This window comes from Bombina bombina, chromosome 4 (assembly GCF_027579735.1).
Source record: "Bombina bombina isolate aBomBom1 chromosome 4, aBomBom1.pri, whole genome shotgun sequence".
NCBI classification, from domain to species: Eukaryota; Metazoa; Chordata; class Amphibia; order Anura; family Bombinatoridae; genus Bombina; species Bombina bombina.
In genome coordinates, this window is record NC_069502.1 from 295,801,807 (window position 1) to 296,090,164 (window position 288,358).

The 288,358-nt window shown below is 36.7% G+C and overlaps 1 protein-coding gene across 2 annotated transcripts; it reads left to right on the forward strand.

The window, feature by feature from the left end:
• Positions 1–81,112: 81,112 nt before the first annotated feature.
• On the forward strand, positions 81,113–242,543 carry PLOD2 (procollagen-lysine,2-oxoglutarate 5-dioxygenase 2). Of its 2 annotated transcripts, XM_053710008.1 has the most exons (20): positions 81,113–81,288; positions 134,704–134,795; positions 136,129–136,265; positions 159,330–159,493; positions 162,268–162,380; positions 169,698–169,761; positions 170,603–170,700; positions 203,810–203,911; positions 219,274–219,399; positions 220,297–220,418; positions 222,688–222,792; positions 223,971–224,096; positions 226,312–226,453; positions 228,184–228,246; positions 232,114–232,227; positions 234,130–234,195; positions 239,801–239,905; positions 240,810–240,956; positions 241,034–241,159; positions 242,003–242,543. In XM_053710008.1, the coding sequence occupies exons 1-20, from the start codon at positions 81,171–81,173 to the stop codon at positions 242,156–242,158; spliced, it is 2,286 nt and encodes a 761-aa protein (XP_053565983.1). In that variant the 5' UTR covers positions 81,113–81,170; the 3' UTR covers positions 242,159–242,543. The 2 variants fall into 2 exon arrangements, with proteins under 2 accessions (XP_053565983.1, XP_053565984.1); XM_053710009.1 differs by lacking the exon at positions 228,184–228,246 and having other exon boundaries at positions 81,114–81,288.
• Positions 242,544–288,358: the final 45,815 nt, after the last annotated feature.

Sequence of the window (288,358 nt, forward strand, 5' to 3'; positions counted from 1 at the left end):
AGGATTTCCAGGAGGGGGAAGCTGCTCTGGCTGTGAAAAAAACAAAGGTAAGTTTTTAATCAAAACGGCTGATTTGTAAACTGTGATGAATGAAAGTGCCCCTGTTTTTAATAATATTTTTAAAAAACGGGCTTTCATTCACCAAAGTTTCCCTTCACTTTAAGGGCTCCATTTATCAAGCTGAGGATGCAGCTTTGTTTTGCATGAGCGAGCCTGCAGCCGAGGGATAAAGGGATATGAAACCCAATTTTTTTCTTTCATAATTCCCATAGAGCATACATTATTAACTAACTTTCTAATTTACTTCTATTATAAATTTTGTCACTAATCAGCAGCAGGCTCCCACCTCTTAAGCCAACCTAGGTATGCTTTTAAACAAAGGGCACAAAGATAACTAAGCAAAATGGAAAATAGAAGTAAATTGGAAAATTGTTAAAATTGTATGCTGTATCTGAATCATGAAGGAACATTTTTGGCTTTCATGTACTGTACTGTAAAATTGTTTTTCCATTAATGTATTTTTAATTACTTGTTATACCAGCTTCAGAGTATAAAATATATAAGAAAATGCATTTTCAGGTTTATTTGTATACATGAAGTAGCTGGTTTTGTGCTTTTAAAACACAGCCTATTACAATAGGTTGAGCTTGAGGGTAATATCATATCCCATATTATCACTTTGTGTACACACACTTGCTTCCTTATCTAATATTTGTCTGGAAAACCAAAGCTCAATACTTAGAGAGAACAATGGAAAATTATACTTTCTTTCATGTAATTAGCAAGAGTCCATGAGCTAGTGACGTATGGGATATACATTCCTACCAGGAGGGGCAAAGTTTCCCAAACCTCAAAATGCCTATAAATACACCCCTCACCACACCCACAATTCAGTTTTACAAACTTTGCCTCCGATGGAGGTGGTGAAGTAAGTTTGTGCTAGATTCTACGTTGATATGCGCTCCGCAGCAAGTTGGAGCCCGGTTTTCCTCTCAGCGTGCAGTGAATGTCAGAGGGATGTGAGGAGAGTATTGCCTATTTGAATGCAGTGATCTCCTTCTATGGGGTCTATTTCATAGGTTCTCTGTTATCGGTCGTAGAGATTCATCTCTTACCTCCCTTTTCAGATCGACGATATACTCTTATATATACCATTACCTCTGCTGATTCTCGTTTCAGTACTGGTTTGGCTTTCTACAAACATGTAGATGAGTGTCCTGGGGTAAGTAAATCTTATTTTCTGTGACACTCTAAGCTATGGTTGGGCACTTTGTTTATAAAGTTCTAAATATATGTTTTCAAACATTTATTTGCCTTGACTCAGAATGTTCAACTTTCCTTATTTTTCAGACATTCAGTTTCATATTTGGGATAATGCATTTGATTTAATCATTTTTTTCTTACCTTCAAAAATTTGACTCTTTTTCCCTGTGGGCTGTTAGGCTCGCGGGGGCTGAAAATGCTTCATTTTATTGCGTCATTCTTGGCGCGGACTTTTTTGGCGCAAAAATTCTTTTCCGTTTCTGGCGTCATACGTGTCGCCGGAAGTTGCGTCATTTTTTGACGTTATTTTGCGCCAAAAATGTCGGCGTTCCGGATGTGGCGTCATTTTTGGCGCCAAAAGCATTTAGGCGCCAAATAATGTGGGCGTCTTATTTGGCGCTAAAAAATATGGGCGTCGCTTTTGTCTCCACATTATTTAAGTCTCATTTTTCATTGCTTCTGGTTGCTAGAAGCTTGTTCTTTGGCATTTTTTCCCATTCCTGAAACTGTCATTTAAGGAATTTGATCAATTTTGCTTTATATGTTGTTTTTTCTCTTACATATTGCAAGATGTCTCACGTTGCATCTGAGTCAGAAGATACTACAGGAAAATCGCTGTCTAGTGCTAGATCTACCAAAGCTAAGTGTATCTGCTGTAAACTTTTGGTAGCTATTCCTCCAGCTGTTGTTTGTATTGATTGTCATGACAAACTTGTTAATGCAGATAATTTTTCCTTTAGTAAAGTACCATTGCCTGTTGCAGTTCCTTCAACATCTAAGGTGCAGAATGTTCCTGATAACATAAGAGATTTTGTTTCTGAATCCATAAAGAAGGCTATGTCTGTTATTTCTCCTTCTAGTAAACGTAAAAATTTTTTTAAAACTTCTCTCCCTACAGATGAATTTTTAAATGAACATCATCATTCTGATGACTCTTCTGGTTCAGAGGATTCTGTCTCAGAGGTTGATGCTGATAAATCTTCATATTTATTTAAAGTGGAATTTATTCGTTCTTTACTTAAAGAAGTTCTAATTGCTTTAGAAATAGAGGATTCTGGTCCTCTTGATACTAATTCTAAACGTTTGGATAAGGTATTTAAATCTCCTGTGGTTATTCCAGAAGTTTTTCCTGTTCCTAATGCTATTTCTGCAGTAATTTCCAAAGAATGGGATAAATTGGGTAATTCATTTACTCCTTCTAAACGTTTTAAGCAATTATATCCTGTGCCGTCTGACAGATTAGAATTTTGGGACAAAATCCCTAAAGTTGATGGGGCTATTTCTACCCTTGCTAAACGTACTACTATTCCTACGTCAGATGGTACTTCGTTTAAGGATCCTTTAGATAGGAAAATTGAATCCTTTCTAAGAAAAGCTTATCTGTGTTCAGGTAATCTTCTTAGACCTGCTATATCTTTGGCTGATGTTGCTGCAGCTTCAACTTTTTGGTTGGAAACTTTAGCGCAACAAGTAACACATCATGATTCTCATGATATTATTATTCTTCTTCAGCATGCTAATAATTTTATCTGTGATGCTATCTTTGATATTATCAGAGTTGATGTCAGGTTTATGTCTCTAGCTATTTTAGCTAGAAGAGCTTTATGGCTTAAGACTTGGAATGCTGATATGGCTTCTAAATCAACTCTACTTTCCATTTCTTTCCAGGGTAACAAATTATTTGGTTCTCAGTTGGATTCTATTATTTCAACTGTTACTGGTGGGAAAGGAACTTTTTTACCACAGGATAAAAAATCTAAAGGTAAAAACAGGGCTAATAATCGTTTTCGTTTCAACAAAGAACAAAAGTCTGATCCTTCATCCTCAGGAGCAGTATCAGTTTGGAAACCATCTCCAATCTGGAATAAATCCAAGCCAGCCAGAAAGGCAAAGCCTGCTTCTAAGTCCACATGAAGGTGCGGCCCTCATTCCAGCTCAGCTGGTAGGGGGCAGGTTACGTTTTTTCAAAGAAATTTGGATCAATTCTGTTCACAATCTTTGGATTCAGAACATTGTTTCAGAAGGGTACAGAATTGGTTTCAAGATGAGACCTCCTGCAAAGAGATTTTTTCTTTCCCGTGTCCCAGTAAATCCAGTAAAAGCTCAAGCATTTCTGAATTGTGTTTCAGATCTAGAGTTGACTGGAGTAATTATGCCAGTTCCAGTTCAGGAACAGGGGATGGGGTTTTATTCAAATCTCTTCATTGTACCAAAGAAGGAGAATTCCTTCAGACCAGTTCTGGATCTAAAAATATTGAATCGTTATGTAAGGATACCAACGTTCAAGATGGTAACTGTAAGGACTATCTTGCCTTTTGTTCAGCAAGGGAATTATATGTCCACAATAGATTTACAGGATGCATATCTGCATATTCCGATTCATCCAGATCATTATCAGTTCCTGAGATTCTCTTTTCTGGACAAGCATTACCAGTTTGTGGCTCTGCCGTTTGGCCTAGCTACAGCTCCAAGAATTTTTACAAAGGTTCTCGGTGCCCTTCTATCTGTAATCAGAGAACAGGGTATTGTGGTATTTCCTTATTTGGACGATATCTTGGTACTTGCTCAGTCTTTACAATTAGCAGAATTTCATACGAATCGACTTGTGTTGTTTCTTCAAGATCATGGTTGGAGGATCAATTTACCAAAAAGTTCATTGATTCCTCAGACAAGGGTAACCTTTCTGGGTTTCCAGATAGATTCAGTGTCCATGACTCTGTCTTTAACAGACAAGAGACGTCTAAAACTGATTGCAGCTTGTCGAAACCTTCAGTCACAATCATTCCCTTCGGTAGCCTTATGCATGGAAATTCTAGGTCTTATGACTGCTGCATCGGACGCGATCCCCTTTGCTCGTTTTCACATGCGACCTCTTCAGCTTTGTATGCTGAATGAATGGTGCAAGGATTACACAAAGATATCTCAATTAATATCTTTAAAACCGATTGTTCGACACTCTCTAACGTGGTGGACAGATCACCATCGTTTAATTCAGGGGGCTTCTTTTGTGCTTCCGACCTGGACTGTAATTTCAACAGATGCAAGTCTCACAGGTTGGGGAGCTGTGTGGGGATCTCTGACGGCACAAGGAGTTTGGGAATCTCAGGAGGTGAGATTACCGATCAATATTTTGGAACTCCGTGCAATTTTCAGAGCTCTTCAGTTTTGGCCTCTTCTGAAGAGAGAATCGTTCATTTTTTTCAGACAGACAATGTCACAACTGTGGCATACATCAATCATCAAGGAGGAACTCACAGTCCTCTGGCTATGAAAGAAGTATCTCGAATTTTGGTTTGGGCGGAATCCAGCTCCTGTCTAATCTCTGCGGTTCATATCCCAGGTGTAGACAATTGGGAAGCGGATTATCTCAGTCGCCAAACGTTGCATCCGGGCGAATGGTCTCTTCACCCAGAGGTATTTCTTCAGATTGTTCAAATGTGGGAACTTCCAGAAATAGATTTGATGGCGTCCCATCTAAACAAGAAACTTCCCAGGTATCTGTCCAGATCCCGGGATCCTCAGGCGGAAGCAGTGGATGCATTATCACTTCCTTGGAAGTATCATCCTGCCTATATCTTTCCGCCTCTAGTTCTTCTTCCAAGAGTAATCTCCAAGATTCTGAAGGAATGCTCGTTTGTTCTGCTGGTAGCTCCGGCATGGCCTCACAGGTTTTGGTATGCGGATCTTGTCCGGATGGCCTCTTGCCAACCGTGGACTCTTCCGTTAAAACCAGACCTTCTGTCACAAGGTCCTTTTTTCCATCAGGATCTGAAATCCTTAAATTTAAAGGTATGGAGATTGAACGCTTGATTCTTCGTCAAAGAGGTTTCTCTGACTCTGTGATTAATACTATGTTACAGGCTCGTAAATCTGTATCTAGAGAGATATATTATAGAGTATGGAAGACTTATATTTCTTGGTGTATTTCTCATCATTTTTCTTGGCATTCTTTTAGATTACCGAGAATTTTACAGTTTCTTCAGGATGGTTTAGATAAAGGTTTGTCCGCAAGTTCCTTGAAAGGACAAATCTCTGCTCTTTCTGTTCTTTTTCACAGAAAGATTGCTATTCTTCCTGATATTCATTGTTTTGTACAAGCTTTGGTTCGTATAAAACCTGTCATTAAGTCAATTTCTCCTCCTTGGAGTTTGAATTTGGTTCTGGGGGCTCTTCAAGCTCCTCCGTTTGAACCTATGCATTCATTGGACATTAAATTACTTTCTTGGAAAGTTTTGTTCCTTTTGGCCATCTCTTCTGCCAGAAGAGTTTCTGAATTATCTGCTCTTTCTTGTGAGTCTCCTTTTCTGATTTTTCATCAGGATAAGGCGGTGTTGCGAACTTCTTTTGAATTTTTACCTAAAGTTGTGAATTCCAACAACATTAGTAGAGAAATTGTGGTTCCTTCATTATGTCCTAATCCTAAGAATTCTAAGGAGAAATCGTTGCATTCTTTGGATGTTGTTAGAGCTTTGAAATATTATGTTGAAGCTACTAAATCTTTCCGAAAGACTTCTAGTCTATTTGTTATCTTTTCCGGTTCTAGAAAAGGCCAGAAAGCTTCTGCCATTTCTTTGGCATCTTGGTTGAAATCTTTAATTCATCTTGCCTATGTTGAGTCGGGTAAAACTCCGCCTCAGAGAATTACAGCTCATTCTACTAGGTCAGTTTCTACTTCCTGGGCGTTTAGGAATGAAGCTTCGGTTGATCAGATTTGCAAAGCAGCAACTTGGTCCTCTTTGCATACCTTTACTAAATTCTACCATTTTTATGTATTTTCTTCTTCTGAAGCAGTTTTTGGTAGAAAAGTACTTCAGGCAGCGGTTTCAGTTTGAATCTTCTGCTTATGTTTTTCGTTAAACTTTATTTTGGGTGTGGATTATTTTCAGCAGGAATTGGCTGTCTTTATTTTATCCCTCCCTCTCTAGTGACTCTTGTGTGGAAAGATCCACATCTTGGGTAATCATTATCCCATACGTCACTAGCTCATGGACTCTTGCTAATTACATGAAAGAAAACATAATTTATGTAAGAACTTACCTGATAAATTCATTTCTTTCATATTAGCAAGAGTCCATGAGGCCCGCCCTTTTTTTGTGGTGGTTATGATTTTGTATAAAGCACAATTATTCCAATTCCTTATTTTATATGCTTTCGCACTTTTTTATCACCCCACTTCTTGGCTATTCGTTAAACTGAATTGTGGGTGTGGTGAGGGGTGTATTTATAGGCATTTTGAGGTTTGGGAAACTTTGCCCCTCCTGGTAGGAATGTATATCCCATACGTCACTAGCTCATGGACTCTTGCTAATATGAAAGAAATGAATTTATCAGGTAAGTTCTTACATAAATTATGTTTTTATTACTTAACTATCCTGCACCCCACTGGGAGTGTAATTTATTCTGCTAGCTTTACTTAGGCTTATCAATAGCCTTGAGTCAAGTATTGAAACTTTCAGTATAGGTGGGGATGCCACAGGCTAAATCAGCTATTTCAAATGCCAAAATAAGGGTTAAGCAGCTACTTGAAAACAATTTAATACACTTTAGCAGGTAAAATGGATCATTGGGAACAATTTAAAGGGGAGAAAAGTTTTGGGTGAACTGTCCCTTTAAGAAGCAGCAGTCGTAAGACTGCTGTTTCCTAACCTATCCGCCAGCTCTGATAAATGAGGTCCTATAAGTTATAAATTCAGTGATGTGTGTTGTCTATGATGTTGTGAGCAAAGCCTATATGGGCACAGTGTTCAAGTTCTGGATTTTCTGTCTGTTTTTCTTATTTTTTTCTTTAAACAACAGTTTAAAAATTGGCTTTAGATGAAGTTTTTTCATACTGAGATTTTCTACTTACTCATAGGTAAAAGGAATAAAAGCTCTGCTTTATGTAAAATTGTGCTATTTTAATACCAGTGATGACAAAACATATTTAAGTTAGAATCCACAGTTTACAGAAGGAATTTAGTTACAGATCATAATGTGGTAAACTATGATATTTAAAAAAAAAAATAAAATAATTTCCTTTAATGAACACATGTGAAAATAGACCGTATAACACATGCAACGTTTGAGTTCAACAGACTGAGCTCTTGGCTAGGGCATATTGCAGACTGTATAATTAAACTCAGACAATAACCAAGAGATGCTTATTAACTTACAAAATGTCATGGATTCAGGTGAGCATTATATTATAAAAGCTGAGTGGGAAATGTATTGTTACCCATCATTTTTTTAAACCAGGTGGCATCATACAATGGTATAATTAACCTCCATTAACCAATCAATTTACTAAGAAAACAAAATTGTTTGACATACACCTCTGGGATTCAACCCTACATATATACACACACACAAATAATTGCTAGAATAACACTCAGCAGTACTTAAATAAGTTGGGTGCCAGTAACACATATGCAGTAGTTTTTAATTATTTGCTGGTAACACCGTGGCATCCTCTTTGATTGACTTAACACATAAACCAATTATTTAAAAAGCATATGAAACCCAAATTTGTTCTCTCATGATTCAGATAGAGCATGCAATTTTTAGCAGCTTTATAATTTACTCCAATTATCAATTTTTCTTTATTTTCTTGGTATCTTTATTTGAAAATGTTGGAATGTAAGTTTAGGAGCTGGCCCATTTTTGGTTTAGCTTCCTGGGTAGCGCTTGCTGATTGGTGTCTACATTTAGCCACCAATCAGCAAGTGCTACCCAGGTGCTGAACCAAAAGTGGGCTGGTTACTAAGCTTACATTCCTGCCTTTTCAAATAAAGATACCAAGAGAATGAAGAAAAATTGATAATAGGAGTAAATTAGAAAGCTGCTTATAATTGCATGCTCTATCTGAATGTGGGTTTTATATCCCTTTAACATGTTATTCCATATAGCACATACACATCTTGATTTTTTCTTTATTGTCTTAGCATACAGGAAGCTTTGCTCCCATTTTGCCTGTCCGCCAGGCACATGATTATTCGGCCCCTTTGTATACATTTGTAAGGCAACCAGGTAAATATGACAAACATCTGGGTTGATCCTCTCCAGAAAGGGAAATTAGATTAGAGACTTTGTTTTTTCCGTAGAAACTGAGAGATCGTATAGGCAATTTACTGGGTACCAATTATATCCTTCTAATTTACATGACCTTCATTTCAGTGTAGAAATAACCAAACTGAGTATAATTATGCAAGGTTTTTTTTCTTCAACTAAGATGTCTCCATCTATGCTTCTATAATTAGTATCCCAGAGCCGGACAAAAATAGAAGGAAAGTGCTGATTAAGCACACAGCAACTTAAGGGTTAACTTTTGACTTAGTTGCTACGTGCATTAATTCATGTGTGTGCTGCTGGACTGACAGCTAGAGGGAGATGTTGCAGAACCTATATTAAGGGCTGTAGGCAGGAAGTAGGGTCACTAACCTGTTTTCTGTCTTCCCTCCCTTCCCTCCCAAGCTACAGATGCTCTGTTCCAGTTATGGCGGGTGTGTTCCAGTTGATAGCGAGCAGGCGATGCTGGCAATAGTAACACTTTGGCTGGGGGCTGAATAGTCACTCGGACCTTAGTAAGTCCAAAGTGCTTTAATTTTTTGTTCTAGGGACCCCCCTTCGGAACTAACAGTCTTTTGGCTGAGGAACCGTTGTCTGCATAGTTCGGGGGTCTTTCAACTCTAGTTGGTTAGGAACATGGCGTCATGTTCCTGTTGCGGCGGCAGAAGGGGTGCGACAAACATCCATTAGGGACAGCCTGGGGGGTAATAAGAGGAGGGGGACAGGCGAGCACATGCAACGACAGCCGCAAGGGCCGACGCTCGGTGGCTCCCTGCACGATCCCTCCTAAAAAATCCCCTAGGCCGTCGGGTTTGGGGGGCGTCCCCCATTCCCTTAGGGCGGTCGCACCCCTTGCTTTGGAGTTGTAGGACAGGGGTGCCTTTTTCTTGCCGGCCAACGTTATTTGTTTATTAGGTTATTTAATTAAGTTATTTGTTCAATAAATGCAACCCCTCTCACCGGACGGGGGAAGGTTTTTTTTCTTCCATAACTGGTGTCCGTGTCTTTATTGGGTTATTGGGGTTAGTGTGTTTTTCCACGTAGCAGGTAAGAGCTAGAAAGTTTTACCGTTAAGGTTATTTTCCTTGGGGTACATCCTTTAAATAACCCTTTGTTAAAAAGGTATCATAAAAAGTGTTAAAAAATCTAATTACAAAACACCAATAACTAAACACTTTTAATGAGTTCATATTTCAGTTTTATTTTATTTTTTATTTTCTACATAGTTGCAGAGAAAGCATTTTAGCTCTAGTTTTTAGGTAAAATTGGGAATGGGATGTTAAGTTACTCATTGAAAGTTCTTTAATGTAAAATGTATTATTTTTTTGCTTTAAAACCTAAGGGCCAGATTACAAGCGGAGCGATAAATATCACTTTCATGAATTCGAACGCGACCTTGCATCAGAACTTTAGCGCAGCGAAGGGGGTAAGTAGCACAGCGATGGCAGCAATTTTAAATATATATGCATATGATTATATACATATATATTTATGTTTTAATATGTGTATATACAGTACATGTTTATCAGCGTATACATATTTACAGGGAACACACAGTTCCCATAGACCACAATGTAAAGGCACTTTTCAGTAGCGTTTTTTTTTTTTAACAAAAAATAAATAAATATGTTACTATTTTTTTTTTGCTAGATTGTATTTTATGGCCATTTGTCGCACATTAATAAAAATGAACCAGAGAGCTCACGGTAGCAATAACCAGCCACTTGTAATGGCTAATTAATTATCATGCACCTACAAACGGGTGAATTTACCCATTTGTGGGCATGCGATAATTTATCGCTCCTCTTGTAATCTGGCCCTAAGTCTTTATTAGATCTTTTTTTGTTTGTTTGTTGTGTAGAATAAGTTATATAGAGACAATTTGATATTACATGGTAAATCAGATTTACCAGAGAAGGTTTAGTGCAACCATCAGTCTAGTACACTGCTTACTTTCAATAGCTATTGTGACCGCACTAAATAGCACTGATGTGATGAGATATATATATATATATATATATATATATATATATATATATATATATAACTTTGGAATATATAATATATTTATATATCTATATCTAGCACAGTGTAGGGTTAGCATGTGAGTGATAAAAAGAAAAGGCTTTCTTTAGTGTGCATCATAAAAGTCTATGGGGAGAGGGAGTTAGCCTGCCTAAATCTTTCACTTGCTTGGTAACTTTTTACTTTCAACTTGTAACACCAGTGCTAACCCGACAAAGCTAAATTTATTACCTTGAGCACAGTTAGCACTCATGACCGGAAAAAAAAAACTAGCATGCCACTCGTATTCTGATCTGGCCCAATATATCCCACTGTTCCTTGGCCTGTAATGTTACTGGTGCTGTGTATAGTTGCTGTTGGTGTATAGTCTCTGCTGTGTGTAATCAGGGAAGAGCTTTTGCTGCTGATATAAGTGTATATGTGAGGGGTTACTGTTGTCTGATGATCGCTAAAGGGACATTGTACACTGAATCTTTCTTTGCATAAATGTTTTGTAGATGATCCATTTATATAGCCGATCTGGTAGTTTATTTGTAAAGATGTATAGTACATTGTGCTGATTTTCAGACTCCTAACCAAGCCCCACAGTATCAGATGTATACTTGCGTTCACAGACTCATGATGACTCCTGTTTATGTTATCTTCCTTTTCATATGCAGGAATTGGGGGAGGGTCTGCTCTTCTTGTTTTCCGAGCCCCTTTCAGTGGGTATCCCAGACTAACCTCATCAACGCTAAACTGGGAGCTTCTAAGTAAGTTTTAAACAATATTTATACAGGAATTTTATATCAGTATCTGTATCTGTGCAAAATTCTTCTTAGTGTCATTTTACATGTAGTTATATGAAAATTGATGTATACTGTCCCTTTAAGAAGGTAACTGCAGGTCCAGTAGTATGTTTGTAACTTTAGATCTGTGTTCAGAGGTTGAAGTATGGTGTTAAGTATATGTGAGGAAGTTCAGTTAAAGTATGAGTGAGAATTTTATTATTATTATTCTTTATTTATAAAGCGCCGACAGGTTCCGCAGCGCTGTCCATAGGTACAAAAAAGTACAACGGTGAAACAATACAAAAAAAGACAACATTTTACAGACAAATGCAAGGGGAATTGAAGGCCCTGTTTCTGTGGGAACTTACAATCTAAATGGGTAGGAGGATGGGAAATGGGAGGTGAGGACTGCAGAGGTGAGAATGATGTTAGTGAGGCGTTAGATGAGGACAACTGTTAGGTAAGTGAAGTTAATTTGTTACTGAGTCGGGTGATAAGCTTCCCTGAACAAAAAGGTCTTTAGGCAACGTTTATAGGAGGAGAGGTTAGGGGAAAGTCTGACAGCTTGAGGAAGTGCATTCCAGAGGGTTGGTGCCGCACAAGAGAAGTCCTGTAGACTAGCATGAGAGGAGGTGATGGTAGAGGATGCAAGGAGCAAGTCATTGTTGGATCTTAGGTGGCGGCTGGATTATATTTTACGAGGTGTATATTGTCTTTCTTGAAGCTTATATTAGCATACTAACGGAATAAATAGCAACACTGCATGATATTCATGGTCTTCTAAAGAAAATGGTTATTATATAGCAGGCTGTACATTGGACTGGTAATTAAGATATAGCTAGTGCAGAGGAGGATTTCAGGGAGGTAGCTTGGTCAAACTTGCAAGATTTAGTAAAGATGTTGGGGGAGTCCACTCTTGTAAGGCAAGGTCAGAAAGGGCTACTCTAATATTCTTGTGTCATTCAGTCATTGAAGGGGGCATACCAGACAAGGCCCAATGACCTTTAAGAATATGTTAATACATTGTTTTATGCAAATTTTTTTTCAATGGCCAGACTCTACCCAAGACTTGCTTTAATCGAAAGAACCAATCTGGGCTTGTTACTGGAATAACAATGGTTGTCCATGTACACCAACTTTAGCGGCATGGAAGAAACCAGAATTATATTATAAATAGAGAATGCTACAAATAATGCATGAGTATAAAAAAACAAAAACATTTAAATCATTGTTAAACAAATACACAATTTGTCACGCACCATGTGAAGATAAAAGAAAAAACAATATAGCATAATAAATATTTTTTTGAAGAAATATAGGAATAAGTGCATTTCAGCTATTCACGGAGAGTGGTACTGATTCATCCTTCCAGGTATACAAAGCATGCTAAGGGGCAATTGGATCAGCTAAAATAGAAAGTGAAACATAAATCACAAAGAATTGCAAGAAAAATACCAAGAGGTTTTTTACGTATATACTGTAATTGACAAAAAAAAAAAAGAGAGAAAATTGGTAGCACAAAAAAATGAAAAGGATCAATAGAGATGAAGAGAAGGTGTTAAATAAATTATTTTTGACGCACAAGAAATGAACCAGTGAGAGAAAAATTGTAGCAAAGCAAGCACTTAAAGGGACAGTCAACTTGATTTTTTTTTAGTTTTTTTAAAAGATTGATAAAGCCTATTCAGATTAACAACAAAAGAATTGTCTCATAAAATATGTGGACCTCCCAGCATCAACTCAAAAGAACAAACTATTCAATTATAATTATAAAGAGTAAATATCCCTTTTATTAATAAGTGCCGAGTTCAGCAAATTTCAGGCAACAAGGTATTTCTTCTGTAGGAGTGACAATCTGGGTATAGAAGGTTCAGTGTGTAAACAACACCTTAAAACCTAAAGCAGAGCTGCCATGGAAATTTTGTAGGATGCAGTGCAGTTGTCCACCCATTTTCCTGTTCTCATGCCACTTCAAGACAATATTCACATTGTAAATGCTCTGTTGTTCTTTGCATCATGCAGTGCTGTGGGACATAATTACCTCAGGAGCAGTAAAGCTTGACATCAGTGCTGCCAATCAGGGGCATAACTACAGGGGTCTCAGAGGTCTCTAATAAGACTGAGCCCATACATCTAGAGGGCCCTTCTGGCCCTTCAATCAGTTCTTACAGTGGTAGGGTTGCCAATATTCCTCTTTAAAAGAGGACCCTTATGAAAAATACATATGTCAGTAGCCCCTAACATACGTATTTTTTATAAAGATCTTCCTTTTCAACAGCAATATGGCAGTCGAATATGAAGAAGGGGGGGGGCAGTGGTGCCTGGGCTCCACCTACATCATTTCTTGTCCCATCCCCATAAAAAAACAGTTCTCACAGTGTAAGTAAAGTGTATGATTTTGTATGATTTTGACTTTACAAGTATGTTGGCAGGGCAATACAGAAAATGTACAGGGATGCATGCAAGTGCATATTCTCTCAATGTCACTGAGAAGCAGCTCCCCTTGCTACAGCCAGAAAATGTGCTATTAAAATGGGGGACCAAGCCACAGCCTTGCCTGAGGCCTAGTGAGGTCTAGATACGCCCCTGCTGCCAATCCAGAAGTCTGCTTGCCAGAAATTTCACCAATAATTTATTTAAACAGCACAGCACTAAAAAAAAGTGAAATAAGTTCAAAGAGACACTGAACCCAAATTTTTTCTTTCGTTATTCAGATAGAGCATGCAATTTTAAGCAACTTTCTAATTTACTCCTATTATCAAATTTCCTTCATTCTCTTGGTATCTTTATTTGAAAAGTAAGAATGTAAGTTTAGATGCCGGCCTATTTTTGGTGAACAACCTGGGTTGTACTTGCTGATTGGTGGATAAATTCACCCACCAATAAACAACTGCTGTCCATGGTACTGGACCAAAAAATAGCTTAGATGCTTTCTTTTTCAAATAAAGATAGCACGAGAACGAAGAAAAATTGATACTAGGAGTAAATTAGAAAGTTGCTTAAAATTGCATGCTCTATCTGAATCAGGAAATAAAAAAATTGGGTTCAGTGTCCCTTTAATGAAAATCCCTTCTGAAATACAAAATGTAAATACCATCTTAAACACAACAATAGGAGGAAAGATATAGATAAATAATTCAGGATTATTTATGATGTCATCTTTCAGAAAAGACACCACTAATGATTAGATGTCTCTCTGTAGATTTTTATGAATGTTATCTGATTTATGAGCTAGTACAAATTCTGTACCACTAAAATAAGCATGTTTCATTTGTGATTAATTTTTATGTATTGACTACATATCATGTTAAATATAAACTGTTTATATTATAGGTTATATGTAAAATATTTTTTGCAATTTATGTAGCAATCTATTTTATTTTGATGATCTTTATATTCATTGAACTTTATTAGATTTGTAGATGTATTCAGGACAATATAAGGATATACGTTTAGTTAGTAATAACAACTAATAATATCTATTTGCAGCAAATGCTAAGCAATAGCTCTTATGATAACTCAACCTATTTTTTTTTTAAATTGGCCCCGTCAGGAATAAAAGCTGTAACTCTGAGGGCTTAACATTGTTTCAAAGACATCATATTAAAAGTATAAAATATTGTTTAGATTTCTGATGCTCAGTTAAATGTTGCTGCTGTATTAAATGAATAAAGGTTAATAAAAGGTTAAATAATAATATTATTAATAATAATAATAAATATATTTTAGTTATACAATAGTAAAATTACAAGCAATATAATTGTAATAACTGACTATAAAAATGTAGCATAAAAAGACCAAAATAACTTTGTATAGAACTCTGATCTAGTTGACTTGCATTTTCCACCATTAAAATGTAACTGGATTACACACTTGGCAACAACTATATTATAGATGCATAGTTTACTGTGAACTACTGTAAATCAAGTCCACATTGCACAAAAAGGCAAGAACCCCCCCCCCCCCCCCCCGCCCCCTCCATGTGTTAACTCTCTTTTGCTAACTCTCTTGTAAGAAGGGACATCTGCCAGTTTTAGGTGTACAGCTGTTTAAACATAACAGAGTGACGTAGACACTAAATAATTTGTTTGACAATCAAACCTAGATTTATTTTTGCCTAAGATATGCAGAGGAACCCAGCAGAGCTTTAGGGGAAAATGGACATCAGTCAAAAGATAAAATTATATAAGATATACCTTGGTGTCTATCCTAAGACCCCTATATCTTGTTGCTATGATTTATTTTTTCTACTCGTTACCTCATGTATCTCTGTGTTTGTTACATGATAATAAAATTAATACAAATAATACAAATAATTAAAAAATTATATATAAAAATAGGCCCTGTGTTTTCACCATCATCTCAAAATTTCTTAAAATTAAAATTAATTTGGCTTTAAACACAGCAAATCACAAAGACAAAAGGTAATTTACAAGTGGTCAGCTAATGATAGCGCAGGATGTGATAAGCAGTATCACTGCACCATGCTAACATTAGTGCACAACTTGATATTACATATGGGTAGCACTCGAGTGAAAGACCAAATAGTGCTAGAAGAATTAGCGGAACTTGAAACCTGAGGTAAAGCGAAAGGATTAAAAAAAACAACATATTAAAATAATGTATTACACTTATATGTATACTTTTGTATATATATTGATATAAGGTTTAAAAAGGGTTAGACAGGGATATGGTATATGGCAAGTTATTTGATTAGGAAGGGCTCATATATATATATATATAACACATGTGTATATATGTGTATACATGTATTAATATGTTTATATATGTAAATATGTATACTCACACATACAAGTACTATCTTGAAATTTACAGTTGTAGTGACATATCTATAATTTTTTGGGATGTTACTTTCTTTGGTAATCCAGATAGATCAGTAATGTCTGATGTGTATAGAAAACCAATTTCAGGGAATACCCTGTTGCATGCGAGGAGTTGGCACCCTAGACATGTTCCCTTTGCAATTGCAAAGGGACAATTTACCCGCATGAAAAAAAAAATTGTGAATTGAACTATAAGAATAAAATCGTAACTATTAAGGAAGAGGTTAAAAGAACAAAGTTTCTCTGAATTTGTCATTTCTAGAGCAAAAAGGAAGTGGATAGAATAACAGATTGGATCTTTTGGAGGATAAGAGTGCTCCCACAAACATACAATCTCATAAGGGAGGGACTTTTAGTGATCATTACTACAACATTTGCAAAATAATACGGAAACATTTTACTATTTTTGCAGCTGATGACAGGCTTGTTAATTTGATACAGGATGGAATAAGATGTTTCTATAGACAAAATAAAAGTCTTAGTAACATTTTATCACCCTCCCAGCTGGGTGATTGTAGGGAAGATAAAAGTTCTTGGTTACGTTGCAAGGGAATGTTTTGTTGTGGGAGCCCTCGTTGTAAAGCTTGTGAGAGTGTTACTGTAGGTAATAGCTGCACATCAGTGGCAACAGGAGAGAGATTTTTCTAATTAAAGATTGATTATATTGTGATTCTACCTTTGTTATATATGTTGTCAGTTGCAAACAATGTAATCTTCAATGTTGCCCCCTGCTCACTGGTGGGCAATCGTCCACTAGCAGGGGCCATCAATCATCCCAATCGTATTGGATCGGGTTGATTTCAGTCTAAAGTTAAGGAGCAGTGGTCTTACGACTGTTATATCGAATCATGTCCGCTCGACCTCGCTAAATACCGACAGCATACGCTGTCAGCATTTAACATTGCACAGGCATTTCTGGGGAAATGCTTGAGCAATGCCGCCCCCTGCTCACTGGCGGGCAATCATCCGCTAGCAGGGGCCATCAATCATCCCAATCGTATCAGATCGGGATGATTTCAGTCTAAAGTTTAGGAGCAGCGGACTTACGACTGCTATAGCGAATCATGTCCGCTCAACCTCGCTAAATGCAGACAGCATACGCCTGTCAGCACTTAACATTGTACAGGCATTATTGGGAAAATGCTTGTGCAATGCGCCCCTGCTCACTGGCTGGCACTCATCCGCTAGCAGGTGCCATCAATCTTCCCAATCGTATCGGGATGATTTCAGTCCGAAGTTAAGGAGCAGCGGTCTTACGATCGCTGCTACTTAAGTTCCGATTCAGGCAGACCTGAAATGATGGGACTCCAAGAAGCATCCGCTGCTTAATAAATGGAGCCCTATATATGTATTTAAAACAACAAATATTACCTTTCTGATTACAGTACTGTACTATCTTTCTGCAGGTATTATGTATTTAAAAGTATCACAAATGATATAACACTACCTTTAGGTTACATGTATAAGCAGTAATATGACATGTAAATATTGCTGATACTGTTGTTTACACTTGATTCCATCCCCTCTCTAAACTGTCCCATTTTACAGATGCCAATATTCCAAAATCCAAACCTTTTCTGAGCACAATAAAGCTTTTACTACCTGTACTGATATTCAACATCATCAACACAGTTTTCTACAAAAGCCAACAATCTGAACAGGTGTAAGGTATGCACAAGCAAGAAATATAGTTCACACGCGATTTGCTCCAGTTATAAAAGATCATAGTTTATTAATAGGTTAAGCTGATAGTAAATAAAGTTTAAATTCTACTATTAAGAGGTGTTTTTGTTACTTTTTAAATCTATATGGAGCTATTTTCATTTTAAGAACATTTTTAAACTATTACTGCTCTCCCTACTTCAAAACATTTTGCTGAGGTTTCAGTGGCTGCAGCCAATGTAAAGCCATACCGCGCAGCTCATTAGGGGTAATCAAGGTGCGCTTTCAATTGCATTCCAAGCCGGGGGACCTTACCGTACCTTGTGAGTTAGGGGAGTTGTAATTGGAGGCTGCAGATGAACTGAGCATATGCATGTCATCTTCTTCTTTGTCAGGGCATGCATTGTATGCAAGGTATAGAGCAGGTAGGTTCGCTACTAATACTAGAAGCATTAAACAAGGAGAGAAAAGGAAAATCTAAAATAATAATATATTGAGCTTTTTTAAAGAAGAAATTATAGTTTTTTCAACCCCATTATCATATAGATTGTATAGCAATGCTTCAAAAATATTTTCTTTACCACCACTTTGTTATTCTCGTAACAATTTCTAAATATAATTTAAAAAGTATATATGGTCTGTTATATCATCGCACGTGACTGTCATTGTTTAAGTGTATTTGCATCATAGTATTATACTCCTTTCTTTCTTTCTTTCTTTGGAAGTAGTTTAGAGAATTATTTATCGTTTGTTTGTTATAAACATTATGTGTTTCTGCATTTGTGTAGAAATCATATTGTGTGGCTGGGATCAGTTTTGCCTCCTGTGTGATGATTAACCTTTATAATTATAGAGGACTGACATCTTACTGAACAAGTGGTATGAGAGCTTTGATTTGAATCCTTGTCATATAGGTGTGATTTCTCCATTACACTGTTTGCTCAGCTGTTTGTATGAAAGCAAATCACCACAAAGGTTTGATTAACTCACGGCTTGCTAACATTTCTCTGCTCTGTTGTTTAGACAGCCTTGAAAGCTCTCATTTACATGTAAAACAGACATTTGTTTTCATTAGAATTTGACCCTGCTTTAGCATTTGGTAATTTTGAATGAAATGCATCATACCTTTTTGGTCAAACTACGGCCTAGAACCTATATAATCCACTTTTGATTGTGGATTGTGGGAAAACCACAGCAAAATGATAGACCATAGCTATGAATATACCATTGGGTCACTTGTTCAGCTAAATAGTTGAGCTGCTCAAACACCTTAATGTGGTACTTTAATTAATCATGTTATTAAATACAACACAGGATGTTTATTAAACTGCAAGTCAGGGTAATAGGCCTAATCAATATTAGACATGTCTGTTGGATTGAGTGGTTGAAAATGAGTCTTACTCATATAAAGAACAATTAAACAAAAGCTGGACATTCTGAGTTTGGTCTGTCTTAGGTAAACAATTCATGCTTACACATGTCCGCATAAAGTATAAAACGAGAAATTCCAAATCCTATATAATGAACAATATAATGTATATGAAAGACCAGCTGTTAAACATTTTAATACAAAACTATGTAAAATATTTACTTTTAAGGAAGTCCTTAGACTCTTCTGTTTACTATTTGACAGGGACAACTCCCTCAGGAAAGAAAAGGTTGTTTATTCAGCACAGGAGCGTCAATTAAAAAAAGACATTTTTGGAGTATTATGTCTTTTATTTTTAGTTAATGGAAGTAAATGGGAAAGTTGTTTAAAATGGCATGCCCTATCTGAATAATGAAAGTTTAATTTTGATTGAGTGTCCCTTTAAGTAAATACCTATTTGATTATAACTAGTGTGGCCTTAAAATGGCATAACAATTAAAAATGTAATGCATATAAATGCATTTAATTTTAAAAATAAACATTTTTGTACTATACTTGTATTAGAAAAATAGCAAAATCCTATCATTGTTATAGGGGCATATGCACATATGCTGTGTGCCCAGTGCATCCATTTTCAAACACGACACCTGCTTAGATTACCAGTGGTGTTATGAATTGTGACATACAAAGCACCATTAGCTTTCTGACTGTATTTTGAGTATTCTGCCTCTTTACCTAAATCATTCTAAGGGGTAGATTTATTAACTGTCGGGCGGTAGCAGTAGTAGATCATGTTCGCCCGACATCGCTAAATGCCGACAGCATACGGTAACAGCATTTAACATTGCACAAGCATTTCTGGTGAAATGCTTGTACAATGTCGCCCCCTGCACATTTGTGGCCAATCGGCGGCTAGCAGGGGGTGTAAATCATCCTGATCGTATCTGATCGGGATGATTGCAGTCCCCCACCTCAGAGGTGGCAGATGAGTTAAGAAGCAACAGTCTTATGACCGCTGCTTCTTAAGTTTCCGGCGAGCCTGAAGGCTTGCGCGGGAAACAGCTGCATTCGGAGCATGATAAATCGGCCCGTATGACTGATCTATATATAAATGGCCAGAACATACAACCTCACTAACAAACTAAATAACCAAATAATTTGTATCATATGGAAATGTTTTTGTTCATTGATTCCTGTGTTGTCTTTTGGTAGACACATAATACTAGACTGTATGTCAACAAATACACTAAGGGAAATAGCTTTCAGGTACTGACATTACATAAAAAGGACATGAAACCCACAATTTGTCTTTAATCATTCAGATAGGACATTCCCTTTTACACAACTTTCAAATGTACTTCTATTGTCTTCTGCTATTATATTACAGGGAGCCAGCAGACACATCAGATGAGCCAATGATAAGAGGCATATAAGTATAGCCCCCAATCAGCAGCTGGATCCCAGTAGTACATTGCTGCTCCTGAGGCCACCTTGGTATGCTTTTCAACAAAGGATACCAAGAGAATGAATCAAATTTAATAATAGAAGTCAATTGGAAAGTTGTTTATGATTTGCATTCTCCATTTGAAAACTTTAACTTTGAATTCACTAATCCGTATTTCATACCAGGGGTTCAATTAATATATCTGAGAGTATCATTTTATAATTAAAGGGTCATTGTAATAAAAAAACACATGCTTTAATCCATTAGAACATGTAATTTTAAGACTATCGACCCTGCAGAACTGTGTGTTTAACCTCTGCAATGGGGTTAAACACACAGTAGAAATTCCGCTCTGGACTCGCAGTGTACTGCTGTTCTGAATTCGGGAAATTTCTTTTTTTGAATATTTGTTGTCTGTACTATTCGATATTCATTTTAAGCCAAACGAATACTGAATATTTGTGGAACATTTTCATCCGTTTCCTTAAATAAATGTAAATGTTTCAAAGCTACGGGTGAAAAGGTTCATCTGTAGCTTTATACTTACCTTTAACGCACTGAAGAGACGTGCCATGTGCTATCCCGCTCCTCTTCTTTACAGAGCCCCGGCTGTGCTAATAGGAAGTAAGCGCTGAAGCTCCCAGGGCCTGCACTAAATTACATTCTCTAAGCCTTCTATTAGCGCGGCATAGGCTTTGTGAAGAAGAGGAGTGGGTTAGCGCGGCTCTCCAGTGCACTAGAGGTAAAAATGTAACCCCTTCAAGGTAATTTAAAGAAAATTAATGGATACTGACAATTTTTTTTTTCATTTTCTTTAAATTTTGTTGGTGCATTTATTCAGATATTGGTTTTGTTATAACGAATGTGCATCTCTAAAATATATATACAGTCATAGCCAAAATTTTGGCACCCCTACATTTCTGTCAGATAATGCACCACTTTGCACAAAATTTTTTTGCAATTACAAATGTTTAGTTATTCTCATGTTTATTTCTGTTGCTTGTATTGGTATGACACAAAAAAGTGGAGAAAAAAAAGCCAAATTTGAAACATTCCCCGCAAAAATCCAAAAATGGACTGGATAAAATTATTGGCACCTTCTCATTTTTGTAAGAAATAATTGCATTCCAAGTTTGTGATGCTCCTGTAATTTGTAATTAAACTCACCTGTATCAATTAACAGGTACTGACAATATAGAAATCACAACGGCAACCAATTAAAATGGTGAAAAATTGACTCAACCTTTCTGTCGTGTGTCTCTGTGTGCCACACTGAGCATGGGGAAGAGAAAGAGCAGCAAAGAATTGTCTGAGGATTTAAGAACAAAAATTGTGGAAAAGCATGGACAATATCAAGGTTACAAGTCCATCTCCAGAGAACTTAATGTTCCTGTGTCCACTGTGCACAACCTTGTCAAGAAGTTTACAGCCCATGGCGCTGTAGCTAATCTTCCTGGACGTGGACGAAAGAGAAAAATTGATCAAAGATTGCAACGAAGGATTGTTCTAATGGTGGATAAAGAACCTTGATCAACTTCCAGACAAATTCAAGATGACCTTCAGGCACAGGGTAAAAATGTGTCAGCTTGCACGATACGCCACCATCTGAATGAAAAGGGACGCTATGGTAGGAGACCAAGGAGGATCCCACTGCTGACACAGAAACATAAAAAAGCCAGATTGGAGTTTGCCAAAATTTACCTGAGGAAGCCAAAATCCTTTTGGCAAAAGCCCATCATTCTACTGTTTTCAGAAAAAATAAATGAGGCTTTTAAAGAAAAGAATACAGTCCCTACAGTCAAACATGGTGGAAGTTCACTGATGTTTTGGGGTGCTTCAGGCACTGGATGCCTTGACTGTATGCATGGCATTGTGAAATCTGAAGACTACCAAAGAATTCTGTGGTGCAGTGTAGGGTCCAGTGTCAGAAAGTTGGGTCTCCATCAGAGGTCATGGGCCTTACAGCAGGACAATGACCCAAAGCACACATCAAAAAGCACCCAGAAATGGTTTAAGACAAAGCGCTGGAGAGTACTGAACTGGCCAGCAATGATTCCAGATCTCAACCCCATAGAACACCTGTGGCGAGATCTCAAAACAACAGTTGGGAAAAGGAACCCTTCCAATCTGAGAGACCTGGAGCCGTTGGCGAATGAAAATTGGTCCAAAATTCCAGAAGAGAGGTGTAAGAAACGCATTGATGGTTACAGGAAGCGATTTATTTCGGTTATTTTTTCCAAGGGGTGTGGTACCAAATATTAAATTGAGGTTGCCAATAATTTTGTTCAGTCCATTTTTTGAGGTTTTTTTTCTCCACTTTTTTGTGTCATACCAATACAAACAAAAAAAAATTAACATAAGAATGTCTAAACATTTGTAATTGCAACAATTTTCTGGGCAAAGTGGTGCAAAACAACAGTTGGGAAAAGGAACCCTTCCAATCTGGAGCCGTTTTTATGATTGTGCGAGCAGACATGATCCAATATAGTGGATCGTGTCTGCTGAACATTGATAAATGCTGACAGCATACGCTCTCTGCATTTATCATTGCACCAGCAGTTCTTGTGAACTGCTGGTGCAATGCCACCGCTTGCAGATTCGGGTGTCAATCAACCCGATCGCATTCGATTGGGTTGATTTCTGTCCGCGGCCTCAGAGCAGGCGGACAGGTTATGGAGCAGCGGTCTTTAGACCGCTGCTTCATAACTTCTGTTTCCGGCTAGCCTGAAGGCTCGCCAGAAACACAGGGCATCAAGCTCCATACGGAGCTTGGTAAATATGTCCCTTAGTCTGGATTTCAAATGAGTAGTTACTTTTTTTCTCACAAATTTCAGTTAGTTCTATTTTCTTTCCCCACTGCATAAGGTGACAGACATCAGCCAATCACAAAATGCATTTGCGTATATACTATGAAATCTTGCTCTTCATGCTCAGTAGCAGCTGGTACCTCGGAAAGTGTTCCTATAAAAAGGCATGTGCTCATTAGGATAATGGAAGGAAATTGGAAAGTTGTTTAAAATGATGTACTCATCATGAAAATTTTATTTTGACTTTAATGTTCCTTTAAGAAACAAAGGAGGAACTATAGTAAGCTGTAAGGAACAGTATAACTCCGTGAGGACCTTTTCAAAATCAAAGAAATATATATAGGTCACATCAAGGAGCAGTGCTTAAGCATATATACTAAATTGCAAAGATGAGGACATAGCCACCAAAAGGTGGAGACGTCCAAAAAAAAGTATTCTTTTTTGCACTGATAAATTTGAAAGTCTAATAGTGTGAGTAAAAAGTATATTAAAAAGTAACTTTTATTAGGGAATAATAAAAAGACAGCAGGTATTGATAAATATCTCGCTGCCCAATCGCAATAGTTAAAAACACTTCTCCTGTGTTAAAAAATAACTATGTACGGTATATCTTATAATAACTCTGAAAGGATATTGGTATCAGTAATTACTGTATAGGCTTGTGTAAGTGGATTATAAATGTACAAGAGTCTAGGATAACTGATGCCACATGAGTTACCTTACAAAGGGCTAAATATTACAGTGGACCTAGATCTTCTTCTTGACATATATATAAAATCCCTATTCCTAGCCTGTTATTCTAATACTGAAGCCTAATCCCTGGTTATAAGAAGTACCATTACAAATCAAGAGATTCCTCAGATTTGTTTCTATATAATAAAGGTGAGAATACCAAAGAACGAAAATGAGAGTATATCTCTGAGTGTAAAAGTAATATTATACATAATGGGGAAATGACAGCAGTGCTTGATGACAACAGAGGAAGTAATATTATCTCAGAAAACAAACCATTGAATGTTTAATACTTAGACAAATATAGGTGTTACACAACCAAGAGGATCTATAAACGTATTATAAAAGGGTTAAGTGAGTAGACATACGGCACAAAGTTCGCATAGTAGAATTGACTGGTATTTCTGAAAACTTTATTAGGATTATATCTCAAACGTTGTTGCGTCACAATTTATATTAAGGTAGTAAATGAAATTGCTACAAATATTCTGATTGTATCAGAAAATATTTTGTGGACTATGTTAAGTGTTGATAACACTGCATGTGCATAAGAGAAATATGATACCAAATAATAGTATCTAGTAATAGTTAAAATACTATGTGCCAGTGTCTACCAAACATATTTTTATTGATATAAATCTATTATATATCCACTTCCTATTAAATGTACAAAAATGACAAGTTTAAAGCAAAACTTACTTTATGAAAGTCACAAGATATTTTGCAATGGGTTTTTAAAACATTCACAGTGTTTCACACAGTATTTCAGTTTGTAGATATCCATTACTGCTATTGTCGCATCCAATAAGTAACAGCATAAATTTGTCGGGACAGAAATTTAAAAGACTGCATTCTATAAAACAACAATGTGCCGATAAAACCATCAGAACAGTGGGCTGCATATTTAATTTCTATAAAGGTAGTAGTAATAAAAGCTGTGCATATTAGCATTTATGTTCACATAGTAATGCTGTAATTATGTGTTTCCTTCTCGGTATGAAAGTGTAAACAAATAAGTTAATACATTTTTAAAAGCTCCAGTGCAATAATTACCTTTTGAAAACATCTGCCTTCCTCAATGGTTACATCTCTATTGCCTGTTGTGTTTTCCGCTGCCCTCATCAAGAATCACAGTTACATTGTCATTCCCAGTCTGGATCATTCAGGACTATGTGCCAAACATAATTGTCCTTCTTTATTTGGATTTTTTAACTGTTGTATTTTGTTTCTGCTTTTGATTTACAACTTGTAGTTATAATTGATTTGCATGTTGCCTGTAGGATTTCCCTGTTTCTTCTTCTATACTATACATTATCGTACCTTCTACCTTTATAATCTCTCCAGATGCCCTATTTCTCTCTTTCTTGTATATCCTCAACCAAAAAGGGTGCCTTGCTGTATAATGTTTGTATTCATTACATTGATAAATATTTGCCAAAACCACACATTTGCTATTTATTTATTTTTTAAACCATGACATACCAGCCACTGTTTTATGCATTTCTGTTCCCTGTAAATGTGATATTTGTATGTAATTTGCAATGTGCAAGGTTGAAAATCATCTGAGAATATTCTAGAGAGATCTGTAACTGATTTTTTTTTCTGGCTGTATTACATGTTTTAAAGTATAAAATGTTGCTTCAACTGCTGTTAATAATATAGACACAAACTTGGTGCTGGAAATATCATTGGCTGTTATATATTGATGACATCTCTCAGCCCATGATGACCAGTTTTCAATATAAGACTCATATTCTTCCAAGTGTTTACTGACATAGGGCTCCATTACTATCTAGTGGCGATTTGCTCCCGAAATAGATTTATGCATTTCATACCAAATTGGTCATCGAGTTTCTTGAGTGATAACAAAGCAAAATAGATTTATTTGGATTTTTTTGTAAAGTTAGCAGCTGTGAATTCCTTTTTAACAGTAAACCTTCTGTCAATGCCCTTTTGAATGTTAAATAAGTACCTGTTTTCAAAATAGAAACTGGGAAAGTCACCAAAAACTGACATAAGCAATAGCCCTTTTACCTCTCATGAGGTTACAGTAAAAGTTTTCCGTGTCACCCCTTTGTTCACTGTGGAAGGGAAATATTCATTTACACATGTGACATTACCGTATTGCAACCCGAACCCATCACTGATTAACCATCTGAATTCCATTTATATCACACTTGCACTGTTGTGTTTATTACTAACACTACTTCATAGCCAGGCTTTCAAGTAGGATTGTGCAATCATGAGTTTCAAAAGGAATCTATTGCAATCCGTTTCTACACCATCTGAATGCCAATTGAAAGTTGGCATGATGGACATACTGGGCTCAATTACTCAATTGCTATAGTCAGTTTTAATCTGTGACAAGTATTGTTTTTACAATATTTATATTTATTGTTTGTTAAAGCACTGTTTCTTATTTAGCAAGATCTGAAAACAAGATAGAGACTACAGGTTTTTATTGAAGGGACTTGAAAGGACAACATTGTACCTGCAAAGAAGATGTTGAAACAAGATTACCTTGGTGCTTTTATAGGGGACATGCCTTCATGCACTCAAATAGGATTATGACAGTGCATTACAAAGTGCTTGTGCCTACATTATTGAACTTCTAAATGGGAACGCGCCATTTTGAAAGTGAGTTCAATAATGTAGGTGCAAGCACTTTGAAATGCATGTTTGTTTGGGGCGATTGACAGTCATGCAAGAGCAAGGGTTGGAGTTGCAAAAGCAAGTGTGTGTGTCATGAATCATTTAGACAGTGGACGTACATTGTCCTTTGCCCATTCATCATGAAGACAGGCGGACAGGTTCCCAAGTCAGTAATTGTCTGCAATTTAGTGCATTTAGTGTATTGCTGCTCCATTGTAAAGGAGCAGCAATACACTACTGGGAGCTAGCTGAACACATAGGATGAATGAATGACAAGAAGTATATTAATACAACCCTCAATCAGCAGCTAGCTCCCAGTGGTGCATTGCTGATTATGGGCCTGATTATGAGTGGCGCGCTAACAATTACGTGCAAGCGATATCAGGTTTATCGCGGATGTTTGTGCCCATCAGATGTAGTGCTCATGTTACAAGTTGAAAGGAAATGCAATCACTTGAACACAATTGAATTTAACGTGCATTGGGATAGCGCGACCTCAGAGCTCTGGTTAACTGTTACTCTCGAATAAAAAGTGTTACGAAATTCATCAAAAACACATTTAAAAGTACAGTTACACTCATAATAACACTATCTAATCAAAATTAATTTAAAAAATATTGCACAAAAAAGGTATAAGGCCTCAAACATATGAGGTCTCAGGTGTTAGAAAAAAAGGGAGGCAAAGAGCTTAATCATAGAGATACATACATATACATGTCTAAATATACGTGTGTGTGTGTATATATATATATATATATATATATATATATATGTGTGTCTGTGTTTGTATAATGTATTTATGTATTTATATGTGTATATATGTATTTACAGACATATAAAGACATATAAACACATAAATATATAAAGTATGTATACATATATAGACATATATATAAGTGCATTAAACTCCTTTGCAGTCAAGTAGAAGAAAACATGTAAAATCATATTTATGCAATATAACTTTTTAATAAAGTGTTATACTGAGTTTTTATTGTACATATTTTACATTCCAGTGTTCTGCACATAGCAGAATATGTTCAAAGTATATCTATACCTATATATACAGTATAATCGTCTGTATATAGGCATAGCTATATATTGTACCAAAATACCATCAGATATATGAAGAAATATGCATTTATGAATAAATAGAATATATTCTGCTACGTGAAGAACATTGTAATGTGAAATATTAATATTTCATGTCAGGTTAGCACACTTGAAAATATTCAATCAGGTTTATGCGTAAGTAGGGTGTTTTCCACTTTTTGTGCTTCATTGACCTCTTTGAGGGGAATACGTTAAAAGGACACTGAACCCAAATGTTTTCTTTCATGATTCAGATAGAGCATGCAATTTTTTTTTTTTTATTATTTATTTAGTTTGTTTCCAACAAAGGTGTCTCAAGGTAAATTTACATAGTACAGATTTATGTAAATAAAATGAAAACAATATTCAAGAGTAACCAACAACACATAATATTCTAATATACCAGTCTTTGATATACCTTCATGATTTGAACAAGAAAAAAAAAAAAAAAGAAAAGTAAAAGTAAATGAATTACCAAATTGCGTATGCACCTATTGTTGGAATTTTCTTTTATTTTCCCCTCTCTCCCCCCCCCCCTCCCCACGAAGAGAAAAAAAATAAAAAAATTTTTTTTCCAGATATCTACAATAGGCTAGTGCCAAAGTCCAAGTAATACCAGTTCTGTATTTCTAAATGGGTAGATTATATATTCAATTTCAGATAGTGATAGATTTTGGATAAAGATTGACCATTTTTTTTAAAATTTGATAACATCATTTTCATCGTTAAGATTAGTGTCAATCTGTTCCAGAATACATTGTTTCTTGAGACAATTTTTTACCTCCTGGATACTGGGGGTTGCCCTACATTTCCACTTTTTTAAAATCAAATATCGCACAGCCAAGATAACTAGGTTGATAATTTTAATATTTGCCGATTGGCCATCTGCATACTTTTGGAGAAATACAATATCTAATGGTAGTAGAGTTGGTGGGGAAATCCCCATTGTGCCAAGCCAAAATTGTATTTTCATCCAAAACTGTTGGATAATTGGACAATCCCAGAACATATGCATGAGATTAGCCGCAGGGAGCGAACATCTGGGACAGCATTTGAAATCTAGGCTTCTGCATCTGAAACCTTTCTCAGGAGTAAAAAAGGTCATGCGTAAAAGTTTTAAATGAGATTCTCTCCAGGAGGATGAGAGAGTAATTCGTGAAACCTCAGTGATTGAGAGTTCAACTATATTACTTTCTTCCAAATTTTGTTGCAAGATTGCCCCCCATTTGGTAGTGATGTTTTCCATGTCGGGAACACGTTTTAAGGAACTTAAAACAGAATAAATAGGGGAAATTGCCGTAAGACTGTTTTTAGCTAATGTTAACCATTTCTCCATGGGTCCCATTGTCCAGTTCCAGCCGAATTCGTCGACAAGACTCATAGCATAATGTCTTGCTTGTAGGTATGCAAAGAATTCTTTATGGGAGAGACTAAATTCCTCTCTCAAAGAGCCAAAAGACTTTATACATTTTCTGTCTAGGTCTAGTAGTTGAGAAACTTTATTTAGACCCGAAGCTTTCCACTTCTGAAATTGAGATGACTGAATTCCTGCTTGAAAAAAGGGATTACCAGTTAGAGGGATACATTTGGATACTTTATGCTTTATTTTGAGGAGTTTACAGACTTTCCACCAAGCCTGTAATGGAGTAAATATGGTTTTCAGGTTTTTAAGTTCTCTGGGGAGAGAAGAAGCAGTGCAATGGATGATTGCAGAGGGATCAAAAGGGTTTGTTATATTTTTCTCAAGTTCATTGTTGGTAACATAATCCTTCTCAAATATCCAGTCCATAATTAGGCGAGCCAAAAAAGCGTAATTGTATATTTTAATGTCTGGCAAAGCCAGTCCTGCATATTTTCTGGGGAGAGAAAGTTTAGGTAAGGAAATTCTAGGTTTCTTGTTTTGCCAAATAAATTTCCTCAACACCATATTATGAAGGAGAATATCTTTTCCCTTGAGAATCACAGGGATATTTTGTAGGACATATAATAGTTTCGGGAGGCAGATCATTTTATAAAGAGCAATTCGACCCGAAAGAGAAAGGGGAACACCTTGCCATTTTTTTAAGTCCTCCTTAATTTTCTTCAGTACTGGGAGAATGTTAAGATTATACCATTCGTCTGGATTGGAGGATACTGTGATGCCTAGATAAGTAAAGGAATCATCCACAATCTTAAATGGCATATCCAGGGGGGGATCCTTGGGTTGTTTAATCCATATGAGTTCAGATTTTGTAGTATTTACTTTATAACCTGAAAAGGAACCACATTTTTTAATAAGTGAAATTAATTTTGGGATATTGTTACGGGTGTAAGAGATATAAATTAAGATATCATCCGCATATAGTGCAATTTTCATCTCTTTCTTACCGATCTTAATACCATTAAGGTGTTGTCTAACATATATGGCCAGCGGTTCGATGGAAATGTCGAAGAGAAGAGGAGAAAGGGGACACCCCTGACGCGTTCCTCTTTGAAGAAAAATGTTAGGAGAGAGTTTGCCATTAACTATCATCCTAGTGGAGGCAGATTTGTGGAGGTTGTTAACAAAGCTAAGAAAATTACCAATAAAGCCGAATTGCTGGAGAGAATGAGTGAGATGATCAAAATGAACTGAGTCGAATGCTTTTTCAGCATCGATTGAAATAATTGCAGCATCTAAAGTGTCCCCCTTTCCCTCCTCTCCTCCCCCTCCTCTAGAAAAATGGTCTATAGTTAAGAAGAGTTCCCTAATCTTTGCTGAAGAATTACGATTACGTAAAAAGCCTGCTTGATCAGGATGAATAATCTTAGGAAGAAGCAACTGAAGCCTTGAAGCTAAGATTGAGGCCATTATTTTATAATCAACGTTGAGCAGTGCTATGGGCCTATAAGATTCTTTTTTGTCCGGCTCTTTTCTTGGTTTAAGAATTAAGGTGGTATATGAGGCTGCAAAGCTAAGTGGCGGAGTAATACCCTTTATATATATGTCATTATAGACCGAAGCAAGGTAAGGTGAGATCTCTATTGATAATATCTTATAGAATTCGTTAGGAAGGCCATCCGGGCCTGAGGCTTTGTTTGAGGCAAGGTCTTGAATTGCTCTATTAATCTCTATTTCAGATATGGGATTATTGAGAAATTCAATTAGATCAGGAGTTAATGTACGAACAACAATATTTTGCCAGAATGATTCTTGCTCAGAAAGATTTGATTGTTTTAAAGAATATAGGTCCTGATAATAGTTTGTAAAAACCTGGATGATTTCTTCTGAGGATGATACATTTTTCTCTTCTAACTTTAAAGACTCTATTAATGAAGAAGTTTTACTAGTTTTTACTAATCTAGCCAGGATTTTTCCGGTTTTACTTCCATACCTGTAAAGTTTTGCTTGAAGTTTCAAGTCCTTCTGAGTAGTTTTATAAAGTAAAAAAGCATCCCTCTCTTTTAATGCTTGGGTATATCTTAACCAGTTTCTTGCAGTTTTATTTAACAGATACGAGTTGTATGAATTAGAAATAGATTTTATAATTTCTTTTTCCCTGTGTTTTGATTTCTTTGTCCTATTAATAGTGTAAGCTAGGATCTCCCCTCTCAGTACCGCTTTGGCTGTTTCCCATAGGATGATCGGACGATTTACGTATTCCTGATTAAAAGAGATAAATTCTTGAAATTTAGAACTGAGCCAGTTTTTAAATTTAAGGTCAGAAGCTAAATATGTTGGGAAAAAGAACTTAGAATATCTTGGAGTAAGGTTATTGGGGTAAAGCTCTAGGAAAATCGGGGCATGGTCTGAGATGCAAATAGGGAGAATTCCGGTAAGCACTCTTGACGTGCAGAGTCTTTCATCTAAGAGAATTACATCGATTCTTGATAAGGATTTATGTGCCTTAGAAATGCAAGAGAATTCCCTGGAGTCCGGATTTTGGATTCTCCATATGTCTCTAACTCCAAGAGTCTGATAAAGTTTTAAATACATTTTTGTTTCTAGTTTATCTCTTTTAGTTCTAGAAAGAGCATTCTCATGCCTTAATCTATCTAGGGGATGTTGGGGCGCCATATTTAGGTCCCCTCCGAGGATTAGGTAACCTTCTCTATATGTAATTAATTTAGCATAAAGGGTATCCCAGAAAGAAGAGCTAAAAATATTGGGAGCATAGATATTGCAAAATGTATAAATTATGTTAGCTATTTTGACTTTTGCAAATAGGAATCTCCCCTCTGAGTCAGCAAGGGTATTAAGAACTTGGTATTTTAGCCTTTTCCCCAATAATATTGCTACCCCTCCTTTCCTTTGAACACTCGGGGAGGCTAACACCTCATTAACCCAGGAGGTTTTGAGTTTGAGAACTTCTTCCATCTTTAAGTGTGTCTCCTGCAGGAAGGCAATGTCGGAATTTATTTTTCTTAGCTGTGAGACAATTGACTTACGTTTAATAGGAGATGTGATACCTCCTATATATTCCAAGAGGTGACTTTAAAAGAAGCTGGCATTTTTAATTAAAGAAAAGGGAACAAAAGAAAAAAAGAGAAAAAAAAAAAAAAAAAGGGGGGAGAGAGAAGGGGGAGAGTTCACCAATCTATAACCCAATTTTGTTCCTAACCCAAAAAGAGAAAAGAAAAAAAAAAAGTATCACAACATTTGTTAAATCCATAGTTATACATTTTAAATTATAGTTATGGTTATTCAAAGCATCTTAATACGTGCAATTTCAAGACAGTGTGACATTGGACCCTGCTCCTAAATTTTCTGCTGGGAAGGTCTCAGTGCAGAATTTCTCAGCCTGTTTGGCTGAGTCAAAAAAGTGTGTTTGGTCATTAATGGAAATTTTGAGTCTAGCTGGATAGGTTATTGTGGCCTTGATGTTATGCTTTATTAGTTTTGTGCAAATTGGAGCTAGTTCTCTTCTTTTAGCAGCTGTTTCTGCAGAAAAGTCTTGAAAGATCATGATTTTTGCCTCTCCTAAGTATATAGGCTGATGTTTGCGGTAATAATGTAAAAGTGTAATTTTGTCCTGAAAGTTTAAGACTTTCGCGATAATGGGCCTAGGTTTGGTCCTGGTACTTTCTATATCAGTGATATTTGGGCCTATCCGATGTACTCTCTCTAGTGTAAATTGTGATTGAGATTGTGGAATTTTTAGCAATTGAGGAATGGTGACAGTTAGTAATTTGTGCAAATCATCATATTGTTTGTCTTCCGGGACTCCAACTACTCTAAAGTTGTTTCTCCTAGTGCGGTTTTCAAGATCCTCTAGTTTACTCTGTGCTTTTAACAGGGATAAATTTAGCATTTCCAACTTAGAGTTCTGAGTTAGTGTCAGATCCTCCAAATCCGAGGTTCTCTGTTCTACCTCAGAGAGCCTAGCAGAGAACTGTTTAAATTCATTTGATAGGGATATAATATCCTGTTTAATTTCTGATTTGAGAGAATCGAATTTTGGAGTCAGTGCATCAGAAATGTTAGCTACTAAAGCTTGAATGTCTAGCATGTCACCCGACTGTAGAGGATTAACAGTGGGGATATGTATATCTGCTGTGATTTCAGTAGTATTTTTGTTTCTCTTTTCCCTTTGACGGGCTGCCATAGCTGTAGGTGAAGATTTTGCTTGTGCAGAGACAAATTTGTCCATGTGCAAAAAGTGAAAAAAGAGAAAAAGAAAAATGAGAAGTGATCAGTGTTTTTTTTTTTTTTTAGTAGTGATTGGGAAAATGTGAAATAGGGTTAGGTTGCTGTGAGATAAAAAAGAAAAAAAAGGGATGTGTTTTGTGTATGTGAGGGATTTAGGGCAGCTGTGATAGTCAGCTAGGGAAGTTTGTACTATTTCAGCAGAAAAGCCTATTCAGTGTGTTAAGATTATGCTTTGGTGAGGTTTATAAAGTCAGTAGAGTTTAAAGGAGGAGAGAACAACAAGTACAATTGGATTATGAGTTTGTAGTTCAAACGAGTTTTTAGGAGAGGGGGTTTTAAACAATGTAACCTATCAGTCAAGGGTTTTCAGATTATATTAAATGTAATCTAAGGCATACAAGTATGAACCAGAAATTAATTTATCTAAATTTTTAAATCTTAGTACTTTAGGTGTATCAAGATCAGCCAATAGCATAAGTAACCAAGATACAATGTTAAACTTTAGTTTTGTTGTTAAACAGAAAAATAGATCAGAACATAGATTTAGTTATCAATATATGTGGCTGATCAATGTTAGGATTCAAATTTAGAATAAGCAATTGGATTAATCTAATATCAATGATTTTCCACTTTTCACTCTTATGCAGTCAGGGGAAAACCAAACAATATGTCCTGTTAATTCATAGAAAAAAGCATATTAAAAATATATAATCTGTAACACTTCAACATCAGAATGTTACTATTTCCTAAAAAAGAAACAACCAAAATCAAAGATACAATAGTATCTATAGTGCCAGAGAGTCAAAATTGTTGCAAATGTTAGCGTATGTTGGAGAGTCTTTGCAATCAGATATTAAACTTTTATGCTTCAGTCCACTTCTAGCGAGAGGTGAGCTGTGTAGCGAACACTTTTCTTTTCAGATATCAGGGCTAATGGTGCAATTATTTACAAGATTTTTCCCGTGGAGAGTAGGATAATGTCGGTTCCCACGCCTTCGTGGGGGTACAACTGAGCTTACCTTTGAAACTGCTATCAGGAGCCAGGAGCCTTCCTCTCGCAACATCGGTGGGAGGGTAAGTACAGGAGTGAAGTTTTTAGATCCTTGGATGAATACTTTCAGGCTGATGAGGCCAAGTCAGCCTGCATTTGAGGCTCTGGAAGGAGCGGAGTATAGCAAACGAGCCAGGCGTGCGGCGTGTTTAGGCAGCAGCGTGTGAGCAGTATTCCCCACACCTCCCCCTCTCGCAGCATCGGTGGGGGGGGGGAGGAGCACCGCCCGGCTCGAGAGGTGTACAGAAGAGAGTCTGCCTCAGAAGCAATCCCGGGGTATCAGATGAAACTTCCAAATAGGTATCGTCTAACCAGGTAAGAACTGATACCAGGAATGTCCGCTCGCTTTGTGATTTTGTCGGTATCTCTGTGTCCCTAAAACGTAACTAATGCAAGTCGAGATTTCTTTTGCCCCAAAGATGTAGCAGAGTATTTCAATACTTCAGTAGTACCTAGGGTAAGCTCAGATTGAAAAGAAGATATTATGAAAAGTCGTTTGTACCCCCTCTCAAGGCTTCCGTGGGAAAAGGGAAAGAAAAAAGGGATGAAAGCCAGCAGACTATTTTATCCCGTCCTGATATAGCGTCTAGTCAGGGAAATAGTGTTCACAACTTCAGGTAATTCAGAACCAGGAACAGGATATGTCTGTTGAAAATGTGTGATATATCTCAAAAGTGCGGTGGTGATGCACTTGATGGAGCTCCGGTAGCGTTTGTAAGCAAGCTAAACAGGCCGCCCAAGGACTAGAGCTTTCGGCGCGGATAAGTGCCGCCAACGGCTTGAAGGGGTGTATGGAGCAGGTGCTCACCTGGCCTTGCACACAAGCTCCTCCCCCGGAACTCCCCCACGACTCTGAGCAGCAGAGCATGCAATTTTAAGCAACTTTCTATTTTACTCCTATTATCAAATTTTCTTCGTTCTCTTGCTATCTTTATTTGAAAAGCTAGAATGTAAGTTTAGAAGCCGGCCCATTTTTGGTTCACAACCTGGGTTGTCCTTGCTGATTGGACAGCACCAATAAACAACTGTCCAGGGTCCTGAACCAAAAATTGGCTTGCTCCTTAGCTTAGATGCCTTCTTTTTCAAATAAAGATAAAATAATAATAGGAGTAAATTATAAAGTTGCTTAAAATTGCATGCTCTATCTGAATCATGAAAGAATTTTTTTTTAAATTTGTTAATCTAAGTTCGTCTTTTTGTGCGCATCGGGTTAGCGAGCAAATGAAAATGTTTTACTTTCACCTTACAATACAAGTGCTTAACGATGTATGCTAAAAGCTTACTTCTAGCGGACTTAGTGCATGAGCGTGAGCAATAAATACTGCTCCACTTGTAATCTGGCCCTATGTGTCTACCCAGGTATGCTTTTCAACAATCGATAAAAAGGAACAAAGCAAATTAGATAATAGAAGTCAATTGGAAGGTTATTTAAAATTGCATGCTTTAACTCAATCATGAAAGAAAAAATTGGGTTTCATGTCCCTTTAAAGGGACATTGTACTTGAATAGTGACATGCTCTAAATTTATTGAAGCATGTAATTTTTTCACTTCTTTTATGTGTTTAACCCTCAGCAAGTCCCACTTTCCAAGCAGGAAATGGCAGGTGGACCAATCACCAGCAGCATTTGCACAACCCTGTGGCTTCAGTTAAACACACTGGGCCAGATTATGAGTGGAGTGCAAAATTGCAAATGTGCGCTACTATTTGAAGTTGAGCACAATGTGAACGCAACCTCTCATTCGCATTGCATGGAAACTTTGCGCTCACAAGAGTGCGCTTCCATAGGCTCCAATGGGAGCCTCGTTCTGATGCCTAAAGACACGGCACAGAACCTAGCTCAGCAAAGGGGGTAAGTTGCACAGCTCTGGGCAGCAAAGTTTAAATATATAAATACATATATACGTTTAAATATATAAATACATATATAAGTTTAAATATATAAATACATATATAAGTTTAAATATATAAATACATATATAAGTTTAAATATATAAATACATATATAAGTTTAAATATTTATGTCTTTATATGTATATATACACATATTAACACAAAATATATTTGTATATAAGCATATACATATATTAAAAGTTTAAAACACAGTCCCCATAGACCGCAATGTAAAAGCACTTTTCGGTGCCGTTTTTTTTTCTAACACCCCACGTCCCCTCCCTTTAACCCCTTAAAACTGCTTTATGTAGTTATTATTTAATACAATAAAAAGCTCATATATTTTATTTATATAAGGGCACTATACATTTTATTTTGGGGGCAACTGGGGGCCAGTGGTCTGACCTCTGGTTAATTTTCCTAGCACAAAGTGTTACCGCGAGTTCACGGTAGCATTAACCAGCCACTTGTAATGGCTGGTTATTTAATGTGCGCCCGTTTACGGACACACATTAGATTAGCACTCCATTTGTATTATAGCCCACTGAGATTGAGGGTAGGTAGTGAAAAATATACATGCTCTAATTAATTAGCGCATATCATTCTTCCAGTACAATATCCCTTTTAGGATGTCAAATTTAGGGCTAGATTTATTAAGCCCTTATGGCAGCAAGTTCTCACAAGAACTTGCTCACCGCAAATTTAACAAGCAGCGGTCACCAGACCGCTGCTTCCCTAAACTCTTCGCCACCTCTGAACTGGCGAAATTCAATCTCCTCGGTTGAGTCCGACCGAGGAGATTGACAGTTCCTGCCCGCGTGTGATTGGTTGTGCGCGGGCAGGGGGCGGGATTGCACGCGAGCGCAAAATTGCGCTCGTGTGCAATGTTAATTACCTACGGGTAATTTCGCCCCGCCACAGGCGAGCTGAGGCGTACAGGGGCGCGCATACGTGCCCCTGTACGCCTCAGATATGATAAATCTAGCCCTTAGTATAAATACTCCAAATGTAAAACCGTGACGCTCTTCACATATTTTTTTATTTCATACGTCATACCTAAAATTATTTATTCATTTCCTCTTTATTTATGATGCTTAATTGAGGTTATTGTTTTCCCTTTTCACATTATTTATAAGAAATATGTCATTATGTATTTATTAATTATTGCTTCAACATTAAATATCATTTTTAAATAGTGTGCCTTAAAAATGCATTACAGTTTACCTCAATAAGGCAAGGATTGTTCCCTTAGCTGATGGTAAATACAAAAACAAGCAATGAGAGATTGTGAAAAAATTAAAATAGGTCAGTTGCATTTTTTGTATTCTTTAGACTTAAAGTGATGGTAAAGTCATCTGTTGTGCAATACATAATCCTTTTTCTTTTACCATAACTAGCACATCGATGTGCTTATATAAATAAAAAACCATTTATTCACGCTGTAAGGCCGATTTTATTTCCCTCTCCGTACAGTGTTTCAAACAGCCTCTCTATATTTTTTCACCAGTGCAGCTTTGATTGACAACGCTTTTAGCCAATCATCAGCTCACCATATGCCCTATGTGAAATATGTACCGCACGCTCCCGACATCTACACTGTCTTTGCTACTTACTGCGCATGCGCACTTCTTACGCTAACTGCGCATTGCTATATGACACTACGCACGATCGGCTAAAACCAGGAGCTGAGTATTCTCATATAGCAATGCGCAGTTAGCGTAAGCGGTGCGCAAGCGCAGTAAGTAGCAAAGACTTAGTGTAAATGTCGGGAGCGTGCGGTACATATTTCACATAGGGCGCATGGTGAGCTGATGATTGGCTAAAAGCGTTGTCAATCAAAGCTGCACTGGTGAAAAAATATAGAGAGGCTGTTTGAAACACTGTACGGAGAGGGAAATAAAATCGGCCTTACAGCGTGAATAAATGGTTTTTTATTTATATAAGCACATCGATGTGCTAGTTATGGTAAAAGAAAAAGGATTATGTATTGCACAACAGATGACTTTACCATCACTTTAATGCAAAACTTCATATACAATTGATATTTTAGAATTGTAATAATGAGTTTGAACGAAATAATAAAGATTTTTATGTGATGGTGAGGAAAGGAAAGCTGCCGCCTGACGTCACTTCGCCAGTCGAATCACTACCAGTGAGTGTGGTTGCAAAAGCATTGCATAATATTCTTCCCATCATTTACTTTTCTAATCTTGGCAAGCTTTGTTCAGTTGCTAATAGGAATTCATATTATTTTGCTTTATTATGAGTGTGTCCCAGACCACTATGAAATTAGTCCCAGAATGTGGGATAGGCAAATGTTGCAATTTTTATATCTGGTTAGTAGAAAAAAATATCCCATTCACATGATTCTATGGAATAAAATGTTAAATAAACACAAAATTGTATCACTTTGAGCTTGGGTAGATTAACAATATAGTACTAAAGACACAGCCAACCTTGATAAACCTGTTTGAAGCAATTAAGGGCTAGATTACAAGTTGAGCGTTAAATTTCACATACGCTAAAGCAATATTTGCGCTCAACTGAGTAACACCAAAGCACACTAATGTGCGCTGGTATTAGAAGTGAGGTGCAATGCGACTGCGACCTTGCATTCACATTGCACGGAAGCATTGCGCTCACAAGAGCGTGCTTTCATAGGCTCCAATGAGAGCCTTGTTCTCGTGCTGTGCAACACGGCATGAGAACTAGTGCAGTGAAGGGGGTAAGTCGCACAGCAATAGGCAGCAAATTTAAATATATATGTATATGAATATATATACAAATATATTTATGTGTTTATATGTGTATATAAACATACTAACAAATAAATATATATGTATATAAGCATATAAATATATACAGGGAGCACACAGTTCCCATAGACCGCAATTTTAAGGCACTTTTCAGTGTCGTTTTTTTTTATAACCCCCCACAGCTCTAAATTAGCCCTCCACTTATAATCTAGCCCTAAATGTACAGTATATGTTTCCTTCAGTGGCAATGTATAAAGCAGTGACTGTGAATTGTTCATTCCATCAACTTCATTCTTGGTATGTCTGGGGTCTAAATGGAGTTATTCATTATTCTTCACATACTGCAACAATTCTAGTTTCACCTGGTTATGTATACATCCATCATGCTCAGCTGACATTAGCAAAGTGAAGTTTGCCAAACCCACAGAGTAGGTATAATGTAAATGATCCCTTTAGACAGTAATAAATGACAATACAATTTATATGTGTGAACCAAAACGGAAACTTTTTTGTTAAAATACAATAGTAAAATTAGTACAAGAATAAAACACTTATTTGAGCTTGGGAATTGTGGGCATATTATACTCGTGTATATACTGTGTTGTATGTATGTACTATAATGTAAAATTCTATATTATTATCTTGTAGAAGACAGAAGCAGCGGCTTTTTTATTTTATAATAGAGTGTTTTTTAATGCAAAATGTGTTTTTAAACAAACTTTGTATAACTTTGTATAGCAACTATAAGTTCATACTGTACATAACATGTTTAGTTCTAATATCCTGATGGCACGGCACCAAACGTTTAATTCCACAGCAACAGTAAAAGTAAACCCGTTCAGTACAGTGTGAACGTTTTTTTGTTTAACTTCAAATATTGCTATTGCACTATTCCAGATGTGTTCTAATTTAATAGAAGTTAACCAAAGTAGGTTCACATTATACTAAATGAGTTTATTGCTTATACTGCAGTCGCAATGCATCAAATGTCTTATTAAAATAGAAGGTTTGGTGCAGTGTGCTCATGATAATAGAACTAAACACATTCAGTAAAATGGGAATTTCTAGCTCCATTGCGCCTTACCTAGAGTTTCAGACCATTCGGCCTCACTAACAATTTACTAAAAATAAGCATTACAATGAGAACATAAAAAACTTACATATTAAGGGGCGGAGCTGGCAGGGGCTAAGATGGCCGTGTAACTCCAGTACTCTGTGCAAGTGGCAATAATTTAAAAAAAAAAAAAATCTGCCATCACTAAAAATTGTAATTACTGGACACCAATGCGCTGGTTATCGTACCAGCATTCAGGGACACCCTTACGAAGATCGGTCGACATTAACCACCTGAACCGCCAGAATATGTAATCCAAGTACGGAACAACTGTGGGGTTTACAGAATGGTGAGAAGCACAGATGCTACAAGGTAAAAGGGCAGCCTTAGAAAATCGCTTACTAGCGATCACCAGAATGGATCAGCAGGGAGCTTTGACGGAGATGGGAAAAATCAGTATCCAGACCCCGGCGCCATTACTATAAGGCAAAGATTGTGACGCACCTTCATTAAGTCGGCCACAGCAGCCAGTCGGGAAATCAGTGATATCAACATCACGCTGGTTAGAGCCCTCTCCACCTCGTAGATACCGACTGAAAAGTGTGTACTGGCAGCAACCAGTGACTCCACCATTCAAAAAAAGCCCAGAATCCAGTCACACAAGACTAATAATATGAGGCTTAAACACCTTTAATATACACAAGCTAGGCCTCATATATGTCCAATGCCTTTAAAATGATAACTCACATTGGTACCTGATTAACCCTATATTCCTGACAAGCAAGTACGAGACTATATAAAGGAAGGCCCCTACGTGGCTTACTCAATAAGGTTAATACCTAACACTTATGTACTCTACTCTGTTTGTGTTTAGATCCCTAAAAAGATGGACTAAAGGCAAAACTTCACTGAAATAAATTAGGTGTAAATATATGAGCAAATATACCCTCAGCTTCAGTATCACTCATAAAACAGATACTAGCAAAAAAGGTAATGCTTTATAAGAGCTGCATATACTGTAATCCTTCACAGGAACAAATTCTATTTTAAAGTACAGTAGATCACGCACCAGATTCATTATGATAATCAACTATTGGATCAAAGTTGGATAGAAGTGCAGCAGGTTTTTCAAATATACAAGCAAGCAACACATATAATCCTACTCAGAGCATATATCTTAGTTTAATATGGCCTCCAAAAGACCACATAAATCAGATAAGAACAAAAAGATTCAGACTAATAAGGGCCATAGGGTGACCTCCTATTTCATAGTGACTAATCAGTCTGATTCGCCAACCAGCAGCCCAGGAGCTGTTAAATTTCTTGACCAACACCCAAGATCATTCTCAAGAAACAATACAAGTGCCTGCAAATATTCTGGCATCCCTTCCTTCAAAAGAAGATATAGCAAATATTGTAAGAACATGTGTTAGAGAAGAACTGGCAGATTTGAGGCAAGATGTGCACGCACTAGGTTTCAGAGTAGAGGCATTGGAAGATGGTGTAGACTCCATGAAAGAAGAATTCACTGAGCAGCAACAACAATTAGACTTCTATAAAAGCTCCTTAGATTTGCTTGCTGATAAGATCAAGGACCTTGAAAATAGGAGTCGAAGAAAAAATATACGCATCAGAGGTGTGCCGGAATCTATTCTACCCAAGGAACTACCAACGTATCTGCCAGCATTATTCTCACATTTAAAAGGGACATCTACAGACACAGGTATACTATGGGACAGGGCACACAGATCCTTATGTCCTAAACCAGGAGATTCAGCGCCCCCACAAGATATAATCATCAAATTTAAGAACTTTAGATAAAAAGAAGAACTTATGGACCTGTCAAGGAAGAATCAGCCCATCTGTTTTAGGGGCAATATCCTACAATTTTATGCGGACCTATCTCCTAGAACTCTTCAGAAGAGAAGAGAATTTGCCCCACTCACTCAACTTCTCAGGAATAAACAAATCCCTTATTGTTGGGGCTTTCCCACACAAATTATGGTGATACATAAAGATAAAAGACTCTTTTGCCGTGACTTCTCTGAAGTGTCATTTGTGCAAAACCCTAAATCTAGAAATTCCTGACATGCCAGCACTCTCATCATCCCATGATACAGAGGAACCTGATCACTTATAAAGGAAACAATCAGAAAATTGGAAAAAGGTCCCTACAACACAAAAATCAAAACAACCCTTAGGACACAGCCTTGACCCAACAACTCCAAGAACAACATCTCCGCGTTCACAGAGGGAATAACTTCGTACTTGGACAGCTAAAGCTTTCAAGGATGCAGTCAAATACTATGCATCAAAAGACTAAACACTTAAAAACTTTTTTACAGTCCTGTTTCAGGTTTATAAGGATGCTGATACAGAAATTACCAACATCACTGACCAGGGATTCATAAGTTATTAGGTTTTAAGGTTCTAGTTAAGACATGAATAATAGTTTTATTATCTCTTGTTTATTATATGGTATGTTTATGATGGCCCAATCTTTCTATCCCATAACTGCATAGCATTAAAAAAGTAAATACAGGTGCAGTACTCTTACTATTGGACCAAATAATTAGCAGTGGAAGACAGTGTACTTTAACAAACTGTTTGGCAGTCCTGGCTCTATATCGTGAGGACAAAATATGGAACTATACAATGCTGCCGATTACGGTTTACTGGACTGATATGTTTCAATGCTAGACTTACAATATATGATACATATATAGGGGTCCATTTATTAATGTGCGGCTGGACATGATCCGATATAGCGGATCATATCTGCGGCACATAGATAAATGCCGACAGCATATGCTGTCAGCATTTATCATTGCACCAGCAGTACTTGTGAACTGCTGTGCAATACCACCCCCTGCAGATTTGCGGCCAATGGGCCACTAGCAGGGGATGTCAATCAACCTGATCATATTCGATTGAGCTGATTGCTGTCTGCCACCTTAGAGGTAGCAGACGAGTTAAGGAGCAGCGGTCTTAGGACCGCTGCTTCTTAACTTCCGCTTCAGCCGGAACTGAAGCGGAGTGGGTCAGCATCCGTTGCTTCATAAATAGAGCCCATAGTCTATTGTTACATGTTTCTCTGCAGAATGTTAAAATAGTCTAATTTACTATTCAATGCTAGAATAGAATCTTGAAAGTCCATTCAACTGAACCTGAAATGCTGATATACTATAACATGATGTGCACACCACCTGTACATGAATCGATAGATAGGTCTATATACTTCCATACACACAGTATGGTCCATTCAATCAAATACATCAACTCTAATAGTAATTATGTACAGGAGGTCTAAATTTTTTCTTTATATAGCCCACTTGATATACCCCAATATTTTTCTCAGTATAGGCAATGCAGTGTGCAGCCAAACACCCAGTTGGTGGTGAATGTACATTGTATAACTTTTTTGGTTCTGTTTTTGTTTATCTTACTTATATTTATCTTTGTTACATTATCATTTATCTTTGCAGTGAATGTTATATTTGGTTATGAGAAACAGATCCATTATTAAAAGGTGTTATGCGGATTAGTATTAGATAAACACAAAGAGCAAACAAAAAACTCTATTCCCCCCTTTTTCCCCCTTTTTTCTTAAAATGTAATGGAGACTCAAAACTCTATAAAATCTTTGTATAATCACCCAATTGGTGAAAGGATTTAATTCCCAAGGTAAAAGCGCTAAAGCTTTATCAGATCTAAATAAAAAAGAGGAGCAGATGTTCTCTTTTTACAAGAAAAGCACTTCAAACACCTCAGAGAACCAAAATACCTAGTTACCCATTTCATCAAACACTTTCACAGCTCAGCTGAGGTTAAAAAATGTGGTGTCAGCATGCTTATTAAAAAATCCATACCTTTTTATTACTAAACAGACAATGAGAGACAGGAGGGTAGATTTTTGGGTGTGACGGGCTTAATGTTTGGGAGACCAGTGACATTTATAAATATATACGCCCCAAACACTAAACATATACCATTTCTTAAAAGAATGTTCCAAAAATTATTAGATATCTCTATTGCAGTGGTGTATTTGGGAGGTGATTTAAATATCCCATTTCAACACTCACTTGACACGACTAATCCAACCCCCATAACATAAATAAAATGATCTGTTACTTATGGAAAGCTCTCAGAGATCACAATCTCTATGATGTCTGGAGGATTTTACCCCCTGATGACTAAAGATTATTCATTCTACTCACACGCTTCGTCCACCTATAGTAGAATTGACTTTTTACTTACAAACCAAAGAGGTCTTACAACTATTACTAAATCCTCCATAACACCTACCTCCTGGTCTGATCATGCTGCAGTCTGCACCTGGACAAAATGGTCTAATACTCACTTCAGTCCATATAACTGAAGACTCCATGATACTCTCCTGAGTAACCCCTCCCATCTAGAAAAATTAGACACTGCTATACATAAATATTTTCAATTAAATATAAATACTGTATCAGATCCATTTATATAGTGGGAGGCACACAAATGTACAATTCGAGGTGAGCTATTAAAACTAAAAGTTCAAAGTCAAAAATTATTACGACAAACTTATAAAGACTTAACTACTAAATTAACCCAATTAGAATAACAACATAAACTTAACCCATCAAATAATACAATTTACGAAGAATTACTACAAGTTCGAAACCAACTTAACGACTATTTATCCATAGAATATCAAAAAACTTCACTTAGGACCCAACAAAAATTTCACTTTGAAGGAAATAAAACAGGAAAATTATTAGCTAGAGCCCTCAAACGCAAGCATCTGAAATCCTTTGTACATTAACTTAAATCCACTGACGATAAACCAATAAAAACAACACCAGAAATCCTAAAACAATTTAATGAATATTATTCGAACTTATATAAAATCCCCAGTCCAGAAAACATAGACGGTTATCATACTTCCCTAGTCTCTTACCTTGATGACTGTAAATTACCCCAATTGACAACTGAACAATCCAAAATACTTGATCAACCCATCACTACTGCAGAAATAAAAAATGCCATCAAGGATCTTAATACGGGAAAAAGCCCAGGACCTGATGGCTTTACAGTCAGATATTATCAAACATACGCTGCAATTCTAATCCCGCATTTACAGGCCATATTTAACTCTGAATCCCATGATAACCCCTTTCCCTCTACTATGCTAAGGGCACATGTGACAGTACTGCCAGATACCCCATCCCACTTCTGACCAATATCACTGTTAAACGTGGATATAAAGATAAATGCCAAAATCCTTGCATTTAGAATTAATAAAATACTCCAACTCATTCATACAAACCAAGCAGGATTCAAACCTCACAGAGAAACTAGGGACAATACTATAAAAATAATAGATCTAATGGAATATTCAGTAAGGCTCAATCTCCCTTCCATATTTGTGTCCATGGATGCAGAGAAAGCCTTCAATAGGCTCAATTGGAGGTTTTTACATAAAACGCTAAAAAAATTTTGGATTTGGTGATGTATTTATACATAAAATATTTACTCCATATAAAGACCCAGGAGCAAAAGTCAAACTAAATGACTTATTTTCCCTTCCATTTATGATACAGAACGGTACATGGCAGGGGTGTCTGTTATCTCCCTGCTTTTTGTGTTAGCAATGGAGATTCTAGCAAAATACTCACATACATAGAATCCTTATAGGACAGATAGAATATAAAACTGCATTATATACAGACTATGGGGGGTAGTTATCAAGCCGTCAACCTCAAATACGCTGGAATTCCGCAGCGTATTTGTGGCGAGGCTGATTCGCCTTAGTTATCAAAGGCTCGAGACCGGCAAAAGTAGAATTTTGTGACGTAAACTTCGATCCGCCGGACTCAGTCCGACACAGATCGATGCTTACGTCACTCCAGATGTTCCGCACACAAGTGTGGCACAATCTCACTACTTTTACTAGTTATCAAATGACTAGCAGGTACGCTCGGCACTTTTACGGCCCAGCGTACCTGGTTTTCAAACCGCCACCCCTGGAGGCGGCGGATCCCATAGGAATCAATGGGAGTCTGACCATAGCGAAAGTACAAGTTCGCTGCTGACAGACACCCCATTGATTTCTATGGGAGCTGTCTGCACCTAACACCCTAACATGCACCCCGAGTCTAAACAATAGATAAATAGAATAATAGAAGTAAATTTGGAAAGTTGTCTGAATCATGAACATTTAATATTGACTTTATAAAACCTTTATTCAGTGGCAGTCTGTGTCTGGAGTCATCTATTATATAGTATAAGTAAGTAGGTTATTTTTATTATAGTTTGATGGATGTTCCAGTACAAAAATCTGGGGAGGTGATCTAGTGCAATAGCAATATTTAGTAGTCTGGTATAAAACTGTTTTGGTGCACTTTTAGTACTTGTGATAATACAAAATGTCAGTATGATCCTTCTTGGCTTGACTTTGTAGTTTGATATGATATGCAGGTTTATCGGTGATGTCATGTGCTTGATATTGTTTATGTTATCAACCTAAGAGTGTACAGGGTGCAAAGTAACATATTTCCTGATATTTGCACACATTTGAATGTACAAATGAATTCACATTTATTGGAGAAATTGTGTGATGCGTAACATAACTTACCTAAAATTACTCAATAACCACATGCCATTATAGAGGGCCCTTATTCATCCTATTCAGATGCTTGTTCAGAACTTGTTAGAGGGTGTACATATGGCATGTGAAGACAGCCAATTTCTTTTCTACGGAGCCCAACTGGTGTCAGGATGAAAAATAAAAAGGAAAATCTTTACCAAGCTTTCATACATTTTGCGTTTGACATATTATTAAGCGTGTACACTAATTATCTATTTTGTGTGTACGTGACTAATAGTAAGGCATGTGCACTAAACAAGTGTGCAAAAACAATGCAGTTACATCAGGAGCACAATTAACTACTTTGTGCGCACAATGTAACTGTATAATGAGGGTCCCGGTAACCTCCTCCCTTAGGCATCCATGGCGGTGAGTGCCAAGAGAGTGAGAAGTGTCATGTGACTCGCCCTCTCGCCTTCTCTGGCACATATGCAGCCACTGCCTGCTTCTGCACTTTGTGGACTGGTAAATTGCCATAGAACAGGCTAACAATGTTATTAAAGGGCCATAATACCCAAATGTTTAAACACTTTAAATTTCTGCAGCATAGCTGTAAAAAGCTGACTAGAAAATATCACCTGAACATCTCTATGTAAAAAAGAAAGATATTTTACCTCAAAAGTTCCTCAGTAGCCACCTCCCATTGTAAAGGCTTTCTAAGCAGCATTTTAGTGTGTCTGTCCTGGGACAGCTGAAAGGATGAGCATCGTGAACTCTCATATTATTTCACCAATCAGGTAAAGGAAGCTTACTATGAAATCTCATGAGAGTTAAGTCAAATCTCATGAGATCACAGTAAGAGTTCAGGACCTCAGCACTGCTGATGCTGATTGGCTGCTGTTCATTTCTTCATTTTTTTTTTATTTTTACCTGCAGCTGGGAGCAGGTGAAGTATAACTTTTTACACAGAACTTACTCTACTGAGCTGAGGAAGTTGTGAGGTAAAATATCTTCCTTTTTTACATAGAGATGCTCAGGTGATATTTTCCTGTCAGCTTTTTATAGTTATACTGCATCAGTTTCAAGTGATTTAGCATGAGTATTATGTCCCTTTAAGCTGGTTGTTCGTTCCTGTCAGTGTGCTTCTCTCTCTCTGTATATATATATATATATATATATATATATATATATATATATATATATATATGTGTGTGTGTATATGTGTGTACATATGTATTTATGTATTTATATTTCTATATATGTATTTACATATTTACAGACATATATATAAACTCATAAATGCATATGTATGTATATATTAAAATAAGAAACAAGTAGAATTCCCAGACAAGCTGGAAAAGCCCAAGGTCTGAAAGCGCTCCTAATATGGTACAATATAATACCAGAGTGTTTTTGTCTGTACCATCCAAATGTTGTATTTAACAATAATGGACACTTCTGTATTTAAAATCAATGATTCACAGTCAAGAATACTTATATACAGAAATTTTCACTATACATATAAATGTAACCTGCAGCTCTTCTAAGGCAAAGAGATAGTCCTCATATATCTCCTTTTTGGACACCCAAAAGGGGGATATTGAAGAGGACACAAAGATATAACCTACATATGCATGCATACATACAGTATATCTATGAATTCCATATGATGCTATTCTGAAAAGACTGTATAATCAGTGTGGGATCTTGCTTATCTCTATGAACTGTTCTGTTATACTTCCATGTCCTTTTTTATCTATGACTGTTAAAGGAGATATATGAGGAGTATCTATATGCCTTTAGAAGAGCTGCAGGTTACATTTATATGTATAGTGAGAGAATAATAAAAAGAGAAAGTTAATGAGGGATTATAATGAAAAGTATAATTCTAGTGAGGAAAGTAAAGAAAATAAAAACAAAGATGAGGAAAACACAGAAGTCTTCCTCCCGGAAGAGGGAGGAATTGCACCACTTTCACCAGACAGGAGGTCAAGCATGGAATGGTTAGATATATACTCACCAAATTACAATAGTGATGGTAAAACAAGGAAAACTAGCGAAAATACCCCCTATAACCATTTGAGAAGGAGGAAAAATTCCAATTATCAAAAAAATATGCAGCCAAAAATAATTAGATAATATGCATAAAATAATGGAGATTTCAGTTATAATGGCAAAACAAAAAATACCAAACTAGGACATAACATCATAGAGATACACATGGATATTACCACAATGACTATTACCAAAAAGAAAGAACCAATGGGAACAGAGGTAGTAGTAATTATGACAATAAGCCAGCTTTTTTAGGAAGGAAGACAAAAAGAAACATACCAGACATACGTAAGAGCAAGGGAACAGACTATAAACCAAACACCACAATGGAGAAAACAGAACAACAAAAGGAGAATAGAAAGAAGAACAGAGGGTGTAGAGCAGGGAGAAGAATTAATGACAGTAAAAAAGATAAGGACAAACATGAATTGGCCTTAAGGGAAAGGGTAAAAATATTTAATCTGTCAGACAAAACTTTCAATGAGAATGCTCTAAACATTTTGAGGAAAGGATTATCGTTTGCACCCACAAAGGGCCCTAATCCCTTCACACTTTTTATTGACTTGCATAAATTCATAAGCAAACTGACCCTGAATAGGCATTTTGAAAAGAACAAGAAAGGAAATCTTGGGGAAAATGGAGAAATAGATATATATATGCTCAATGATAACGACCTTGAAACCCTAATAATATTGGAGGAATTAGAGGATCAGTCAAACGAAGCCTTAGGAGAGTCTGAAAACCACCAAATTATCAAATATAGGGTTAACACAGACTTTAGGCCCACTTTTTACCCCATACATTCTAAGGGCAACTTTATCCCTGTTTTTGAGGACCTTGTATCAGAGGATCTACATGAGTACTATAGAAATTATAAAATTAAGAAAGATAACACTACAAAAAAGAAAAAGATTGAAATAGAAAAAAGTATATGGATCTTTTAGACACCGCTAAAATTTAGCAAGGTATTAAGTTTGAAGGAATTTTAATTCTTACAAAATAGTGATTCAAAGGTAGCAATATTCTATCACCTCCCCAAGATACACAAGAATGAAGTAAAGGCCTATAGTCTCAGGGATAGATTTATTAACCTCATGTCTGTCTGAATATGTGGACCATTTCCTTCAACCCTTGGTACCACTAATAAAATCATATAGAAAAGACACCCCAGATACGATAAAGAAACTAACAGCTCTATAATGGTCAGAGAACTACATATGGGTAACAGTGGATGTTCCAGCTTTGTATACCAATATCCCGCACAGCCTGGGTATAAAGGCTGTCGAATATTGGTTGCAAAAACACACTGCCCTCACAGATATGAAACAAAAGTTTATTTTGGAATCCATAAAATTTATCTTGGAACAAAACTACTTTCTTTTTGAGGAGGAATATTATTTACAGGTTAGCGAGACAGCTATGGGGACAAAATTTGCCCCCAGCTACGCTAACCTGTATAGGGGTCTATGTGAAGAAAATTGTATATGGAACAATAATCTGTTCTATGATAATATAGTCACATGGGCCAGCTTTATAGATGACATTATATTCATTTGGAAAGGTGGCGAGGACACCCTCAAAGAATTTTTGAGATTTATGAAACAGAATGATGGAAATTTGCAATTCACTGAAAAATATAGCGAATTTGAAATAGAGTTCTTGGACTTAGTATTATTTCAAGAAAAAGGTGAGATTAAGACCAAACTGTACAAAAAAGAGACAGATAGCAACGGATTCATCCATGCTACTAGTAACCACCATCGCAGTTGGATACAAAATATCCCAGCAAATAAAACGGAATTGGACAAAGGTGGAGGATTTTGAAAAGGAGTCTATCTGTCTAAGGAATAAGTTTATACAGAAAGACTATAATAAGAAAAATATAAACACAGGCTATGAATGGACAAGAGATAACAATAAAGAAACAATAGCCCCCGCTCAAGAGGAAGCGACACAAAAGAGTAAAGGGAAAGGGAAAAGAAGCATGAACTTCATTTCAACCTATAATGAGGGATCAATAGGTATAAAACACATGATCCAGAGACACTGGCACATTTTGAAAAAGGACAAAATTCTAAATTGTATAGTAGGGCAAAAACCAGGGTTTTTCTTTAAGAAAAATATGAACCTCAAAAATATCTTATCCCCTAGTAAACTGAGAAAAGGACCCCGCAAGAAAACTTGGCTAGGAGAAAGAGGAGGCTTTTACAAGTGCAACAGGTTAAATTGTGTAGTATGTGAACACATGTACAATGGGGCAAAACCAGTTAGAGTAATTTCCTCTACAACTAACGAAAGAACATGCAAACTACAAACTCTGTGCAATTGTAAAACAGAACATGTGGTCTACTTACTTCAGTGTAGTTGAGACCTTGAGTATATAGGCCGCACGACAAGGCCATATAAGAAGAGATTACACAAGCATATCACAAACATCAAATCAGGTCTCAAATTTCATAATCTATCTGAGCACTACAGAATCCAACACAATCAAGACCCAAAATGTCTGAGAGGTTCCCTATTGGAACATGTACATTTAGGAGACAGAGGGAGTGATAGAGAAAAATTATTCAGACAAAGAGAGACCTACTGGATTCATTCCTTAAATAGTCTGAGTCCATGGGGTCTGAATAAGGATATTGATATTGCAGCTTTTCTCTAGTCTTTTTTAAAGTTTGTTGTCAGCGAAGGGAGATCAAAATGATAATTGAAGGATCCTCAATATAAGCTATGATTACCCTCCAGATACCATATATATGGGGGCATATGTACATGCATGTGTGTGCATATATCTATATATGGGCATGTTGGTATACGTGTATGCCTGTATGATTATACACAGGGGATCTAAATATCAGATCACACATTTAGATCAATATACTATGGGTTTTGACCAAAGTCGAAATATTGGTAATACTGTACGTGCATACAATATTAAGAAATTGCCCTTTTAAAAAAACATATTACTGACATTTTTAGCCTTTGATCTTGTTTCGCTTATGTTAGGGTTGCAAAAAGCCCGTTTTTACTCTAGGTATATAACGAATTCACATCTAATATTGAATGCAGCGGTTGTTGAAATAATAATGCAACAGGTTTTTTTATATAAAAAAGGCTCAATATTTCGATAATTATATCTGCCATACATTTACATAGTGTATATAACAACATATATAAAACACTTTGTAGCAAAATATCTATAGACAGAGTATTCAGCAGTCTGACGTGTTCTAGTCTTCTAACACGTGACTGCTTTACCAACCAATGAGAGGAGGTCCGCCCCCTGTTACGTATCGACAACATGGCTTTTAAAAGACCTCTGATGAAGAAGATGCTCTGGAACCATAACGAACCTTCGAAACGAGTAAGGCAGAATGGACTGTGATCTACTTGTACAGATTGCTTGTTTTTAGACTGTTTCAAGTATAATATATTTAATTGGCGAACGGAATCGCTAGCACCAGAGAGAACTGCTAAACCTTGGGTATTCTCAGGATAGCCACAATTGGCACCTACGTTTGTAACTCCTATTTGGAAGTGATTTTAATGTGCAATATATATACCTCATGTTGTGAGGTTTTTAAATGTGAGTGTGATAAGAGAAGTGTTTATTGGAATTTATTTTACCTTAAACAATATTATAATATCAGCTGTTTTCTTTCATCCCTTTCATGAGCACGGTGGAGATCACATTTAATCCCTGAGATTAAAAGTTTCTACGGCTGAGACTCCAGGAGACAGGAACTACCTAACACAAATGAGGCTCTGATACAAGCCATAACAAGGAGGATTCTTTGATACGATATACTTACCTCATATTGATTGAGGTAAAATAAAGTAAGTGGACACCCAAAAGGGGGATATTGAAGAGGACACAAAGATATAACTTACATATGCATACATATATCTATGAATTCCATATGATGCTATTCTGAAAAGACAGTATAATCAGTGTCGGATCTTGCTTTTTTATGAACTGTTCTGTTATACCTATGCATGTTTAAGTGACTAGCGCTTTCCATGTCCTTTTTTTAATATAAATATATATGTACAGTATATATATATATATATATATATATATATATATATATATTATCTATCTATCTATATATATATATATATATATATATATATATATATATATATCAAATAGGTGACAAAGCACTCTTGGTAACCTGTTGTGAGTTAAACAGTAAACTTGCTGCTCGGGGTGCACTTCAGTAAGTCAATACAATCATCCAGATAAGAAGGCACTCACCGGGTCTTGAAAACATATTTGTTATTCTTTAGTGACGTTTCGGGGTTTCCCCCGTCCTCAGACAAACTTTACACATACATAGGTGCACTTACCATATTTAAAGAATCCCAGCTCCCAACCGTGACATCGCCAGCGGCTTTCCGGAAGTCCCCCGCCACCACATGATTTAATGCCACGTCATTAGTTGCTATAGGCAACTGGACGTGCTTAAATGAAAAATAAAAACATTGAGATCAATATTAGCAACTTGCAGCATTAAGATTTCAAATAACTACATTTATTATTATTATTATTATTATGGATATCAGGTATTTGTAGAACGCCAACAGATTCCACAGTGCTAATTTATACATACTGCTTATAGTGTGTGTTAAACTGGATCTCTGAAGATTAGATTCTAATGCACAAATATGTGATTTATGCCTTCCTCATGCTTTTTTTAAAGCTACAGATTCACTTATCCTCCCCTAGATCAGCGTTGTACTCCATATACCCTCTTGTTAACTGTTTACTACTTGGACAACACTATAGTCCTCTATAAACCTATCGTTAGTTTTACTGTATAGATAAGAGAGGGACACTGAACCCAATTTTTTTCTTTTGTCATTCAGGTAGAGCATGCAATTTTAAGCAACTTTCTCATTTACTCCTATTTTAAAATGTTCTTCATTCTCTTGGTATCTTTATCTGAAAAGCAAGAATGTAAGTTTAGATGCCGGCCCATTTTTGGTGAACAACCTGGGTTGTTCTTGCTGATTGGTGAATAAATTCATCCACCAATAAACAAGTGCTGTCCAGAGTCCTAAACCAAAAAATATCTGGCTCCTTAGCTTAGATGCCTTCTTTTTCAAACAAAGATAGCAAGAGAACAAATAAAAATTGATAATAGGTTTAAATTAGAAAGTTGCTTAAAATTGCATGCTCTATCTGAATCACGAAAGAAAAAAATTAAGTTTAGTGTCCCTTTAACTAGAACCTATACTTATACTTGTACCGGATACTAACCCCTATGGTAGATTGTAAATCTCCAACTAAGGAAAATTATTCAATAATATGAATTATAGCAAAATTTGTCTATTAGCCTTAACAAGTAATCATTAAGATCATAAATAACAGTGCCAGTTGAGATGATGAGAGCATGGCTATTATTAGGAAATGTAGTAGTCCTAAGGTTAAAAAAATTGTATGATATTCATATATATCTTTAAAGATTATGACTGACTAATTGACAATGAGGAGAGTAGAGATTTGGGGCAAAATCTAGTACTAGCTATAATTGGCACTAATGTATTTAGAAGCTCATTCTGTAAGAAACATAGATATAACGGCATAAGAGTAATAGCAGATATCTAATACTGATCTCGAATATTCGGTTAATCAAATAAGTGAATAAAATAAGTTAATCTGTAGCTTTAAAATAAGCATGAGGAAGGCATAAATCACATGTTAGTGTATAAAAATCTAGTCTTTAGAGATCCAGTTTAACACACACTATAAGCAGTATATATAAATTTAGTTATTTGAAATCTTAATGCTGCAAGTAATAATTAGTAAAGTCTGATCTATTCTGTATAATTTACAAATAAAACCGCAATGTCGCTAATATTGATTGCAATGTTTTTATTTTTTCATTTAAGCACGGCCAATCGGCGTCTGGTTGCCTATAGCAACCAATGACATGGCATTGAATCACGTGGTTAAAGGGGATTTCTGGAACGCCGCAGGCTTTGTCACGGGAGGGGGGAGATGGAATTGTTTAAATATGGTAAGTGTACCTATGTGAGTGTAAAGTTTGTCTGAGAACGGAGGTAACCCTGAAATGTCACTAAAGAATAACAAATACGTTTTCAAGACCCGGTGAGTGCCTTCTTATCTGGATGATATACATATATATAGACATATAGGGGCCGATTTATCATGGCCAGAATGGGGCAAAATACCCCTGTTTTCAATCAAGCCTTGAGGCTCTCTGTAAACAGGAGTTAAGAAGCAGCGGTCTTAAGACCGCTGCTCCTTAACTCGTCCGTTGCCTCTGAGGCTGCGGACATCAATCCGCCCGATCGAATATGATCCGGTTGATTGACACCCCCTGTTAGCAGCCGATTGGCCACGAATTTGCAGGGGGCGGCATTGCACAAGCAGTACACCAGAACTGCTTGTGCAATGTTAAATGCAGACAGCGTATCATGTCCACCAGACATTGATAAATTGGCCCTGTATAGTCAAGTAGCTGAAAACATTTAACATATTCATATTTAATAAAGTATTTTACTGTGTATATAGAAATATGAATTTAATAATAAACAGAACATATTCTGCTATGTGAAGAACATTAGAATGGGAAGTATTCATATTTCATGTTGGGTTAGCACACTTTAGTAAACGCGATTGGGTTTGCATGCAAGTAAGGGTGCACTCCATTGAAGTCTATGGGGAAAAATACTAATGTGTTTGCGATATTCAAAGTTCGATTTTTGCGCATGTCGGGTTACCGTTCATTTGCAAACTTTTTACTTTCAACTTGCAATACGAGTGCGCAAAAGCCTTTGTCTAGAGAATTTAACATGCTAGCGGGATCACTAATTTGCTCTCCACTATCCCATAGCGGGATAGTCAACATAAAAATAAATACACTGTGTTAAAAAAAACAGCAAACAACTTTTTTTATTGCTAAATGAGAAATTCTCAGTGTAGCCACTGCCTACAGCTAGATTATAGAAGTTATTTTCTTTAGTCACATGTTTTTGCTGCAAAAGTCCTCTATTGAGCATTGGCAATAAACTAACTGCAGATATTATAGGTGTCTCCTAGCAACACTTAAAAGGAAAAGCTGCGGGGGGCGGAGCTAACCGCCAAGCTAACAAGACGTGCCACTAAAGAGCTCCTGAAAGCAGAGTGCTAAAACTAACTTTTATGGCATTCTAAATACCTAAATAGCCTATACTCTGATTCTAGCATAACTCTAGGGCATGGACTTCAAGTCTGGACTCAAGATATCCCAGCTAATATAGAAAGCTACTTGTCAGCTACACCCGCACAGGGGTGCTCACTATCAGGACTGTCAGATACCCGTTGGTCGGATTAGTCTAACGCCTGGTCCCTCATCTAGCTGACTATTCATCCTATTACCCTATTCTCAAAATGGAGGAGATCTCAGCTAGCCTTATAACTTTACTGGATGACATGTGCAGCAAAGCCGATAGGAACTTCCTCGGCTTAAAGGCTACCCTTATTGAAATGCGCAACAAAGATGGCGCTGATCCCTTGACTGCCTATGACACCCCTGGGGAACATCAGATGGAAGGCTCGTTGCCTGCTAGGCAACTACATCAACACACTCAGGAGGAACTACCTGCTCGTGTCTTAACTGGCACGCTCCGGGAGACAGCAAGTGAAGACCCGTTACCCCTGCATCCTGAGGTGCCATTCTGCGTTACGGCTGCAATCGCAGATACTACAGGGTCCATCTGGATTGATACCGGGCGAAACCTTCAGCTCTCCTCCCCTCACTACCTAAACTCCCGAGCAGGTTTGCCACTAGACTTGATCAAAATTCTGGGAGGTGCGGACGATTGCTGCGGGAGCTCACCGGCGACTACCCGCATCCTAAATAGGATACACAGTTTGACAGCGACGGCACATAACCGCCTTGAAACTGGGAAGACTGACTCTCTTAGAGGCCCTCCTGTAACTGTTGAATACCCAGGAAATGCTTCCACACTATCGGCAGTGATGGGCAAACTTTTCAGAGAAGGAACTGCAGCGCATATGTGGGACCCTGGAGGCTGCCACTTTACTATTTTAAGGGCTCAGATAGAGGGTCGTTGGACATCTAGAGACGCTGAAAAGTCTCCATCTAACTTTCCGCAGTCAGACATCTCATCTACAAATGCAAGCCTTAGTGTCTTACCCGGCAGTGTTGAGCCGATACCGGACCCCCTGGAGCTGCGGCCTGTAGAGAAGAGGTTCCGGTTAGGCTTCCTCTCGATCCATCCGGACATCTTTCTGCCAAGTACAGCTGAGAGCTGGTCCATGAGTGAGCCGCCGGTATCCTTAAGTATTTTGCCACCAACTGCAGGACATTGCCTAGGGAATAGTCAGCATTCTAGAGGTGAATCCATGCTAACAAGCACTTGCAGCTTATTTACTGTATGTGGCATAGGTTAATGTGGGGACACCACGCATCTTCTGTTCACTCTCCCTAAGGCAGATGAAAGCGATATACATGCCGTTTGTAGAGTTTTTTAGTTATTTACTAGCCCCACTGACCACCGTTAATGAAGACATAATTAAGCTGTCTGATGTGGTGTTTTTTTATTTTTTTATTTAGTGATCCTGGGGACAGCTTTCCTTTTCCATTTAGATCTGAACTTGTTTGGACCATGGAACTGTTTATTTTACCACAGTTTTCATAGCATTTTTTAATTATGCTGATTGGTGTATTAGTGTGTCTTATATTTATTATGTTCATACATTGCTGTACAAGGTCAGTACTTCATTTCCTATATGTTATGGCTAGGGGTCTGGCTTATCACTATGTTCTCACAGTTCTGTATGAATGAGCGCTGTGGTCCAGTTATCTGATATATTTAGCACCACATGCTTCTTTCCTTTGGCAAGATAGCCTTTATAGTTAACTTATCTAGGTTCTAGTAAAATTTTTCCACACAAGATTTTATTATATGCTCACAATTAAAGGAACTTATCCTTTTTTTTTTTCGTAGGAGGTCACACGAGTACACTCATAGCTAGCTAGGATTAACTACTTCTCATACCACTTGTCTTTGAGACCTTCTTCCGTATCCTTTTATATATACTCTCTACACTAGCTAGCATAAGCCTTTAGTGTCCCACAGTTAATTTCTTTGTAAATTATACTGGTTCTGAATTGCTGTTTCAGTTATTAAATATACTACATAAAGGGGTTAGACGATTTACCACATCTACAGGGTACTAATATTGCCAAAAAGATAGTGTCTGTTAGTATTTTCATTTATGATATCTGCATCTTAAAGGAGAATTAAATAGGCCTTTAAAGTATTGGTTCCCTTTATCTTTATGTATATATTTCCAATATGTAGTAAGTTCCCTTGTTTTATTGCAATGCCAGATGTTGCTCCAATTCATAGAAAATTTACTTTTGCATAGTGTTGTCTTGCTGTAAAATGGGTGATAACTCCTACTTTATTTCATAACCAAACTTATTTAAAAATATAATAATTGCACTCTCCAGTACTCTTTGCTCTTCTAATTGTTTATGGAATTACGCTATACCTCTGCTTTATTATATTTATGTTCCTAGGATATGACATTGCTTATGTTGAATTTAATATTAATACAAAATTTTCGGCTCTGGTGGGCTCCTCCCCTCCCTTTCCCGCCGGTACTGGTTACCTGCGGGTCATACCCCTATTCCTTCTCCCACATCGCCTATAGCTGGTAACTCCCTAGGGGAGGGGCCCACCTGGAAATCTCCCATGTACCATACATACTAATGTCCCTCTCCCCGCTTAATGGTGCTGGGAGTTACCTCTATACATTTTATAGAAAGTCAATTCCTAATGTTGGTCATGATACCGTTGTGTTTTGTCTTTAATTCTACTCTAGTCCTCATATCCCTTGTCCCAAAATTCATTCTGGTATTTAAAGCACCGTCTTTAGGTCATAATGAGACTGATGAGGGCTCACCACTATATCCCTTTAATTATCTACTCCAATTTATACCCTATCTAGATATTCTTAAGAGTTTACTTAGCAATTAAAACTAATGCTCATTTAGGGCCCTGATAATAATTAATATAAGATTTATATCCCGGCTGGCTCCGCCCTCCATCCCCCCCCTCCCCCTATTATATTTCGAGCGGCTCTTGCCCGCTGCATCCCTCCCCTTCCCTTTTAAACTATAAAGCTAATCCCCCCTGACCCTAATTGTATCTGAGTAGATATTCCAATTCGCCTGCTATATGGTCCAGGGAGGACAATTTCTGTTTCATTGTAATTTCCTTTATTATAAAACTGAAGTCTTATTGTAAACTGCCCAAATTTTATAACATTCCTTGTGCTGTATGGATACATTATACCCTTACTGTAGGGTTCTGATTGTAACATTTATCTAACAATATTGTATATGCACTCTTCTGTAAATGTTTTGGGGCATAATTTTTGGTTGTATCTGTTTATGACTTCAATAAAAAATATATTTAAAAAAAAAAAAAATAAGGAAAAGCTGCTCCTTTGCTTTCCTGTAGACACACAGCCCCCTTGTGGGACAGTGACAGGAAGTAATGGAACCTTCACAAAAAAATAAAATGTAAAATCTTTTTTTAAATAATGAATAAATAATAAATATTGCAATGATTTCTATTAAGGGACACTCAAGTCAAAATAAACTTTTATGATTCAGATAGAGCATGCAGTTTTAAGACACTTTCCAATTTACTTCCATTATCAAATTTTTGTATTCACACTTTTTGGGGAACAAGATCCTACTGAGCATGTGCACAAGCTCACATGGTATAACATATACTAGTCTGTGCTTGGCTGATGTCTAACACACAGTATAGAAGTTAGGGAGCGCTAGTGAGAAGTTAGGGAGCGCTAGTAGCTCAAGGATTCAGGAAGATGATTATATACATTTTATTAAGATTAAAAATATATTAATTTATTAATGTTATTGCAATAAAATACATATATAATTTCATAAACTTTTAAAAACTTTTATAAAATACAGGGGACGTCTCCCAAAAATGTATCTCTTAAAATTCATTCAATATTAGCGTGATACAAAATATAAAAACATTAGGATATTGCGAACCAGTTTTTAATATGTATTGGATTCCACCTTAACAATAGTAATGGCTGTGACACACTGCAAGCGGAGCGCTGCGCAGCATGTAGCTGCAGCTGTGTGCGCTCAGTGTGTCCTGCCTTTTCATCTCTGAGCACTCTGCTGCATCAGGTCGCGTAGCTGAGCGCTCAGAGATGAAATATTTGATCTTCAGAAGCCATGCGACGCGGAGCGAAGCAGCTGCTTCGCCTCGCGTCGCTCCGCTTGCAGTGTGTCACAGCCTTTACTCTTGCAAAGCGGATCGATAATCAACTTGATGACTATAAATTAATTTATTAAATAGAGGTTTGGAAAGTTCAAATATCAGAAAATGTTCAATCTTGTTTATAAAGGATTGAATTAACCCGTATCTGTTAGTGACAGTATCTCCAGTTTCTGTTTGGAAGTCAATCGATAATTCTGACCAATAGGTTTATACAAAGTCTCGTGTCTTAATGATGTAAAAAGAAAGCGCAGACTTACTGTGAATATCCTCCGGTACTATGTTCCGTTCGTATGCTGCACGTCACAGCGATGCTAGTACCTTGTGTTTCACTGCAGGCTGACTCCAAATCAGCTGTGCTGACGTACGCTCCTGCGTGATGAAAGCGGGATGGTTTCCAACAAACGGCCGTTTGTGCTCCCTGTGTCTTGCAGATTACAGGATCTTTACAGGGAGAGACGAATTTCCTTGAAGTTCTTTCTGCGACGCTGTAGCTAGACTCCTGGTGGTCTCTGCTTGTTACGCCAACGTGTTTCGCCCTTGTGTGGGCTTTGGATTGGATTGACTTCCAAACAGGAACTGGAGATACTGTCACTAACAGATACGGGTTAATTCAATCCTTTATAAACAAGATTGAACATTTTCTGATATTTGAACTTTCCAAACCGCTATTTAATAAATGAATTTATAGTCATCAAGTTGATTATTGATCCGCTTTGCAAGAGTTACTATTGTTAAAGGGACACTGAACCCATATTTTTTCTTTCATGATTCAGATAGAGCATGCAATTTTAAGCCACTTTCTAATTTATTCCTATTATCAATTTTTCTTCGTTCTCTTGCTATCTTTATTTTAAAAAGAAGACATCTAAGCTTTTTTTTTTATTCAGAACTCTGGACAGCACTTTTTTATTGGAGGATGAGTTTATCCACCAATCAGCAAGAACAACCCAGGTTGATCACCAAAAATGGGCCGGCATCTAAACTTACTTTCTTGCATTTCAAATAAAGATACCAAGAGAATGAAGAAAATTTGATAATAGGAGTAAATTAGAAAGTTGCTTAAAATGTCATGCTCTATCTGAATCACGAAAGAAAAAATTTGGGTACAATGTCCCTTTAAGGTTCCTATGTTTGGTTAATATGTATCATGGTTTTAAACAATATATTATTTTTATAATTATGAATTTTCAATTAACTTATTATGGACCAGATTACGAGTGGCACGCTAACAAATGTGCACGAGCAATATCTGGTGTATTGCGACTGTTTGCACGTATCAGATGTAGCGCACCTATAACAAGTTGAAAGTAAACATGAATGCTTGAGCGCAATTGAATTTAACATGTGTCATAAAACATATCAAAATATATTCAAAAGTACAGTTACACTCATAACACTATCCAATAAAAATGACTACAAATAAATATTGCACAAAAAAGTTATAAGGGCTCCAAGATATGAGGCCTCAGGTGTTAGAAAAAAAAAAGGCAGGAAAAGGGCTTTAACATAGAGATACATACATATACATGTCTAAATATATATATGTATGTATCTATATATGTTTATATGTGTGTACATATATAGACATATATATATAAGTGCATTGGAGCTCTTTGCAGTCAAGTAGATGAAAACGTGTTAAAGCCTATTTATGCAATGTTTATTTTTAATAAAGTGTTATAGTGTGTATTTACAGTAATTATTTCACATTCCAATGTTCTGCACATAGAAAATGTTCTAAGCATTTATAAATAGATATTCCTATATACTGTAGATCTGTATATATCTATACCTATATATAAACTGTAACGGTACCAACCGGATACCAAGGGTTAACACCAGGGAACAATGTCCTGCATAGGGAATCAGCAATTCACAACCCAGCCAGTTTTCAGGTTTTAAACAGAATAACACTTTATTTGAAGGCAGCATACAGATTTATACAGGTTTTTGACCCCCCCCCCCCCCAGATGGGGGTTGAAAGAATGTTGTACATTAGATAAAAGGGAGAAGCGCCCTTGACATGATACAATAGGATTATATTACTTAAACACTTCAACCACAGGACACTCTTGACTCTCCTTATCACTTAGGCGTTTCTCTCTGGGGGTGATCAAACAATAGAATGCTAAGCATTAATTAGATTGTAGCTGGAGCCAGCCACTTGTGGTTAGAAAATAAAGTTAACACTTTCAGTCCTGACCGAAGGGTCTGTCACAGACAACCTTTCTTACGTTATAGTCCAGAAGTGGCTAGGTTTGCCACAATGCTCCCCCAGAACCAAGCCGGCATACACAGTCTGATCCCAACGGATCGGCTTGGGGATGTCCGGGGCAACAACTTTCGGCTCAAGTAAGCTACGGGGTGTTCTCCGCCATCTGCTCCAACTTGGCTCAGTACTGCCCCCACCCCAAACATGGAAGCGTCTCTTCCCGGAGGGACTGGGCTTGGGTAGTCACAGGGTTAACATTAGCGGGATCCATGGGAGCATAGGCAGAAACAAGGGGGGCCAAGTCATTTCCAAGGAGAACATCAGCAGGTAAGTCCTTCTTGACCCCCACATTCACAAGTCTAGCGCCCACTCCCCAATCCAAATGTACCCTGGCAACAGGTAGGCGGAACACAGTGCCCCCTGCTACCCTCACAGCCACAGTGTCTCCAGTGTGCTGTTTCTCAGGCACCAAGTTCTCTTGAAGCAAGGTCATGGTAGCACCAGTATCCCGTAGACAACTGACCTCCTTCCCATTCACTTTAACCCGTTGCCGGTTATTCCGGTGGGCAGCTTGCACGGGGTCTGCTTCATGTAGGCTGCCCCAGCATTCTGGCGCCTCTACGTAGCGGGCCACAGGCTGAGGATTATGTGGGATTCCGCCAGCGGGTCTTCTCCAGGACTGTGCTTGATTCGCTGCATTTAGGGGACACTCTGGTCTTTTGTGCCCTAGTTGCTTACATCCAAAGCACCGAATAGGTTGTGAGTAGCCCCGCGAATTGAACCGGGCTCTCTGAGGGTAGTTCGTGGCCGGAGGCCGTGTGGTATAGCGGTGCGCTGGGGGTTGGTAACTGGCAGCTGCTGGGGTGACTGGGGGTCTGTACTCCACTCTAGCAGTGGGCAATCGGTATACTGCTCCCCCTGCCCCTCGTACTGCCACGGATCCGCCAGTGGGTGCTGTATCCGGCACCAAATGGGGAGCTATCAGGGTTAAAGTAGCTCCCGAATCCCGAAGTCCCTGGACCGACATCACCTCATGCAGAATTCCCAGGGGTTCCTCGGCTTGGGTGCTCAACACCTCATGAGCGGCTGGCTCCGTTTGGTAATGGTGAGCAGCCGCCCTTGGGGCCAGGTACTGTCTGACCTGGTTCCAAGCTTGTCTGCTCCGATTTTGGGTGCACTCACGTGCCATATGTCCCCACTGCTTGCAGGTGTGGCATTGTATATTAGCCCGTCCGTTGTTAGGCTGTAGTCCATGGTGCCTCCTGGCATCAAAATGCTGGTCTGCTAATCTGGCTGCTTCGGTTAAGGTGAGGGGTTTTCGATCTCTCACCCATTCTTGGGCTTCTGGGGACAAGCCGTTAAAGAATTGCTCCAACAGCATCAGTTGTCGCAATTCTTCCATGGTGGTAGCTTGGCTGGCCTGTATCCACCCCTGAGATGCTTGATCCAGCTTGTGGGCCCACTCTGCATGTGAATCTCTTTCTGGCTTGCGCAGGCCTCTAAACTTGCGCCGGTATGCCTCTGAGGTAATGGCATATCTTTCCAAGATCGCTCTCTTCACTTTAGCGTAATCCTTGCTGTCCTCCCTGGGTACAGCGCGATACGCTTCCGCTGCCCTACCGGCTAGCTTGCCTGCTAGCACCGGCACCCATACGGACTGCTCCAAATCATGTAACTCGCACAGTCTCTCAAAATCCTGTAAATACCCATCAATCTCATCCTTCTCCTCACAAAACATTTTAAATGCATGGTATGGGATTTTGGGTCTTACTGGGTTGCTGAGTGCGTCCAAAATGGATTCTGCTCGGGAGGATGCATTCCGCGGACTGTGTGCCATCACGTACTCCTGCACATCTGCCATTACCACGGATAGCATATCCCGTGGTACAGGTTGGGGTAAAAATTCCAGCCTGGTCCTCATTTCCCTCTGGTATAGGGTCTCCTCCATGGCTGCTGGAGGCGTAGCGCTGCGAGCTCTGTCTCCCTCCATCAGCTCAGCAATTAATATAGCCTTGGGTTTGCTGCTGCCTATCTTTCCCCTGGCTTCTAGCAGTTCCTTTTACGTTTGTCTCTTTAGCTTAGAATAATCCATCTCCATTCACTTCGGTCCCTGGTACTCCTTCCATCTTAGTCAGTATTGTAGTAATCCCCCTCTTCCTGAGGTTACTGGCTTGTGTAGTTGCTCTTCTGGGCGATAAGGTTCATTCCGTCGCTTGCCACCAATTGTAACGGTACCAACCGGATACCAAGGGTTAACACCAGGGAACAATGTCCTGCATAGGGAATCAGCAATTCACAACCCAGCCAGTTTTCAGGTTTTAAACAGAATAACACTTTATTTGAAGGCAGCATACAGATTTATACAGGTTTTTGACCCCCCCCCCCCCCCAGATGGGGGTTGAAAGAATGTTGTACATTAGATAAAAGGGAGAAGCGCCCTTGACATGATACAATAGGATTATATTACTTAAACACTTCAACCACAGGACACTCTTGACTCTCCTTATCACTTAGGCGTTTCTCTCTGGGGGTGATCAAACAATAGAATGCTAAGCATTAATTAGATTGTAGCTGGAGCCAGCCACTTGTGGTTAGAAAATAAAGTTAACACTTTCAGTCCTGACCGAAGGGTCTGTCACAGACAACCTTTCTTACGTTATAGTCCAGAAGTGGCTAGGTTTGCCACATAAACATATATATATATATATATATATATATATATATATATATATATATATATAGGTATAAATATATATTGTACCAAAATACCATCAGATATATGTAGAAATAGTATTTATGAAAAAATAGAACATATTCTGCTATGTCAAGAACATTCGAATGTGAAATATTAATATTTTCATGTCAGGTTAGCGCATGTGAGAATATACGATTGGGTTTGCGTGCGAGTAGGATGTTTTTTCCCCCACTTTTCTTGCTCTATTGACTTCTATGGGGAAAGTAAGTTAAACCCTTTTTACTTTCAGCTTGTAATACGAAAGCTACACTGGCACAATATAATTTTATGGATTTTATATATTGTGGTGCCTTTTATATTTAAAATATTAACGTCATTTTTCACATTTGGTAATACTAGTTATAAAGTGGAATAATGGGTCCATTAATGAGAGCATACAACAAGCTGAAGTCGTTAATGTGCTCAGTATATTCTGAGCACAATTTATCATAATTTGGACAAAATGAAAACCAGACAGCTTTGTAAACTGTCAAAAAAAAATTAACAGCTATTAACCGCCATAAAATTAACACCAACAATTGAAACTTGGCCTAAAATGGCAGCCTTGGCACAACATACAGCTTTAGTGATATACATATTTAGTGCTCAGTATTCTATGAACCTAGGTGCTGTAGAACAAACCACACCTGATGGCTGTCACTCTAGAAGACAAAAACTTAACAGGTTTCCAACACTGTTCAATTCAACTATATTCCTTCATGTTCTTACCTCCATTTTTCTCAATATTTTAATAGAATTTCACAAGAAGCTTAAATATGTTTTTGTAGGAAAGACAGCACTTTTAGTAATTTTATTGTCTCATTTTATGAAATTGTGTATAGGGTTTGCCTCATACATAGTCATGTTTAGAATGTTTGAATGAAATAGTTCTATGGAAAGTATTACTCTTTGCAAATCTTTTTCTGATTAGAACAAAATATAAAGTGATTACTATCCCATCTGCATGTTTAATCCCCTTTATGCTTGTAGAGGCAATTTCAGCAATGATGCCACAATGCAACGGCACAGAGCACCATAAAAGGAAAGCTGATGCTCCTATATCTGATTATGTGTTAGGTAAAAGGGGAAGTGAATGGAGGGTGTACTGTTTCAGCTATATTATACTCAGTACTATGCATCATAACTGTTAGTTATGTCCATATTTGCTAAACATGTTTTAAAATGAAAAAATGGGAGAAAATCAATTTAAAGTGACAGTGTGCACCATTTTTCTTATAACTGCATATATAATACTTTTATAAATTTTATATATATATATATATATATATATATATATATATATATATATATATATATATATATATATATATATATATAAAAAACACTTTTATAAAGAAGAATATGCACAGATACTGACATAAAAATCCAGTTTAAAGCCTTTTAAAAACTTACTTAGAAGTTCCCAGTTTAGCACTGTTGATGAGGCTAGGCTGAAAAACACCCAATGAAAGGGGTTGGGAAAGCAAGGACAGGCAGACCCCCCCCCCCACCCCTTCTCCTGTATATTAAAAGACCCATTACACAACCAGGAGTCTGTAGACATCAGTATACATCTAAAACTTTGGTGTTTGGTTAGGAGTCTAAAAACCAGCACAATGTTATTTAAAAATAAGCAAAACTATTCATTTTTACAAAAACACTCCCAGATTGGCTATATAAATGGAACATCTACAAAACATTTATTCAAAGAAACATTCGGCTAGATTACGAGTCTTGCGTTAGGGTTAAAAAGCAGCATTGAGAGGTCCCAACGCTGCTTTTTAACACCCGCTGGTATTACGAGTCTTGAAGGTACAGGTCTATCGCTCACTTTTTTGGCCAGACTCGGAAATACCGCAAATCCACTTACTTCAATTGCGTATCCTATATTTTCAATGGAACTTGCATAGCGCCGGTATTACGAGTCTTCCAAAAAGTGAGCGGTACAGCCTCTCCTGTCAAGACTGATACCGCATTTTAAAGTCAGTAGTTAAGAGTTTTACACTACAACGCCGTAGCATAAAACTCTTAACTAAAGTGTTAAAAAGTACACTAACACCGATAAACTACCTATTAACCCCTAAACCGAGGCCCCCCCACATCGCAAACAATAAAATAAATATTTTAACCCCTAATCTGCCAAACCGGACATCACCGCCACTATAATTAATATATTAGCACCTAAACCGCCGCACTCCCGCATCGCAAACACTAGTTAAATATTATTAACCCCTAATCTGCCGGCCCTAACATCGCCGACACCTACCTACATTTATTAACCCCTAATCTTCCGCCCCCAACGTCGCTGCCACTATAATAAAGTTATTAACCCCTAAACCTAAGTCTAACCCTAACCCTAACACCCCATAACTTAAATATAATTTAAATAAATCTAAATAAAATTTCTACAATTCACTAAATAATTCCTATTTAAAACTAAATATTTACCGATCAAATAAACCCTAAGCTAGCTACAATGTAACTATTAGTTATATTGTAGCTAGCTTAGGGTTTATTTTATAGGTAAGTATTTAGTTTTAAATAGGAATTATTTAGTTAATTGTAGTAATTTTATTTAGATTTATTTAAATTATATTTAAGTTAGGGGGGTGTTAGGGTTAGGGTTAGACTTAGATTTAGGGGTTAATAACTTTGTTATAGTAGCGGCTGCTTTGGGGGCGGCAGATTAGGGGTTAATAAATGTAGGTAAGTTGCGGCGACATAGGGGGCGGCAGATTAGGGGTTAATAAATAAAATGTAGGTGTCGGCGATGTTGGGAGCAGCAGATTAGGGGTTCATAAGTATAATGTAGGTGGCGGCGGTGTCCGGAGCGGCAGATTAGGGGTTAATAATATAATGCAGGTGTCGGCAATGTCGGGGGCGGCAGATTAGGGGTTAATAAGTGTACGATTAGGAGTGTTTAGACTCAGGGTTCTTGTTAGGGTGTTAGGTGTAGACATAAAATGTGTTTCCCCATTGGAATCAATGGGGCTGCGTTAGGAGCTTTACGCTGCTTTTTTGCAAGTGTTAGTTTTTTTTCAGCCGGCTCTCCCCCATTGATTCCTATGGGGAAATCGTGCACAAGGCCGTTTTACCTGCTTACCGCTAACGTAAGCAGCGCTGGTATTGAGGTGAGATGTGGAGCAAAATTTTGCTCTTCGCTCACTTTTTTGCGGCTAACGCCGGGTTTGTGAAAACCTGTATTACCAGCGTTGTCTGCAAGTGAGTGGTGAGCATAAACTGCTCATTAGCACCGCACCCCTGTTAACGCAAAACTCGTTATCTAGGTGATTGTGTGTACAATGTACCTTTAAGGTAATGCACAACATTTTATTTGAAAAAAATACAAATCCACAAATGTGGAGCACTAGAACATTGTATATATTGCAATATACCGTTTGTGCCATTGGAACAGTAATATTTCTGTATATAATGAAGAATCATGCTGACAATTAGGGACAGTTGAGTGGAACTGGGCCTTATATTTATGTGTTTTTTTATGATGATAACAAGGACATTACAGTGACGCAAACCTCAAGTTGCAACCCAAATAGACAGTCAAACATACTATGTTAGAGAGGCCATGATGATTCTTTTATCAAAAAGATGTAAAGATACAAATAAAGCTTATACAATTACAAGCATATTAAATACACTTCTAAGCATTTTAATACTTAGGTAACATGACAAAATTCAGTTTGAAATTACGTTTTAATTAGCACAAAGGACTACTCTTGGACAATAAAATAGATAGATAAAGATAATGGTTTGAAGACAACCTGACAGTTAAAATGTAGGATCAGGATGCCATGAATCTAGGAGCCAGGTATTTTTGGCCAATTTTAAAGTTGTATTATATATTAGAAACCAAAATGCATTATCAATACAGGAACAAGACATTGGGACAAACAACTATAAGTACTGGACTAATTAATTTGAGTGTTCCTGCTGATATGCAATTGTTTAAGCTATAGATAGAGGAAAAAGTAAAATTACCTCAAATTATGCACCATCTTTATGAAGCATCATACTTTTTGCAAGCAAACTGTGTAAAATAGTTTTTTTTTTTTTAATTCCTTTTTTTTATTCACAGCTTGATTAAAAAAATTGCGCAATATGTCAAGAATTGTGTTCTTAGGTCACTCTGCATAATGCAAGAATTTATAATAAATTAGAATTGATCTATTTAGCACTACTATCTAGGTAACACAAAGCCCACTGCTTACCCTCTCAGCTTCCTCTTACTCACAAAGCCTGCTTTTAACCTTCTGAACCCCCCTCACAACCAGGCAGCTCCTGTTAGCTACCTTCCACAATCCAAATCTCACCCTTACAGCGCACCCCTTCCTCACACACAGCCCCCTCCTCACCCTCTCAGCCCCCCTCTTCCTCACACACAGCCACCTCCTCACCTTCTCAGCCCCACTCTTCCTCACACATAGCCCCCTTCTCACTCTCAGCCCCCCTTTTGTTACACACAGCCCCTCCTCACTCTCCCTCTCCTTCACACACAGCCCCCTCCTGACCCTCCCAGCCCCCTCTTCCTCACACACAGCCCCCTCCTCACTCACAGCCCCCCTTTTCCTCACACACAGCCCCTACATTCTCTCACTCTCCCTCACACACAGCTCCCTCCTCACTCTCAGCCCCCCTCTCTCACACACAGCCCCTCACACACAGTCCCCTCCTCACCCTCTCAGCCCCCCTCTTCCTCACACACAGCCCCCTCTTCACTCTCACCCCCCTTTTCCTCTCACACAGCCCCTCCTCACTCTCCCTCACACACAGCCCCCTCCTCATCCTCCCAGCCCCCTCTACCTCACACACAGCTCCTTCCTCACTCTCAGTCCCCCTCCCTTACACACAGCCCCCTCCTCATCCTCCCAGCCCCCCTCTTCCTCACACACAGCTCCCCTCTCTCACACACAGCCCCTCTTCACTCTCCCTCACACACAGTCCCCTCCTCACCCTCTCAGCCCCCCTCTTCCTCACACACAGCCCCCTCTTCACTCTCACCCCCCTTTTCTTCACACACAGCCCCTCCTCACTCTCCCTCACACACAGCCCCCTCCTCATCCTCCCAGGCCCCTCTACCTCACACACAGCTCCTTCCTCACTCTGTCCCCCTCCCTTACACACAGCCCCCTCCTGACTCTTTCAGACATCCGCTCCCTCACACACAGCTCCATCATCACTCTCTCAGACCCCCTCTCATTCACACACAGCCCCTTCCTTAATCTCTCAGCCCCCCTCTACCTAACACACAGACCCCTCCTCACCTTAAGCGCCCCCTCTCCCTCAGTGTAAGACAAACCCAGAGCTAAGCTTTATATTATTAAGCAAATATTTAAACACAATTCCCCAGAAATGAAAAAAATAGCTGCAATTACATAGTTATCTCAGAGACCTGCATCTTTGCAGTATAATCTGTCAGAAGTGCACAAGACAGTTACTCAGTAGCTATTGGGGAGGGGGTAACAGATGGGTTATGTAGTCCCCTCTCCCTCACAGACCTCCAAGGGTGAGCACAGGCCAGATACAGTAGGGGGATATGACAAAAACAGTGCACGACTATTATTGTTTGGTTATTATAGGACATCCATTTTGCATATATTAATCTAATTATGTTAGTTAATTGCTAAAATGTGATGTATGCACAAAGGCTGGGCACAATATAACTGCACATTCATCACCTGGGCACATGCATTTGGCCAGGCGCATGTGCACCAAGTGTGCATCTAAGATCAAGTGCAAGCTAAGGAAATGGAATATAATAAAAGTGAAACATTTCCTAAATATATGGTCATATATGAAATAGGAAGATATTTTTCCAAGCAACTAAGTACTATAAAGGCCATTGAATTAGCAAGCTAAATGCTTGGTTTGCTGGCAAAGCCAACACAGCCTAACAACAATAAGCTGATGATTTTTGTTTAAAACCCAGGCCTGCTTTACACTAAACACCCTCAATCCCCTCAAGAATATTACTATACATCTTGGCACAAGGTCACTGTGCATACATCATCTGGGTACACTGTCACTGTATTTACATATCATTATACTAATCAAGGCAAAGTTACTAGTCCATTTCAAATAGGAAAAAAAAATGATTTCTTATTTGCTGCAGTTTCTTACATGTCCAGATCTAGTGGACATTTCCAGTCCTTTTATACTAGAGTACAGTCACAGCATCATGCATATATACACCCTATTTGGGTTATCATGTATATATACATACACCCTATTTGGGCTATTATATATATATATATATATATATATATATATATATATATATATATATATATATATATATATATATATATACACACAGGGAGTGCAGAATTATTAGGCAAATGAGTATTTTGACCACATCATCCTCTTTATGCATGTTGTCTTACTCCAAACTGTATAGGCTTGAATGCCTACTACCAATTAAGCATATTAGGTGATGTGCATCTCTGTAATGAGAAGGGGTGTGGTCTAATGACATCAACACCCTATATCAGGTGTGCATAATTATTAGGCAACTTCCTTTCCTTTGGCAAAATGGGTCAAAAGAAGGACTTGACAGGCTCAGAAAAGTCAAAAATAGTGAGATATCTTGCAGAGGGATGCAGCACTCTTAAATTGCAAAGCTTCTGAAGCGTGATCATCGAACAATCAAGCGTTTCATTCAAAATAGTCAACAGGGTCGCAAGAAGCGTGTGGAAAAACCAAGGCGCAAAATAACTGCCCATGAACTGAGAAAAGTCAAGCGTGCAGCTGCCAAGATGCCACTTGCCACCAGTTTGGCCATATTTCAGAGCTGCAACATCACTGGAGTGCCCAAAAGCACAAGGTGTGCAATACTCAGAGACATGGCCAAGGTAAGAAAGGCTGAAAGACGACCACCACTGAACAAGACACACAAGCTGAAACATCAAGACTGGGCCAAGAAATATCTCAAGACTGATTTTTCTAAGGTTTTATGGACTGATGAAATGAGAGTGAGTCTTGATGGGCCAGATAGATGGGCCCGTGGCTGGATTGGTAAAGGGCAGAGAGCTCCAGTCCGACTCAGACGCCAGCAAGGTGGAGGTGGAGTACTGGTTTGGGCTGGTATCATCAAAGATGAGCTTGTGAGGCCTTTTCGGGTTGAGGATGGAGTCAAGCTCAACTCCCAGTCCTACTGCCAGTTTCTGGAAGATACCTTCTTCAAGCAGTGGTACAGGAAGAAGTCTACATCCTTCAAGAAAAACATGATTTTCATGCAGGACAATGCTCCATCACACGCGTCCAAGTACTCCACAGCGTGGCTGGCAAGAAAGGGTATAAAAGAAGAAAATCTAATGACATGGCCTCCTTGTTCACCTGATCTGAACCCCATTGAGAACCTGTGGTCCATCATCAAATGTGAGATTTACAAGGAGGGAAAACAGTACACCTCTCTGAACAGTGTCTGGGAGGCTGTGGTTGCTGCTGCACGCAATGTTGATGGTGAACAGATCAAAACACTGACAGAATCCATGGATGGCAGGCTTTTGAGTGTCCTTGCAAAGAAAGGTGGCTATATTGGTCACTGATTTGTTTTTGTTTTGTTTTTGAATGTCAGAAATGTATATTTGTGAATGTTGAGATGTTATATTGGTTTCACTGGTAAAAATAAATAATTGAAATGGGTATATATTTGTTTTTTGTTAAGTTGCCTAATAATTATGCACAGTAATAGTCACCTGCACACACAGATATCCCCCTAAAATAGCTATAACAAAAAACAAACTAAAAACTACTTCCAAAACTATTCAGCTTTGATATTAATGAGTTTTTTGGGTTCATTGAGAACATGGTTGTTGTTCAATAATAAAATTAATCCTCAAAAATACAACTTGCCTAATAATTCTGCACTCCCTGTATATATATATATATATATATATATATATATATATATATATATATATATATATATACACTGTATGTTTATGTATATAATCAATGCACTTTTGTTAATGAAAGCAAATTAAATCTAATGAAGGGTTAAATGGTTGCCCACCCACTTCAGGTGCAATAGTCCTATTTCTGCTGAGGGGAGCTAAATAACCCCAGAGCAAGCCACACAGAAATGTAAGCACCATGTGTTAAACACATTGAGGGGTGATCACACAGCAGGACCGCTGACAGTCTTACATTTAGTGTATTGTAGGAAGTGTTACTGCCCATTACTAGAGGATCTCACTATCCCCCAAACCAGACTGTGCTCCAGCTCCTCCCACCAGCTGCAGCAGTGTTTACCGAAGTGCTTCTGTTCTCTGTCTCGAGGGAACTTAGTTCCACTTGTAAAAATAGTGTAGGAACTCCGTTCCCATGCGTTCCCGCCTGACTTGACCCCTGTATATATATATATATATATATATATATATATATATATATATATATATATATATATATATATATGTGCTCATCCAGGGAATGAGTATAAGTATAATCACTTGTTCTATAGGTAAACATATATATATATAAATGTATATGCACCCTATTTGGGGTATCATGTATAAATACAACCTATTTTGTATCTACTGTACACCTTATTTGGGTACATTGTCCTCCAGAGTAAAACAAAACGTTTGCAAAAGCAATGTCAAATTAACCCTTATCTGACCTCTGAAAGTGAGATAAGCTCCAGAAAACAATTTGGCACTGAAAGTAGAAAAAAGCATCTAATGAAGAAAAAAAAAACAGTGGTTAAATGGCCAGGACTTTGGACAAATGTATATAACTAGTCAGGCTGAGGGAAAATACACAGAACTGCTCATCACAGTAGAAGTTGCCACCCACGGGATAAAATGCAGATCATTTGCTAAACCCAGGATCAGGGATCTAGAATGACCCACATAAGACATCCAAACAAGATGATATTTGAGAAAGACTGTTTGTGACTCGAGTTGGAAAGGAAGAAGTAAGGTCTGGTGAAGAAAGGTAGATTTGGGTATCAGCAGCATACAAATGATTTTGAATCCCGTGGGACTTTATTAAGGAACCTAATGATGACATATAGATTGAGAAGAGAAGGGGACCAAGGAACAAAGTTGGCTGATATAAACTATCCAAATCTCTTTTTTATGTATGCATTGTAAGGTACCGCAGTGAGGTACACCCTCTGCTAGTCGCATCAGTTGGAGGGTTTCCAAACGTTGATATAGTTTGTAGTGGATAAGTGGCTGAGGGCTAAGCAAACACATAGTAGAACAGACAAGGTTGACAAAAGGCAGGAAATGAGGCACAACAAGGTAATCCAAGAGTGTAGCCAAGATAGGCAGGAAGTCGATACACAGACTGGCAGCAAAGTACAGAATCAGCAGGCAAAAAAGTAGTCAGGTTTAGAAATGGTCAGAGAAAGAAAATCAGCAATACCAAGCAACACACAACATAGGAGCAAGTCCAACAAATAGGCATAAAGTACAGGAAGTAGTTGATTGTAAATCTATCACAGCTGGCAGACAGGTGGAGCCAAATGGGTAGATTAAACAAGGAGCAAATGCTGCTATATACCCCCTGTAGTTTTTCCGGCTTGCCGGAAACAGAAATTAAAAAGCAGCGGTCGTAAGAGCACTTCTCCTTAACTTCTCTGCCAGCTTTTAGGTGGCAGACTGCAATCATCCCGATCAGATATGATTGGGATGATTGACACCCCCTGTGTAGAGGGCAGCATTGCAGAAGCATTTCAATTTTAACATTGTGCAATGTTAAATGCCGACAGCGAATCATGTCCACCCGGCATATGATAAATTGGCCCCAAAGAGTTTTTTAAAAAAGACAAGAGAACAGGTTAGAAACAAAAGCTAAAACTTAGGCTAACCTGTGGCTCAGCAGTAAGAGACTACAATGCAAGCCAGCAGTGCTTGGTTTACTACCCACATAGGCTGTGACATGCATATTATGACCCAGCAGTGGACCTACTCAACAGAGGGCCCTGGTGCAAAAATGTTTGGAACCCCCAAAGGTAACTCAGTAGTAAGCAATTTTGAGGATAGATAGACAGACAGACAGATAGATAAATACATAAATAAATGGATAGATAGATGAATAGATGAACCTGCACTAATAAAAGGCTCCCTGCATTATGTATAGACTGGCTGCAATGGGCCCCTGGTGCCACTGCACCTGCTGCACCAATGGTTGTTTCGCCCCTCTTATGACCATTGGGGATTAGTCTTCCTAGAGGTGATGGCAGGAAACCTAAAATTGATTCATAGCCCATTGTATTTACACATTTGTTCTTAACACATTTTTTATTGTTGTATCTATTGCCCAATATGCCTAGATATGGGCTGACTTACTACAATTTTCACAGTAAAAAAGGCACATTCTGAACAAATTAAAGTGATGGTAAACTCTCCCCTTTATAAAAACAGATCCAAAATGTTAGTGATGTTTTAGATGAAGTTTAATTCATCAGTTGTGTTGAAGATGAACTTTAACTTACTTTTTAATATAGATATTAAATTCAAATACCCCACTTCAAAGGTCAATTTTTCTGTCAGCTTATGGTTTTTATTGTACATCTCTCTTGCTACAACAAAAGTACCTTAAAGTGAATGTCAATTTTGATGAATTAAAGTGCCCGGTTTTTAATCGAATTTTAAAAAAACGTGCACTTTAGCATCAAAATTAACATTCACTTTAAGACGAGAGCGCTAATTGGAGAACAGTTCAAACTGTTAGCTCACTGAAAAATTGACTTTTGAAGTGGGCGGCCGGAGCGTGGTGTATTTGAATTTCATATTAAAAAGTAAGTTATAGCACGTCTTTATTACAACTGATGAATTAAACTCCATCTAAAATATTACTAACATTCCAGATCTGTTTTTATAAAGGAGATGGTGGTCCTGGAGTGGTGTTTACCTATAGAACAAGTGATTATACTCATTCCTGGATGAGCACATATATATATATTTTAAATATGGCTTGATAAAATGCCATAGAGCATTCTGGCCCCTTGGGGCTAAAGGTTGGACAGCCCTAGTCCACAGTATGCTCCTACTATATAAATTCTGCTATACAAGATATTGCTATAATTACACACATTCAGTGTTCTGATCATGTGTTTCTGTTCGTAATCTCCTGAGATCCGGATGTGCTAATAGAACATCAGTTTTAATAAATCACAGCTTATGGGGAACTAGTTAAAATATTCATATTGCAGATTCTTTATTTCTTCAAGAATGAAATCCCCAGTTCAAAAATTTAGTAGAAAATAATTAAAAGCTACAAAAACAGACAATTGAGCATTGTGCTCTGAAGAAATCCTTTAAAAAAAGAAAAAAGTAATAATTCCAAGGAGCTATTTCTTTAAAGACAAGAAATGTACAGCAGAGTGCTTGAAGCAGTACTACGGAGGCCCCATTTCCCCTTATTTCTATGAGTTGCCTCATTTGAACCCAGGGCGAGAGCTGTTTGCTGGGAAAAAGGAATTTCAACGATTTGTATACATATATTAAGTGTAAGAAAATTCTGTTAATATTAGTGATCCATTTTTAATGTGTTAAATCACTCTAACTAAAAAATCTTCTTTGCTTAATAAATGAATGGCCTGTGTTTTATTTAAAGGGATATTTTAATGCAAAAGTCAGGAACAAGTTCTAATGCAAGTTGTATTATTTTTTGCTCGTCTTGTGCTTACAATGGGCCAGATTACAAGTGGCGCACTAGCTTGCTCGCATATTGCAAGTTGAAATTTAACGTGTTTGCTTAAGCGCAAACAAATTTAATACGCGTTGGGAGACCTAGCGTAAAGAGTAACAGTTAAAAAAAATGTGCACCAAGGAATTTGAATAATTATGTCTATAATGGATATAGTGTATATATTTCTAAATATGTGTATGTGAGCATATATATGTGCATATATATGTATATATATGTACTGTATATTTATGTATTTATATATTTATATTACATACATATATACACATATAAATACACACACACACACACACATATATATATATATATATATATATATATATATATATATATATATATATATATATATATATACACACACACACACACTTTGGAGCCCTTTCTACTCAAATACCTTAAAACATGAAAAATCTTTTTTTGTTCAATTTTAATCCTATATAATAATAAGCCAGGTATGTTTGTCCGAAGCTGTCATGCTCAGTAGAGACTGCGCAAGGACAAACATAACTGGCCGTTGACACCGTGGATCAGAAAGCAGAGAGGGTGGGCAGGAGCGGGTGTGGCGTGGCCGGACAGGAGCGGCTATGGCTGGGTTGTGACCGGGCGGGAGTGGTCATGGCGGGTGTGTGGCCAGGCGGGAGTGGGCATGGCTGGGCGTGACCAGTCAGGAGCACGGGTGGGTGGGACCGCTGCACTGCAGAAAATGGCCATGTACACAGGCTTTAGGACTAGTATTTTGTAATGTTTTACACATAGTATAAATCTTTTTTTTTTTTTTTTTTTTTAGAGCTTGCTTCATTAAAGTCTACAGTCACGATATCTGAAATTTTACTTCCAGTGGTGTTTGCACATTAGCAAAAGCGCTAAATAGGGCACCATTTGTAATCTGGTCCAATAATGGGTATAAAGGTCATTGATTAAAATACATTATAACCAAAGTAAAAAGTTTACCAAAGTATTTTTTGTAACACACCCAATACGTAAATATTGCTCCCTATACTTCCAATTATTTGTGCCCTATACTTTTAATAGGAAGTGGTAGCAGTGAGAGACAAAATAGACATACAAATAGTTTTCATGCACATTAATTTACCGTTTCAGTCGTTTTTCTGAAGTTGCTGTGGTTCTAACTGTTTTAGCTTCTTAGGAATAAGTTCTTGTTTCATCAAATTTTATATATTGGGTAAATAACACAACTATAGACATTAATGGCAGGAACACCCACTAATGATACAAGCGAGATTCAGTGGATTTCAGATATAATTACAGCAAGGTTCATCTACAAACTTACAAGTGTCTATGAATATTTGGTTGTAATTCTCACTCTGCTTATACAGTTCTTTTTTACAAATAGACTAGTTTTACCCAACGAAACCACTACTTAAAACTCAAATATTGATTTTACTTACATTTCAGTAAAGTAGGTGGCAAACAATATTGTTTGAGCTGATCATTTCTAATCTTCATGCTAACACTTTTTGGTTTACAAAATTCATTAGCTCACCTTTCTGATATACATATTTTGCTACAGAAAGCAGCAGATGAAAATGTACAAGTTTCTGTTAACTGTTTCTGCCATGAAAGAATTTTAGTACATATGATACCTTCTATTTGTGAACAAAACCATTTTGAAAGGCATTGTGATTTTAGAACAAAGGTATGTGTAACTATTTATTTTTATTTTTAAATCTAAAATGTAGTTTTAACATTGCACTATACATCATAAATATATAAATACAAGTAAACAATTTATAAAAGGAATATGATGTTTGATTAACCACCTGAACTACCACCTGTGATATAAAGCTTAATTTTCTTTACAGAGTCTACAGGTGTTACAGCCAATCATTGGGCTTCTTTTCTATACCCATCTTTCTATTGAATGACTGGTTCTTACAGAAGGTAAGTAGAAGCACAGCTGTCAGGTGGTAAGCATTCAGATTGGCTGTACTAACCACAGACACTGTAGAGAAAACAAGAGACTCATACTGTGGGGTGGCAGGTCAGGTATATAATCACACACTTACACGAGTACTAAAAACAACCGACTTTCAAAGGTCTTAACACCCCTGAAGTTTTCGGATAAACCATTTATTAAAGGAATATTCAAGTAATTTAATATTTAAGCATATAATGCTTACGTAGCATTAAGTATGCAGTGTATTTCAAATTACTTGCATACAAAATAAATGTTTTAAAACTATTCAAAACTCTGATTTTGTTAGCAAAACAAGATTTGTTTTGGAATCCTTGGACATAACCTTTGAAAAGTCCCTTAAGTCTGTATTTTTTCCATTCTTGTAATTTAACATTTTGGGCCAGATTACAAGTGGAGCACTAAATATCGCTTTCTTGAAATATTGCTTGCGTTGCATTGCTGGGAAGCATCAAGCTCATGAGAGTGCACCTCCATAGGCTCCAATGGGAGCCTCATTCTGATGCCATCATACAAGTGCAGCGAAGGGGTTAAGTTGTGTAGCGAAGGCAGCAAATTGTTAATATATATGTATATGCTTATGTATGTGTTACTATGTGTATATACACATACCACATAAATAAATATGTAAATAAGCATATACATATATATTTACTGGGAACACACAGTTCCCATAGACTGCTATGTAAAGGCTCTTTTCAGTGCCATTTTTTTTCTAACACCCCACTCCTGCCAACTTTACCCCCAAAATACTGCCTAGTGTAGTTATTTTATTAAAAAATAAAAAAAAATTCTACATTATTATTTTTTTTTATAAAATATACTACACTGTAATTTGGGGGCATTTGGTGAACATTTATAAAATTAACCAGAGATCTGATCTCTGGCACGCAATAAATTAGCGCTCCACTTGTAATCTAGCCCTTTATGTGGAATTACATTTTAGTCAATGTCCCTTTAACTATATAGTTATGCAGCTTTCTGTGGGACTTCTTCTGTGCTATAAGGACTCCCTCTTAGACCAAGTGACCAGAAATAGCAGACATTTCAGAACTTCTGTGGGATAATTAAACAGGTGCTAATAGGAAGTGGAAGGTACGAGGTAGTTGATCCTGTTTCACTATAGTGTGGAGGGTGATACATTGTCAGCTACCACACTAAGTAGATCCTCCTAGGGGGTCATTATTTTAGATTCAAATCTAAGTGACCTCTGCACTACAACCGAGAAAGTAGACTGTAAAAACCTTCTCAATTGCTGGCTGAGAGTGAAACTCACCATGATGTCATCACATGTCTCTTTAAACGACTGGATGTCTCTTTAAACCACTAGTTTATATGTAAAAAATAGTACTAACCAATGTGTTCCTCCTGTTTCATATCAAAGATGGAAACTCTCTTCATACAATACAGCAACTCTAATTTGTGCTACTGCTGTCCTAACCTCAGAATTTTCTAATTTTTTACAATTAAAACTTTTATCTGTTATGATCAATCATGATAATAACATAGCAGTGACCTAAGTTCCAGTGCTGCTATCTATATCATCTATCTATCTATCTATCTATCTATCTATCTATCTATCTATCTATCTATCTATCATCTATCTATCTATCCATCTCTATCATCTATCTATCTATCTATCCATCTATATAATCTATCATCTATCTATCTATCTATCTATCTATCTACTATCTATCATCTATCTATCTATCTATCTATCTATCCATCTCTATCATCTATCAATCTATCTATCTATCCATCTCTATGATCTATCTATCATCTATCTATCTATCTATCTATCATCTATCTATATATCATCTATCTATATTTCTATCATCTATCTATCTATCTATCTATCTATCTATCTATCATCTATCTATCTATCTATCTATCTATCTATCTAATCTATCCATCTATCTATCTATATATATGTCTATTCATCTATCTATCTATCATCTATCTATCTATCTATCTATATCTATCTATCATCTATCTTCTATCTATCTTTCCATCCATCTCTATCATCTATCATGTATCTATCAATCTAGCTATCTATATCTATCTATCATCTATCTATCTATCTATCTATCTATCTATCATCTATCTAATCTATCTATTTATATATATATAATCAAATTAAATCACGATCACTGGTGCTAGTATCTAAATAAATGCGAACATATATTATTCTTATGTGTAAAATTACACAATTACAATAATTTGCAACATTATTACTTAAAATAAAAAAAATGATATTGACATTAGAATATATTGTGTGTAGTGTGTATTTTTAATTGAAGGGGTTTATAGGTGATCATTTAACTGCAAGGAAAAGTAGAGACTTTATAAAATCTTTTGTATCCTAAAACAGATATCTCATTTGTAATAAGTATTTTGTACGTGCAAAAGACCCCGTAGTTGCTAGTCTATGCCTGTGAATGGGTTAACTTCTGCAATTAGCACCCACTCTCTCCCTGATTACACTGCTGGCTGATAGACTGGGAGGGTGGAGCCTGTTCTATGCTGTCTGTGCTGCTGCTTATTTTGCTCACCAGTGAACACTGTCCAGTTCTTCTCTTACAGTTGCTGCTGCTACTCCATAGCAAGGGTGAAAATGCCTTGGGGCTATTTTGGTTCACATCTCTTATTTCTGTTATCTTTCAGTCCCCTCCTGTTCTTTGACTATACTATAGCTACGGAGACTGAAACAGATCTACCATTGATTCCCACAGGTAAGGAAATTGCCAATATGAAGCTGAAATTGCTGTAATAGTTTTTTTTCCTGTCCTTTTTTATGCACCAGCTTTCATGTTCGTGCAGATGAATAGTGTCAGATGGCAGTTAATATTCAGCTCTCTGCATGAAACGTTTCGTGCAGTGTATACTACAGTATGTGAAAGAACATAAATGTACTTTATGGATTTGGTGTCTGTCTGATCAGCTGAAACAGAATAACTAAATGGTGACTGCTGCGTATCTTTGTCCATTTTAGGAAATCTATTAGTGCCAAAGCTCTCATTTTCAGCATGTTGCTAGTATTACTACTTATTTTAAACACCTGCATTTTGTATAATGTAAGAATCATTGTTATATAAACTAGTCTGACCACACACCATCTTTATCCAAAACTCAATGTTTGGACTCTAATAATGCTGTGTACTTCATTGGCTGCAACATCTGTGCTAAACTTGAGAGTGGCAAATTAAAATAACAGTGAGTTTCTAACTAGATTGGCTATTGCATTTCTCACAAGGTCATTGTATATGCTTAGACTGTGGTTCTTATGTGTGTAATGTAGATATTGGTCAGGTTATGTAGTGGAAGATTTAAATGCTGGCAAATAGAGTGCTGAAGGATAATGCCAGACTTGTGCTTGCTTCTTTGTGAGGTGTTCAGACAGTGATTCATTGAGAATCCACCCCTGATGACTGTGTAATGGCCTCAGACACCAGACTCGCTCTGTTTGTTTTACACATTCCCTTGCACATACTAGGATTTAGTTTGACCTAGACTTCTATGATAAAACTTACTTTCAATGTTTTGTAATTCTGAAGATCCTTTGCAAAATCTTGTTTACTGCAGTTAATGTAAATCAGTACTTTGCATTCATACAAACTCTTTCCAGTTGATATGATTTGTATATTCTAATTGCTTACTTAGCAACAGAATAAATGGTAAAGATGCATTTCACAGTAGTACTTTGCAAATTGGGAAGTGCATGTAGTTCCAGAGTTTTTTGGTTGTGCTGTAAGATCTTGTTACTTCAAAGCTGTTATTTCCATTGGGTCATTTTGCTTCTGAGATTTTCCTATGTTATACCGCATCCTATTTGGTAGGGAGATGGTAAACTCTTCTTTTTTGGCACAATGTTGTGGAAATAATGCAGATGTTAGTCTTGCTGCATGACTAGGTCAGTGTATCGTTAAAATGGGTTAAAAAGTTTATTTTGTGTCAGTTACAAAAAAACAGTTTATAGGAAATACACTTTTGGCAGCCATGGGCAAGTTTCGCTGCCGCTCTTACAGTATTAGCTTTGTTAGTTATTTAAAGTGTCTACAGTAGGTTTATAGAATTAACCTGTATAGACTATATATATATATATATATATATATATATATATACACACACACACACGCACATTAATGTAACTACTAATCTGTAACACATTGAACACATTTGTTGAAATATTCTTAAAAGGGATAGAAAGGTAAAAAATTAAATGCGCATGGGTACATTTCAGTCGGAAAAATAAACATTTTTGCACTATACTTCAATTAGCAAAGATGCTTCTAGTAAAAGTTATTACTGTTTTTCAGTGGCATATGCACATATCCTGCGAGGGCTCGTGCACCAGCATTCAAACACCACACCTTCTCAGCGAGCTGACTGTGAATTGTTTTTGAAGACGTAATTTTGTGTCATACAAACAATGCTGCCCTTCTGAGAAGATGTGGTGTTTAAATACTGGTGCACGGCACTCACAGGATATGTGCATATGCCGTAGAAAATCGGTAATAACTTTTTATTAGAAGAATTTTTACTTATGGAAATATATTGCAAAAATGCTTCTATTTCAAATTGAAATGCACTCATGCACATTTTGTTTTTGAGTTTTCTATCCCTTTAACTATGAAATGTCTGCCATGCAAGCCAAGCAACTTATTTTACAACTAATTAAAATGGGGCATAGTAGTATTATTATTTGCTGTTTTAGTATGGGGGTGGGGGGTGAGTAGTGAACATTTTTTTTTTTTCACCAACAGTTAACACCCCCCAAAAATATGAATTGTCATCTACATAAAAATACTGAGTAATATAGAGCTTGACAAATCTCAGCCATCAATGAGCCTTGGCTCCTAAAATATTACTTTTGGCTCTTTAGAATGTATTTATCTATAAACAAAATCTCATCTGGTTGCTAAAAACTGATTTATTTATTTTTTGCTGGCTTTTAAATATGAAATAAATTTGTTGACCCTGGTGTAAATGTTTGCTTGTCTTCTACAATAGAATAAGGCTTAGCTTTACAAATAATAACTGTCTGTTCTTACAGATTACGATTAACGAGTTTACTAGCACTGTACCTGATTCATTATTTCTTATTTACACCAAGAAACACTACTGTAATACTATTTTTTTGGTATAAGAAAGTTTGGCAGTTTGGCATTTAAAGCATTAGTTAATTTTATTCTAAAAAAGAATTGTTTCTCTTTGCCCCAATTCCTTATTTCCTTCTCATTTGAGTGTGTGTGTGTGTTTCAAGTAAGTTCTACTTGTTCAATATAACAGTGAGACCCCTGCTTTTATGAATTTCCACCAGGTATAGTGGAGATTAAAGGGATACTAAACCCATGTTTTTTTTCTATTATTATTCAGATAGAACAGGCAATTTTAAGCAACTTTATAATGTACTCCAATTAGCATTTTTTTCATTCTCTCGCTATCTTTATTTGAAAAGCAGGAATCTAAGTTTAGGAGTCAGCCTGTTTTTGGTGTAGAACCTGGGTAGCACTTTATGATTGGTGTCTAAATGTATCCACTAATCAGCAAGCAGTACCCAAGGTGCTAAACCAAAAATGGGCAGGCTCCTATGCATACATTCCTTCTTTTTAAAATAAATATATTAAGAGAATGAAGAAAATGTGATAATAGGAGTAAATTAGAAAGTTGCTTAAAATTGCATGCTCTATCTGAATCATGAAAGAAAAACAATTGGGTTTAGTATCCATTTAAAGCACCAAATTATGGAATATTGTCTGTCTCACAGTTACAGGTAATTCTCTTTTTTAATTCTTTGCAAATATTTACTTTTCAAGTTATTATTTTTTTATTGAAAGAGGCCTTTATAGTTCCTAACTGCTCATATTATGAACAAAGAGTTTACACATTCAAAAACATCAAATGTTGAACAAAATACATTTAAGTCTTTGATACATGTGACTGACTCGTTTTGTTTCAGGAATTATGTAAATAAACCAAACTATTCAATAAAGTTCTTGGCAAACTAGTGAATATACTTGGGGCAAAAGGGTTAAAGCTTCTTTCTTTCCTTTTACTGGAATACGTGTCTGGTTTGTTATTTTATTCTGTGAAGGAAGTTTACTGTAGCCAATTTTCTCCCTTAAATTATAGTTAATTAAATGCACAATAATGAAGCAATGCTTCTGTAGTAAAATAAGAAATAGGTACTCATTTATGCAATAATGTATCTAATACTACAATGTTGGTCTATTTTTCTTTTTCCTAAATACTTTTGTTAAATATTAACTTTATGGAATACTCATAAGTAATGAATTAAGCAAAAGTACAATATTTCCAGCAATTTGCTGTTTTCATTTTTTTTTGTTTATTTAATTGTTTTGTAGTTTATATCTAGTTCTGTAAGCGCATCATTTGGTGCATTTGCATACAGTAACAATATTTATATCAAGCACTGTTGTAGAAGGAACAAGAATAACAATTAGAATAAATATTTACGTGAGCCTGTCTCTGCTTACCCTTGTAATATATATCTTTAAAATCCTCTTAGTAGCTGTACTTTGACGGCTGTTAGGAGCTCAAACTGTTCCAAACATACAAGTTCCAGATGCTTTACAAGTGCTAAATGGAACTTGTATGGACAAACCACTGATAGAAAAAAAAACTGATAGCCTAAAAATGTCCATTCAAATACTTTGTGCAGTTAGTTTTTTTGTTAAATTTTTTGAGGACTTGTCTCCAAAAATCTTTAATGTTCCACTTAAATGTTTTTAATTATTATTTATTATTATTATTATTATCGGTTATTTGTAGAGCACCAACAGATTCTGCAGCGCTATAAACAAAGGCAGAGTACAACAAAACAATTATAGGGATCAAATGGGTAGAGGGCCCTGCCAAGAGTCGCACTGTTGTAGTCAGCTCTTAAGAAGGTTATCTACAAACAGCTGGACTCTTAGGCTTACATGCTAAGGGGGTTCAGGGGATAGCAATGGAGGAGAGGAACTGGTAAAAAAAGAAAGGTTAGTGTAGGTTGTATGCATCCCTGAACAGTAGAGTCTTTAGGGAGCGCTTGAAGCTTTCAAAACCAGGGGAGAGTCTTGTGGAGTGAGGCAGAGAGTTCCACAAGATGGGAGCCAGTCTGGAGAAGTCCTGTAAACGGGAGGGCGATGAGGTATCAAGAGAGGAGGAGAGTAGGAGGTCATGAGCAGTGCGAAGGGGATGGGAGGGAGAGTATCTGGAGACAGTGGCCTGTAGTTATCAAGCTCCGTAAGGAGCTTGATGGCCTCTGTTTCTGGCGAGTCTTCAGAATCGCCAGAAACAGCAGTTATGAAGCAGCGGTCACAAAGACCGCTGCTCCATAACCTGTCCGCCTGCTCTGAGAAAATGTGAGGGAAGAGATGGGTTGTATTTGTTGAAAGGTGCAACAAGTGGAAAGTAAAATACCTACACCACCTCCTTGTTTATTACCAGACCTAGGTGTGTGGCTGAAGTGGAGACCCTTATGTGACAGAGCAGCAGTGGATGCTGTGTCTAGGGGAGAGAGCTAGGTTTCTGTTAGGGCCAGAAGGTTAAGGGAGCGGGAGATAAAGAGGTCATGTATAGAAGTGAGCTTGTTGCAGACAGAGCGAAAGTTCCAGAGTGCACAAGTGAAAGGGGTAGTGGCTATAGATGCAAGAGGAATGTGAAAAAGGTTGGCAGAGTTTTGTTTTCTGAGTCTATGGGACGGTACACATGGATGTGCACGGCTAGGCAGTTGTTGGGGACCAGGATTAGGGGAGATGTCACCAGCAGTTAGTAAAAGCAAGAGGGAGAGTGACATGAGATGAGATACAGATTTGCAGTAATGAGACTGTTTTTAAGACGAGGTGCAGGGGGGAGAGAGAGTGTTTAGGAATAGGTAAAGTTCATGAGTACAAAAGTAAGGTGAGTTTAAGAGAGATGGGCTAATGAACAGTGCAGGTGGAGAGGGAAAAGGAGTAATTAAATAATGTAGTTTGTTATAAAGACAGGAGGTAACAAAAATGGATATTAATATATTTATAATTTTTACAAAAGTGGGAACCAATTAAACACAAAAGACACAGTATTACAGCATCAATTACATAAGGAAACAATGAGATACATAGAACATAATATTACAAAAGTATTTGCCTTGTTGTGTCTTGCCCCTTGCTCAATCCTTGTCCAATCCTTGTCCAATCCTTGTATAATTCTTTCTTAATAGCTCACTTATAAAATGTTCACTTTAGAAATGTGAACATATGTTGTTGTAGCAATGCACTCTGCCCCATGCAATGCACAGCCCAAGCTAATGTTAAATATATAGGCAGTGAAGTCAGCTGTGTCCACTAAATTACTTGATTGATAAATCAAATACAAATGAAGGGAAATTTGAAAGTAAGATTCTGGTCTGGTCATAGTGAGAAAAGTTAAGTAAACGGACAGTAAAATTTGGATGTTGAAACTATGGCATAAGACAGCTATATATTTAAGAAAAATAGCAAGTATTGATTAGGATTGAACATCACATGGCAATTAACAAAACATTAGAAGTAAGACATTGGATAAGAGTACAACAAATGCAGGACTTAATTAACAACCTACAATCATTTGCTTAATATACATATACACATGTTAAAAGAGAGTTACAGGAAAGGAAAAACACCAGAGTGCAGTGAATAGTTTGCAGATTGACAGGAACTCTATTCACGTACCAAAAGAAAGTTACAGGAGAGGAAAAACACCAGAGTGCAGTGAATAGCTTGCAGATTGACAGGGACTCTATTCACATACCTGAAAGCAGAAGAGAGAGAATAGGTTTAGCTTGCTGTAGTGTGCATTTCTTCAGCAGATGACAATATGCAGCATGTTGTCTTAATTAGCAGCACTGTGGTGAGCGCTGAGTACAATTCTTGTATAATTCTTTCTTAATGCCTCACTTATAAAATGTTCACTTCAAAAATGTGAACATATGTTGTAGCAATGCACACTGCCTAGTGCAATGCACAGCCCAAGTTAATGTTAAATAATGTTTTTAATACATGGTTGTTTCTTTTACTTTTTTATTACTGTTTATTGCGCTGTTAAGTACTCAATTAAACAATGAAATATGTCAGTACACCTATTTGTATTAGATTTATTACACATAAAATGTGTTAGTATGATTGGCAGTGCTAACAGACACAAACCAATAAAAGAGAGTAAACTGTGTGTTGACAGTCCTGTTCCAATTTAAAAATACATTAAACTTATATATGAAAGGGCACTAACCATTTTTTCATGCAAGATAAATTGCAAGTGACAACACTAAATGATATATTGAAGATGAGGAATTATTTCACCTCTCTAGCCCCCCCAGCTCTGCTTCTTCCTATGTGTGGCCGTTTGAACAGCTGTCTTCAGTAAATGAAAACAAAACCTGTTATTTATTGACTCTGTAAACATACATAAATTCTGGAAACCTTTTTTCACATTTACATCTGAGGTGAAAAGTACAGCGGATGGTTAGAATTGTGTGTATGTTGCTACCATATAGACAGGAAAGACCTCCAATTCTTTACTTGTAATTTCATAAGGCTGCTTGTTTGAGACCAGAAATTGAAATTAAAGATTGCTGAAAATTATAGTACAAATTTGTTTAAAACTAAATAGATACATACGATTTAAAGGGACATTGTAGTGCAAAATGTACACGCTCTAATTAGTTAGTGCATACCATTTTTAGTACTCATCATGGAACTCTGTGTGCAAAGAGGTTAAACACAAAGATAAAAAGTCCCACCCATGAGCCACTGAGAACTGCTTTTCCCATGCTTTGTTAAACACATAGCATTCCACCCAGTTACTTACTCAAGACATTGTGCTGACTTGGTACAAGAATAAAATTGCTCCTCAACTCTCTGCTCACCACAGTCTAGAACCTACCAGAGTCAGTTGTACCAGAGGTTAGTAGGTTCAAAAATTCATATGAGAACATACATATGGGCATCATATAAGGAATATATTTTTCTCTATCATCTAGAATATGCTTTCCCTATGTGTTGCCCCTGTGCTGCCTGGGTCCTGTGATTCCACCTGGTCCAATTATAGAGCTAGCCCTGGTTCTGCAGTGAGTAGTGCAACAATAATATGCTATAACGAATTTAAGCATGTCATTTTTGCACGACATTGTCCCTTTAAAGGGACAGTCTACTTGATTTTTTTTTTATTGTTTAAAAAGGTATATAACGCCTTTATTACCCACTTACCAGCTTTACACAACCAGCATTGTTATATTGATATACTTTATAACATCTAAAACTCTAAATCTCTGTCTGTTTCTAAGTTCCTGCAGGCCGCCTTTATCACAGTGCATTTTGTTAGGGTTTCACAGCAAGATTGTGCTATTTAATGTGTGCCATACTGTTAACATTGTGCTCAATCCTGTGGAGTTGCGAATGTGCCTGCACTGACTGGCTAAAATGCAATTTTGTAAATAGCAATGATATAAAGGGGCAGTCTGCAGAGGCTTGGATACAAGGTAATTGCAGAGGTAAAATGTGTATAACAGTGTTGGATATACAAAACTTGGGAATGGGTAATAAAGGGATTTTCTATCTTTTTAAACAATAAAAATGTTGAAGTAGATTGTCCCTATAAGACTGGTATGGCTGAGCACTATGACATTATATTTAAGCATTCAAAACATACATTTTTGTTATATTTTTTAATAATTAATCTGCTCCGGTAATTATGAAAATATGAACCATAGTATTCTGAATGTGTATAGTATTTCCATGTAGAGTGGGAAAAGAAACTGTTATCAACCATAGGTGTGAGTTTTCAATCATGCAGTTTTATAAATTATATATAACATGTTTTAAATGGATGACATAATCTTTTTCCAATTTAGAATGACACTATAAGCAACACTATTATTAACAGGAATTAAAATTGTCCTCATTTTTGTTATAATAAAAACCTTCAATGTATCATTTCTGAAGTCTTTGTGGATAAAAGATACAATTTTTGATTAGAGAGCCGTTTCATTCCTGAGATTATCACAAGCTTTATCTATTAAAATGCTTCAATGGAAATGTTTGTAAAAAATATATTATTTTCAAATAGAATCTAATCTAGTGTGTTAAATGTCTCTACCAATATAAATTATACGTATTTGTAAATACTGTACACAGGAATGTATACAATACTTTATTTCTTGGGTCTTCATACTTAAAATATTCAAAATGCAGGGCTTTGGGAAGATTAATGTATATCTACATATTCTAATTCTGACTGGTTCACCATTAATTGATGCATATTTACATATCCTACCCCTGATTGACTCACCAGCCATATCCTTATCTGGAACAGAAATGTTCTGCACCCAGGTGCATGCTGTTGATTATGTGTTTAACCCCTTAACAGAGACTGAACACATACTGGTAAAAAAAAAGAAAAGAAAAAAAAAAGTGTTTTTTTTTTTTTTTGTTTTTTTTAAATATATAGCACTTTCAAAATAGAGCATTTTATATTTACACTAAAATTTCCAATTTTTCCTGGTAGATTGAAATATTTTAATGTGCTTAATACCCTTTCCAGTATGGTGGTAAGCCAAATGCATATTGCCCTCCTGTGCATGCTTTGTATGCTGACAGTGACCTAGTTTCCATTAATGTGGTAAAGATTGGAAACTGGTGGTAACATAAAAAATTTCCATAGACTTTAAACGGAGATAAATGTTTTTTATCACCCGTTTCTAAAATATACCACATCAATGGAAACAAGGCCAGTGATGGGCATTGTGATTTCACAGGTGAGCATACGTAGGCTGTATCATTAGCGGGTTCCATGCACATTTTTATACTAAATGTAATCTTCTGCTTAGCACGTCAAGAATGCTTTACAATGCTGGTGGGAATTGCAATGAATTGTAACTAATATAGCACTGTTTTAGATTGTTTAAATGTTTATCAATTAATTCAATTTTATTATACTACTCAGATGTCATGTCTTGGAAGGTAGAGTTTATTATTTTTACAGACCTGCATTAGAAATGCTGGTGCCAGCTGTTCTTTCCTTTAATAAGCTGCATTCTACAAAATCATTGGCACATATATGATAGAACCTACATTAGAATCTAATTTTCCTTAAAGCAAACCCAAAAATATTTTTTTTTATTGAAGGGATTTTTTATTTTTTATGATTTCATTCTTGCTCAGCCAAAGGGAATTCTTGCTGGAAGACTTTTGCTCCAATTCTCTGCACTAACTACAAAACCTGTCTTTTAACTACCTCTTTGAACATACCACTAATAAAAGTAATATTTATCAAAAAGCTCTTCACTGTAATGTATTTATTGAAACCCCATACCTTTGTTTCTTTGTTATCTTTTAGAAAAACCGACTAATATGAATTAAAAAAAACAAACAATTTTTTTATTTGTTTATTAATGTTAAAAAAACAAGTGTTAAATTTTTTCAGCACTTTTATACAGGGATTAACAAATCTCCCTAGTCATTGATCTATATTTACTAGACTACTCTGACTCTTATTATTTGTTTATTTATTTTAGATTATTCTACATGTATTTATTTAAAATGACCGTTTTCCTGCTGCTAAAACAAAAAAGTATGTGAATGACCGACCTACATTTGTAGCAAATATGTCAACCCTTGCTTTAAAGAACATGGAAATTAAATCAAAACTTTATAGATTCATATGGAGTGTACAAATCTACTTATGTTCGCAATTTACCGTTTTCTCTTGGTATTCATTTTTGAAAATTAGTTTGGATTCAAAACCCTTATCCATCTACCTGCTTCATAGTTATTGCTTAATCAGTGTAGTACACATTTATATACATACTGATCAGGATTTTCAAGGGTTGAGTATCAGATCTACAAAAAAAAAAAATGTTTATGTACTATTTTTGTAAAAACGTACTATTTTTGTAAAAAAAGTCTTTCAAAAAATCCTATTTCCTTGTTTCTTTAAAAAAACAACATAATGTCTCAGTACTCGTGTAAAGTCTACTTTAACTAGATAAAAGTTTTAACTATTCTCAATGAATCATTATCAGCAACATATTTTGACTTTATGCTAAACATTAACATTACGATGGTAGGGATTTTAATTACTACATTTTTCTGTTTATAAAATACATAAAAAACAAGCTAAACTAAAACATCAATAGGAGGAGATAGATGAAGGAGCATTATCAGATACACTATGGCCCCGATTCTAAAAAATTAGCCGGTCAAGATGTGATTTTCCACATTAACACTCATGAGGGGCAGCCTCGTGGAGTTCTATAGCAAAAGGGACTGTCCCTGCGAGTGTCACAATATCTCTTATACAAATAATGAGAGCTCTCTGTTCGGTAAAAGTTTGTAATGGAGGGCAAAGTATAGAGGGGGAAACCTGCGTGTTTTAAAGCATGCATATTACTCTTAATACAAAGGAAAATGATGCTGTTTTCAATTATTTTCATATGTATAGGTTTTCCTTTCAGAATAATTAGTGTTTTGAGTATTTTGGTGAAAACTCGCCACTTTTTAACGAGAAAAAATAGTGAGAACTGTAGTGTGAAAATGTTTATAGAATTTTACTGGGATTTGAGAGAACATTTCATATACACCCTTTGAACACCATATTCAGCCCATTTTACGACCCCCCCCCAAAAAAAATTATGCTTTTAACAAATTTCTTGCTTTTTCTGCACATTCAGTGTACTTAAATTAAGATTTTTGCTTTTTTGCTGTGCATAGTTAATACCATTTTTTCCTGTGTAAATTACCTACAATTTTTTTTTTTTTTAAATATGATTTTTGGTGAACAATTTTATGAATTTTGATGCACCTTTAGAAGTTGTAAGATGTTAAATAGCAAATTTTATTGTGCACATTTGTAATGTCTGCATCTCCTTCCCATACGAAAATGCAGTATATGCCCCTTAGCAAGACATCCTGTTTTCGGGGTAAAAGTGGCTTTATATAATTCCACCAGGAAAGTAGAACTGGCGAGCATTCTTATAGAATCTTTTTCTAGAATTGGGGCCTGTGTATTGACTCTGCTGTGTAATTACCTGATTAACCTTTGTGGAGCTCTAACATGGTAATAGGATGCTACTATTTGTTATGTAAAGTTGAGAGGGTGTCTGTTAAGGAATATATTAAGTGCTTTTGTCACGTAAAGTGCTGTACCTAATCACATGTGGTAAAGCTACTTCCTATTTTAAAAGAACATGTGTTTTGTATAAATCCTGTCTATTTCCCACCGCTCTTTTTTTCCCAAAAGCTTGCTGCACATCAATAAAGTGGCAGCTGAAGTCCCTTACATAGATATCTACAGTTTACAATTTTATCAAGCTGCAGGCAGACAAGTGCTCAAGCAGCAAAACTGTCCGCATGCAATCGTAAGCTGCAATGCAGCATCATTTGGCAACATTTAAAATTGTTTTGAAATTCGGGAATATATTTTTTTAAGAGTTTATTAAGCGTATTTATGTCATCTTATTTGATGTGGACAATTAGGGACTGATATTAATGAATTTTATATATATATGTATTTCAACATTTTATGTGGATTAAAATTACAATTTTGTATTTCATACCCTTTGTGCACGGTTGTTAGTTGAGTGCAGGGTCGCCACTAGATATTTTAGGGCCTTACTTAAACATTGATCAGTTTCCACTTTGAAATGTGCAATTTTTGACCAAGTGACTAACGTATATGCACTTTATTCTTAAGTGTAGTCAAACTTGCAAATGTTGTAAAGGTAGTAACACAGAAACACACAGACACACACTCACACATAAAGATTCACATATAGACACTCTAGCAGACACGGAAAGAAACAGACACCCAGACAGACACTCAGCACTTGTTTACATTGATCTGACAAGTAATGAGATAGACTACAGTTTGTCAAAAAAGAAGATTTACAAGACAAAATATGGAGTTCTGATGATCTTTTTGTCAAGAAAGATGCCAACTATATGATGACAACAGCATGCAGTGGCTGAAAGAAAGGGCCCTGAACTGCCTCAGCAATAATTTAAAGGTTAAAGGGACAGTCTACAATAGAATTGTTATTGTTTTAAAAGACAGATAATCCCTTTATTACCCATCCACCAGTTTTGCATAACCAACACTGTTATATTAATACTCTTTTTACCTCTGTGATTACCTTGTATCTAAGAACCTTCTAACAGACCCCTGATCACATGACTGTGACTATATAAAATCTATTGAGTTGCATTTAGCATTGTGTTGTGCAAACTCTTAAATAACTCCATGTGCCTGAACACAGTGTTATCTATATGGCCCACAGTCTCTTGTTGTTAAAAGCAATTTAAAAAACATGTGATAAGAGGCAGCCCCCAAGGGCTTAGAAATTAGCATATGAGCCTACCTAGGTTTAGTTTCAACTAAGAATAACAAGAAAACAAATCAAATTTCATAATAGAACTAAATTGGAAAGTTGCTTAAAATTACATCTCCTATATGTATAATGAGAGTTTAATTTTGACTAGACTGTCCCTTTAAGTGGTGGATTGGTGATTTCCGGAAAGGTCTCATTAGTCTCAAAGTCTGTAGAAAGATGTGAATAATCAGTAGTAAGGTCAAAATGTCCTAACAAGGAACAGACAATGGACACACACACACACAAACATGCACATACAGTGCTGCAGAATCTGTTGGCGCTCTACAAATACCTGATAATAATAATAATAATAATAATAATAATAAAGGAAACACACACAGAGGCAACCTAGGAAAACACACAAAGACATACACACTCACAGACACCCACAGAAAACTCAGTCATACACACACAAACACAGAGACACCCACAGAAAACACAAATACATACACACACAGAGAGACACACACAGAAAACACACAAAGACATACATACACTTACTGAGACATCCACAGAAAACACAAAAAGACATACACACACACACCCTCACATAAACATCCACAGAAAACACACAAAGAAATACACACACACCTTCACAGAGACACCCACAGAAAATGCACAAAGACATGCACACACACCCTCACAGAGACATCCACAGAAAACACACAAAGACATACACACACCCTCACAGAGACCCTCACAGAAAATACACAGACATACACACACACCCTCACAGAGACATCCACAGAAAATACATACACCCCCCACATAGACATCCACAGAAAACACACAGACATACACACACACACCCTCACAGAGGCATCCACAGAAAATACACAGGCATACATACACACCCTCACAGAGACATCCACAGAAAAGCACAAAGACACAAACACACCCTCACAGAGACAGCCTTAGAAAATGCACAAAGACAGACACACACACCCTCACAGAGAGACCTACAGAAAAAAAGACATGCTCACTCATAGAGACACCAACAAAAGTACAAAGACATATACACAGGCACCCACAGAAACACTCACAGGAGGTAATATTTCTGCACATTGCCATCCCCTAAATCAACATGTGTGACCTGCATGATAAAAAAAATAGCAGAAATTAAGAGATGTGCAAACAAAATTTATTCTGTGAATTTAATATTGTACATTAATGATCTGTCAGAATGGCTCCACCATACAACTACCACACTGAAGTTACAATCCGAAATTGCACAAAGAAATAAAAAAATGTACCAAGTAAGTTCTACCCCTTCTGCAAATGAAAGTGATCTGCTGTCTGACTCAGGCACACTGTACTGGCTTAGTGCACATTCAGAAATCCTCTCAAATGTTAATGCTTTACTCCTTGTAATGACATTTGTTTTTTTAAATAATAGTTGTGTTTGCCTCATGGCAGGAGTCACCATTTTCACCCCCTGATGGCGGCCCAGGTTGAGCGGTTCCCTACTGGTGCAGCAGCAGACTGCACCAATATTAGGTTGATCTCCATGCTTTAAGGGATATGAAACCCCAAAAAACTCTTTCATGATTCAGATAGAGCATGCCATTTTAAACAACTTTCTAATTTACTTCTATTATTGATTTTATTTTGTGCTCTTTGTATCTTTTGTTGAAAAGCAGGGACGTAAGCTTAGGAGCCGGCACATTTCTGGAGCACTAGATGGCAGCAGTTTTGCAGGAATGTTATCCATTTGCAAGAGCACTAGATGGCAGCACAACTTCCTATCATTCAGTGCTCCAGATGCCTACCTAGGTATCTCTTCAACACAGAATATCATGGGAATGACACAAATTTGATAATAGAAGTGAATTGGAAACTTATTTTAAAACTGTATTCTCTTTCTGAATCACAAAATACTTTTTTAGATTTCTTATCCCTTTAAACCTCCTGTGCACTGCAGAACTGGCAAAGTCAGCAGGAAAGGGTGAGAGAAGACTCTACATAACAGCTCTCAAAGTGAGGCAAATCCAGGGGAGGAGGGTGCCCTGCTGAGATGCCTTACTTGAGAAGCTAACTGTGGCACATGCATGAGCACAATGTTATCTATATGGCACACATGAACTAACACCCTCTACCTGTAAAAAAACTGTCAATATGCCCTGAGATAAGAGGCGGCCTTCAAGGGCTTAGAAATTAGCATATGAGCCTACATAGGTTCTGCTTTCAACAAAGAATACCAAGAGAACAAAAAAATGTAATGATAAAAGTAATGTGGAAAGTTGTTTAAAATTGCATGTCCTATCTGAATCATGAACGTTTAATTTTGACTAGACTGTCCCTTAAATTCAAAATGAAACTTTCATGGATCTGATAGAGTATGAAGTTTTAAGATATTTTTTAATTACTTATTTTATTAAATTGACTCCATTCTTTTGGTATCCTTTGTTTTAAAACATGCCTAGATCTTCTAAGGAGCAGCAACACACTACTGGGAGCTAGCTGTTGAATGGTGGCTACACAAATATTTAGTCAGCTAGGTCCCATTAATGCATTACTGCTCTTAAGCTTACTTAAACAAGAGTTAAAGGGACCGTCTACTCCAGAATTGTTATTGTTTAAAAAGATAATCCCTTTATTTCCCATTCCCCAGTTTTGCATAACCAACACAGTTATTATATTAATACACTTTTTACCTCTGTGATTTCCTTGTATCTAATGCTCAGAAAAAAAGGTTCAATAGTTGCAGACAAACAACTTTAGCCAGATGCACCTCTTGAAAGTAAAATAAACACTTACCCCTTCAGACTCTTTTCAGGACATACCTCATTCTATATAGCTCCGTGACCGGACCACTACGCGGTGGCTGTAATTCTTTTGCTCGATTCCCGGTACAGATCACAAGGCTTTCAAACTGTCCTGGCATTCGCCGCCCATCTCCAGCCTGCTGGCACAGCGTGACATAATAAAGTGACCAAGTTACCTCCAGTCCCATGGAGGGAGTCCGGGGTCAATCCAGATTATTTCCAAGAGGGGAGGCTTCAGAGCTTGTTTGATTACTGCTATTCTGGTGTATAAATAGAATCAAAGTAGTAGATTGCAGCAACCAAATTATAAAACAGATTAATTTAATCAGAGCTATGATTACAGTATGAGCTGAAACATGTAGCTGACATTGTGCTGATGGGTCTGGTATATTGATTTGTGAGCTGGATTCTTTGGAAATTTTAAAAGGATTTATAATAAAATTAATTTGTTTTATTATTTAGTTGCTGCAATCTACTCTTTTGATTCCTTGGGGCCGATTTATTAAGCAGCGTATGCTGCTCATTTCACATGAGCCTTCAGGCTCGCTGGAATCAGGAGTTAAGAAGCAGCGGTCATAAGACCACTGCTCCTTAACTCGTGAGGTGGCGGACTGCAATCAGATATGATCAGGATGATTGACACTCCCTGCTTGCGGCCGATAGGCCGTGAATGTGCAAGATGCAGATAAATGCCTGTTGGGCAGACACGATTCGCTACAGTGAATCATGTCCGCCCACCATATAATAAATCAGCCCCCATGTATCTAAGCCTCTGCAGACTGCCCCCTTATTTCAGTTCTTTTGACAGACTTGTATTTTAGCCAATTAGTGCTGACTCCTAGGTAAATCTACTGGAGGGAGCACAATGTTACCTATAGGGCACACATGAACTTGCGCTGTCTAGCAGTGAAAAACATTCAAAATGCACTGAGATAAGAGGCGGCCTTCAAGGGTTTAGAAATTAGCATATGAGCCTACCTAGATTTAGCTTTCAACAAAGAATACCAAGAGAACAAAGCAAATTTGATGATAAAATTAAATTGAAAAGTTGTTTAAAATTGCATTCTTTAGCTGAATCAATCACAATCTATTTGGGAACTGCATTTTCTGCTGTTTTTTGGTCCAAAAAGGCTACATTCATGACAGTGCATAAATTATTGAATTTGTAATCTGGAAAGAGCATTTGTGACTGTGAGTTCAATAATATGTGAATTGTCGTTTGGTTCAGTGTGCATGGGGACTCATCCCTTATAAAAACCTGTTCTTGATTGCACAATTTTATTTAAGGGTCTGTTAGAAAAATACAAAGCAGCAGTTCTAAAGAAGGGAATTTCCTGTAAAAAAGTTATGTCTTTTGCAAAAAACGTGTATCCGCCATCTTGTTTACAGTTCACGCCAAAATGGAAATGGGGCTTTGAAAAAAAGAAATACATATAGTTTAAAAGAATTCTTGTGAAAGTTCTCGAACACTCATAGAAAAACAGTGCACAGCATGGCTATCCTAAAAAAAATGTATTTCATGTCCCTTTAATTGCCTAAATATACAGTAATACTGCTTTAATGTGTCGGCATATGTGCAAGAAGAATGCTGGAGCAAATATCACACTAACATGTGTGCATCCTTAAAGAAATATGAAACCCACATTTTTCTTTCATGATTTAGAGAGACCATGAGATTTTAAACAGCTTTCCAATTTACATTTGTTTCATTCTATTAATATTCTTTATTGAAAAGCATACCTAGGTAGGCTGAGAAACTGCACTTATATGCATCACGTTATTGGCTCGCCCATGTGCATTAGTGTGTCTTTAACGAAGGATACCAACAGGCCCTTTTATCTCATCTTCAGACTCGCCAGAAACACAACTTATGAAGCAGCGTTCTTAAGACCGCTGCTCCATAACCCTGTCTGCCTGCTCTGAGCAGGCGGACAGGAATTGCCGGAGATCAACCCGATTGAATACGATCGGGTTGATTGACACCTCCCTGCTGGCGGCCGATTGGCTGCGAGTCAGCAGGGGGTGGCATTGCACCAGCAGCTCTTGTGAGCTGCTGGTGCAATGTTAAATGCGGAGAGCGTATTGCTCTCCGCATTTATCGAGGTGTTGCGGACCTGATCCGCAGTGTTGGATCAGGTCCACAACACCTTTGATAAATTGGGGACCAAGAGTATGAAGCAAATTAGATAATAGGAGCAAATTGGAAAGTTGTTTAAAATTTTATTCTCTATCGGAATTATAAAAGAAAAAATTTGGGTTTCATGTCCCTTTAAAACCTGACTTTTTCAGATTTAATCAATTGCCATAAAGTAGATATCATTGGAAAATAAATTGGCATCCAATTTAAGGCTAGATTACAAGTGTAGCGCTAATTTATCATGCTCCTGTAAACGTCAAATTTGCCCATTTATGGGTGCGGGATAAATAACCAGCCATTACAAGTGGCTGGTTATTGCTATCTCAAGCTCGCGGTAGCATTTAGCGATTATAAAATGAACTAGAGATTAGCGCCTCTAGTTATCAACGTGTCTACTTACCTGCCTTCGCCGGCCCCAATACGCCCGCCTAAGCTCGCCTACCATCGCCGCTGCGGGCCTGAAAAATCTCGCCAAAGTTATCAATAAAGCTGTCAAAAAGTATGGGGGGGGTGAGCAGCGGACTGTGATAGTTATCACTCATCCGATCTCGATGCTCTTTGGCTTTTTCACAGCTTTATTGCTAGCCTGTCACTAAGCACCCACACTAAACTACACTGTTCTACCCCCTATACCGGCGCCCCCGGAGCCCCCCGCAACTAAATAAAGTTATTAACCCCTAAACTGCCGCTCCTAGACCCCGCCGCAACTATAATCAATGTATTAACCCATAAACCGCCGCTCCCGGACCCCGCCATCACCTACATTATAATTAGTAACCCCTAATCTGCCCACCCTATACCACTGCCACCTATAATAAAGTTATTAACCCCTATCCTGCGGATCCCGGACCTCGCCGCAACTAAATAAATAGTTTAACCCCTAAATCGCCGTTCCCAGACCCCGCCACAACCTATATTAAACTTATTAACCCCTAATCTGCCCCCCACACCGTCACCACCTATAATAAATTTATTAACCCCTATCTTGCCCCCCCTACACCGCCACCACTGTAATAAAATTATTAACCCCTAAACCTAAGTCTAATACTAACCCTAACACCCCCCTAACTTAAATATGAATTAAATAAATCTAAATAATATTTCTCTTATTAACTAAATTAATCCTATTTAAAACTAAATACCTTTAAAATAAACCCTAACATAGCTACAATATAAATAATAATTATATTGTAGCTATTTTAGGATTTATTTTTATTTTACAGGCAACTTTCAATTTATTTTAACTAGGTACAATAGCTATTAAATAGTTATTAACTATTTAATAGCTACCTAGTTAAAATAAAGATACATTTACCTGTAAAATTATTAATCAGATTGAGCTCACATTCTATTGGCTGATCGGAACAGCCAATAGAATGCAAGCTCAATCTGATTGGCTGATTGGATCAGCCAATCTGATTGAACTTCAATCTGATTGGATGATTCAATCAGCCAATCAGATTTTTCCTACCTTAATTCCGATTGGCTGATAGAATCCTATCAGCCAATCGGAATTGAAGGGACGCCATCTTGGATGACGTCACTTAAAGGTACCGCCATTCGTCGTTAGTCGTCGGGAAGAAGAGGATGGCTCCGCGTCGGCTCGTCTGAAGATGGCTCCGCTCCTGGTGGATGAAGATTGAAGACGCCGCTTGGATGAAGACTTCAATCGGATGGAAGACTTCTTCAGCACCCCTTAGATGATGACTTCTGCCGCTGCGGATCTCCTCTTCGGTTCCATCGGTGGTCGGCTGGCTTAAGACGGCTAAAGGTAGGATGATCTTCAGGGGGTTAGTGTTAGGATTATTTAAGGGGGGGTTTTGGTTAGAGTAGGGGTATGTGGGTGGTGGGTTTTAATGTTGCGGGGGGATGTATTTTTATTTTACAGGCAAAAGAGCTGTTTTCTTTGGGGCATGCCCCGCAAAAGGCCCTTTTAAGGGCTGGTAAGGTAATAGAGCTGTTAACTTTTTTAATGTAGAATAGGGTAGGGCATTTTTTTTATTTTGGGGGGCTTTGTTATTTTATTAGGGGGCTTAGATTAGGTGTAAGTAGCTTAAAATTGTTGTAATATTTTTGAAATGTTTGTAACTTATTTTTTTTATTTTTTGTAACTTAGCTTTTTTATTTTTTGTACTTTAGTTAGTTTATTTAATTGAATTTAATTGTAGTTATTTGTAGGTAATTTATTTAATTAATTTAATGATAGTGTAGTGTTAGGTTTAATTGTAACTTAGGTTAGGATTTATTTTACAGTTCATTTTGTATTTCTTTTAGCTAGGTAGTTATTAAATAGTTAATAACTATTTAATAACTATTCTAACTAGCTAAAATAAATACAAAGTTACATGTAAAATAAATATAAATCCTAAAATAGCTACAATGTAATTATTAATTACATTGTAGCTATCTTAGGGTTTATTTTACAGGTAAGTATTTAGTTTTAAATATAAATAATTTAGTTAATGATAGTGTAGTGTTAAGTGTCATTGTAACTTAGTTAGTTTTTATTTTACAGGTAAATTTCTCTTTATTTTAACTAGGTAGCTATTAAATAGTTAATAACTATTTAATAGCTATTGTACCTAGTTAAAATAAATTGAAAGTTGCCTGTAAAATAAAAATAAATCCTAAGATAGCTACAATATAATTATTATTTATATTGTAGCTATATTAGGGTTTATTTTAAAGGTATTTAGTTTTAAATAGGATTAATTTAGTTAATAAGAGAAATATTATTTAGATTTATTTAATTAATATTTAAGTTCGGGGGGTGTTAGGGTTAGTGTTAGACTTAGGTTTAGGGGTTAATAATTTTATTACAGTGGCGGCTGTGTAGGGGGGGCAGGATAGGGGTTAATTAATTTATTATAGGTGGTGATGGTGTAGGGGGGGCAGATTAGGGGTTAATATGTTTAATATAGGTGGCGGCGGGGTCCAGGATCGGCAGGATAGGGGTTAATAACTTTATTATAGGTGGCGACTGTGTAGGGGGGGCAGGATAGGGGTTAATAGGTATTATGTAGGTGGAGGTGGGGTCCGGGAGCGGCGGTTTAGGGGTTAATACATATATTATAGTTGCGGCGGGGACCGGGAGTGGCGGTTTAAGGGTTAATACATATATTATAGTTGCGGGGAGCGGCGGTTTAGGGGTTAATACGTTTATTAGAGTTGCGGCGGGGTCCAGGAGCGGCGGTTTAGGGGTTAATAAGTTTATTAGAGTGGCGGTGGGCTCCGTGCGCGGCGGTTTAGGGGGTAGGGGGTAATACATTTATTTAGTTGCGGCGGTGTAGGGGGGGGCAGATTAGGGGTGTTTAGACTCAGGGTACATGTTAGGGTGTTAGGTGCAGACGTTTCCCATAGGAATCAATGGGATGTCTGGCAGCAGCGAACATGAACTTTTGCTATGGTCAGACTCCCATTGATTCCTATGGGATCCGCCGCCTCCAGGGCGGTGGTTTGAAAACCAGGTACGCTGGGCCGGAAAAGTGCCGAGCGTACCTGCTAGTTTTTTGATAACTAGCAAAAGTAGTCAGATTGTTCCGAACTTGTGTGCGGAACATCTGGAGTGACGTAAGAATCGATCTGTGTCGGACTGAGTCCGGCGGATCGAAGCTTACGTCACTATATTCTACTTTTGCCGGTGTCTAGAGCTTGATAACTAAGGCGAATCAGCCTCGCCACAAATATGCTGTGGAATTCCAGCGTATTTGAGTTTGACGGCTTGATAACTAGGGGCCTAGATCTCTGGTTAATTTTCTAAAAAATGGCACATAGTAATTTTTAGGGGATAAAATTGGCGGATGTTATCCCTGTAACTAAATATATATATATACTTATATACATATGTATTTTTTTGTATTTTTTGTTAATATGTGTATATACACATATTAACATTAACACATACATTTATATTCATATACATATATATTTCAACTTGCTGCCCATTGTTGCGTGATTTATCTCCGTTACTGCTCTAGGTTCTCATGCCATTTCTAACGGCATGAGAATGAGGCTCCCATTGGAGCCTATGGAAGTGCGCTTTTGTGAGCGCAAAGCTCCTTGCAAATTTGAACGTGAGGTCGAGTTCGAATTGCACCTAACCTGTAATACTAGCGCACAATTGCGCTCGAATAAGTGATATTTTAAATTCCACTCGTAATCTGACCCTTAATCACTGATGCTTGGAAATCATTTTATAAAACAGACTCAAAAAACATCTTTAATTGCTAAGCTTAGAAATAAGATTTGTTGACACATTTCTATAACCAAATAATATTTTCTTTTCTTCAAAATAGACCACCCAGATACACATTGTCCATAATCCAAGAAGACATATTTTTAGGACATGTAGAGAATGTCTGCTAGAAGCAATTCTTCATCACATTGTTTTTTGATGCTATATAATACTTGTTTTAATGGTTTTAATGGAGTTTAGAAGTGAATTTAGATTTTATATGTGCGCAATAAATGTGCTTGGCATGTGAATATTACCATGAATCCAAGGATTTTCTAAGCACTTCACTTCATAATGAATACATTTATTGGTTGTGAATATATGCAGCAAGACTTTTGAAGAGTTTTCCAGTAGCTGAAAGAAACAGCTTTGGCTTATATAATACGTTACAAAAATATATGACTGTAAAGGACCGGACCATAGCATCTGGCATATCAGACTGAGTGTAATTTTATAATTATATTGTAAATCAGAAGAGAGTAAGCCTGCTCAGTGCTACAGTTCATTAAAAAGGACATAAAGGAACACAATGTTAGAAAATATTATTATTGCTCTTTTGCTTGCAAAATGCATGCAAATGAGTTAAATGCATAGTTAAGTTCAGCTCCGGAGCAGGAATACACTACTGGGGACTAGCAGATCACAGCCAGTGAGCCAATGACAAGAGGCATATATGTGTAGCCACCAATAATCATCTAGCTCCCAGTAGTGCATTTCTGTTCTGAAGCTGACTTTAGGTATGTGTTTAACTCATTGAATGGGTTAAACACAATAGATTCTGCAAAGGTCTCTGAGCTGGTGAGATTCTATAAGAATGTTGACCAGTGCTTCTATTTCCCTGGTGAAATTCTATAAAGCCACTTTTTACCATAAAAAAGCCTGATGATTTGAAGCTCTCTGGGCTGGTGGGATTATTAAAGAATGCTCACCAGTACTTCTGTTTCCCTGGTGGAATGATCTAAAGTCACTTTTTAACCTTAAAACAGGGTGTCTCGCTAAGGGGCGTATACTGCATTTTCGTATGGAAAGTGCACATTAAAATTTGTATTTTAAACATCATACTATGGGCTCGATTTATCAAGCCCCTACGGCTGCAAGTTCTCACAAGAAGCTCTTCCCTAAGCTCTTCGCCACCTCTAAGGTGGCGAAATTCAATCTCCACGATCGAGTCAATTACACGTCATAAATCGTATTAACAGTGGCGTCACTAGGGTTGGTGTCACCCGGTGCGGTAAGTCATGGTGTCACCCCCCCCCCCCCCAGAAAGCAGACACACACAAAAACACAGGCAAACACACATACAAACACTCAGACACACTTAAAAACATACTGAGATGCACACCAGTGGCGACTCTAGGAACAATATATAGGGGGGGCACAAAAAATAGCAGAGACAAAACGGGGGGGGCACTAATAATTTTCACCACAAAATTATGCCGCTGAAAAAAACTAAATAAATATAAATAAGATTCCAAAATACCAAAGTAATGCAGTATGCAGTTATACCTTTTTATTGTACTAACCTAATACTTAAAAGACAAGCTTACAAGATTTTTCCTTTCTTCCTCAAGTATAGCTTCAGACCTGAGAAAGAGAGGGAAACTCTCAAAAGCTTTTATTTATAGTTTAAAGCAATAACAGCATGACTCTGTAAATCAGGGTTCTTCAAACTTTTTTCCCCCAAGACCCAGTGCCATCATACCACATACCTTTGTGACTCTATTTTTGTGTTTGGTCTGAAAACACACACACACTCACCCTCATGCAACACACACAATCTTATACTACACACACCACACACTCACCCTCATACAACACACACACCACACACACACTTTAATACAGCACACACACTCATACTACACACACTCAACATCATACTGCACACACACCACACACTCACCCTCATACTGCACACCACACACTCACCCTCATACACTCACCCTCATACTGTGCACACACCACACACTCACCCTCATACTGCACACACTCACCCTCATACTACACACACACCACACACTCACCCTGATACTACACACACTCACCCTCATACTACACACACACCGCACACCCTCATACAGCACACACACACTCATAATACACACACCTTACCCACATACTACACACCCTATATGGTATATCACAAGTTTTTTTGGGACAAATACTTTTTTTCAATAAAAGCAAGATGTGTTTAAAGGGACATGAAACACAACATTTTTCATTAATGGTCTAGAAAGAGCATGCAATTTGAAATAACTTTCTAATTTACTTCTATTATCTAATATGCTTCATTCTTTTGATATCCTTTGCTGAAAAGCATACAGTATATAGATAGGCTCAGTAGCTGCTGATTGGTGGCTGCACATAGATGCCTTGTGTGATTGGCTCACCCATGTGCATTGCTATTTCTTCAACAAAGTATATGTAAAGAATGAAGCAAATTAGATAATATAAGTAAATTGGAATGTTGTTTAAAATGTTATTCTCTATCTGAATCATGAAATAAAGAAAAATGGGTTTAGTGTCCCTTTAATGTCCTTTTAATCGTGAATATTCAAGTTTTCTACTGTAAATACTAGAATATACAAGACAATGTGTAAAAGAGTGAGTCAATTTGAATATTGAATGTACTGTACCACAATTACATGAAAACAAATTCTAGCTCTCAATTCATGGCAAGATTCCTAACTGAACTATTTAATAATAATCAGTTATAATTAAAAAGTATTAGATATTATCTGAGATGTTTTTCTGAAATGCAGTGTCTCATTCACTGAACATGTTGTTATCTGCAAAGTATTTATTAAATTGGTGGTCACAGAAAGTAATGACATAATTATTTTACAGTGCATTATTTATACAGTTCTAATCATAAATTATACTAAAATTATATTATATAAATAATATTAAATTATTCACAATTGCACCATTGCAGAATGCTGGCATGTGCAACAAATATGCTATTGTTTCTATGCCAGAGTTGTTATACACACCAGTATCCAGAAGATGGAGCCATAGAGAAAAATGTGGTGGAAAAAGACTTGGCAAAAACGGAGTGTTATATTTTCTTGAAGAACCATACACTTCCCATTATAAACAGTGCTCTACTGATGGTATGAATGAATCTGCTTTGATATTAGCGATATTTGACCTGCAGATAGTCACTTTGCACATCCACATTACCAAGAAGATATAAATTATTGGTAATAGTAAATTTAGGTATTCTTTTTTTTTAACTTTTACACTCCTGAGTCCTGAAACAGTGAATCATGTATAATGGAGGGAGGATGTGCTTGGCAATCGTTATGCTTTTTAGTGATATGACCTGCAGTCAACTAGCACAGAACACCCAAATTAGCAAGAAGATATGCCGGTAACAGTAAATTTGGGGATTTTTTTTTAACATTTACAGAACAGTGAGTGAATCATCATGCATTCTTATTCTTACCCCAGAATAAGATCTGCTCTATTTTCTTCGTCACAGATTTGATTATTCTTACTGTGCCACTGCTGGTGCTGCTGCATTTGATGTTCCCGCGCTTCTGCACACCAGCTGTCTGGCTCCTCCCTCTTCCTCTCCAATGGCAGTGAGTCTCCGGTCACAATTATGTTCCTTGTGCTGGCATGTGTGATAGGAACGCATGTGACTTTGATGCCTTGCCTGATACTCAGACTGGAGAAGGAGGAAATAGCGCACCAGCATGCACGGTATATTAGAGTGCCGTGGTGCTGCGTGTAGAGCCGGTGTGGTGGGTTCCAAGTGTGAACATGGGTTTGGGGAAGCGCGCTGTCACTGGGCAATTATTTACCTCAGTCTTCATTCTCAATTCACTGACTCAGTCACCCATCCCGCCCAGAGTTAAAAATAAACATAAAAAAATACACTCCTCCAAGTCCTCCAGCATTATGTAAGTGCTGGGGCTGGCGGGGGGGGGGGGGGGGGCTGGTGGGGGGGCAAGCCATTTTCCAAGGGGGGCAAGTGCCCCCCCTTGCCCCCCTGTAGCGACGCCACTGATGCACACACAAACACTCGGAAACACACTCAGACACACACACAAAAACACACACACAAAAACACTGACACACAAAAACTCAGACACACACATACAAAATATGTAAACTGCACTGCATTAATTATGAAGCTCATGCTCCCTGGCTCAGCAGAACATCAAATGAAAGATAAACAGAGCACTCTAAAATAAATCACTGAAGAAAAGGTTTAGGCGCACAAACTATGAAAATTCTGCTCTCTGACTCTGTTCCAAGTCTGTCAGTGCACAGCCCTGGGCCGCATGTCACTGAGCAGTGAGCACAGATAGGCAGGCAGGTTTAGGCTAGCAGCGCAACTTTGCAAGCCCCACGGCACACCCACAACATTCATAGTGAAATTGGGCAGGGGAGGAGCAAAGTACAAACAAGCAAAAGCAGCCAGGAAAACTATTTGTTGAAATTGCAGTACTGGCTCAAGGGGCAAAAAAATTGTGTGGCTACAACTTCCCCAGTCCCACTAATGTTCACAAATGTCAGCCTCTAATAAAATAATCTATGCATCTCAACATTGTATTTCTTTGAATTTCAATAAAATGTAAAAAAAAAAAAAAAAAAAAAAAATTTTTTTTTTTTTTTTTTTGGTGTCACCCCCTGGAGGGTGTCACCCGGGTGCGGCCCGCCCCCCCCTAGTGACGCCACTGCGTATTAACTATGCACAGCGTAAATCATAATTTAAGTACACTGGATGTGCAAAAAAAGTAAGAAATTTGTACTTAAAAGTACAAAATACAAAGGGTAATTGTTTTTTGATGAAAAATGGGCTGAATGAACATGGTGTTCCATGGGTGTATATGAAATTTTCCCTCATATCCCAGTGTTAGTCTATAAACATTTTTGCACTACTGTTCTCACGGTTTTTTTCTCACATGTTAGAAAGTGGCGAGTTTTTACCAAAATACTCAAAATAATAATTATTCTGAAAGGAAAACCTATGCATACGAAGATTACAGCGAATTTAAGGTATATTTCACTGAAAACTGTGTAATTTGATTTGGATTAAGCTAAAATTCATGTTTTAAAACACGCCGATTTTACCCTCCATTGCAACTTTTACCTAACAGAGAGCTCTCATTATTTGTATAGGAGACATTTCAAAGCGTAATTGTATTTTTTCCCCGTAAAACAGGCTTAACATGGGCGTTCCATGCGCGTAAATCAAATTGTCTCTCTAGTCCCAGCGTAATTCTCTAAAGTTTTTTCGCACTGCAGATCTTTTTTTTTTGCCAACTAAAAAGCTTTTCTCAAAATACTTATAACCCCACATGCATGCAACAATATAGGTGATTGCGAGATGCTATATATACGCAGAAAGCAGCATAATGGGATTTATCTTGGCTGCAGGATTTCATTTTTAAAGTGCGCCCTTTGCATACTGCTAACTTCGCTCCATGGTACAAAGTTTCTTTTACCAAGAGAACTAAGAAAAATTAATAATATGAGTTAGAAAGTTGCTTGAAATTGTTTGCTCTATCTGAATCATGAAAGTTTAATTTTGACTAGACTGTTCCTTTAAGTACACTAGATGTGAAATAAAATTTGTACTTATAAGTACAAATGGGCTGAACATGGGTGTATATGAAATTGTCTCTCTAGTTCAAGCGTAATTCTCTAAACAGATCTCACTGTTTTTTCTAACAAATTAAAAGGTATGAAATATTAAAATTTAAATACATGCAAATATAGCATGAACTCTTTTTGCACGTGTGGGGTAGCCTGCCCTCCTCTATTCCCTTAAAGGGATACTAAACCCAAATTCTTTCTTTCATGATTCAGATGGAGCATGCAATTTTAAGCAATTTACTCCTATTATCAATTTTTCTTCCTTCTCTTACAAACTTTATTTAAAGAGCAGGAATGTAAAGCTTAGGAGCCAGCCAATTTTAAGTTCCGCACCCTTGCTATATTTAGACACCAATCAGCAAGCGTAACCCAGATGCTGAACCAAAAATGGGCCGGCTCCTAAGCTTTTCATTCTTTCTTTTTAAATAAAGATATCAAGAGAACAAAGACAATTTGATAATAGGAGTAAATTAGAAAGTTGCTTAAAATTGCATGCTCTGTTTGAATCACACATAAAAAAAAAATTGCTTTAGCACTGATTTAGCTTAGTCAGTTAGTAAAAAAGACCCATTTAACAGGTATTTAAATAAACATATATTCCATTTTTAATATTTAATAGCTATACTTATACGCAATATTATTAAATCCTAAGCCTCCCTGGGAGAAATTAGAACAAGTACAATTTTCCGATGTATTTTACAGAAAAGGAAGGAAAATTATAATGAATATATTTTGCAATAATGTTTCATTTTCAGTAAGGAAACACTTTGGGCCAGAATACAAGCGGAGCGCAACGTTTTAAACGCAAGCAATATTGGGTCTTTGTGATCGTTTGCTCACAGGTTAAATCTGCGCTGGTATTACAAGTTGAAAATAAACATGATCGCTTAAGCGCAAATCAAGTTAACGCTTGTTGGGTTAACACGTCTTCAGAGCTATGGTTAACTTTTTTGCGATACAATAAAGTGTCACAAAACACATAAAAAATACATTGCAAGTGCAGTTACACTCATAATTAGTGATGTCGCAAACCTAAAAATTTGAGTTCGCGAACGGAGAACTCGAACTTCCACAAAAGTTCGCAAACCGGGCGAACCGCCATAGACTTCAATAGGCAGGGGAATTTTAAAACCCACAGGGACTCTTTCTGGCCACAATAGTGATGGAAAAGTTGTTTCAAGGGCACTAACACCTGGACTGTGGCATGCCGGAGGGGGATCCATGGCAAAACTCCCATGGAAATTTACATAGTTGATGCTGAGTCTGGTTTTAATCCATAAAGGGCATAAATCACCTAACATTGCTAAATTTTTTGGAATAACGTGCTTTAAAACATCAGGTATGATGTTGTATTGATCAGGTAGTGTAAGGGTTACGTGTAAGGGTTACGCCCGCTTCACAGTGCGCAGTGTAGGTGATATACCTGCCCTGACCATGCTTTGCAGACCAGGTATCAGTGGTTAGATGGACCCTTGCCCCAACACTGTGTGCCAGACATGCCCTTATAGCAGACTTATATGGCTTTGCCGTTGCTTTTTGGTAATTAGAAGGCTGCTAAATGCCACTGCGCACCACACGTGTTTTATGCCCAGCAGTGAAGGGGTTAATTAGGGAGCATGTAGGCAGCTTGTAGAGTTAATTTTAGCTTAAGTGTAGAGTAGTAGACAACCCAAAGTATTGATCTAGGCCCATTTTGGTATATTTCATGCCACCATTTCACCGCCAAATGCGATCAAATAAAAAAAATTGTTCACTTTTTCACAAACTTTAGGTTTCTCACAGAAATTATTTACAAACAACTTATGCAATTATGGCATAAATGGTTGTAAATGCTTCTCTAGGATTCCCTTTGTTCAGAAATAGCAGACTTATATGGCTTTGGCATTGCTTTTTGGTAATTAGAAGGCTGCTAAATGCCACTGCGCACCACACATGTTTTATGCCCAGCAGTGAAGGGGTTAATTAGGGAGCATGTAGGGAGCTTGTAGAGTTAATTTTAGCTTAAGTGTAGTGTAGTAGACAACCCAAATTATTAATCTAGGCCCATTTTGGTATATTTCATGCCACCATTTCACTGCCAAATGCGATCAAATTTTAAAAAAACTTAAATTTTTTCGCAATTTTAGGTTTCTCACTGAAATTATTTACAAACAGCTTGTGCAATTATGGCACAAATGGTTGTAAATGCTTCTCTGGGATCCCCTTTGTTCAGAAATAGCAGACATATATGACTTTGGCGTTGCTTTCTGGTAATTAGAAGGCCGCTAAATACTGCTGCGCATCACATGTGTATTATGGCTAGCAGTGAAGGGGTTAATTAGGTAGTTTGTAGGGAGCTTGCAGGGTTAATTTTAGCTTTAGTGTAGAGATCAGCCTCCCACCTGACACATCAGACCCCCTGATCCCTCCCAAACAGCTTCCCTCCCCCACCCCACAATTGTCCCCGCCATCTTAAGTACTGGCAGAAAGTCTGCCAGTACTAAAATAAAAGATTTTAAAAAAATGTAAGCATATTTACATATGCTGTGGTGTAGCATCCCCCCTTAACCCCCAACCTCCCTGATCCCCCCCAAAACAGCTCTCTAACCCCCCCATCTGCCTTATTGGCGGCCATCTTGGGTACTGGCAGCTGTCTGCTATTATTTCACAGTCAATTTTTTTTTTAATGTACACTACTGTTACACCAGATATGAGTGGTGGCACTGGGCAAGTGGGCACAGTATACGCTGTGAGCCTGACACACACGCTGGCAGGCAGGCAACTGCAATTAGATTACACAGGAAAAAAAAAAAGCAGACTGATGTTCTAGCCCTAAAAAGGGCTTTTTGGGGTGCTGTCCTTACAGCAGAGATCAGATGAGTCCTTCAGGACTGTAGTGGACACTGAATACACTAGCCTAGCTATCGATTTCCCTATTAAATCAGCAGCAGCTACACTGTCCCTCCTCTCACTAAGAATGCAGCTTCCAAATGAATCTAAAATGGATGTTGTCCAGGAGGTGGGAGGGTCTGGGAGGGAGGGTCTGCTGCTGATTGGCTGTGATGTGTATTCTGACTGTGAGGTACAGGGTCAAAGTTTACTCAATGATGACGAATTGGGGGCAGATCGAACATTGCATATGTTCGCCCGCCGAGGCGAACGCGAACATGCTATGTTCGCCGGGAACTATTCGCCGGCGAACAATTCGCGACATCACTACTCATAATTCCATCTAATAAAGATCTCAGGTGTTAGAAAAAAGGCAGGACTTTAACATTGAGATACATACATATATTTGTCTAAAGATGGATATGTAAGTATATACTGTATATATGTCTATATATGTGTATAGATGTATTTATATGTGTATATATGTATTTACAGACATATATACACATATAAACAGATATTTATACATATATATATATATATATAAAATCCCAAATGAACTCTGCACTCACTCCGCTGTTCAACTGCCCAGGGTGCATCCAATGCCGCAGTGTGCCTTCACAAATATCCAAAAAAGAGAGCACTCACCAGGACTTATACTTTAAAGCATTTACAGCTTTATTTTAACAAAGTGACGTTTCGAGGATTTTAACCTCGTCCTCAGACTTTACAACAGTGTACATACCTCAATGCTTTTAAACCCTCCACCGACTATCACCGCGATACCGGAAGTCACCCGGCGTCCCGTGCGCAAGACTGCGCATGTCAGAGCGTCGGCATGGCAACCGGCCGCGGTGTACACTAAAAACAAAAATGTGAATACAAATGGTTATAATACAGAGCTGTTCAATTGTTACAATATTCTCAATGCCCTTAACATTCTAACAATATCCATTATAAGAGCTAGATAGTTACAACACTTAACATCCCTACGATGCATGTAGATTATTGTGTCAAATTTACCTAACTATTTCAAAAACTGGGAATTGGTATAGACATGATTTTGAGTCAAACCTACCACCACATATGGCTATACTGGCTATCATAATACAAATTATTGCTAACTTCAGGATAATACTCCCTAGACTTATGGTATCACAGATAGCAGTGCCAATCCAGGTTGGTATTCAACCCTCCGGGCACCAAAGTGCCCAGATTGAAGATCCACCTGGACTCGCACTGCAACAGGAGTCTATCCCTATCACCCCCTCTAGTTGGGGGTGGAATGTGATCAATGATCACATATCTCAGGTCAGCAACCGTATGGCCAGTCAGCGCAAAATGTCGTGCCACGGGTTGGTCTGACCCCTTGTTTTTTATAGCCAATCGAATGGCTGCACGATGATTGGCCATACGGGTGCGCAAGTCGTCGATAGTCTTCCCGACATAGAATAACCCACACGGACAGTGTAATAAATACACTATATGTGTCGTCGTGCAGGTTACTCTATGTCGGATCGTGTATCTGCGATTGGTGGTTGGATGAACAAAGAATTTTGCGTTAGACAAACCACTACATGTAGTGCATCCCGCACACTTATAACATCCCGGTTTTTTAGTCTGTAGCCAGTTCGATTTTTCGTAGCACAGTACAGGGTCAACCTTCACCAGAATGTCCCGTAGAGAGCGTGATCTTCTGAAGCCTACTTGTGGGTATCTAGAACCCCTAAATGGCAGATTTTTATCACTTTCCACGATATTCCAGTTCTTTTTTACCAATTTTTGTAGGTTCTGCTTGTCTGAGGTGTAAGTGGTCGTAAGTATCATCCTTCTCTCTTTATCCCCTTTTGGCACAGTTCTTAAAGCTGTATCCTGATCCATGGAGGTAAATTTCTGGAAGTGTTGGTTAATCTGTTTCTCTTGATAGCCCCTCTGTAAGAATCGTGCTTTCATCTCTATCAGCTGTTGTTGGGCATTACTCTGTTTGCTGTTATTTCGCATAACCCGCTTAAATTGAGAGATAGGTAAAGCCTTCTTAAGTGATGGAGGATGACAGCTAGTAGCCTCCAACAATGAGTTCCTATCTGTCTCCTTTTTGTACAAGGTTGTGCCCAACACACCGTCTTCCATAGATATTCGCAGGTCGAGGAAATCTACTGATGTAGAACTTTTGGTCATCTTAAATTGTAGCTTTGGATTAATGTTGTTTAATATCCTATGCCAATCATCTAATTCTTCCTCCGTACCTGACCATAGAATGATCAAATCATCTATGTAGCATTTGAAATATTTAATGTGTTGGTGTAGAAATAGATCCGTGTCTCGTTCTTCAAATTCTGCCATAAATAAATTGGCGTACGATGGGGCCATATTAGACCCCATCGCCGTCCCTTGTAGTTGCAAAAAGAACGATTTCTCGAACTTGAAGTAGTTTCTGCTGAGGCAGAGATCCAATAATTCCAGGATTAGCTCTACTGGTGGTCCCACGTATGGGTATCGGTTCAATTGTTTGCGAACTGCCATCATCCCCTGTTCGTGTGGTATGGAAGTATAAAGACTAACCACATCCAATGTTGCTAATAAGGTGGGTTGCTTGATTGTTGGGAATGATTTGATCTCTTTAATCAGACTAATCGAGTCCAACAGAAACGAAGGCATATTGCGGACACATGGTTGGAGTATACTATCCAGAAATACTGCTAACGGTTGTAAGAGGGATCCTATGGAGGACACGATAGGTCTGCCCGGTGGGCAATTTGGGTGCTTATGGATCTTCGGCAGTGTATAGAAAGCCGGAACCCTTGGGAACTTTACTTCCATAAAGTTCCTTTCTTGTTTCGTCAACCATCCATTCCTAAATGCTCGATCCAAAACTTCATCTATCTGTTTCTTGAACAATATGGTAGGGTTGTAGGTCAGTTGTTTGTATGTAGCCGTATCAGTCAGCTGAGAAAGTATCTCTTGCTTGTAGTAAGAATAGTCCATTATGACCAATGCGCCTCCCTTATCGGCCTCCCTAAAAATTAGATCTTTATTTGTGCTCAAGTTATCCAGTGTTCTCTTTTCTTCTTTGGTTAGGTTGTTTCTGCAACCCGGTTTGACCGATGTACACATTTTATCTGTGTCATCCAATAGTAGTCTACTGTATGTTTTAATACTAGGATTTGTACTTGAACAATCATAGGTGCTTTTAGGTTTTAATTTGTGGATGCTAGCAGTTTCTTCAGTAGTATCCCCAAGTCCCATGCCAAAATGTTCCTTCAATCTTAAGTTCCGTTCAAACTTTTGCATATCTATGTACATGTCAAAGGGTTTGTAGAAAGCTGTTGGGATAAATGACAAGCCTTTGTTTAGTATCTTGATCTCCAATGCTGACAACTGGTATGAGCTGAGGTTGATTACTATATCATTCATTACATTCTGCGTTTGGCTCTGGGTGGTCTTCCCCTTACCACCCCCTCTCCTGATGTGCGTCCGATGCCTGCCAAGTTTTTTGATCTTGTAGTAATCCCCCCATCAAATGATCTCTGTGATGCTTCGGTAGATGTTATCCCATCTGAGTCAGTGCTATTGCCAGAAGAATCTATTGTGGTCATATTTCTTGGTTTGTAGAATCTTGGTCTCCTAGGTCTGATTTCAAAGGTCCTCTGTCTTTCTTCTGCCGAAAGTAACCACCTATAGACCTTTTTCTCTTTGTAGTCAGATTCTACAGCATCCCACTTACGATTCTTGAAAGTTAGCAATTCTGTTTCGAAATCCAGTACTTGTTTGGTTAATTTTTCTAACCAAATGGTTAGAAAAATTAACCAAACAAGTACTGGATTTCGAAACAGAATTGCTAACTTTCAAGAATCGTAAGTGGGATGCTGTAGAATCTGACTACAAAGAGAAAAAGGTCTATAGGTGGTTACTTTCGGCAGAAGAAAGACAGAGGACCTTTGAAATCAGACCTAGGAGACCAAGATTCTACAAACCAAGAAATATGACCACAATAGATTCTTCTGGCAATAGCACTGACTCAGATGGGATAACATCTACCGAAGCATCACAGAGATCATTTGATGGGGGGATTACTACAAGATCAAAAAACTTGGCAGGCATCGGACGCACATCAGGAGAGGGGGTGGTAAGGGGAAGACCACCCAGAGCCAAACGCAGAATGTAATGAATGATATAGTAATCAACCTCAGCTCATACCAGTTGTCAGCATTGGAGATCAAGATACTAAACAAAGGCTTGTCATTTATCCCAACAGCTTTCTACAAACCCTTTGACATGTACATAGATATGCAAAAGTTTGAACGGAACTTAAGATTGAAGGAACATTTTGGCATGGGACTTGGGGATACTACTGAAGAAACTGCTAGCATCCACAAATTAAAACCTAAAAGCACCTATGATTGTTCAAGTACAAATCCTAGTATTAAAACATACAGTAGACTACTATTGGATGACACAGATAAAATGTGTACATCGGTCAAACCGGGTTGCAGAAACAACCTAACCAAAGAAGAAAAGAGAACACTGGATAACTTGAGCACAAATAAAGATCTAATTTTTAGGGAGGCCGATAAGGGAGGCGCATTGGTCATAATGGACTATTCTTACTACAAGCAAGAGATACTTTCTCAGCTGACTGATACGGCTACATACAAACAACTGACCTACAACCCTACCATATTGTTCAAGAAACAGATAGATGAAGTTTTGGATCGAGCATTTAGGAATGGATGGTTGACGAAACAAGAAAGGAACTTTATGGAAGTAAAGTTCCCAAGGGTTCCGGCTTTCTATACACTGCCGAAGATCCATAAGCACCCAAATTGCCCACCGGGCAGACCTATCGTGTCCTCCATAGGATCCCTCTTACAACCGTTAGCAGTATTTCTGGATAGTATACTCCAACCATGTGTCCGCAATATGCCTTCGTTTCTGTTGGACTCGATTAGTCTGATTAAAGAGATCAAATCATTCCCAACAATCAAGCAACCCACCTTATTAGCAACATTGGATGTGGTTAGTCTTTATACTTCCATACCACACGAACAGGGGATGATGGCAGTTCGCAAACAATTGAACCGATACCCATACGTGGGACCACCAGTAGAGCTAATCCTGGAATTATTGGATCTCTGCCTCAGCAGAAACTACTTCAAGTTCGAGAAATCGTTCTTTTTGCAACTACAAGGGACGGCGATGGGGTCTAATATGGCCCCATCGTACGCCAATTTATTTATGGCAGAATTTGAAGAACGAGACACGGATCTATTTCTACACCAACACATTAAATATTTCAAACGCTACATAGATGATTTGATCATTCTATGGTCAGGTACGGAGGAAGAATTAGATGATTGGCATAGGATATTAAACAACATTAATCCAAAGCTACAATTTAAGATGACCAAAAGTTCTACATCAGTAGATTTCCTCGACCTGCGAATATCTATGGAAGACGGTGTGTTGGGCACAACCTTGTACAAAAAGGAGACAGATAGGAACTCGTTGTTGGAGGCTACTAGCTGTCATCCTCCATCACTTAAGAAGGCTTTACCTATCTCTCAATTTAAGCGGGTTATGCGAAATAACAGCAAACAGAGTAATGCCCAACAACAGCTGATAGAGATGAAAGCACGATTCTTACAGAGGGGCTATCAAGAGAAACAGATTAACCAACACTTCCAGAAATTTACCTCCATGGATCAGGATACAGCTTTAAGAACTGTGCCAAAAGGGGATAAAGAGAGAAGGATGATACTTACGACCACTTACACCTCAGACAAGCAGAACCTACAAAAATTGGTAAAAAAGAACTGGAATATCGTGGAAAGTGATAAAAATCTGCCATTTAGGGGTTCTAGATACCCACAAGTAGGCTTCAGAAGATCACGCTCTCTACGGGACATTCTGGTGAAGGTTGACCCTGTACTGTGCTACGAAAAATCGAACTGGCTACAGACTAAAAAACCGGGATGTTATAAGTGTGCGGGATGCACTACATGTAGTGGTTTGTCTAACGCAAAATTCTTTGTTCATCCAACCACCAATCGCAGATACACGATCCGACATAGAGTAACCTGCACGACGACACATATAGTGTATTTATTACACTGTCCGTGTGGGTTATTCTATGTCGGGAAGACTATCGACGACTTGCGCACCCGTATGGCCAATCATCGTGCAGCCATTCGATTGGCTATAAAAAACAAGGGGTCAGACCAACCCGTGGCACGACATTTTGCGCTGACTGGCCATACGGTTGCTGACCTGAGATATGTGATCATTGATCACATTCCACCCCCAACTAGAGGGGGTGATAGGGATAGACTCCTGTTGCAGTGCGAGTCCAGGTGGATCTTCAATCTGGGCACTTTGGTGCCCGGAGGGTTGAATACCAACCTGGATTGGCACTGCTATCTGTGATACCATAAGTCTAGGGAGTATTATCCTGAAGTTAGCAATAATTTGTATTATGATAGCCAGTATAGCCATATGTGGTGGTAGGTTTGACTCAAAATCATGTCTATACCAATTCCCAGTTTTTGAAATAGTTAGGTAAATTTGACACAATAATCTACATGCATCGTAGGGATGTTAAGTGTTGTAACTATCTAGCTCTTATAATGGATATTGTTAGAATGTTAAGGGCATTGAGAATATTGTAACAATTGAACAGCTCTGTATTATAACCATTTGTATTCACATTTTTGTTTTTAGTGTACACCGCGGCCGGTTGCCATGCCGACGCTCTGACATGCGCAGTCTTGCGCACGGGACGCCGGGTGACTTCCGGTATCGCGGTGATAGTCGGTGGAGGGTTTAAAAGCATTGAGGTATGTACACTGTTGTAAAGTCTGAGGACGAGGTTAAAATCCTCGAAACGTCACTTTGTTAAAATAAAGCTGTAAATGCTTTAAAGTATAAGTCCTGGTGAGTGCTCTCTTTTTTGGATATTTATATATATATATATATATATATATATATATATATATATATATATATTATAATCAATGTAAATATTTGCATAAGAAATTAGTACATCTAAGCAAGTATCCCCGCTTGCTTTCCCCCAGAAATTCTTAATATGCAAAGTTTCCAATGCACAAGAGAATTGTGGGTAAGATATGCAAATTAGGTATGCAAATTCTCAGTTTTTTTGCTTCAAAAAACTGAGAATTTACATACCTAATTTGCATATCTTACCCACAATTCTCTTGTGCATTGGAAACTTTGCATATTAAGAATTTCTGGGGGAAAGCAAGCGGGTATACTTGCTTAGATGTACTAATTTCTTATGCAAATATTTACATTGATTTAATTTTGAGACATGGAGGATTTTAATTTCAGTTTTTTATCTCCCCCCCCATAATTTTAATATATATATTATATATATACCTGTATATAGATTGTAAGTTCCCACAGGAATAGGGCCCTTTATTCCTCCTGTATGTGTTTGTAAAATTTTGTCTTGTCTCTTACAAGTTTTAGATCATTGTTTTATTTAAATGAATTGTACCCATGGACAGCGCTGCGGAATATGTTGGCGCTTTATAAATAAAGTATAATAATAAATAATAATATACATATAAGTGCATTGGAGCCCTTTGAAATTAAAGTGAAGGTAAAGTTTTTTTAACCAGCAATCGTTTTTATGTTCCTGTTAATACCCCAAATGCAGTCGCTAGGTTATTTTTTAATAAAAAATGATCTATGTTGTTCTATTTATAACTTTATTTTTCCTACCGTTCCTTGAATAATCTCCTCCCACGCTCCATTTCCTGGTTTATGACACTCTGTTTCGCATACTCGTGCACATCGAGCACGGATTAACAGTGATCTTTGCACAGGCGTTGATCCGGTCTGTTTAGCTCTACTTCGCATGCGAAAAAACTTGGCAACATAGTATTGAATGAGTTGCGCGATTCATTCAATACTATATCTGACAACAAAGAGAATTTTGCAATCGCGCATGCGCGAAACGAGGACGCGCTCGCTTGCAAATTGAGGAGGAGAAATTGTCACGCATGCGCATGTAAACCGCAATGTTTATGACGAAATTTGACGGCCGCCTAACGGCCAGAAAATCAATTGGATCTCTCAAGCACGTGATAGTAATTTAGAAAAAAAAAATAATTTACGGGTTGTTTTTCGGAAAGCCGATTAGATGAGAAAAAGATTAGATATCACAGGTAATTTATGTTTTATAAAAAAATGATGAATGAAAGTTACATTTATTTGCCATCATATCTCTAATTATTTATAATAAGGCGTTTGACTTTACCTTCACTTTAAGTAGATGAATCTATGTAAAAGCATATTTATGCAATATTCATATTTAATAAAGTGTTAAAGTGTATTTACAATTTCTAATTCTGAGCTCTCTCCCCTGTCCCATTAAGACAGTCATGTCCTGTTTTGTAGAATCTATCTTTGCCCCATCCATAGAACAGGCAGAGTCCCTAATACCTTGCCACCAAAGTCCCACTTGGGAACTGCTAACTTTGCAGCTCAGGAGCAAGACATAGAAGGACAACTGTATGCATACTAAAAGGAAAATGATGCCAAAGTACTCTCTAATGCAAGGTTTAATAGAACAAAGTCAATGCTGTATTTTTTTTTTCTGAAACAAATCAGGCCACGTCAATAGACTTAATAGCATGCAGTGAAAAACTGCAGTTTGGTTATAAAATGTAAACATGTAGAATGCACACACATCCATTCTAACATCATAGTCCTATTTCCATGGAGAGCGAGCAAAACATTCAATTCACAGAAGCTGCTCACCCCAAAGACAAAATTATCAGGATTGATGACTGAATTGAAACTTGTGGGAATGGGTTATGCATCTGTTTGTTAATAACATAGCAAGATTTATATCCGTTAAAGGGACAGTAAACCCAAATTTGTTCTTTCATGATACAGATAGAGCATGCAATTTTAAGCAACTAATTTACTAATTATTATTCTTTTTTCCTAAGGAGCCAGATAATTTTTGGTTCAGAACCTGGACAGCACTTGCTCATTGGTGCTGTCCAATCAGCATGAACAACCCAGGTTGTGAACCAAAAATGGGCCGGCTTCTAAACATTCTTGCTTTTCAAATAACGCAAGAGAATGAAGAAAAATTGCTAATAGGAGTAAATTAGAAAGTTGCTTAAAATTGCAAGCTCTATTTGAAGCATGAAATAAAAAATTTGGGTTCAGTGTCCCTTTAATTTCAGCCACTCACCTCATTTTGTATTAAATTCTCTTCAGACACCACATATCTACTTAGTAATAGTTGGCCTCACACAAAATACATTTTTTTTAAAAGTACATAAAAGCTGTCACTTCCACATTCATTTAATATTAAAGGGTCCAATCCCTCAGGATATCTTTGAGAAAACATGTATGGAAGTTTAAATTATTTGTGGCTTGTTTTTCAAAACCAAACATATCAATTGGAAGAGCTACAGTTTGTATTTGTAAAATGGCTAAAATCTGTAAATGGCACAATATAGCTAAACACATGAAAAACAAAAGCTATAAGAAACAAAAATATTTAAGTTGCAAGGATTTTTTTCAAAGACATTCACAGAAGCAAAATATATCTATAGCATACCTCAAAATATTTCACTGAGGCTTTTTGAACAGGGAGTTGAGGAGTAATGGTGTTTTGTGGGAGAAGCTAAAACAGAAGGGGCAGTGGGGCCGGGTTTATCGTAAGTGCATCAGGGTTTGTCAGGGTTTGGTTGATTGGAGATAGGTTGTGGGCAGAGTCATGTCAGACCCTGGAAACTGGGACATTTGCTATGATAGAAGGAACTTACAGACCTCCCAACCTGTGACAATTAAATATCAATGATAATGCCTATAAGGTTTGAATGCACTTTTTCTCACCTTTCTTGTTCAAAACTCACCACCATGGAGTGAACTCACACAGAAACCAATTTTTTTGCATTATATTGTAATATATGTGTCTCAGTCACTGTACTGATAATCTTGCTAGACCACAGAGATTAATGGACCACTTAATACAGTAGAATTAATAATTGAAAAATACACCGTAAAACACAATGCAATATCATTTACTTTTGAAAGGCAAATTTCAAAGTGAATCCAATTTTCCCTCTCCCTATACCATGTGACAACCATCAGCCAACCACAAAATGCATATACGTATCTACTGTACAATTTTGCACTTGCTCAGTAGGAGCTGGGGCATTAGAAAGTGTGCATGTAAAAAGATTGTGCACATTTTAAAAATCAAAGTATATTGGATTTTGTTTTTTTAAATTGCATGCTTTATCTGGATCATAATTTTGACGTTTGTGTCCCTTTAAAAGAATCAGGCCCTAAATCTTTATTCGTTCAAGACATTTCACAACATTTTAAAAACAGTTAACATTTCAAAAGACTTCTTTCCAATGAAACATGAACATAATGGATCGTATTTACATTCAGCACATTCCATGGTCCAAATATTTGATTTAATAATTTTTTAAACCGTTTATTGAACCTAAAAAATGTTGTGCATATTAAAATATGAATTGAACATGCACAACAATGAAACATAAAAAAATGCAAAAAGCCAAGATATGCAGCCTGAAACTGTCCAAAATCAGTTTTTAATTTGTCAATGCTTTGAAATTTAAAAATATATTTTGTGAAAAAACTTCTGGAAAATGGTATACTGAATACCCTTGTTAGATTCTTTCCTTGCAATGTGAATTGGGTAATATTGTACTCCAAATGGATTTGAAAAGCTTGTCGGGACTTTCAGAGGCTTTTCAAATGGACAGGAATAATTATGAGTTAGCATGACAATGCTGACTGACTGGAATGCGAGCCTCATACCTCCCAAGTCATAACAGGTGTTTGGTGGGCGGAGCAATTACAGGAAGTGGTTGGGGTACTGATGTGTTGTGGGTGAGCAGGACAGAGACCGATTGTGTTGTAGGGAGTACTTTCCAGGATCTGGGAAGTTAAAGTGCTGGTGAATATTTTGTGGGCATGCTAGTAGAGTCACACAAAGAGGGGGGTGTGGGTATGTCTGGTGTACATGGGCATTTCTAGGCATGGACGTGCATCGGCCAATCCCTTAAAACCAGGATACAGATGGGGCTGCGGGTGGGAAGTAGCCATATCTACAACAGAATGATAATACCATAGGATGCTGGACGATTGGGAGTTATGGAAGGGAAGTTGCGGTAGAGATAGCTGGTAGACCTCCCAATCCCTGACAATTATACATGATATGATAGGTATGGGGCTGTAGTGCCCAGACCAGTAGTTTTGCTTTCTGTAGATTTGGAGATGTATACATTCCTTTATAGTACATGAGAGAAATAAAGAGAAATAAAGAGAAATACACTATTTGTTATTTTATTTGTATAGTGCAAGCATTCTGCAGTAAAAAATAACATTATTACTGTTTCACTCCTTCAGTTTTATTTTATTTCTATAAGAGGTATATTTGCTAAGTATTATTAGTTCATTTATATCTAAAATTATTGTTAAATGCCTTTTATACACTCACCGGCAACTTTATTAGGTGCACCTTGCTAGTACCGTGTTGGACCCCCTTTTGCCTTCAGAACAGCCTTAATTCTTTGTGGCATAGATTTAACAAGGTGTTGGAAACATTCCTCCGACATTTTGGTCCATATTGACATGATAGCATCATGCAGTTGCTGCAGATTTGTCGGCTACACATCCATGATGCAAATCTACTGTTCCACCACATCCCAAAGGTGCTCTATTGGATTGAGATCTGGTGACTGTGGAGGCCATTGGAGTACAGTGAACTCATTTTCATGTTCAAGAACCCAGTTTGAGATGATTTGAGCTTTGTGACATGGTGCATTATCCTGCTGGAAATAGCCATAAGAAGATGGGTAGACTATAGTCATAAAGGGATGGACATGGTCAGCAACAATACTCAGGTAGGCTGTTGCATTTAAACGATGCACAATTGGTACAAAGGGACCCAAAGTGTGCCAAGAAAATATCCCCCACACCATTACACCACCACCACCAGCCTGAACCGTTGATACAAGACAAGGTGGATCCATGCTTTCATGTTGTTTATGTCAAATTCTGACCCTACCATCTAAATGTCGCAGCTGAAATCAAGACTCATCAGACCAGGCAATGTTTTTCCAATCTTCTATTGTCCAATTAGGGACAGGCATGCTCCTGCAAATAACAGCAATTTCACAGTAGCATGTTGCAGGCTCAGTGTACTATGGTAAAGCTTATTCCAAAAGCTATTTCAGGTGTTGTAAGTTATTAAAGGGATATAAAAGTGAAAATGTGCAATGTGTTAGAGCATTATATTATTGCTTGCCATGTGTTTAACCCCTGCAAAGCTCCCAGTAGTGCATTGATACTCCTCAATGTGCCTTTCAGCAAAAGATACCAAGAGATAGATGTAATGATAACAGAACACATTGAAAAGTCTTTTAAAATTGTGTTCATTATCTGATTCCTAAATGTTCAACTTTGACTTTAATTACTGCATTTTGGCAGTAACATGCATAGTAATATTTTAGAAGAGGTTGAAAAAACCTATACAGATCCTATTGATTTACAATAAAGAATCTTCAATTGAGCTTAAAGGGACATGAAACCCAAAAATGTTCTTTCATGATTCAGATAGAGAATACAATTTTAAACAACTTTCTAATTCACTTCTATTATCTAATCTGTTTTATTCTCTTGGTATCATTTGTTGAAGGAGCAGCAATGCACTACTGGTTTCTAACTGAACACATGGGTGAGCCAATGACAATCAGTTTATATATGCAGCCACCAATCAACAGCTAGAACCTAGGTTCTCTGCTGCACATGAACTTGCCTAGATAAACATTTCAGCAAAGGATAACAAGAGAAAGAAGCAAATTAAATAATAGAAGTAAATTGGAAAGTTGTTTGAAATTGTATTCTCTATCTGAATCATGAAAGAAAAATTTTGGGTTTCATATCCCTTTAAATTAATACAATTAAAAAGCTGCCCAATTTAACACAGGCAATCGTATCCATAAATTATGTTTCTAACCAGAAATGTATCTAAGCTATTTTTTAAAATGTATCTAAGGTATTGGCAGTTACTAACTCAAACTGGACTGGATATACAGGATCATATGCTGTGTACCCAGTCCGGTTGGAGAGTGCAGACCATTTCCGTGTTTTGTATTTGTCTAGTAAAATTACGAAGAGCCTGTGTCACCTTTGTTTGTACCTCAGTGTGTTAGGTTAAAACATGTTGCTGTGGGTTAAGGTCCCAGGGAGGGAGAGACCTTGATGTGTTAATGGGCCTATCACCATTTGGCCAAATGCAGTATTAGGTCTTCCTTTTTACTTTTTATCTATATATACATACAGTATATATACAGGTGTGAAAAAAAAGCTGTAAAGTAAGAAAGCTTTCAAAAATAGAAATGTTAATAGTTTAATTTATTCAATTAATAAAAGGCACAGTGAGTGAACAGAATAAAAATCTAAAGCAATATGTGGTGTGACCAACCTTTGCCTTTAAGCCAGTATCATTTCTTCTAAGTACACTTGCACAAAATCAGTATATAGTCAGGTGCATGATTAAACAATTATACCAAACAGGTACTAATGATCACCAATATAATATGTAGATTGAAACACAATCATTAACTGAAACAGAAACAGTTATGTTGGAGGAATAAAACACATTAAGGAACAGCCAAAATCTGCTAACAAGGTGTGGTTACTGAAGACAGTTTATTGTCATAAGATTTGCACCATGGCGAGACTGAGTACAGCAACAAGACACAAGGTAGTTATACTACATCAGTAAGGTCTCTCCCAGGAAACATTTTCTAGGCAGGCAGGGGTTTCCAGATGTGCTATCCAAGCTCTTCTGAAAAAAAACAGAAAGAAATGGACAATTTTGAGGACCGAAGACACATTAGGCAGTCAAGGAAACTTTGTGCAGCAGATGAAAGATAAATCATGCTTACTTCCCTTCACAATTGGAAGGTGTCCAGCATTGCTTTCAGCTCAGAATTGGTAGAAACCAGAAGGACTCTGGTACACCCATCAACTGTCCTGAGAAGTCTCGCCAAAAAGACATACTTCTGACATGTAAACAAGGTCAAGTGACTTAAAGGGACAGTCTACACCAGAATTTTTATTGTTTTAAAAGATAGATATTCCCTTTATTACCCATTTCCCAGTTTTGCATAACCAACACAGTTATAATAATATACTTTTAACCTCTGTGATTATCTTGTATCTAAGCCTCTGCAAACTGCCCCTTTTTCAGTTCTTTTGACAGACTTGCAGTCTAGCCAATCAGTGCCTGCTCCCAGATTACTTCACGTGCACGAGCACAGTGATATCTATATGAAATATGTGAACTAACACCCTCTAGTGGTGAAAAACTGTTAAAATGCAATCTGAAAGAGGTGGGCTTCAAGGTCTAAGAAATTAGCATATGAACCTCCTAGGTTAAGCTTTCAACTAAGAATACCAAAAGAACAAAGCAAAATTGGTGATAAAAGTAAATTGGAAAATTGTTTAAAATTACATGCTCTATCTGAATCATGAAAGTTTATTTTGGCCTAGACTGTCCCTTTAACTATGCACAAAAACACAGAAACCGCGGTGAAGAAAAAAGGTAGCAGGGGTTCTGGAGTAATGAGACAAAATTTGAAATATTTGGCTGTAGCAGAAGGCAGTTTGTTGGGCTGGAGAGCAGTACAAGATGGAGTATCTGCAGGCAACAGTGTAGCATGGTAATGGTTCCTTGCAAGGTTGGGGTTGCATTTCTGGTTTGGTCAAAATTAATGATTTGGTCAGAATTAAGGATTTCCTCAATACCGAGACGTACATGCAGATATTTATCCATCATGCAGTGCCATCGGGGAGGCATCTAATTGGCCCCAAATTTATTTTGTAGCATGACATTGATCCCAAATATAAAGCCAAAGTCATTAAGAACTATCTTCAGTGTAAAGAAGATAAAAGAGTCCTGGAAGTAATGGAATAGCCCCCACAGAGCCCTGATCTCAACATTATCTAGTCTGTCAAAGATTACATGAAGAGTCAGAAGCAACTGAGGCACCCTAAATCCGTAGAACAACTGTGGTTAGTTTTCCAAGGTGTTTGGAAAAACCTACCTACCGAGTTCCTTTAAAAACCTGTGTGCAAGTGTACCTGGAAAAACTGGTGCTGTTTTGAAGGCAAAGGTTGGTCACACCAAAAATTGATTTAGATTTTTCGTCTGATCACTCACTTTGCATTTTGTTAATTGATAAAAATAAACTATTAACATTTCTATTTCTGAAAGCATTTTTACTTTACAGCATTTTTTCCCACCTGCCTAAAACTTTTGCACAGTACTGTGTATATAATTGTACTGTGGACACGCCATTTTATATTTTAGAAATATAAAATTGGTTAAAGACCATTTTCTGCAGCAGGAAATGTTATATATATTTCAATCTTAGTTCATATGTGCTACATATGTTTTGCTTGTACTATTTACCTTAAGCAGTAGCCTGGTTCTTTATGGTGGAGCTAAATACATCATGATTACATGGTACCACTTCTTTAATTTGGCATGACCATGATTTACTCTGTAATTATTTTAAACAATGATAACCTCAGATGATATAACCCTATATTCTCTATACTTCATATAAGCCTTTAACCATTGTCCTTGTTTTAGCAACTGTAATTAAGTGCGTCACAAAGAGACAATGCTTAAAGCTGTGCTTCACTAAAATATAGGATTCTAGTATCGGTTAAACTCTAGGACTTTATATCTTAAAACCAAAATTGTCTAGAGGAAGAAAAGCACAAACTGTTTGAAATATATGGAACAGAGCCAACATAAGGAAAGTACACTTTGTATCACTTCATTTCCAGTTTTGCATTAGTGTTGATGAAGGTTGGGGACACAATATGCTCTGTAATTCACTAACGGCACTCTTATTACTCTATGGTTTAATGATTTTTCTGCTAATACTTGAGTTTTTATATTCACCAGCCTTACACTGTATCCCTTCAAGCAGTATTTTAGTTTTGTATATAAAGTCTTTGTACAATATCCCTGTCTTAAATGATCATTATAGTGAAAAAAAATGACATGCTCTAATTCTAATTTTATCACTGGCAACCCCGTTAGGGCACTAGCGCTGCTGACTGGGTCTGCAGTTCTCTATAGCTCCCAAACGGTACTTTAGTGTTAGCTCTGCGGAATCTGTTGGCACTCTACAAATAACTGATAATAGTAATAACAAATAGCTATGTGTTTAAGCATGTTGGGAAGGTTAAACACATAGCATCGCCGGATTACTAGTGATAAAATTGCATGCTCTATAACGGCCCTGTAAATAATTTTTAATGTGAACTTACATAAAATATTTTTCTCTATGCATGTAACAAGCAAATGCTTGTGCACAAATTCTATTTCTTATTGGGAGCTGTGGTGTGTATTAACTTGTTGGGTGTTTTTTATTATTGTTATTATTATTATTATTATTATTTATTTGGAAGGTGCCACCAAATTCAATTACACAGGAATAAATTGTATTAAATATGCACAGTGTAAATTGTAATTTTAGTACACTGGATGTGCAAAAATCACTCTAATTTACTTCTATTATCTAATTTGCTTCATTCTCTTGAGATGCTTTGCTGAAAAGCATATCTAGATATGCTCAGTAGCTGCTGATTGGTAGATGCACATAGATGCCTTGTGTGATTGGCTGACACATGTGCATTGTTATTTCTTCAACAAAGAATATATCAAGAATAAAGCAAATTCGATAATAAAAGTCAATTGGAATGTTATTTAAAATTGTATTCTCTATCTGAATCATGAAATATTTTTTGGGGGTTTAGTGTCCATTTAAGATAGAGAATACAATTTTAAACAAGATTCCAATTTACTTCTATCATCTAATTTGCTGCATTATTTAGATATCCTTTGTTGAAGAAATAGCAATGCACATGGGTGAGCCAACCACACAAATCATTTATGTGCAGCCACCAATCAGTAGCTACTGAGCCTATCTAGATATGATTTTCAACAAAGGATACCAAGTGAATAAAGCAAATTAGATAATAGAAGTAAATTGGAAAGTTGTTTAAAATTGCATGCTCGTGAAAGAAACAATTTGGGTTTCATGTCCCTTTAATTAATACCCTAATTGAAAAACACATGCATGTGAAAATATAGGCAAATATAAGATGCTATACGCAGAAAGCAGCATAATGTGATTTATATTGAGTGAAGCATTTAAATTTGAAAGTGCGCCCTCTGCTCACTTTCCAGAGAGCTCCATTACTTTCAAAAGGAGCCATCTTGCCACTCGCAGGGACTGAGCCTTTTTTACGATCATTCCACCAGGGCAGCCCCTGTGAGGGTCGGTTAGAAAAACCTCGTTTGATCTGGCGAGGTTTAGATCATCGAGCCCAATGTGTAGCCCGCTCTGCCAATAGTGGTTATTTCTTGTGATGCAATTGCTAGCGTCAGGATTTCTTGTAACAAGCTTACTTGAATTATAGTAGTGGTGGACAACTGATAGTCCAAGTACTGCATGCTTACCCTATGATACTCATCTGTGGACTAATTTCATTTTTTAAATAAATCAGTTAAATACATTCATAAGAGTTAAAATGACTCTTTTGAGAGCTCTGTAGCTGTTTGCAAGGTCCCTTGATTGATATTGAAAACCACTCATTGAATTATATAATCTATGGAACAGACATATTTTAGTACAAAAAAAAGACAGTTTTTAATAAAACCAAAATTGAAGAGGTATATGTTCTTAATTATAGCATATCATTGTAATAACTAGCTACTATTAAACCTTTGTCTCTCTCTCTGTAATTAGTTTTTTTCAGCCATTCATTTAAAAATCTTTTTAATGATGACCAGGGCACTTCAACATGAAGACCACCTCTGTGATAAGCTCGGTGAGGTGGCTTTAAGTAATAATAGTTTCAGATGTTACAAGAAATTTCTTTTTTGTATTTTTATGAGTCTGTATGAGTAGGCTATGTGCAAGAGTAACCTGATATTTTCTCACACTAGGGGATGACATCATTTGTAGGATATGAATCTGTCAGATTCCATACTTAATATAATACAGTAGGGTGAAGGGTAAAGATTTTTTTTTCTTCAACTTATTTTTTTTCTCTCTAAATATACCATATCAGTCAAATAATGTACATGTTTAAAGATCATCATTTTAGAGATTTCAGTTTATTGAAGTGTTTCATTTACAAATTCGATATTTATAAACATTAGTAAAAAAAAAAGATTAAGCTGTGAATAATGCTAAACAGATACTGCAGCAAAGAAGGAAAAATATGTGTTAAAAGCTGGAGGACAAGTTTGTAAGTGAATATTAGAGAAGAGTAATAAGTAATGGGGTGTGGGATAATATCTGTGTGACAGTTACTTACGACCACCCCCTTTCTTCATTTTTCTTGTCAGATTTATTTAGTATCTGTTTTTTTAACCCTCTATTGAAGGGTAAAATCATAATTTCTGTAAAACATGTTCTAAATACATGACACATATTACAACATCTTTTTACATGGAAATGTGATTTTAGCCCTAAAAATTGTAGCTCATATCTTGCAGTATCGCTTTTCTCCCATCTCTCCACGGGCTATGCGGTTGATTCATTCTGTGAAAACTATGCAGAGTTTGCAGCTTCCTGAATGAAAAAAGCTGAATCTGTTCTATTAAACTTAAGTTAAGAAATTTCAGTTTAGAAACTAAATGGTTTTAGTTAAAGGGACAGAAAGGTCAAAAATGAAATGTACATGGGTGCATTTCAATTTAAAAGATAAAAATATTTGCAACATACTTCCATTAGCAAAAATGCTTCAAGTAAAAGTTATTAGTGTTGTTACAGCATACACACATATCCTGTGAGCTCCTGTGCACCAGTATTCAAACACCACATCTTCTCAGAATTTCAATAGTGGCTTGTATGACACAAATTTTGTATTTAGTAGCAATACACACCGCTGCCAGCTCTATGAGAGGGTGTGGTGTTTGACTGCTGGTGCAAAGGGCCCACACAGGATATGTGCATATGCTGCATAAAACAGTTATAACTTTTAGTAGAAGCATTTTTGCTAATAGAAGTATATACTTTCAAATTGACACATTTAAATTTTGACCTTTCTATCCCTTTAATAGTTGTCAGCTTTCCACTGTAAAAAGCACTGGATGAACAGTGGGGTAGTTTTCGTACCCCATGATTTTAGGTCACATAACAGACCTATTGCCCTTAATCAGGGTTTCATAAAAGTCAGGGAGCCTCTGCCCCAAGAATTTTACTTTTGAGTCAAACATTTTTTAAATGTTCTACATATACATTTTTATTACAAGTTTTTTCACTGTAATAACAATCAAATTGTGGAACTAATTGCCTGAGGAGGTAGTAAATGCCAATACCTTAGATACATTTAAAAATGGTTTAGATACATTTCTGGCTAGAAACAGAATTATTCGATATGATACAGATATAATTGTGTGTGTTAAATGAGTCACGTTTTTTAATGGGATTGATTTAAGCTCAATTGGAGCTTTTTTGTAAGTATATTAAAGGGATATGAAACCTACATTTTTTCTTTCATGAAAATTGTATGCTCTACCTGAATCATGAAAGAATTTGGGTTTCATATCCCTTTACGATTTGCATAGGTTGAACTCGATGGACTTCTGTCTTTCTTCAACCTCATCTACTATGTTACAAACTGTGACACACAGTTTGTTATTGTACTGTAAAATCTTGTCTGCGCAATTTCCGGACCATTTTAGACTGTAAAATCTCTAGGGAGCAGGGTTCTCTGATTGGTCTGCCTCAGTTAGTGTGACCCTGTCTTTTCGTTATTTATAGTACACCTTTTTTCCAATATAACTCTAGGGAATACGATAATCAAATTCTACATGATTAGAGAGTTTTCAGTTCAACTAAGCAGGAAAAAACAAATCACTTTTTAATTTCAATATATAGTTTGCAGGTAATGATCTAAAAATTAATTGTAAAAGTAGACACATAACTTACATGCCCTTTTTGTCACAGATTCTCAACCAGGGTATTGGATTACCCCTTGTTGTGGTAGGCTCTTGTGTTTTTCTTATTATATTATTTAATTATATGGATGCCAAGGGTATGTTGAGGCAACAAGGTTTAGAAGTACACACTGGCTTATATAAATTATGGGAATTCATCCCTAATAAATCACAGTTCTTTTTCAGTAGAATTTATGATGTGTCATAAGACTTAAAGGGACATTAAAGATCAGAAAGAATATATTATTTTTGCACTATTGCTTGCCTATATCTATGGGCTAGGTTACATGTGGTGCACTATATATCTTAGCGCTCTCGCACGAGTATAAACTTTGCTAGAAGTAGTCTTTTTGTACACATTGGCTAGCACACATATTACAAGTTGAAATTGAAGTTTGCATGTGAGCAAAACCCGATGCGTGCTTACTTGAGGACTTTGGATATCGCAACCGCGCTAACACATTTGCACAGTAGACTTCAATGGAGAGTGAAGTAGAAAAAACCTAATACTTATCGCTCGAGTGCTAACCCGATATATATTTTATATTAACATTATCAGATATATATAGAAATTTATAAAAATCTAAAAAGCACACAGAATATTTACAGCGCTATCTAAACTTGAACTAGGGGGAATAAAGGATATTATAACCTCAATCAGAGTACAAAAGATATTCGTAACATTAAATATTAAATATTGAGAAGTGGTAATATTTACAAGTATCCAAGCATCCAATGGGATATTAAATTTGTGTACTAGTGCCCAAGTCTTTACTAGATGAAAACACATTCAATACAAGAGAGTTGTAACGATACCAGTCTCCAGTTGATATACTATTTTACCTAATGGATTCCCTTCGGCATTAAAAACTTCCCACTGTTGTTATCCAACATGTTTTGTTAACTGTGTCCTGGATTGCTGGGTGCCGCTCCTCTAACCAAAGTTCCCTTCGTTCGGATAAAAGGTCAATCTGTAGTAGAAGAAAAAGAACAGAGCACAAACTTCAACTCAGATGTAATTTATTAAAACACACGGTAAGTGCTACAACATATGCACTTACTAAAATCAATTTAATTAAAAGCGTGTCCAACAGACTCCTGCAGATTCCCTTTGATGCCTCTTTTGGTTCTGTGATCGTCACTATTCAGTCTCAGTGATCTTGCGATAACATCTGGGCTCGGGTTTATTTCACCGCTATTGGGGTCAGGACATGTATTCCCTCAACGTGTTTTCCCCGTCTCGATCTGGCTTTCTCAAGATGATAATCAGATAACTGACATAAACTGCGCGGGCCTTTAAAGCATTGTCCGTTATTAAGAAACGCCCATAGGCGTGTTTCTAGTAATAGTGGCCATCTTGCAACAGTGTGTCAACGTGAGTGTTAGAATCGATTCTGTAAACATAATATCAGATTGTCTCACAAAAAATCTACATATATATGTATAAAAGACAATAGTGAGGAAAGTGGACCAAAAAAGAGCTGATAACTTCTCCCCTCCAAGTTGCAAAAAAGGCCTTGTTTAGGAGGGTGCCTGTAACCAGGTACCAGATAGGTTGATATACAAACTGCCGGAAAGGTCCGAGATATGTGCCTCCAGCTTCCCGGCCAATAGTAGGATACATCAGCGTCGGGTGGGGACACAACTCACACCTCCAGCAGATGAAAAGAGACAGGCCTTTTTTAAACCAGAATTTTGTTCAAAGCTGTACAAGATTTTCTGAAAATTTAAATAAAATGCAGACCAATCGATAAAGCAGATGCTTGTCTTCGATTGGTCACCATTATTTTGTTGGCATAGTTTTTTTTCCCTTTTTTGTTTCTTTAGCTGCTTCATTCTAGCTTGCAATATATCTTATTTTACTTTTTATATTTGTCATATACAGTTTTAGCATCATAGCCATCCATAACTATTTTTTTCTTCTCATGAATATAGATTCAATTTCAAGATCAGTTATTTATTCTTTAAAGAAATAATGGAAAACTTAAAAATAAATGGTGTGTTTGTGTGGGGTAGTTTTTATGATTTGTGCCATACCATTAGTTAGCAGAAAATCAAATTCAAAGTAATTTTAATTAAAAATAAATTTCTATGGAACGTTCAATAAAACATTTGTTGTGTTTCATAGAATCAAAATGGGAATAGATGTAGAAGCTAGCCTAGATCAAATTTGTTTATTATTCAATTTTACGTCGTATTACATTTGTAGCAGGTATGTGGTATATGTGAAATAAGATGATTATGTATGAACAATGGGTATACCAAGAGAAAAATCAAAATAGATAACATGAGTAAATTGAAAAGATATTTAAAATGACTTTATTAATTGTGAAAATGTAATTTTTACTTTACTGCCCCTTTAACTATGTGTTTAACCACTTTGTTTAACACACAGTAATATTTAAAGTGAAGGTCAATTTTCATCAATGAGTGCCCGGTTTTTAAAAATACTTTTAAAATCAGGGGCACTTTCATTGATGAAAATTAACATTGCACTGGATTTTAAGAAATACTTACCTTTTACTCCTGCAATGCCGGATCGACGATCTCCCTCCTTCTTCTTCCTGCTGTAGACAACAGCAATGACGAAACTGGCTTCCTCCAATCACAGCCAGGCATCACGAGCTGGACGCTCTGGGGTGCAAGCCATGATTGGAGGAAGCCGGTTTTTGTCACTACAGAGGAACTGAGGCTGAGATCGGCGATCCGGTTTTGCAGGAGAAAAAGGTAAGTATTTCTTAAAATCCAGTGCAATGTTAATTTTCATCAATGAAAGTGCCCCTGTTTTAAAAAGTATTTTTAAAAACCGGGCACTCATTGATGAAAATTGACCTTCACTTTAAGCAACAGTGTTGTAATAAAATGCTCTGACACAGTAGAGCAGTTTCATTTTGCACTTTTATGTCTATTTAAATAGACCATGCCTTGTTCCTTCCAACATTATCCAATATGTAAGGTACACACAGTGTTCACCTCTTAAAATGTGTTCTCATAAAAGTTACCACTGTACTGTTTTATTTGGAATGTCTTGTGTACCATTTTCTGTTCCCCAATTTCTAATACTTTACTTTTTATTTTCATTTCAGATAAACTTATAGTTTTAACTGTAGCAACACAAGAAACAGATGGATTTCATCGATTCATGCAATCTGCAAAATACTTCAACTATAATGTGAAGGTACATAGTTTCATTCTGTGAACTTTAAATATGCTGCTAATGGCTGAACATTTGGATTTTATATTAAATATTTGAAACAAAGGTAGACATTACTCAAAGTTATATCTGAATGACTCACTAGTTTCCTACTTTTACTAATCTCTTAGCAACTTTAAAAAATCTGTAGTTCACATGGTAGGAAAATGTTTCTCATCAGAGAATGGAAGACTCCTGTCAACTACATGAGAATAATTCATTAATTTAAAAATTCATTGAGTGTAACATGAAGAAATCCCATAGCCTATGTTGAAATGTTTTACACATTTGTACTCTATTACCTAAAAACATTTTTGTACAAATTTTGTAACTAAGGAAATCATTTTTTTATTTCATGGTTGGAAAGCAAAATCTACCCAAATGGCTAAAAAATGGTTATATGTCCAAAACCATAAAAAATATATATAATTTTATCACTTATTTATAAATTCACAAATACCAACTTACAGTTCTTAAAAGACTAAATCTGACTGTTATGTCCCTAGATGTCGGAAGGTGCAGATAAAATATATTCTTATATGACGAGGAAGAAAATTGTTAAATGTTCCATTATATTAAGCCAAGAAAACATTAACAATGAGATATACTAGAGTAGCACCAAAATGGTTAATTTTATATAAAACAATCATAAATGATGTACAAACACAATATATTTATTAATATTTAACTTAATCTACATAATTTTGACTAGTTCTTGCTTCACAATTTGTGGTAAAATCCATAACACTGGTTAAATATTGACAAATTTGCATTCTTTACGAATATGCCTTTGAGTGTTTCTGAACATACCTGCTCTTTGCTTGATAGGCAACATGGGTGGAATAGGCTTGCCTTGATTAAAAAACGTATCACTGAGTGAACAAAAGAGAAATAGATCTTTTGGCAGCCAACATATCTAACTGTTGCCGTTGTCCAGAGCTGAACTCTGGAAAAAGGAAAATTATTTTTTTGAATACTGTGAAAATTGGAAATTGTTCCCAAAGTGTCATTGCAATATATTTCTTCTTTCTTGTATGTAAGATAGTGTTTTTACAATGTGTACTTATTTGTGACCTGAATAAAACTATTGCTTGTGATTGTGCTTTGGAGGAATATTTTGTATGGCAGAAGTTCAGCACGCATATATAAATTGCAGTGAATGCCAGGTCATTTAAAAGTCTTCTATATTTCACACTATGCTGAGCTTGCTATGATTTGTGAATCTGTCATTGTATTTGTGTTTATTTGTTCTTATTAAAAAAAATTAAAAAATTAAAAATAAAGCCTTTAGTACAATTTTCAAACTTTTTCTATGTAGGTCCTTGGCAATGGAATAGAGTGGAAAGGCGGAGATGTTGCTAACACAATTGGTGGTGGTCAGAAAGTCCGGCTGCTTAAAGAAGCTTTGGAAAGTTATGATGACCACGAAGACCTTGTTGTTCTGTTTACAGACAGGTAACATTTTATTAAATTGGAGACAGTAAACTTCTTAGCCTTCATATAATGTTTCTTTTTACAACCATGATAAAAAAGAATTCTCACGTAGTTTTGAAAATAAACCTGTATGTAAGATTAAATTATCAAGACTGCATTATATAGTCTTATCTATCACCATTATTTGCTTCATTATAGGTTTAGATGATATAACTTCCACGTTACCACAGTAGTTCTACCAGAATATAAATAAGACAGCATATTTCATCTTGTCCAGCATTTCACTTGGCAGTCTATCTATCATGGAACTCAACAAATATATTTACTGAAAGAGTATTATTGTAAAATAGAGCTATCATCTCCAGTGCATATTCAATATTCCACTGTCACTGCCCTGGTGGATGGTTCCGTGTAATTTGAAGGAGGACACATCTTTTACACAGACTTCCGCACCCTAGTATGGGGAACAGCATTGCAAAATTAAGCTAATGGTCAGTTAACAATTCTATATTGCCAATAATTGTGCTGGAACTCAGGTGAACTGATCAATGCTTGAAACACTTTCAAGATCATTTGCACAGTACATAAGCATAGATTTTGAAATGCAAGCAATCAATATGATGACTTGATTAATCAAATCTAGACAATTGTCAATCACTTTCCTTTCTTTGCAATGTATGCAGTAGATGCTTTCACCATAAACTGGGGTTTTGTATTTCCTCTATTCCCGTTCATCCCTTAGCTGCTATTAACAGCATAATGCTGAAGTGGTGCTGATTTTGTCTTATTTAATAAAATGACCCTGTTCCCTCTTCTGATTGGCTGTAGATGAACCCTGAACTCTTTCTGTATATAGAACAACTGATAAAAGGTCTGTTCTTTCAGTCACATATACAAACCCTAAATCTGACACCTTTTCAACTTAACTGTGCAGTTGTAAAGAAGACTGGACTTTCCATTGCTAGACACATTTTTTAAATATATGTATCTTAAAAGGACATAATACTCATATGCTAAATCACTTGAAAGTGATGCAGCATAACTGTCTAAAACTCAATAAAAGACTTAAAGACCCTGATACCCAAATGTTAAAGCACTTGAAAGTGATGCAGCATAGCCGTAAAATGCTGACATAAAAATATCTCTGATGAAGCGCATGTGCCCATGCACGAAACACGTCAGATAATAGGAACTTTCTTGTCCTACTGTTATCAGTCTAAATAAACCTACCTTTGCACTGGGACCTGTCTCCGATACTTGTCTTTTTTCCTTTGCCGACATAAAAATATTGCCTGAACATCTCTATGTAAAAAGGGAAGATATTTTACCTTACAATTTTGTCAGCTCACCAGAGTAAGTGCTATGGGAACAGTTCACTTCAGCTGCTGTTCAGCTGCAAGTTGGAACCCCCCCCAAACAACAATAGCCAATCAGCATCAGCATTGCTGATGTCATGCATTGCTTTGCTATGATCTCATGAGATTTAACTAAAATTTCATGAGATTTCATAGTAAACTTCCTTAAACTGAATAGGAAAATATCATGACTGTGCCTGCACATGCCAGGTGCACACTTCCTTGCAAGTCCTGGGGCTAGCATTCTGATTGGCTGCTTAAAGTCTCTTTACAGTGGGGTGTAATTACTTAGGACATTTTGAGGTAAATATTTTCATTGTTTTACATAGAGATGTTCAGGTGATATTTTCTAGTCAGCTTTTTACAGATATGCTCCATTACTTTCAAGTGTTTCAACATTTGGGTATCATGTCATTTTAAAGGGACAGTCAACACCAGAATTTCTGTTGTTTAAAAAAAATAGATAATCCCTTTATTACCCCTTTCCCAGTTTTGCATAACCAACACAGTTATGATAACACACTTTTTACCTCTGTGATTACCTTGTATCAAAGCCTCTGCAACTTGCCCCCTTATTTCAGTTCTTTTGACAGACTTGCATTTTAGCCAATCAGTGCTCACTCCAGGGTAACTTCACGTGCATGAGTTCAATGTTATCTATATGAAACACATGAACTAACGCCCTCTAGTGGGGAAAAACTGTCAAAATGCTTTCAGATTAGAGGCGGTCTTCAAGGTCTAAGAAATTAGCATATGAACCTCCTAGGTTTAGCTTTCAACTAAGAATACCAAGAGAACAAAGCAAAATTGGTGACAAAAGTAAATTGGAAAGTTTTGGAAATCTGAATCATGATTTTTTTTTTTATTTGACTGTCCCTTTAAGTCTTTTATTAAGTTTTAGATATATTGTCTCTATCGATTGATGCAGACGCATGAAAATTATTTAAAGTGTAATGCTGTACATAATGTACATGATTTTATTCACATGATAAATTTATGTAAGGACTCAGTGGTAGTGCTCTAGAAGTCAAGTTCCCTGCTTTATCAGTCATTACTAGCATTATATGGGCTCATAAACTCAATGTGTTCAATTTGGACATATATGTAAACACATGAACTAACGCCCTCTAGTGGGGAAAAACTGTCAAAATGCTTTCAGATTAGAGGCGGTCTTCAAGGTCTAAGAATCTAGCATATGAACCTCCTAGGTTTAGCTTTCAACTAAGAATACGAATAGAACAAAGCAAAATTGGTGACAAAAGTAAATTGGAAAGTTTTGGAAATCTGAATCATTAATTTTTTTTTTACTTGACTGTCCCTTTAAGTCTTTTATTAAGTTTTAGATATATTGTCTCTATCGATTGATGCAGACGCATGAAAATTATTTTAATTGTAATGCTGTACATAATATACATGATTTTATTTTCAAGATAAATTCATGTAAGGACTCAGTGGTAGTGCTCTAGAAGTCAAGTTCCCTGCTTTATCAGTCATTACTAGCATTATATGGGCTCATAAACTCAATGTGTTCAATTTGGACATATATGTAACACTATAGGATTTACTTTTGGTACCAGAAACATTTTCATTCCTTCCAAGGATTTACGCTTTGGATGTATATTTATGTACTTCTCGGTGGGTCAAAAGACTGAAGTGGACAGGCTACTCGTTATTCTTGGGGGGACCATGCAAAATATATATACCAGCAAAGTGTATAATTTGTATGTGGATTTTTTAATTTTTTTTTCAAGAAATGAGGACACCTGTTCCTAACGGGGCTTTAGAATCAAGGGCAGTTCATTCTTTGGCACATAAAACTGACAGGAATTTGTGTAGAGTTCTCCTAACACATAAAATGTCTGTACTTCTGTTGAAGCCAAGTTTGTAAGAAAAGTTATGCAATCTGTATTTGCTTTAAAAGAAAGTATATTTTATTTAACATGATTTTAACTTTTTTTTTTAAACTGTGTTGGTATGTCTCTGTTGGTGGGTGCTAATAGGGTGAGGCCAGCTATGAGTACGGCATAACTCCGAAACACATAAGCTAGCGGTTCCCTTGAAGATATGGGCACTCTTGTTTGTTTGCTGCATGTTTTAACAAATTAAATAAATGTCAAGTTTTATTTTTTACCACCTGATGCGCCTCTGAAATTTCTTTCTGATGCTAATAGGGTGAGCTAATATACATAGACATGAAACCATTCTTTCTGTAATTTCCATATTTTTTCTCACTTCCCTAAGTAGCACGTACAAATCTTACCGCAATTGCGTTACTGCTCTTTAACTAAAAAAATATGTGGAATTATGGGATTTTGATTAATTGAGAAGCCAACCATAACCTTTGTTCATCGGTATATTAAGAATAAAGGTCATCTTTGTGAGATAGCATGTGCTTTTGATATTTATCTAATTAGATATTACTGTAAGCAAAATGTGAGAGTACACAAAAAGATCTAGAGTTTCTAAAATGACATGGCATATCCACCATTGTTGCATTATGTTCCACTTGAGGCTTATTTTGATATTAGACATGAAGTTGATAACTTACGTAGATTATTTGGTTTGATCTATAGAGCTGTTCATAATAACCCTTCTGTCTGTTTGCTTATTTACATTCCTTAAATATTTCACTATTATGATAAGCGATAACCTGTTAACATAAATAAGTGAATCATTTAGTAGAGTGAGGGGTGAAATAGTTTAGTTAGAGCAAATAAATATCTTACCTGTACATGCCTGTATGTTATGTAGGAAAAGAGCTTCACTAGTTTACACATACCTCTTACTATTTAAAAATATGATAATGTAAAAGCTCATTTTTGGCAGACAAAATACTTTAGCTTCCAGTTGGTGCCCTGTTTTTTTTCTATATGAATATATTTTCTTTAATCTGTGGATGCCAAACTGGTGGTATGCACCTTCCTAAGGTGCAACCTAATGCGTTTTATTGACTTTAAGTTATCTTATTCTGAAGAATTTTACTTTTTACTAAACTGCAGTCCATACATAAAAATGTAAAAAACAAAAACAAACAGTGTATAGAGGGCCACATACTTCTTTTGTTTGTAAAATGTTAAAAGTTTCTTTCCATTCATCTCTATTATTGAGTACCCAGTCTGTTTCCTAGTTAGATATGAAGGCCAATTTGTTTCCAGATGTTGATGCAGATTTAATTCCTGGCTTTATATGAGAGATTTCATCTCATAGTTTGTTGGCGTGTGAGCTCTGTTTTGAACATATTTAATGAAGTGATTTTAAGCCTTAATGATCCGTGTATAATAAACTTTGTTGTTGTTGGGTTTTTTTTAGGAGGGTGCTCTGAACAGGTTATGATTTTCACAGAATAAATTGTTTGAATCTAAATAACTTTCTGCTCTCTAAAGTCCTTTGCTGCATTAGACTGACAGGCAATCAATATTCTAGTACAAAAATGTTACATTTACTAATACGATTTTGTAGTTTGTTGAAGATATTGTTTATTATATTAAATAAAAATGTATCCAATGGATTATTAAAGGGACATGAAACCCAAATGTTTTCTTTTACGATTCAAATAAAACATGCAATTTTATACAACTGTCAAATGTACTTCTATTAGCTAATCTGTTTAATTCTCTTGGTATCCTCTGTTAAAGGAGCAGCAATGCACTACTTGGAGCTAGCTGAAAGCCAATGACAAGAGGCATATATGTGCAGCCACCAATAAGCAACTTCTTAGCCTACCTAGGTATTCTTTTCAACAAGGGATACAAAGAGAAAAAAACAAATTAGCTAACATAAATAAAATTCAGAGTAATTTAAAATCACATGCTGTATCTGAATCATGAAAGAATAAATTAGGGTTTCATGTCCCTTTAAGGACGGGATCAATGAATGGTGGAATTGAGCGTTCCATAAACTTTTATACAGAACATATGTAAAAATTAAGTGTTGATTTACGTTTATACTTCCATAAACTTTTATACAGAACATATGTAAAAATTAAGTGTTGATTTACGTTTATTATTTTGAATGTAACGTTCATTTGAAAGCGAAAATTTTGGCAAAATTTACTTTAATTTAAAACAAATACATGTGGCCAACTTTAATTTTAAACAAATGTATGAAAACATCCTTTCCTCATGCCCACAAAACCAAAGGGAGACTGTTATTCTAGCATCCAGAAGTGGTATAGGGTTCAGCTAAATGTTTTTGGATTGTCATTTAAGAAATGACTTTAGATTACTTACTAGCAGTCTATTATATTTGGTCACCCTATTCAATTAATTGTCTTTAAAAGATCTTTCAGAAACAGATGTCATTTATATAATAGACACATGTAAATTAAATGCATGTGAAACAAATGTTTGGATTAAAGAAAATCTAAACATTTCTGTTCTCGTGGGAGTTCCTTTTTGCTTCACTGGAAAATCTTCTCACATTTCCACACACCAATCTATCATGTATCACTTCTTTGGGGGGGAAAAATAGCACATATATTTTGTTGAAGGAATCATGAGATGTTTATGTTAGGGATTCAGTGTATGAAGACAAAAGCAATGTGATTCTGAGGAATTCAATCTGGATCAGGGAGAGGGCAGATTGCAGACTAGTCAGAAGGATTTTGTAGGAGTTTACCTCACAAAACTAGGACATGCATATTTTAATATTTAACATAAAATTGCAATTTTTTTTATTTTTTTGTGTAATTGTATGCCTATGAAATACAAAGATTAAGATAAATCAAAGAAATGATTCAAGACATCTCTGCCTTCTTTAATTTAAATGACTACAGATTTTTTTTTTTTACTTTTTTTAAATAAAGAGTTCTATAGAGCATACTTTCAGGAATTTGAGTCTATTTCTTTTTACGCCATATATATATAAAGAGAAATGTGCTATTATTATCATTTGTTTGTAGAGTGAAAATATGATCTTAGGTGCAAAAAACTTAGCCCTTGAGTTACCAACGGTTGTAAATCAGATTGCATGACAGTGAGTTACAGGACAGCTGGGAAAAATAACATTATTTGTTAAGGTGCAAACGGTTATGAGCTTAGTTGCACAATGACCACCAAACAAGGCTAGGATTCCTGCACAATGAGTTTTATTTTATTTTTTAAGTCCCTTTAAAGATACATTAAAAGTGCCTTTTGGTTATTAGTAAAAACACAATCTATGTTTTTTATTGGCTGCAAGAGATTTGTAATATTTCAGACATCACGCTTTTTAGAACATAGCCATTTGTCATGTACTACATAAGCATTTGAAGATCACATACCTGCATGAAAGCATAATATAGCATGTTACATCCTATTTTATATTGTAAAATCTGTATATGATTTGTGCCATTGTTAGATGTGATGGACAGCGATTTTTTCCCCTCATCTGCTGTTACTTTTTTGTCAGGTGAAACAGAAGCACGGAGTAAGAAGGTTATTTGGCTATAGATTTGAGACAGAATCTCATCACAGCTTTAATGAAATTTAATAACATACTTCACTGTCTAGAAATGTTAACATGATTTCCGTATACTGCTTGGCATACCAAGTGCACAGTATCATTACAGTACATTGTTTTTATGCCTCTTGGGGCATATTTTTATTTGGTTGTAAAAAATATTGTTCAAGGTTACATAATTACATAAGAGTTTTAGTTGTTATGATTTAAACTCGTACTTGTATTTTTTGTTCAAATAAAACTTAAGCACATAGTGTATCTTATGATAAACTATTGAACCTGGAGAAATAATTTTGAACAGTGTATCAAAAGTTAGCAGATAAACATAGGGACTATCATGCAAGTTGTCAACACTGTATCTCACTAGCAAAAAATATGATGACACAGTTTTAAAAAATCAACAACTTTTTTTATTTACTCACAGGGTAGTGAACAAATTTGAGCAACTCTGTTAACTGAAGCAGATATAAGTTAGTATAAAACTCATGGCAATAGTTCATAGGCAAGATATTTACCAAACCTACTTAACCTATTTATACTTATATAACCAGAAACATGTATACACTGGGTTAACACAAGGACAGAAATGATCTATTAGCATAGAAGAGAATCACTTTGTGTAATGTAGATTAGGAGAGGTGGGGAGAACTTGGGGCAGGTTAATTAGAACTTTAGTGCTGTATTGTGGATCTGGTGTCTTAGGGTGGACATCCTTGATTTAACACCTCAGGGTGTTTGTAACAAATATTTACACTTTATAGTGGATTTCACAAGTTAAAAGGACACTGAACTTAATTTTTTTCTATCGTGATTCAGGTAGAGCATGGCATTTTAAGCAACTTTCTAATTTACTTCTATTATCAAATTCTTTTCATTCTCTTGGTATCTTTATTTGAAATGCAAGAATGTAAGTTTAGATGCCGGCCCATTTTTGGTGAACACACTGTGTTGTTTACCAATAAACAAGTGTTTTCCATGGTTCTGAACCAAAAAAATAGCTTAGATGCCTTCTTTTTCAAATAAAGGAAGAAAGCAAGAGAACGAAGAAAAATTGATAATAGAGTAAAATAGAAAGTTGTTTAAAATTGCATTCTCTATCTGAATCACAAAAGAAAAACACTGGGTTCAGTGTCCTTTTAATATAGATGATTCTGCAAGTAAATAGGTGGAGTCTTTCTTAATAATAATTCAGTTATTATAGGCATTGATGAGAATTGAACCTCCTCATAGGAACCTCTTCAATACTCTTGCTCCTCCTTGGGATCTGCCTTTGGTTTTGAATGTCTTCACTTTTCCAGATTTTTTGTCTAAAAGATATAAATAGGCATTATGGCTTATGATTAGTTGGGTGACTCTACTGTGAAAAAAAAAGAAAAGTGAAACGGCTAGATTTAGAGTTCGGCGGTAAAAGGGCTGTTAACGCTCCGCGGGTTTTTTTCTGGCCGCACCATAAATTTAACTCTGGTATCGAGAGTTCAAACAAATGCTGCGTTAGGCTCCAAAAAAGGAGCGTAGAGCATTTTTACCGCAAATACAACTCTCGATACCAGAGTTGCTTACGGACGCGGCCGGCCTCAAAAACGTGCTCGTGCACGATTCTCCCATAGGAAACAATGGGGCTGTTTGAGCTGAAAAAAAACCTAACACCTGCAAAAAAGCAGCGTTCAGCTCCTAACGCAGCCCCATTGTTTCCTATGGGGAAACACTTCCTACGTCTGCACCTAACACTCTAACATGTACCCCGAGTCTAAACACCCCTAGCCTTACACTTATTAACCCCTAATCTGCCGCCCCCCGCTATCGCTGACCCCTGCATTACACTTTTAACCCCTAATCTGCCGCTCCGTAAACCGCCGCCACCTACGTTATCCCTATGTACCCCTAATCTGCTGCCCCTAACATCGCCGACCCCTATGTTATATTTATTAACCCCTAATCTGCCCCCCACAACGTCGCCGACACCTACCTACACTTATTAACCCCTAATCTGCCGACCGGACCTGAGCGCTACTATAATAAAGTTATTAACCCCTAATCCGCCTCACTAACCCTATCATAAATAGTATTAACCCCTAATCTGCCCTCCCTAACATCGCCGACACCTACCTTCAATTATTAACCCCTAATCTGCCGACCGGAGCTCACCGCTATTCTAATAAATGTATTAACCCCTAAAGCTAAGTCTAACCCTAACACTAACACCCCCCTAAGTTAAATATAATTTTTATCTAACGAAATAAATTAACTCTTATTAAATAAATGATTCCTATTTAAAGCTAAATACTTACCTGTAAAATAAATCCTAATATAGCTACAATATAAATTACATTTATATTATAGCTATTTTAGGATTAATATTTATTTTACAGGTAACTTTGTATTTATTTTAACCAGGTACAATAGCTATTAAATAGTTAAGAACTATTTAATAGTTACCTAGTTAAAATAATTACAAATTTACCTGTAAAATAAATCCTAACCTAAGTTATAATTAAACCTAACACTACCCTATCAATAAAATAATTAAATAAACTACCTACAATTACCTACAATTAACCTAACACTACACTATCAATAAATTAATTAAACACAATTGCTACAAATAAATACAATTAAATAAACTATCTAAAGTACAAAAAATAAAAAAGAACTAAGTTACAGAAAATAAAAAAATATTTACAAACATAAGAAAAATATTACAACAATTTTAAACTAATTACACCTACTCTAAGCCCCCTAATAAAATAACAAAGACCCCCAAAATAAAAAATTCCCTACCCTATTCTAAAATACAAAAATTACAAGCTCTTTTACCTTACCAGCCCTGAACAGGGCCCTTTGCGGGGCATGCCCCAAGAATTTCAGCTCTTTTGCCTGTAAAAAAAAACATACAATACCCCCCCCCCCAACATTACAACCCACCACCCACATACCCCTAATCTAACCCAAACCCCCCTTAAATAAACCTAACACTAAGCCCCTGATGATCTTCCTACCTTGTCTTCACCATGCCAGGTTCACCGATCCGTCCTGGCTCCAAGATCTTCATCCAACCCAAGCGGGGGTTGGCGATCCATAATCCGGTGCTCCAAAGTCTTCCTCCTATCCGGCAAGAAGAGGACATCCGGACCGGCAAACATCTTCTCCAAGCGGCATCTTCTATGTTCTTCCATCCGATGACGACCGGCTCCATCTTGAAGACCTCCAGCGCGGATCCATCCTCTTCTTCCGACGACTAGACGACGAATGACGGTTCCTTTAAGGGACGTCATCCAAGATGGCGTCCCTCGAATTCCGATTGGCTGATAGGATTCTATCAGCCAATCGGAATTAAGGTAGGAATTTTCTGATTGGCTGATGGAATCAGCCAATCAGAATCAAGTTCAATCCGATTGGCTGATCCAATCAGCCAATCAGATTGAGCTCGCATTGTATTGGCTGATCGGAACAGCCAATAGAATGCGAGCTCAATCTGATTGGCTGATTGGATCAGCCAATCGGATTGAACTTGATTCTGATTGGCTGATTCCATCAGCCAATCAGAAAATTCCTACCTTAATTCCGATTGGCTGATAGAATCCTATCAGCCAATCGGAATTCGAGGGACGCCATCTTGGATGACGTCCCTTAAAGGAACCGTCATTCGTCGTCTAGTCGTCGGAAGAAGAGGATGGATCCGCGCTGGAGGTCTTCAAGATGGAGCCGGTCGTCATCGGATGGAAGAACATAGAAGATGCCGCTTGGAGAAGATGTTTGCCGGTCCGGATGTCCTCTTCTTGCCGGATAGGAGGAAGACTTTGGAGCACCGGATTATGGATCGCCAACCCCCGCTTGGGTTGGATGAAGATCTTGGAGCCAGGACGGATCGGTGAACCTGGCATGGTGAAGACAAGGTAGGAAGATCATCAGGGGCTTAGTGTTAGGTTTATTTAAGGGGGGTTTGGGTTAGATTAGGGGTATGTGGGTGGTGGGTTGTAATGTTGGGGGGGGGGGGTATTGTTTGTTTTCTTTTACAGGCAAAAGAGCTGAAATTCTTGGGGCATGCCCCGCAAAGGGCCCTGTTCAGGGCTGGTAAGGTAAAAGAGCTTGTAACTTTTTAAATTTAGAATAGGGTAGGGAATTTTTTATTTTGGGGGTCTTTGTTATTTTATTAGGGGGCTTAGAGTAGGTGTAATTAGTTTAAAATTGTTGTAATATTTTTCTTATGTTTGTAAATATTTTTTTATTTTCTGTAACTTAGTTCTTTTTTATTTTTTGTACTTTAGATAGTTTATTTAATTGTATTTATTTGTAGCAATTGTGTTTAATTAATTTATTGATAGTGTAGTGTTAGGTTAATTGTAGGTAATTGTAGGTAGTTTATTTAATTATTTTATTGATAGGGTAGTGTTAGGTTTAATTATATCTTAGGTTAGGATTTATTTTACAGGTAAATTTGTAATTATTTTAACTAGGTAACTATTAAATAGTTCTTAACTATTTAATAGCTATTGTACCTGGTTAAAATAAATACAAAGTTGCCTGTAAAATAAATATTAATCCTAAAATAGCTATAATATAAATGTAATTTATATTGTAGCTATATTAGGATTTATTTTACAGGTAAGTATTTAGCTTTAAATAGGAATCATTTATTTAATAAGAGTTAATTTATTTCGTTAGATAAAAATTATATTTAACTTAGGGGGGTGTTAGTGTTAGGGTTAGACTTAGCTTTAGGGGTTAATACATTTATTAGAATAGCGGTGAGCTCCGGTCGGCAGATTAGGGGTTAATAATTGAAGGTAGGTGTCGGCGATGTTAGGGAGGGCAGATTAGGGGTTAATACTATTTATGATAGGGTTAGTGAGGCGGATTAGGGGTTAATAACTTTATTATAGTAGCGCTCAGGTCCGCTCGGCAGATTAGGGGTTAATAAGTGTAGGTAGGTGTCGGCGACGTTGTGGGGGGCAGATTAGGGGTTAATAAATATAACATAGGGGTCGGCGATGTTAGGGGCAGAAGATTAGGGGTACATAGGGATAACGTAGGTGGCGGCGATTTGCGGGCGGAAGATTAGGGGTTAATTATTTTAAGTAGCTTGCGGCGACGTTGTGGGGGGCAAGTTAGGGGTTAATAAATATAATATAGGGGTCGGCGGGGTTAGGGGCAGCAGATTAGGGGTACATAAGTATAACGTAGGTGGCGGTCGGCAGATTAGGGGTTAAAAATTTTAATCGAGTGGCGGCGATGTGGGGGGACCTCGGTTTAGGGGTACATAGGTAGTTTATGGGTGTTAGTGTAGTTTAGGGTACAGTAGTTAAGAGCTTTATGAACCGGCGTTAGCCAGAAAGCTCTTAACTCCTGCTTTTTTCAGGCGGCTGGAATCTTGTCGTTAGAGCTCTAACGCTCACTGCAGAAACGACTCTAAATACCGGCGTTAGAAAGATCCCATTGAAAAGATAGGCTACGCAAATGGCGTAGGGGGATCTGCGGTATGGAAAAGTCGCGGCTGAAAAGTGAGCGTTAGACCCTTTAATCACTGACTCCAAATACCAGCGGGCGGCCAAAACCAGCGTTAGGAGCCTCTAACGCTGGTTTTGACGGCTACCGCCGAACTCTAAATCTAGGCCAAAGTTAGGGCTGGCCAGTATTAGTTGTGCATCAAAATATAAACAAGTTTTAAATATTTATAGGAGTAATGTATTTAAAAAATTAAGAATTAAGTCAATGCTTTAAATATATTTTAAAGCTGTTTTGTTGTCCAATTTCCTTTTGAAAGGGTCATTAAACACAAAAAAATGCAAGAGGAAATTATGTATTCAAAGCAAACTTTAGCCTGAGAATAATATGCAGATGTAGTTTTAAAACATCTTAGTTGCATAAATATTGAAGATATGTGTAAAGTTTTAATCTCTATAAAGTAATGTGTTTTCTGATATTTAAACTTAACACTTCCCTTTAAAAAAAAAAAACCCAAAGCAAAATAAAACATTTTTTTAATCTAATCTCTTCTGTTGAGGTCTAGGCGAAATTATTATTATTTATTATTATCGGTTATTTGTAGAGTGCCAACAGATGAAATGTCAGGTTATTTGCTCCCTACAAGACGGGGATAATGTGTAATGGCATTTCCCCCAACAATTTAGAATAAACACATAAACTAGCACTATTGATAATCATAAAACTGCACTGAATAAAATATTTTGCATGTGCCCCCAACGTAAAATTAGTATAAACCATAAATTATTGGCAAACGTTCAATTAATAACAATAGTGAACTAATAATATATTTATAGGAAAATCCAATCAGCAATCATAAATCAATAATAATGGCAAATCATTGGATGGCAAGCTTATAGTACACTAGACTAATGCAACAATGAGAATACAATTAGCAAACATATTTACTAATAAAACACAATATATAAATAACGATCATTCTCATATATAGAGGAATCAATTGCAATAATTGTATAAAATATAAAAAATAAAACAATAAATGTATATGTCAAAATGAAGTAGTTTAGAGACAAGAAAATATGTTTAGAAATAAATCATTGACTTAGTAGAAATGTTACTTTTATACTATGTGTAATGCATTCATAAATGTACTAAGGAACATTTCTTTAATATAAAACAATTATAAAACAATCTGCAATATGAAATTTGGATAATAATTATATACTTTAGTAACACAAAAAAAATTGATAATTTTTTTATTATTGGTCTCTGGGGCCCTTAGAAACGGATGTACAATTATTTAAAATCATTATTATAAATGAGTTCTCCCAAATAATGAGGAATAAAGATACATATATTTATCCATATTAAATTGCAATACGTGTTAAAGGGACACTGTACCCAAAAAATTTCTTTCGTGATTCAGATTGAGCAGGAAATTTTAAGCAACTTTCTAATTTACTCCTATTATCAAATTTTCTTCATTCTCTTGGTATCTTTATTTGAAATGCAAGAATGTAAGTTTAGATGCCGGCACATGTTTGGTGAACAACCTGGGTTGTCCTTGCTGATTGGTGGATAAATTCATCCACCAATAAAAAAGTGCTATCCAGAGTACTGAAACCAAAAAAAAGCTTAGATGCCTTCTTTTTCAAATAATGATAGCAAGAGAACGAAGAAAAATTGATAATAGGAGTATATTAGAAAGTTGCTTAAAATTGCATGCTCTTTTTGAATTACAAAAGAAAAAATTGGGGTACAGTGTCCCTTTAAGTAATGTATTAATTAGAAGAAGTCTGTACATCTTGGGACATGTTAATCTCTGGCAGGCTAGAAAAATATATAATGTGTATGTACATATATATATATATATATATATATATATATATATATATATATATATATATATACACACACACACACACAGTAGAACCCCCATATCCGGGGATTCAGTTTCTGTGGTTTAAAGTTATCTGTGGTTTACAGCGGCCCAACAATATTAAATGGAAAATACATGACTCATCTATCTTTGTCCTCGGTACCCACACTGGCCCACTTTACTGGCATCCAGTTAGCCTCTAGCTTTTTCACTGTCCACATTTGTTGCAACATTTTTGCAGTGTTAATGTGTAAACAACCCTTCATATAGCTTATTAATGGCCCCAAAGTGCAAAAGTAGTGATGTTGGCAGTTCTTGAAAGTCTAAGAGAAGCCTAAGATGTATGGTATATAGGTTTCACTACTATCCATGGTTTTGGGTTTCTGCGGTAGGTCTTGGAACGTATAACCATGGATACGGTGGGACTACTTTATATATAAACATACATAAATAGACGCACTGAATTTTAAAGGGACAGTCAAGGCCAAAAAAAACTTTTATTTTTCAAATAGGGCATGTAATTTTAAACAACTTTCCAATTTACTTTTATCAACAATTTTGCTTTGTTCTCTTGGTATTCTAGTTGAAAGCTAAACCTAGAAAGGCTCATATGATAATTTCTAAGCCCTTGAAGGCCGCCTCTAATCACATGCTTTGTATTTGCTTTTCACAACAGGGGAGAGTAGTTCAGGTAAACCATATAGATAGAATTGTGATCACGCCCGTGGGTTGTGGCAGACACTGCACTAATTGGCTAAAATGTCAATAGATAATAACTAAAAGTCATGTGATTAGGGGCAGTCAGGAGATGCTTAGATACAAGCTAGTCACAGCAGTAAAAAGTGTATTAATATAACTGTGTTGGTTTTGCAAAACTGGGGAATGGGTAATAAAGGGATTATCTATCTTTTTAAACAACAAAAATTCTGGTGTTGACTGTCCCTTTAAGAACACCTACATTTTTACAGTTTGTATTCCAATATATGCAGTTTAATTTCTCTATGTACTTTGAAGCGTAGAAAAATGCACAACTGGAGATGAAATAAATAATAGAATTATTTTAACAAAATTTAATTTAATTTTTTAACTCACCAAAGTAGCCACCTGTTGCAGGTATAAAAGCTGAACACACCTGGGGCATTCTTTATACAACTGAATTCAAATATTCTTCAGACACTGTTGCAGAAGCTCCAACACATGTGTTGTACGTGTAGGTTGTTTTGCTTTCACCCTTCTGTTCATTCCATCCCAAACCAGCCCAGTGGGTTTTAAATCTGTACACTTTGCTTGGCCATTCTATGATGTTAAGCCTACTGTCTTTTTCTTTTCTTCTTTAGTAGCTGTGACATAGCCTGGAGTTATGTTTTGGGCCATTATTTTCTTGTAGGATGAACCCCTAACCCACTAGGGTTTAGATTACAAGTGACGTGCTAACAGCAATCAAAGTAAAATTTTAATGCAGCTGGGTTAGCCGATGAATGCTAACTACAGGACCTTGGAGCGCGCTGTTAAAAACCCCAAAAACCTAACACTTAATGATTGCGCGCTAACTTGATACCGCATTAGACCAACTGTGTTAAAGCCGAAGGTAGCTATGAATATTTAAAATGTTGTATTTATTTTAAAAATAAATAAATATATGTATATATATATATATATATATATATATATATATATATATATATATATTTATATATAAAAATATATACAGGTATATACATAAATATATATATATATATATATATATATATATATATATATATATATATATATATATATATATATATACATACATATTAAATGAAAAAGACATTGTTTTTCTATTTGAAGAACATTGTAATTTAAAATATTTATATTTAAAGCACATTAAAACTGAATAAAAATGATATTGCATGTTTCAAGGTAATTGACTGCAAAGGGCTCAAAAGTATATACTGTATTTGTGTATGTAATTGTATATATGTGTATTTATGTGTTTATGTGTATATGTATGTATGTGTGCACTACATATTTACACATATAATTTACACGCATATATAAATATACTTACATATCTATCTATCTATCTATATATATATATATACATATATATATATATATATATATATATATATATATATATCCATAAACCATATCTATTTTAACCCTAATAAAACCTTTTTATTAATATTTAAATTATATTTATTTTTATTAATGTGTGTAATAATTTTTTGTTAATATGTATTTGTTGTGTTCTATGCCACTTTTTTTAACCCTTACAGTTTACTACAGGTCTCAAATTGTAATACCAGCGCAAATTAGCGAGGTTGATGTATCCATTGGAAGTATAGGCTGCGCACGAGCGAAATCAGGGATGCTAATAATTCTCTGGTTTGCACACTTTACTATGGACTTGCAATATCTATGCGGCGCACTAATAGTAGCGCGGTCAAGCGAAACTGGTTATGGTATGTGCTTTAATTAGCAGACTTCTTGTAATCTAGCCCTAGGTATATAACAGAGGGTATTTCATGGTGCTACTAAATACTGCATCTTTTTGGTTCAGGGTTTCATTTACTCTGTGCAAATCACTAACTATGGATTCAGCCAAAGAGCCCAGACCACCATGATTTCTCCTCCATGTTTGACAGTTGGTGTCACGCAATGAGAAATCCTCTTTTTACCTATTCAACGCTTTACAAAACACCTGTGTGATGAACCAATGATTTTGATTTATCTGTCTATAAGACCTTCTATCAATTGTAGTAGTCCATTAGCAATGCTTCATGTCCCAAGCAAGTTTCTTTTTCTTATTTTGCCCTCTTAGGAATGGTTTTCTTTTTGCCACTGTGAAACATGCAGCTTGAGATCTTCTGTTAACCCTTTAAGGACACAGCTTTCAGTTTGCTCAATTGTTTTATGACGGAAAAATTCTGTCATATGTCCTTAAGAGGTTAATAGCTGAAAGTGATTGTTAAGCTGTACTTGAAGCTTTTGTCATGTAAACCATCTATTATTAAGGTATTGGGTCTGCTTACCTTTGTAACATGTCTTTTTCCCCCCCATTTTAATAAAACTAGAAACAGTTAGGTGGCATTTCACACTTCATTGATTTTGTGTTGTCTATTGGTCATTTCATAGCAATGTATATTTTTGATTGTAATTGTAATATACTCTTTGAACAAATAATAGCAAATAATGCAGAATTAATAAAACATTCAGAATTAATATGAGTCTTCTGTTGTCTGAACATTTTAAGACTAAGTACACTCAGCAGGATGGAAATACACAGAATCTGGTTTATATCTGCTAAGATTTGCAGTGTTGCCTTTAGAAGACCCGATTGTGTAAACATTATTACTTTCTAGTCTCTTGTTTGTTTTTAGCTAGCAGTAACTCAGAAAAATGAAATTCATGAAAAAAAAAATGGTGTGATCACTCACATATATCTATAACAATGGTGTGTAAAATAATACAACCAGCAAATAGGATAATTATTTGTAAACTCTAGGGGAAAATGTAGGGGTAAATTTTGATAAAAAGAAACCATGAAACTAAAGTTGTAGCATCTAATTCCTGCAATACGTTATTTTTGTTATTTTGAATCTGTCCATGGAGAAGTGAATTTAGTCTGGAAAAAAGTACTTAAAGGTACATGAAACCCAAATTATTTCTTTCATGATTCAGATAGAGAATACATTTTTAAACAACTTTCTAATTTCTATTATCTAACCTGTTTCATTATTTTGGTATCATTTGTTGAAGGAGCAGCATTGCACTAATGGTTTCTAACTGAACACATGGATGAGCCAATGACAATCAATATATATATATATATATATATATATATATATATATATATATATATATATATATATATATATATATATATATATATATATATGCAGCCACCAATCAACAGCTAGAACATAGGTTCTCTGCTGCTCCTGAGCTTGCCTAGATAAACCTTTCAGCAAAGAATAACAAGAGAAGGAAGCAAATTAAATAATAGAAGTAAACTGGAAAGTTGATTAAAATTGTATTCTCTATCTGAATCATGAAAGAAAAATGTTGGGTTTCATGTCCCTTTAATGCTGCAGCACATTATTTTAAAGGACCAATAAATACAATAGATTTGCGTAATCAACAAATGCTTGATACAAAGACAATGCAATAGCACTTAGGGGTCGATTTATGAAGTAGCGGATGCTGCATTCAACCCACTCCGCTTCAGGTCCACCTGAAACGGAAGTTAAGAAGCAGCAGTCGCAAGACCACTGCTCCTTAACTCGTCCGCCACCTCTGAGGCGGTGGACCACAATTAGCTCAATTGGATGCAATTGGGTTGATTGACACCCCCTGCTAGCGGCCGATTGGCCTCAAATGTGCAGGGGGCGGCATTGCACAAGCATTTCACTAGAAATGTTTGTGAAATGATAAATCCTGAAAGCGTATACTGTCTACATTTATTGATGTGCGGCGGACATAATCCGCTACACTGGATAGTAGAAGTTTTCTTTTGACAGTTTTCAAAGTTATGTCTATTTCCACTCCTTCTGTATCATGTGACAGTCATTAGCTAATCACAAATGCATATACTTATGTTCAGCACATGCTCAGTAGGATCTGGTGACTCAAAACGTGTAAATATAAAAAACTGTGCACATTTTGTTAATGGAACTAAATTGGAAAGTTGTTTAAAACTGCATGCTTTATCTGAATCATGAAAGTTTTTAATTTTGACTTTAGTGTCCCTTTAAAGGGAGGGTAAACACTATTAAAGGGACAGTCTAGTCCCAAATAAACTTTCATGATTCAGATACGTAATTTTAAACAATTTCCAATTTACTTTTAGCACCAATTTTGCTTTGTTCTCTTGGTATTCTTAGTTGAAAGCTAAACCTAGGAGGTTCATATGCTAATTTCTAAGCCCTTAAAGGCCGCCTCTTCTCTCAGGGCATTTTGACAGTTTTTCACCACTAGAGGGTGTTAGTTCATGTGTGTCATATAGATAACACTGTGCTCACGCAATCTACCCCAGCTGTTTACATTACATTGTCAAAATATTAAGTTCAAATTGTAACAAAGATTACTAAATGTAAGTACTTGTTTTCTGTTGTAAAATGAGCCTTGTGGCTTTGGGGAGTGGACTAAATAGGAGAGTTCCTTGGGCGTGTCTGCATTTCTCTCACAGGTCTTATTGAATTCTCTAAGCATGTAATACCTACAGGCTCCACTGTTTTAGTCTTGTCATCTACAGAAGTTTCCTCGTACTATGATCTGTAGTATAGAATTACTTTGATACCTCTATGTGAGATGCTTCAAGTTTTAGTATGTAAGATGTAGTATAAAATATTTTGTAGGCAATCTGATATGTAAGACTATAAACCCTCCTATTTATGAAAATAATTTGCTTAAAGATACAGTACATGCAGAAGTTAACTAACAAGCAGGTCCCTATACACTGTTATGTTGTCTTATTGCGGTTTTGAAATGATATTGTCATGCTACATATGCACTCTTTACCTTAAAGATACATGAAACACATTTTTCTTTCATGATTTAGACAGAATATGTGATTTAAACAATGTTCAAATTTACTTCTATTATCTAATTGGTTTAATTATTTTGGTATTCTTAGTTGTAAAGCATACCTAGGTAGGATCAAGAGCATTACAAGGAGCTAGCTGCAGATTATTGACTGCACAAAATACCTCTTTTCATTGGTTCACCAGATGTGTTTAGCTAGCTCCCAGTAGTGCATTGCTGCTCCTTCAACAAAGGATACCAAGAGAAAGAAGCACATTTGATAATAGAAGTACTTTGAAAAGTTGTTTAAATTCCCATGCTGTGTTTGAATCATGTTATAATTTTTTTGGCTTTCATGTCCCTTTAAAAATGGTGGTTTTGTGTGCATCATTATCACCCTCATCACTTTTTTAAAAGGGAAACACATTTTTTCTTTAATCTTAAACATGTAACCTCTCTTCTTGTGTATCTCAAATGCTTTAGTACTTGCATAGGAAGAACAGCAACACTGCCACTTGTAGAAAGCCAATTTATTGAGCACCATTCCATGATTTTCATGCACTGCTTTTTAAGACAGACTTCCTTTTATGCCATAGCACAGTGCTATGGCATAAAGGGAATTCTGTCTTAAAAAGCAGGCTTAAAGTAAAAAGGTGAGTCATTGTGAACCTCATTTGCATATCTTACCCAGATTCCTTTGCTGCATTGGAAACAGTGTAGTCAGAGAGTTTCTGGGTTTAAAGCAAGTCTTCTGACTTGTTTAGATTTGTAAATGGTTTACACAATGAGTTATTTTCTCTATATTTAGGGTTTGAATAGAAACAAATTGATGGGATGTCATCCGTGGCCAAAACTAAAATATATTTGTAATATGCTCAATATGTCAATGCTCGTGGGTATCTATGTCTATATTTGTAGGTGAATCGGAAGAGTATAGCGTACGATATATAATGCCTAAAATATGACAAAATCAATGCAAACTCAGCTTCCGCATTCTCATGTGATAATTTAAAACATTATCCCCCGAATAGTCTGAGCCCACTGAGGAGGATAACACTTTACTCTGAACCTTTGATAAATATTGAGATAAGACCAGACATAATCCGCCATCTCGGCCGCCGACGGCGGGTCTGACTTATGTGTACTACTTATACTCAAAACCAAAATGTTACTGTTATGGAGAGGGAGAACAGAATGTAGATGGGCTGTTTCCATTTTTATCAAGGGTTTATCTGAGAATAGTTAGTAAGGGGTCCCCCACATAGCAAACAGAACAAGGTAGACATAAGTACACCAGCTATATCGGCAATGACTTCAAAAAAATAGGTGCTGTATGCGGTATAGAATTAGTAGAGAAGGGACTATGGGGATATCTGAAGAGAATACTCTACATGAACATAGTTAATCAGTACCTAAAGCATAAAATATTCACATTAAGCGTTTCACATAGCCTTAAACTAGGGTGAGTATAATTCAAACATATATATACACTTTTGCAAACCATTACTAACAGAACAAATAGGGAATAGAAGGCATGTGTTAAGGAGTCTCAGTTTTTAGTTAGATTAGAGAGGCTATCTCAGGAGTAAACATTTAACGATGAAAAAGTCTCCTATGGGCAATATGAAATGGTGTGAATTAGCATTAGTATTTCTGTTAAGAGTCAGATTACCCCACTCCAGACCTCAGGGTTGTTTGGTTGCCTTGGGAGCAGCGTGATCTGCATGAGTATGGTGGTTTTCGTTTGCAAAAACATTGACCAGGAGGCAGTGACGTGCTGCAAAGTTCGTGACCCCACAGTAGCCGCTTGGATAATAGTAGTGTCAGCCCATGTTGATGCTCAGATTCGGTTCCAAATTTTACTGTTTGCAACCTATCATCTACTGGGAGCTGAGATCGGATCTCATCCCTGTAGTTCCAGAATCTCTCAGGGCCCACCACTGTGACTTGTTTATGTCCCTCACTCGGAGCAAGAGGGGCGGAGCTCCCACAACCAGCCCGGGCGAGGCCCTCTAGCATGTCTGTGTCCCGTGGTGTCAGGCCCATCACTGTCTGCAGCTTGCAGGTGCGTTGAGGCTTCAGACTCTTAGCAGCTGGAGTGTGTATACTCAGATTGTCATCCTCAGGCTTGTGATTATGCCCAAAACAATCCGTAATGTGCCATGATAGCTGGGCGAAGTGCCGGTCCATTGAGTCACTAAAATCTTTTAAGAGTGACAGTAATGAGATGTCCATGTCCTTCATAGCTCGATCTGTGTAGAAGAAGTCTGCAGTTCGTTATTTGCTTGCTCGTTTATAGCGTAACCCACAGAACCGTGGAGGGGGGAAAGATGGTAAATGTGCTAAGGAGGACGTCGTCTGGCTAACGGTCTGATTTAAGGTGAAAGGGTTGGAAAAACTTCAGAGCTGCTGTATATTTCTGTGCAGCAGGAGATGAGATATCGACATATAGTAGTAGATATGGAAGATTCTATGAAATCCCAATAGTTATATAGTAGATTGAGTAGTTCTCTTCTGCAGTCTCAGATTATGTGACCGGCCATGGTAGCTGCTTGGACACGCCCCCCAAAATTTTTATTTTATGATTCAGATAGAACATACAATTTTAAACAACTTTCCAATTTTATTGTATTATGAAATATTCTCCATTCTCTTGTTATCTATTGCTGAAGGGACTGCATTGCACTACTGACAGGAAGCTGAAAATATCTATTTATCCAATCACAAGAGACAAATGTGTGCGGGTACCAATTAGCAGCAGCTCCCACTAGTGTAGGATATGTGCGTATTCATTTTTTTAACAAGGGATACTAAGAGAACGAAGCACATTTGAAAATAGAAGTCAATTTAAAAGTGTCTTAAAATGACATGCTCTATCTGAATCATGCAAGTTTAATTTTGATTTTCCTATCCCTTTAAATAGACATTGTACAATAGATTTTTCTTTGCATAAATGTTTTATAGATTATACATTTATACAGCTCATCTGTGGGTGTTTTTGTAACAATGCATAGTTTTGCTTATTTTTTTATAACATTTTCAGACTCCTAACCAAGCCCCAAAATATCAGATGTACATGCACGTTTACAAACTCCAGTTGTTTTTTTTTGTGTAATCTGTCTTTTCATATGCTGGGGGGGGGGGGTTGCCACTTTCTGCTTTCCCAGCCCCTTTCACTGGGTGTCCTAGCCTAACCTCATTACCAGTGGTAAACTGGGCGCTTCTAAGGAAGTTTTTGAAAGGTTTTATACTGGATTTTTTGGATCCGTATCTGTGCATATTCTTCTTTAAAGTAGTGTCTATTACATGCAGATATATAAAAACTGGTGTATACTGTCCCTTTAAGGAGCACTTCTATGTATCATTATGATTACTGAACTAAGTCTTCAAATGAATGATGTTGAATAAAATAATTGCTTTATCCTCCTTATACTCTTGTCTAAATTTTCCTTTCCTTTCCAGCTATGATGTCATTTTTTCTGGTGGTCCAGAAGAGCTTCTCAAAAAATTCCAACAAACAAACCACAAAGTTGTTTTTGCTGCAGAAGGATTAGTATGGCCAGATAAGAGGTTAGCTGACAAATACCCAGTTGTACGGAGTGGAAAACGCTTTCTCAATTCAGGAGGTAAGGGTCTTTTATTTGCCTCTTAATTACACAGTTTCAAAAAGCCACACTAGTGCAGAATTTTTTATTTTGCCCTGGGATTTGTTAGCAGCTCAAATCGCTGATCGGTTGAGACAAATAAAGGAGATTTCTAAAAGAAGTATCTTATACTTCATGAATGAAAGTCCCCTTTATTTGTTTCAATAGTCAATCCTAGCGTTTGTGAAACGCTAGGATTAACGTTCACTTTAAATATGAACACATTTCTGCTTGTAAATGTACTGTAGTAAACATAAGTACAAAGTGTCACAGCCAGATATATAAAGCCCCAGCTGGATCAAAGTAAGAATTGTTATGAAGCAATCAGCCATGAACATATCCATTCAATTAAAATGTGTGCATTCTTATCCATTCTTTCTTATATTTGGCTTCAATAAAAAAACAACAATCCTGCTAATTGAACCTTTTGTATTTTTTTATACAAGAGAGGGACTTAAACAGCTTCATGCTAACATTGTGGTCTGTGTTATGCTTTACAGCTGTGGTATTTACAGCAATGAATACATTATTGTATTTTGTTTTTTTACTAAGCAGCCCTGTTCCATCTTTGAAATGTCCCACATAATGGCACCAACAATGCAGGTTTTGAAAACCAATAGGATAGTTTACAGCAGTATACACTTTTCAGCTGCTACAATCTCTTTAGATTGCCACCTTCCCACATTTCTAGGCAAAAAACTAAGACAATCTGGAACTTTCTCAAACTTCTTTTTTCATATATATATATAAAAAAAACCAGAATGCATTTATCTCAAAACTTCTCAGCCTGTAATCAGCCTGGCTGACCTTTTCGCCAGGACTCTAGTTAAATCTCAGTGGTTTCTACTGCTGCCTCATTCAATTTAACATGCTTCAGCTGGCTGTTTTGTTTTCAGCATTCCAAATATTAACCCTGTATCAGTACAGCTTTACTCTTAAAATACCTGATCAACTTTATAACTTTTAAACGGCCCATTGTAGGTTTTCTTTTAATAAAATAGTTTTCCTGTTATTATCAGAAATATATTTCTGACCTAACTTTACAGAATACTACATAAAGCTTATGCTTAGCTGATGTATAATAAGCCTACTAGTAGGGTTGCCACCTCGGCCATGTTTTCCTGGACACTTATGAGTTACTTTAAATTAGTTAATTTAAATGTCTATACAATTAGACATTTCCTTGCACAAGACACAACTAAGATTTTAATCCACTCTCTCATCCTTTCCTGCCTCGACTACTGCAACTCCATCCTCTCTGGTCTCCCTAGCTGCTGCCTTGCTCCTTTACAATCCATAATGAATGCCTCTGCCAGGCTCATCTTCCTTACAAGTCGCTCTTCATCTGCTGCACCTCTATGCCAATCTCTTCACTGGCTTCCTCTTGCTTCCAGTATTAAACACAAAATTCTGACTCTGACATACAAAGCCCTCAACTGCACTCAGACCTTGTCTCCAGATACTCTCCCTCCCGTCCCCTTCACTCTGCTCATGATCTCCTACTCTCTTGTTACCTCCTCACACTCCCATTTACAGGACTTCTCCAGACTGGCTCCCATCTTATGGAACTCTCTGCCTCGCTCCACAAGACTCTCCCATAGTTTTGAAGCGGCAAACGCTCCCTAAAGACTCTACTGTTCAGGGATGCATACAACCTACATTAACTTTTCTAACTCCATTGCTATACCCTTGAACTCCTTAGCATGTAAGCCTATGAGCCCAGCTGTTTGTAGATCAACCTCATAAGAGCTGACTACAACAGTATGGGCCCTCTACCCATTTGATCGCTATAAATGATATCTTGTATACCGCCTATGTTTATAGCGCTGCGGAATCTGTTAAAGCTTTACAAATACCTGATAATAATAATAATAATAATAATAAAGTTACACATGCTGCAGGGTAAGCAGGGCGGAACATGTATTGTGCCTCTGTATGTCACATGAATAGTGCTGATGAACAGCACAATACGTTCCTCCCTGCACACTCTATATAGGGTTGCCACCTCAGCCATGTTTTCCTGGACACTTATGAGTTATACATGCTGCAGGGTGTGCAGAGAGGAACATGAATAGTGCTGTTCAGTGTCACTATTTGTGTGTTTTCCAGGGTTGAAATTTGTGTTCCTATCTGCACACCCTGCAGCATGTATTACTCATAAGTGTCCAGGAAAATATGGCTAAGGTGGCAACCCTAACTCTAACAAATGTATAACTTATAATTGCCCAGAAAAACATTGCTGAGGAGGCAACCCTACCTACTAGTCATGGGTGCCGCCATGTTGAAATCTGGCTTTCATAACCTTCCAGTGCCAATGTGTATGCATATGGGCAAAGACTCTCCTTCAGATTCCTTCAGTGACACCTAAATTAAAAATGTCAGCACCCATAATTAGAGGGAGTTACATGAAGTGTTTACTGTCTATTTAAATGCCCACTCCAAATAACATGTACTGTATTCTTCGAATTTGCCCTAACCTTGCCCTTGTTGCTGACACCAGCCCATAGCTCCTAGCTCTTTCTTATTATCCAGCACAATTCGTCTGCAGTCATTTTGATGGTGGCTTTTAGATGTTGTTGTTATCCCAGTACTAGGAGTACAATAAAAAAAAAATTAAGGTTTTACACTGAATGTGTTTGGGGACTAAAAGTTAATGTTTATCTTATTATTTTACCATTTGAAGGAATATACAGACATTGTTATTGTTGAGTATTTTGAAATTAAAATATTTTAAACTCAATGTTTTTGCATTGCAGGTTTTATTGGCTACACATCACATGTTAATAAAATTGCACAACAGTGGGACTTGCAAGATAATGATGATGATCAACTTTTTTATACCAAAGTCTACATTAACCCCCTTCAAAGAGTAAGTTTTAAATTATGCCTTTACCATGTGTATGAAAGCGGTATGAGGTAAAGTTAAAAAATAAAAATATCTTTTGTGTCTGAATACAGACTTGATGTAACACGGTTAATAACTGGCTATGGATAACCCCCACACTTTAATTGGTGGATAGTGATTTGTTCCACAGAGATAAATAAAATAAAAAAAACATTATAACTTATTAGCTTATGAGCAGCCAGCCATGTTTAAAATAAAGAAAGGCCAGTATGCTGTTTTACAATGCCCTAATTTAGATGCAAAAAAAGAAAGCTTGAGATTCTTATATACAAATTTTAATTATGTTTAGTAAAAAAAATGCAATGTAATTAAATAACTCTAGAGTTAAAGTGTTGGTAAATGAAAGCAAAATATAAAATGTCCATTGATTCCATTATCCTTTCCCAAATTAAACCACTATTATTTATTTTTGATATATTTTTACTTACCTTTTACAATAAATCAATAGGTTTTGTAGACTTGCAATAAACAATTCTCTGCCCCATTTCATCTTCCTTTCTGCAATGTAGTGACATATACAGGCCCATTTATCAAGCTCCGTATGGAGCTTGAAGGGCCGTGTTTCTGGCGAGTCTTCAGACTCGCCAGAAACACAAGTTATGAAGCAGCGGTCTAAAGACCGCTGCTTCATAACCCTGTCCGCCTGCTCTGAGCAGGCGGACAGGAACCGCCGGAAATCAACCCGATCGAATACGATCGGGTTGATTGACAGCTCCCTGCTGGCGGCCGATTGGCCGCGAGTCAGCAGGGGGCGGCGTTGCACCAGCAGCTCTTGTGAGCTGCTGGTGCAATGTTAAATGTGGAGAGCGTATTGCTCTCCGCATTTAGCGAGGTCTTGCGGACCTGATCCGCAGTGTCGGATCAGGTCCGCAAGCCCTTTGATAAATGGGCCCCATAGAGCGGTTCCATCCACTCTATACGTAGCAGGTAATGCTGGTAGATGAACTGCGTATGGCAAGAATTCTGATTGGGTGACCAGCATGGGTGTGTCACACCTGCACATTACAGCAAGTCATGCTGCAACAATCTATATTGAATTTTTATCTCACTTACCATTATTATTATTATCATTTAAAGAGCCATTCAAGTAAAAAAATGGCATGCAGAGCATCTCATTTTAACACAAAAGACCCTGTAGTGCCCTTAGTTTAAAGGGACAGTAAACACCAATTTTCATATAACTGCATGTAATAGACACTACTATAAAGGGGCTGAAAAGACAGATATGAAAAGACAGATAATATAAACAGGAGTCTGTAAATGAGTGTATACACCTGGAACTGTGGGGATTGGTTAGGAGTCTGAAAATCAGCACAATGTTACCAGATGGGCTATATAAATGGATCATTTACAAAACATTTATGCAAAGAAAAATCTAGTGTAATCTAGTGTAAATGGTCCCACTGCTTGGGAGCTGCAGATAGCTGCTGGCCCTGAGCAGAAACTGCTGCTGACCCAATAAGCAGAACTAGTTGCACAACCCAGCTGTGCAACTAGTGCTGCTGATTGGGTCAGTTTTTGCTCAAGACCAGCAGTTCTCTGTGGCTACCAGCCGTTACATTTGCAGAATAATTATTTTTTCGACTGTAATGGGCCTCTAACTCCTGTTTTTTCATATACAAAGTCTACAATGTCCCTTTTATTGGGAAAAAAAAACACTACAGTGCAAACAAAGAAATTTTGCACATATGGGATACATTTGTCTGACACTAGTTTCTGTTTAATACGGTCTATGATTAATAAAAACAATGGCTATGGCTGTACTTTTTGTTTGAGTTTCATTGCCTAAATGCTAATTCTGAGTTTTTGCTGCCAGTTTCTCTATAACATTTCACTCTATCATACATTGAAACAAATACAATTTTGACATTACACTTGAAAATATTTGTTAAAATTTGATTAATTGCATGGAAATATAGGAAACCTCTTATTTAGGAAACAATAAACTATGAGAATCCACAATAATTAATCATGTGTGATCTTTCCAAGAACAGATGTAGCTAAAGTAATAATGATTTATTGTCTTTCATAAATACGTATAATGGTGAATAAAGAAAAAGCTTTAAATTCATATTGTGATGTATTTTCAAATGGAGTTTTATAACTTAACAAGTAAATTGTTTCTATTTTTTTTTTTTTAAATTCAGTAAATAAAGAAATTGGGAACTGCTAAATACTTCTGTTAATTACCTATTTAAAATCATCTTACATTTTTAAAGTGATGGTAAACTCTCTCCTTTTTAAAATCGGATACGGATTTTATATTTTAGATGGAGTTTAATTCATCAGTTTTAACAAAGATGCGCTATAACTGACTACAAAGTAAATTTTTCTGTGAGCTAACGGTTTGTATGTTGTCCAATCAGCGCTATAAAGTGCCATATGGGGAGAGCACTGATTGGACAGCAATTCAAATTTTTAGCTCACAGAAAAATTGACTTTTAGGGCTCGATGATTGAAAGCTCTCTGGGCTGGCGAGATTATTAAAGAATGCTCGCCAGTCCTTCTATTTCCCTTGTGGAATGATCTAAAGCCATTTTTTACCCTGAAAACAGGGTGTCTCGCTAAGGGGCGTATACTGCATTTTCATATGAAATGTGCACAACAAAATTCGTATTTTAAACATTATACAAAACAAATATTTGAATCATTCACACAAAAATAAGCATGGACAAATTGTATTGTTAAGGTGCATCAAAATTCGTAACAAAATTCTTCACCAAAAATCGTATGTTAACAAAAACGTAAAATTAGTATCTAATTTACACAGGAATAAATAAAATTAAATATTTACAGCGTAAATTGTAATTGTAGTACACTGAATGTGCAAAAATCACACAGAAATTTGAATTTATAAATACAAAATGCAAAGCGTAATTGTTGTTTTTTCGTAAAATGGGCTGTACATGGGCGTTCCATGGGCGTATATGACAATGTCTCACTAATCCCAGCATAATTCTATAAAGATTTTCGCACTGCAGATATCACAGTTTTTTCTCGCCAACTAAAAGGTGGCAAGCTTTTGTCAAAACAATACGAACACTTATAACCCCAATAGAAAAACAAATGCATACGAACATATAGGCGAATGTAAGATGTTATAAGCAGAAAGCAGCGTAATGTGAGTTATATTGGCTGCAGGATTTTAATTTTAAAGTGCTCCCCCTGCTCTCTGCTAACTTAGCACTAAGGAGCGAAGTTTCCCTATCCAGCGAGCTCCATTACTTTTAATAGGAGCCATCTCGCAACTCGCCCCTTTTTTACGATCATTGCACCGGGGCAGCTCTGCGAGTGTCAGCGAGAAAAAGAAGGTTTGAGCTGGCGAACAATATATCATCGAGCCCTTAAAGTAGGCGGCTGAGCGTGGGGTATTTGAATTTCATATCTATATTAAAAGGTAACTCATAGCGCATGTTTGTTACAATTTATTAATTAAAGTCTAAAATATTACTAACATTCCGGATCTGATTTTAAAAAGGGGAGAGTTTATCATCACTTTAATATGACTATCTTGGTGGTCTTCAACTTTGGAAACTCTAACACTTAAGGATTTAAGGATTTCTCTGCTTTACCACAATAAACATTTTTTTTTAAATTTTATATATTTCTTTTTTTATTTTGCTGCATCTGAAAAAAACATTTTAACATGAAATTCTAAAAAAATCCTGATGTTACTCTGATAAGAAAAAAATACTTGTTTATATATATTATAATATTATTATATTATATTACAATTATTATTATTATATTTTTGGGGTTTGTCACTAGTTCATCAATAAAGAAGAGTTCTCATTATCAACCATGGATGTGATGAGTGGTGGACAAACTCACATTTCCTGTTTAGTTTCAAAATTTATTTAAATAGCTTTAACTTTTTTGAATAATGCTTAAAGGAACAATAAATACAGTTGAATAGCACAACAAACAAATGCACAATAAAAAGACAACGCAATAGCATCTGACAAATTTCCAGGTTTCCTTTCATTTCCCTGTATCTTGTGACAGCCAAAGACTCATATAGATTTTAAGTTTATTTTTGCTTTTCAACAAAGGATACCAAGAAAACATAGTACATTTGATATTGATAATTGCATACTTTATCTGACTACCCTTAGTAGTATTTTGTGTTCCTTTATATAAAATATAATACATCATTTTCATATCATTTAAATGTTCTGAATTGAATGACTCTTTAACAAATGATAGTTATTTCTATTGACCAACTATCTCACATGTGGTCATTTTAAAATCTTGGCTTGTTTTTTGTGTTGCTTGAAGACCAGAGATGGATATTTGTTTATTATGTTGTATGAACTACTAACTTTTCATTGTTGCAATGTTATGTGAGATGGCTCTATAAACAACACCCTTCACTGCTTTTATAGGGATAGTAAGCACCTTGTAATGACAAAAATATTCTGCAATGTTTCTATAGATTAACATATCAGTCAAGTCTTAAAGGACAGTCTACTCCAGAATTGTTATTATTTAAAAAGATAGATAATTCCTTAATTACCCATTCCCCAGTTTTGTATAACCAACATAGTTATATTGATATGCTTTTTACTTCTGTGATTACCTTGTATCTATGCCTCTGCAGACTGCTTCCTTATTTCAGTTCTTTAGACAGACTTGCATTTTAGCCAATCAGTGGACTCTCATAAGTAACTCCACGGTGTGAGCACAATGTTATCTTTATGGCACACATGAACTAACGCCCTCTAGCTATGAAAAACTGTCAAATGCATTGAGATAAGGGTCAGCTTTCAAGGGCTTAGAAATTAACATATGAGCCTAACTAGGTTTAGTTTAACTAAGAATACCAAAGAACAAAGCAAATTTGATAATAAAAGTGAATTGGAAAGTTGTTTAACCCCTTAATGACCAAGGACGTACGCCACATGTCCTCAAAAAAAATACAGTTAATGACCGAGGACGTGTGGCGTACGTCCTTGGTCTGGAAAGCAGCTGGAAGCGATCCTGTTCGCTTCCAGCTGCTTTCCGATTATTGCAGTGATGCCTCGATATGGAGGCATCCTGCAATAACCCCCCTTGGCCATCCGATGCAGAGAGAGCCGCTCTGTGGCCCTCTTTGCACCGGACATCGGTGGCCGGTATCGTTGGTGGGTGGGAGCAAGTCTGGGAGAAGGGTGGGCGGCCATCGATGTGCCGAGTGGAGAGAAGGGGGGCGGGATCAGGGGCGGAACCGTCGGGAGCGCGCACGGGAGCGCGCGCGTGCACGGGGGGCAGCGGGCGGGCGCGTGCACGGGGTGGGAGCGGGAGGGAACCGCTACACTACGGAAAAATAAGGCTGTGAAAAGTTAAAATAAAAAGTTTTAAAATATTACAAATAAACAGCTAAGGGATCTGGAAGGGGTGGGGGGATGGTCTTGGGGGGGGGAAAGCTACACTACAGAAAAGGGAATTTTTTTTTAAAAAAAAGGCACATTTGTTACTAAACTGGGTACTGGCAGACAGCTGCCAGTACCCAAGATGGCGCCCATTAAGGCAGAGGGGGAGGGTTAGAGAGCTGTTTGGTGGGGGATCAGTGAGGTTGGGGACTAAGGGGGGATCCTACACAGCAGCATATGTAAATATGCCAAAAAAAGCCCCCAAAAAAGCCCAAGTATAGCTTTTATTTTAGTACTGGCAGAGTTTCTGCCAGTACTTAAGATGGCGGGGACAATTGTGGGGTGGGGGAGGGAAGAGAGCTGTTTGGGAGGGATCAGGGGGTCTCATGTTTCAGGTGGGAGGCTGAGCTCTACACTAAAGCTAAAATTAACCCTGCAAGCTACATAATTAACCCCTTCACTGCTAACCATAATACACATGTGAAATGCAGCGGCATTTGGCGGCCTTCTAATTACCAAAAAAGCAACGCCAAAGCCATATATGTCTGCTATTTCTGAACAAAGGGGATCCCAGAGAAGCATTTACAACCATTTGTGCCATAATTGCACAAGCTGTTTGTAAATGATTTCAGTGAGAAACCTAAAATTGTGAAAAATTTAATGTTTTTTTTAATTTGATCGCATTTGGCGGTGAAATGGTGGCATGAAATATACCAAAATTGGCCTAGATCAATACTTGGGGTTGTCTACTACACTACACTAAAGCTAAAAGTATCCCTAAAAGCTCCCTACATGCTCTATAATTAACCCCTTCACTGCTGGGCATAATACACGTGTAGTGCGCAGTGGCATTTAGCAGCCTTCTAATTACTAAAAAGCAACGCCAAAGCCCTATATGTCTGCTATTTCTGAACAAAGGGGATCCCAGAGAAGCATTTACAACCATTTAAGCCATAATTGCACAAGCTGTTTGTAAATAATTTCAGTAAGAAACCAAAAGTTTGTGAAAAAATTAGTAAAAAAGTGAACGATTTTTTGTATTTAATCGCATTTGGCGGTGAAATGGTGGCATGAAATATACCAAAATGGGCCTAGGTGAATACTTTGGGATGTCTACTAAAAAAAAATATATACATGTCAATGGATATTCAGAGATTCCTGAAAGATATTAGTGTTCTAATGTAACTAGCGCTAATTTTGAAAAATAATGGTTTGGAAATAGCAAAGTGCTACTTGTATTTATGGCCCTATAACTTACAAAAAAAGCAAAGAACATGTAAACATTGGGTATTTCTAAACTCAGGACAAAATTTAGAAACTATTTAGCATGGGTGTTTTTTGGTGGTTGTAGATGTGTAACAGATTTTGGGGGTCAAAGTTAGAAAAAGTGTGTTTTTTTTCAATTTTTTCCTCATATTTTATAAATTTTTTTATAGTAAATTATAAGATATGATGAAAATAATGGTATCTATAGAAAGTCCATTTAATGGCGAGAAAAACGGTATATAATATGTGTGGGTACAGTAAATGAGTAAGAGGAAAATTACAGCTAAACACAAACACAGCAGAAATGTAAAAATAGCCTTGGTCCCAAACGGACAGAAAATGGAAAAGTGCTGTGGTCATTAAGGGGTTAAAATTGCATGACGTATCTGAATGAAGGTTTAATTTTGACTGGACTGTCTTTTAACTGAAAAGGGCTCCAATGCACTTAATATATGTATATACAAGTGTATACATGTATTTATATGTATATATGTCTGTAAATACATATATACACATATAAATACATAAATACAGTGTAACTACTGTAGTACTACACAGTTTCATGTGCCTTTAATGCTCCAGTCTTCCTATTTATTAAGTGCTTCTGCCAGGAAACCTATGATTTTCATTTTTAACCATCATTTTTTTCATTTTTGCTTTTTAGGAACGTATCAATATTACTTTGGATCACAAATCAAATATATTCCAAAACCTAAATGGAGCTGTTGGTACGACCAGTTAATTATCTTTTTGCCCTTTATTTAATGTATATTTATTATTTATATTTGTTTATATATTATTTATACTTATATATGTGTGTATATATATATATATTTATTATTGACATTTAATATGTTTTAAATCAATTGTGCTCATTAAAATGTTCTTATAAACCCAGACGGCATCTTCTCTTATTTTGCTTAAATGTTTCACTCAGACCTGGTTGTATTTAATTATATTTATAATCAAAATGGATTTGGAAATATATATACGCTATATATGCACACGCCTCTTATAAGCATAATTTTATATCTATAAAAACAAGATCCCATACATTTTGCCCTCATTGTCTTGCTTTGCTTTCTATTTTTCTCCTTTGTGCTGATTTGTAAATTATAATCCAAATATATTTGAAAAAACAATAAACATTTGGTTAATTATATTAAGCTTAAACAAACCTGTTACTATTTACTATTTATGAAACCTTTGTGCTAATTGGATCATCATGAATAATCAAGGGGACATACTATTTATTTAAAAAAAAATTTGTGGAAAGTGATCATTAGCATTAATCTCCTCATAAATAATCAGCCATTGCTGGACAGCTGCCTACCATTAATCATCCCTATCTTCCTGTGACATAGACATGCTTTTCACATATGGATTTTGAATCAGTGCTTTAGAAAACTAAACTCTCTTTATTTCTTGCAGTATAAAATTTGTTTCCAGTTATCACTATTGTTGTTGCTTGATGAGGATGGCATTTGTAATATAGCCCAAAAAAAATCACTTTTTATACTATTAGAGCATTGAAGGGAATCATAACTAAAATTTTACTTTTCATTTCAGATGAAGTTGTATTAACATTTGATAATGGAAAAGCAAGAGTTAAAAATTCTCAATATGATACTTTACCACTCTTAATACATGGAAATGGACCAACAAAGGTATGGAATTTTTTTCTCTCTCTAGTGTGTCTATCTGTATCTTTAAGTGTGTGTATCTGCATGTATAAGTGTACGCTATTATTATTATTATCAGGTATTTGTAGAGCGCCAACAGATTCCGCAGCACTGAGATGTAGTGTGTGTGTGTGTGTGTGTATGCTATGTAGTGTGTGTGTATATCTCTATGTATAAGTGTATGCTATGTAGTGTGTGTGTCTGCATGAATACATGTAAGCTATGTAGTGTATGTGTGTATCTGTATGTATAAGTGTGTATCTGCATGTATAAGTATATGCTATGTAGTGTGTGTATCTGCATGTATAAGAGTATGCTATGTAGTGTGTGTTAAGATTACTGCAGCTTTTACTGTATCTTTGCACTAACCTTGTCTCATAATTATATGTTAGAAGTGCTGCAGCTTTAAGCTCAGCTCACCACACCCCCTGGGTGTGTCTGGGTCTCTGTGACATCATCAGAAGCCATGTTAGTTTTACTGATGGAACCTGCTAGTAAATAAGCCATGTGGCTGTAGCTGAATAAAAGTTATCTAAAGTTCCTGCTGCAGAGTCTCAGTGATATGTGCAAGAGACATCAGACACAAGGTAACAGCACACAACTGAATGTTCTAATCCTGACTACACAGAGAACATAACGGCTGGCGACGAGGATCTGTGGTCTGACCTTATAATGGGACTTATTGGCACCTTACCTGTGTTTGCAGCAGACACAGACAGATGGGACACATGGGTAGAACAGTTTGAGCTATATTGTACAGCAAATAACATAGGAGCTGATAAGCAAGTGGCTGTGTTTCTGACAACTATAGGCTCAGCAGCTTACACTACATTAAGGGACATTCTCTCACCAGATAAACCTAATGCTAAACCTCTGTCTGACCTGATCTGCCTGTTATCTGACCACTACCTACCTAAGCCTCTAGAGATATCAGAACGCTTTAAGTTTTACACACGCAAGCAATTGCAGCATGAGGACATTAAAAGTTATGTGATCAGTTTAAAGAAACTAGCAAGTAGCTGCAGATTTGGGGATTATTTAAACACTGCTTTACGTGATATGTTTGTTATTGGACTCATGGACTGTACAGTACAAAAGAGACTATTAGCAGAGGATGATTTAACACTAAAGCGTGCTATAGAGATAGCTACAGTCATGGAACTTGCTACTAAAGATGCACAAATGCTCCAGACCCCAGCACAGGCAGTTTGTGATAAGGAAATAGATGTTTTTCATACAAGTGTGCACCTAAATAAACAGTATTCAGCTAGACAAGGGTCACAGACAGCATGTTACAGATGTGGTGACACAAATCACACAGCAAATGCCTGCAGGTTTAGGAACAGCACCTGCTATGGGTGTGGGAAGATTGGTCATACAAAGAGAGTGTGCAGAAGTTCCTTAGACAGAGATAAAAGTAAGAAAGTCAGCAAGTCACGTGCAGCTTTTCATGTGCAAGTAGATACACCACACACTGATTCAGAGGAAGACAAACCATTATACACATTACAGATCTACAGCCTTGAGAATAAAATTCCAGAACTGCAAGCAAAGGTGAATATAGATGGTAGACCTCTCATTATGGAAGTTGATACAGGAGCAGCAGTCTCTGTCATCACAGCTGCTGATTGGAACCGCCTGGGACTAAGGCAACCAATTGTTCCAACAGCTGTCACAATGCAAACATATTCAAATGAAATAATAAAGCCTATTGGGTGTGTATCACCTACAGTGACATTTAATGGGATAACTAAAAAGCTGCGCCTCTACATTTTACCTAAAGGAGGACCACCTTTGTTTGGTAGATCCTGGATCCAAGCATTGGGCATGCCAAAGTTACCACAACAGTTACCGCTTAACAAACTGCTGGACCAAAGTGGGAATTCAAATTCTTCTTGGATTAATTCACTAAAGCACAAATATAAGACTGTATTTGATGGGAACCTAGGTTTAGTGAAAGACAAGCAGATTCAGCTTCACCTGAAAGAAAATGCTATTCCAAAATTTTGTAAACCAAGAATTGTACCATTTGCACTTAAACCTAAAATTGAAGCAGAACTAGAAAGACTACGAAATCAGGGGATTATTGTTCCAGTATCTAGCAGTGAATGGGCTTCCCCAATAGTTCCTGTCAGAAAAAAGAATGGGGACATTCGCATCTGTGGAGATTTCAGAGTGGGCCTTAACCCTCAATTACTTGTGGATCAGTATCCTTTACCACGGATTGAAGAATTGTTTAGTTCTCTGGCAGGGGGTGAAAAATTTACAAAAATTGACTTGCATCAAGCATACTTACAATTAGAGGTGCATCCAGACTCCAGACACCTGTTAACTATCAACACTCACAAAGGACTTTTTCAGTATACGCGGATGGTGTTTGGCATTGCCCCAGCACCTGCAGTGTGGCAACGAATAATGGATGAGATCTTGGCAGGTATTCCACATACCCACTGTATGTTAGATGACATGCTTATCACTGGTGAAAATGATGCTGCTCATAAAGCCAATGTTGAAGCTGTTTTACAGCGCCTACAGGAATTCGGACTGAAAGTTAACATGGAAAAGTGTGAGTTCTTCTGCAAGAGTTTAGAATATTGTGCACATGTAGTGGACAAGACTGGTCTACACACAACTGCTGAAAAAGTGAAAGCGCTGGTTCATGCTCCCACCCCTGTTAATGTATCTCAGCTACGTTCTTATTTGGGGTTGCTCAATTACTATCACAGATTTTTACCAAATTTGGCTCATTTACTATATCCACTACACCGTCTTTTAGATAGTAAAAACCAGTGGGCCTGGACTGACTTATGTACACGAGCATTTGAACGCTCTAAGCAGCTTCTTCTGGAATCAAGACTCCTTGTCCACTATGACCTTAAGAAGCCTTTGGTACTAGCCTGTGATGCTTCACCATATGGTTTAGGCGCAGTACTTTCACACATTATGCCCGATGGGTCTGAACGTCCTGTGTCTTTTGCGTCCAGATCTTTAACTCCATCGGAGAGAAATTATGCCCAGATTGATCGAGAAGCTTTAGCAATAATTTGGGCTGTGAAGAAATTCCACATTTATATATATGGCAGACCTTTTACTCTGATCACGGATCATAAACCACTCTTGTCCATTCTGCACCCTCAGAAGGGTATCTCCAACACAACAGCTGCTCGACTTCAGCGCTATGCACTTCAGCTGGCGGCTTACAACTACTCCATTAAATATCGATGCCACAGTGATCATACCAATGGTACATCACATGACAACATCTTCTAAAATCATAGAAACCCCTCCACAGCCTGTAAATCTAAATTTCAAAGTGATTGCTACTTATACATGCTCTGATTCTACCTTACAGGAAATCAAGTCTTTTGTTCAACATGGGTGGCCTAAAGTAGTTCGCTCTGACCTTCAGCCATATTTTACAAGAAAGAAGGAAATTGTGCATGACTCAGGCTGTCTGTTATGGGGGTCACGAGTGATAATTCCGAACTTACTGCAAACATTAGCATTAAAGTTACTACACAGCTCACACCAGGGTGTAGTAAAAATGAAGCAAAGAGCACGAGAATATTTTTGGTGGCCTAAATTGGATACAGATATTGCTTCTTATGTAGCTGCTTGCAATGCATGTGCACAGACACAGCGGAATCCCAGCAGGGACACCTCAAAAACTTGGCCATGGCCAAATGAATCTTGGACAAGAATCCATGTTGATTTTGCAGGGCCAGTGGATGGACGAATGTATTTGGTGGCTGTGGATGCTCATTCCAAGTGGCCAGAAGTAGTTCAAATGTCAAGTACTACAACACAACAAACCATTGTCGTTCTTTCCAGTATGTTTGCAAGATTTGGACTGCCACAAACTTTAGTCTCAGACAATGGTCCACAGTTCATATCACATGAATTTGAAACATTTCTAGATACAAATAACATCAAACACTGTAAGACAGCTCCATATTTTCCAGCCTCTAATGGACAGGCTGAAAGATTTGTACAAACTTTAAAACGCCACTTAGCTGTCTCTCACAAATCAAAATTTAATCCAAACTCCCTTTCTAATTTTTTGTTTAACTATCGAAACACACCCCATGCCACTACTGGGCTATCACCTGCAATGTTAATGTTTGGAAGACGCCTGAGAACTCCACTGGATAAAGTTAGACCAGAACATCCCACACAAGAGTTGAACACTTCTAGCGTTTCAGAATTTGTTCTTCATGACAGAGTATGGGTTAGAAACTACCGTGGCCCAAATAAATGGATTCCAGCTGTCATAATACAAGGCATGGGCAACAGAATGTTTAAAGTTCAACTACAAGCTGGTGGTACAGTTTCCTGCCATGTAGAACAAATGAGACATAGATCTCAACCAGCTACACAAATATCAAATGATTCAGATGGTGAGGATATCTGGCATGGAGTGTGGTGCCCACCTGAGTCTTCTGAGGATGAAAATACAATGAACACAACTGAAACAAATCAACCTCAGAATGATTCTGTCCAACAACAAAATATCACAGGTGATCAACAACCATTGGGTACTCCTCCACAGACAATTTCTCCTGAACCAAATACTCTACGGCCCTCTAGAAACAGAAGGCCACCTTCTAGATGGCAATGTGAGGATTCAGTGAGAGATTATTCAGCAAGGAATGACCTAATCCGAAGACGGACTTATCGCAGAAAACATAACTGTGACTAAAATCTAGGCTGCGACCTAGGTCTTGTGCACATAGACTATAGAGATAAACTGTTCTAAGTTCAAGTGTATGGTTTAGTTACTTGTTGTATGTTACAATATTATCCACTGTCTGTTCTTTATTTTTATTTTATTTTTTTTGAGAAAAAAGGGGATGTTAAGATTACTGCAGCTTTTACTGTATCTTTGCACTAACCTTGTCTCATAATTATATGTTAGAAGTGCTGCAGCTTTAAGCTCAGCTCACCACACCCCCTGGGTGTGTCTGGGTCTCTGTGACATCATCAGAAGCCATGTTAGTTTTACTGATGGAACCTGCTAGTAAATAAGCCATGTGGCTGTAGCTGAATAAAAGTTATCTAAAGTTCCTGCTGCAGAGTCTCAGTGATATGTGCAAGAGACATCAGACACAAGGTAACAGCACACAACTGAATGTTCTAATCCTGACTACACAGAGAACATAACAGTGTGTGTATCTGCATGTATAAGTGTATGCTATGTAGTGTGTGTATCTGCATGTGTAAGTGTATACTATGTAGTGTGTGTCTGTATCTGCATGTATAAGTGTATGCTATGTAGTGTGTGTATCTGCATGTATAAGCGTATACTATGTAGTGTGTGTGTGTATCTGTATGCATAAGTGTATGCTATGTAGTGTGTGTGTGTGTCTGCATGTATAAATGTAAGCTATGTAGTGTGTGTGTATCTGTATGTATAAGTGTATGCTATGTAGTGTGTGTATCTGCATGTATAAATGTATGCTATTTAGTGTGTGTGTGTGTGTGTGTGTAGCGTGTATGTATATGCATGTATAAGTGTATGCTATGTAGTGTGTGTGTGTGTATCTACATGTATAAGTGTATGCTATGTAGTGTGTGTATCTGCATGTATAAGTGTATGCTGTGTAGTGTGTGTATCTGCATGTGTAAGTGTATGCTATGTAGTGTGTGTATCTGCATGTGTAAGTGTATGCTATGTATTGTGTGTGTATCTGCATTTATAAGTGTATGCTGTGTAGTGTGTATTATCTACATGTATAAGTGTATGCTATGTAGTGCTTGTGTGTATCTGCTTGTATAAGTGTATGCTGTGTAGTGTGTGTTTATCTACATGTATAAGTGTATACTATGTAGTGCTTGTGTGTATCTGCATGTATAAGTGTATGCTGTGTAGTGTGTGTGTATCTGCCTGTATAAGTGTATGCTATGTAGTGCTTGTGTGTATCTGCATGTATAAGTGTATGCTGTGTAGTGTGTGTGTATCTACATGTATAAGTGTATGCTATGTAGTGCTTGTGTGTATCTGCATGTATAAGTGTATGCTGTGTAGTGTGTGTGTATCTGCCTGTATAAGTGTATACTATGTAGTGCTTGTGTGTATCTGCATGTATAAGTGTATGCTGTGTAGTGTGTGTGTATCTACATGTATAAGTGTATGCTATGTAGTGCTTGTGTGTATCTGCATGTATAAGTGTATGCTGTGTAGTGTGTGTGTATCTGCCTGTATAAGTGTATGCTATGTAGTGTGTGTGTATTTGCAAGTGTAAGTGTATGCTATGTAGTGTGTGTGTGTATCTGTATGTGTAAGTGTATACTATGTACTGTGTTACTGTGCATTTTTGCTGACTTTAAAGGCCAGAATCTAGAATATTAATGGGGAACACAGAGAGCAGTTTTAAAGAATCTATTATTAAACTTCCAATTAAGATAAAAATATTTAGCACTCTCTCTGCAAAGGCTAATTAAATACAGAGCTCACATAGCTATACCAGTGCTTTGAGCTTGTGTTTGATTTGTTGCCTAAGAGTATAAAAATATGCTCCTGACCGCCACATTTCAAATTTTTGCCCCGCGGGAGGGGGGGGGGGAGGGGGGACTGTCCCTCTTGAATTTTTAAATGTTGGGAGGTAATAATGATAATCATTATAATGACTAAATATGAACTATGATGAATCTATAAATATCAAGTGTGTATGGGGTGCTTGTGAGGGATCTCATCTTCCACTGACTATTGCTATTATTTATTTTTAACCCCTTAAGGACCAGCGACGTACCCTGTATGTCGCTGGCCTTTTTTTGGGACGTGATTGTTTTATAGCGCGGTCCTGCCACCTGCTGGAGGGAGGGCATTAATAGCGTGTTCTTGCTAGATTTGTGCTATTATGTCCTGAAAAAACACTTAACGACCAGTGACATACAGGGTACATTGTGGTCATTAAGGGGTTAAATCCCCTTTGTTTCTCCTTTCACTTCCTCCTTGCTTTATGTATAGCACTAGCCACAAAAAGGAGGTGCCACCTTGCAAATTTAGGGCAGCTGTGGTATTTAGGAGTGATACAGAAATGAATGGGGTGCAGCGCACTCTCCTAGAACAGCCACTGGATGAATCGCCCACTGGAATAATTCCATTTGACACTAGTTGTATATGTAATTTATGAGAAGAGCTCATTGGTTTGTTTTATAGACTGGACAATTAAAGTCATGGGGTTAACTTCATTTCAGCTGCTGAGAGTTTCCAAAGCAAAGAATTTTCCAAAGAATTCTGCATAACACTTGTGCCTTATCTGCATTAACAGGACGTGGGTTTAATTGCTCTATTATCATTTAGATAATGTCTGGATTGCTGTTATCATTTAGATAATGCAGCTAAATACCATTATTATAAACTGTGAAAAAGAATAGCAGTTGCTTGTTTGAAAGGGCTATGAAGGCCTAACTTGCAGAGAAAAGGTTAAACAGTGAATTTCTCTTTATTCTCTAACATTCCTTCCAGTATAGATTTTATTGTCAGTTTGTTTTACAAATCAAATCAAAAGAGTTTTAGACACCAGCCTGTGTAAAATTGCTTTGGGTAGTTCAGATAATTATTACAAAACCCAAGAAATCTCATTAAGATAAATATAACACATTAAGAAGGGTTATTAAGACATTAAAGTCACGAGTAAACTTTCATGATTCAGATAGTGCATGTCATTTTAAGACACATTTAAAAACACTTGTATTATCACATCTACCTTGTTCACTTGGTATCCTTTTGTTAAAAAGCATATACACAACAATGGACTACTAGGAGCTAACGAGTGATTAATGTACAGTCTTATGTCACTGGTTCATCAGATGTGATTAACTAGCTCCCAGTAATTCATTGGTGCTCTTGAGCTAAATGTAACTATGTATTTATTCCCTTTGCATGGGTTAAACAATAGTTACTTGCAAGCAACATTGTAATAATAAAATGCTCCAACATATTATTATTATTATTTCAGGGTATTGCAGGGTATTTCAGGGTATTGCAGCAATGCCTCAATATTGAGGCATTGTGCAATACTGTTTTTTAAGCAAACCGATGCATAGAAGGCCACTCCGTGGCCCTATCTGCATCGGCCAGCGATGGTTTAGATCGTTGGTGGCGTGGGAGGGATATGAGGGAGGCGGGTGGGCAGCCCATGACTGGAGAGGAGTTCCGGATACAGTAGTGAATGGCAGAGGGCACATGCGCGTGCACAGGGGCGAGGCGCGCTCCTGTTACACATTAAACAGTATGTTGATAGAGGAAGAGGGAAGAAGGGAGAGGGGAATAAGTGTTGGGGAAAGGAATCTGGGAGGGAGAAGGGAATTGAGGGGGTCAGCTACACTACAGAAAAATTGGGTTTTATTATATTTATAAAAAAAAAAGCACATTTTGTAGCAAACTGGGTACTGGCAGACTGAGAGGGAGGGTTAGAGAGCTGTTTGGGGGATCAGGGAGGTTGGGGGCTTAGAAATGAGCTTACACTGCAGAAAATATATATAAAAAGCAAAAAAAAAACAAAAACAAACAAACAAAAAGCCTTTTATTTTAGTACTGGCAGACTTTCGGCCAGTACTTAAAATGGCGGTGATAATTGTGGGGTGGGGCTGGGAAGGGAGCTGTTTGAGGGGGGTCAGGGAGGGATCAGGGGGTGGGATGTGTCAGGTGGGAGGCTGATCTCTACACTAAAGCTAAAATTAACCCTACAAGCTACTTAATTAACCCCTTAACTGCTGAGCCTTAACTGCTGTGTGGTGCGCAGTGGCATTTAGCGGACTTCTAATTACCAAAAAGCAATGCCAAAGTCATATATGTCTGCTATTTCTGAACAAAGGGGATCCCAGAGAAGCATTTACAACCATTTGTGCCATAATTGCACAAGCTGTTTGTAAATAATTTCACTGTGAAAAAGTGAACAATATTTTTTATTTGATCGCATTTGGCGGTGAAATGGTGGCATGAAATATACCAAAATGGGCCTAAATCAATACTTTGGGTTGTCTACTAAATAAAAATATATACATGTGAAGGGTTATTCAGGGATTCCTGACAGATATCACGATGTAACTATCGCTAATTTTGAAAAAAAAAAAAAAATTGTTTGGAAATAGCAAAGTGCTACTTGTACTTATTGCCCTATAACTTGCAACCCCCCCCCCCCCAAAGAACATGTAAACGTCTATTATTTCTAAACTCAGGACAAAATTTAGAAACTATTTAGCATGGGTGTTTTTTGGAGGTTGTAGATGTGTAACAGATTTTGGGGGTCAAAGTTAGAAAAAGTGTGTTTTTTTCCATAATGGTATCTTTCAAAAGTCAATTTAATGGCGAGAAAAATGGTATATAATATGTGTGGGTACAGTAAATGAGTAAGAGGAAAATTACAGCTAAACACAAACACCGCAGAAATGTAAAAATAGCCCTGGTCCTTAACGGTAACAAAATTGAAAAGTGCTGTGGTCACTAAGGGGTTAATTTCCCACTTTTATATTTTCATACATTTTTAGTTACAGCAGAAGAGGTGTGCCATTCTTTTTTGGTGTAATAGGGTGATTTTTCTATTCTTTTTCATTCTTAAAAATATGCAGAAACATTGCGACCTAGTGGAGCGCAAAAATATTAGCTCCATTGTGCATTAACATTGCTTGAGTACAATAAATAGTGCTTCTATTTTTCCTTTTGTATTAAGGCCAGATTATGAGTGGAGCGCAAACGTTTGCACGCAAGCGATAAGGGCTTTATGGCAAGGTTTTGGGATCGTCGGGCTTACCTCTAGTATTACCAGTTGAAAGTAAACATACGTATGTGTGTATATATATATATATATATATATATATACATATGTATCTATGTATTTATATGTTTAAATATGTATTTACAGACATATATACACTTATAAGCACATAAATACATATGTACACATGTATAGACATAATCATCTATATATAGGTATAGATATATAATGTAGCAAAAAAAACATCAGTTATATGTAGAAATCTATATTTATTAATAAATATAACATATTCTGCTATGTGATGAACATTGGAATGTGAAATATTTATATTTTCATGTCGGGTTAGCGCACATGAGAATATGCGATCGGGTTTGCGCGAGAGTGGAGTGTTTTTTTCTCCATTGACTTCTATGGGGAATAGGTGAACGTGCACACAATATTATAACTTTTTTTCGCTTGTTGGGTGCGCTATTATATCTGCCTTTTGAATAGCATGGGTATGCTTAATCCCTCACATAATAGACTTATTGGACATGCGTAAGGGGACGTGCAGTAAAGTTTTTGTCAGGAATAAGTCTAGCGCTAAACCAAAGGTGCGCTAGGCCAGTGGTGAGCAAGTAGTTCAGTTCCAAATGTAGTTCTGTGCTAGACCATTATTAATAATCGTTTACTTCAGGTCTTAAGAAGCACTATACTTTACAGTGGTATTATGGATTGTGCTCAACTGCAACACTTAACCAACCACTTGTATTAAGAGCGCAAGGGGCATGTGCTCCCTGAGTTTTCCATTAAAAGTATAGAAAACTCTCAAAAAGTTTAACATGCTTTGGTTAAAATATGAATTACCAGATTGTGCATTATTCTTTGTTCAAGGTTGTGCAAATGATAACACACTCTGCACTAAATCAACTGTTCTTCATTTGTAAGCTAGCCCTTCATTTCTGAAACTTTATATATTTATAATAAACATTTTTATATGTTAATGAGTGTGTATATATATATCTATCTATATATATATATATATATATATATATATATATATATATATATATATATATATATATATAACATTTGTGTATATTCTATTGTTCACGATAGTCACTGAAAAAACATAACAAATTCCATACATTTTAGGAAATCTGCATATCATAAAGTTTAAGGACAGGTTGTTCCTTCTTTTTATGGAAAAGACAAGACAACATAGTATTGTTTGCCATCTGGAAAGTTCTATAAAACTTTCTTCATGAGTCACCAGTTTTTAAGGACTGTTTTTTTAGAGGCAGATTACATATATTAAGTGTGTCTGTGACTTCAGGTTCTCAATTGGATCAGTCCCACCTCAGACTCTAAATACCATGTCTTGTAGAAGCTCAGTGTGTTAAAATAATCTATTTGCAAGGTATTTTTACTCCCTGATGAGACTATTTACTCAAGTAACATGGAAAAAAGGAAATTGTAGGAAAGGAGGAAAAATTGTCTTAGAACAGACAGGCCAGACTATGACACCCTGATGTAATCTGGAAAGCATTTGCAGCTTTCCCTGCTTATATTAACTTGTGGTTTTTGTTTCATCATAAGACTTATTACATTTTTTCTTAAAGGGACAGTTTAGTCAAAATGAAACTTTCATGATTCAGATAGGGCATGCAATTTTAAACAAGTTTCCAATTTACTTTTATTAAATTAGCTTTGGTCTCTTGATATTCTTTGTGGAAAGTTAAACTTAGGTAGGGTCATATGCTTATCCCCAAGTCCTTGAAGGCCGCCTCTTAGTGCATTTTGACAGTTTTTCACAGAAAGACCGTGGTAGTTCATGTGTGTAATATATATATGTAACATGCTCAATGGAGTTATTTATGAGCCAGCACTGATTGGCTAAAATGCAAGTCTGTCAAAATTACTGAAATAAGGGGTTAGTCTGCAGGTGCTCGATCCGATATGCAGCGTCGCCCGCAAAAGCCGGCGAAGCCAATATTGCGCTGGTTTGGTATCCTATATACTGCGTAACATAGAAGTTACGCTCGTATATTTCTGCCTTCGGCCGTAGTTCTTTGGCCCATAGACAGGTATACCAAACCAGCGCAGTTTGGTATCCAATATACAGCGTAAGGACTTACGTGGCGAAAATGGAGAAATCTTACTCCATTTTCACCTTGCCACAAATTGCAGGCGTAGTAAGCCTTATTGGAGCCCCGTAACTCCCTAAACTGGCTGCAAAATAAAACCTAACACCTAACGCATGCGCAATGTCTATCTACCTGTCAACCGCAATCCCCCGCCGCATCCCTAATAAAGTATTTAACCCCTAAACCGCCGCTCCCGGACCCCGCCGCCACCTACATTAAATGTCAATCTAATGTGATCCCCCTACACTGCCGCCACCTACATTAAAATTATTAACCCCTAATGTAATCCCCTTACACCGCCGCCATCTATATTAAAATTATTGCCCCCTTATGTGAGCCCCCTACCCCGCCGCAACTTATATTAACTATATTACCCCCTAATCTAATCCCCCTACACTGCCACCACCTATATTAAAATGATTAACCTCTAATCTAATCCCCCTACACCGCCGCCACCTATAATAAATGTATTACCCCCTAAAATGTCCCTACCCTAAACTAAATTACAAATAGCCCTGAAAAGGGCCTTTTGCAGGGCATTGTCCCAAAGTAACCAGCTCTATTACCAACCCTTAAAAGGGCCTTTTGCGGGGCATTGTCCCAAAGTAATCAGCTCTTTTACCTGTAATCTAATCCCCCTACACCGCCGCCACCTATATTAAATATATTAACCCCTAATCTGACCCCCTTACACCACCGCCACCTATATTAACTATATTAACCCTAATTATATTAGGGTTAATATAGTTAATATAGTTATTATATTATATATATATTAACTATATTAACCCTATCTAACTCTAACACCCCTAACTTAATTATTATTAAAATAAATCTAAATAATATTAATAATATTAACTAAATTATTCCTATTTAAAACTAAATACTTACCTATAAAATAAACCCTAAGATAGCTACAATATAATTAATAATTACATTGTAGCTATTTTAGGGTTTATATTTATTTTACAGGTAACTTGGTATTTATTTTAACTAGGTACAATAGCTATTAAATAGTTAATAACTATTTAATAGCTACCTAGTTAAAATAATTACTAAATTACCTGTAAAATAAATCCTAACCTAAGTTACAAATACACCTACACTATCAATAAATTAAATAAACTACAATTATCTAAACTAAAATATAATTAAATACATTAAACTAAATTACAAAAAATAAAAAAGATTACAAGAATTTTAAGCTAATTACACCTAATCTAAGCCCCCTAATAAAATAATAAAGCCCCCCAAAATAAAAAAAATCCCTACCCTATTCTAAAGTACAAAGTAATCAGCTCTTTTACCAGCCCTTAAAAGGGCTTTTTTGCGGGGCATTGCCCCAAAGTAATCAGCTCTTTTACCTGTAAAAAAAATAGAATACCCCCCCCCAACATTACAACCCACCACCCACATACCCCTATTCTAACCCACCCAAACCCCCCTTAAAAAAACCTATCTCTAACCCCCTGAAGATCTCCCTACCTTGAGTCGTCTTCACCCAGCCGAGCCGAAGTCTTCATCCAATCCGGGCGAAGTCTTCATCAAAGCGGCAAAGAAGAGGTCTTCCATCCGGGCGATGTCTTCATCCAAGCGGCAAAGAAGAGGTCTTCCATCCGGGCGATGTCTTCCTCCAAGCGGCATCTTCTATCTTCTTTCTTCCGGCTCCATCTTCAGACCTCCTACGCGGAACATCCAGCTGGCCCGACGGACTAACGACGAATGAAGGTTCCTTTAAATGACATCATCCAAGATTGGGTCCCTCAAATTCCGATTGGCTGGTAGGATTCTATCAGCCAATCGGAATTAAGTTAGGAAAAATCCGATTGAATCTTTGCCGCTTGGATGAAGACATCGCCTGGATGGAAGACCTCTTCTTTGCCGCTTGGATGAAGACATCGCCCGGATGGAAGACCTCTTCTTTGCCGCTTGGATGAAGACATTGCCCGGATTGGATGAAGACTTCGGCTCTGCTGGGTGAAGACGACTCAAGGTAGGGAGATCTTCAGGGGGTTAGTGATAGTTTTTTTAAGGGGGGTTTGGGTGGGTTAGAATAGGGGTATGTGGGTGGTGGGTTGTAATGTTGGGGGGGTATTCTATTTTTTTTTACAGGTAAAAGAGCTGATTACTTTGGGGCAATGCCCCGCAAAAAGCCCTTTTAAGGGCTGATAAAAGAGCTGATTACTTTGTACTTTAGAATAGGGTAGAGAATTTTTTTATTTTGGGGGGCTTTATCATTTTATTAGGGGGCTTAGATTAGGTGTAATTAGCTTAAAATTCTTTTAATCTTTTTTATTTTTTGTAATTTAGTGGGTTTTTTTTGTAATTTAGTTTAGTTTATTTAATTGTATTTTAGTTTAGATATTTGTAGTTTAATTAATTTATTGATAGTGTAGGTGTATTTGTAACTTAGGTTAGGATTTATTTTACAAGTAATTTGGTAATTATTTTAACTAGGTAGCTATTAAATAGTTATTAACTATTTAATAGCTATTGTAACTAGTTAAAATAAATACCAAGTTACCTGTAAAATAAATATAAACCCCAAAATAGCTGCAATGTAATTATTAATTATATTGTAGCTATCTAACGGCTAGATTTGGAGTTTGGCGTTAGCCGTGAAAACCAGCGTTAGAGGCTCCTAAAGCTGGTTTTAGGCTAACTCCGGTATTTGGAGTCACTCAAAAACGGGTCTAACGCTCACTTTTCAGCCGCGACTTTTCCATACCGCAGATCCCCTTACGTCAATTGCGTATCCTATCTTTTCAATGGGATCTTTCTAACTCCGGTATTTAGAGTCGTGTCTGAAGTGAGTGTTAGAAATCTAACGACAAAACTCCAGCCGCAGAAAAAAGTCAGTAGTTAAGAGCTTTTTGGGCTAACGCCGGTTCATAAAGCTCTTAACTACTGTACTCTAAAGTACACTAACACCCATAAACTACCTATGTACCCCTAAACCGAGGCCCCCCCACATCGCCGCCACTCGATTAAATTTTTTTAACCCCTAATCTGCCGACCGCCACCTACGTTATACTTATGTACCCCTAATCTGCTGCCCCTAACACCGCCGACCCCTGTATTATATTTATTAACCCCTAATCTGCCCCGCACAACGTCGCCGCCAGCTACCTACAATAATTAACCCCTAATCTGCCGACCGCAAAGTGCCGCCACCTACATTATAGCTATGTACCCCTAATCTGCTGCCCCTAACAACGCCGACCCCTATGTTATATTTATTAACCCCTAATCTGCCCCCCTCAACGTCGCCTCCACCTGCCTACACTTATTAACCCCTAATCTGCCGAGCGGACCGCACCGCTACTATAATAAAGTTATTAACCCCTAATCCGCCTCACTAACCCTATGAATAGTATTAACCCCTAATCTGCCCTCCCTAACATCGCCAACACCTAACTTCAATTATTAACCCCTAATCTGCCGACCGGAGCTCACCGCTATTCTAATAAATGTATTAACCCCTAAAGCTAAGTCTAACCCTAACACTAACGCCCCCCTAAGTTAAATATAATTTTAATCTAACGAAATAAATTAACTCTTATTAAATAAATTATTCCTATTTAAAGCTAAATAATTACCTGTAAAATAAATCCTAATATAGCTACAATATAAATTATAATTACATTGTAGCTATTTTAGGATTAATATTTATTTTACAGGCAACTTTGTAATTATTTTAACCAGGTACAATAGCTATTAAATAGTTAAGAACTATTTAATACCTACCTAGTTAAAATAATTACAAAATTACCTGTAAAATAAATCCTAACCTAAGTTACAATTAAACCTAACACTATACTATCATTAAATTAATTAAATAAAATACCTATAATTACCTACAATTAAACCTAACACTACACTATCAATACATTAATTAAATACAATATCTACAAATAACTACAATGAAATAAACTAACTAAAGTACAAAAAATAAAAAAGAACTAAGTTACAAAAAATAAAAAAATATTTACAAACATAAGAAAAATATTACAACAGCCAATCAGATTGAGCTTGCATTCTATTGGCTGATCGGAACAGCCAATAGAATGCGAGCTCAATCTGATTGGCTGATTGGATCAGCAAATCGGATTGAACTTGATTCTGATTGGCTGATTCCATCAGCCAATCAGAATATTCCTACCTTAATTCCGATTGGCTGATAGAATCCTATCAGCCAATCGGAATTCGAGGGACGCCATCTTGGATGACGTCCCTTAAAGGAACCGTCATTCTTCAGTTGGACGTCGCCGGAAGAAGATGGGTCCGCGGTGGAGGTCTTCAGGATGGAGCCGGTCGTCATCGGATGAAGATAGAAGATGCCGTTTGGATCAAGATGGTTGCCGGTCCGGATCGCCTCTTCTTCCCGGATAGGATGAAGACTTTGGAGCCTCTTCTGGACCTCTTCAGCCACCGGATGATGGATCACCAGCCCCCGCTTGGGTTGGATGAAGATTTTGGAGCCAGGACGGATCGGTGATACCTGGTGAGGTGAAGACAAGGTAGGATGATCTTCAGGGGCTTAGTGTTAGGTTTATTTAAGGGGGGTTTGGGTTAGATTAGGGGTATGTGGGTGGTGGGTTGTAATGTTGGGGGGCGTATTGTATGTTTTTTTTTACAGGCAAAAGAGCTGAACTTCTTGGGGCATGCCATGCATGTTCAGGGCTGGTAAGGTAAAAGAGCTTTGAACTTTAGTAATTTAGAATAGGGTAGGGCATTTTTTATTTTGGGGGTCTTTGTTATTTTATTAGGGGGCTTAGAGTAGGTGCAATTAGTTTAAAATTGTTGTAATATTTTTCTTATGTTTGCAAATACTTTTTTATTTTTTGTACTTTAGTTAGTTTATTTCATTGTAGTTATTTGTAGGAATTGTATTTAATTTATTTATTGATAGTGTAGTGTTAGGTTTAATTGTAGGTAATTATAGGTATTTTATTTAATTAATTTAATGATAGTATAGTGTTAGGTTTAATTCTAACTTAGGTTAGGATTTATTTTACAGGTAATTTTGTAATTATTTTAACTAGGTAACTATTAAATAGTTCTTAACTATTTAATAGCTATTGTACATGGTTAAAATAATTACAAAGTTGCCTGTAAAATAAATATTAATCCTAAAATAGCTACAATGTAATTATAATTTATATTGTAGCTATATTAGGATTTATTTTACAGGTAAGTATTTAGCTTTAAATAGGAATAATTTATTTAATAAGAGATAATTAATTTCGTTAGATGTAAATTATATTTAACTTAGGGGGGTGTTAGTGTTAGGGTTAGACTTAGCTTTAGGGGTTAATACATTTATTAGAATAGCGGTGAGCTCCAGTCGGCAGATTAGGGGTTAATAATTGAAGTTAGGTGTCGGCGATGTTAGGGAGGGCAGATTAGGAGTTAATATTTATTATAGGGTTAGTGAGGCGGATTAGGGGTTAATAACTTTATTATAGTAGCACTCAGGTCCGCTCGGCAGATTTGGGGTTAATAAGTGTAGGCAGGTGGAGGCGACGTTGTGGGGGGCAGATTAGGGGTTAATAAATATAATATAGGGGTCGGCGATGTTAGGGCAGCAGATTAGGGGTACATAGGGATAATGTAAGTAGCGGCGGTTTACGGAGCGGCAGATTAGGGGTTAATAATAATATGCAGGGGTCAGCAATAGTGGGGGCGGCAGATTAGGGGTTAATAAGTGTAAGGTTAGGGGTGTTTAGACTCGGGGTACATGTTAGAGTGTTAGGTGCAGATGTAGGAAGTGTTTCCGCATAGCAAACAATGGGGCTGCGTTAGGAGCTGAACGCGGCTTTTTTGCAGGTGTTAGGTTTTTTTTTCAGCTCAAACAGCCCCATTGTTTCCTATGGGGGAATCGTGCACGAGCACGTTTTTGAGGCTGGCCGCTTGCGTAAGCAACTCTGGTATCGAGAGTTGAAGCTGCGTTAAATATGCTCTACACTCCTTTTTTGGAGCCTAACGCGGCCTTTATGTGGACTCTCAATACCAGAGTTATTTTTATGGTGCGGCCAGAAAAAAGCTGGCGTTAGCTTTTCGGGTCGTTACCGACAAAACTCCAAATCTAGCCATTAGGGTTTATTTTATAGGTAAGTATTTAGTTTTAAATAGGAATAATTTAGTTAATATTATTAATATTATTTAGATTTATTTTAATAATAATTAAGTTAGGGGTGTTAGATTTAGGGTTAATATAGTTAATATATATAATATAATAACTATATTAACTATATTAACCCTAATATAATTAGGGTTAATATAGTTAATATAGGTGGCGGCGGTGTAGGGGGGTCAGATTAGGGGTTAATACGGTATATTTAATATAGGTTGCGGCGGTGTAGGGGGATTAGATTGGGTTTAATACATTTAATATAGGGGGCGGCGGTGTAGGGGGATTAGATTACAGGTAAAAGAGCTGATTACTTTGGGACAATGCACCGCAAAAGGCCCTTTTAAGGGCTGGTAATAGAGCTGGTTACTTTGGGGCAATGCACCGCAAAAGGCCCTTTTAAGGGCTGGTAGTAGAGCTGGTTACTTTGGGACAATGCCCTGCAAAAGGCCCTTTTCAGGGCTATTTGTAATTTAGTTTAGGGTGGGGAAATTTTAGTATTTTAGGGGTTAATAAATTTAATATAGGTGGCGGCGGTGTAGGGGGATTAGATTAGGGGTTAATAATTTTAATATAGGTGGCGGCGGTGTAAGGGGGTCAGATTAGGGGTTAATATAGTTTAAGTAGGGGGCTCACATTTCTGGACATTGCTAGTTTGTCAGACTTACGGCACTTTAGCATCTGACGGCGTCGTATATGGGATAGCTCGAGTTGCGAGCTGAAACTACAGGCGGCGCAGGTTTCCACACTTGCGCCAAAACTTGCGCTGTATATCGGATCGTGCCCCAGAGGTTTAAATACAAGGTAATCCCAGAGGTAAAAAATATATTATTATAACAGTTTTGATTATTCAAAACTGGGGAATGGGTAATAAATGGATTATTTATCCTTTTAAACAAAAAAATATCTGAAGTAGACTGTCTTAAAAGTTCATAATTCCTTAAAGGGACATGATACACAAATTTTGAAGCACTTGCAATTAATGCAGCAAAATGTCCTCAGTAGCCACATCCCATTGTAAAATGATGTTACCTAGTCAATCAGGATGCTAGTCTTTGATATTGCGAGGGAACATTCATATGGAATGTGCAAGCACAGTCATGTTATTTCCCTCCTCAGTTTAAAGTGAATGTAAATTTTGATGCTAAAGTGCCCGGTTTTTAAAAATTTGATTAAAAACAGGGGCACTTTAATACATCAAAATTTACATTTCACTCCTGATGAGAAAAAAAACTTACCTTTTAATCTTCACAGCAGCTCCAGCTTCCTCCGGTCGTTGCAAGCCATTTCTGACATCAGAAATGATGAATAGGTCATCCTCCAATCACGGCTTCCCCCCCCCCCCCGGGGAATCAGTGTCTGATTCAATGCCGTGATTGGAGGAAGCCGGATTCCTCATTTTAGACCCAGGAAGAGGCTTTGCAACGGGTGGAGGAAGCTGGAGCTGCTGTGAAGATTAAAAGGTAAGTTTTTTTTTCTCAACAGGAGTAAAATGTAAATTTTGATGAATTAAAGTGCCCCTGTTTTTAATCGAATTTTTAAAAACCGGGCACTTTAGCATCAAAATTGACATTCACTTTAAGGAAGTTTACTATGAAATCTCCCAAAATTTCAATGAAATCTCATGTGATCACATTAAAGCAAAGTGTAACAACAGCACTGATGAAGCGGATTGTCTGCTGTTTTGTTTTTCAACATGTAGCTGGCAATAGCTGAAGGATAACTGTTCACAGAGCACTTACTATTGTGAGCTCAAGTAATTTTTAGGGAAAATATCTTCCTTTTTTACAAAGAGATGTTTCAGTGATATTTTCTTGTTAGCTTTACACAGTTATGCAGCATCTCTTTCAAGTGATTAGCATATGGGTATTATGGTCTGTTTAAATAATTAGTGATGGGACATTCAACTCAAAATAGAAATCCCCATAAAGGCCTAGATTACAAGTAAGCACAGATATATTAGCAATATTGTGCATTAACATAGCTCGAGCGCAATCATTAGTGCTTCTATTTTTACATTCATATTACAATTATTTTTTTATCTCTTGAGAGATAGTCTGGGGCGTGATAACATCTACATGTCGGTTAGCATGGGTGTGCTAAATCCTTCACATAATAGACTTCTGTAGGGGTTCACAGTAAAATTCACATCAGCTATCACTCGAGCACTATGGCGAGGGTGTCCTAAGCCAATGGCTTTATGTAGTTCTGTACAATACTTTTAATAATAATGGTTTACTTCATGTTGCGCTTAATTTTACAGCTCAAGTGCAACACTTAACTCACCGCCAATATGAAAGCAACTAGTGTGCTAATAACAATCAATTAAAATGCTTTGGTTAAAATATTTAACCACTCACTAGGATAACACACCCTGTTCTATTGATTGCACTCCACTTGTAATCTAGTATCTAGTAAAGTATGCATAATAAAATATGTGTAGTGTATGCTCATTATTTGATTTAAGGGACACTGTACTATAAAATTTGTTTCCCTTTAATGTGTTTCAAATAACTTGTTATACCTACTGCAGATTATTAAATGTATGGGGAATTGTTCCTTTGTGTTTATTTATTTATTTGACATTGAAACTTTCACTTAAAACATGCCCAATGTGCTGAGCCTGCAAGTATTTGTTAGGTATTAAAATTATAGTTATGGCTGGGTGGTTTAATAATAATAATAACAATATATTTCATATTCAAAATCCATTGGGAGATTGATCAGTGCTGTTGTCTCATATTTACATAGCTTTTCTACAGAAAAAATGTTTGTTACTTATATTTTCAGTGTAGGTGGGGATACAACTGGCAAAATTAGCTATTTCAAATATCAAATAATGTTAAAGTAGATGTTGGCAAACAATTAAATACACTCCACTAGGTAAAATGAACCATTGGGAACACATTAAAGGGAAGAAAATGTTACAATCAGTGAAGGAGTTAATTTATTTTTGTCCCTACCTGGCCACAGTAAAGTAAGACAGACAACACTTAAAGGATTACTTTCTGTTATAATTTTTAAGCTAAACAACTAACATATTAAAGTTAATAAACATTAATTAAAACCTACTGACCTATATTTTCTCCAAAACGAAGTTTCATAACGTTCTAAAAAGTTATATCTTTTATTCGCCGATGATGTCACGTTATCCTGCCCACTATTTTCAGCACTGCGTGTTCAAAATACTTAAACCAATAACTTTGTGTTTAAAGCGCCATTTTGAAACCTAGGTATTGTAAGCAGATTGGTACAGAGCAAAGGGTACCCACGGAGTGGGTTTGGAAAACAATTACATTTGCAGACAAGATTTCTGATATAAGGTAGAGATATGTTAATGAAATGCTATTGATAAAAAGTGTATTTGGGGTAGTTAGTAACAGGCATAGAAAATATTTACTTACAGTGGCCCTTTAACACTCAACATCTCTGCTGCCTTGCTAGAAGTGTTCTAGGCTAAATAGGCAAAAGCTGAAAAGTGATTTTTTTTTCCACTTGAGGTTAACATCACTATTAGACATCACCTAGTTTTCACAATTTTCAAGCGATAAGCATATATCTTCTTCACAATTACAAAAATACATTTATTATCATATTCTTGAAATATATTTTATACCCAGAGTAGGCATTTGGCTTCCAAGTCTAAAGATCACAAACAAAAAGGCTGGGGTACAAACAGATATGGAGCTTTTACTGGATTAAATGGACATAATACTTATATGCTAAACACTTGAAAGTGATGTAGTATAACTGAAAAGCTGACATGAAAATATCACCTGAACATCTCTATGTAAAAGATAAGATATTTTACCTCAAAATTGCTTCAGTTCACCTGAGTAAGTGCTCTGATAACTGTTATTGCTGCTGTAAAGCTGCACGTTAAAAGAAAAATACAAAAAAAAAAAGCAATAGCCAATCAGCATCAGCAGTGCTGGGGTCATACCTCCCAACATTTGAAAATTCCAAAGAGGGACACCGTTAACAAAGCTCCGCTGCACAACAAATCCCCCCCCACCGTGACACAGTTACTATACAGTCCTATTAAAGGACACACACATACATACACATATTTACACACATATATGCATAAAAATATTTATAGACATATACATACACATATTTACACACACATACATACAAACACATTTAAACACACATACATACATATGCACAGTCATACACATTTATACACACACACTGATAAACACATATTCACACACACATACACATACTCATATACACATATTTACACACACACATATGCACAGTCATACACACATATTTACAAACATACACATTTATACAAATACACACACACACACACACACACACACTCATACACATATATACATACACATACTTTCACGCACATTTATACACACACATACATGTATACATACACACACATATACACATTTATACACACACACTGATAAACACACCCACACATACACACACAAACACACATATTTACACAAACACATTTGGAAAAAAGGACCAGGACCCTATATGTATACATAACATTACCAGCACTAGCAGCATACAAGGGTAGTATGTAATATTGCATGTTGACTGCCACAGCTTGTACAGCTGCAACCCCATCTTTGAAACAGGTAAAACACAAAACCCTTCTCATTCAGTGTCCCGGCACCTGTCAGCCACCCCAGCAAGCCCCTCAGTACAGAACTAAAGTGTCCTGCATCTGTCACTCAGCTTCCTGCTATAGCTGCTCCTGTCTGACCCTGCCAGCCTCTAAGTGCCCAGTACACCTCAAATAGCCACACAGGAAAAACTAGCAAGCCCCACAAGACAAATGAGTTTGGAGTGCACAGCTGTCACTCCTGCTGCGTCATCTCAGCAATCTTGTCAGATCTTACCCATGGGTGGCGGCGGCCAGCAGAGTAAGTCCACTCCACAGTCGGTCCTGACGGTAAGTACTGGCGGCGACACTGGACTGGAGCACAAGTTAGTTGACAGACTCACATAGTCACGACTCTGGGACTTCTTAGAGACAGGGACTAGTCTCTGAGCGGTAGTCTCCTCCTCTGGACTTGAGACAATGCGGGGCACCCTGAGTTCACAGCCTCACTCTGCAGAGTCAACACACAGCAGCACATGCAGTCATGTGCGCCAAAAACCTGTGACTGGCCACTTGACTGTAGATGTCACTCATCTTGCACTGACTGACTGTGTGTGGTGCCTGTGTGTGGTGCTTCATGTGCAGTCATGTGATTGCCCAGGGCCCAATAAGAATTAAAAAAAATGTTTTAAATGTAGAGCAGCCCAGGGGATGATGGCAATGCAGGACAGATGGCAATCTGTCCGGGACAGTAGGACAGACCCCGAAAATCGAGACTGTCCCGCGAAAATTTGGTTATGGGTCTTACATTGCTTTACTGTGATTTTATGAGATTTCACTTTAATCTTGTGAGATTTCACAGTAAACTTCCTTAAACTGAATAGGAAAATAACATGACTGCGCCTGCACATGCTAGATGCCCACTCCCTTGGAAGTTCTGGGACTAAAGTCTCTTTACAGTGGGGTGTAAATTTTGAGGTAAAAATCTTCCTTTTTTTACATAGAGATGTTCACATGATAGTCAGCTTTTTACAACTATGCTGCATCACTTTCAAGTGCTTCAACATTGGGTATCATTTCCCTTTAAACCGAAAGTGCTGACTGTTATTCCTAGAAGATTGAGCAGTCTCAATTTCAGATATTAGAGTCCTAGGTGCTATCACAAAGTGTTTATAAAATTCAAGAATGGTCTTCCAACAAATCCTTTGTTGTTACATCTCCAATTCCAGTAGATCACGTGCAAACAATGCTTTATGATTTGATCTCTGTGATTTTTTAGTGCCAACGTCATTCAGTAGGTTCCACCTCAGCAATACAAAACCATGTTCTCCTCCCATCAGTTTCTGGTCCCCAAAAATGGGTTCAAGGTGACCTTTTACCTGTAAACAAAGTAAGGAAAAGCTGTTAGCCAAGGATGAGTTTTTACTTAACAATAATGCTAAATGTATGTATTGCTGTTGTCTTTGCTTTGTGAAATGTACCTTCTCACTAGTGTATTACTGTTGATGTTTCTCTCATTCAAGATTACTGGTACACAGTGATAGCATCCTTCTGGCGTAAGTGTTTTTTATTAGTCTAAAACATCAAATATAATCTATAAATGTTATTGTTTTAAAAGATAAATAATCCCTTTGTTACCCATTCCCCAGTTTTGCACAGAAAACATGGTTATATTAATACAATTTTTTTTACCTCTGTAATTACCTTGTATCTAGACCTCTTTTGACAGCCCTCTGATCACATGGCTATTTATTTATTATCTATTGACTTGCATTATAGTGCTGTGTTGTGCACAACTTCACGGCATGAGCACAATGTTATCTATATCAACCACATGAACTAGCAGTCTCCTTCTAAAAAAGCATGTGATTAAGAGACTGTCTGTAGAGACTTAGAAACAGGCAGACATTTAGAGGTTTAAATATTATAAAGTATATTAAAATAACAATGTTGGTTCTTGGTTGTGCAAAGCTAGGGAATGGGTAATAAAGGCATTAGCTATCTTTTTAAACAATAACAATTTTGGTGTTGACTATCCCTTTATAACGCCATTTTGGCATTGCAATATGAAGCCTTTAATTTGGGCTTTCCTAACAAGGCAGATTTAGATAATTGATACTAGAGGATGAATAATATTCAAGAAACAGAGATATGAGATTATCAGTTAAGATATACTGAAAAAAATATAATGATGTGGCCACAGTAGTTATGGTAAAAAAAAGAAGGAAAAAAATATATATGTAATACATTTTTAAACAGATTTGACTGTTAATTTAATTTTATGCCAGCGTGAACTCCTTAAACATTTTGAAAACAAGCACTGCAATTAGATTAAACCTTATTAAAATATATAGTTTTCAAATTTGTCACCAATATTTTTTCCTTTTATATAACATTTTCTCAAATAAATGCAAATAAATGCTAAGTGACAAAATTCACATTAATTGAATCATATCTGAAATTACATTTTAATGACAACAGATGGCTTTCATGCAAGCATCCTTACCTTAGTGTATAGTTAAAACAAATTGCCTCATTTTCCTGCCTGATTACAGTACATATCCTATTTCTAAAATGCCCTAGTTCACCACATAACGTAATCTGATAGTTGCTTTTCAACTGTAATCAGCTTCACTGCCAGTTAATGTAAGTTTATTCTATTTAATGTAATTGCCATGGTAATTCCAAACACTGTGCACACTCTAGGCCTCTGCTGCATCCAATTCATTGATGTCTGATGGAAAATCCAAATGAACAGAGACTTCCTTTGTTGATCACATTTTAAAGTTAGGCAGGTAGTTTCACTGTAACATGAGAAATGTGGTATACTCATGAGTAACACAGAACAATAGACACAAATGGTTTTTGCATATTAACTGGAAAAAAAAAGGTTCCCCCCAGTATTATTTTAAAGTTAGAGTTGTCATACAAAGGAAAAACATCCACTATAGTATTTTCATGGTAGACCTCATACTGTACTGAAATAAGAAACAAAGAGTGATACACAGGGTTGGGATTTATTATAGATTTGGTAAAAAAAAAAAAAAAGACATAAAAGCAATTGGATTTAAAAAAGTAGTTTTTTTTTTCTTTTTCATGTGATGTTCTTTTCACTATGAATCTTTTGGAGCAATACAAATAAATACTAATAATAAGTAAACTGCTTTAAAAGTAATAGTGCTATGACTTAAAGGGACAGTAAACACCCTGTAATTACAAGGCATTTTTGTTGTGTTGCTACATTTGTCTTTCAATTGCCAAACTCCACACTGCTTTCAATTGCCAAACTCCACACACCATTTGCCTTTTTTTAAGGAGCCAATCTGGGATTTATTCTGCAGACAACAAGAATAGCCACTGTCATAATTAGGGTTGCCATGTTGCCACTTTAAGGCAAACATATGGAAAATACATCTGTCAGGGTTCTTATAATAGTACATTATACAAAACATTTCTTTAAACGGCCCCTGGCAGATGTATTTTTCAAAAGTTTCCTCCATTAAAGCAGCAATATAGTATAAAACACATTGTTATAAGTTGTTATCAGTTAAAGCCAATAAGGGAAATAAATGTTGCAGGTAGCCTTGAAAGTAAAATGCAACGTTGTTTCATTATGCTTAACTAAACATTTTATATAGAAATCTCAAGGTGTTTAGTGTTTCTTTAAAGGGATACGGAACCTAATTTATTTTCTATCATGAATCAGATAGAGCATGCAATTTTATGAAACGTTCTAATTTACTACTGTTATCAATTTTTCTTTGTTCTCTTGGTATCTTTATTTTTTTTTAAAAAAGCAGGAATGTAAGTTTACGAGCCAGCCCAGGGTTCTGAATCAAAAATGGGCCGGCTCGTAAGCTTACATTACTGCTTTTTAAAATAAAGATTGCAAGAGAACAAAGAAAATTTGATAATAGGAGTAAATTAGAAAGTTGCTTAAAATTGTATGCTCTATCGGATTCATGAAATAAAAAACATTGGGTTCAGTATCCCTTTGTTAAGGCATCAGATACACCTTTAACTTTTTTCTAAAATGTGCCCATTAGACTCTTGATCAGTTTGTATACAGCGGCTAGTGATGCATGGGCCTATGCATGCAAGCACAGTTTTTGATCATCAGGCCCTTAACGTTTCACAAATGTTATGAATATTTTCATTACTACCTCTTGTGTTAAAGTGGCATAAAAGCCCAAATTAAACTTTCAAGGTTTACTTTTGTTATCAAATTTGCTTTGTTCTTCTAGTATTTGTTGAAAAGCATACCAAGGTAAGCTCAGGTGTAGCAATGCTAGTTGCTGATTGGCTGCTATGCATATGTACCTCTTCTCATTGACTCTAGGTTCCAGTAGTGCATTGCTGCTTTGAAGCTTACTTTAACTATGTGTTTAACGCCTTTGCAGGGGTAAAAAACATAATTATTATTATATTATATATACTTAAATAATAGTGCAATAATAAAATGCACCTCTTTTTTGCTCTTTTATATTTCTTTATCTATATTTGATTTCTTCAGTAAGTGCTAATGTTTCATAGTTTTATTTTTTACATATTGCAAGATGTATTGGTAGGTAAAAGAGGGAGCAAAATAAAACTTTGATAGGTGACTTTATTAAATAACATCATACGAGAGACTATACTTTTAGGTAGTCAGCAAGTGAATTAATCAGCAAACCATGTTGAATTTAGATATGTTTAGATTTCTATGTAGACAAGAATACATTTTTTTTAAATTAAAAACTCAAAATCCGACAAGTTTCTATTCTGAACTTGACATATTTAACTATTGAAACTGAATGTTGTTGTGTGTGTTTTTTTTGTCTAGAGAAAAAATTATATATGTGAGCGCCTGTGTATAAAACACTGGCTTAAGATCTTATTGTGTGGCAGTATTTTAAAGTTTATAATAAATTAAACCGTTCCATATAAATAATAATTAATAAATTCACCAATACAAACTACTCTAAACAATCAATTTATTTTGTTAAAAAAATGACAATTAATAATATAAATAAAATGTTTACTTCATAAAATTCTACTTATGTAGGCGTCTAGATATATTGGTACCAATAATTACAATATTTGATATTAACAAGTAACTAACAAATTAATCTGAAATTATTAAACGTTGTTTAAAAATTCAATAATGTTTTAATAATAATAAATAATGTTATTCTGAAAAATATTTGAAGTTTCTACGACACAAAGCAACAAATGTTAAAAAACAGAGATGTAGCGTTATTTTTCAAAGGAACATCGTTGACAAACAATGTTGCTAAATAATGTTTAAAATCCAATGAATATATTATGTATTCATACCAAGTTGTTCCATAAAAAATATAATGAGAGTATAAACAATAAAAAAAAAAATCAGGGTCCTTATCAGTGTTTTTGTGGATATTTAAGTTTGTTGTTTTTAAACAGATTAGTCTCTAGTTTGCCATAATGTTTGCAGTGTATGTTCAGATATTCACAATATATCTATGTCTTAGACTGGAGTTTGTAAGTTTCCGTTGAGGTACCTTAATTATTTTCCGATGTTTTATTATCCTGATTCTGTGTAGCTTTATTTGAAGCTATTAGAGGTGGTTTTTCTTGCTGCCAAGACGCAAAGACAATCTGAGCTTCTTTCCAAACACGCCCACAAGTGCGGGGATGACGTACAACCTTCCGGTGGTTCCTGTGCAAGTCGTCACAGTAGTTCCTGTGCAAGTAGTCTGTTGACTGCTACTCGCACAGGTACCTCAATGGAAACTTACAAACTCCAGTCTAAGACATAGATATATTGTGAATATCTGAACATACACCGTAAACATTATGGCAAACTAGAGAGTAATCTGTTTAAAAACAACAAACTTAAATATCCGCAAAAACACTGATAAGGACCCTGAAAAAAGTTTGATTGTTTATACTCTCATTATATTTTTTATGGAACAACTTGGTATGAATACATAATATATTCATTGGATTTTAAATATTATTTAGCAACATTGTTTGTCAACGATGTTCCTTTGAAAAATAATGCTACACCTCTGTTTTTTAACATTTGTTGCTTTGTGTCGTAGAAACTTCAAATATTTTTCAGAATAACATTATTTAGTATTATTAAAACATTATTGAATTTTTAAACAACTTTTTAGAATTTATATGTGTGTTTAGGACCAATAATTTCAGATTAATTTGTTAGCTACTTGTTAATATCAAATATTGTAAATATTGGTACCAATATATCTAGATGCCTACATAAGTAGAATTTTATGAAGTAAACATTTTATTTATATTATTAATTCTCATTTTTTTAACAAAATAAATTGATTGTTTGTTTGGAGTAGTTTGCATTGGTGAATTAATTAATTATTATTTATATGGAACGGTTTAACTTATTATAAACTTTAAAATACTGCCACACAATAAGATCTTAAGCCAGTGTTTTATACACAGGCGCTCACATATATAATTTTTTCTCTAGACAAAAAAAACACACACAACATTATTCAGTTTCAATAGTTAAATATGTCAAATTCAGAATTGAAACTTGTCGGAATTTGAGATTTTAATTTAAAAAAAAAAAATGTATTCTTGTCTACATAGAAATCGAAAGATATCATTTTTCTCTGTATCTTCTACCTCCCAAGCTTTGGGATTGCCTGTTTTTTTATGTGAAGCCTGATCTTGATCTAGCGCATAGTTTTTCACAACAGTCTTTTTGTGTTTTTTTTTTTGTCTCCCAATGGTTAATATGAAATATGTTCAAGTTTATTATCTACTGGCGGTTGATATCTTAGTGCCTTTCGTAAGCCAAGCTACTTCTCATAATAGAATGTTACGCAGGAGCCTTTCCTTAAAGGGATACTAAACCCAAATTTTTTCTTTTATGTTTCAGATAGAACATGCAATTTTAAGCAGCTTTTTAAATTACTCCTACTATAATTTTTTTCTTAATTCTCTTGGTATCTTTATTTGAAAAAGTAGCCGGCCCATTTTTGGTTCAGCACCAGGGTAGAGCTTGCTGGTTGGTGGCTAAATGTACCAAGCGTTATCCAGGGTGCTGAACCAAAAATGGTCTGTCTCCTAAAGTTTCTTTCCTACTTTTTAAAATAAAGATTCCAAGAGAATGAATACAAATTAATAATAGGAGTAAATTAAAAAGTTGCTTTAAATTGCACGCTCTATCTGAAACATAAAAGAAAAAAATGTGTTTAGTATCCCTTTAACAAGGGGGTCGTTGCCATCTCTCTTACATTTTTTTCTCCATGTTTACATCCATATGAATGAGAACCGTATTGCCACACTGATATATATATATATATATATATATATATATATATATACAGTATATACAGTATTTCAATTTGGTGTGATCTAGAAAAAGGCATTGTTGTTTTTCTATAAATTAATTGTGGGATATTGCTTGTTTATAACATTATATTCAGTAATAATTAGAATTAAACTACACTCATTCTTTATAGTTGCTATTTGGCATACTTTGCTTCAAGGTTATTTCTATTAACAAACTGGCTTGTTTTTACGTATTTTTAAATGTGATAGCAATTAAAGGTAATTATGTCTGAGTACAGTCCATTCAAGACTGAAACTATCCAAATTATTAGCTTAACCCTGATTAGAACAATGTTTTTTTATTGCTGCTAAAATAATTTTGAAAGTTATTTAATAAAGGATTGTTTTTTCCTTACATGGAAGAACACGTTGTCTATCTTTTTGCTATAGGGGTGACTTACAAATTATGGTTTTAGTCTTATATGTAATCCTGCTTGAAAATCCCTTAGCTGCTACCACATTTATGAAAGACTTCTTAGACAAATAGCTGTTTTAGTGCTGCCAGATGCGACAGAAACGTACAGCACGTCTGTAGGATGTGTGCACTTATGACCGTTAGTTGCTATGGCACAAGGCCCACAAATAAGAGGGTCCTACATACCCATTTGAGACAAAGGTGGTTTTTCATGAATAGCACACATATTTGTAAAATGACATACTCCTGCTACCAAAGTGAATGCAACTGTTTCCTGTAGAATATTATTATTGCCAACATCAGTAAATGTAAAGACCCTTTCTGTAAGTTATTTGTTACATGGAAGAATTCCTTTTTTTTTTGGAGTTTAGGAGATTTTTCTTTTAAATTTACTTTATGAAATTAACATGAACTGTAATTTGAGTTTATGTTTTAAATTTTTTACAACTCCTTTCATGATTCTAGCACTGCTCATTTCCTTTATTTTTTTTAAAAAAATTTATTGACAAGTTAATGCCTGCTTGACATCTGTAGGCTGTTCATGTTCTTATATAATTTTGGTAATCTCAAGGTAAAAACAATGAACTCTAGATACCTGCACAATTTATTTTGTCCTTCCATTTTCTTTAATGCAGAACACAATGGGTTTTGTAAAGTATTATAGCTGCTATGACTATACAATTTTTCAAATGAAAGAAGATAAGTGCTACATATCTACTTATATTTACTTCACATACCCATAAACACATGGATTAAATCCTATGAGAAGATGAAAGAATTAGCCAGTTGCAGATAATAATAAAAACAGGAAGGGTGGTGCAAATAAAGAGAGGTAAGGAAGTATTGTGCTTTGAGAAATAAGAGACCAGGGGGCCGATTTATCAAGGGTCGAATGGCCCCTGATGCCCCTCGCCGGAAACAGCAGTTATGAAGCAGCGGTCTTAAGACCGCTGCTCCATAACTGGTCCGCCGCCTCTGAGGCAGCGGTCTGCAATCCGCCAGATCCTAGGCAAATCTGCAGGGGGCGGCATTGCACAAGCAGTTTACCAGAACTGCTTGTGCAATGTTAAATCCCGACAGTGTATGCTTTCGGCATTCAGCGTATCATGTCGGACAGACGTTGATAAATCAGCCCCTAGATATGGGCTCCAGTTGGAAAGCCCTAGATCAGACATCCTCAAACTTGGCCCTCCAAAGGTTTTGGAACAACATTTCCCATGATGCTCAGCCAGCATATCAGCTGGCTGAGCATTATGGGAAATGTAGTTCCAAAACCTCTGGAGGGCCAAGTTTGAGGACGTCTGCCCTAGATCAAAGGGACCTGAAACATCTACAAGTCTTTTCTGTAGTAAATTAACAATGATTTTTCAATGCAAAGCTACCCCCCACTTGACTTATTTAGACAAGCCAAACTCGACTTTGTTAATTGAGTAGACAACAAAACTTTCATTGTTTTGCAATATTTTATTAATTAATCTTCTCTCACCTGCTGAGGTCAATGAGAAACAGATGTTAAGGAACTTTAGGAATAGACAACAACTGATTTCTAATGTCTGGAGCATAAACTACTATTTCTCACAGTGACTGAAAAGCCCATAATTTTTAGAGTTAACGAGGGACAATCAAGTAAAAATAAAGTTTTATGATTCAGAAAGTGCATGCAGTTTTAAGACACTTCCCAATTTACTTTCATTATCAAATTTTGTATACACACTTTATGGGGAACAAGATCCTACTGTGCAAAAGCTCACAGGGTATACATATACTAGTCTGTGATTGGCTAATGTCTGTCACATTATACAGTGGGCCCGAAAATGGGAGAAAAAATAATTTTGTCAGAAAACAAACAAACTATTGCTTATTTGAAATTCATAGTAAGTTCTATTGTCTTATCTTTTAATTGTGCACTTGGTAATTATGCAATTCTACTGCATTGAGTGGACCTTTAAATTACTGGGGAAAAGGTGGCAAAATAAAGTACTGAATTTTTTTTTTTTTTGTTCTACTACATAGAATTAAAAATCTTATATTACAATCTGTAAGTGTTTCATATCCCTTTAAGAATAAGGACAGATGCTGGTGTCTGATTTTTAATCCTAGCGGGCAACATTTATTTTAAAAAGTTGAAAAAACTTTGGAAAAAGTTGGACAAAGTGATCAAACTTGGCCGAATGAAGCCATTTAAAAATCTACCTAATCTCAGAAATGTTGCTTAAAAGGATAGTCTAGTCAAAATTAAACTTTCACGATTCAGATAGAGCATGCAATTTTATGCAACTTTGTAATTTACTCATATTGTCAATTTTTCTTCTGTCTCTTCGTATCTTTATTTTAAAAAGCTGGAAAGTAAGCCTAAGAGCCGGCCCATTTTTGGTTCACCCCCTGGGTAGCACTTGCTGATTGGATGGCTACATTTAGACACCAATCAGCAAGCTCTACCCAAGTGCTGGGCCAACTTCTAAGCTTACATTCCAGCTTTTTTAAATAAAGATACTAAGAGAACAAAGAAAAATTGATAATATAAGTAAATTAGAAAGTTGCTTACAATTGCATGCTCTATCTGAATCATGAAAGTTTAATTTTGACTATACTATACGTTTAATGGCTACTTTAACCAAGGCTGAATTGGGTCACAGATTGAAAATTTTCACCATGTGAATGGACCCCAGTGTTTTTTAAAAAAAAAAATATGCTTATTCATTAACAGCTATAAAACACAGATAATCAGCAAAGCTGTTTTTTTCATTTTATGTATGAATATTAATATATTTTTTATTTTTATTGTAGGTTCAGCTGAACTACTTTGGAAATTACATACCCAATGTCTGGACTCCTGAAACTGGATGTGGAACATGTGACCTGAACATGATAGATTTGTCTGCAGTAAATGTAAGTATATGCAGTTATTGTACAGGATTTAAGCTTAAAAATAAATAATCAATAAACCCTTTCCCCTGATGCCAAGGTTGATGATGTCATTCATTCAAATAACATATGGTCATTATCTAAGAAACTTAATACGAGTTATTAGGAAAGTTTGTTTCCCGTAATGACAAAGTGTCACACATTTGGCTACTCAAATCATGAGAATGAATATTCAGAACATAAGGAACACATTATGGTTTGAAAGTTGTTAACATTAGCTCTGGTTTGTAGAACAGTGTTTTAAAAGCTCATAAATGTGGAAAATAATGAAGTGTTTGATTATATTTCGTTACTATCTAAACATGCAACTCTTACTAGTTTAGTTTTAATATCCTGTAACTATGCTTGCAAACTGGAGGTGAACAAATTAAACATTAGGTAATCAACCTTTATAATTTAATAAAGTATGTACCACAGTTCTGACACATTTTCCACATTTTACATTCATGTCTAATGCTCCTTGTCAAACCATTTATTTAAAACATTAATTTCTTTGGATGAGATTATGGGGCAAACATGTAAAATACTTATTCAGTTGTTTAAATTCAACAAGAAGTGTGACAACAATTGTCTCTTTACATTTGGTATATCATATTGTACTTGAATGTGAAATGGCATAAATGTGGAAATAAACTTCATGAGATGAATTTCCATGGTCAAGCAGTTGTACATAAGCCTCACATCAATATGTGCAGAGTTCAAGGTTTGGGGCTAGGCCACTTAGCTCCAGTGAAGAGTCATCTTAATTCTGCAGGAAACAAAGACATTTTAGACAATTGGGTCCTTCCACCTTTGTGGCAACATGTGCTCAAAATGAAGTCCATGAAGATATGGAGCTTGGTGTAGATAAAAAGTTATGTCCTGCACAGAGCCCTGACCTCAAACAGATTGAACACATTTGGGATGGATTGAATGCTTATTGTGTGCCAGACCTTCTTGTCCAACATCAGTGCCTGATCTTACTAATGCTTTTCTGACTGAGTGTGCAAAAATTCCCAGACACCATACAAAATCCTGCAGAAAGTCTTCCCAAAAGAGTCTTCCCAAAAGAGTGGCAGCTGCTGTAGCTGCAAATACCCATGCCTTTGGAATGGGATGTCCAATAAACTCATATAGGTGTGATGGTCAGATGTCCACATACTTTTGGCCATATAGTGTTGATTTAGGTTTTTTTTATGACTCTTTTATCCTTTGCTGTAAACCTATTATCTGAACTATTGCTCCTAGGATCAACAGGCATTAAGTAGAGGGCATCTAATATAATTTATCCCATTTTACTGTTTCCTTGGATTTTTGTTTCTATATTAGTCACAGCTGTGCGTTTGGAGATGACCACTGAAAGCTTCTGCCCACCCAGTTGCTTCTGCCTATGATTTTTGTCACTTCTTCAAATTAAGTCTATTTTAGTTCTTAATGTGTTAGCTTTCTCCAAAATTGGTGTGTCCGGTCCACGGCGTCATCCTTCCTTTTGGAATATTCTCTTCCCCAACAGGAAATGGCAAAGAGTCCCAGCAAAGCTGGTCACATGATCCCTCCTAGGCTCCGCCCACCCCAGTCATTCTCTTTGCCGTTGCACAGGCAACATCTCCACGGAGATGGTTAAGAGTTTTTTGGTGTTTAAATGTAGTTTTATTCTTCTATCAAGTGTTTGTTATTTTAAAATAGTGCTGGTATGTACTATTTACTCTGAAACAGAAAAGGATGAAGATTTCTGTTTGTAAGAGGAAGATGATTTTAGCAGACAGTAACTAAAATCGATTGCTGTTTCCACACAGGACTGTTGAGATGAAGTAACTTCAGTTGGGGGAAACAGTTAGCAGTCTTTTCTGCTTAAGGTATGACTAGCCATATTTCTAACAAGACCATGTAATGCTGGAAGGCTGTCATTTCCCCTCATGGGGACCGGTAAGTCATTTTCTTAGTTAAACATAAAAGAATAAAGGGCTTCAAAAAGGGCTTAAAAACTGGTAGACATTTTTCTGGGCTAAAACAATTGCTTTACTAGGCATATTATGCAGATTCTAACTAATTATTGATATTATAATCTTGGGGAACGTTTAGAAAAATGGCAGGCACTGTGTTGGACACTTTTTTCAGATGGGGGCCTTTCTAGTTATAGACAGAGCCTCATTCTGGGACTGTATAGGGGTTAAATGTAAAAACGGCTCCGGTTCCGTTAATTTAAGGGTTAAAGCTCTGAAATTTGGTGTGCAATACTTTTAATGCTTTAAGACACTGTGGTGAAATTTTGGTGAACAATTCCTTCATACTTTTTCACATATTCAGTAATAAAGTGTTTTCAGTTTGAAATTTAAAGTGACAGTAACGGTTTTATTTTAAAACGTTTTTTGTGCTTTGTTGACAAGTTTAAGCCTGTTTAACATGTCTGTACCATCAGATAAGCTATGTTCTATATGTATGAAAGCCAATGTGTCTCCCCATTTAAATTTATGTGATAATTGTGCCATAGTGTCCAAACAAAGTAAGGACAGTAATGCAACAGATAATGTTATTGCCCAAGATGATTCCTCAAATGAGGGGAGTAAACATGATACTACATCATCCCCTACTGTGTCTACACCAGTTATGCCCACACAGGAGGCCCCTAGTACATCTAGTGCGCCAATACTTATTACCATGCAACAATTAACGGCTGTAATGGATAACTCCATAGCAAATCTTTTATCCAAAATGCCTACTTATCAGAGAAAGCGCGATTGCTCTGTTTTAAACACTGAAGAGCAAGAGGACGCTGATGATAACTGTTCTGACATACCCTCACACCAATCTCAAGGGGCCATGAGGGAGGTTTTGTCTGATGGAGAAATTTCAGATTCAGGAAAAATTTCTCATCAAGCTGAACCTGATGTTGTGACATTTAAATTTAAATTAGAACATCTCCGCGCACTGCTTAAGGAGGTGTTATCTACTCTGGATGATTGTGACAATTTGGTCATTCCAGAGAAATTATGTAAGATGGACAAGTTCCTAGAGGTTCCGGTGCCCCCCGACGCTTTTCCTATACCCAAGCGGGTGGCGGACATAGTAAATAAAGAGTGGGAAAGGCCCGGCATACCTTTTGTTCCCCCCCCCCTATATTTAAGAAATTATTTCCTATAGTCGACCCCAGAAAGGACTTATGGCAGACAGTCCCCAAGGTCGAGGGGGCGGTTTCTACTCTAAACAAATGCACTACTATTCCTATCGAAGATAGTTGTGCTTTCAAAGATCCTATGGATAAGAAATTAGAGGGTTTGCTTAAAAAGATTTTTGTACAGCAAGGTTACCTTCTACAACCAATTTCATGCATTGTTCCTGTCACTACGGCAGCGTGTTTCTGGTTCGAGGAACTAGAAAAATCGCTCAGTAAAGAATCTTTGTATGAGGAGGTTATGGACAGAGTTCAAGCACTTAAATTGGCTAACTCTTTTGTTTTAGATGCCGCTTTGCAATTAGCTAGATTAGCGGCGAAAAATTCAGGGTTTGCTGTCGTGGCGCGCAGAGTGCTTTGGCTAAAGTCTTGGTCAGCGGATGTGTCTTCCAAGACAAAATTGCTTAACATTCCTTTCAAAGGTAAAACATTATTTGGACCTGATTTGAAAGAGATTATTTCAGACATCACTGGGGGAAAGGGCCTCGCCCTCCCACAGGATAGGTCTTTTAAGGCTAATAATAAGCCTAATTTTCGTCCCTTTCGCAGAAACGGACCAGTCTCTAATTCTGTATCCTCTAAGCAAGAGGGTAATACTTCACAACCCAAACCAGCCTGGAAACCAATGCAAGGCTGGAACAAGGGTAAGCAGGCCAAGAAGCCTACCACTGCTACCAAAACAGCATGAAGGGATAGCCCCCGATCCGGGACCGGATCTAGTGGGGGGCAGACTTTCTCTCTTTGCTCAGGCTTGGGCAAGAGATGTTCAGGATCCTTGGGCGCTAGAAATAGTTTCTCAAGGTTATCTCCTGGAATTCAAGGAACTACCCCCAAGGGGAAGGTTCCACAGGTCTCAATTATCTTCAAACCAAATAAAGAGACAGGCATTCTTACATTGTGTAGAAGACCTGTTAAAGATGGGAGTGATACATCCAGTTCCAATAAGAGAACAAGGAATGGGATTTTATTCCAATCTGTTCATAGTTCCCAAAAAAGAGGGAACATTCAGACCAATTTTGGATCTAAAGATCCTAAACAAATTTCTCAGGGTACCATCGTTCAAAATGGAAACTATTCGAACGATCCTACCTACTATCCAGGAAAATCAATTTATGACTACCGTGGATTTAAAGGATGCGTACCTACATATTCCTATCCACAAGGAACATCATCAGTTCCTAAGGTTCGCTTTTCTGGACAAGCATTACCAGTTTGTGGCACTTCCATTTGGATTAGCCACTGCTCCAAGGATTTTCACAAAGGTACTAGGGTCCCTTCTAGCGGTTCTAAGACCAAGGGGCATTGCAGTAGTACCTTACTTGGACGACATCCTGATTCAAGCGTCGTCCCTGTCAAAAGCAAAGGCTCATACGGACATCGTCCTAGCCTTTCTCAGATCTCACGGATGGAAGGTGAACAAAGAAAAAAGTTCTCTGTCCCCATCAACAAGAGTTCCCTTCTTGGGAACAATAATAGATTCCTTAGAAATGAGGATTTTTCTGACAGAGGTCAGAAAATCAAAACTTCTAAGCTCTTGTCAAGTACTTCATTCTGTTCCTCGTCCTTCCATAGCGCAGTGCATGGAAGTAATAGGATTGATGGTTGCAACAATGGACATAGTTCCTTTTGAACGAATTAATCTAAGACCATTACAACTGTGCATGCTCAGACAGTGGAATGGGGATTATACAGACTTGTCTCCGACGATTCAAGTAGATCAAAAGACCAGAGATTCACTCCGTTGGTGGCTGACCCTGGACAATCTGTCACAGGGAATGAGCTTCCACAGACCAGAGTGGGTCATTGTCACGACCGACGCCAGCCTAGTGGGCTGGGGCGCGGTCTGGGAATCCCTGAAAGCTCAGGGTCTATGGTCTCGGGAAGAGTCTCTTCTCCCGATAAACATTCTGGAACTGAGAGCGATATTCAATGCTCTCAGAGCTTGGCCTCAACTAGCAAAGGCCAAATTCATAAGGTTTCAGTCAGACAACATGACGACCGTTGCATATATCAATCATCAGGGGGGAACAAGGACTTCCCTGGCGATGAAAGAAGTGACCAAGATAATTCAATGGGCGGAGGATCACTCCTGCCACTTGTCTGCGAACCACATCCCAGGAGTGGAAAATTGGGAAGCGGATTTTCTGAGTCGTCAGACATTCCATCCGGGGGAGTGGGAACTCCATCCGGAAATCTTTGCCCAAATAACTCAATTATGGGGCATTCCAGACATGGATCTGATGGCGTCTCGTCAGAACTTCAAGGTTCCTTGCTACGGGTCCAGATCCAGGGATCCCAAGGCGACCCTAGTAGATGCACTAGTAGCACCTTGGACCTTCAACCTAGCTTATGTATTCCCACCGTTTCCTCTCATCCCCAGGCTGGTAGCCAGGATCAATCAGGAGAGGGCCTCGGTGATCTTGATAGCTCCTGCGTGGCCACGCAGGACTTGGTATGCAGACCTGGTGAATATGTCATCGGCTCCACCATGGAAGCTACCTTTGAGACAGGACCTTCTTGTTCAGGGTCCATTCGAACATCCGAATCTGGTTTCCCTCCAACTGACGGCTTGGAGATTGAACGCTTGATTTTATCAAAGCGTGGGTTTTCAGATTCTGTAATAGATACTCTGATTCAGGCTAGGAAGCCTGTAACTAGAAAAATTTACCATAAAATATGGAAAAAATATATCTGTTGGTGTGAATCTAAAGGATTCCCATGGAACAAGATAAAAATTCCTAAGATTCTATTTTTTCTACAAGAAGGTTTGGAGAAAGGATTATCTGCAAGTTCTCTGAAGGGACAGATCTCTGCTTTATCTGTTTTACTTCACAAAAGACTGGCAGCTGTGCCAGATGTTCAAGCATTTGTTCAGGCTCTGGTTAGGATCAAGCCTGTTTACAGACCTTTGACTCCTCCCTGGAGTCTAAATCTAGTTCTTTCAGTTCTTCAAGGGGTTCCGTTTGAACCCTTACATTCCGTAGATATTAAGTTATTATCTTGGAAAGTTTTGTTTTTGGTTGCAATTTCTTCTGCTAGAAGAGTTTCAGAGTTATCTGCTCTGCAGTGTTCTCCGCCCTATCTGGTGTTCCATGCAGATAAGGTGGTTTTGCGTACTAAGCCTGGTTTTCTTCCGAAAGTTGTTTCCAACAAAAATATTAACCAGGAGATAGTTGTACCTTCTTTGTGTCCGAATCCAGTTTCAAAGAAGGAACATTTGTTACACAATTTGGACGTAGTCCGTGCTCTAAAATTCTATTTAGAGGCTACTAAAGATTTCAGACAAACATCTTCCTTGTTTGTTGTTTATTCTGGTAAAAGGAGAGGTCAAAAAGCGACTTCTACCTCTCTTTCCTTTTGGCTTAAAAGCATTATCTGATTGGCTTATGAGACTGCCGGACGGCAGCCTCCTAAAAGAATCACAGCTCACTCCACTAGGGCTGTGGCTTCCACATGGGCCTTCAAGAACGAGGCTTCTGTTGACCAGATATGTAAGGCAGCGACTTGGTCTTCACTGCACACTTTTTCCAAATTTTACAAATTTGATACTTTTGCTTCTTCGGAGGCTATTTTTGGGAGAAAGGTTTTGCAAGCCGTGGTGCCTTCCATTTAGGTGACCTGATTTGCTCCCTCCCTTCATCCGTGTCCTAAAGCTTTGGTATTGGTTCCCACAAGTAAGGATGACGCCGTGGACCGGACACACCAATGTTGGAGAAAACAGAATTTATGCTTACCTGATAAATTACTTTCTCCAACGGTGTGTCCGGTCCACGGCCCGCCCTGGTTTTTTAATCAGGTCTGATGAATTATTTTCTCTAACTACAGTCACCACGGTATCATATGGTTTCTCCTATATATATTTCCTCCTGTCCGTCGGTCGAATGACTGGGGTGGGCGGAGCCTAGGAGGGATCATGTGACTAGCTTTGCTGGGACTCTTTGCCATTTCCTGTTGGGGAAGAGAATATCCCACAAGTAAGGATGACGCCGTGGACCGGACACACCGTTGGAGAAAGTAATTTATCAGGTAAGCATAAATTCTGTTTTTTGTTATTTGTCATAGAATAGGTATTGTGAAGCATAGGTTCTTGGTATTCCTATAATACCTGTAGTCCTCTGATAGACTGATAAGTTGTGTATTCTGTTTGGCTATGTTAGTTTTAGTAAGAAATTTTAATCTTTGTGATGCCTGTTACTGTTATTTTAGATTAAATATATTGTAATACGTTACAGGTTTCTTTTTATTTCCTGAGTGCTCTTGTATTGTCTCAAAAGGCAGAGGGTCCTAGTATATCGTTTACATCTATATATGTTATCAAGGGTGGGTAATCCTCTGCAATGTTTAGATGTTATGTAATCTATATGCTAAATTTTGCTACGAACAGACTAAGCTATGTCATTCTCTTAAAAGAGACCTTTTTAAATGTGTTTCCAAACAGGGATATTTTTGGAGATAAACCATAAATTCACATCCCTTCTGGAAAAATAATGTCCAAATTGATTTGATCATAGTGCTGAAAGGTCTTCTAGTTAAGTATCTAGGAACCCTCTCGTGAAGCCTTGTAGAACTATATATCCTGGCAAACTGGTTCACACATTGATGCTGTTGCACATATGAAGAGAAATGCAGATTTAGGGGCCGATCCGTGTGAGCAGACATGATACAATATACTGTATCATGTCCACCGCACATCGATAAATGCAGACAGCATACACTGTCAGCATTTTTTATTGCATAAGCAGTTCTTGTGAACTGCTTGTGCAATGCCACCCCCTGCAGATTCCCGGCCAAAGGGGGTGTCAATCAGCACGATCGTATAGAATCGGGTAGATTGATGTCCGCAGTCTCAGAGCAGGAGTACAAGTTATGAATAGGGATGGGTGAATGTTTCGGAACATTCTAAAAATGAAATAAATTTTAACACATTCGTTCGTTCAAATCGAATTTTGAATGTTTACATAACATTCCAACATTCGATTTTTTAATGTTTGGTTTCGAATTTTATGATTACATTCGAAAATATTCGTTTAGAAAAATTTGAATTTATATATTTGTAATAGTATTTCTAATGCTTTCTTTAAATGTAATATTCTAATTATGCAATATTCGAATTCGAAAAATTCAAATTTATATGTTTGCAATAGAATTTTTAATGCTTTCTTTAAATGTAATATTCAAATTTTTATGCAATATTCGAGCTAAATAGAAACATTCAAATTGATATATTTGTATCTATTATGTATCAATTTACTAGATTCCCTACCACATGAACTATTGAACTTCTGAATAGTATTTATATAATTATAATAATTTGCGATTTATATAGCGCTTTTCTCCCTGTGAGACTCAAAGCACTTTACAAATATACTGTACCAACATAAGACATAAAAGTTAGGAGTTTCTGAAGGTCAGATAGGCGGACTGAATGCCTGGAAGAGTTGGGGCTTTAGCTTTTTTTTAAAAGTCTGTAAGGATGGTTCCTCTCTGATTGCGCACGGTAAAGAGTTCCAGAAAGTAGGGGCAGCATGGCAGAATGCTCTGGAGCCTGAGTTTGTCCTTATTCTTGGCACTGAGAGGAGGGATGTGTTGGCAGACCTAAGTGAGCGGGATGGGATGTAGGGTGTCATTAGCTCTTTCAGGTACTGTGGGCCTTGGTTGTTTAAGGCTTTGAAGGTCAGCAGGTCAATTTTAAAATATGTTTGCCATTTAATTGGAAGCCAATGCAGGGAGTGGAGAACAGGTGTTATGTGGCAGGATCGAGTTTGATTGGTCAATAGTCTTGCTGCTGCGTTTTGTACTGTCTGAAGGCGATGGAGTTATTTTTTTGGGAGGCCCAAGTAAAGTGCATTGCACTAATCTAGCCTAGAGGATACAAATGCATGGATTAATGTTGGCATATCATCCGGTGGAATTAAGTGTTGTTTCCTGGCTATGTTTTTCAGATGAAAGTAGGCAGATTTTATTACAGAGGAAATCTGCTGTTTAAAAGATAGCCCAGCGTCAATCAGCACTCCGAGGTTTCGTACCTTTGCTGAACTAACGAGTTCAGAGCCTCTAAGCTCCAAGCCAGTTGGGTGATCGTGGGATATTTTTGATGCCCGGGGTCCCCTCACCAAGAGTAACTCTGTTTTGTCCGGGTTCACTTTGAGACAGCTAGCATTCATCCATTCTATGAGGTCTGTTAAGCAACTGTGTATGCGGCATGCTGGGTCTGTAGTATCTGGAGCAAAGGAGAAGTAGAGTTGTGTGTCATCAGCGTAACAATGATACCTTAGGCCATGTCGGTTAATGATGTCCCTCAGTGGTAGTAAGTAAATTGTGAATAGCATGGGAGACAGGATAGATCCTTGTGGAACTCCGCAGGCCAGTTCTGTTGGTGCTGATGAGCTTGATCCTGATATTACTCTCTGTGATCTACCAGCGAGGAAGGATTTAAACCAGTTAAGGACTGTGCCTCCTAGACCACAGATGTACTGCAAGCGCTCTATTAGAATCCTATGGTCAATGCTGTCAAATGCAGCTGAGAGATCCAGGAGGATTAGAATTGAGTAATCACCTTTGTTTCTTGCCATGAGGAGATCATTTAGCACTCGGACTAGTGCTGTTTCAGTGCTGTGGCGGCATCTGAAGACTGACTGGAAAGGATCGAATATGTTTAGGTGTGATAGATGGGCTTCCAGTTGAGTTGCCATTACTTTTTCAATTATTTTCCCCAGAAATGGGAGGTTGGATACTGGTCTGTAATTAGTCATGCAGTCTGGGTCTAATAAAGGTTTCTTTAGGAGTGGTTTTACCACAGCTTCTTTTAGAGGATCTGGAAAGTCTCCTGTTTTTAGTGAACACTGCACTATTTTTGTGAGGACTGGGGCGAGCGTTTCAATGCATCCAGATATGAGCTGAGTTGGAGCAGGGTCTAAGTCACACGTAGTAGGGTGCAACTTTTGTATGGTGTTTTTAACTTCTTTTATATCCACATTTGTAAAAGTGGACCATAAACTGGGGCAGTCTTGCATTCCATTGTAGTGGTTCTGGTGTGTAACTGTTTGGCCTGCTGTGATAGCGGTTCGGATTGAGGAAATCTTGTCTCTGAAGAAGTTCGCAAATGCTTCACATTTATCCTGAGAAAAGTTGGTGGGGCTAAGCATGCATGCTGGTTTGCAGAGCCTTTCTACTGTGCGAAACAGTTGTCTGGGTCTATTGTGGGAGAGTGCAATTTCGCGTGATAAAAATTAAGTTTTTTTTTCTGAGTTATCTTGGATTGATATTTATTTAGATATTTGGTAAGAGTGGCTTTATCCTCTGGATCATGTGTTCTGCGCCACTTTCTCTCAAGCTTACGTCCATTTCTCTGATGGAGCTATCAAACCACAGTGCATTGTTGTGGGTTTGGACAGTGCGTATGTGAGATGGTGCAATGCTTTCTAGGGTGTCTCTCATGGTTTTGTTGTAGAGTTGGACTAAGGAGCTGGGGTCTTCGCAGGTGCCCATTAGTTCACTTAGATCCATATGTGATGCTACATCCAGTGGTGTCACCCCTTTTAATGAACGGTGTTTGACCAGGTTCTGAGGCTGGTGTCTGGTTGATTGTGATACAATGGAGAAGTGAATGGAGTGGTGGTCTGACCAGGTAACTGGGTTTACAGTTACTGGTGACACTTCTAGTCCAGACTGAAACACTAGATCAAGTGTATGACCTTTTCTGTGGGTGGGAGTGGTGACGATTTGTGTAAAGCCGAGTGTACTCATCAAGCTGAGGAGATCCTGCCCAAGCAGGGATAGGGTGTTGTCAATCCAAGTGTTGAAGTCTCCTAATATAAGCCATCTGGGGTGTTCAAGGATTAAGCCAGCCAAAAGGTCTGGGAGTTCCTGAAGAAATCTCTTCCCATCTCCTGGGGGTCTGTATATTAGCAGTATTCGGATTCCTCTCTCTATTGAGAGGCTGGCAGCTACACATTCAAAAGATTGGGTTTTGTGGACTGATATTGGTCTGGGATTTAAGGATGATTTTGCACAGATCATAACTCTGCCTCCCTTGCAATCTTGTCTCGGGTGGTGGAACACTGTGTAATTGTCTGGAATAGCTGCCTCTAGAATAGGCCCTGCATTTTCATCTAACCATGATTCTGTGATGCATGCTAATTGACATGTTTCAATAAGGTTGGAAATAATAGCTGTTTTGTTCTTTATTGATCTGGCATTGCATAGGATTGCTCTGATAGGACAGTCTTGGGATTCTGAGTTTTTGCTCTGTACTTTGGAGACAACGTGTCTTCTAATAGGGATCACACAAAGAGATTTTCTTGATTCGATAGTGCAGTTTTTGTGGCTTTTAGGTTGGATCACTTCAATTGGGCTTGCGGGGGGACAGGGTGGTGGGGCAGCTGTGATAGTGTCAGGATATAGAACTTTAAATCTTGATTTTCCTCCACGACAGCCCCTGTCGGTCCCTTTGAAAATGCTGAGTGATTTTAGGGTAGCCACTAGTGAGGGACTGAGTGCTGCGACCGCTTTTTGGGGTCTTAAGGAGTGCAGAAGTGAGGGCGTATAGGTGGTCATTCCCTCTGCAGTGAAGGGGTTAAAATAGCTTCTAGTTATTGTAGGGATGTTAGCAGTGGGGGCTGGTTACATTGTTAAATAGAATGTTAAATTCGAAATTTCGAATGTGGACATTCAATCTAATTATAAACATTTGAATTCGAAAGTGACATTCTAAAACTGTTAATAGCATTCAATTATAGAATTTTTAAGAATATTTGTTCATATCCACATTAGGATTTGTAATTCGAATTTCGGTAATAACATTCGTTCTAACATTCGAATTCGGAAATGTACACATTCACCCATCCCCAGTTATGAAGCAGCGGTCTTTAGACTGCTGCTTCATATCTGCTGTTTCCGGCGAGTCTGAAGGCTCGCACAGAAACAGGGGCATCAAGCTCCATTCGGAGCTTGATAATTTGGCCCCTTAGTACCCTCTTCATTAATAAGATACATTCCTCTAATGGTCTTTCTACCTTTTTGTTTCAGGAAAAAGAAGATTGAGACTGTAGTATATTTTAATATTTAAAATGTTCTGCATTTAAAATTGTAACAGAAATAATCACCAGTGTGAGGTTTATACAGTCTCAGATTTGTTCTTTCAAGCTAGGAAAGAATATAATGTGTCTTTAAAGATTACATTTATCTATAAAAACTCAAAGTGCATAACATATCTTATAAAGTTCATCACTTTTAAATATGTTCTGCTGGTGGCTCTGTCCACAACGTGGCTCATTCTCTGTTGAGTGCTCTTCTTTGGTTTATTCCTTAAAGTGAATGTAAATTTTGATGCTAAAGTGCCCGGTTTTTAAAAATTTGATTAAAAACAGTGGTACTTTAATTCATCAAAATTTATATTTCACTTGTGTTGTGAAAAAATATTTACCATTTAAATTTGACATCCGCTCCAGCTTCCCCCGGTCGTCGCAAGCCATTTCTGATGTCAGAAATGAAGGATCGGTCATCCTCCAATCACGGCTCCCCCCCCCCGGGGTAAGCAGTGTCTGATTCAATGCCGTGATTGGAGGAAGCCAAATTCATCATTTTAGACACAGGAAGAGGCTTTGCGACGGGTGGAGGAAGCTGGATCAGCTGTCAAGATTAAAAGGTAAGTATTTTTTCAAAACATGAGTGAAATGTAAATTTTGATGAATTAAAGTTCCCCTGTTTTTAATTGAATTTTTAAAAACCGGGCACTTTAGCATCAAAATTTTCATTCACTTTAAGTTTGCATTAAAAAAAATGTTATTATTTTCAAAAATAAGCAAAATTACTTACATAGCCATGCTGTCTGGAGTAGTCTGAGCCACCCCCCTTATCAGTGTTTAGCATCAGTAAACATTGTATTTCAACTGAGTTCCCAGTGGCTTCTAGGCATGCTCCAGCAGATAATGAGTGTTCACTTCTACATTCTACCAAATCTAGATACAGCCATAGAAGGAAATGTGTGTGTGTGTGTGTGGGGGGGGGGGGGGAGTTAGAACTGTACAATTTGAAAACTTAAAAGAAAAGGTTAATGGGGAGGGCACTGCAGTATAAATTTGCAGGTAAAGTAATAAAAGTACCGGTATATATTATTATATTTTGTCACTAGCCCAACTTGTTTTATGTCCCTTTAATTATATTATTTTGTATCAGCATAAAGTGATTTTCAGAAAAAGGCAGACATCCTAAGAATTACCCTTCTAACAATAGGTTCTTTATTCTTGTGTATCTTTTATTTATGACAGCTGAAAATGTTTTAGTTTATTCTTTTCTTTTCCCATTTCAGTATTATAAAGTCAGCATTTTCAACACTGTAATAAGGCTGCTGTCTGATTTGGATACAATGTTTTATTTTGGCACTTGCAAATGCTTTCAGAGCTTATAGGGTTTTTATTTTAATTCCAAATCTAGAAACCTATGATGCTACTTATGGAAGATTATTATTGGTTATAAAATAGGCACTCTTGACACTATACACAGGAGATTGCTAATACTCTTTTATAAGGGAATATGACACCCCAATGTATGAAATGAAGAAATTAGGCAAATTAGTATGTAAAGATAATCACATTATTATTATTATTATTACAACAACACATTGTTATATGCAAGCAATGGTAAAATAGTCAACTTCTCTAATATATTAGAGCATTTTCTTTTTTGTACTTTCATGTCCCTTTATAAAGGCAGATTAAGAATATTTTATTTGTATGATAGTCTGTTTTTCTTTCTTAACATATTCTGCATTCTTTTCTTGCAAAGAGTTTTTTACTTGCCCATCTTTTTTCTGCCTTTCTTTTTCTACAGACACACTTCTTTCTACCACACCAGTCTATTCAATATTCTGTCTATCTGTGTCTGACTCTTTTCTGTCTCACTTCTCTTTCTTTCTGTTTCATTTCCTTCATTCTTTCTATAATACTGTTTTATATTCATGTCTATTTTCTCATCTTTTTTTTTCCACAGCAAAGAAGCTTTAATTTATTTTTAAAACCATTGAGTCCAGTTTTTTAATTGATTACTTTTCCCAGTGGTGATCCTTATAACTCCTTAAGCGGTAGTGGCACAACATTTATTTTGTGCTACTGGGTGGAATTGGTAAAATGAGGATTATGGATAGGAAAGGCTTATGATGCCAGAAACTCTTTTCTTTAATTGGGTCAAGTGGGTGAATGGATATAATACAATTACGATTCTGGGGAGACTTTATAATTAGACCAGGTGGTACTGCAAGACCCAGGTGGCATTAGACAATGGTGGTACATAGCTTTATTATTTTTTAAAGAAAAATGTCTCTCCTATGAGCTCCAGCATGAAGTTATGGGAAATTTCAATTTGCTGATCTGAGACAACTGACTATAGTTGATTTTAGACCACTGGTTTTCAAACTTCGCCTCAGGCCTCCCTAACAGGCCATATTTTAAGGATATATGAACTAGAGCGCAGGTGAAAATATCAGTTGATTTGTAAACATGGTTATTGTGTCTGCTCTCATTCAAACTAATTCTGAAAATCTAGCCTGTTGGGGAAGCCTGATGACAAATTTGAAAACTAGTGGTTTAGACTGTGGTGGGTGGAGATTTGGGGTTTTATTAAATTCTTAGACACATGTAGCACAGTGTCTTGAGCCGGCCCTGTAACCATGGCTTATGGGAAATAAACCCCCATCTGTATACTTTGTAGTGACAATAAGAAACTGTAGGTGGGCTGTATTCATATTAAAGAAGAAAATTGGGAATATGCAGCCAAATTTAACTTCCTTTACCCACGCTATTCAGGCTTTGACTGTTAGTGGTTCTTTTTTCCTTTTTTAATGATAATGTATTTAACATTTAGTATGGCAATGGTTTTGAACACTTAAAGTAACTATTCCTCTTCATATGAAAATAATTTTTATACAAACAGGAGCAAGCTGGTGTAGGTATACATCAGTATTCTCCTAAAACTTTGGGGCTTGGTTAGGAGTCTGAAAATCAGCGCAATGTTATTTAAAAATAAGCAAAACTATACATTAAAAAAAAGGCTGTATAGGCTATATTAATGGACCATCTACAAAACATTTAGGCAAAAAAAATCTAGTGTATTATGTCCATTTAATTTTTTACATAAATCAATTTAAAATGTATTATAACCAATATTTAAATATTTTTAGGACTACCCAAAGGTTACAGTTGGGATATTTATTGAACAGCCCACTCCATTCCTGTCTGAATTATTCAGCAAATTAATGTCTTTGGAATACCCTAAAGAAAAAATGGATATCTTTATTCACAACGCCGTAAGTACCTGAAAATGTCTGACATTATACTCGGTTGTAAATTTGGGAAACATTCAGGGTTTTTTTTAAATTTGCAAATATACTGATATTTTATCATATGTCTTTGGTTCCCTGATTGAATGAAAGCTCTTTCATACTTTGTAGCATGTAAGTTTCAACAGAATGTTTCCTGCATCTATTTTTTAGAATGCAAATTTAAAGTAAGATAAGAGATGAAAACCCAGAACTATTAAATGAATGCCCTGAGATTTAAAAACAACTGTTGCTCTATTTATATTATTTTAGCCATTAAACGTAAAGGACAATATGCTTTTGTAAATTAACATTACAATTTGTTTAATGTAATTATGTTTTATTGGTTCTACTTGTTGTTTGTAGTAAGGCTGGTGCACAGTTAAAATGTAATTTTCTTTTGGTGTGTTTGATTTCCTCCTTCAAATAGTTCAGTGCTCGACAAACCCAGGAAATATATCCCTAGCTAAATGTTTGGGTTATTCTCCATATATCCATATACAAATACTACTGTCTGGCTCCTAAAAGTATGTATGGCTCCTAAATATTATTATTGGCTCCTAAATTTTAAACACATTTTTCAATGCCTGAAAGTTTATCTGTACCAATCGGAACATTTGAGTTTACGCAGTAAAGATGAACAATTATTTTCCTTTATTTTCCTTTGTAAATCTTATATACAATATGTAATTATTACAAAATGTAATTATTACAATATTTCTGTGCCAATACTCTGTAGCCCTCAATTACTTTCAGTCATGATGTGGCCTGTAAATTGCAATATTACTATAAGACAGAGTTTATGATCTAAAAATATTATTTGCACAATAAAACCACCAGTTCATTGCTTCATTTTCATGAAAATTAGGGTTTTTTTTGTTACAGGAAGTTTATCACGAAAAACACATTCAGAAGTTTTGGGAAGAAGCCAAGGGTGTCTATAGGAAATTAAAGGTTGTTGGGCCAGAGGAAATGCTAAGTCAAGCAGAAGCAAGGAATATGGGAATGTAATATATTTAATTTACTAAGTATATATTCCTCTCCTCTTTCTCACACGAATGGTCTACAAAATAATATATCCAAATTTGTTATATGTGTATGACATTTCTTTTCTTGTCTGTCTTTTCACCCATGTCATTTGCACTTGGTACTTTGTCTATTTGTTTGGTTATTTAAAGGGACAGTCAAGGCCAAAAAAAACTTTTATTTTTCAAATAGGGCATGTAATTTTAAACAACTTTCCAATTTACTTTTATCAACAATTTTGCTTTGTTCTCTTGGTATTCTAGTTGAAAGCTAAACCTAGGAAGGCTCATATGATAATTTCTAAGCCCTTGAAGGCCGCCTCTAATCACATGCTTTGTATTTGCTTTTCACAGCAGGGGAGAGAAGTTCAGGTAAACCATATAGATAGAATTGTGATCACGCCCGTGGGTTGTGGCAGACACTGCACTAATTGGCTAAAATGCAAGCCAATAGATAATAACTAAAAGTCATGTGATTAGGGGCGGTCAGGAGATGCTTAGATACAAGCTAGTCACAGCAGTAAAAAGTGTATTAATATAACTGTGTTGGTTTTGCAAAACTGGGGAATGGGTAATAAAGGTATTATCTATCTTTTTAAACAACAAAAATTCTGGTGTTGACTGTCCCTTTAACTTATTAGTGACAGATGTGACATAAAAAGAGCATAAATATCATAGCTATGTCAGTGCACAAATATCATATCTATGTCTACAATTTTCAGGGCATCTTAAGCACATATGATTTTTTGCTGGAATTAACCATATTGCACTTCTGATCAAAAATTACATAAAACAATTATTTTATTTCTAACTAAATATATACAGAAGTATATATACCACACTAAACAAATTGACCTTACTAACAGTAAATATTATTAACCTAAAATTAATAATTTAGTAAAAAGACAAATTTAATGCTTCTTAGATAATCTGACAGTAAACAAATGTACAATCCTAACTTTTGACAGTGCCAAAACCATTTCTAAACTAGATGATTTTAAATTTATACGAACAGTTTTATGTTTTTAAGAAACATGTAGTTTAAGTATAAATTGCAATTTACAACAAATGTCTGTATATAATCTAGTGCAGAATGATATTGCAGATTATTTTATTTATTTTATTTATATACACACACATACACACACACACACACATATATATATATATATATATATATATATATATATATATATACACACACACACATAGACACACACACACATTTCCACACACATATATAAATATTTTTTTATTGACACATAATCCTTTATGACATTAAGATGGTATGAGTGTGTTTTTTTATTTTCTAGCTTTATTATTTAATGCAATTTAAAAAATAATTTAAAAGGACAGGAAACCCCATTTTTTCTTTCATGATTCAGATAGAGAATAAAATTTTAAACATCTTTCCAATGTACCTCTTTTATCTAATTTTCTTTGTTCTAATGGTATCCTTTGTTGAAAAGCATACCTAGGTAGACTCAGAAGCTGGAAGCTAGCTGCTGATTGGTAGTTACACATATATGTTTCCTGTAATTGGCTTACCATGTGTTCATCTAGCTCCCAGTAGTGCATTGTTGCTACTTCAAGAAACAATACCAAGACAATAAAGCAAAATTGATAACAGAAGTAATATTAGAAGTAAGTTGCTTACAAATGTTTGCTCTATCTGAATCATGAAAGAAAGATTTTGGGGTTCATGTCTCTTTAATTTGCTATGTGTGTAGATTAAACTTTCATGATTCAGATAGGGCACGTAATTTTAAACAATTTTCCAATTTACTTATATCACCAAATTTGCTTTGTTCTCTTGGTATTCTTAGTTGAAAGCTAAATCTAGGAGGTTCATATGCTAAGCCCTTGAAGGCCGCCTCATAGCTCAGGGCATTTTGACAATTTTTTACCACTAGAAGGTGTTAGTTCCTGTGTTTCATATAGATAACATTGTGCTCACGCACATGGAGTTCCTATGAGCCAGCACTGATTGGCTAAAATGCAAGTCTGTCAAAAGAACTGAAATAAGGAGCAGTTTGCAAAGGCATAGATACAAGGTAATCACAGAGGTAAAAAGTGTATTAATTTAACTGTTGGTTATGCAACACTAGGGAATGGGTAATAAAGGGATTATCTATCTTTTAAGGCAATAAATATTCTGGTTTAGGCTGTCCCTTTAATATTATACCATTTTGTATCATTTTTGCACAGAAGTGACATATCTTTTTCAAATCTCTGTTTTCTTCATGTTTAGGGACATATGCCGCCAGGATAAAGACTGCAGCTATTACTTTAACCTAGATGCCGATGTTGCTTTAACAAACCCAAAAACTTTAAAAATTTTAATTGAACAAAACAGGTTGGTATCCTTTTTAAACATTATTTATTCTTTGTTATAATTCAGAGAATGTGAATCAAAATTAAAAATAATTATTCAAATTTGTAATAAAAATATTTATGCTTAGAAATGTTTTAGATCAATACGTTATGTTTTTTTTTCTTCATGTTTTGCTATAATTATGTTTTTATGAAAAAGTACTTTTTAGCAAATATAACATATTTTGGGCTAGATTACAAGAGGAGAGCTAATTTATTGTTCGCATTACTAGTAGCTGGTTATTTCTTACCGTGAACTTGCTGTAGAAATTAACGCTCAGAAAATTAACCAGCGATCAGATCTCTGGTTTATTTTCAAAAATTGTCCCAAATGCCCCCAAAATAGATGGTCTTTTAGTTTTTTATGGAAAAAAAAAAATATATAGCACTAGGCAGTTTTTAGGAGCTAAATGTGGCGGGTTTAGGGTTTAAAAGTGCCTATGGCAATTGTGTGTTTCCATTAAATATATATGTATATATACATATATATGTATGTGTTAATATGTGTATATACACATATAAACACATAAATATATATGTATATAATCACATACATATATATCTACAATTTACTGCCATCGCTGCATGACTTACCCCCTTCGCTGCGCTATGGGTTGTCATGCCGTGTCTCACAGCATAAGAACAAGGATCCCATAGGAGCTTATGGAAGCGCACTCACATCAGTGCAATGCTTCCCAGCAAAGTGAATGCATTGCTGTCAACTTGTAATACCAGCGCACATTAGCGTGTGCTGGTATTACTCAGTGTAGCACAAATATCGCTTTCACAAAAATGATTTTTAGTGCTCCACTTGTAATCTGGCCTTTTATTTTTAGTTCTTTGCCTATCCAAATATAAACATTTAAATAATACAAGGAATGTTTTTTTTGTTTGTTTGTTTTTTAATGAGCAATGCTAGTTTTCATCTTATTTACAACTAACAGTATCACATGGTGTACAGTTACTAGGTAGATAAACCTACAAAAGTGGGTCTAGTGAACATGGAAAGATGAATAGCAACAATTGTACACTTTTTTATGAATATATGCCTCACAGGAGGAGGAATGTGTTTAAAATATTATTCCAAGCATTTTAAAAATGTCACATTGGGGCATTACATGGTTTTTAAAACATAAAACGATTACCTTTATATTTTTGTAGAAAGATAATTGCTCCTCTTGTAACTCGACATGGAAAATTATGGTCAAACTTTTGGGGTTCCCTAAGTGCAGATGGATACTATGCAAGATCTGAAGATTATATAGATATTGTACAAAGCAACAAAGTGTAAGTCTTTTTAGCTACAGTATATGAAATGTGGTACAGCAAATACAGATTGGATGATGTATGCATTATAGAAAATGTGGCTTTTTTAAAACACGATGTGAAGAAATCAAATAAATATCCAATACTATATATGAAATGTAAAAAATGTATAGTTTTAATTTAGGGAGAGCATAATCTATACATTTTCTGAAAGTGTTTTTATCATTTATGTAGTTTGAATTCTTAATCTTTTTAATCTTTTTAAGACTTGTAACAAATATGATAACCTGAGAAGCTTGGCGATACCGATCAGGTTATCTTGTATTAGGCTGTGCATATTTTGTGAGGACATTTGACTAAAGGACCAGTAAATACAGTAGATTTGCATTATGAACAAATGTATGATACAAAAAAGACAATGCAATAGCACTTAGTCTGAACTTCATATGAGTAGTAGATTTTTTTTGGACAAATTTCCAAGTTATGTATATTTCCACTCCCCCTGTATCATGTGACAGCCATCAGCCAATCACAAATGCATATACGTATATTCTCTGAATTCTTGCTCATACATACTCAGTAAGAGCTATTGACTCAAAAAGTTTAAACGAAAAAAGACTGTGCAAATTTTGATAATGTAAATTGGTAAGTTGTTTAAAATTGAATGTTCTATCTGAATCATGTAAGTTTAATTTTGACTTGAGTGTCCCTTAAGTGATAAACAATCTAAGAGTTTAATTTAGATTTGCAAATGGTGATATACACATAGAGGCCCATTTATCAAGCTCCGAGTAGAGCTTGAAGGGCCATGTTTCTGGCGAGTCTTCAGACTCGCCAGAAACAGCAGTTATGAAGCAGCGGTCTAAAGACCGCTGCTCCATAACCCTGTCCGCTTGCTCGGATGAGGCGGACAGGATTCACTGCAATTCAACCCGATCGAATACGATTGGGTTGATTGACACCTCCTGCTGGCAGCCGATTGGCCGCGAGTCAGCAGGGGGTGGCGTTGCACCAGCAGCTCTTGTGAGCTGCTGGTGCAATGCTGAATACGGAGAGCATATTGCTCTCTGCATTCAGCGAGGTCTTCCGGACCTGATCCACACTGTCGAATCAGGTCCGCAAGACCTTTGATAATTCGGCCCCAATGACTCAGTACTCATTTGTGAGGGAGAAATTATATTTATATAATTGCCTCAACTTCCACTGTTTTTCAGGGATGCATATAACCTACATTATAGGGATACTAAACCCAATATTTTTCTTTTATAATTCGGATAGAGCATGCAATTTTAAGACACTTTCTAATGTACTTCAATTTTTCTTCATTCTCTTGGTATATTTATTTGAAAAAGCAGGAATGAAAGCTTAGTAGCCGGCCCATTTTTGGTTCAGTACCCTGGATAGCACTTGCTGATTGGTTACTACATTTATCCACCCATCAGCAAGCGCTTCCCAGGTGCTGAACCTAAAATGGGCTGTCTCCTAAGCTTTTATTCCTGCTTTTCAAATAAAGATACAAAGAGAACGAAGACAAAATGATAATAGGAGTAAATGATAAAGTTCCTTAAAATTGCATGCTCTATCCAAATCATGAAAGAAAGAAATTTGGGTTTAGTATCCCTTTAATCTATATTGTTCTTCCTTCAGCATGTAAGCTCACATGCTCATCTTTCTAGTAGAGGTGTTATACATCAAATAGTAACACAAGGGCAAGGCACTTATCCCTTTATGGTTCGTGAAATTTTATTGTTCATATATTAACTTTTACATGGAGCCCTAAACAGTGAAAAAAAAGTTCACCAATATTAGCTTTCTAGGAAATTAGAACAACCTTCATAATGTTGATAATAAAATATTATTAGATATTTATATTTCAGTTTTTCTAAATTAAAGCTATTATTATTATTATGTGGTTCTCATTATTATTAATCACTGTATACATGATAGCCATGCTCTTACTGCTAAAGTTAATTGCCTATGGTTAAAATACTAAAGTATTTGTCATTTTTTATAATATTTACATTATAATAAACAAGTTTTGATTTGATTATACCCTAAACAAATTCCAACCTATAACTTACCAGTTTATTTAAACTAGTTTGCATTTGTGCAACATTAGAATTAAATAAACAAAGAAAAACATGTTTTATGGTATACATTTAATTTTAGTATGTGTTATATGGATTAAATAATTATAATTTTATTTTTTACGATTTATTTTTAATTTGGTCTTTAGTGGTCTATGGAATGTCCCATACATGGCCAATGTGTATTTGATTAAAGGAGAAACTCTTCGGTCAGAATTAAAGGAGAAAAACCATTTCATTTTGGATAGACTGGATCCAGATATGGCTCTCTGTAGAAATGCAAGGGAAATGGTAAGACATAGCAACAGGTAACACACCTTTATAAAGTACAAATTGTTCCCTTTCTTCCAGTGGTGCTGCTTTAAGTGTTCTGCTTTAAAGGGACAGTCTAGTCCAAAATAAACTTTCATGATTCAGATAGAGAATGTAATTTTAAACAATTTTACAATTTACGTTTAGCACCAATTTTGCTTTGTTCTCTTGGTATTCTTAGTTTAAAGCTAAACCTATGAGGTTCATATGGTAATTTCTAAGCCCTTAAAGGCCGCCTCTTCTCTCAGGGCATTTTGACAGTTTTTCACCACTAGAGGGTGTTAGTTCATGTGTGTCATATAGATAACACTGTGCTCACACATGTGGAGTTCAGGTGAGCCAGCTCTGATTGGTTAAAATGGATGTCCGTCAAAAGAACTGAAATAAGGGGGCAGTCTGCAGAGGCTTAGATACAAGGTAATCACAGAGGTAAAAAGTGTATTTATATAACTGTGTTGGTTGTGCAAAACTATGGAATGGGTAATAAAGGGATTATCTATCTTTTTAAACAATAAAAATTCTGGTGTAGACTGTCCCTTTAAGTGCGAGTACTAGCCAATTTTTATAAGTTAAAGTTTGCTGTAATTTTTGGTTTTCATTTTGAACAGCTGTAGTGTGCACCTGCATTAGAAACTTCTGGAAAATTACAAATACAGCCTTCATTACCAGAACAAATTGCTCTCAAGGGAAATTACTATGGAAGTCTATTCCCTACAATATATACATTTCAAATACCCTTAATGTACACTTTATCCCTATAGAATTACTAGCTGAGGCATGCATGTTTACAGAAGGAGGCTAATATATATAGATGTACATAAACAAGCTATATATTTGAGTACTTACTGTACACTGCATTACTTAAGTCCACTTATATAAACTACACATATCATGTCAAATTATTTAGGATGAATGTAAACAATTTGGTTTACTATAAATATGCATGCTTTTTTATTTCAGTTCACCAATGTCTTGGAAGCTTATAGATTTTTTTTTAATGATTATGTCTTTTATATGCAATTGTGAATGTGCAGTTCTGTAAAAATTCACACTTGCTCTATATTTCTGATGGTTCCAGAAGAGATGCATTTAACTGTTGAGTCAATAATATTTCCAGAAAATATAATACTGAAAATACTTAATTGAAATGTACACCAAAAGTTGGCAAGTATTGCAATTTTCTGTTATTCCTTTTGTGTACTGTCTTATGGCTTGACTTTGATATTGTCTTATGGCTTGACTTTGATATTGTCTTATGGCTTGACTTTGATATTGTCTTATGGCTTGACTTTGATATTGTCTGCACTTTCCAACAGGCCAGTCTTTACACTCACTTTATTTTGCAGCTCTCTTTGCATCTGTTGCTCCAATCTTTGCTAACAGCTTTGGATATGCTATGCTGGGTAGTCAAAGCAAAGATTTGTGTTTCCTCACTCTCTCTTTCAAAATGTCTTCATTTTTTCAAGATCTTTTAGCCTACACATGAAAAAGCTGATGGAAAGGCATGGCGAACAATGTTCTGCCTGGGCGGAGCTTTGCTTGAAGCTGCATGTTGTCCATACAGACTATTAAAGCTTATCAGCATTCCTTATAAGCTGTTATTTGTGAATTTGTACTTTCATGTCTCCACAGTCAATCTAGGCAAATTTAGAAACAGAGAGAAATGAGAGGATATACAAGTCAACTTACTTGATGCTTCTTCATTTTAGAGTTTACAAAGAGAAAAAGACTCCCCATCTTCGGAAACTTTCCATATGTTCAGACCCCCAAAGGTTTTATTATATTTTTTTCTTCTCATAAGTCTGGATCTGTGCTATCTTCTATTTTTACTCACTTTACAAAGGTTACTCTCTTCTCTTACAAAAAGAATATTAATAACTTTAAAATAGGAAATTCTATACATTTTAAAAGATATAAAACAATTTCTAAAGACACTTTACATTTTAAAGGATCATTAATTATAACATTTTATTTTTAGACACATTGCATTGCAAACTATATAGCTTAGTTTCCATTGCTGTTGTCAACTGGTGATAAGAAGTATCTCTGAGCAGGACACAGCTGCTGAGCCAAGGAGCAGCAGAAGCACATATTAGACATGGGCATTCATGTTTGTACGAATGATCTATTCAAAGTTTTTATTCTCAAATGAATAATAAGTGCTAGTTTTAACTAGTCAACTATCTAATTAACAAAACTCACTCACTCACTCACTCACTCACTCAATGAAAAGATAATCAAATATTAAAAACATGTTTTTTAATATTTTATTATCCCTTTAATGAATGAATCAGCTAATTTTGGTGACTCGTTAGTTTATTAATTGGTTGATTAATTAAGTGCAATTTATTATTCATTTGTAAACAAAAATAATTAAAGGAAATAATTATTTGAATACTTTCCCCCAAAACAATTGCACTTGCCCATCACATATCCGCCAATTTCTGCCCATATCCCGCTCCAAATCATTATGGGTGAACACATAGTGCACCAAATGAACAATGTGTTTCTTGTTCCCTAAAAGGCTTTTCTTGGCCTATAGCATCTATAGTTCACATTTTTTGCATTTCCAAAAAATGTGAACTATAGATGCTATAGGCCAAGAAAAGCCTTTTAGGGAACAAGAAACACATTGTTCATTTGGTGCACTATGTGTTCACCCATAATGATTTGGAGCGGGATATGGGCAGTAATTGGCAGATATGTGATGGGCAAGTGCAATTGTTTTGGGGGAAAGTATTCAAATAATTATTTCCTTTAATTATTTTTGTTTACAAATGAATAATAAATTGCACTTAATTAATCAACCAATTAATAAACTAACGAGTCACCAAAATTAGCTGATTCATTCATTAAAGGGATAATAAAATATTAAAAAACATGTAAACAAGTGGGAAAAAAAATCTGTTTTGGGGCAGGGGGAGACACCTCACTCTGGGCCTGATGATAAAAGATTCTCCTGCTTGGAGAGAAATTGAAGTGCAGACTTCACAGGGGATGAACTCACTGAATGCTAAAATATTTTTTTCTATACTTGTCTAAGGGGTGTTCTCTGCATTTTTGTATGTGAAGGAGAGACAAGCCCAGTGCAATATAGCACTGCATGATAGGAGAGTTTTTTTACACTTACACTTTGTGCTTTGTATTTTAAATTACTTTACCCTTCAGATGGATTCCTTTCAGCATTATTACATTTAAGCTTTGCACTTTCTATTTTATATTTTAATACATTTAGATTTAGATCCAACAGTGATTTTACAAATGTTGATTATGTTTTGAAAGTTTCTGTGTTACAAATTAGGATCATACTTTGTATATCTCTGTGTATCTTTTACAAATTATATTGCACTTTGTATGTGCTCTATCACAGAATAAAACACAGCTTCAGAAAGTGGAAGGACAGGAACGTTCCCTGAGCTTAACAGGGAAGTTCCCAGGATATGTCTAAAGCTCTCTTAACAATTCTTGTGAAAGCATTTTAAACAAGCTGGTCTCACTGATCTATCTCACCAGCTGTATGCAGGTGAAGTTTACTCAAAATTCACAATATACTTATTTAATTGACAGAAAAGTAATATATACTAAGCTACTAGCAAAAACAAGTTAAATGTAGTGAAAACATTTCAGTTTAATGTGTATTTGCTGCAAACTAAGACTTTATATTAGACTCAGGTGTTTTCTTGTTAACTTCTCTTTCCCCTGGGAAATTCTGTATTCCACAGAGCCTCATTACTTTCAATGGAAGCATCTCACATCTCACTGGGACTTCCAGGTTACACACTTTTTCTTATAGATTTCATTGAGGCCATTTTGAAGTCTGCACTATAATATATCTCCAAACTAATGAATTCTCTGGGAAACTGAAGCTGTCAGTTTTTCAGTTTTATTTTAAATAGAAGTGCAAAAAGGTACACATAAATATGCAACGTATGAGCCTGAGTTAAAGTTACACAGAAACTGTTAAAGTATAATTAGAATTTGTAAAATCACAATCCAAAATACATTGATGTATACAAAATTGAAAGTGGAAAGTTAAAATGTAATAACACTTAATTTGAAGTCTAAAGTAATATAAACTACAAAGCACAAAGTGTAAATGCAGCAGAACTCTCATGTCACATAGTGCTATACTGCACTGGTCTTGTCTGCCCTTCACATCCAGACATCCAGGGGCAAAATCTTATTTTTTAGTATTTCACTATGGATCTCACAGTGCTGGAGGATCATTTTATATAATCTTGTTTGAGCAGAGGGGTTTATTTAATCAGGCCATCAGTGAGTGGGTTTATAGCCTGTCATTTTCCTTGGAAGCCATTTTGCATTTCAAAAGATGAAACCTAACTAAGAGACTTTCTAAAATAAAATGATCAGTTACTTTGGCTAAATAAAACAAATTAATTGTTCTTTAATGTAAAGCCTAATTGTTGTAAGACAGCAGTGTTGTTTTAAGTACTTTCATACAATAAGTGCTTATTTTTCCTTTAAAAAGTCAGTATAAACAAAAATCAGCATTGGATACCCCCCCACAAATGTCCAAAAGCCTGTTAACGCTGATGGCTTATTTTACTTCTCTGTCCAGCAAGTCTAGCTAGCAAGATTGTTCTATCATCTAAAAATGTTTGTCAGTTCAACTACATATATTTTAAAATGCATAATTAAATCTCATAATGTGTAAACAGCTTAAAATATACCTTTTGAGCCGGATGAACATTTTGCTCCAAAACTAAATGAAGCCAGTATTCTTACATGTGGGTTTGACAAATGCCAGCTGAACTGAGGCCAAAGAGAATTTTAGCAAACTATGTGATTATAAAGCCACTTTTTCCTTACAATATATTTGGTTTGAAATCTGAAGTATACAAGTAATTCCTGCTGGCCTTTAAAAATCATCTGTTCAGTGTAAAGAAAAGTCTTGAAATGTTTAACAGACATTATCCATCTGCAAAATGCAAACAGTGAAATTAATGATGTTGTGAGGATTTTCCAGTATTAATAAAGCTATGATTTCAAGCTTTTCTTCTAAATTTCCTATCAATTAACTTGCTGGCAGATCATTTTTTTCAGACCCTTAATATTGCAGCTTGAAGAAAAATGTATTTAAAATGAAAAAAAAAATGCATTTATTTCCCAAAGAAAATAACTTTTTCTGTATTAATTTAATTTGGTCTGAAAAAAACTGCTGTTAAATACTATACTACATTTTTTTTAATTATTCTTTCTCCTACTAATTCATAAATACTCTAAATCATAGTATTTTGTCCCCAGTATTTACTGTTTCAGCTTCAACAGTAATGTTTTAGTGGCCTATTTACTATAGTTTGTAAAGCTCTAAATTTTTGACACATCATAGAAAATGAGAAAATATATTTGTTTTAACATGTTTTATCATATTTGCCTTTTCAGATACAAGCACAACCCATTTCCCAAATAATTTATATATAAACCCACTTTACCCTTTCAGAACTACAGACATACGTTTGTTGATATTAACTTCCTTTCTTTTTCTGATGTAGGATATGAAGTTCACTATGAAATTAATTTGTTATACTATACTTTTCTTAAAGGATCTATCTTTACCAAATCCATTGTACCGTGTATATGTACATAGTTCCTATCTAATTTATTTCTATTTGTCTTAGGGTGTTTTCATGTATATTACAAACAGACATGAATTTGGAAGACTTCTGTCTATGGCCAATTATAATACTACTCACTACAACAATGACCTGTGGCAAATATTTGAGAATCCAGTGGTAAGTATGCAGTAAAATTATAGCCCCATATAATTCACAAATAGCATCTACAGCCTCTTTATTGTCACCAGCTCATGTGATATTGTACCCCCTTTTATTCCTTAGTGAATAGCCAGTAGTATTAATATTGGAGCTGGAGCTGAGGTTGTCATTGACTCTTCCCTTGTCTATGTATTCTCAGGTGTACTGAGTATTCCCTAGAATATTTTCTTGAAAATGTGAAGAATACAATGAATATTTGTAGGTAAAATAATAAAGTGTATATAAATGGATAATTAAATAGATCAGTCATTCTCACAATAAAAACTATGAAAGAATAATGCATGCAGCATATGCAAATAAACTCATTATGCTTAGACAGATAAAAACTTATAAAATGACAGACAAGTGAGACATTTGTGCCTGATAATAAAAGAAATTGCCGGGATGGAGAGAAATGACATGAGATCTTTGGGGACTTTTTTACCTTTATATTGTAACGTATGCATCTCTCCACATTAAGATCCCTGCATAGTAAGATAAACATCTCTCAATTTATAATTTGCCTTTTTTTTATTATTTGAGGGTCCTTGCAGTACTGATAAGACTTCTTAGATAACCTCACTATAGTAGATAACTTTAGATCATCAGCTCCTTAGAGTAAATACATAATAATTATGACAAAATGTAAATAAGATTACACTTATATTGTTTGAAATAAAAAATATGCAATGTAATTATATATTTTCTATTGCAGTGCTATTGGTGGTTTTAAGGGTTGCTAGGCAACCCAATCAGTATTTGCACACTCCCAGAATTTAATTACATGGATACATAGTAGAAAATAATAATCCATTACCAGTGCCACCCTCCACCTTTATATGGGCTTATGCAATATTTGTTAGCAAAACCCAATGTATAGAACCGACTGTAAGCTGTGCATGGGTTAATTAAGACAGAACACTTGTGTCCCATTTGTGCCTATTCTGCTAATCACTCTTCATATAAATCCAAAGGTTCCTTCAACCACCAACAAGCCCCCAAACAGCTATCTATGTCTTCCCAGCCTTAAATATCTTGTATCCGTGTGTCATTGCAGCAGATATGTATGGAATGCAAACAAACTTACACTATCCCCAGCTGTGCTTGGTTCCTTAAATGTTCTCATGTGTAGATATTCTTGAAAGAATCCAATTCTAATAATATGTAGCATAATGTAGTATGGTACTCTGAACCCATAGGATATGTCATCAGAAATGTTACATAACCTATCCAATTTGATTTTCTAAAAATGTGAAAATGGCATATTGGAGACCCATCTGCTACATTGATTGGCAACATTTAAATCTGCCTAACTTTAAAGTGAAGGTCCATTTTGATGAAATAGTGCCCGGTTTTTAATAAACCTATTAAAAACAAGGGCACTTTAATTCATTAAAATTGACATTTCACTGTTTTCTTCAAAAACTTACCTTTTAATCCTGAATGCCGTTCCAGCGATTCCCCCGGCCATCGGAAGCCTCTGCAGACGTCAGAAATGACGAATCAGGCTTCCTCCAATCACAGCTCCCCCCCCCTTGGCCTGATGCAACGCTGTTATTGGAGGAAGCCGGATTCGTCATTTTGAACCCGCGAAGATGTCTTGCAACGGGCGGAGGAAGTGCTGGAGCGGCTGCCAGGATTAAAAGGTAAGTTTTTGAAGAAAACAGTGAAATGTCAATTTTGATTAATTAAAGTGCTCTTGTTTTTAATAGGTTTATTAAAAAACGGGCACTAATTCATCAAAATGGACCTTCACTTTAAATATATATAAAGTAAAGGGATTTAAAATGGTGAAGAAGTGAGAAGTGTATTCTGTAATGGCTCTGTTATTTTTTTAATTTAAAAATATACCATTGTCTGAACTGATTTTGTTTTTCACAGGACTGGAAAGAAAAGTACTTAAATGTAAATTATTCTAGGATATTCACTGAAAACTTTTTTGAGCAAGTAAGTATATGTGAAAGATCTGCATATAAAATAAATGTTATAAAATAATTTTAAAACAATAATTTAACAAGACTTTGAAATTTCAGAAAAGTTAAGGGATACTTGCCTTAAAGGGACATTAAAGTCAAAATGAAACTTTCATAATTCAGATAGAAAATGTAATTAAAAAAAACAACTTTCCAATTTACTTTTGTTATCAAATTTGCTTTGTTCTCTTGATATTATTTCATGAAGAGTAAAGCTTGGAAGGCTGATAGGAGCTCAGGAGCGTGCATGTGTCTTTAGCAGTGTATGGCAGCAGTGTTTGTGTCTTTGTATAACATTGTTATAAACAATGTTGCAAACACTGATGCCAGGTGGCTAGACACACGTGCATGATCTTGAGTTCACCTAAGAGTATCCTTTAATAAAGGATACCAAGAGAACTAAGGAAAATTGATAATAGAAGTAAAGTGTAAATTTGTTTAAAATGTCATGCTCTATCCAATTCGACTTTAATTGTCCCTTAATTTTGACTTAATTTTGACTTTATTGTCCTTTGGCCCCTTAAAGGGACACTAAAGTCAAAATTAAACTTTCATGATTCAGACAGAGGATGCAGTTTTAAGCAATTTTACGCCTATTATCAATTTTCTTCATTCTCTTGCTATCTTTATTTGAAAAGCAGGAATGTAACCTTAAGAGTCGGCCCATTTTTGGTTCAGAACCTGGGTTGCACTTGCTAATTGATGGCTAAATGTAGCCACCAATCAGTAAGCGCTAGCCAGGGTGCTGAACCAAAAATGGGCTGGCTCATTAGCTTACATTACTACTTTTTAAAATAAAGATACCAAGAGAAGGATGAAAATTGGTAATAGTAGTAAATTAGAAAGTTGCTTAAAATTGTATGCTCTATCTGAATCATGAAAGAAAAAAAATTGGGCTTAATATCCCTTTAAGTGTGAATAACACAAATCTCAGCTCTGATGGACAATAAAGTCCTTTTTTAAAATAAAAGAATGTTTCCTCACACGCTAAAGAAAATGCAAAGTCTAGTTCAAAGGCTTATTGCCCAGAGTATGTTTTCTAAAAATAAAATAAATGTGAAGAAAATGTTTTACTAAAATAACACAAGATATAGGTGAAGAAGTAAAAAAACTAATAAAAAGTCTGAAGTGAATACTTTGTGAAAGTTCTGATTTGTGTACATTAATTCATAGCATGATGCTTATTTAATCCATTGAACATAAAAATATGAACTGCCTTGTGTAATTCAGTTTTTAGCTCTCTACTTGATTTCTCAGGGGCTGTTATAAATAAATAAAAAAAATTTTTTTAAAAATGGAAGAAAAAATCACTCTGTGTCCTGTCCAAACAAATTATTCAAAAAGAACTACCATTATGTTTTTGCAGAAAGTGTACACCTTATAGGCTAATTAAATCAAGCATGGTGTTATTAGCCAAAAAGCAATCTGTTTTAATTATACATTATACAGTTCATACTTGTATATGCCTTTTAAGACTCACCTATCCATATGTAAAAAACTGCCATCACTCTGTCCCACCAATATATTTCTTTAAGTTTTGTTAATCTTGAAAATATTGTCTGGTTATCTGGGGTGCGATGTGCGCATATATTTTTTACCCATCGCTCGCAGTTTTTACTCCCATAAAATAACATAGAACCGGCAACGCCAGTCGGTATTACATATTCAGCGCAAGGACTTACGCGTGCAGAATGGTGAAATTTTATTCTATTTTCACCTTGCCACACATAGGTAGGGGCCACCCCCCCATCACAATCACTAATAAAAGTTAAACCCTAATCTGCTATCCCCCATATCGCAAACTACCCAGTAAATATATTAACCCCTAAACCGCCACCCCCCACATTGCAAACTACCTAATAAACGTATTACCCCTAAATCGCCAACCCCCCACATTGCAAAGTATCAAATTAACCTATTAACACCTAAACCGCCAACCCATCACAAAGCAAAGTATTTAACTAAAAACTAACCCCAATTAAAATACACTTACATAATAAAAATACTAATTACATAAAAAAATAATAAACAAAAAAAAAACTAAATTACAAAAAAAAAAACTAACATTATTTAAAATAAAAACACCTACCCTTTCTCAAAATAAAAAAACCTAACAGTACACAAAATAAAAACACCTAGAATTACAAAAAATAAAAAAGCTACCATTACAACAAATAAATTAAATTATCCAAAATAGGGGGGGCGGAGCTAGCCTGGGATCTGTACGGTCACACTTCACTTCAGCTCTGCTGATATTACTTATAATTTTATTCAATTTGACCGTCAGCCCATGACTAATATATCGCAAGGATATCCCTAATCCCAGAGGGGAGGACGAGGACCCCTGAGGCATCAAACAAAAGCTATAAAGAGGAGAAAACAACTGGACATTGGGCTGTTTAAAAATCAGGCCTTCTAGGGATTACCGTCTTCTCTCCCACGTGGAGGATAAGGAGCATGACTTTTAACTGGGAGATAAGCGTACAACACCTGATATTTACCCACTTCCAGAGATTGGAGCATGAGTTAACCCTGGCATTTTCACCTATTAGTGGTAATCTACCTCTTGAGAAGAACCAGCAACATTTATTGGCATGCAAGCTCTCATGGAACATACCTAATGAACCTCAGACTACCGCAAGCAAACCACTCCATTCGACTCAGGCACCTCATGTGGATGAGCGACCTAACATAGATAATCTCAATTGCACTGCTGATCCCACACCCTCGCATGATACTCTGGCACTCCGCGGAACGGACCGGAAAGGAGCTCAACACCTACAGGCTTGGCCTAATTGTATTGCGGGGGATGAGGTGTATACTCAATTGTCGGATGACAGCGTGGAACATGAGGTATGTGTAGACTTACTGACATTTGAGCTGAGCGGCACATCCCAGTCAATACCCCCACATGTCCTGATTGAAGACAACGTTGATATTACCACTGAGCCCTCTCATTTGAGTGATCAGCATGCAGAATGGGTAGATGGACCTGCGGACTTACCACCTATACTTTCCCTGCTTAAGGACTTACATATATTGGACACGGGAGAAACCTCCTCAGAGTGGATCCTCTCCAAAAGGATAGCGGCTCCTACTCTGTGGCATTTTGAGCTGTGTGTATGGGAAAAAGCCAGTCCGTTACTACAACAACACAGGCAGAGTGAAAGACTGACAGTGTGCCTCTTAATGACTTTAACTTACTATGAGAAGGGTTAACTATAGAAGACATGGGGCTCATTAATACTCCAGTTTATCTATAGGCTCTTACTGCAGTTTTTACCTTCAAAAATTCTTTTTTAACTAAATGTTTATAGGTTTGCAGCCTAATACAAGTTGATTACCTTGCACTTTTGATGTTTAGTGTGCTGCAAGGATGTTGTTTATTTGAAATTTATTTGCAATATTAGATTGCATATAGAATTTTCCTGTGCCCTTAAGTTACCCTTGGGTATAAGCTAGTTCACTTATGTAATTTTGTTGGAACTTCACTGCCAGATTTTCCTATAATAGCCCTGATATTTCTTTAACTTGTTTGACAAACATCCCTATGCGTGTAAATCTTTATTGGTTAGATATATGCTGTTGACACAATATTTTCTGCTTTATTATATAGCTCTACTAGACCAACAGCCTCATGAGCTTCCTCATAAACATAGCTAACCCTCTTATGTGTCCACAAGATTGGATATGATAGGGACAAGAATAGCTTATGGTTAGGACCTTTATAATCTCTAGTTTGATAAATTCCACTGCAGTTGGGTATAGGGCCCATGCCCAATTGCTGGATCACTGTATAATCTCCTTTTATTAGGGGGTTAGCATAGTTGGAGTTAGGTTCTTTACTGAAGTTGGACTTGGCCTGACTTTATTTGTCTCGGGACTGCAGGTCCTTTATTTTAACAGCTAGAGCTTTATAATACTTTTCTTACCAGCACATATATAACTTTTTTCTTATCTGTAATTGGTAGTTACCTTAACAGCTTTCCACTGTTATATAATACCAAAATTATAGCTATTTCTTTGGGACAAAAGTTTTTGGATAAATTTAGATCGGCAGCTATACATTTTGCTGTCATAGTGCAGTGTGAAGCTAAATAAAGCAAGTGTTTTAGTTTATATTAGGAGCCATATAGGGAACCTTGGTCGAATTTTTACTATGCCATAAGATTGACATCCGCCCCCCCTTCCTCCCCCTTCCCCTCCCCCATCCTAAAGTACTCTGGTATTCTCCAGTAGTTACTTCTGTGGTTTCCCTAGTAGTATACTGCACTTTCCCCCCTTATTAGAGCGTATGATTTTCATTATAGATTGTACATTTGTTCACTATTATATGCCAGTGCTTTTACATTTTATGTTGTACTAAGGTTACAAAAAAAATCAAAAAATGTGAGGTCTGTTTGTTCTGTGATGCAACAGGATTGATTTATTGATGTGGCTCTTACGACCAATGTGTTCTTTTTGCTTATCTTTGTGATTTTTTGTAACAGCATTTATTTGTTGGTATATTAAATGTAAAGGATAAATGTTTCAAGCACAAAAAAGATAAAATTGTGAGGTTGAGATCCTTTAATGTATATCCCAATCATGTTGTGGTGCCACAAATATAAGTGTACTTTTATTTTTTTTTCTATCAGTATGTATACTATATTTGCTCTACACTCGTATATTTTTTGATTTCTCATATACAAGATGTACTATGTTTTTGACCTCAATAAAAATTATTCAAACCAAAATTATCCAAAATAAAAAAAGTTATTCCTATTCTAATACCCCTGTTAAATAAAAAAATCCCCTAATCTAACAATAAACTACCATCTGCCGGCGTGGTTTATGTGATTAACCTGATGTGTGAGGTTACACTGAAACTTACTCCACATATGTAATCTCGTCCCTGGTTTATACATATATTATTTCCCCTGTCTTCACTTCGTTAAAGGGACACTAAATAAGTACAAATTAAAGTTGCATGATTTGGATAAAGCATGTAATTAAAAAAAAATCTTTCCAGTATACATCCATTACAAAAATGTGCACATTATTTTTATATGCATAATTTCTAAAGCTCCAGCTCCAACTGAGCATATGCAAAAGTGCACAGTATATATGTATATACATTTTGTGATTGGCTGATGTCTGTCACGTGTTACAAGGGGAGGGGAAATTGTATTAATTTTTAAATTTCCTAGAAAATATTCTACTGCTTAAAAGTAAGTACTATTGCATTATCTTTTTATTGCGTGTTTGCAATTATTTAATTCTACTGTACATAGTGCTCTTTTAAACTGATTTTCAACAATAAAAATACTTTTGCCTGACTTCCTTTTCTAATCTACTCTTCATTATGATCCATATGTATGTTTTTTTCATCCCCTCTTACAAGAGGCACAGTCACAAGCTGTGATCCAGAAAAACTCTCTTTTCCAGTTTTCATGTCTTTAAACGCTCAATGTAAGCAGCTTATTTTAGGCAAGTTTACTAAACCTTGTGTGGCCTTTCCATGTATTTTTGCTGCTGCCACGTTTTAATGCTCTGTGGAATTAGTTATATATTTTAATTATATTGTATTTTATTTGCAGCCCTGCCCAGATGTCTTTTGGTTTCCAGTATTTTCTGAAAAGGCATGTGATGAACTTGTAGAAGAAATGGAAAACTATGGAGAGTGGTCTGGTTCAAGAAATTTAGTAAGCACACTTTAACCCTTAACAAAGTAGTTTGCATGTTTTTGATTGCCTAGTGATGTTGCAACCTTCATTATTGGCTTGGGGGGTTGCCACACAACATTGAGAAGCATCTGGATGACTATATATGGCAGTATCACAGGACTATGCAATGTATTTAATGTACTGATGGTCTTTAACAAGTTTAAGGGACACTATCATATCTGTTTCATCTAACTGATATTATTTCAAAAAGTATTGCAATGCTTTTTATTGCTAATCCCACACTAAACACATCAACCTTTTATCTGGGATCTGTTCCTATTCACCAGTGGGCAACGGATACCTTTTTATCAGTTGTATCAAAACATGCTTTTCCTGTTAGTTTCACTTCATAATGTTTTTCATTGACCCTTTTAATGGTAAAAATATAACCTGTTTAACTTCTGTTCTTTCATATACATCTTTGAACATTTTTGAGCAGCGTAATCCTGTATTAATTTCAAAGTGATTCCCAAATTATAGACAAAAATTTTTTTCTCACTTAAAAAAACTATCAGCTATACATAAAGCTATTTAAAGTTAATTCAAATAATATCTAGGGTAATTATGGTCTGAAAACTGATTTGCAGACTATAGCAGCTAATTTTCGATCTTACAGAATTACATATTCTGTATCATAACACAGCAAATTTGTATGACAACTCCTCTTCCCAAATTTCCTTTAGCCACAGCTTGTGAGTGGCAAATAGGCCTTTTGCAGTAATAACATAATACTATATGCAAGTTCATTTTTTAATACTCCTAGGTATAATTTGAAAGTATGCATATCTATTAAACATAATTTGCACTTGTCTACTGTACAATTTTGTTACCTATTTCTACTTTAACGAAATGAAGAATGTACATTATATTTGTCTATAATTAGGATAAGCGAATTGCTGGAGGATATGAAAATGTGCCAACTGATGATATCCACATGAAACAGATTGGAATGGAATTAGAATGGCTTCATTTCATCAGGGAATATATTGCACCCGTCACACTAAAAGTCTTTGCTGGCTACTATACAAAGGTAAGAACACTTATTATTAACCGTATCTATTACATATTGGTTAGAACATTTAACTAATAGAGTGCTATCATTTTTAGGGACATGCAATGCTGAATTTTGTAGTGAAATACACTCCTGAACGGCAATCATACCTGAGACCCCACCATGATGCATCAACTTTTACCATTAATATTGCACTCAACAAAAAAGGTGTTGATTTTCAGGTACGTTTGTTACTGCATAATGAAAGCAACTGCAAGCTAAAATAAACAGGTATAATACACTTGCATACTTTAAGTTTACAAAGCACACTCAATAATTAAATATGTGTAGGATGTTTGTCTATAAATATGTATTTGCATTTGCTTAGTTTTGTCTTTGGGCTCCTTTTATCACACTGTGATTGCAGCTTCAGAGCCCAACCTGCAACCCTATTTAAGAAGAATTGGTCTTAAGATCCTTGCGGTGGCAGAGTTTAATCACTTGACAAGTCCTGCTTTCACGTGATTGGTTGCACAAGAACAGAGGGAATGACTGCATGAGTTGATGCTGCCCTCTCACCGTGATGCCAGACGAATAAGGTTGATACCTTTTCTGGAAAAAAACACCGGCCATGTTGATTAGCATAATTTAGCATAAAAAATTTTACAGCATAATTTAGGAACTAAAGCTGCTAGAACTGTTATTAAATAATCATTATTTTACGATTAGATTCTAACACACTTAGAAGTTTTCATTGATATCATCTTTATTTCTATAGTTATGCTTCATTTTCAAATTTCACCTCAGCCTTAAAAATACCGGTTGTTTCAGTAAACTACCCTCTAGGTGGTAACCCTACTGGCAAATAGGTTCCTTGTCTGCCCGGCCGGCATTTGATAAATGGGGGCCCTGTTTTCAAAGTGTATGAGTGGTAGTAGCTTATTTATGTGTATACATAAGTATACATAAGTGTGTGTTAATACATTTAGATTTCTGCTTTTAACTTTTAGGACAAATTAGTACAATGCACAAAAAATATGTATGCTAAAGTTTTATTTATTATGTATTTATTTGCTTTTTTTCAGGGAGGTGGATGTAAATTTGCTAGATACAACTGTTCCCTTGACTCTCCAAGAAAAGGCTGGAGTTTCATGCACCCAGGGCGACTTACACACTTACACGAAGGACTTCCTGTTACCAACGGAACAAGATATATTGCAGTTTCATTTATAGATCCATAAACTTTAAGTTTTAACATTTTAAATCTGATTTCTGAGAAAAACCAAAGACCATTTTTTTATGAGCAATGTTTATTTATAGAAAAAAACAACTTCCAAACGATAGCTGCCACTGTTTTATTCTCAAAACAGTATACTGGCAAAATGGATATTTAAAAATAATGAAGCATAACTCTAAAATAAACTTTTTATAAATAGTACCCCAAGTTTTTTTTAGGTCAAGATTTCTATAATTAGAATTTCCTAAAATAGTTTTTGAAAGTCCTGTAATCATTAGAAGACTTGTTAACGAAAGTAATTTAATGGTGCTTTTCAACTGTCAATTTCCAAGTTCACTTTACTTTTGACAAATTATTTATAAATATTCCAATAAATCAGGTTGTAGAGATTTCAGTACGTAAAGATTATTTAAAGCTTAATGTTAAAGTCGGGTGGGTTTCACTTTGGCTTGGTTGAATGGAAGCTTGGAGTTCCTGCACATTTCTCAATTATGGATTTGTTCATGTTTACAGTGTTTTGGAGGTTCTTGCCCATGTATTTCAAGCACCATTATGTGCTGTGTATGCCCATATGCCAACATGTTGGCTGCTTATATGTGCATATAAACAATGCATATGGCCAGCTTGAGATATGTCTGGAAAGTGTTTGTTATATGTTGCAAGCTCCTCTGGAGATAGATTTAAACCATTTTGAATAATATAATATTTTTGTAGCACTAGCCCTACAAAAAATGCTTTTATTACTTAGTTAACACAACTTTTCACAAACTGAATTTAAAATCAGTTATGGTGCTTTGTGTGTGAGGTGTGTGTGTGTATATATATATATATATTTATATATATATATATATATATATATATATATATATATATATATATATATATATATATATATATATATATAATTCCAACCAGAATGCAAAAAAGTTATTATTTTTATATGTACATGGTAAACAACATGAATTAAAATTAGAATATAAATGTAAAATGTTGTCACTTTGCACCACTTTGTAATTTATGCAGAAAACAAACAAAAATAAATATCCTTCGAAACAATGTTTGATACATTTGAAAAACTGCCCTGAACTTGAGTGACAGCTCATTTTGACAGCATATATCTTGCGCGTGCTCCAAATCTCTTAGTGTAGTCAAAACACATTACAAAAAGTAAACCTAAAATAAACCAAATATATTTCTTCCATAAAATGTCACCTATACATGTAACCACCTCCACTTTATTAGGATACCCCCAAATGTGTACTTTCTTACAGAACAACAATCTATGAGCCCTATCACAACATAACCACAGAACAAAATGAGACTAGTGGTTGCTGCCAGATGACTAGTTTAACTATGATTGTCATATGACAGCTATAAGAACAAGAAACCCCTTATTTGAAGGTAGGACCCTCTTTTATGTGGCTAGTGAGATAATCAGTGCTTTTTTAAAGGTCCAAATATATTCTATATGAGGCATTTGCCTTTGTTATGACAATCTGACGGTTCAGGGTCACATATTTAAAGAAGATAATTTCCTATGATTGCCTATTTGAAATAAGGAGTCTCACATCCCTTTGTGTATTTTGTGGGGTAAGAAAGGGACTACTCAATGATTTTACTCCATATGCTAATAGTTCTTTAGGGTTATTGCCCTTGTAACCTGATTAACGGGGGAACATTCCTCTTTTAAAAGGTGGGCTTTTATAGAGGTAGTAATGCTTCTTTAATATCCCAGAAAATCACAAAAGTCACATAATAGTCAGATGATTGCCATTTCTAAAGCAGAAGCATATTCCCTAGTGGGGTGTAGGACACTTGTGGCTGCCAGTATAAATGTTTAGGCTTACTTGTTTGTCAGTGTTTGAATCCTGCCAATACAATTTGGGCCTACTTTTTTCCAGTCTGTATTCAGCTATTTGGGTAATATTTGTTACCAACACATATTTGTATTTCAGAAAAATCAAACTTTTCCACAACTAAAAAGCTTATATTAAAAAAATAAGTTACCACATGAACATGAAGAAAAATAATATTTAAAAGTATGAGAAATTAAAGCTATATTTAAATAAATCTTTAGTCTATTTTACTTGATGAAGTTTTTTGATGAAGATCATCAAATAAATCCTTAGTTTTCTTTATGTCCTAATAAAGGATATACTTTTTTTTGTCTGCCTCTTGTGCATCTGCCATGCTACCTTCAAGCAAAATGAAAAACAACTTAATGGGAGATTATATGATTAGATTAGATTAAAGCATTACATTACAAACCTTACACAAAAACAAAATGGTGCAACTTGTATACTTTAAAGGGATAGGAAAGTCAAAATTAAACTTGCAATGATTCCGATAGAGCAGGTCATTTTAAGACACTTTTAAATTCACTTCTATTTTTGAATGTGCTTTATTCTTTTGATATCCCTTGTTGAAAAAGAATACGCACATATCCTACACTAGTGGGAGCTGCTGCCAATTGGTGCCTGCACACATTTGTCTTTTATGATTGGCTAACTAGATGTGTTCAGCTTACTGCCAGTAGTGCAATGCTGTTCCTTTAGCAAGAAAACAAAGAAAATTTGATATTGGAAGTTCTATCCAAATTGTGAAAGGAAATTTTGGGGTTCCTGTCCCTTTAAACAACAATGCTTTTGTTGATGTTTTTCAAAGTGTGTTATAAAATAGAACAGTTATACATTTAGTTTAAAGGGACACTGTGCACTAGATTTTTCTTTGCAGTTTTGTTGCCCATCTGGGAGTGTTTTTGTAACAATGTGTAGTTTTGCTTATTTTTTAATAACATGCTGATTTTCAGACTCCTAACCAAGCACTAAAGTATCAGATGTAGACATAAGTCAACAGATTTCTGCTTGCTCCTGTTTGTGTAATGGGTCTTTTTATATGCAGGAGAGGGTCTGCTTTTCCTGCTTTATCAGCCCCTTTCAGTGGGTGTCTCAGCCAAACTCATCAACAGTGCTAAACTGGGAGCTTCTAAGTAAGTTTTTAACAGGTTTTATACAGGATTTTTATATCTGTATCTGTGCATATTCTTCTTTATAGTAATGTCTATTACATGCAGTTACATGAAAATTGGTGTACACTGTCCCTTTAAACACCTTTCTCTCTAGAAGTTATTATTTCCTAACTTACATAAAGTGTCCTTTTCAAATAAAGTATTTTTGCACATTTAAAAAATGTTAAAAATACAAGGATGGCAAAACGATTACACATTTAAAATATGTGCTACATAGCAAAGTAGCCCATTTTATAGACATTTCAAATTACTTGAATTGTGTGTGAAAGTCCTGCTGTCCTTTTTATGTTCTAAATGTGTAGGGAAGGGATTTAAATATTGTTTTAGAAATGTGCATGATGTTTTATTTTAATTTTCTCTACTTGAAGGAAACATTCAGAAATAAAATGATGTCCAAAGTTTGTAAAAAATAAAAAAATAAAAATAAATGTTAATTTAAAATATTGCTTGATTTATTATTTATTATTGATTTATTATTTATTATTTTTTTTTTAGAGAGAATAGTACTTTTATAAAAATGGATTAAATATGTGACAGGTGCACCATGAAATAATCTAAATCAGACTTGTCCAATTTAAGATCTCGGGGCAATAATGCAACCCCCCCAAATAATTTTATCTCCACATTAAAAACATAAAGGTTTTATCTCCACTTCTCCACATTTAAAATGTTTTTATTGTTTAATATTACACCATAGAGGGATGGTTTACATCAGAAGATCAAAAATAAAATACAAGCCTGACACATTGCAGCTCTAGAAGAGCTGATGTTAAAACACTTAACCTTATGCATAATAACAGGTGGCCACACCTGATTGGTGCAGGGAAAACTCTTTAACCAACTAATGTTCAATTTGCAAATTAGTTTTAGATTAAATAATGCTTTAGCACAACAGTATCTGGCAGAAGTACATGAACATGTCTCTCTAGCATTTCTGTATACTAAGTAGATGATTACATTAGTAGATTATTAATTGCTTACATCTACCAGCTCTCATGTGTATATGTATATGTTGCGGGTAAAGTCAGATATTGGGTAATTCTAGGATTAACCAGGTAAAACGGACATTACCCAGTGGCTGTGTAAGATTAGTAAGATTATATACATCGGGCTTTACCCGGGTAATCCTAGGATTACCCAAACACTTCTGGATAAAGCTAATCACAACACTATTTTTGTCCTTTGAAGACAATAGTTCTTGCAGATTACTGCATCAAACATATATACAAAGTGCTGTAATTCCTCATCTTCACTATCTTTTTTTGCCTCTGCCTGAGGGTTTAATGGGGATGAAACCCCTCTTGTAAACCTTATTCCCTAAGGTTCACTTGGGGTGGATGCCAGAAGATCTGCAGGGCGCTCCCCTTCAACCCCCCAGACAGAGGCAAAAAATAAATAGTGTTGATGGGCTTTATGGGCTTTATCTAGAAGCATTTGGGTAATCCTAGGATTACCTGGGTAAAGAATGATGTATGATCTTACATCGGGCTTTACCCACAGCCGCTTAGGTAATGTCAGTTTTACCTGGGTAATCCTAGGATTACCTGGGTAAAGAATGATGTATGATCTTACATCGGGCTTTACCCACAGCCGCTTAGGTAATGTCAGTTTTACCTGGGTAATCCTAGGATTACCTGGATATTAGACTTTACCTGTAACATATATATATATATATATATATACATATATATATACTTTTATTTATATATATATACTGTATATATATATATATATATATATATATATATATATATATATACTGTAAAGTCTGATGTAAGATAATATTTCTAGTTTATACACCAATGGGTATATCACAATCTATTGGCCGATTTGTTTTCAGCGGGTTTTCAGCCCAAAAAGGACACTTTTCAATTCAACACAGTCACAATATAATTTTCAGGCATTTCTCTGAGCCCATATTTACTGTGGAAGTGTTCTATGGAAAACATATCTAACCATTGTTTATTAACATTAATACATATGGCTATGGCTGAACAAGGATGTTTTGTATTGATATAACCTAAATAGGATCTTATACAACAACTGACTTCATTAACATGGGGTGCACGTTTTTACATTGATCACATATGCAGTAGAACACTTTATAAATGAGTCATAAATGTTTCACCTGTAACTCTTTATCAAAGTTTTTCATTGCTAAACCTATAGGTACATTTGACCTTAGCTTTGAGTTTGCTGGTTTAATCATAATTACATAAATATAGTTGACCAAGGACAAATTCTTAGCATATGCAAAAATTAAGCCATTGGTAAAAATTTGCTTCAATTTCTCATCTACATTAAATATTTGTAGTTGTTAATGATGTGACATATAACACCTCCTTTAACACTTTGGCTGCTAAGCCATTTCCCACCTGGGTACTAAGCTGGATTTTTTAAAATATATATATTTTTTATTTTTTACATTTTTTTTCCAGATCCCCAAGACTTATACAGTTGGAAAGGTTAGGCGATTACCTTTCCAACGGTAGGCCTTGGGGGGTCTGTAGCTGCTTAAATGCCTGAGATACAGGCTTCTAAGCAGCATGCCCCCATTTCCCTATATTGTCCCTAGTTCATTTTAAATAAAGTTGCGCGGTGACGTCATCACGTCATTGTGCGTGATGTCACTGTGCAAATCGTGAAGCCCCGATGCCTCTCACTATTCAGGCCAGATCTCCGGGGTGGGAGTAGGTGGGAGCCCCCAGATTGCCCTCAAGGTAGGTGAGTGCTAGCACTCAAAGGGTTAATTGAATGGATTATTTTGATAGGAAGATTGCCTTTGAAAGGTTAATTCAAACTTATAAACTCAGTTAAAGGCCTCCTTTACTTGAACCCCCCCCAAAAAAAACCCAACAACATTACCAGTATTCTGCTGGCTAGCAATAAATTCTGACTAGATCTATTTCCTATGGAAAAAAAATTAATCTAGAACTAGATCTATTTCTTCCTGGTTGCACAAACCAACCCCATGTATAATGTGTTTTGGGAGTTTATATTATACCTGTAAGAGAGTTTCCTCTAGTTTTGTAAAGGGCAGAGAATAGAGGTGGTGATAACACCTATTAAGGTAACATTATACTAATCAGTTGTTATTTATAAGTAAAATTATTATCAAGCTATTCAACAAACGCTCTTGCTTTATAGCAGGCACCCTTCAAGACAAGTAGCAAATTGTTGATAAACCTTTTATAGAGAGTAAATCTCTATGCATGTAAGTATTACACATTTTATGCACCTCCATCTAATTATGGGTGCCACCATTTTAGAACCTAGGTTACATTGCAGGTGTCTGAAGGAGAGTTGCTCCAAACACGTCTTCACTGGAATGCAATGAAATCTAAATGTTAACATGGCAGCACCCATGATTAGAGAGAGGTGGAGAAAACCTCCACACTATGCTTATAAAATGTTTTTAGCGTTTAATGTCCCTTTAAATTATTTGATTTGATGCAGATTCAGAGAAGTTAAATAGTATGAAAGAGATAGTGAAATTTATAGGAAAAATGCAAACATTGAAGTGTTATTAAAGGTTACATATAATGTGCCAAATATTACTTTATTATATGATATCCCATTATGAATTGTACCAACTAAAATAAACCAACCCAGAGCATTAAATTAAAGTATAAAAATAAATTATACACTTTTATAGCGTCACATTGATCTATGTAAAGTGAGCAATAGAGGCCTATTTACTAAAGGTTTTGCAGACCTAATGTGACAGTACGGATCAGGTCCGCAAGACCTCACTGAATGCGGAGAGCAATACGCTCTCCGTATTTAGCATTGCAGTAGCAGCTCACAAGAGCTGCTGGTGCAATGCCGCCCCCTGCAGACTCGCGGCTAATCGGCCACCAGAGCAGGCGGACAGGGTTATGGAGCAGCGGTTTTTGTGACCGCTGCTTCATAACTGCTGTTTCTGGCGAGTCTGAAGACTCACCAGAAACACGGGGCCACAAGCTCCTTACGGAGCTTGATAGATGGGCCCCAATGTGTAAGGAACCAACTGTGTGAATAAAAGCAGATATAGAGAGGTGGAATCATGAATAGTATTTCCCTCAATATATACATATTATTTCATACTTTATTTTTAAGAGACACACGAATAACATTCTGTATATATAGGTTTTGTAACATTTTAGACTTTTGCTGGGGGTATTTAGGAAAAAACATTATACTTTTTAGGGCACTTGTTACTGAATCAGTTGAAAAACACTGTGTTAATTTGGAAGTAGTCACAATTATCCAATGGGTCTTTTTTTTCACTAAACTTTCAAAATGAAGTTACAGCAAGAAATAGAAGTTACAGCAGAAGTGTGAACAAAACAGATCTGAAGGATGATTACCTTCATCCTCTCATATATTTATATCATTACACATTTCTTGTGCAGTGGAGCAGAAAATGTAAATCCCAGTTTGTGGCTCTTTGTGTTGGCCCCCAATCAAATGATCTTTGCATAGTTCTAGCAACTCATCTGGCAAAGGATGGCTAATCAAGCAAATTGAATTCCTCTCTTGGTAATTATTCTGCTTGCAAGTTTTGCCAGATAATTTTTAGAGCAACAAATTTCCAAGGCTGTTCAAGTGGTGAAGAATGTGAAGCATGTGTAGATCCATATCAAAAAGCCTGGATAGTGGAGCTTGATTTGAGGTTAGCTTCATATGAAACCATTGCATTTAAAAGATACAGGGCTAGATTGCAAGTGGCATGCTATTGTTTGCGCAGGTCGCGATATCACACCTTCTCTAAGTTTTCACCCATATTAGAAGTTTAAAGTAAACACGTGCGCTTGAGAGCAAACTAAATTTACACGCATTGGGTTAGCACAAGTGGAGACCAAAGGGTATATTTATTAATGTGCGAGGAAAATGATACAATGTCCCCCGCACATCAATAAATGCTGACAGCATACGCTGTCTGCATTTATCATTGCACCAGCAGTTCTTGTGAACTGCAGGTGCAATCCCGCCCCCTGCAGATTTGCGGCCGCTAGCAGGGGGTGTCAATAAACCCAATCGTATTCGATCGGGTTGATTTCTGTTCGCGGCCTCAGAGCAGACGGACAAGTTATGGAGCAGCAGTATTTAGACCGCTGCTTCATAACTTCTGTTTCCGGCGAGCCTAAAGGCTCGCTGGAAACAAGGGGCATCAAGCCCCATACGGAGCTTGATAAATCTGCCCCCATGCGCAAAGATTAAGAATTGTTTTTAAAAAGTGCACCAAACACAGCATGAGTACATTATTATATGCTCTGTCTGATAAAAATTATTTATATAAATATTGATAACATTTTTTATAAGAATTAAAAAGTATATGGAATATGACATGGTGTTTGAATGGAAATGGCTATAATGTGTGTGTTTATATATATATATGTATATATATATATATGTCTAAATATGTGTATGGTTGTGTATATATATATATATATATATATATATATATATGTGTGTGTGTGTGTGTGCATATATATATATATATATATATATATACAGTATATAGACTAATTAAGAACATATATATATATATATATATATATATGTGTGTGTGTGTGTGTGTATTTTTATATGTATATATGTCTATACAAACATATACAGTGCCCTCCACTAATATTGGCACCCTTGATAAATATGAGTAAAGAAGGCTGTAAAAAATTGCCTTTATTGTTTGATCTTTTGTTCAAAAAGTACACAAAAATAATCTGCTCTCATGGATATCAAACAATTGCAAACACAACACAGGTTTATATATATATAAAAAAAAATCTTTGTAAAATATGTGTGCCACAATTATTGGCACCCTTTTAGTCAATACTTTGTGCTACCTCCCTTTGCCAAGATTACAGCTCTGAGTCTTCTTCTATAATGCCATATGAGGTTGGAGAATACATGGCAAGGGATCTGAGACCATTCCTCCAAACAGAATATCTCTAGATCCTTCATATTTTGAGGCCAATGCTGGTGGACTCTCCTCTTCAGTTCACCCCGCAAGTTTTCTTTGGGGTTCAAGTCAGGAGACTGGTATGGCCATTGCAGGGCCTTGATTTTGTGGTCAGTAAACCATTTCTGTGTTCATTTTGATGTATGCCTTTGATTATTGTCCTGCTGGAAAATCCAACCACGGCCCATTTTAAGCTTTTGTTGCAGAGGCAGTCAGGTTTTATTTATGGTTTTTTTATGTTTTGTATTTATGTGTTTATATGTGTATATATGTCTGTAAATACATATAAATCCAAAAAAACAAATGGCACAGGGAGCTCCTAAAACTTAACCTTTATTCTTCAATATTGAAATGAACAGATTATCTAGACAAGAAATGTACTGGATTTTTAGGTTACGTACACGTTTACCAGGAGGATTGAATTCTGAGTATGATTTCATTAATTATTGGCAGCAGAGTATAACTATCATATCAATACCTTGGAAAGATGTGGTCGTCTAAATAAAATATAAAGATGTATGATAGGCATGTGAAACTATTAGAATTTAAACCCTTTTTTCATATTAACATGAATTATAGCTTAAAAACAACGTAATATAGCAAATTTACAATGTATCTATCCCAAGCAAATGTTCATATTGTTTCCTCTTTTGGACAATTTGGATGATGAACAATGGCTCTATAAAAGGCAATCCCCCAACGTAATATTTACATATCCTTGTCATGATATTTATAATGGCGTAATATTTTTGTAATATTTATATTATGTTGGGAGTGGTGCTTTGCATTAATAATACAATTGGGAAGTGTGGAAAGAAGAGAGGTATCCACTTAAATATAGCACTCTCTGCCCAGACCCAAAAGGCTGGGAAAAATGATAAGTCAATATAAAACATAGCTTTTATTGTTATTAATTTAAAAATGGGAAATTGGTGCACAAAAGCCAAGGCCTGACTTTACGTGCTCGTGCACGTTTTCCCTACCATAGACATCAATGGAGAGAAAGTGTTAGAATAAAACTAACACCTGCGATTGCGGAGTGATGATCGATATAACGCAAACCCCATTGATGTCTATGGGGCAAGAAGGTTACATAAAAACCTAACATACTAACATAAAACCCTAATCTAAATACCCCTAATTCACTGCCCCCCGATATCGCAGACACTAATTAAAATTATTAACCCCTAATCCGCTGCACACCCGCATCGCTAACATCTAAATAAACCTATTAACCCCTAAACTGCCGCCCCCCCACATCGCAACACACTAAATTAAACTATTAACCCCTAAACCTAACATCCCCTAACTTTAAATTAAAGTTACAATATAACTACCTTTAAATTGTTAATACATCTCAGGAGTGTCCTCCAGTAATGTTGGTGTATTTATCAGAAGCCGTTGCCACCAACATGTTACGTTTTATGATTATGAATATTAATAATTATAGCAGTATAAAATTATTGTCAGCAATATCTCCAATTAATATAGTAGAATCTTATCAGTACACTTCAGTAAAATATCAACTCTCTGTAGTGTACTCCAAAATAATACTATTTGAGATGTCTATAAATTTGACAATATAATTATTATAAAAATTAATATTTAATCTCAATTATAAATATTTCTAAATTCTGACCAGTTAATCTCTATGAAAAAATTAATTATATTTATGTAGTAACTGAATATCACCTATGACCAGATGTATATATCAATTGATTAATAAATTATTAAAATATAAATCTGGCTATAGAGATATTTAGATGAATTACTATTCAATTAAATCATCTGCTACCTCAGTATTATGGATACAATTGGCTAGATTCTTGCGTTAGGCTTAAAAAGCAGCGTTGGCCGGTCCCAACGCTGCTTTTTAACGCCCGCTGGTATTACGAGTCTTGCAGGTATAGGTGTACCGCTCACTCTTTTGGCCAGACTTGGAAATACCGCAAATCCACTTACGTCAATTGCGTATCCTATTTTTTCAATGGGACTTGCATAGCGCCGGTATTACGAGTCTGACAAAAAGTGAGCGGTAGACCCTCTCCTGTCAAGACTGGTACCGCATTTTAAAGTCAGTAGTTAAGAGTTTTACACTACAACGCCGTAGCATAAAACTCTTAACTAAAGTGCTAAAAAGTACTCCAACACACATAAACTACCTATTAACCCCTAAACCGAGGCCCCCCCCCACATCGCAAACACTAAAATAACATTTCTAACCCCTAATCTGCCGAACCGGACATCGCTGCCACTATAATAAATATATTAACCCCTAAACCGCCGCACTCCCGCCTCGCAAACATTAGTTAAATATTATTAACCCCTAATCTGCCGTCCCTAACATCGCCGACACCTACCTACATTTATTAACCCCTAATCTGCCGCCCCCAACGTTGCCGCCACTATACTAAAGTTATTAACCCCTAAATCTAAGTCTAACCCTAACCCTAACCCCCTAACTTAAATATAATTTAAATAAATCTAAATAAAATTACTATCATTAACTAAATAATTCCTATTTAAAACTAAATACTTACCTATAAAATAAACCCTAAGCTAGCTACAATATAACTAATAGTTACATTGTATCTAGCTTAGAGTTTATTTTTATTTTACAGGCAAGTTTGTATTTATTTTAACTAGGTAGAATAGTTACTAAATAGTTAATAACTATTTAATAACTACCTAGCTAAAATAAATACAAAGTTACCTGTAAAATAAAACCTAACCTAAGTTACAATTAAACCGAACACTACACTATAATTAAAATAATTCCCTAAATTAAATACAATTAAATACAATTATCTAAAATTATCTAAAGTACAACCCCCCCCCCCCACTAAATTACAGAAAATAATAAACAAATTACAAGATTTTTAAACTAATTACACCTAATATAATCCCCCTAACAAAATAAAAATGCCCCCCCAAAATAAAAAAAAGCTCTACCCTACACTAAATTACAAATAGCCCTTAAAAGGGCCTTTTGCGGGGCATTGCCCCAAAGTAATCAGCTCTCTTACCTGTTAAAAAAATTACAAATCCCCCCAACATTAAAACCCACCACCCACACAACCAACCCTACTCTAAAACCCACCCAATACCCCCTTAAAAAAACTTAACACTAACCCCTTGAAGATCACCTTACTGGGAGAAGTCTTCACCCAACTGGGCCGAAGTCCTCAACGAACCCAGGAGAAGTCTTCATCCAAGCCGGGTGAAGTGGTCCTCCAGAAGGGCAGAAGTCTTCATCCAGACGGCATCTTCTATTTTAGGATTGAAGTTCAATCCTATTGGCTGATCCAATCAGCCAATAGAATGCAAGCTCAATCCTATTGGCTGATTGGATCAGCCAATAGGATTGAACTTCAATCCTATTGGCTGATTACATCAGCCAATAGGATTTTTTCTACCTTAATTCCGATTGGCTGATGATGTCACTTAAAGGTACCTTCATTCTGTGTTAGCCATCGATTGAAGAGGATGCTCCGCGTCGGATGTCTTGAAGATGGACCCGCTCAGCTCCGGATGGATGAAGATAGAAGATGCCGTCTGGATGAAGACTTCTGCCCGTCTGGAGGACCACTTCGCCCGGTTGGGTGAAGACTTCTCCGGGTAAGGTGATCTTCAAGGGGTTAGTGTTAGGTTTTTTAAGGGGCTATTGGGTGGGTTTTAGAGTAGGGTTGATTGTGTGGGTGATGGGTTTTAATGTTGGGGGGGATTTGTAATTTTTTTTGCAGGTAAGAGAGCTGATTACTTTGGGGCAATGCCCCGCAAAAGGCCCTTTTAAGGGCTATTGGGTGTAATTAGTTTAAAAATCTTGTAATTTGTTTATTATTTTCTGTAAGTTAGTGTTTTGTTTTTTTGTACTTTAGATAATTATATTTAAATGTATTTAATTCAGGGAATTAATTTAATTATAGTGTAGTGTTAGGTGTAATTGTAACTTAGGTTAGGTTTTATTTTACAGGTAAATTTTTATTTATTTTAGCTAGGTAGTTAGTAAATAGTTATTAACTATTTAGTAACTATTCTACCTAGTTAAAATAAATACAAACTTGCCTGTAAAATAAAAATAAACTCTAAGCTAGATACAATGTAACTATTAGTTATATTGTAGCTAGCTTAGGGTTTATTTTACAGTTAAGTATTTAGTTTGAAATAGAAATAATTTAGTTAATGATAGTAATTTTATTTAGATTTCTTTTAATTATATTTAAGTTAGGGGGTGTTAGGTTTAGGGTTAGACTTAGGTTTAGGGGTTAATAACTTTAATATAGTGGCGGCGACGTTGGGGGCAGCAGATTAGGGGTTAATAAATGTAGGTAGGTGGCGGCGACATAGGGGGCGGCAGATTAGGGGTTAATAAATATAATGTAGGTGTCGGCGATGTTGGGGGCATCAGATTAGGGGTTCATAAGTATAATGTAGGTGGCGGCGGTGTCCATAGCGGCAGATTAGGGGTTAATAATATAATTTAGGTTGCGGCGTTGGGGGGGCATCAGATTAGGGGTTAATAAGTGTAAGATTAGGGGTGTTTAGACTTGGGGTTCATGTTAGGGTGTTAGGTGTAGACATAAAATGTATTTCCCCAAAGGAATCAATGGGGCTGCGTTAAGGAGCTTTACGCTGCTTTTTGGCAGGTGTTAGACTTTTTTTCAGCCGGCTCTCCCCGTTGATTCCTATGGGGAAATTGTGCACGAGCACGTTACACCAGCTCACTGCTAACGTAAGCAGCGCTGTTATTGGAGTGCGGTAAGGAGCATAATTTTGCTCAACGCTTACTTCTTGTCTGGGTTGTAAAAACCTGTAATACCAGCGCTGTCTGTAAGTGAGCAGTGAGCATAAACTGCTCGTTAGCACTGCATAGCCTCTATCGCAAAACTCGTAATCTAGGTGAATATTTCTATAAATTAACCTTAACTCATAATGAATTGCTTATTAAATATCACACATGAATTATACTAGAACAATTTATATATAGCCAGAAAGTTTAACCAATTCAATATATTTAGCTTATTTAACAATGTTTGGACTCCCCTATGTCCAAATCTCACAATTAAATCTTAGCTTAACTCCCACAATCTAATGAAATTTCCAGGGAACACAATTCATTATATTACCCAAAATAGTCTTTTAAATAATCAACCAGAGATTTTTTACACAAATTTATCAGCTCAAAATATACCAATTATTATAGCATTAAATAGTTCCAACTTAGCCACAACTATTGCAATTTCTAAAATATATCACAGTAACTCAAACAAATTTATAAATATTTATGTCTGACCCTTTTCTCAATAATAATTGAGTTAGCGCTGGTATATTTTATATATAAAATACACTGGTCTACTTAATACTAGTGTTGCAACTATAAAGTACCTCTTTAAATACCAGCTCCAATTAAACTACAGCAATAAAGAATATCTTTGCTTTAAAACATTAAACATATAACAACATCAAACTGCTTATTACATTACCAGTAAACAAATTTGAGAGTTCAATAATCCAGATATTTCTTATGGTCATACATGAAGGTATCACTATTTTGCAAAGGTACAGGTCACAGAGTTATCTCTCTTGCCCAAAGAGAGTTTTTCCAGCCAGGGTTCAGAGAAAGTAGGCCCAAATGGTGTGTATCTCTGTTTAACAAAGTGAGTCTGTTTCCTTCTTGCATAGTGTGAAAGCCTATATCAGTGAATAGACTTCTTCTTCATTTCTAAATCATTCCAGAAAATTCTCTTTGTACGCCCTTAGCTCATTGGCTACTGGTAATGCCACTTTGTAGTTCTAACCCCATGGTTGAATATCCCTAGTTGTAATTCTCGCACTGAACTCCGGAGGCAACATGTTACTGGAATGTAGCTTAATTTGTCAAAGATATTAACTGTTTAAAAATATATTTTTTTTTTATAGAAATGTACTTTCAATACATCTATAATTTCATAGTTTTAATAAACTATTTGTTCAGTATATTGCCCATCTAATATAACTGAGCGTGTATTTTTAAGATCAAACATGGGGTATTCTATATCTATCATATATAACTATATATATATATATATATATATATATATATATATATATGAGTCATATTTCTATTTGGAGATAAGGGGTATAACTCAATACTTTCAGTATTGTATTACCAAGTAGTTATACTATTAATTATTTGATCTTAATAGGATTGCAGCATTTAATATTCTGGTATTACAGGGCACTTAAGAATATGCAATCGTGCTTGCGTGTGAGCAGGGTGTTAGTTGTTCTTTGCTCTATTGACTTCTATGGGGGTATATGTTATTGCACTCGCGATATTGTAAGTTCGGCTATTTATGCTCGTCGGTTAGCATGCAAGTGAAATCAGTTTATTTTCAACTTGTAATATGAGAGGCACCTGACACGTGCAAAAGCCTTATTTCTAGTGCAGTTAACGCTTGAGCAGGAGCGTTAAATAACGCTCCACTTGTATCTGGCCCTTTATAGTCAAAAAGAAAATCTATTTTGAAAACCCTGCTAGAAGTAAGGTTTTTGCGTGCGCCGGGAAGCACTCCTATAGCAAGAAAGTAAATGTTTGTGCTCACGCACTAGCCCAATGAGTCCAACTATTAACATAAGTTAAAAATATGTTAGCACCAGGTCCCATGCTGCTAGTATAGAAATTAACTAATGCTTGTGTTATTTTTACTTCAGCCCTACATTACATATGTACTAGCTGGTGTAACTATATAGATCATTTTATAATATTCATGATGTTGTTCTATTAATAGTATTATTCAAACCACATTAATTGTAATAATAATGAGAGAGATAGCCCTCTTTGGTAAATAATTGGCTTTGAGCCATATTTATCAAGTTTGCTTTTTTAGTGATTTGACATTACTTACAGTTTTATCTTCCAACATTTGGGTGTGGTTTGCTGCTTCAATTTTGTGCAGACGTGTAATTTTTTTTATTGAACTTTCTGAGTGATTATAAACTATAACATTTACATTTGAAGTCAGTTAACATGTAATCTAAGGTTCACTAAAGCATTGTACACACAATAATGTGCAGTTATAGTGTTTGAGTAATAATATAAATTTGTGTTCTAGTGTTTCATGTTAAACAAAAATATATTTTTCAAATGCAAACACCAGACTAAAACCATGGAGACTCGCTGGAAGCAAACCATACGTTACTATTCCTAGCCAAACAGCTGTTCTCTTTACACAGATCTAAATACTTTTATTGACAGTAAAAATGTGTAAGAATATTGTTGGTGAACTCTATATCCACTGCTTGCTTTGATTTCCAAGAAATCATATACACAACGGAAATTGCATGAACATAGCTTGCTTAAAAACGTTTACTTATCCAACTAAATCACTGCTTGGAATTTGGACTTAGTTTTCTTGTGACTTTAGCTGTTTTAGGTCATAAAGATTTGCTGTATGTATTGCGTCAACATATGTGTGTTGGAAATGTAGAGTGTGGAATGAAAACATTTCTGAAGTATAAATTCCTTGTATATATACTTTATTCAGATAACAGGTTTTTATGTACTTCTATATGACTCATGTGGCCTTATTTAACTGGAAATTGAGCCCATTGGAGTAATTCTCGAATAAAATTCCAAATATAGCGACTCCTCTAGCAGCTTTATCTACTATTTCATTTGCACTTCACCCAATACCTGAATTTTGTGACTTGGGGTCAAGGCTGAGGAGAGCCGTGCCCATGTGGCATAATTGGTGGAATCAAAATATTTTGGGATGAGACCAAGTCAGCTGGGGGCAAAGTCTCAGTGAGTGAAGTGAAGATGTGGCGGATTTGCTTGAGTGTTTTTTTGTGTGGTCTTGGGTTTTACTGAGCATTAAATAGAGGAAGGTGGGAATTTGATAATGCTCCTCAATTTGCACATTTTTTGAACCAACCTTGAGTTCCACATTTGTGCTTAAATTATTGTTATGATAAAAATAATTTCTCTGTTATTTCTTTGCAATAGTGCCCACAAGAGGGGCAAATAAAAGGAAAGGCATATCATTTTGCCTGTGGCACATGACAATAGGAGGCTCAGGGATACTGATGCCATCAATTTTTAAAATATCATTGCCACGGCCCTTTTGGTGGAGATGCCCAGTCGGGATATCCGGGGTCCATCACAGTGGTGCTATACAAATAAATAAGAATAACAATAAAAATAAATACAAAATATTTTTTTCAGGACATGCTCAGTGTAAGGATAAAAGCAGCTGTGAAAAGGACTACTAAACACAGTAGCATAGCATAATCAGTAAATGCATAATAAAAAGAAAGTGCAAAAGCATAGTTTGAATTTCAAATGAGTAGTAGATTTCTTTCTGATAAATTTTAAAGTGTCCTTTAAGCTAGAAACAGCCCTTGTGAGATTCCCTGCTAATTGTCCAGAAGATACTATAAAAAATCATGATATGATTTCCCTAATTCAGTGGCGGTACTAAGGGGGTGCTGTGCGCCTCCAAACGCATGTGTAGCACCCCCATTGAGCTGCGAAGAGCTCCATATATTAAGTGTGCTATGTCTTTCAACTTTTTCACCACCTTTGTTAGCCCCCCAATTAGCTACCCCAGATATTAAATTCTAGAACCACGACTCCACTGCCCTACCTGCCAGCAAGCTATAAGGTTAGAACATGATGGTGTCATTATGAAAAGGTAGAGTGTAAATATAAACCTGAGCAATGTTTTTTTTTTTTTTGGTTTGTTTGTTTAGTGATGAAAGTCTGGAACTTCTAAAGGGAAAAAAGTATGATTGTTCAGCATGTGACTCATTGGCAAGAAGACGGCTTTAATTTTTATTTATTAAATATTGGCTTATTTGAAATAATATGTGTTTTTTTATTGCATTATTATAAAACGTGTGCATTTTTAGTAGAAGTTTTTGAGGATTGTAAGAAAGTTAGGGAACTTAGTAATACACATTGGGCCAGATTACAAGTGAAGCGCTAATTATTGCTACTGCTCTGGCGTTAATTGTGCTAGAAGTAAGTTTTTTGCGCTCGTCGGTTGCACTTGTATTATGAGTTGAAAGTAAGCTGTTTTTGCTCCGGTGCTAACCTGACAAGCGCAAAAAGCCGAACTTACAATATCGCGTGTACGTTAATATATTTTCCCATAGAAGTCAATGGAGAAAAAAAAGTGAATAAAACACCCCACTCTTGTGCAAACCCGATCGCTTATATTCTCATGTGAGCTAACCCGACATGAAAATATGAATATTTCACATTCCAATGTTCTTAACATAGAAGAATATATTCTATTTATTAAGAAATAAATATATATACAGTATATATATATATATATATATATATATATATATATATATATGTGTATGTGTCTATACATGTGTACATATGTATTTATGTGTCTATATGTGTATATATGTCTGTAAATATATACAGTATATATACACATATAAATACATATGTACACACATATAAATATATAAATATATATATATTTAAATATGTATGTGTATATACAGTATATATATATATTATATTATATATATATATATATATATAATATATATATATATATATAATATATATATATATATATATATATATAAATATATATATATATATATATATATATATATATATATATATATATATATATATATACGTATTTTGTAACACCTGAGACCGCATATCTTTGAGCCCTAATAACTAGGGCTTTTTTAAAAAATAATTTTTTATTATGAGTGTTTGTAATGTGTTTTGTGCAACTTTTTAGTTTTGTGAGACAGTTAACCAGAGCTCTGAAGTCCCAGTAATTATTCCAGTGTAATACAATATATAAGCAAGCAAAAGATCTCACAGATAGATTGATTGCAAGGGGACACAATAGGCACACTCTAAATAATATTAATAACAGTGCAGCCAGACTAGACAGAGGCTTTATTAAACTATAACAACAGTCAAAAGAAAGGAAAGCACCTGTATATACACATATTAACACAAATATATACAGTATGTAAATAAGCATATACAGTACTTATATATTTATATTTGCTGCCCATCACTGCGTGACTTACCTCTTTCGTTGCGCTAGTTCTCATACTGTGTCTGACGGCATGAGAATGTGGCACTGCTTTGAGCCTATGGAAGCACGGTCTCGTGAGCGCAATGCTTCCGTGCAATGCGAACATGATGTCACATTCACCTGTAATACCAGCTCACATTTGCCTGGTCCTTTCTAATTATAAGGGTTTTTTGTAATCTTGCAAAAATTTACATAAGAACATCATCATCTCTGCAATTTCTTTTCAATGTTAAGCCTAAAAACTGAGGGCAGGGGATTTGATGAAGGACTGAATCCTAATTCACTGTTATTACTGTCCAATCAAAGAACAATGCAGAGGTATCAATATATTACCTGTCATCGGGTGTGCCATTTACAGATCTGAGAGGAGAAGGTTGGAACCTATATGATAATAGAATGTGTAATATTACTACTTGAGTGTTATACAATGTTGTAAATATAATATATCAATTTTTATTATTCAACACCCAAGGAGCAGTGCGTAAGCATGTCAAATACAATAAGTACAGTTTGTGACTACACCTTGCTGAGTAAGCAGGTTAGTCACCCAAGAGGAAAGATGCTTATATGCACTGAGATAATATTAAGTAAGTTATGAATTATAGATTACTTATGACGTCAAGAATACGAATGTAATAGTGTTTAAAATATAACTTTTATTAGTATCTTATATTAAAAAAGACAGCTTATGTGGATGATGATGCTGCCCTCAAAAATTAAAAGCACACTCACTGTGTTAGTGCAATTAACAGCTTATACTTTTATCCAGGAAAATTGTAACAGAACTTAGTATAGCTAATCGCGGTAAATTTCAAAGGATCAGTATACTAAAGAGTATTACTGAGTGATCAAATCTACTTTGGGATTTATTAGCTCTTTAGTAATTCCTTAATTATTGTACCCAACTATATAGAAATCATCTTACGCTAAGTGAGCACCTGCTTGACAGATAATAGTCTAAAACTACTGAATTATCTTAGGTTATAGGGATAGTGCTAGTAATATTTAATAAGTGATTGCTTGGTAGGTATTTTGAATACTACTCGGTATACATAGGATTGCCTTCAATATATTGAAGTTACAAATCTCAATCTATTATGTTACAAGCTTACTAAATTATTGTTGCCCCCTGGATTATATTGTTCCATCAAGTAAAGGGCTAGTAAATTATAGCATATAACATATGATTCGTGAGAGGATGTGAAAATATGTCGAGCGCTATTTGGCTTAGTTCAATCTAAGCTCAAGTTAGAGGCAAATCCTTTAATACATATGTATTAGCTTGTGCTAATTGTTGATATTCTAATACCCCCTAAAGTTGTAACTAACAACCACTACGAGATACACAGAGCCTTTGTCTGTATTTTACACTAACCGCCACCGGACTATAGCTAGTTGGTATTACTATGTCTGGCTAGATTCGGTTTAAGTATTTGTAGTAGTTAGGTGTTTGGCGTAAGTACATGTATCTAGGCATAAGAGCCTTAAGCAACTGAGTCTATATAGTTGTTAATATTCTAATACCAACTACAATTGTAACACACAATTACTTTGAGATAAACAGAGCCTTGCTCTATATTAAACATTAACAACCACCGTACTGAAGCTAGATTGTATTACTGTGTCTGGCTAGACTCGGTTTGAGTATTTTTAGTGGTTTAGGTATTTAGCGTAAATAAATGTATCTAGGCATAAGAGCCTTTAGCGGCTAAGTCCATATACTTGTTAATATTCTAATACCACTTGAAATTGTAACACACAATCACTTCGATATAAACAAAGTCTAGCTCTGTATAAACACTAACAACCACCGTACTGAAGCTAGATTGTATTGCCGTGACCGGCTAGACTCGGTTTTAGTATTTTTGTAGTTTAGGTATTTAGCTTAAGTACTTATATCTAAGCATAAGAGCCTGTAGCGACTAAGTCTAGATTTTTTTCTATTAATTCAGCATGCTGTTATTTCTAATAGTTATTCCACAAGTGAGGCTAATTTAAAAAAAAACATTTACAGATCTGCCTGCAGAGGGTTTCATGGTTTATTGTGATAGAAAACCAACTTATCTGTATATATTATTCATGCTACAGATTTTGACGGCACTTTACAAGTAAATAACAATAAAAATGCACATGTATGTCAGAGCTTGCTAACGTTTTATTATAATTTAGCTGAAACTTTTAAAATGAAATCCCAAATTTTAGGGAAAAGGAATAAGCGTGTGATGAGGTTGTATAAAAGGCAGAGGGGGGCTGAGAGGGCAAGCAAGTACTTGTGTGTGAAGGAGAGAGGGGACAAAGAGGATAAGCAGTACTGTGAATAAAGAATGTCATCCAAGAGGATAAAGAGACTATGTGCACAAGTCAGGTGTGAGGAAGGTGATAAGTGTGAGGGAAAGACCAGGGAAGGCGAGGAAGAGTCTGTGTAAGGGACAGGAAGTGAAAAGGTGAGATAAAGACTATGGGGTACATTTATTAAATGTTGAGTGGACATGATTTGGTACGCTGTCTGTATTTATCATTGCACAAGCATTTCTAGTGAAATGCTTGTGCCATGCCGCCCCCTGCTCACTGCCAGCCAATCGGCTGCTAGCAGGGTGTAATGCTCAGGTCAGTCAACTCAGGTATACTAACTTATTGGAGTTTGTAACAGAAACTTTAACAGAATCTTTCTGTAGAAAAATGGTTTGATGTTCGCTAGGTAAACCAAAAGAGATGTCTAGTGGTTTCCCTAGTGGTTTTATATATGCCAGGTGAATACAGGGATGTAGATATTAAATGATACTGACTCTGTATTCACAGTGGCATCTATCACAGAGATATAGAATTTAGCTCGGTATTACATACAGCTTTAGGTTTAGCGTAACAGTTCAATTTAGGCAGTTATGGGGTTATGTTAAATATGATTCACAGAGACCTTCTTAGCAAATAGTACTGAGTAGTACTTACGGTGAGAGTTCTGGAGTTCAAGGAGGCCAAAACCCGGAGCGGTCTGTTAGCAAGCGGCAGCGTTCCTGTCAGGCAGGGAGAGAAGCACCGGGCGGTGTCTGATGACGTAGGAGGTGCTGTGTGCTGCGGAAAGGCTCTTGTCCCACACTGTGCGGTTTGAGGTTCCAGGCTGTGCTGACAGGCTGCAAGACGGACACTGTTACACAGGCTGAGGATAAGGATATCAGGACCAAGGTATGAAAACCTTAGCAACACAGGAGAGCTGAATCTTGAGAGGAAGTTCAGTTAGTAACAATTCTCAATAAACCAGCATTGAGGTTAGGGAGGAAGTGCTTTAAATAGGCAGGCCTTAAAGGGACAGTATATAGCGAGAGGAAGCGTAACCCTTACAGAGCCCCCCCCCAAAGGAACCACAGTGAGGGTCATGGTCTAGGACGGTCCGGATTGCGTCGGTGAAACAGGGAGACCAGACGAGGGGCCGAGACATTGGAAGCCGGCTCCCAGGAATCATCCTCATGACCAAAACCCTTCCAGTGGATCAGGTAGAACAAAACTCCTGCACGGATACGAGAATCCAGAACACTGTGTACCTCATACGACTGATCCGAAGACTCAGGGAGCACAGGATCGGAAGATGAAGATGAGGGAGGGGGGTCATGACAAGGCTTTATCAGAGAGACGTGGAACGTCGGATGAATCTTGAAAGTGGACGGAAGTTGCAAGGTGACAGTAGAGGGACTGTTCACCTTGAGGATGGGATAGGGACCCAAAAACAGCTTACCCAGTTTCCTACAAGGATAAGATAGCTTTAGGTTCTTTGTAGAAAGCCACACAAACTGACCAATGGCGTATTGAGGGCTGGCTCGGTGGCGCAAATTGTAGAACCGCCTCTGCGAAGCCTGAGCATGAAGTATGTTACCATGGATGTGGGTGAAGACTTTTGAAATGTCATTTACCAAGTCATTAACCTGTGGACAAGGGGTATCCACTCTTGGAAGCAGGGTAAAACGTGGATGTAATCCGTAGTTGATAAAGAAAGGGGAAAACCCAGTAGAGGTGTTTTTATTGTTGTTATAAGCAAACTCCGCAAGAGGCAAAAAGGATGCCCAAGCATCCTGCTGATGGGAACAGAAGCATTGCAGATATTGCTCCAGCCACTGGTTAACCCTCTCCGTTTGCCCGTTTGTCTGGGGATGGTAGGCTGTGGTAAGTTTCTGTTCCATGTGTAGAGCCTTGCATAAGAATCTCCAGAACTTCGAAGTGAACTGAGTTCCTCGATCACTGATTATAGTAGTAGGGATACCATGTAGTCGTACGATGTTTTGTATAAAGAGGTCGCATGTAATCCTGGAAGTGGGTAAAGAGTTTATAGGAACAAAATGTGCCATCTTGGAGAACAAGTCTGTGACAACCATTATTGTGGTGTAATTGCTAGAAATAGGGAGATCCACTATGAAATCCAAAGAGACTGTCTCCCAAGGAATTCGAGGAGCAGGTAAGGGTTGTAGTAACCCAATGGGTAGTTGTCTTGCTGGTTTGGAGGTGGCACAAATAGAACATTTAGATAAGAAGTTTTTAAGATCAAGACGTAGAGATGGCCATCAATATGAACGAAGGAGTAGGTCAGTAGTTTTATCCCTACCCATATGTCCTGCTAGTGGTGAGTCGTGAACCATCCGTAGGAGAGTAGGTCTTAACTCTGAAGGAATATACAATTTACCATCTTTACGGAAAATACCATTGGAATCTTGGGTTAATTCCTGAAAGGGTACAGAAGTATCAGTGGCCATAGCATCCCTGAGTAGAGGTTCGAGATTAGTAAGAAGCCCAATGATACAATCTTTAGGTACTACCGTAGTTGGTTCAATATCAAGAACAGGTTTTAGGGCTTGCCTGGAAAGGGCATCGGCCTTACCGTTTCTAGAACCCGGTCGGTAGGTGATGATATAATGGAAACGGGAAAAGTAGAGGCTCCATCTCATTTGTCTAGACGAGAGAGTTCTGTTAGATTGGAGATATTGTAAATTTTTGTGGTCAGTATATATGACCGTAGGTTGAAGTGCGCCTTCCAATAAATGCCTCCAGTGGTCAAAAGAACACTTAATAGCCAAAAGCTCCTTTTCACCGACAGGGTAGTTTAATTCAGCCGGTTGCAAGAGCCTAGAAAAGAAGGCTACTGGATGGAGAGGATCCTTAAATGATTTCCGTTGGGAAAGAATAGCGCCGATGGTGAAATCGGATGCATCCACCTCAAGTATGAATTGTTTATCCGTATCTGGATATTGTAAAATAGGAGCTGAAGTGAATTTCGATTTTAGTGTGTCAAAGACTGATTGGGTCTGACTATTCCATCGGAAGTTGAGATCCAGCTTGGTAAGATCTGTCAGAGGTTTTGTGAGGGCAGCGAATCCTGGGATAAACTTTCTGTAAAAGTTAGAGAACCCAAGGAAACGTTGTACATCTTTTTTTGATTGAGGGGTAGGCCACTCCAGAATTGCTTGTACTTTATCACTTTGCATCTTAATTCCCGAAGGAGAGATCTCATAACCCAAGAATGAAATCTTACTAGATTCAAATATGCATTTTTCAAGTTTAGCGTAAAGATTATTTTTTCGTAATCTAGTGAGTACTTCTCTTACGTGTCCTCTATGTTGGTCTAGGTCTTGTGAAAAGATCAAAATATCGTCCAAATAGACCACTAAATATACGTCCAAAATGTCCCTGAAAAGGTCATTGATGAGACATTGAAATGTTGCTGGAGCATTGCATAACCCGAATGGCATCACCGTATATTCGAATAGACCGTATCTAGTCCGAAAAGCGGTGAGCCATTCGTCTCCAGCTCTCATTCATATCAGATTATAGGCACCCCGGAGATCCAATTTGGTGAAAACCGAGGCACCTCTTAATCTTTCGATTAACTCAGGAATGAGTGGGAGGGGGTACCTGTTCTTACGTGTGCGCCTATTTAACTCCCTATAGTCGATGATGGGTCTCAACGAACCATCTTTATTAGTAACGAAGAAAATCCCGGCTCCAGCAGGAGATGTACTGGGTCTGATAAACCTTTTCCTGAGATTCTCATCAATATAATTCTTTAAATGTTCTAACTCCGGTTTTGATAAGGGATATATATGACCATAAGGGATTGAGACCCCGGGGAGTAAATCAATTGGGCAATCATAGGCCCTGTGGGGTGGAAGGCTCTCAGCGTCTTTTTTATCAAAGACATCTAAGAATTCGGCATAATGCGTGGGTAAGGTACAAACTTCTGTTTGAGGGAGTTTAGTACTACTAACACTAAGACAGGAGAGTGTAGGGGTAGAAAAGGTAAGACAGAAGTCTTCCCAATTGAATGTTGGTTTATGTGTACGTAACCAATCAATTCCCAATATGACGTCAAACATGGGAGAAGATATAACATCAAATGTGCAGGTGTCAATAACAGAAGTGCTAGCAGTTACCTGGAGAGGTATGGTCTGTTTCATAACAGGACCAGAGGAGAGAAAAGAGCCATCAATAACCCTCACAGAGACTGGAGCTGTTTTACACTCAATAGGAATTTTATTTCGTTTCACAAAACCACAATGTATAAAATTCCTAAACGATCCGGTATCCACAAGGGCTTCAGTGGTTGTCTTGTACTGTTGCCACTGTAAGAGAATTGGGATGGTTATATATGAATTTTTTGTTGTTTTCAACATATGAGTAGTTGTATGATTGAGTGACCTACCCTTCTTAGTTTTTGAGAGTACTGGGCAATCCTTAACTTCATGGGTTGGGCAGGCACAGTACATACAGAGACTGTGTAGTTTTCTTCTTGATTTCTCTTGGGGGGTTAGAGGCCCCTTCATAAACCCAATATCCATCGGTTGTGGGGTTTCTTTTACTTGATAAGATGGTGCTGGGAAGAAATTTTTTGAGCTACTGGCTCTTTCGTTTCGCCGTTCTCTGAGACGTCTGTCGATGTTAATACAGAGTGTGAACAATTCTTCAAGAGAATCAGGGATTCCTATGCGAGACAGCTCATCCTTTATCTCTTCAGATAAGCCTAGGCGAAATTGCGTCTTAAGAGAAACCTCATTCCACTCTGAATCTCGAGCTGAGATTTTGAACTGTGTAATGTAGTTTTCCACTGGATTCTTTCTTTGTCTCAGAGATCTGAGAGTATTTTCTGCAGATACCTGCTTAAATGGATCATCATAAAGAGCTGACATTTGGTTGAAGAAGGTTGAGAGGGACCCCAAGATGGCGTCGTGATTCTCATAATAGGTGTCTGCCCAGGCCCTGGGCTCTCCCCTGAGGTAGGAGATCACTGTTAGCACCCTAGCCCTCTCTGTGGGATAAGTGCGTGGCTTCATTTCAAAGAGGAGTAAACAGGAATTCCTAAACTCCCTGAAGCGTGTACGGTCGCCAGAGAACTTCTCTGGGGGAGAGACCAGGGGTTCTGGGAGAGATTCAGTAGCAGGAGGTTTAGGGGCTAAAACCTCCCTTAGACAGGCTTTTAAAGCCTGATTCTCCACTTGTAGTTCGTGGAATGATCCGGATAAGGCATCCAGCCTATCTGATAAAACCTGAATTTTTTCATTTAATGGGTCTTGCTCCATTTCAACTGTATGTAAAGAAAGAGCTTGAAGGAGAAAAAAAGAATAAATAAAACTTTTTCAGGATTATTTGTGTAGGAATATTAAAGCACAATTCCTATTCCTTTTGGCTGGTTTATTATGTAATGCTCAGGTCAGTCAACTCAGGTATACTAACTTATTGGAGTTTGTAACAGAAACTTTAACAGAATCTTTCTGTAGAAAAATGGTTTGATGTTCGCTAGGTAAACCAAAAGAGATGTCTAGTGGTTTCCCTAGTGGTTTTATATATGCCAGGTGAATACAGGGATGTAGATATTAAATGATACTGACTCTGTATTCACAGTGGCATCTATCACAGAGATATAGAATTTAGCTCGGTATTACATACAGCTTTAGGTTTAGCGTAACAGTTCAATTTAGGCAGTTATGGGGTTATGTTAAATATGATTAACAGAGACCTTCTTAGCAAATAGTACTGAGTAGTACTTACGGTGAGAGTTCTGGAGTTCAAGGAGGCCAAAACCCGGAGCGGTCTGTTAGCAAGCGGCAGTGTTCCTGTCAGGCAGGGAGAGAAGCACCGGGCGGTGTCTGATGACGTAGGAGGTGCTGTGTGCTGCGGAAAGGCTCTTGTCCCACACTGTGCGGTTTGAGGTTCCAGGCTGTGCTGACAGGCTGCAAGACGGACACTGTTACACAGGCTGAGGATAAGGATATCAGGACCAAGGTATGAAAACCTTAGCAACACAGGAGAGCTGAATCTTGAGAGGAAGTTCAGTTAGTAACAATTCTCAATAAACCAGCATTGAGGTTAGGGAGGAAGTGCTTTAAATAGGCAGGCCTTAAAGGGACAGTATATAGCGAGAGGAAGCGTAACCCTTACACAGGGGCTATAAATATTCCTGATCGAATCAGGATAATTTCAATCCGCCACCTAAAATCCGCTGGTTCTTAACTTCTGCTCGCCTGAAACGATGGGACTCCGAAGCATCATCTCCTGCTTCATAAATAGAGCCCTATATGTCAGGGAGCTGGGGTGAAAGGGGAGAAGGAGGCTGTGCTTGAAAAGGGAGGGTTAAGAGGATGAAGAGAAGCTGGTGTGAGTGTGTGGATTAGAGGGATTGAGAGGCTGAGCAGGGAGTGAGGGAGGGGTTGCTGAAAGTGAAAAGGGAGGTAAACTACAATCTCCACAGTGGGTACACATACTATGCCACTTGCACACACATTTTTCATATATATTTCCTTTAACTGTATGATGATGTCATGGGTGATTCCACCAATGATGTGTGTGTGTGTGTGTATGTATGATGTGCAGTCCTCTTGATAATGTAGCCTCAGGTGCTATATATACAGCATGCAGGGCTACTGTATGATAAAGTTGAAAGTGTTCAGTGGTAACATACAAAAGCTCAATCATCGTATGTCTTGCGAGATTGTCACAGGTTGGGACTGGAGGTATAGTCTGTCTCCTGCCAGCAGCCCTCAGTGTCCAGGTTTTAAGGGACTGACCTAGCCATGCCCATAACCTGTCCAGACATAGCCGCACATAGGGACCGATTTATCATCAGTCTGTCCGACAGACATTGATAAATGCCAACAACATTTTTGTGAACTTCTTGTGCAATGCCGCTCACTGCAGATTTGCAGCCGCTAGAAGGGGGTGTCAATCAGCCCAATCGTATAAGATCAGGCAGATTGATGTCCGCAGCCTCAGAGCAGGTGGACCAGTTAAGGAGCAGCGGCTTAAGACCACTGCTTCATAACTGCTGTTTTCAGCGAGCCTGAAAAAACAGGGGCATCAGGGTCCATTTGATCCTTGATAAATCTGCCCCATAACCTCAAACTGCCTGTAGCCCCACCTATCTGTATGTAACTCTGGCCTCACACACTGCATACTGGTGGGCCACTGCCCACAAGCTTTTAACCTCCCACATGACAGAGATCATCCAGCCGATGTTGGGAGGTATGGTGTAGTGGCTGGTAAGGGACCTGCCCCATTCTGGCACCTTTTCTAGTGCCCTGTACAGTCCCTAAATAATTCTCTCACTCAAAATAGCATTATCAAATACTTATATCACCTTAATTAAAAGCTTGGACATAAGAAAGAATTCTTAAATACAAATTATATGAAGTTGTTTAAATTAATCATTTCACCTTAAAAAATAAGTTTATTATTTGATAAAATCTAGTTATTATTCTGAGAACTGATCCGCTTTTCTACAGTCCTAGAAACTATGCTAACTTTATATTGTCTTACCTTTGTATAAAATATATTATTTGACTTATGTATAATCATCTGCTTGCAAATGCTAACAGGTAAATGCAAGCATAAAATTAAATGACGTTATCAATTTTGCATTACAGTAATGGAGCTATTTTTTTAATATGGCTAATCAATCTTCTGATATAAAATAAAGATTCCCAAGTGAAATCCCTGAAAAAGACTTTTTTTTCTTTTCTATTTATTTATTTTCTTGGCACAACCACTGCCCATGGAACAGAACCTTACTTGTCCTTGGTTAAATACACTTCAGTGTACAGAAATGTGTTACCCTTACTCAAACGGGTGTAACCCTTTAAGCTCTTCTACTGAGAAAATGCTTAGAATGCAATTGAATAAAATGTGATGAAAAACATTAACAGGAAATATTGGGCTGGATTTATATTTATTAATTCGTTTACAGCAGTAAACACCAGTTTACAAAGCCTCTAACTTACATCAGTCTCCCAGATTTGGAAACCAGCATACAAGCCTATAATTTACATCAGTCTCCTAGATTTACAAACCAGTTTACCAGCCTCTAATTTACATCAGTCTCTTAGATTTACAAACCAGTTTACAAGCCTCTAATTTACATTACTATCCCAGGTTTGCAAACCGATTTACAAGATAATTAATCTGACAGATCTTTCCCATCAAGATAATGGGGCATATTTATCAAGCTCCAAATGTGGAACTTGATGCCCCGTGTTTCTGGCGAGTTTTCAGACTCGCCAGAAACAGCAGTTATGAAGCAGCGGTCACAAAGACCGCTGCTCCATAACCTGTCCGCCTGCTCTGAGCAGGCGGACAGACATCGGCGGAAATCAACCCGATCGAGTACGATCGGGTTGATTGACACCCCCCTGCGGGGGGCCTATTGGCTGTGAGTCTGCAGGTGCAATGCTGAATATGGCGAGCATATTGGTCACCGTATTCAGTGAGGTCTGTCGGACCTGATCCGCACTGTCGAATCAGATCCGCCAGACTTTGTTAAATATAGGCCAATGGGTGGAGTTATTTCTTGTATCTTTTTAGACTAATATGGAATTGTTTCTAACTCTCATTGTAATGTCCAAATTTACTATCATCCCCTCTGCTCTGATTCAAGCTACTTTATTAAACAACAGTGGTGCACATCCAACCACTTAAGTCCACATATTTATAGCATATTTATATATAATTCTGTCTGCTAAATATTCTTAAATAGTTCAAATAAAATTGGGATAAACATCTCACAATATTATTGACTTATATTTATGCTGCAAAAAGTTTTTGCCTGTTAAATATGCTTTTAAATTTTTAAAAAAGATGGGATCTTAGTCACACATTATGATCATATTCTGCTAAGCCAGTCACCACTTAAAAGGTGTCCCAAAATAGACTGGTCCTAACACTAATCAGTTTAGCTTTGCAGGGCTGAATAATTCATTTATAATATTCAAATACAGAATTCCCACACTGCAGCAAATCATGTCTACACAGAATGAAACTCCCTAGCTTTATAAGAATACCACAATCACATTGTCTTGAACACACCTGGGCTGGGTGGTGTGCATTAAAGGGTGGGGGGATTTGGTCCACTCCCTATTCAAGAAATACAACAAGGGGGTTTTGGTTAAGCACACCACAAAAAGACTGTTTATATCTTAACACACATATTGTGAGAGTGCTACAAAATCCCCCCCCCCCCGTTGGTTAATGCACACCACCCAGCCCAGGTGTGTTCCAGACAATGTGATTGTGGTATACTTATAAAGCTAGGGAGTTTCACTCTGTGTAGACATGATTTGCTGCAGTGTCAGAATTCTGTATTTGAATATTAGAAATGAATGATTCAGCCCAGCAAAGCTTAACTGATTAGTGTTAGGACCAGTCTATTGTGGGACACCTTGTAAGTGGTGACTGGCTTAACAGAATATGATCATATTGTGTGACTAAGATCCCATCTTTATTTAAAAATTTAAAAGCATATTTAACAGGCAAAAACTTTTTGCAGCATAAATATAAGTCAATAATATTGTGAGATGTTTATCCCAATTTTATTTGAACTATTTAGCAGACAATTGTTTTGGTCACTTTGGTAGCACTCCCACAATATGTGTGTTAAGATATAAACAGTCTATTTGTGGTGTGCTTAACCAAAACCCCCTTGCTGTATTTCAAGCTACTTTATTACTAGGAATGTTCAGCTTGCTTGTCTCTTCTTTTACAGACTCTAACTTACATTAGTCTCACCGATTTGCAGAAACTCATAATTTAACTCCTCATAAAAGGCTAGATTACAAGTGGTGCACAAGCTTTTGCACAAGGGTTTTCGCAATTGTTTGCATGACGGTTAAATTGCGCTCAACTTGTAATATTTAAAATATGTAAAATTTACCCTAGAATCATTTCAGAGCTCTGGTTAACTGTTTTGCAAAATTAAAAAGTGTCACAAAACACATAAAAAACACATTACAAAGTACAGTTACACTTATTAACACTGTCTAAAATATTATTTTAAAAAAATATTGCACAAAAATGTTATAAGGGCTCAAAGATATGAGGTCTCAGGTGTAAGAAAAAAAACCCAGGCAAAGGAATTTAACATTGAGATATATACATATACACAGTGCTTTTTTTGTAAAAGAAAAGGTGCCGGTACTCAAACAAAAAGGTGCCGGTATGCATTGATTATTGATAGATACATTCTGCTCAGTTAGTGTGAGAAAAGCAAAGGGACAACATTATTTACAAACACCTAGATTACGAGTTTTGCGTTGCGGCTTTTAACGCTGAAAAAATGTCAATTTCAGCGTAAAAGCAGGAACGCACTATTGGGAGTCGTGTTGGTATAGCAATACCGCAAGCATTGTAGCCTGTAACGCAACGTCAATCCCGCACTCAAAAAAATGACGTTTTTGTGTGGAATTAACAGGTTGTGCGGTGAGGCTAAAATGCTTGCATTACAGCCTATACCGACACAATCCATACCCCCATCTGAGAGCAGTAGTTATGGATTTTGTGTTAAAAAAATGTTTCACAAAACTCATAACTAAAGTGTTACAAAGCACACTAACACCCATAAACTACCTATTAACCCCTAAACCGGCACCCCTCCGCATGACAAACACTAAATTAAACCAATTAATCCCTAATCTGCCACTCCCGACATCGCCGACACTATAATAAAATGATTAACCCCTATTCCGCCGCTCCCCGACATCGCCGCCACTATAATAAAGTTATTAACCCCTAATTTGACGCCCTCAAAGGAGCACATATGGAGGAAGGCTTAATTTTTCTCCAACTGGAACCCTCGCTCAATTGGCTAACCATCTGGATCTTACTAGGCTGTCATGGATTCCTTAGAGATTTGCCCACCAGGTCTCAGCTCTATTTAACAGCAAGGGCAGAGCATTGGTACATTTTCAGAGCCGTTAAAGCAGGTATTGGCTAATCAAACCCTATGTAGAATATGATCAGTGGGACTGTTTTCCTGCATGTTTGTCTCCACTATCAAGACTCTTTACCCTGGAGCTCTGTTCACTTTTAGAAACACATCCACTTATCGACTGGAACTATCTACGATGACTTAAGAGTCTGAAATCACTAAGTATCACTATCCGTATATATATCAGATAAGTGGCTTGGGTCTGGGTTAACATGGTTGCTGTTACAGGAATATTTGCAGTATATAGCTGTTAACCATGCCACCAATTACACGCTTGCAGTTTCTCCTATCAGGGACCCTTACAATCCACGGAATGTAAATGAATGCTTAACCTGCACAGGGGACCAATGTTTTTATTTCTTAGAATATGGGTGAATACATTTGTGTTCTATGGTTGTCATATGTTTTAGAGCCATACTCTGTGTCTAAATTGCAGACCTGTGTGACATTTGAATTGAATTTCCACAAATGTATCTGTGTATGTTAACTGATATGGCTTGTTGAAATACATGTAAAATATATCCTTACCACGATGATACATCTTGTAATGCTGCTACAAGTCTATGCATAGATACCAGGCTTCTCCACTAGAGGGGAGTAAAGCTTTACCTATAAACGCAAAAGAGACAAATTCCAGCATGCAATTTAATTTATTAATTCTGATTAAAGGCTCATTTCCCCCTGCAGCCCTGTTACCCCAGTTTAATGTTAAGCTCGCATTCTATGCAGGAGATCTCCCTATTTTCCAGAAAACTTTATGATTATATAAAATGGTGTTTTGTAACTGTTTTTTTTTTTTGTTTGTTTGTTTTGTCTTTTTTTCTCCTGCCTAATAATACTGTATGCAAACTCTTTGACATATACAGGTTTTAGCAAAGATATCTAGAGTAATATGGGAAGACAAATTATTACTATTTTTGGACATTATTACTATTTTATTTTTACACATATACTATAGCTTTACTATTACTCTTTATTTACACATACCCCATAGTATTCATAGCTAGCTCTTATGACATACGTACAATACATATCACTTATTAGCTAACTAGGGTTCAGAGAGATTAATGGCCGCTGACCATATCATACCGCACTCATGCAACATTCAGTGTACTACAGTCCTTCTCCTCAGTTAGTATTGCCTACAGTTTTTATCGCAGCAGGGGTTATGTTTATATCTTCTTTGTACCCTCCCATCTACACTAAGTCAATAATATTGTGAGATGTTTATCCCAATTTTATTTGAACTATTTAGCAGACAATTGTTTTGGTGACTTTGGTAGCACTCCCACAATATGTGTGTTAAGATATAAACAGTCTTTTTGTGGTGTGCTTAACCAAAACCCCCTTGCTGTATTTCAAGCTACTTTATTACTAGGAATGTTCAGCTTGCTTGTCTCTTCTTTTACAGACTCTAACTTACATTAGTCTCACCGATTTGCAGAAACTCATAATTTAACTCCTCATAAAAGGCTAGATTACAAGTGGTGCACAAGCTTTTGCACAAGGGTTTTCGCAATTGTTTGCATGACGGTTAAATTGCGCTCAACTTGTAATATTTAAAATATGTAAAATTTACCCTAGAATCATTTCAGAGCTCTGGTTAACTGTTTTGCAAAATTTAAAAGTGTCACAAAACACATAAAAAACACATTACAAAGTACAGTTACACTTATTAACACTGTCTAAAATATTATTTAAAAAAAATATTGCACAAAAATGTTATAAGGGCTCAAAGATATGAGGTCTCAGGTGTAAGAAAAAAAACCCAGGCAAAGGAATTTAACATTGAGATATATACATATACACAGTGCTTTTTTTGTAAAAGAAAAGGTGCCGGTACTCAAACAAAAAGGTGCCGGTATGCATTGATTATTGATAGATACATTCTGCTCAGTTAGTGTGAGAAAAGCAAAGGGACAACATTATTTACAAACACCTAGATTACGAGTTTTGCGTTGCGGCTTTTAACGCTGAAAAAATGTCAATTTCAGCGTAAAAGCAGGAACGCACTATTGGGAGTCGTGTTGGTATAGCAATACCGCAAGCATTGTAGCCTGTAACGCAACGTCAATCCCGCACTCAAAAAAAATGACGTTTTTGTGTGGAATTAACAGGTTGTGCGGTGAGGCTAAAATGCTTGCATTACAGCCTATACCGACATAATCCATACCGCCATCTGAGAGCAGTAGTTATGGATTTTGTGTTAAAAAAATGTTTCACAAAACTCATAACTAAAGTGTTACAAAGCACACTAACACCCATAAACTACCTATTAACCCCTAAACCGGCACCCCTCCGCATGGCAAACACTATATTAAACCAATTAATCCCTAATCTGCCACTCCCGACATCGCCGACACTATAATAAAATGATTAACCCCTATTCCGCCGCTCCCCGACATCGCCGCCACTATAATAAAGTTATTAACCCCTAATTTGACGCCCTCAAAGGAGCACATATGGAGGAAGCCTTAATTTTTCTCCAACTGGAACCCTCGCTCAATTGGCTAACCATCTGGATCTTACTAGGCTGTCATGGATTCCTTAGAGATTTGCCCACCAGGTCTCAGCTCTATTTAACAGCAAGGGCAGAGCATTGGTACATTTTCAGAGCCGTTAAAGCAGGTATTGGCTAATCAAACCCTATGTAGAATATGATCAGTGGGACTGTTTTCCTGCATGTTTGTCTCCACTATCAAGACTCTTTACCCTGGAGCTCTGTTCACTTTTAGAAACACATCCACTTATCGACTGGAACTATCTACGATGACTTAAGAGTCTGAAATCACTAAGTATCACTATCCGTATATATATCAGATAAGTGGCTTGGGTCTGGGTTAACATGGTTGCTGTTACAGGAATATTTGCAGTATATAGCTGTTAACCATGCCACCAATTACACGCTTGCAGTTTCTCCCATCAGGGACCCTTACAATCCACGGAATGTAAATGAACGCTTAACCTGCACAGGGGACCAATGTTTTTATTTCTTAGAATATGGGTGAATACATTTGTGTTCTATGGTTGTCATATGTTTTAGAGCCATACTCTGTGTCTAAATTGCAGACCTGTGTGACATTTGAATTGAATTTCCACAAATGTATCTGTGTATGTTAACTGATATGGCTTGTTGAAATACATGTAAAATATATCCTTACCACGATGATACATCTTGTAATGCTGCTACAAGTCTATGCATAGATACCAGGCTTCTCCACTAGAGGGGAGTAAAGCTTTACCTATAAACGCAAAAGAGACAAATTCCAGCATGCAATTTCATTTACTAATTCTGATTAAAGGCTCATTTCCCCCTGCAGCCCTGTTACCCCAGTTTAATGTTAAGCTCACATTCTATGCAGGAGATCTCCCTATTTTCCAGAAAACTTTATGATTATATAAAATGGTGTTTTGTAACTGTTTTTTTTTTGTTTGTTTGTTTTGTCTTTTTTTCTCCTGCCTAATAATACTGTATGCAAACTCTTTGACATATACAGGTTTTAGCAAAGATATCTAGAGTAATATGGGAAGACAAATTATTACTATTATTGGACATTATTACTATTTTATTTTTACACATATACTATAGCTTTACTATTACTCTTTATTTACACATACCCCATAGTATTCATAGCTAGCTCTTATGACTAATACGTACAATACATATCACTTATTAGCTAACTAGGGTTCAGAGAGATTAATGGCCGCTGACCATATCATACCGCACTCATGCAACATTCAGTGTACTACAGTCCTTCTCCTCAGTTAGTATTGCCTACAGTTTTTATCGCAGCAGGGGTTATGTTTATATCTTCTTTGTACCCTCCCATATACACTAAGCAGGATAGTTTTTTTTTTTTTTTTAGATTGTTTTATAGATCCTTATAGCTTCACTATACAGTTCAAATGCCACCAGATAATCTGACAGCACTTTTCTCTCTGAGATGAAAGCCCTTTTCGTGCTCTATATGGTCTATATGATCTTCGTTGCTCACCTTCTTAAGCAACACCTCCCTTGAAATTCCTGTATGGGGGAGTTGCAGCGATAACTATATTTACATTAAATATCATGAATAACCTCATCCCATTCCCAACTCAAAGGGCCCATGAGTGGACTATATGTGACTACCATTCTATTCAATGCTAATAGTTTTGCCAGTCCAAAAGTGACTGGAGAAGTAGTTACTCCATAGCTATGTTAGAAAAAGAAAACTGAGGTTTCATTATGTTCAATTGCGTTACATATTTTTCAGACGGTTACTACTACCATAATCTTTCATTATGTGTCTTAGGTGTACCAGTTAATACTTTACTTCAGTTACTGTTGTTGCAACCCATGGCTTTTTAATCACACAAGGACAGACAACAGGTGTCAGCTGTACTCATATGATTGAGTATCTGTAGTTTTTTATTTACTGCTGACTCTCCAGCCTAATGGTTTCTCAATTGACATATAATACCTTGTATATCACTTATCTAAGTTCATTCCTTTTCATGAGCCTTGATGTCACAGTCTGAAAACGTCTTGTATACTGATTATCCATGTACACAATTGTTATCTTCATGTTGTTAACTATAGAAAACCTCAATAAAATATTATTTAAAAAAAAAACAAAAAAAACATAACTACGAAAAAAAATCAAAAAAATCTAAATTACAACTAAAGAAAAACAAATCGAAAATTTTTAAAAATTTACCAAAAATAATAGGGCAATGACCTACAAAGGCCCTTGGTAGTTTATTGTAGGCTAGGGGGTGTTTTTATTTTGTTTTTGTTTTTTTATTTTCATAGGGCTATTAGATTAGGGGTAATTGTTTTTATTTTTGGTAATTTCGTTTATTTTTTGTGATTTTAGTGTTAGATTTTTTTAAATTTTTCATAGGATTTGTTTTTTTTAGTTGTAATTTAGATTTTTTATTTTTTTTGGGTAGGATTTGTTTTTTAAATTTGTAATTTAGATATTTTAATTGGTAGTTTTTTTATTTTATTAGAATGGTTAGGTTAGGTAAATTTATAGTTAAATGTTAGTTTTATTTTTATTTCACAGGTAAGTTTTTATTTATTTAAATAGTTATATTGTAAATTAAAATTAGGGGGTGTTAGATTTAGGGGTTAATAGTTTAATTTAGTGTTTTGCGATGTGGGGGGCTGGCGGTTTAGGGGTAAATAGGTTTATTTAGAGGCAGAGATGTGAGAGGCTGGAGGTTTAGGGGTTAATAACTTTATTTTGTGGCCGCGATGTCGGGGAGCGACTGAATAGGGGTTAATAACTTTTATTAGTGGCAGTGATGTCGGGGACGGCAGATTAGGGGTTAATAACTTTATTATAGTGGGACGATGTTGGGGAGCAGCGTAATAGGGGTTAATAACTTTATTATAGTGGTGGCGATGTTGGGAGCGGCAGATTAGGGGTTAATAACTTTATTTAGGTGTCAGCGATGTCAGGGGCGGCAGATTAGGGGTGTTTAGACTTGGGGTTTATGTTAGGTTTAAACATAACTTTTTTTCACCATAGACATCAATGGGGTTGCGTTACAGCTATCGCCATTCCGCACTTCAGGTGTGTTTTTTTTCTAACACTCTCTCCCCATTGATGTTGATGGGGGGAAAGGGTGCACGAGCACGTCAAAGCAGCCCTTGCCTTTTGTGCGGTATGGAGCTTAACGCCACCATATCGCTTGCACAAGGAGGCTTTTCAGTAACTCATAATAGCAGCGCTATGGAGGGTCAAACTTTGTTGCGTTAGTTTCGCACCCTGTTTAGCGCAAAACTCGTAATCTAGGTAAATGTTTGTTGTATTTTGCAGCCCCCTCTTATGAAAACTAGTGTATTTAAATAATGATTACAATTATTACCTATTATGAGTTGGCAGAGGTGGGGGAACTCAGTACCGGTGAGTATGCCCACAAAAAAAGCCATGCATATACATATCTACAGATGTATATGTATGTGTATATATATATATATATATATATATATATATATATATATATATATATAAAAATGTATACATATGTATTTATGTATTTATATATGTAATTATGTATTTACAGACATATATACACATATAAACACATAAATACATATGTATACTATATATATATATATTACATACATAGGCATATGCATAAGTGCATTAGAGCCCTTTGCAGTTAGGTGAATTAAAACATAAAAAAGCATATTTATGCAATATTCATATTTTCATGTTGGACTTGCGCATATTAGTATGCGATCGGGTACGCGCATATTATAATATATAATATCCACTTCTTTTTCTCCATTGACTGTGGGGGAATAGGTTATTGTTTGCGTGACAATCTAATTGCGCTAGAAGTAAGCTGTTTGCGCTCGTTGGATTGGTGCGAGAGGTAAAACATTTTACTTTCAACTCATAGTGCAATGCGACTAGCGCATAAAGTTTAATTCTAGCGCAATTAGCGCTATAGCAGAATCTCAAAATACTGCTCCACTTGTAATCTGGCCCAAAATATTTTATTATGCGTAGTAAACGTATTAACAACTTTGCATTGTACAATATTTATTATGTCCATTTTCTCTATATTTTATTTTTGCAAGTTTCAAAATTCTTACCCTGAGCAGGAGCTTATTTTTTGTATGTCTATAACTTGCTACACCAGAGGACATAAACCCATAGACTGCCAAACAATGCAAACTTTGCTAACAAAATTATGGATTTAAATGTTTTTAACACAGTTATTTTTTTGCAGATCTTTTGCAATGTCTATAGATGTTTGTACCCCAGTGTGCTCACTTCTGCTTACTAAGAAGAATTTGTACACATATAATTAACACAATATCATTTTACAGCCTCACTTAGGGGTCATACAAACAGTATTCTGAACCATTCTTCCAACCAGAGAATGGATTCCTAACCTCCTAGGTAACTTTATTTTATAGTAAGCATTGCAATATGTATCATTATTATTATTGTCATTTTAAAAGGATTTTACCTTTTATTTTTTAACTTCATTTGTGCAGGGTCCAATGCTTCCTGTCACAGCCTCATAAGGGTGCTGGGGTCTCTACTGGAAGGCAAAGTAGCAGTTTTTCCTTTGATGCTAGGAGGCATTTAATCTAGCTTCAATCAGTTTATGGCCAATGCTCTGTAGCTGATTTGTTTCTGCACAAATCATGTGACAGTAGTACATAAGTTCTGTAATGTCTGCTCCGTTATCTAGCTATCGGCAGTGTCTACACTGAGAATTTCTAAATGCTCATTTAGCTAATCTAGCTAAGTGCTAATCTAGATTCAATCAGTTTATGGCCCATGTTCAGTAGCTGACTTTTTCTGCACAAATCATTTGACAATAGAACATAAGTTCTGTAATGTCTGCTCCATTATCTAGCTGTCTGCAGTGGCTACACTGAGTTTCTTAATGCTCATTTAGCTAATCTATCTAAGTGCTAATCTAGAGTCAAAGAGTTTATGACCCATGCACAGTAGAGAACTTTTTCTGCACAAATTGTGTGACAATAGAACATAAGGTTTGGAATGTCTGCTCTGTTTACTAGCTGTCAACAGTGGCTACACTTTGAATATATAAGTACACATTTAGCAAGAAAACAAGTAATTTGTTTGCTGTTTAATTGTCAGACCAAACTCATCAAGTCATGATTTCATGGACACCGCTTTGTGCACAGGGTACAATGATGCGGGAACAGGAAAGAGTCTTTCCCAAACTATTGCAAAAAACTTGGAAGCACCAAATTGTTTAAAATGTCTTTGTATGCTGTAATTTAAATGACCCTTCACTGGAACTAATGGTTCTAGGACAAACCCTGAAAAACAGCCCCAGACCATTATCCATCCTCCACCAAACTTTACAGTAGGCACTATGCATTACAATAGGAAGACTTCTCCTGTCTTCTGCCACACCCATTCTTCTATCAGACGTCTCGATAGTGAAGCACGATTCATCACTCTAGAGATCAGGTTTCCACTGTTGAGTCCAGTGGTGGATTTATTCCAGCACACACTAGGCATTATGCATGTTGATGTAAGGCTTGTGTACTGTTGCTCTGCCATGGAAACAATTTTGTGAAGCTCCCAATGCACAGTTCTTGTACTTCCAGAGGCAGTTTGAAACTCTGTAGAGAGTGATACAATTTTTACGTGCTATGGAATCAGCACTCAGCAACCCCACTTTGTGAGTTTGCATGGTTTACCACTTTGTGGCTGGGCTGTTGTTGCTCTGAAGCATTTCCACTTCACAAAAATAGCATTTACACTCGGCCGGGGCAGATCTAGTAGGGCAGAAGTTTCACAAACTTGTTGCAAATATGACATCCTATGACAGCGGCATGTTTAAGGTTGCTGTGCTGAGCTTCAGTACAACCCATTGTACTGCCGATGTTTATCTATGGATACTTAATGTGCTGGACTTAATGTACCTGTTAGCAATGGGTGGGGCTGAAACACATGAATTTAATAATTAGCAGGAGTGTCCACTTACACTTGGCCACAAAGTGTTTGTGTGAAACTTAGAAACATTGAATTTGACAGTAGATAACAACCAAAAAGGTCCATCAAGAGGAGTGTGTCTGTATTTAGATCTAGTTTAATTTGTTAAAGTTAGGGGGTGCTAGGGTTACGTTAGGGTTAGGGTTATGTTAGGGTTAGGGTTATGTTAGGTTTAGGGGTTAATAGTTTAATTTAGGTTTTTGCAATGTGGGGGGCTGGCTGTTTAGGGTTTAATAGGTTTATTTAGTAGTATGTGGGAGGCCAGAGGTTTAGGGGTTAATAGCGATATTGGGAGTGGCGGAATAGGGGTTAATAACTTTAATATAGTTGCAGCGATGTTGGGGTGATGTTGGGGTGCGGGGAAATAGGGGTTAATAACTTTAGTTTAGTGGCGGCGATATCGGGAGCGGCAGATTAGGGGTTAATAATTTTATTTAGGTGGCAGCGATATCTGGAGCGGCAGATTATGGTTAATAACTGTAGGCAGGCGTCGGCAATGTCAGGGGCAGCAGATTAGGGGTGTTTAGACTCGGGGTTTATGTTAGGGTGTTAGGTTTAAACTGTAGTTTCTTTTTCCCCATACACATCAATGGGGCTGCGTTACGGAGCTTTTGTTTCCGCGATCGCAGGTGTTAGACTTTTTTTTTGCCAGCTCTCCCCATTGATGTCTATGGGGAAAGCGCGCATGAGCACGTCAAAACAACACTGCTTTTGTGTGCGGTATGAAGCTCAACGCATCCATATTGTCCACACAAGCTGGATTTTTTTAAACTTGTAATGGCAGCACTATAGGGGGTTAAATAACGCAACTTTTGTGGCGTTCTTTACTTTCCCTGTAGCGCTCAAAACTTGTAATTTAGGTGACAGTCAGTTATAAATAGAGTATTGTTTGTTCTAAGAGTGTGAACTACAAAAACACTGGAATTTTTGCCAGAAATTGGCAGAGGGAGATTGTTCCCTGGGCATCGGGAGGCAAGACCTTCCCTTTGAGAACATAGAATTGCATAATGATTGTTTCAAATAAACATGGGATTTAGAACTGGCTTTTATTACCCTTACATTATTCTATTATTAAAACACTACCCTGTGAGTATATATAAAAATGCAGTGTAAAAAATGAATTAAATTCCCCAACCAACATGGATTAGATTACAAGTGGCGAGCTAACTGTTGCGGAATTGCCTTTTACATTAATTGGGTTGCGCAAATGCAAATCTTGAGTAGAGGGTAGTGCGTTAAAGAAAAGTTGCTCTAAACACAACATAAATACATTCAAAATTACAGTTATACTCAAACACTCTCTGATAGAAATTATTCAAATAAATATATATATATATAAAAGTTATAAAGGCTCAAAGGTATATGGTATATGACAAGGTGTTTGACTGCAAAGGGCTTTATTGTATATATACATACATATACATGTCTAAATATGTGTGTGTGTATGTGTGTGTATATATATATATATATATATATATATATCTATATATATATATATATATATATACATATACACATGTGTGTACATATGTATTTATGTGTTTGGAATGTGAAATATGTAAATAAATATACAGTAAAACACAATGTTCTGCACTTGCAGGACCATTCCAAATCCATATTTCTATATACAGTGGGGCAAAAAAGTATTTAGTCAGCCACCAATTGTGCAAGTTCTCCCACTTAAGAAGATGAGAGAGGCCTGTAATTTTCATCATAGGTATACCTCAACTATGAGAGACAAAATGTGGAAACAAATCCAGACAATCACATTGCCTGATTTGGAAAGAATTTATTTGCATATTATGGTGGAAAATAAGTATTTGATCACCTACAAACAAGCAAGATTTCTGGCTCTGACAGACCTGTATCTTCTTCTTTAAGAGGCTCCTCTGTCCTCCACTCATTACCTGTATTAATGGCACCTGTTTGAACTTGTTATCAGTATAAAAGACACCTGTCCACAACCTCAAACAGTCACACTCCAAACTCCACTATGGTGAAGACCAAAGAGCTGTCGAAGGACACCAGAAACAAAATTGTAGACCTGCACCAGGCTGGGAAGACTGAATCTGCAATAGGCAAGCAGCTTGGTGTGAAGAAATGAACTGTGGGAGCAATAATTAGAAAATGGAAGACATACAAGACCACTGATAATCTCCCTCGATCTGGGGCTCCACGCAAGATCTCACCCCGTGGGGTCAAAATGATCCCAGAACCACACGGGGGGACCTAGTGAATAACCTGCAGAGAGCTGGGACCAATGTAACAAAGGCTACCATCAGTAACACACAACGCCGCCAGGGACTCAGATCCTGTAGTGCCAGACGTGTCCCCCTGCTTAAGCCAGTACATGTCCAGGCCCATCTGAAGTATGGTAGAGAGCATTTGGATGATCCAGAAGCAGATTGGGAGAATGTCATATGGTCAGATGAAACCAAAGTAGAACTGTTTGGTAGAAACACAACTCGTCATGTTTGGAGGAGAGAGAATGCTGAGTTGCAACCAAAGAACACCATACCTACTGTGAAGCATGGGGGTGGCAAAATCATGCTTTGGGGCTGTTTCTCTGCAAAGGGAACAGGACGACTGATCCGTATAAATGAAAGAATGAATGGGGCCATGTATCGTGAGATTTTGAGTGCAAACCTCCTTCCATCAGCAAGGGCATTGAAGATAAAATGTGGCTGGGTCTTTCAGCATGACAATGATCCCAAACACACTGCCCGGGCAATGAAGGAGTGGCTTCGTAAGAAGCATTTCAAGGTCCTGGAGTGGCTTAGCCAGTGTCCAGATCTCAACCCCATAGAAAACCTTTGGAGGGAGTTGAAAGTCAGTGTTGCCCAGCGACAGCCCCAAAACATCACTGCTCTAGAGGAGATCTGCATGCAGGAATGGGCCAACATACCAGCAACAGTGTGTGACAACCTTGTGAAGACTTACAAAAAACGTTTGACCTCTGTCATTGCCAACTAAGGATATGTAACAAAGTATTGAGATGAACTTTTGATATTGACCAAATACTTATTTTCCACCATAATTTGCAAATAAATTCTTTCCAAATCAGACAATGTGATTGTCTGGATTTGTTTCCACATTTTGTCTCTCATAGTTGAGGTATACCTATCATGAAAATTACAGGCCTCTCTCATCTTCTTAAGTGGGAGAACTTGCACAATTGGTGGCTGACTAAATACTTTTTTGCCCCACTGTATATCTGTATAAACATACACCTTTATATATATTCTTATAGCTTTATAGGTATAGATATCTATTTTACATTAACATTATCATATATATATAATAAAAAAAATAGAAAAAAATATGTGTAGAACATAGGAATGTAAAATATGTGTGTAAAATATAAAAAATAATAATTATTAAAAATTATTATACGTACTGTAGAAAATTCTAAATAATCCATAGAATATATGTTTTTACAGTATGTATAATAATTTTAAATAATTATTATTATTAATCTTTTATATTTAATATTTAAAAAACATGACCCGCGTTAGACCTAAATTGCATAACACAAATAGCGTTACGCATATTTTTCATTCCTATGTTTTTCCCATAGAAACAAATGTAATTAATATTATTAAATATATATTTATATATATATATATATGTGATAATGTTAATGTTAAATATATATCTATACCTATATATCTAAATGAATATATATATATATATATATATATATATATATATATATATGTATATATATATATATATATATATATATATATAACAATCTAAGAACAGCAAAAAAACAGGATTTGCATCAAACAAGAAAGGTCAAGTTTAGGTGGGAAGGTCAAGTTTAGGCGGATTCATATTGGAACTGTGTGTATATATATATATATATATATATTATAATATGTAATATAACAAGAGAACTCATCCTGGAAAGTAACCAGGTTGAAAAAAAGACAGGGAAACAGCACTCTTTTGAAAATAATCAATATTTACTAGCACAATTTGTATACATAAGTAGTAGAGGAGATGGCATTCTGGAGTCCTGCCTCCACCCTTGCACCGCAAGGATAGGAAAAATACACTGTGTGTGAAGTACAAAATCGGTTTGCAACAGTAATATTCATCAAAAGGAAACAAATACTATGGGACCTTTCGAGTCCAATAGACAGAACCTGACCGGTCAGGGGATGTGCGGAGCAAGTTGCCAAATATAAAAATACAGCACAATACAAAGCTGACTTTAAGTAAAGCCTGTCGCACTTCCTACACCCGGCTGCTCACAGCACCTCTGTGAAGAGGTAGTTGCTGGGCAGGTGAAAGCGTAAAAAGGGATCTAAGAAAGTGATGACAGCTTTATTACATGCGGGATATATTAGTCAAACGTACCTTGCAATCTGTACATTGAAGAAATTATATTCAGAGGGGAAGTGTATACCAGAGATCAACTACACCCTGCTGCATCCGACACCTCACTCAGGAGGTATAGCAGTCGGGCAGGTAGAGTAATGGGATCTAAGTGATCAAGTGGAGACACGCCCTCAGGATATGTACAAAATTAGATAAACAAGACATTTCAATCTTCATGTATGGATAACATGTTTTGCAGACAAGGTATTAATAAGCACATTTAAGCAGACAGCGTAATAGCATGCTATGCAGGGAAGCAGATGAGTGTGTTAGTATTAAGCATATATCTGTCCATTTGTTATTCGATAAACTGTGATCCTAGTAAGTTCCTAGACCACGGGTGAAACGCGCGTCGGCATAGGTCCAGCCGACCGGATCACGTGATGTGCGTATGAGGATCTCAAAGCAAAGAACCTGCAAACAAGTCCTGCGGTTTTCTACCAGGCACATTTAAAGCAAAGTCAGGACCTATACTCGGCATCTTTTGGCTTCCATGGTCATTGACTCACAGCTATTCGGCACGGCCGATTTGTCACTGAAGCTATCAGGTCGTATGGTTCCATATTGTTACTAGATTTCTTGCCGCTAACCCTGGCATATGTGCATGAATTTCGCACTTGGCAAACGCCACTCTGTCGAGAGGGGGCGCAGCTTTTTCTAGGAACTTACTAGGATCACAGTTTATCGAATAACAAATGGACAGATATATGCTTAATACTAACACACTCATCTGCTTCCCTGCATAGCATGCTATTACGCTGTCTGCTTAAATGTGCTTATTAATACCTTGTCTGCAAAACATGTTATCCATACATGAAGATTGAAATGTCTTGTTTATCTAATTTTGTACATATCCTGAGGGCGTGTCTCCACTTGATCACTTAGATCCCATTACTCTACCTGCCCGACTGCTATACCTCCTGAGTGAGGTGTCGGATGCAGCAGGGTGTAGTTGATCTCTGGTATACACTTCCCCTCTGAATATAATTTCTTCAATGTACAGATTGCAAGGTACGTTTGACTAATATATCCCGCATGTAATAAAGCTGTCATCACTTTCTTAGATCCCTT

Excerpts from the sequence above, each read along its gene's own strand:
- PLOD2 (XM_053710008.1), top strand. The coding sequence starts at position 81,171 with ATGCCTTGGGGCTATTTTGGTTCACATCTCTTATTTCTGTTATCTTTC. Across the intron at positions 134,796-136,128 it reads ACTTCAACTATAATGTGAAG|GTCCTTGGCAATGGAATAGA; the intron begins GTACATAGTTTC and ends TTTTCTATGTAG. Across the intron at positions 232,228-234,129 it reads AAATATTTGAGAATCCAGTG|GACTGGAAAGAAAAGTACTT; the intron begins GTAAGTATGCAG and ends TGTTTTTCACAG.